The sequence below is a fragment of the Scardinius erythrophthalmus genome (genome assembly GCF_964197995.2).
Source record: "Scardinius erythrophthalmus genome assembly, chromosome: 25".
NCBI classification, from domain to species: domain Eukaryota; kingdom Metazoa; phylum Chordata; class Actinopteri; order Cypriniformes; family Leuciscidae; genus Scardinius; species Scardinius erythrophthalmus.
The window spans coordinates 19,490,436-19,711,955 of record NC_138245.1 but is presented as its reverse complement, the minus strand read 5'-3'; the positions used below and the strand labels follow the sequence as shown (position 1 = coordinate 19,711,955).

The following is a 221,520-nucleotide window of genomic DNA, read 5'->3' as shown; positions in this document are numbered from 1 at the left end:
TGTATTGTGAAAAGCACTATACAAATAAAGTTGACTGACTTGACTATACACTGATGAACCAAAACATTATGACCAGTCACAGGTGAAGTGAAAATCGTACCCACTTGTTAAGGTTTGAGTAGATTAGATGGTAAGCAAATAATCAGTTCTTGTAATCAACATGTTGGTTGCAGGAGAAATTGACAGGAATAAAGATCTGAGTGACTTTGACAAGTGTCATATTGTTATGTCAGGGCAAATGGGTCAAAGTATCTCTGTGCATTGCTCCCGGTCAGTAGTGGTGAGAAGAATTTACTAATAGTGGTCAGAGGAGGTACAAACCACAAACTAATGAACTGGACCTTGAAGCAGTGGAAGAAAGTTGCCTGGTCCAATGAGTCCCATTTTCTTTTACATCACGTGTACGGCCGAGTACGTGTGCACTGTTTACCTGGGGAAATGATGGTACCAGGATGCAATGTGGGATGACGACAAGCCGGTGGAGGGAATGTGATGCTCTGGGCAATGTTCTGCTGGGAAACCCTGGATCTGGCCATTCATCTGGACATAAATTTGACAAGTGCCACCTACCTAAACATTGTTGCACACCAGGTATACCCCTTTGTGACAAAGATGTTCTCTGGTGGAAGTGGCATCTTTCAACAGGATAATGCACCCTACCAGACTGCACACATTGTTCAGGAATGGTTTGAGGAACATGATGAAGAGTCCAAGCTGTTGCCCTGGCCTCCAAATTCCCCAGATCTCAATCCAACTGAACATCTGTGGGATGTGCTGGACCAACAAGTTCTATCCACGGCAGCTCCCCTCACAACCTACACGGGACACCTTCAGGGGTCTTGTAGAGTTCATGTCTCTTCGGGTCTTGGCAGCACTCGGAGGACCAACAGCATAGGTGGTCATTATGTTTTGGCTCATCTGTTTATATATGTCAGCATAAATACTTGCTTAGTGATTACAGAAAAAAAAAAGAAATCTTAAAAATATACTAGACCCTTTGATAAACCTCTCTAACCTGTGTAATTGGTCAGTTGTGAACCTACGTTTTATTGGCAATCAATCTGTTCTCTAAAGCTATAAAGATGTGCTGATCCAATAATATTAAAAAAGATTAAGATTTAATCCAATAATCAGGCACCACAACTGCCAAAGGAGCATATCTGATTGTGTTTATTTGTCCATCAGTATGTAATAATAATATATATAAAAAATATATTATTTATGGTTCTTATTTAGTACTTGCTAGTTACTTAAATGCATTTACACCAAAAAGAGGATTTATGCTAACATTGTCGAAAACCTGAATGGGTGGATGAATAGATATAGTCTTAAAGCAGTGGTCAAACATCTAAACCAGGTCATCTGCTGTACGCCCTTGGTCCAACTGTAGATCTGAGGACGTATGAACCACCTGGCTCCTGCTCAGGCATATACTATGAACTCTTTCCTTTTGAATGTCTGTTGTTCCTGAGGCAACAAGGGCCAGTATACTGACTTCTGTTGCACATTCTGTGTCTCTAATGACTTTCTCCTTCATTAGCCTGATTCATTCAGGATGGCAGTGCCCCCGCCCCCACCAACACCGATCCTGGAGGCTAGAAAGCACTGAGGCCGAGAACTAGCATGTCGGCGAGGATCTGAGAGGACATGTCGCCATGGCAACACTAGGGGAGCATTCCTTTTTCAAATGAGAGAATGAGTTATCTCCATTTCCCCTTCGTTTCCCTTCGGCTGTGCCTCTTCTTTCTCTCCCCCCCGTCTCTCACTCTCTGCAGACGTTAAGCACTTTGTGTTCTAGACACTGCTAATTGCATTTTGTCCCTTCACTGGAAGTTCTTGAAATAGATTTCTGCTCTTCATAATTGCAGATTTCTTTATTGTGGCTGTAAAGAATGTTTAAGTCATCAATTCGAGTCATAAATCAACAAGTGTCCGGTTCCTACTCCCAAAGATTTAATGGCCCTTTTAATAATGCTGTAAGATTCACTCTCTCATATCATTGTCTTTGATCAGTCCAGTTTCATAGTACGTTTGCATCTAATATTCAACATCTCTGGGCCATGTACTCTGGCAAGTTGTCATGGTTTTGCTCTATGGGTTTAAGTGAATACCTGATCATATTTCAAAGAAAACACCTTCCAGGGTATTTCAGAGAAAATTGGATCTTTATCTTTGTTTTTGTGAGGTGAGAGGAATTCATTTATAAGGCCTGCAGTAGCCTCATTGAGTTGACAGGGTCAAAATACTTGTCGTGACCTGAGCCGAGAAAAGGAGTGGGGATTGAGGACCCAGGCTTCACAGTCCTAGTGTCATTGTACTAAAACTTGTCATTTGGTCTCCCTGCAGTTGACTTACCTGGGGGTTTTCACTGACCGAAAGTGCTTTCTTGGGCCTCTCTCACAAAAAGTCACTTTGCCTCTACAATTTGACACATAATGGATAATTTACTTCTAAACTGACAGTCTGTCCAGTGAGAATCTACACCGGAGCATATCTTACAGCTATAGTGTCACTTTCGGCAGAGCATCCCATCACCTTTCCAGCCTCACAGGTTCTCTCGTATACAAAGGCGAACTCTCGAGCTTTGAGGAATTAGGACTAGTCATCATTCAATAGCTGTCAAAGAAGTTAGATTTGAGGGGAAAGTGATGAGACACCTTTGAAGAAAGCTACCTATCTAACTTTTTGACTGAAATAGCGAGGAGAGAGTAGAAAAGAAGGCAGGCGACAGGAGATGCTGGCAGACTGCACCGCGGGAAGCCTGAATGGGGAAAGATCTAAGGCTCTCTCTTTTCAGGTAATATGATACCACTATACTTCATTCCCATTATCCCATAGGCTCAGAGCACTTTCACTCCAAAGGAAGTGGGGAGGGGGTGAAGGGATCTAAACATCCTCGGTGGACCATTACTGGAAGCTTTTACTCAACAACAGTATGTAAAAACGGTAACAATATGACTGAAATACGTTTCATCTTTGCGTCGTGTCACGTGGGAATGCCTGCTGCTGCTGCTATAGACTCCCAAATGCATTTATTGGAGATGAAGGAGCTTTGTTCATCCTAAACCAGTCGTGATGTTTTCTAGTTTACAAGCTGGCCTACCTTGTATAGAGCAAGCGAGCAGTTCTCTAAGACGTGACTTTGGTTCCATTTACCAGTTCTGCTGGTATTGTTGTCCGCAGTCAGGTAAACAGAGCGACAGCTTAATCCGTTTCTGATATGATTTCAGGCAGATGAAGGCTAACACTCTCAGTCAGCCAAATATGAGACTATGTTTTTGGAAAAGCAGCTAGATGTTTCTGCCAACCTTGTTTTACAACAGGGAAGAGATTCCTCATGAATTATTTGTTTTCTTGACAGAGATGACAAGCAGACAACACATGTAGCTGCATTTATAAGCTAGAAAGTATCCTTTTAGAAACAAACTTCAAAGCTAATTGCGCCTTTTATTATTTTTGTATTTTTTTTTAAATTATTACTCATTGATGATAACTTTTTTTTTTTTTTTTACTAAAAAAAAATATTGTTTTTAACTAAAAACTATAACTCTTCACAAATTGCTTGTGATGTTCCTCCTTTGTAAGTCGCTTTGGATAAAAGCATCTACTAAATAAATGTATATGTACTTTATAATTATTATTATTAGTGGTGTTTGCTAAGGCAGAATACATTAGGGGTTTGAACAAACATCTTACCCTGATTTATCACATTTGAGTGTGTAATTGCAATGTGCTATAATGGATATGAATGATACCTCAAAACATGCAGGCTGACTGAGGTGCGCTATTTCTCTTTTAAGCAATCAAAACATATACCCAGCAGACAAAAAAACATCGGAAAATTGCTTTGACTAGAAGGAGGGACCCAAGTCACATTTAGGTATTTTGATTTTGGCCAGTAAACAACACATTTGAGAACACCCCTAGCAATCACTCACTATACCCAATCATTATGGCGACAGATTTTGCGTGGACAAATGCCACTTATGTTTTCTTTTACAATTTTGTTATTTTCATGTTTTCTTGCCTTTACCATAAAAACTGACGTTCAGAACTCGAGCTGGAAAGGAAATACAAGAAAAGTAGCAAGGAAATTTTTTCCGTAAAAAGGACGAAAAAGATACAATGTCTCTGTAATGCCTAGTTTAAGCTCGGAAAGTCTCCAAACACAACCAACAATATTGCAATCAAACACTGTGGGCTACAAAAGCATCTGAGAGAGGGTCCAGTGCTGTGTAATTCCTTGCTGGAAGAAAATAAAAAGAAATAGCCAACAAAACTGCTCATCAGGGAATGTTAGCAGACTGATAGATGAGTGTACCATTGCTTAATTGTGTTCCTGTTAGGAGAAGCCCAGATGTGCATTTGAGATGTAGTCAAAGGTTTGATGAGAGTGGCTAGGTGCCAGAGGAGTTGATTTCCAACACAGCACAGAGAACCAATCCAATTAGGGTGAAATTAGAGAGAAGATATGTTGAGTTTCCATTCTCCCCTGTGTCTTTCTCTGCAGTGAAAGTGCAAGAAAGAGCAGCCTCCTCAGTTGCTACACCCAGGATTTAACTTCTAACTAATCTTTTCTCATTTAAAATCTAGATACAGCAGCTACTTTTGCCTTTGTTTGGAAGAAGTTTACACAGAGGACAAAAAATAACCAAGACTTTTAACCTATCTGTGAACCCTGTCAACCATGTGGAAGTGCACTGAACCCTCACCTGGGGCAGCAACAGAGTGCTGTGTTTCTGACCTTGACGCTGTAAGTGGCAGTCAAATCTGTCAGCAGCTGTCACTGCAGGGGGCTTCATTCCCAAACTGTGAGGTAATAGGGAGGACAGAGATGCATCTGGTTGGCCAGCATAGGTTGGGGACAGAAGAGGACTTTTGGCTGAGAAGTTGGTGTTAAACCTTCAGGGTTCCATTCGAAAATCGTTAAAGCTTGAATTTGGATTAAGCTGACTCTATATCTGTCCTACAGGGGGATGCCAGAGAAGAAAAACAACAGACCTCTATACCATTTGCCCATCTGTGCTTTAGTGACCTCCATGTGGTCAAGCTGGCGCTGCCAGCTAATGGGAAAAGGGCCAGGATGTAGGATCCACACACCTGTTTGGTGTGCACTGCTGATTGTGCCAAATACAGGGAATTCAGCTCAGCGCCTACAAATTTAAAGGGACAGTGAAATCAAAAAAGGCATCATTTACTCATTGAGATGTTAAAAATCAGTTTGTTTTTTTCTTTCGTAGGGCACAAAAGATATTTAGCAGAATATCCAGGCTGCTTGTTTCCATAAAACAAATGTGGCTGTCACAATTTTAAAAAAAAATTATACATGATACATGATGAGAAAATGTTCATATTTGGCTGAACTTTCACTTTAACTGTAATTAAAAAGTGTACAATGTTTAGCAGAGTGCTATACATTATATCCCTTTTTCCACAGCCTAAAAGAAGCAACTACAAATGACTGTAGTTGACAGATTACTGTTTTTTTTTTTTTCTCATTCAGGTTTCTTAAACGAAACTGTTGTTCTTCATTTCATGCCAAATATAAGCAAATGTGTTATTTACAATTCAGAAGAAATGACCCCGGGTTATTGTTCTGTATTTATAAACATCAAAATCAGCTCTCCTTTCCCTAATAGCATTGTTTTTTGTGTGTGTATTCATTTTTAAGCACATAACGGGCATAAAATTGTGCTTTTCTTTATTAATAATGACAAGGTCAATATTACGTTATTAATGAGATCTGATTAGAAATTGTAATTGTGCCACTGTGACTCATTGCATTTAAATTTTTTTGTGGTACATATAAAATTGTCTGATTGTTCACTGCAGCTTATTCACACTTTTAAAGGAAAAGTTCACACCAAAATGAGAATTCTATCATCATTTACTTCAGTGGAACACAAAAGAAATAATTTGAAGAATTGCACTGGTCGCTCTTTTAATCAACCCAGGCTCTTTGGAAAAACATTAGGACATTTATGCAAAATGATATTATGTTGCTTCTTGCATGTTTCACAACAATTTCAAAGTGAAATGTCCAGAGTGTGGCATCTAAAACAGATTAATGTGAATCTGACAACATTTTATTAATTTTTTTGTTGTATCGTGGCAGTTTGGAAATGAAATGTCCAGTCAGGACAGGTTAAAGAATTAGTTCGACCAAAAATGTCAATTATCCCATAATTTACTCACCATCAAGCCCTCCTAGGTGTATATTACTTTCTTCTTTCAGCCAAACACAATCAGAGTTATATTAAAAATTATCCTGGCTCTTCCAAGCTTTCTAATGGGAGTGAATAGTAACTTTGAGATTTTGATGCCCAGAAAAGCCCATAATTATAACTATAAACTGTAATGACTGGCTTCCTGTTTTACTGCCATTTCAGCTGAAAACTTGCAGAGACTTACACTCACCTAAAGGATTATTAGGAACACCTGTTCAATTTCTCATTAATGCAATTATCAAATCAACCAATCACATGGCAGTTGCTCCAATGCATTTAGGGGTGTGGTCCTGGTCAAGACAATCTCCTGAGGGTGGACGGAGGAGCTGAACACGCAGCGCCGAATGAAACTCTATGAAGACTCTGGGAGGGTGGAAGAGAGAGAAGAGAAAGGGAAGGTTGAAGGTGTTTTAAGTTGAGTTGTGAGGAGTTTGTAGGTAGAGTGTAAATGGTCCATTTCAAAGATAGGTGGCGGTAATGCACTTATAAGTCTGCGATCCGCCGTAAAGCAACAAGAAGAAGAAGAAGAAGAAGAAGAAGAAGAAGACAATCTCCTGAACTCCAAACTGAATGTCAGAATGTGAAAGAAAGGTGATTTAAGCAATTTTGAGAGTGGCATGGTTGTTGGTGCCAGGCGGGCCGATCTGAGTATTTCACAATCTGCTCAGTTACTGGGATTTTCACGCACAGCCATTTCTAGGGTTTACAAAGAATGGTGTGAAAAGGGAAAAACATCCAGTATGCGGCAGTCCTGTGGGCGAAAATGCCTTGTTGATGCTAGAGGTCAGAGGAGAATGGGCCGACTGATTCAAGCTGATAGAAGAGCAACTTTGACTGAAATAACCACTCGTTACAACCGAGGTATGCAGCAAAGCATTTGTGAAGCCACAACACGCACAACCTTGATTATTTAACAAATTAGAATAATTTCTGTCTCAAAGGACATGCCTTCCAGGATTTTAGCTGCCATGAACAGTAAGTGTATATTTTCACTGCCATGAACAGTAAGTGTATTCACTTATGTTTTCTCACAGCTTCTAGTGTTTCTTGTGTATGATCACTTATAGGCTGTTATGCTTGTTGTAAGTGTAATTTTGGAAAGGAACAGACTAATGGATCAGGATTATACAGGTTCCATACTCACACTGCAGTATTGCTATAGTTTGTGTGGGTGTGTGGAGCTTCATTATACACATGCTGAATGTCAGTATTTTTACACAGAATGCCCACATCATTTCACAGAATATCCCCATTTCACACACACGCACTGTTCGTTTTTCATGTCATAGAAGAGAGAGCAAGGGTTTACAGTGCAAAGGGAAAGAAAATGAGTGAGAATCCGCTGCCATGGTGACTGGCCCAGCAGTATCTAATAGCAACGAGTTGCTAGGGAGCCGCTGCAGTTTCGTGAGGCTGAGTAGAATAGAGCATAATGCATGTGCTCATGTAAAATGACACAGGCGAGTAAGTAGAGGTATTGACATTTGACCACAGAGTCACTCACTCACAAACTGATGCATCATTTCCTTTCATTTGACTGGCATGTTCGATTGCAATGCATTTGAACATTGTGTTCATGTGGGGAAGGTTGGACAAACTTAGAAATTGGGAGGTTTGTTAAGGACAGAAGCCTTGGTCAGTGCTGATGGTGAAGTGCAGCCCACACACACACACACACACACACAAAATAGCCTATTGTTTGTGCACCAAATGGTAACACCTTTATGCCAGCGATCGCATGTGTTATAAAGCTTGAATTTTCAATTCTCAAACGAGAGAAAGGGCAAAGAATCTGTTGCATTAGCTCATGTTATCATTACACATTTAATCTCATTTGGATCATTTGCAAGGTAAAATTAAACTACTGTTTGTAAGTGTAACAAGCAATGAGCTGTAATTAGATCCAAAGAGCAGAGAAACTAAAGAACCGTTTTGTACCTGGTGTCTGTCAACCAAGCTCACTTTGCTTTCTGTGACACCATAGTTGATTCATTTGACAGCTCATGAATGTGGGGAATGGGAATGCCTAATTAATGCGGACAAATTGATTAGTAACAGGTGAGAGAGAGGGTGTACGAGGCAATTCTTCTTACCTGAATGGAACAGACATGTTGTCTGCCTGTCTGCACTGTATGGCATGCTTCCTTTGACATGCCAAGTTGAAGGGAAGGTCATCTGCACACTGTGTAATGTACTGTATATTTAATTTTGTTTATTGCGTGTCTCTCTAATACCAAGCTGCCAAGATGGTGACGGCCGGCTCCGCCCACTTTGTGCTTCAAAAATGCTCTTCAGAAACCTACAGGTGACGTTGTTTTATACAGTCTATGGTTTTAACTGCAAAAACACGTTCTGTGTGAATGGTCACTTACACTGTCTTCACCGGACATGAGTGGCACAGCGCAGTGATTCGGTCTAAACTAAATGTGGAAATGCGACAACTGTTTCACCTAGTGTATCACACCAAGGACGCACTCTTGGCGACATCTAGCATCAGTTTCATCTCGGCGATTGCTGTGAAATTCTCTCACACTCTAGCCCAAGACTGGTTGCCCACTGAAGCTAAACAGGATTGAGCCTGGTCAGGATCTGGATGGGAGACCTCCTGGGAAAACCAGGTTGCTGCTGGGAGATGTGTTAGTGGGTGCTCCGCACCCTGTGGTCTGTGTGAGTCCTAACGCCCCAGTATAGTAATGGGGACACTATACTGAAACCAAGATCCTGACTCTCTGTGGTCATTAAAAATCCCAGGATGTCCTTCGTAAAAAGAGTAGGGGTTTAACCCTGGCATCCTGGCCAAATTAGCCCATTGGCCTCTATCATTGCCTCTTAATCATCCCCATATATACTCATTGACTTCATCACTGTCTCCTCTCCACCAGTAAGCTGGTGTGTGGTGGGTGTTCAGGCGCAATATGGCTGCCGTCGAATCATCCAGGTGGATGATGCACATTGGTGGTGGTTGAGGAGATTCCCCCTTCCATATGTGAAGCGCTTTGAGAACCCAGAAATGCTCTATATAAATGTAACGAATTATTATTATATAATTATTGATCGCTCTGGTCTGCAGTGTCGTTTATTTTGGGTGTATTTTGCGATAGTGACCGTAACTGTTCTGTACATAATCCCTTGTGCTACGTTAATTATTTAGTGGAAACTGTATTGTAGGTCACAATTTGTGGTCATATCATAACACTTTTGTCATACTTTGTCATACTGGTTGGTATACGGACTTGTTCGGTGAACGTGCATTTCACCAAGAACAACATTTCTGTTTCTGTATCAACATCTTGGAACAACATTCCAAACAACCAGTCAGATTTGAGGGAAAAGTTTGTTAAAGGTGCCGTAGAATGGATTATTTTATTATTTTATAATGTTTCCTGGGGTGCCCTTATAATGTTAGTATGTTTATTAGATCAAAATTTGTTATAATTTAGAAATAAAAGGCATATTTCCTAGCCTGATTTCATACCCTGATCTGGACACTCTGTTTGAAGGGGCGTGTCTGCTGTGAGACTTCAGTGTAAACGCCCACTGCTGTGATTGGCTGACATGCTTGCATATGAAATATCTGGCATTACATGTAGAGCTATCTGGAAAACATTTACTATTACAGCTTTTATACGTTTTTACTATTACAGCTATCGGGATTAACGAATCATGAGAAGTTTTTTAAGTATTTAGATCTATTCCAGCATTGAGCAGATGACAGCCTGTCGATCGCGTGAATGAAGATCTTATCACTGCAACGCGATTTACTGATGCATAAACAGTGTTGAACGACTTTGAGAGAAAGATTATCTGTCTGGACTTGAACAATTACACATCAGAAATTCACATAACCCACTGGTTCTCCAGAGGCTCGGATGAAGGAGCTAAAAAAATATTTTTGTGTTCATTTGTAGTTACATCCAAACACTGAGCAACTGCCATGCTTCGTTCGCTCGTCTGCAAGCCACGATGTCTCTCGAGGAAAAAACAATATTGCGCTGGATCTAGATAACACAGTGTAAATTATCGTTAATAAAATCACTACTTACCGCTTGCGGGAATATAACGTTCGTTGAAATTGCCCCCTTCGTCCGTTTGAGACGCCGAGAGAAGCCTGGCTGCTTGATATTGTTCCAGGTTAGAAAAACAGTCCGCGGTGAAATGGGCAGAGAAACTAACAACTTCGAATTAAACTGTAGCGGTATCCGATTATAGATAGATTATAGATAGATCTGCCATTTTCTCTATGATCCTCGCTTGTTTCTTCACCTGCAGAACTTCCGATGATTCGGCTGTGCAGTTTCGCCTGGCACTGAGCATGGGCTGGCTTATGCAAATTTTTAGAGGCGTACATATTAATGATCCCAACTGTTGCGTCACAGTTGGTGTTATGTGGAGATTCGCCTGTTTTACAGGGGTCTTTTTCAAAAACGAGATTTAAATAAGAAAGAGAAAACTATGGTGTTTGAGACTCACTGTATGTCATGTCCATGTACTGAACTCTTGTTATTTAACTATGCCAAGATAAATTCAATTTCACATTCTAGGGCACCTTTAAGTTTAGGCTTACAACCAGGGTTAGGTGCTTCTACATCAGTGTTATTCACATATCATTCCCCCCTGATTTTAGGGATAAGTTATGTGGGTAGGTTTAGGTTCAGGGGTAGGAATAGGGTTGGGACAAAACTTTCAGACAGGGATGTTTTTCCAGGATCAACAAAATATGTTGATGACGGAACATGTCTTAATTGACAAAATCATGGTGTCAAAATCATGACTGTACATGTTCACTGAAAAATGAGTGTGGAGAAATGTTTTATTTACCATCATGGTTTGTATAGAGCTGTGTTATTTTCATGCCTTTAAAGTCTGCGTGAACCGCAAGTTGCAAACGACTTTTCTCCAGTGTTGTGACGTATTTCCTAGTGAAAAGGAATATTGAACAGAGGGCAGGGTTTAAGGCTGCGTGTCATTTCTCTGTCTTACCCCTTACTCTTACCCCTTCCCCTCGGTTTTGCGCGTTCATGTGAGGGGAAGTGGTGTCCCAATTCTCATTTTGATTAAGGGCTAGGGCCAAGGCGTAGGGCTACATAGCCCTTGAAACAAAGTCTGCGGAGGACCACACTTGAAAGAGAGGGGTAGGAATTTCTCAGAAGTGAGTCGCACAAATGTATGTATTTTCAGCAGTTTAATGACACTCGTGTTTTATGATACCTTTAATAAAACGTTCAAGCGGTTTTAATTGTAATGTTTTTGTTTTGAATCACTAGTTAACCGCTAGCTAGCAGCTATGCGCTATTTGCCGTTTGCTAATGTTTTGCTTATGGTGTCGCCGGCGCCGCCGTTAAATACAATGAAACAATGTCTTTGACTGATGGCACACAAGCGTGCAAAGATAAAGGGAGACCAGGCAATCGATATCACAACCCGAGACGACGGCATCTTCGTTTGTTTATGTCAACGCGTATCGCCTCTGTTGACGTAGCAGCCAGCTAGCGGAAAGGGAAGATGACGCAAACGGTAATCGAGTGGTGTCTCATTTCTTAGAGAAACGTTCTTCCCCCTACCCCCCTTCACTCGGTATCGAAGGGCAAGGGGAAGACGCAGACAAAGGGGTAGGGGAAGGGGTAAGACAGAGAAATGAGATTGGCCCTTACTCTAGCGCTCCTCCTCTCCATCTCTCACTCATAGCAGACTAACGGTTTGAGGGGAGTGTCCTAACCCAAGCCGTCAAACCTACATCATCAGAGAAGGAACGCCATTCCAGACCGGAAGTAACTTTTCAGACTTTGATTAAAGATTACGATGGCAAACAATTTTTTTCTGTGTATTAACTTACACAGGTTAATTTTTCACCACAAAACTAGTAATACGCGCTAACAAAGTAAATAGGGTCAATTTTGATTTCAGTTGGACTTTAAACTTGCCATGAATTCTGGTTAGCGACATTGTAAATGGAAAGCTTACGTAGCTATATCTTGTTGTTAGGACAGAAATATTTTATGACAAGCCAAAGAAATATAAAGATAATTCATTTTTTAGGAAACTGTTTTAATAATTTGTGGGGCTATTTTTACATCATACTAGGACGGGATGTGCCTACGGGTGAGCTGACTTAGCTAAATTTTAACTTTAAATAACTAGCTCTTCTGTAACAGAAATGTACTTTTTCTATGAATCACGCCCAATTTCTTCTTCAGTTGGCTGTTGTAAATTAGATTTTGCATATAATTTAATGGAGTTTCCTCTGGTTGATGAGTGAAAGTTGGCATAGCCAGACACAATACATCAAGAAAAGAGGTGAAACATATATATTCATGCATGGATGTCTCTGATGTTACATTATTCATCAGCACTCCGTGTCTGGCAGGCATGTTTCCGCATGTATATTGCAGAAGACATGCCTGCGATTGACGTGTTTGAGCAAATTGTACATATTAAAAATGTCTGTGTGCCAGAAAGATACCTCCCATTGTCTGTCGAGCCTTCATTCAGTATCCATCATGCTTCTTCTCTGTAATTGTTGACATGCTCTTCGGGTGATTAACACCCAGGAATAAGTGCGGGTAAACTGCCATATAATTAAGAGCAGGCATTATGGGTATATTGTGCTAATGACTGGACCAATGTTCTGGACTACTTGCAACCAACTTTACCAATTTTTGTCCTTGTGGTTTGTTATCATTACAATATTCCCACCACCTGTGTGGTATAACTGTTTATTGTTTATTTCAGTCCATACCTTAACAAGAGGATCTGTTGCTTGCTGAATTTATTAGTGCCTGATTGTGATTTAAGCATCATATTAGTGATGTCTGTACAATTTGTGTTTGTTCTAAAACCCTGCCCTTGAGAACCTAATTTTCATTTGTAAGCATGAGTAGATGTTTAAGGTGTGGTCAGATTAGTGTGCAGAGTTCCAGTTTTCAAAATCCTGCTTTATTACCATTGTGCCCCTGAACAAGCCACATTAGATGTTTACATGGTTGCTCCCACAGGTCTGTCCCAGCACTTCTGTTCTGGTTTTGTTTTGAAAATACACTACCAGTCACCAGTAGACTACCAAGTTTGAATAAAACAGAATTATGAACTTACAAACTAAAGGCTAATGCTTAAATTCATTGTAGGTTTGTAGACAAATATATATTATGCTTATAAATAATCAGATTATTTTATTACAGGATGCACTTTGTGAAACTTTGAAGAAGCAAAAATATATGCTGTATTTTTTTCAGTACATTATTCTCTATATAGTGTTATTTCTTTTATTTTTTATGATATTTACTATTCTAAAACATTGCATATAATAGTGCTGTCAAACTGATTAATCGCATCTAACATAAAAGTTTTTGTTTACATAATATGTGTGTATTTGTACTATACATACATACATACATACATTGGTGGGGAGAGTAATGCTGCTAAAGTAAAAAAAAAGATAGAGTAAAACATTTATTTGCCTAAATAATTAACTGTATCCATACCTAATCCTATCAAAGAACTTTTTTGAAATACTGAAGCCTGAAGAAATAAGAAGACTGGCAGTGTTTTATAAAAGTAACAGAGAAACTCTTCTACAGAAGAGAATAGAAACTTTTGTGCTGAATTTTGCTTTGACTTGAACTGAAACAAATTCTTATTTACCTTAGAAGATGAGCTTATATCTAACCTCCTTTACCTTTTAGACAAGGACAGTTGGGTTCTTTTAAAGACATATATGCCCACAGGCTCCATGATCTGGGTTCAATTACAATTTCTATTTGGGTTATGATGGGAAGCCAACAGGGATTTAGTAGACAGACACAAAGCAGCTTTATTGGTGACGGCTTATGTAACATCAATTAATGAAATATAGCTGCACTAAAAGAGAAATTCACCTCAGAATACCTACAAAAAAAAAAAAAAAGACACCCTACTGTGGTAAAATATCTGAGCTGAGAGGTGACTGAACCAGCTAAGGTCCATTCTATGATTTACTAAACTTAATAGCATAATGTTTACTACAAGTGCAGTTATATGGCACTGAAATACTATACAGTAGTTCTATCCTTCTACATACGGTAGATTAATAAAGACAGATGGTAACTCTTCTGACTTATAGTTGTCAAGTTTTGACCGTAAAACTCGTTCCTATGACTCTTGCGTTTTCTATACTGAGTGATGAAACACCCTAGATCTTGTTTCCATGCGTGTTTAATGTGTGTGAATCTGAAAAGTGCAAATTTGGTTGATGTGAGTGGATCAGACATGGGATCACTGACCTTACAGGCTTGATTGATTGTTTCTCTTTGCATTGAGCTGGATAGATGGTTATACTGTGGAGTGGTGGACGACTGGTCAATAATGCCTTTAATTTTTGTCTTCTTAAAGTGAACTGACAGAGAATCAGAAGAGAAATTAAACTTTTTGAGGGAACAGTGGCTACAAGTAGTAGAACCACTTCATATTGTTGAGTTTAAGAGGGGCATGAGGTTACTGCCTGAAGATAGGAAAGATTTCAAGGTACTGATGCACACAGGAGACATTGTCAGGGACAATGGCTATGATTGACGGATTGCTGAAAGAATACCAAGACACTGAGATTACATTTTGAAAGTAGAAGTTGCTCTGACATTCCTGAACTTGGTGAGATGAGGTATCTGACATGTTCTGGTCTCTCCGACAGAGGTGGCTGTTTGAGAGATGTCACAGATCTTTTGTTTTTGTAGATTCTTCTGGGAATGCGTGTGGCACAACTTGCTTTGGACAACAAATATTGTACTTAACCTGTATAAAATTATAAAACACGAAACATGACATAAAAAAAATATGACAAACTGACCTGACATTTATGGAATACCTTTGTCCTGAGAACACAATTTATATTTTCTGTCAAAATCTGCCTTAAAGGGTAAAAAATAAAGTTAAATAAAGGTGTCTTAGTTCACCCAAAAATGAAAATTCTGTCAGTAATTACTCACCTTCATGTTGTTCCAACCCCGTAAGACTTTCGTTCATCTTCGGAACACAAATTAAGATATTTTTGATGAAATCTGAGAGCTGTCTCACTCCTCCTGCAGGCTAATGGACAACTTGCTGGCCCAGAAAATGTATTAAAGACATTGTTAATATAGTCCAAGTGACTCCAGTGGCTCAAGTTTATAAAGCGACGAGAATACTTTTTGTGCGCAAAAACAGACAAAAATAACAACTTTATTCCACTTTTCATTTCCGTCTCTCTGGACCTCGAGTCTTTTCACGTAGTGTATTAGCGTAGCGCGTCTGTGTTGCACGTCACCACGTAGGCTTACTATTGGGCGACTCTGGTCATGTGTGATACGTGGTGATGTGAATCACAGAAGCGCTACGCTATTACACTACGTAAAAATAACTTTTTCTGGGCCAGCAAGGTAAGGTGTCCATAAGCCTGTGGAGAAGTGATCCAGCTCTCAGATTTCATCAAAAATATCTTAATTTGTGTTCCGAAGATGAACGAAGGTCTTACGGGGTTGGAACAACATGAGGGTGAGTAATTACTGACAGAATTTTCATTTTTGGGTGAACTAACCCTTTATAGTTCACCCTTCACAACAACAACAAAAAATTCATTGAAGTTTAGTTTAGTTAAAAAAAAATCAAGTTCACCTTGTTCTGTGCTCTGTTCGATTATAAATTCACTTTTTTTGTGAAAGCCAGGCCACCACTGAAGACAATTTGCTAACAAAAAGAATATCTGCCAATGTCTATTACTTAGGTCTATGTCTTGGTGTTTTGTTGTGTTGTTTTACGTGTTTTTGAGCAAAATTAGTTGTTCGTGTATTTTTACAGTGTCTGTTTTGTTGGAGTTTTTGGGTTATGATTGTGGCAAAGAGTGGAACGTGTGCTTAGGTTGAGGGTGGGTTGCTAAACATGCAGATTATGCTATATTTTGGTTTAATTTTAGTGTACTGAGAGAATGTCAGTTCTTTTTGTTCCACCTTATGTACATCACTTTCAGCTCATGCAACCAGTGCAACATGTTCAGTCTTGAGTGGTCTGTTATGGATAATAGCCGCTGTCTCCTGACCGTGATGCTGCACATTACCCGAGGGACACAGACTGTAAAGCTCTTGTGAAACCCCTACAATTAGGCTTTAACTGGGTTTCATTGGTTAATGCTTTTTTTGATTGCAGAAGAATGAGGGCAAAGGGAGAGAGCCTCCCTATAGGTTTCTTTAATGAGGGCACGTACAGTGATTTGTTATTTTAAGGATTATATAGAAATTAAAATCTTTTATATTTTGCATTGCAATTCATTGCACCTAATAGTAAAACTGATAATTTAATATTAATATATTTAATACTAGTTGTAATGAATACATTTGTGTTTTTTCTTAGACATTGGCCTGAGTAATATTTTAATTATTTAACACAGTTAAATATATAATATAGTATAAATGAATTAGTATAGCAATAATAGTAATAAATATATATTGATAGTTACATTTAACACACAATTTGTAATGTATATTGTGTACAGTTTTATTATACAATAGCGTATATCAGCAATCATTTACACTGATTTCACAATTCTGTTTGTGAAGTTGTGTTTGCTTATTTAGTTAGTGACCTGAAAATAGTGTAGAATCTTAAATATTTTATATTCTTCAAAAAAAGTTCCGCTTGGACCTTCAAATAAAATGTGTTCATGTGCATATGCCTATCTTTTTGTCTGATTTAATGCTGTAAAGCCCACTTCAGCATGTTGAATCTAGATGCAAATTTGTCCTTATTTGCACATCAGCTGTCACCGGTGCCACATTTTCCATTCACGCTGGTACTCCATTATGCCAGAGTCAGTGTGTCACCTTTCTCCAGGCTGTGTGCAAACAGAGCCCTAGCTCTGTTAGGTGGCCTTCCCTCCTTCACGCTTTAGCGTGTTTAACCCAGCGCCTCCTGTGCAGGTAGTGTTCTCCTCGCTGCCTGTGCTGCAGTAGAGACGCCTCTGCCAGCACACTGCTCTCCTGGTGCCAGCGGCCCACAGTTGCCAGGATACGCCATCATAAACAGACTTTCACAGAATACAAATGTGCCTTCCAGAGGAATAACTATACATTGCGGGGGATGTGAAAGCCGAACTGACGAACATAGATGAGTGCAACCCGGAGAAGAAAGTGTTAAACCATCCCACATAGTTTAATACTAATTCATCTAAGCCTTTAGTTTGACCTTCCTTTAGGAAAAAAATCCTCTATTTTATGGGCCTAGCACAAATGAGTTTAAACTCTAAGTTTGAATCGGTTACTAGGTGCTCTCCAGTAATACAGTATGTACTTAGAGACATAGAAGAATGCATCTTAGCAATTTAAAACAGGCATATAAAAAATGATTAAAGTGGAAATGAAAGCTCCAGGCAACCGTACACGTGATGATCCATGGGTGCCTGATGCTAATTTCTTTCTGCCTGCCAAATCTAAAGGGAACCTGCATGTTACCACTGTGCTGGTCTGCGTTTGGACTGCAGGTTGCATCCGTTTGGGCAGCGTGGCTCCAAAGGCCATCCAGAGAAGCTAATGATCTTGTTTCCAGTTTTTGTAGCCATATCTCTGGAATAGTGAATTATCTCACACTGTTTTCTGATTAATTCACTCAATGCTACACCAGAGCGTCCCTCTTTCTCGATTACATAATGACAGTATTTAGTTTCACTAAATCAATGCACTTAGAACATAAATACATTTTTTAAGAGCATGTGAAACATCAAGCTTCAGGCAAGCATTCAAATATAGTGTTTCCCCCCATCATCCCATCAGTATATGCAACAAAATATTTGGGTTAATGCTTTGTTTACTCAACAATGTGCTGTAAGTACACTATTTCAGCCCTGCTAAGTAATAATGGATGCTAACAAACGTGTTAAAGGGACAGTTCACCCAAAAATGAAAATTCTGTCATCATTTACTCTCCCTCAAGTTGTTCCAAACCTGTATGACTTTCTCTCTTCTGCTGAACACAAAAGAAGATATTTTGAAGAAAGTCGGTAACTAAACGACTGATGGACCCCATTGACTTCCATAGTAGGAACAAAATACTATGGATGTCAATGGGGACCAGCAACTGTTTAATTACCAACCTTCTTTAAAATATCTTCTGTGTTTAGCAGAAGAAATGAAATCATACAGGTTTGGAACAACTTGAGGGAGAGTAAATGATGACAGAATTTTCATTTTTGCGTGAACTGTCCCTTTAATGTGTGTTATCACAGAATAAATACAGTGCATACTAACTTGTAGTGCATTCTTGTGTACTGCATGCTAGAATTTTAGTGCATACAAGATTGTTGTAAAAAGTGAAAAGTAGTAGTAGGAAGTAATAGTATTAGTAAATAATTAATATATTGTTCAGCATATTATGCAATATAAGAATAAAGATACAGCATACACTGTAAAAACATGTTTTTACATTGTTTTAACTCATCAAAATAAGTTAAACAATTTGAAACTTTTTTATAAGTTCTGCAAGATTCAACTCCTCTTTTTAAGTCAGTGTAATGTAAATTAAGTTGAAGTGACTTAAACATCCAAGTTGATTGTACTTAAAATTTTAAAGCAGCAATCCTTTTTCTTTTTTTTAGTGTAGCCTACCAGCTCAGCCTGAATATTCAAAAGTAGAATAAGCACTAGAAGTTATGCACTAAAGTTTAAAGTCAGCATAAAATGGGAGTTTCAATAGTATTTTCCTCCCTATTGTGATGTTTATCCGAGTGAAACTGCTTCTCGAACAAGAACAAATGTAGGCGGGATTTTGTCCATCGTGGAATTGATGGGATGGTAGTTTGCGGTGATGCTTAAAATCTTTTATTTTGTTTAAAGATTACGAGGGCACATTAATTAAAAAGATATTATTTGTTTATAATAAAAACCATAACATTCCATAAATAGATTTCATGATTTCACTTTAATAGCAGTGGTTAAAATCCCTAACACTAAATATGAACAATAGCAATGGGTACAATGCTTTTCCACAGTGCAAATCTCTAATTTTGTTATCCAGTGATAAAGTCCTTGCATAACACGTCTAACACATTTATTTTTTATTTAGCTAGCAACAGTGGAGGCACAGATTACCACTTTCTTTGACCGCTAATAGCTTTCAAACCACCACCATCTGTCACATCTCTGAACGTGTTTTATTATTAAACATGTAAAAGACGTATGTGAACATATGGTCACACATGCTACATATTGCATGTGCATATTAAATCAAGCACCAATACAGTAAAGTGGCAAATGAATAGAACCACAGCTTAAGACACTGTTTAATTCATCATGACTTCCTCTGGGAACGAAACAAAATGTTACTGTATCACATAATAATACTGGCATACATGATTATAACTGTAATAATCATTGTAATTTTACTGAACTATTTAAAATTATGATAAATTACTATGGTGTTGTAAGGAAAGTATATTTTATGTTAGTACACCTGCATAGCTGTGTACAGTTCAGCACAGACAGTTTGCATTGCGGATGATTTATTGCTTCATGATCTTGTGCTGTAGTGCTACGTTAATAATTTTCATGCATCTTTTTCTCATGTTGAGATTTATATATATTGTATAAGCAAACACATTCTGGGTCAAGAAAAAGGCTTGTTATTCATGCCTCAGGCAAGAGAATAGATTTTGCATATCTTGTTCTGATTTACCACAGAGCCCACGCAAAGCGTTTAGAGTGTCCTTCTTATATTTCATAGAATTGTGGGTAATTTTCATTGCCATTATGTTAACCACAAACCAACGCTTACATTGTGATTTAATGCATGAGTTGTAATGTGACCATCATGTGAACCACTTCATTTATAATCTGAATATTTTTCTCTCAGAATTCAGGAGTGAGAATTTACGAGTACAATGAGTTGATTAAGGCTATATTCCGGATGCATTGGGCAAAATTTATAAAGATGTATCTGCTGACTTCGGGAACCATGTTATGTATTCATATTATAACCATTATAGATTAGAAGATATCAAAACAGCTGCACAGTGATAGTGTAAACATTGCAATGTGATCTTATTAGTAATCATAGGTGTTTGTATGTGAAATAAGCACACATTAACTGGTATAGACGCTTAAGTACTTAACATTTGTCAGCATCTAAAATGTAGACATTTTATGTATGAACAACAATGAATAAAAACAATTATTATTAATATTTTTAGGTTAATACAGTTAGGATCATTTTATTGTACTTAATTAATCAGATTAAATTCAACATCACATTTCGAAAAATATTTATAATACTTTATAAATGGTTTGATATTTATCATAATATGTATTTTTTTAAATTTCAGTATTCATTATTCATTTATGTCTGCTTAATACAGCACATTTTCATGGTTAAATTGAATTGTTATTGTTACAGGATTTCTTTGTGTAAGTTTAAAATGTATTTGTTTCTTGTCTTTTTTTTTTCAAAAGTATTGTTGTTTGTTTCCTTCAACATGCATTGGAAATCTGTGAGCCTCTAAACCATCTTGTTAATTTACGATTCAATTTCCAATTGTGTCTGCTAAGATTACTGTGGTAGATGTCTCATTCTCAAATAACACATTCCCACTCTCAGGACAATTTACGTTTTTGATGGAATTCGCTATGGCTTTAGTTGGGTGATTTCAGACCTTGTTAAAAGTTCAATCACCAGCTCCTCAGCGCATAATGGATTAATAGATGACTGAACAACATCCAGGGTCACAGATGCTATCAAGATAGGAAATGTTTACACAGATCCATATATGTGGGTTTGTTCAATAAAATAATGTTAGCTTAGTAGAAGGAACATGTTTATTTAGCAATACTGAATCACAGTTTATTTTATAACATCTAGTTAAGCGTGTTGAGTACAGACAAAAGTGTCAAGATTAATATTACAAGTGCATCATTAATATAAAAGTACACCTTGATATTGAGCCTCTTATTGGATGATGATCAAATGTTAGTAGGCCTATACTATATATTAGCAACTATTCAGTAATATTAAAGTAAATTTAATATTATACCGGTACATTTAAAATGTATGCTTATACCGGTAATCCTGTTCTTGTTCACACATACACTGAACTCGAATACTTCCCTACACTGTAAAAAAAAAAAAAACGTAAAAAAACTGCAATTTTCTGGCAGCAGGGGCGCCAGAAAATTTCTGTTAAAAAACGGAAAAATACTGTAAAAAAATGGTAATTTCTTCACTGTATATTTAACATTGGATTTCAGTAATATGATATAATGTTAATTTACCGTCCTATTGAAGTATTAATATCTGTTTTGTACACTGATAACCACCAATCACAGCAGTGATGAGTCACATAATCAATCAAGCTCAACACAAGCAGTTCCTCCACAAGAAAGTTAATACTAATATATAGAAGCTGCACACTGTCATTCACACAAACATTAAACACCATCATGGTAACACATGAAATTTTAAAAATACAATAAACATTAATTTAACAACATTAAATGTAACATAAACCCCTGATGTACATAACTGATTAGAAAAAACGAAGAAAACTATGAAGAAACAAACATAGTTATTTCAACAAAAATACATCAAATGTGAAGTGTCACAGGGAATTGTGGGAATGTCAATTTACGTTTTTTCACTGTAAATTATACAATGAGTTGTTTTTTCACTTTCAAAAACTGTAAATTTAACGGTATGTTACAGTAAAATTACATTAAATGTACCGTTAGATCTATCCCAGTTATTTACCGTATATAGTACGGAAACTTTCTGTTAACCAATTAACAGGTTTTCACTGTAGCATTTTTACAGTCTTTTACCGTTAAAATTACGATCATTTTTTACAGTGTACTAACTTATAAAGTATGTGAAAAACTACACCAACAGGATAGTATGTCCGAATACATGGAATACATACAGTTGGTGAAAAGTATGACCTACATAACTCTGCCGAGATTCTGAAGTGCGCATTTGACACTTACTTTCCCATGAGGCCACGGGAAAAGATTTGTGAATGGTGTTGAAGCGACGCAACTGACGCAGTAGGTCACATGACAGTAACAACATGGCGGATGTAGTACGTCCAAATTTCATTTATACTACAAACATTCATACTATATAGAATTTACTATTTTAATGGTTGTGAAGTAAGTTTCAAACCAAAAGTAGTACCTACTATACGGTCTGCTATTTCGGATGCAGCGAAATCGTCATACCGGTAAGTTACTGGTAATGTTACAACCTCTCATCCCGGAAAATTGCTTTTTGATTTATGGTATTTTTGAAAATGTCCTGTTCACACATGATCTCTTAATGGTAATTTACCAGTAAAGACTGTGTGTGTGAAAGGGTCTATGTTCACAGTGTCAGTCCAAATCCAATTATTTGTGTATCCAATTAGAATCTGATCTAAATGATTAACACTGTGTATCGCAACTGTTCAGATTCGATTTGTTTGCTCTTACGTTTTCTGGAATATCTGAGTTGGTTTCTATGGTTTCTCTGGCAATAATGTTGCATTGGTAGGCCTACGTCCAAAACAACTAGGATGGGTTTGCAATGTTGTCTTGCAATATGAAAAGCGCAGTGCGCTAGGCTACTACGTCTAATGAAGGCTGCTTAATTAGGCGTGGTAGCCCAGTAGCACAGCGCTTGTCAGAGACATAGGAGGCTGGAATGCACGACTTTATTTCGTGCAGCCGTCTCCGCCGCACAGTGAAAGAATTGAAGATACCTCATCACTGGGCAGCGGATATGTCTCCATTATATTATAATTTTCTGCGTGACCTGCACATCGACAACAACACAACCTTGTTTCAGCAACAACAATTTGTCAATCACACTTGCTAAATATAATCAGATTTGAATCGGATATGCACAACATTTTTATTTGGAATGATAGTCTGAACAAGGCTATTGTTCGAAAATAAAGTCACAGCACTGAATCAATTTGACCTTCAGTAAGTATTTAAAAAAGTTTTAGTTTCCAACATCGGCGTGAACTTTGGTCTGTGCGTGTGTGTGTAGTTGTATCTCCCTATATGTTTTGTCCTCACAAGGATAGTTCCCCCTGGAAACCCAGCATTTGTGTGTGTGTGTGTGTGTCTCCTGTCTGAATCTCACTCCACACTACCCAGACATAATTACACAGTACCTACTGACAGTGAAATAAAGCTTTGCATCTCAGATCAAAGGCTCCCCTGGAGAGATGACTCTATATCGACAGATTAAATGGAAATGTATTCTACTTTTTGTTCTGCTATTCCTCTCTTTTTTTTACTCTACTAAATTGCATAGGGGCGGCATTCCTACAAGAGCAACATGTATCAACTTCAAATGGTCCCTTTCTACCTCATCTCTTTAATGCAGACAGACATGAATCTGCTTGGTTTGGAAGGGGTGATGTGAGGGGGAGAGAGAAAAAGATTTAGGGTAGTTGAGACACTGTTTTGGCTCTTGCTGATGGGATCCAACCATCATCTATCTTTATAGTCTTGGTTAGACTCATACACTCGGAGTTTAGGATTTTGGAAAATGTTAAACAATGTAACGTTCTGATGTAATTGTAATGTGTCTGTTTTGGCTTTGTTTTCACTGCTCCTAATCATCGTTAGTTTCCTTGGTTGTTAATTAATTTTCACACCTGTTCTGTTCTCTGTTGATTACTCTCCTTGTGTTAAGCCCTTAGTTCTTTCAGTTCATTGTTCAGTGTCATCTTTTTATTTGATTGCCAGTTATTTCAGAGTTATCTCCTATGTGTTCTCTTGTGGATTCTGCTCATTAAAGAAGGTTTAAGTTACCTCTTGTATCTGTGTGACTCTCTGCAACCAAGTGTGACAGTACTACTAATAAGATACTAATAAGATTCTGCACCATTTTTTGTTCCCTAATCAAATACACAAATTGTGACTGATTTTATAGACCATGTTATTTTAATATTATGTGAAGATATATATGCAGTTTAATTGTATGACATTGATGCAGTTTTTTTTTAAAGTAGGCAAATAGTATATTTTCTGTATTTACAATACACTGTACATTGTTGGATGCATACACTTCTTTTGGGGATGCCCAGTAATTCTGCTGTGTAATTTAGTTGATATGATAAAGTGTCTGAAGCTACAGCTGCTCACAGCATTATGGAGTTTGCTACACTACAAAGCTCTTGATCATGGAGGTCACTGAAACAAGGGCATGAAAGTGAATTGAATCGATCCATATACCTGATCAAGACTCTATTTGATAGATGGTATTCCACACAAACTGGCACAGTAATCTGTTTTTCAGGATAAAATGAAAACAGGGAAAAAAAAAACAAGGCATGAAAAAAAAAAATGGCACCACAAAATCTGGGGGTTGGGTGGGGTGGGTTTTATTTATTTTAAAATATTTTAAAGCTCCAATATGTAGGAATTTTGTAATAAAATTTCCAAAAATAACTTGCACAGTGTGATATATTTCCTCCAGTTGTGTACTTACAATATCTCAAAAGTCTCCAAAGATTTTTTATTTCAGAGAAATTCCGATTTTAAATAACTGGCCGTCCCGGAAAAGAAATGTCGCGCCTCAGTGACGCAATATCCATTTTTTAAAACCGGATTTTTTTTTTTTTTTTTTTTTTTTTTTTTTACAACAACTTTATTGAGGGTTTTTTTTTCTTATCACAATAAACAATAAAGACCAGACGTCTGACAAAGAATAAAAAAAGAATAAAATAAAAAATATGACCCACCACACCGGAATATCGCATGGTCAAATGCGGAAGTGGTGGTTAAAGCGTTATAGCCATAGACTGTATGGTTATAGCTGTTATGGATCACGAACTCTTTGGTGAGTATGGAAGTGCCAACAAAACGAAAGCGTCCATATTCGGATACACTCAGACTGTGTGACAAACGGAGGAATAAAACCCAGATAAATATCGGCCAGGCGTTTTCGAGATGGAGAGAGCTGCGCGTCAATCTTGGACTTGACCGAGACTCTGGTCTCGCGAGTGTATTGATAGACAGGTAAGACATGCAACTGTCAATAATAGCACTCATAGGCGTAATTTGCGGGTGGGACGGGTGGGACATGTCCCCACCACTTTTTGCTAAGGTCGATATTGTCCCCACCACTTTTGAAACATCTCGCGGCACGAATGTACCAATACAAATAAATAAAACACCTCCAGTTAACTAGCAGAGCATTCATTTAGTTCGTTTGTAAGAGGCGATCTAGCACTGAAATGTGTTGTTTTTGAAATCAAGTGATCAAAGTGCTCGTTGCCGCTGCGATCAGATACAGACACAGGCGCGGATACTGTGTCTTCACTCGGACTCGTGCTTCAATCTGTTGTGGAGACTCTTTTCGTTCCGGTGAAATTACAAAACAAAATGCATACAAACGTATGCTTGCCTCATATACAACCACTGATAAACATAATCGGTTTTAATGAGAAGAAAAAAAAAACCTATACGAGTGCGGATTAGAACCCACAACCTCTGACACGCTTGGCAAAATTTCTACCACTGGACCATTTCAATATACACATTTCTACAATGGATTTACCGAATTCAACATATATCAAACCTCATTAAACGACAAATTAAACCCATGCACTATTTTAATCGATTGCTGGACATCGTAATGTTATATTGTACATACATCGATTTATGATTTAGCATTCATAACCCCCCCCCCCCCCCCCCCGTTTTTTTTTTTTTTTTTTAAAAACCCGTCCCACCCACTTTTCAAAACAAAGTTACGCCACACTTATAAACAAAGTTATATTGCTCTTTGTACTTTGGTAAGGCTTTTTATCACGTGTGGTGACCGAGCTTATGGCAGTACAATTAAATACAATCGGATATGATGTTAAAAAAATATATTTAGTCATTACTTGCAAATGTTCGTTCAAATTTACTTTTAGATATTGGTTTGAACACGTTACACAACACAGCATTAACCATAAAAACGTAAAACTGCACAACATTAACCAAACAAATCATTTGACAAATAGCTGTATGTTGTAATGGGATAATATAGCATAACATTTCACGTTCCTTGCAGTTCATTAATTATGATGAAATAAAATAATACGATCAGACATACAGGTAATACAAAAACGAATAAATTACCTCATCCGTGATCATGATTCATTAATTCCATGTAGATATATCGCTAGATGGTGAAAACGCATTAAAAAAAACGACATCTCCCATCGTCACCTCCTTCATAGCGTCATCAAGCTTCGCCTTTGTTATTGTTGAAACTGCGCCCTCTTGTGGTCAAATACCAAAGTCGCATACTGGAGCTTTAATATATAACTGATTAATTATAAATTCCATGATTAATTATCATATATTTATGAATTTACCTGAACTCAGTTTTAAATAAAGATTGGGCTAAATGTCATTACTATATTCTTTTACGTTTCCAGTTATTTTAAAAATCATCTGTCACTTTGTTTTAAGCACAATTCAACATAGATGGGCTGTTAGGAAATTGAGAGAATAGAAAAAGAGTTAAAGTATAGTAACTTTTTTTTTTTGGAACCAGGAAATGACACCAATTGGATATGAACTATGATTACCCCAACAATTATGGTTAAAGTTGTATTACTTTTTTCATATAAAAACTGAGAAAAACGTTTTGATTTGATATATTCAGACACATAATTAAACCCTCATAGTCAAGTGGATCTGTCAAGTTCAGTTTGACAAATAAGACCCCATTTTTCTTTAGAGAAGAAACGCATTAAGAATTGTGCTTCTGCACATACAAGAATGATACTGCTGATAGTTTTTAGGGAAGGTGACTGACCTAAAATATTCAAATAATTGATTGAATCAAGTATTTATTTTTCATTAACATGATAGACACGGAGAGGTCAATTTGTATTCTCATGAAACCATCTGCAGTTTGTTCATTTAATTTAAACAGCTACCTCACATTTGCTGGAAAATGAAAGTGGTGCAGAGAACAGAAAGCTTGGATTACAACAAATAGATGTTGACCCGTATCACATTATGAGATGGTTCCTATGAACAACATCAAACTACTATTTGGAATATCAAAAGAAAAATTATGCCATTTATTTAATAGTGTATATTTACTCTTTTACGCTGTGGGAATTTTGGTCAATTTAGCCTTGATGATTAGACTTAATTTATATAGACATCATCAATCAGACCTTTCATCACTGACCTGCTTGTACCTGTGCCCAAAAACACTTACTCGTAATATCAAGCCAAGCCACAACACTTGCATACATTGAGCTCTGAAATTGGCCGAAAGTACATATTAGCTTTTCAAAAACTCAATGAAGACAATACATGAGATAATGTGGGTTAAAAAAAATCCTGTGAGCACATAAATCCTTTAAGTACTTCTGAGTATTCTGAAAAACAAAAAAAATGTCTGTAAATTGTTTAGCTTTTCACAGATGAGGCCAAAAGTAAAGGACACAAATTCCCTACACTGTCAGAAAAAACAGATTGTCACTAGAGTAGTATAAGTGACAAATTGTTTTATCTTATCTGAGAATAAAACCTGACATATTATATAATAGTCTGAAAAAAAAAGGAAGTTTATCGAACCCAAAATCTAAAATATCTGCATATGTATTTTTTTGTTGTTGTTGTTGTTGTTGAGTATCATATTTGATACACCAGGCTTTTATGGCTTTACAGTAGTATGATATATATGGAGCTTACTTGAGGAAAAAAAAATATATACCTTAGTTTTATTCAGATTCAAAAATATGCAATCTGGGGGCTGTTCCATAAACCAAGATTAGAGTATAAGCCAGGCTTATTTCGGTTAGTCAGGCTTATTTTTGGTAGATTCGGTTTCATAAATCAAACTTAAAAAAGTTCAAACTCAGTTACCCCGGCAACTTATGCTGGGAAACTAGCCTGGTCCAGGGCAGGCTAACTGTCAGGCTAAGCCTCAGTTGTTACACAGATCCTCTAACACTGACCAATAGGAACACAATGATATTACCACTGACACTCTCTCATACCATTATTGGACTTTATTAACCACTATTAGTCCAAAAATAAATACACAGTATACAGAAAATCAACTTAAATAAGGCTACAATGATAAATTAGACAATATAGACCTATATATATATAGATAGATAGATAGGCCTAAATACAATATATATATATATATATATACACTACAGGTTTTCTTTTTTTACTGGCTGAATGTTTTGTGCCCAAGATTTAATTAGATTGTTTTAAAGATTTATGAATACATTTCTCTCTGGTTTTGTTTGGCAGCTGTAGTACGTTTATGATTAGAAGAACATTAGAACACAATCTAAAAAAGCTTTGTAAAGCATAAGTTAAAATCACAAAATTAAAAATAAATAATTACAAAAGCAGAGTATAAATTTTAACTGGTAAGATGAATCTGAGCTTAGTAATTGACAGTATATTAGCCTACATTTGATTTACCCCATTACAATAGTCCCTTTACAGTTATTGCTATCATAAAAATATACACACAGGTTTAAAATTCTAAATAAGGCACATCTAATGTCCAAATAACAAATATTTTAGTGTATATATATATATATGTGTGTACTTTATTATGTCTTTCAATTCAAACACATTTAACACAATTATACAAATTGACAGTTCCTTTAAAGACATCATATTTTCCCCCAATAAATATTCCTTATTTTTCCTTCTACTTTTTTTCTTTTGTGATAATACCCACCAACACATAGCCTAAAAACACACATGATTAGAACAATAACCAAAAAGTTCATAGACACTTTTACATATGATTTAAGGGGGAAAAGACAAAAAACAATAAATAAATAGTAATACAAATTTAACATTAACATATTTATATCAAACTCTTATAATGACACATAATTCCTAATAGTTATTCAAGTAATATTATTTGAATATCAAATATTCAATATTAAATAAGTAAATAAATAAAATAACAAATTACTAGAAATAAAAGGGAGGGAGTGTTATATAAAAATGTAGTTAATAATATATATTCCTTCATTTTATGGAATATTCTTTGATTTTAGAGTTGCACATATCTTTTCAAAATGTATACATTTGCTCTTAATTTAATGTTATCCTCTCCATAATGTACTTTAGAAACTAAATCTACTTATTTAAAACTGGGGATTCTTGCTTTCTCCAAAAAAATATTGCATTAAAAGCTGTAATTCTCAGCATTCTAAATAAGTATACATCATCTTTATTAAGTAGCATAGGTCCTATACCCAAAACTATATTTTGTATCTTTATATATTTAGTTTCTTAAAATAAACTTCCCTGAATTATAGGCTAGCCTACTTCACTGAAGTACTTCTGTTCGCTAGAAGTTCAGTGCAACTTATCCAACATCCTAAAAATAAATTATTATAATTAGAAGATATTTCTAGTGTTATAAAATATCGCATATTAATTTTCCGAATTTTCCGATTTTAAGAATTATTGCGCTCCTATTTGGCGCGCATGCGCGCAGCAGCGCTCGTTCAATATGAAAATTAGCAGCAAAATGGATACATTTGCATGGCTTTCGAACATTTACAGATGGAGAATATAACTGTAAAATGTAAGTTTTGAACTGAGGGGGAAAAAAAACATGTCACAAACGCATAAAACAGCACAAAATATGAACGCTGTTTGATGGTGGATCGATTTGATCCACGATCGACCTCTAGGGCTGCTTAAGAAACGCGTGCACACGCAATTATCTAGACTAGATAAACCTGGATCAAATTAGTGAGATTGCGTGAGCTTCAGCTCATTCAAGTCCGGTTTTGGAGTTTAATCCCCGCTTTTCTAAGCGTCTTTTATGGAACAGCCCCCAGGTGCAGTTGCTGATATTTACATAACCAAAAAGTAAGATGAAATTCTGATTGCTTGTAATGTAAATCAATGATTTTTTTAACCGTATAGCAGACTTGCATAAAATGCATATAAATATCACTTGTCAATCTATATATCCTAATAATAAGTCCTAGTAAGATGATTTTTAAATGCTTAGTGATCAAAGCTCTGTAGTGTTTAATTGTGAGGGGCAAAACATAATGCAATGCAATTCAATGATGACTGAGAGATGTATAAATAAATGCTCCTCAAAATCCATTGTATCATATTTGATACATTTTAACATGACTTGTCTAAAAAATGATGCATTGGTAATCAAGTAAACCTAAGATGTTTCAGTCCAGTAAATGTCCATCACAAAATATTACTAACAATATTAAATGTAATAAAATATAGTACACAAAGACGTGTGTGTATACCACAGTCTTCAAATTATACTTTTTACTTGCCTTTTACTTGCTAAAAAAGTATGAACTATCAATCAGACAACAGAAGCCATGTGGTACATTGTATGCAACAGCTTTTTATTCAGCAGATGGTAGTGACCTTAGAAACTTGCATATAAAATATGATATCATTGGCTTTATAAGGTTAAGGTACTACTACTATCTGAGCTTTTGAGGGTAAATAAGGTATACAAAGAAGTCCCTTTGAGAGAACTGCCCCAGTGACAAGCTGCTGAACATTTTTTGCCATTTTTCTTAGTGTAGATAAGTTATGGATGGGATAACTATCCACATATGAAGAGTTCAGATGCAAAAGCCTCTAAATGCCATCTGAAATTTTCTTCTAGAATGATCATTTTTATCAAGCTTGTATATTTAAATTCAATAATTTCACTTAAATGGCAATGAAGATTACCTATTAATTAATTTAAGTGAAATTACTGAACTTAAATATACAAGCTTGATAAAAATTATCATTCTAGAAGAAAATTTCAGAATTTCAGGCTTTTGCATCTGAACTCTTCATATATCGAGTTGCTTAAAATCAATTGATGTAAATGTCACCTTGACTGGGTACAAAGTACAAAGCCCCTAAAGGGACATGGTGAAGAAAAATAAAAAATGAGATGGGAGGAAAAAATATATTTCAATGCTTTCGTGTTTCCTTTCGTGTGTTCTTCGTGAGTGAACGTTAAGTTTCTCGGGGGAACGCAAATATTTTTCGAACGGAAGCCAAGTTTATCGGGGGAACGCAAATGTTTTGCGAGCAAATGCAAAGTTTCCTTTAGTATGTCCCCCTAAAGGGGAGGAAGATGGGAGGAAAAATAATAAATCAATGCATTTGCGTTCTCTCGCAAATGTTTTTCGTTCCCCCGAGGAACTATGTGTTCCCTCGCAAAACGTTTTAAGTTCCGCCGAGAAACTTTGCGGTCCCTCGCAAAACGCAAAAGTTTTTGCAATTAAGAGAGCACAAAAGTTCTCGGGGAAACACAAAACATTTGCGAGAGAACGTAAAAGCATTGACAATTTTTTTTCCTTCACCATGTCCCTTTACGGGCTCCGTACCATATGATACAGTACGAGACACATGAAAGTAGCGTATGTTTCAGTATATCAGACTGCTGAATGCAGCGATTGACCAATCAGAATCAAGTATTCCAGATTGCCACAGAGTACATAATAACCAGGTAAAGTAATAACAAATTCCACTGAGGAGCATTTACAATATGATAAAATAAAAGCTGATGTTGGAGGAGGATTGGGCTAGTTCTGTCTTAAGGATTAAATGAATGTTTCACATTATTAGGGAGATGAGGCGGTGAAACCCTGAACTATATTTTCTCGGGAAGTAACTTTATGCCACAAGCATAGAAATATGTTCGCGTAATGATAAAAACATTTGGGAATAATTTTGCCTGCTCCCAATTTCAAGCAAGATAACGTAGTACTCTTATTCCCTATTAAGAGCGTTTAGGCTATTGGATTTACCAGCATGATCGGTACCACCAGCATCGGAGCTGACCTGTTGGTTTGCTTATCGTGTTAAAGCAAGGCCCACCCCCTCACATATCCTAATATGTGTAACCTTAGTTTGGCATAGCAGCTGCCTGGAGCTTTTGCCAATGCGAGTTTGTTGTTGTTGTTGTTGTTTCTACCGTTATGTGGATGTAGATGTAGGAGGCAGAGAAAATGGCAACAGGTTTCTGCTGGTTTCTTTTCAGGCAGTTTCCATGGCAATTGCAGAGAATCTTTCTCAGGTGGAGGGGCTTGCGTGCCTGCTGCAATCCAGTAGCACGATGAGTTTTTCTAAATGGCCATAGGGGTGAGTATAAGGAAGGACAATTGCAATAAACAGTGTTTTTCAGTCAATCTGTTTTTGCAGGTCTATTGCATAATGACATTTTCTCAGGGAATTGAGGAAGAAATCATGTTGCTGTGTGCACAAGACACTTGTGCAAACAGGTGACAGTGAGAGAACACTGGAAGGTAAAAGTAATGCTTTAACTGGGTTAGAATTACTGGGTTAGAATTGTTTTGTTCTCACTGGAAGAACATATCAAAGATTCCCAAACCTTGCCATGAACTGCTCATCAACCTTGCAGAACCCCTTAACTCTTAATAACTTAAGACACTTTTCCTGATTTATTACTAAAATACGATTTGTTAGGAATGTTGTTCGAAGATCAACGAGGATGTCTGATGAACATGTCCTACTTTGCAATATCGCAGTCAGGCTTGTTTATCCATAGTGCTTTGCTCTGATGTAACCATGAAATAAGGCATGTCACAAACTCATGTTGCAGCATAGCATTGGCTAGAGTGATTTAATCACTTTGTACTTTGAATGACAGCTCCCCCTGGGCATTTTATTTGGTACTGCAACCTGTGCAAGGTAAGTAAATGTCAATTGTATAACGTTTTTTTCTGTTCTTGACTGACGTCTGAAGCTCTGTTCAGTGTCCATGGAATTTTGTTTGTTACATCTCCAGATATGACTTGGCACTTGGGCTTTGCTGGAAACGGATATCTGAATATCTTTTTTTTAAATGGGTCAATATATTTCATGTGGCCTAACATCTTAGGTATTTTAAAATCTATTTTGTCTGTTCTTGTGTCATACAATACACAGCAAGAAAAAAGAACATTCTGTCATCATTTACTCACCTTCATGTCGTACCAAACCTCAGTGACTTTCTTTTTTCTGTGGAACACACAAGATTACATTCAAACGACTATGCTAGTCTTTAATATCCAAGCAATAAATGGCTGCTTCATACAAGGACAGAACATACCCCATTTGATCGAAATTTGAAGCATATGAGAGCTTTTTGTGTGGAACAGGCCGAAATTCATTGTAACTATGGGGGGTACGGGGGCATTAGAAAGTGGGTACTAATTGTGCTCTGTTACGTGATTATCAATGCTAAAAAAAAAAACAGCTTAATATTTTTGTGGAAACCGTGATCCATTTTTTCAGAATTCTTTAAATAATAGAAAGTTCAAAAGCATTTAATTTAAAAAAAAAAGAAGGGAAAAAAAGTAATGCATCCTTGCTGAATAAATGTATTAATTTCAAAAAAAAAAAAAACCTTAGTGACCCCAAACTTTTGAACGATAATGTAAATATGAGCAATATGTAATTATTTTGATGATTGTGGTATTATTTCTATTGTACTGACTTTTATTTACATGTATTATGTATCACATGCAATGTAAAGTGTGATTATAACGTTACAAAGAAAAGCGCCTTTCACTTCGACTGGCCTTCATAAGAGACATATTTCCAGATTGTCATTTGCTGGATAAATAAGATTTTAGCTCATAAATGAGCCACCATTCCCATGGGTCACATAATCTGAGTCTTGTGTTTTGGTATATGAATGTGGCATCAGTGTAAATCCCTTTCAGTGATGTTGGGTTTTTCCCGTTAGCATAAAATCAGGCAGATACACACAGGCAGATGAATTATTCAGTATGTCAAATGAATTCAATTTCCACCAACTTTGAAGTTAGGGGTATGTCTTTTTGCCCACTAAATAAAGCATTATTTGGGTTTTCTCTTTATTTTATTTTTTACATCAAAACATGTCAAAATGTTTCCTGTTTATTCCTAAGTAGAATGAGGAAATAGTGGATTTAGCTGTAACCAGGGTTATTATAGTTCAAACTAAAACTATTAAAACATTTATGTTAATTGAAATAAATTAAAAAAAGTCACAAAAGCCACACAAAGGACGACGACTCAGAATCTAGAAAACAGAATCATTCTCAGCAACCTGTTTTTCCATAATGCAGTAAAGCAGGCAAACCGCTCATGATCAGCCAGAGTTTAGAGGTCAGCCCGTCCCAACAGAAGCACTGCACCCCTCGCCCTCGACCTCAGGCCTCCGCCAGCACACTAGCCTAGCAACTATCCATGGCTAGAGACACGTGCAACTGTCTCCCACTTGCCAGCATGGGAGTGAAAGCACAGATGCTCTTATGTGTGAGGGACAAACTAAATGAGTGCTGCTGTTTGGGGAAAAAGTCATGCCACTCATGATCCATTTAAAGTACAAAGAGAGTCAGACTCTGAACACAGATGGCTATAACCAGTCCAGCCCCATTGCTTTTACTCAACATCCGGGACCTGTAATCCATCTCCACTTCTGGTAGTGTTTTGTAACTGGTTTCTAGCAGCATTCAACTGGGGTGCATAATTTCCCAAAAGCATTGTTAGCCAACTATGGTCGCAAGTTTCTTTGAACTCTGTTGGCAACGACGGAACTTGCGACCATATTTGGTTTTGGGAAACGCGCCCCTGATACAACCTGGCAGACAAAATGCAACCAACAATCAAACCAGTTTGTGTTTGTTTTAGACTAGCTAGTCACTATTTACATTGGATAATACAATATAATAAAAGTAGGCTATTATATTATGTTAAAATTTTATAGTAAGGTTTCATTCGTTGACGTTAGTTAAATACATTATTCAACATGAACCAGTTGTATTTTGATAAGGGGTTAGTTCAGGGTCAGAGGTCACTCTTCTGCCGCAATTTGACTTGCGTAAGGCCGTTACCGGAAGTCAGTAATTCTAGTTATAAATATGGATATTTTTCTTACAAAAATGCATCGCTTCGCTTCAGAAGTGGAGCCATATGGATCAGTGATGTGCGGGTCAATGTATAAACAACCCGCACCCGACCGACGTTTTCAACTAACCCGCCCGCAACTCGGACCGCAAAAAAAAAAAAAAAAAAAGAAGAAAATATTGTACCCGACCCGCATTTTTTTTTTAAAGTAGCTTCCACTCCCCAGTCTTCACCTTTTCTCTTGCCGCCTCCATCTCTACCTGCAGACTGAGCTTGTGTGTCATCTTCGCGCCAGTTATTCAGCCAATAAAGTGTAGGCCTAGAGCATGTGAGCGGAGTGGAGCGGGAGCGAGCGGATCTTGAACAGAGCGCAGAGCGGCATTTTTAAAAGGACGGAGCGTCGCCCTGTTTCCCGCTCCAATTTCGCTCCGCGCACACCACGATTCTGAAGCATGCTCAGTCAAGCCTGACTCAGTCTACTGTTGATGACTGCAAGATGGATTCTATTTTCAGTGAAAACTCGGCTCAATAATGGAGTTGAAAAAGTAGGCTACTTCAAAAAGGAAAATAAGAAGTCATACAGGTGTAGCCTACTATAATATAAAACTAACTATAATGTGGTAGAAGAAAACGAATGTGGAGACATCGTTTCAGTCAGTAAAGATTCATTTTGGAATCTAAAAAGACACATCTCTCAAAAACATGCAGTGTGCTATGTGAACACGCTGGGAAGAAAGCAAAAGGTTAGCAAATTGAATACGGTAACTTGTAACAAAGTGTAAATTAAATATAGGCTAGCTTAATATTCAAACAATTGATACAAGCCCATTTAAATTTTAATTCTGAGCGCTGCGCAAAAGTTCAGTTAAGAATGTTGGTTAATTTAGCCTACTTTTAAAACGTTTATGTATTTTTTTATATATAGGCTATTTGTTTATATACATTTTATTTATATTATTAGGCCCATTTATTCGTTTTATTTTACAGCAGTTTGTGTGTACAATGGATAGGCTATAAGCCCATTTAAATTTTAATCGTGAATGCGCAAAAGTTCACTTATCAAAATTCTGGCCTAATAAATTTACTTTTAAAAAAATTATGTAGGCTATATTTTTGTTTATATAATTGTTATTTATATTATTAGGCCCATTTATTCGTTTAATTTTACAGGACCTTGTGTAGGCTATATTCCTTCTTACATAATTTGTTATTTGAAATAAAACATTTCTATTTGAAAAATGTTGTTGTTGCTCATTAGTTCTTTAGGAGGTAAGGTGGTCTAAGCTAAAAGTGATATACATGTAGATTTTTTTTTTCTTTTTTGGAGCGAGCAGGGGGCGATTTGAGTGGAGCGCGGAGCAAACTGCGTTGAGCGCTGAGCGATAATGAGCGGAGCGGCCTGATGTCGCTTTGAGCGGGGGAGCGGAGAGGTGAACATTTCCGTGAGCGATGAGCGGAGATTCTCACCGCTCCACTCCGCTCATATGCTCTCTAGTAGGCTACTATATAAATTACAAAGGTTCAATTGGCATCTTTATTTCAAACGACCCGACCGACCGCGACCCGAATATCATAAAAAATATTTTTGGATGACTCGTAACCGTTTAAAAGTATGGATTACTTTTATGAAGGATGAATGCAATTTTCTGCATGGGCTTAAAAAATCTCAGTTACTATTCACTCCCATTATGAAGCTTGGAAGAGCCAGGATATTATTTAATATTTAATATATATTTAATATTTAAATATAATGTGTTTGGCTGAAAGAAGAAAGTCATATACACCTAGGATGGCTTCAGCATGGGATCATTTTCATTTTTTAGTGAAATAAACCTTTATTTCACTGCTCACTGTATTGCTCATTGTTAGTTAATGCATTAAATGTTAAACTAATGGGACATAATTGTAAAGTTTCACCTGTATTATATCAAAAAAAAAATTCAGATTATCTGCATATTCAACATTAGATATACTGTATGCAAAAGTTTGGGCATAAGAGACTAATAAAAATCTTACTGATCTGACACCAAGCTTAATGTTAATGTTGAATGTGAAAGGTATATTTATGACACACACTGTAAAAAGTGAATAGTTGGATCAACTTAAAAAAATTACTTCAATTGGTAACACCTAAATAAATTAAGTTTTCTCAACTTAAATTATCGTGAAAAACGTGATAATTTAAGTTGAGAAAACTTAATTTATTTAGGTGTTACCAATTGAAGTAATTTTTTTAAGTTGATCCAACTATTCACTTTTTACAGTGCACAGACATCTTTTGAATTTTGAATAGTTAAAAAAAAAAAAAAAAAAATCTGGAAGAGCAGATGTTGACAATTACAAGTGCCAGGCTTCCGATCTATTTGTGATAGAAAGTAACAGTGTGTTTGGGTTGCAGCCAACATTCGGCTGGTATCCAACCTGCACTCTCAGTTTTGCAAACATCTCTGCACAGCTGTAGATTTTAAATGTATTTATGTTTTGTTATTTTTATTAACCAAAGATTACAATAAATGGCTTCCAAGTTGTTACTGTCACTTTTGAATAATTTAATGCCTCCTTGCTGAATAAAGGTATTAAAAAAATCGTACTATCCCCAAACATTGGAAAAGTAACATATACAGTGCTTTTCTTCCACAGCTACTGTCACTTTTCATTGTATGTTCACATGACAGTACTAAATGAAGTGGATTTTTCTTTCAGTGTTGATCCAGTGTCAGTCTAGCAACAGCGGTGAAGCACAACATGAGTCCTTTGAGATACGAGCTCACTACTAAGCCTGCAAGGCTTTTGTGTACAGCAGTTCAACTCTTAATTGCAAGAAAAAATAAGCGCAGTCCTCCACTTACCAAAGAGGCGGATGTTGCCATAGAAACGGTAAAGTACTTGAAGGCTTTGGTGAGCGAGAGGCCTTGGGTTTGATTGGCCTGGAGGTCTGACCGCAGGGGAAAGAGACCAGACACAACTCATACAGAAAACCCAAGGATAGATGAGAACCACAAGACCATGTTATAAATACTGCAGAGCTTGATATTGACCACATGCAGCTGTAGAGCTTCCAATACTGCATATTATCATATAGATAATAAATCACATAACTGACTTCAACATAGCCCATGTAATACTTGACGACGGCTATGCATATCTTTTAGCACATCAGTGGTGTTTTAGTAGGTGTTTCTCAAGAGGGGAAAAAACGAACATATAGAATTCAGAAAGCTACTTTATGAGGACTTTAATGTGTTTTTCCCTTCGACTGTGCCTTAGGCGATCCACAGCCCAGAGTCTATCGAAAATACCAATGAGCTATACAGGCCAAGAGTTTACTGCGGTATTTGTGTTCTTTATATTTTCAAAATTATGGCACATAGTTGGAAAGTGTCAAAATGTCAGAACACTTCTAAAAAAAAAAAAAAAATAGGCATTTAGCTATAAATAAATTAATAAAAAACATACCAATGACCTTACACTTGGGCAGAAGTCCAAGACTGAAAATAAAATGACTAGCAAACAAAAGGAACCAATGTGCCTTTCATACAGACACGACAAAACAAATTGTGTTATTATCTGAGCTTGTTATTTCTAAACTAATGAGCTTAGCCGAATATTCTTCCATTCTTCATGAGAAAAACAACAACTAATATGGTCAGACCAGTGTGAAGCTATCTGTATCCCTACAGCAATGTTTGTTGTTTGTTTAATAGAATCATTTAAATACTTTTTTATCAGGCATTAACAAGGGCATCTTTCCTCACATCGTTTTGTATGACCCTCACAATAATGAAACTGTTAGGATGGGTAATTGCACAAGCTTTTGAAATATTTGTATCTGTATAGCCTTTTTGTTTCTTTGTTCTCTCACGAAGGTCAAAATTGACTTGCCAGAAAGAAATACCACAAAGCTGAGTAAATAACACTGTAATGCTTGCAGAGTGATAAGATTTTCATTCAGGGAGTTTAAAAAGTTCAAGAAGCTGCAGGTGAACTGCGCTTCAGTGGTTTACTAATACAGTGTATTCATTACTCTGTAAACACAGTCTGTGTGACTCTTCCGGCATCACTCACAGGCCGGGAGGAATGTGGGTTAGCAAGGGTAATCGTAATGTAGATTTCTATTGACTTGCCTATTGACGTTAGAGCTGCGTGAATGCAAATGTGTGCTGTGTGGATTGTTTGTAGTGTTAGCTCTTACAGTCAAAGCTTTTCATTTTAAAAGGTCTCAGTGTTGTGGTGGTGACAACAATTGACTTCTAATAAATTGAATTAGCAGCTGTATAAACAAGTGGATGGAAAATAGGCTGCCTGTATGGAATGTAAAAAAAGCTTTTTGAGATTGTTCTTTTTTATAATTAACAGAAAGTGGCATTAAAAAGCTTCTTTTGATAATAAAAAGGACAGTGGATCACTTCTGCCACCTAGAGTCTCAGATCTAGAGTCTTAGTCAAAGCAGTTATCAGAAGGGCAGCAACCCAGGCCATTTCACCAGTCTTTTTTATGTTAAAATACTTCCGAGTCAGCTACTGTTTTATGTACAAAAATAGATTGCAAATTGACTAATTATATTCTGAAAAATCACAACCGTTTCATTTTTTCTTTTGGATTACATTGTATATGACAAGTCAACAAAGCTGTAATCCTTCCAATGAAATTAATTTGTGAGATTTATTGAGTGACAAATTCATAATCCTCACGCGTTAATTCAACATTTAGGTACACTGTAACTCTGGCCCTCTAGCGGTTATAAAATGAGATTGCGTGCATTTTGCGGAAGAACATTATTTTGTTTGTGCTTCGACTCTGAATGAGCGGATGAATATTGTTATCCTACTGCTCATAAAACATTCACTAATAGGCTAAAGAGATATAACCAGTTTAGATGGAAAGGATCTAAGGCTGACTAGCTAAAGATACTGTAGCTTTACGTATTAATAGCCTACACGGTAGGCTACTTCCTTGAAAATAAATTCCAGCACAGTGCTACAACCATAACGAAAAGACCCTTCACTAACACAATAGATAATGCTTTACAAAGCACTCTGTTAAAGAGCTACACATGGCAATTTATCTGTTCAATAAAATACCTTACTCACCTGTCGAGTGATAAAAATCTCTCCAAAAAGCCATGCAATGCTGATTCTCGTTTTATGCGAGCTCTGTAGTTTCTGCGTTTTTTTAAATGGTTGATTCCCCGGAGGTTAGAGATTTAGCGTGGTCTCTTGCGACAAGAAAACTAATCTCTGATATGACGAGACAGGCACTGGTGAGTGATGTATAGACCTTATGTAACCCCGCCCCTTTTCAGTGCTGCGCTCGTTGTCTTTTGACTTCCGGTCTGTATTTTCACAGCGATCTTGCATATTTATGAATGAACGGCTCGTTTTAAAATCTTCCCGGTCTACTGACATTTGTTAAGACATCTGCTTTAAACATTACAGTCCTCATGATAACTTTCGTTAAATTTACATTAAGTAAATCCACTTCAAAAGCTTTACTCCTGGACAGCAGCGCCAAAGAAATATACAGAGCGACCGCAAAAACGGAAGTTCAAAGACAATATTCTAAAGATGGCGGCGCCCTCGTTTCTCTTAGGCCAATCCAACCGTCTCCATTGACTTTGCGTTGCGAGAGGCTGCCACCTTGTCATTTCTGACTATTAATAAAAAACAAAACAATGTTAAAAAGCTGCTATGTGACAAGGTGTACAGCAAACAAGCTAAAAAACCCAGAAATAAGTTTTTATAATCTGTCGACCCCAAAAAACGAGCATTTAAAGGGTTAGTTCACCCAAAAATGAAAATTCTTTCAGTAATTACTCACCCTCATGTTGTTCCAACCACGTAAGACCTTCGTTCATCTTCGGAACACAAATTAAGATATTTTTGATGAAATCTGAGTGCTGGATCACTCCTCCCCAGGCTTATGGACACTATAACTTGCTGGCCCAGAAAATGTATTAAAGACATCGTTAATATATAGTCCAAGTGACTCCAGAGGCCCAATCTTAAGTTTATAAAGCGACGAGAATACTTTTTGTGCGCAAAAACAAACAAAAATAACGACTTTATTCCACTTTTCATTTCCTTCTCTCTGGGCCTCGAGTCTTTTCACGTAGTGTAATAGCGAAGCGCGTATCACACACATGACCAGCGTCGCCCAATAGTGAGCCTACGTGGTGACGTGCAACACAAACACGCTACGCTATTACACTATGTGAAAAGACTCGAGGCCCAGAGAGAAGGAAATGAAAAGTGGAATAAAGTCGTTATTTTTGTTTGTTTTTGCGCACAAAAAGTATTCTCGTCGCTTTATAAACTTAAGATTGAGCCACTGGAGTCACTTGGACTATATTAACAATGTCTTTAATACATTTTCTGGGCCAGCAAGTTATAGTGTCCATAAGCCTATGGAGGAGTGATCCAGCACTCAGATTTCATCAAAAATATCTTAATTTGTGTTCCGAAGATGAACGAAAGTCTTACGGGGTTGGAACAACATGAGGGTGAGTAATTACTGACAGAATTTTCATTTTTGGGTGAACTAACCCTTTAAGGACACAAAAGTGGGTACAGGCTGACGGTTGGACTGCCACTTTTGTCTGGTTTATATATTTTTTTTTCAGTTGTAAACATTACCGTTCATGCCAAGAGAAATCCTCCGAAATAAACAAATTAGAATAAAAGACAGCATAATCTTTAATTTATAAGACTTTACAGACAATATTCACCTTAAAAAAAAAAAAAACACAGAAAAAATTATTGACTATAAACTGCAGTAATGTTTATACATTTTATACTAACAGTGAAAAAGGAGACCAAAGAAATGTATTAAAATTAAATAAAATATTGTTTGATTAGAAAACAGTAATAAATAAAGTAGCAAAATTCCTCATAAATATGCTAGCTAATAAACATTTAATATAATGTAGAAGCAACAAACAAGATCAAATCTTGGGGCATGAACAGCTTTTTCGAAAAAAAGAATCATTGCTCATTAAATGAACACTGCATTGGTTAAAATGTGAGCCATACATGTCAGGAAACACTATTAGTCCAGCTGTGGAAAACGTAACATTGCAAGTGCTTTAAAGAGTTCAAGTGGAATTTCTCTGGAAAAAACAGGTAAAATCTTTTTAAAGACAGGAGGAGCTGTTCTCCACACTATGACACATAACTCATTTAATGGTTCATTTTTATAATGACACTGTATTGGACATAATCAATTGATACACAACCATTAAAAAATCCAGCCTTAAAATGATTTACCTTGACATTTCCATTTCAGCAAACCACGGGAAAGACCTTCAACAGGTGCTCCTTATGATTTCATTGTCCCTGCAGAGAGATAAGAACACATTTTTTGAAGTGTCTGTTTCTTGCACTCGAGTCAATAAACGTCTTCCCGCAGTTCTGACAGATGTGAGGTCTCTCTCCAGTGTGGATCCTGACATGTGTGTTCAGGTGGCTGGATTGTCTAAAGTTTTTCCCACAAAAGTTGCAGTGGTAGGGTTTCTCTCCAGAGTGAACTCTCAGATGAATTTTCAGCAGTCCTGGTGAGCTGAATCTTCTGCGACACACGACACACAAATACTCTCCTGTACCGTGTGGATTTCCGTGAATGTCGTGATGCGGCGGGTAAGTTTCAGAGAGTTCCTCTTCATGCTGAACGTCTTCCAAACAAATGTCAGCCAGGTTTGTCTTGGATTCTAAAGAAGAGGTAAAATTACAGTTTTACGTTTATCCTGTGCATCTAAAAGAAAAGAAAAACGGCATATCTGACCAATACTTCTTCAAAATGTCATTATTACATTGATTTTTCATTAGTATAGTTAAAATGTCCTTACGCATTTGTTGTTGTTGTTCTTTATCAAGTGCCACTTCTTCAATGTGCCGGATCTTCTTTATTCTGTGCATTTCCTCATTTTCACTCTTATTCCTCTTGTTTCTTTCCCGCTGTGATTGCAATTTACTTGTGGGAAAAAGAAATACACATTACTTCGATTAAAGCAGCATTTATTAATGAGATTTATCGGGAAAAAGGCTCCTATAGGCCTATTTACATTGGGTTATTCTCACAATAATGTAATGTCCAAATAATATACAGTGCTATGCATAAGTTTAGACACCCATGCTAAAGTTGACTAAAAAGAGGAATAAAAAATCATCTTTTGGAAATTGAACTTAATGCCTTAATTAAAAAAATTAGGAAAAATCCAACCTTTAAGGACACCAATTTTCTTTGTGAATGAACAATGTATCGTAAATAAATAAATTTTCTTCCTTAAAATACAGGGTGCATAAGTGAGTACACCCCTATGTTAAATTCCCATAGAGGCAGGCAGATTTTTATTTTTAAAGGCCAGTTACTTCATGGATCCAGGACACTATGCATCCTGATAAAGTTCCCTTGGCCTTTGGAATTAAAATAGCCCCACATCATCACACACCCTTCACCGTACCTAGAGTTTGGCATGGAGTACTTTCCATAAGATCATCTCTCAATGCAAATCAAACTAGCTTTTAGGCTAACTGAAATAAAACCATGCCAATCTCTAGGTATGGTGAAGGCTATGTGATGATGTGGGGCTATTTTAATTCCAAAGGCCAAGGGAACTTTATCAGGATGCATAGTATCCTGGATCCATGAAGTAACTGGCCTTTAAAAATAAAAATCTGCCAGCCTCTATGGGAATTTAACATGGGGGTGTCCAGACTTATGCACCCTGTATTTTAAGGAAGAACATTTTTTTTATTTACGATACATTGTTCATTCACAAAGAAAATTGGTGTCCTTAAAGGTTGGATTTTTCCTAATTTTTTTAATTAAGGCATTAAGTTCAATTTCCAAAAGATGATTTTTTATTCCTCTTTTTAGTCAACTTTAGCATGGGTGTCTAAACTTATGCATAGCACTGTAAATATTTATACTTTGTACATAGCTAAACCTCTGTACTGAAAATACAATTAATATTTCTAGTTATCAACAAAAAATGTAAGCATTTTTGTATTTTCCTAAAGTTGTTGTATGTTGACATCCACCATATTGTATTTATAATTTCTAGAGTATTTTCCCCTCACTTATCAAAGCAATGGCAAATACATTTTTGCGAATGCATTTAACTTCACTCACACAGGAAAAAGAGCAAGCAAACTGCATGGAACTGCTTAATTCACTTTTTTTATTTCAAAATTCAAAGAGCATAAAAATTCATGATTCAAAATACTTGGTCCATTTTCTGAAATCTAAAGTACATTAAGAAAAATGATTACATGACATGGAATGAATGTGTATTTGATAGCATTTTTGTCAGAAACTGCATGCACAGTTTACTTTTTTATGGAATATTTGCATTTTTGCAGATGCTTTAAAGCACATTAAACACAGATTTTATCATCAAGTGCATTTTCTGGGAATAGTACCAATGACTTTGGCATTGGCTAGTGACATGCTCTACCAGTTGAGTTACAGAAATACAAGTATATTTTGCACATATTTCTAAAAAGCACTAATGTTGAGCAGAGGAGGTGGTCGGCACTGGCTCTGGGGTGATTTGATTAATGTCTTCTTTAATGTTGTCTAAAACCTCCTGAAATGCTTTCTTTTTCCTGTACGCAGCAGAACTGTTCCTCCACTTTTTCTGTTGCCTTCTCAATTCTAATGGGCTCAGATCTTTAGCGAATTTCACTTTCCCCTGAGATTTTCGTCTTTGATATCTACAAAAATGAAAAATATCAACGAGTCAGTGTCTAAAAAGCTCAATCTAAAGCTGATTTTCACATAAAGACCCCATTTCTAAATACACTGCAACATGTGACATGCAACCTGTAAAGCAGTGGTTCTCAAAGTGTGGAGGCAAGATGCTATTATAAGGGAGACAGCTCTATCTGACTATATATATATATATATATACACTCACCTAAAGGATTATTAGGAACACCATACTAATACTGTGTTTTACCACCTTTTGCCTTCAGAACTGCCTTAATTCTACGTGGCATTGATTCAACAAGGTGCTGAAAGCATTCTTTAGAAATGTTGGCCCATATTGATAGGATAGCATCTTGCAGTTGATGGAGATTTGTGGGATGCACATCCAGGGCACGAAGCTCCTGTTCCACCACATACCAAAGATGCTCTATTGGGTTGAGATCTGGTGACTGTGGGGGCCATTTTAGTACAGTGAACTCATTGTCATGTTCAAGAAACCAATTTGAAATGATTCAAGCTTTGTGACATGGTGCATTATCCTGCTGAAAGTAGCCATCAGAGGATGGGTACATGGTGGCCATAAAGGGATGGACATGGTCAGAAACAATGCTCAGGTAGGCCGTGGCATTTAAACGATGCCCAATTGGCACTAAGGGGCCTAAAGTGTGCCAAGAAAACATCCCCCTCACCATTACACCACCACCAGCCTGCACAGTGGTAACAAGGCATGATGGATCCATGTTCTCATTCTGTTTACGCCAAATTCTGACTCTACCATCTGAATGTCTCAACAGAAATCGAGACTCATCAGACCAGGCAACATTTTTCCAGTCTTCAACTGTCCAATTTTGGTGAGCTTGTGCAAATTGTAGCCTCTTTTTCCTATTTGTAGTGGAAATGAGTGGTACCCGGTGGGGTCTTCTGCTGTTGTAGCCCATCCGCCTCAAGGTTGTGCGTGTTGTGGCTTCACAAATGCTTTGCTGCATACCTCGGTTGTAACGAGTGGTTATTTCAGTCAAAGTTGCTCTTCTATCAGCTTGAATCAGTCGGCCCATTCTCCCCTGACCTCTAGCATCAACAAGGCATTTTCGCCCACAGGACTGCCGCATACTGGATGTTTTTCCCTTTTCACACCATTCTTTGTAAACCCTAGAAATGGTTGTGCGTGAAAATCCCAGTAACTGAGCAGATTGTGAAATACTCAGACCGGCCCGTCTGGCACCAACAACCATGCCACGCTCAAAATTGCTTAAATCACCTTTCTTTCCCAGACATTCAGTTTGGAGTTCAGGAGATTGTCTTGACCAGGACCACACCCCTAAATGCATTGAAGCAACTGCCATGTGATTGGTTGATTAGATAATTGCATTAATGAGAAATTGAACAGGTGTTCCTAATAATCCTTTAGGTGAGTGTATATATATATATATATATATATATATATATAGTACTTACGGTAGTGTATTTATTAAGAATACATGTTCAGTTGTTACTTCACCAATGCATTATGTACTTGCATTGGTAATAAAGCATCTAACCTACGGTCACTCCTGAACAGTATAGTTCCTCATGTAAGCTGCAGTATACCTCTCTCTCTCCTTTTTCCTGTATGCATCACGAAGCTCAGGATTCCCGTACACTTTCTGCCTGTGTTTTTGGGTTCTAGCGCTTGCTGCAGCCTTCTTTCGCTCTTCATCTGCCAATCTAAACAACAAGAAAGATTTGACCTTAAAAAAGGAACTATCAGATGTATTTGCTTCTTTAGGGCGGTGTCCCACTAGCCAACTCAGAACAACTCTATTTTGGTAGGGGATGTCACACCTTCAGACTATTTCAGCACAGATCTCACCCTTTTCTGTTGGAGCTTTTCTGTCACATGCACAGGCTAAGAAAAGAAGAGGCTGTAACAGGCTAAATCACTGCCTCTGACTTTGCCCTGAATGAGTGTGATTTTTTTTTATCCATCCAGGTCTTGCCATAGATGGTGTGTAGGAAAACCTCTGAACCATATGAAAAAAGTTGCCAGATCCAAATAGGACTTGTTTCAATGGTCATTTCCTAGGCCACAATTGTCCGACTGAGCAATAAAAACAGACATGTTGGATATTGTCGGAGACCAAGCAGGGCCATTAACACCCACCTGCTACCTGAGAGATAAAAATACAGCTACAAAAACCTACCTGGAAATCTGCTGAACAACTGGCTAGTGGGATGCCAACCCCTGCGTTCACATGCGTATGACTGAAGGGGAATGAAGTTTGTAGTCTAGCGTGACTGTGCAACTTATTGTTTAAACATACACTACAGTTCAAACTTTTGGGGTCAGTACGACTTTTTTTGAGGAAAAAAAATATATATTTAGGAAGGATGCATCAAACGTGTCAGTAAATATATTTATAATGTTAGAAAAAAATATATATTTTAAATAAATGCTGATCTTTCTATTAGTCAAAGAATCCAAAAATATTAAAGGGAAAGTTTACTCAAAAATAAAAATGTTGTCATTACTTACTCACTCACCCTCAAGTTGTTCCAAACCTGTATGAATTTCTTTCTTCTGTTGAACACAAAATAAGATATTCAGTTGAAGTTAGCCATTGACTTCCATAGTATTTGGAAGTCAATGGCTACAGTCAACTGTCTGGTTACCAACATTCCTTAAAATATATTCTTTTTTGTTAAACAGAAGAAAAAACTCATACAAATTTGGAACAACTTTAGGGTGAGTAAATGATGACAGAATTTTCGTTTTTGGGTGAACTATCCCTTTAAGCAGCACAACTTTTTTCAACATTGATCATACGAAATGTTTCTAGATCACCAAATCAGCATATCAGAATGATTTCTGAAAGATGATGCTGAAAATTCAGCTTTGCCATCACAGGAATAAATTACATTTTTAACCATATTAAAATATAACAATTATTTTAAAACTGTAATAATATTTCACAGTTATTACTTTTTTCACTGTTTTCTTTTATTAAATAAATGCAGCCTTGATGATCATAAGAGATTTTTTTAAAACCCCAAACTTTTGAATGGTAATGTATTAATTCAGTAATGTTTTGATAAAAGTATTGACATCAATTATGCTTTAGCATGAAGTTCTCTGACATAATCTAGCGTTCACATTACTAATTAAAACTGTCTAATGGGTTTATGCGGTTTTGAGAAATATGTGCAAAAGTAAAGAAAATCATCCGATTTAAATAAGCAACTAACTGTAGTTACAGTACAGCAATATTTATGTAGCAGTAAATATGATTATGGTGTGGTTGACCAGGATATGTTCTAATGCGTATGTGAGAATCACCCAGGATGAGCACAAATCAAAGCATCTGAAAATAAAATATATTTAATTTTTGGAGACACTGTGTTTAGTATAACACTGACTATAGGCAGCCTGAAACAAGAAAGTCATATTTAATAAATCTGTATAAACTTAGTTTAGAGCTCAGCTGACAAGGGAGTGTCACAGCATTATTAGCAAATTATGTATGACAGGCAAAGGATTTGTGCACACTTCATATAACTAGAATAAATCAAGTCAGCAAAGATGAAACACTAAAGAATCAATTAAAGTACCTCTCTCTTATCTGAGCCAGCTCCATCCTATGCTGCGTCAACATCTCTTGATTTCTGAGGGGCAGCTGTAAAAACAACGACATCCATCAGCTCACATTTATAGCTAAGTGTCTTACAATTCAAAATAATAGTCCTCCACTTTTCTATACAAGCTTGTTTAAGCCACGGATGTGAGTTTTTTCCCTTGCAACTGCTAGTTATATCTCTTTTTTTCTCCAAATTTTGAGATATAAACTTAGAATTGCGAGAAAAAATACAGAATTGTGAGATAAAAAGTTGCAATTTAACTGCGAGTTTATTTCACAATTCTGACTTTGTCGCAATTTCCAGTTTATATCTCACAATTCTTAGAAAAAGCCAGAATTGGGAGTTTAGTTTATATCTTGCAATTCTGACTTTTTTCTCTGAATTTTGAGATAAACTCGCAATTGCGAGTTATAAAGTCTGAATTGCTGGATTTAAACTTGCAATTCTGAAAAAGGTAACACTGAGAGATATAAACTCAGAATTGCAAGAAAAAAATTGTCAGAATTGTGAGATAAAAAGACACAATTACCTCTTTTATATATATTATTATTATTATTTTTAATCAGTGGCGGAAACAATCTTCCATAATTAGTTTTGCATATACACAGACTTACATTAAATGCTTGTGTCTTATGTTTGGGGGAGCTAACTTTGATTTTGCTGACATCACTGGATGCATCACTGGCCCCTGAATCATCCAAGCCGTGTCTTGTGATGTGCTGTTGTGCCTGAAAGGTGGTACCTGTTTCAGTATTAGTCTCAGGTTCATTCTTAATTTGAGGTGCTTGATTAATAAATGGAAAAGTGTTCTCGCTGCTGTCCATCATTTGGGTTTCAGTGTCTTTGCTGGGCATCTGATCATGGTAAATGTCCATACATGGCGATAAAGATGCTGATTCGTGGCACACAGGTATTTGCACATCATTCTCCTCTTGCTGTGTATACACTTCTAGCTTCATATGCATTTCTGTATCCTTCAAGTCATGTTCAGATCTCCATTCCTCTGAAAATGCCTGGGTGTATTTCTGAGCGCGAGTCTCAGAGGAGCAGGGCTGCAATTCTATAATGAATAAACAAAATAAACATACTTTAGCTCTTAAAGATCAAAAACGGGGAGATGTCAAGTGTACAGTATGCCATGGGTACATTAGTAAAAATAATACGTGAAGAACAAAGAACAATTCATTATAAAAATGCCAAATTAGTGACACTATCTAAACATCTCAAAAAGCTAATGTCAGAAATATATACTATTTGGATCATGGTTGACTTAAATGGCTATGGTAAAGGAATTAAAGACTTTAACTATCGAGATTTCGTGTTCATAAAAACCATAATATGAAAGAAATAAACAAGAGAGTCAGATTTAAGGTGAACTGACTAACCAGAGTCCATCTGAACTCCTGCCTGCTGCAGTCTCCTCTTGAGCAGCTCAATCTCCTGTCTGGAGCGACACATCTCCTCATTATACTCTGAAAATATGTCTTCCACAGCCTTGAATATCTCCTGCGCAGCTAAAGTTAATCGCTCTGTCAGAAAAATGCTTAAAACCTGCAGTTTGGACATTGTGCGTTGATAAATATCACTGAAGTCTCTATCAAGCTCTTATTTCCACATTCATAACAGATACTTCTCGTCTATTGTTTTGTTTGCAGTCATCCTGCTGAGCTCGATGATAATCAGCGCCACTTGCCGGTCTGGATGAACGATTGAACGCTGCGTCCGACATTGAACAAACTCGGTCCTGGTCACTGCCTAGGCCACTGTCCTGCAGAGTTTAGCTCCTCCAAACCTTATCAAACACACTTGAACCAGCTAATCAATGTCTTCAGGATCACTAGAAGGCTACAGGCAGGTGGGTTTTATCAGGGTTGGTGCTAAACTCTACAGTACAGTGGCTCTCCAGGACTGAGTTTGCCCATCCCTGGCTTAATAGGCAGCTGACTTAGCAATGACTTTGCAGGCAGTGTTTGCACATGAAGATACCTTGCGAAACTGATTTCGGACAGACTTCTGAGGCAGCAAAACGGTTTCATTACCTACAACAAAATAGAGAGTTTTGGTGATAACTAAGCGAATTGTTACTATAGTAATAATTTCTTCCAAAAAAGTCGGCCAAAAATGTATATTTACATACAAACTGACCACCAACCGCAACTTTTAGACGCCATCTTTCTTTTTTTGAAGCTCAACTATCACAGAATGGAAGCACAGGATTGTGGGCTAAAGGCAGGGAAGGGTACATCTATGCTGCCATGAGGATAATTTTCTGTTTGCCATGGATACATGAATGTAACTCTTTGAAGAAAAGAAATGAACCTTAAAGGGTTCTGTCATACACTTCATAGTACCCTAATGGGTTCCCATATTGAACCAATTTTCCCTGAAAATATGAGTTTAAATAGTTTGCAAGAGAGTGATTCTAAACTTAGATGAGTTTACCTGTTCAGTGTTATGACATTTAACATCCCCAACAATGTCTGTAGTCCCATACAGCAACTTTTAAAAGCTTTTAAAAAAAATCACGAGATTGGTATACTGGTGTATTTTGTGTTACAGAATAAAATCTTGAGTTGTTCACCACATACCTTATTTCAGGATTTTAACCAAAGTGAAAATTCAACAGTCATCACAGGAATAAATTACTTTATAAAATATGTTTAACTAGAAAACAATTATTTTAACACTGTATTTTTAATTTTACAAAATGCAGCCTTGGCTTTCCAAAAACTGTTTTGGTAGAAATATTGATATGAATTATGCTTTAACATGAAGTTCACATTACAAATTAAAACTGTCTAACCATGCGTTTCTGAGAAATATGTGCAACAAAAAGAGTCATCAAGTGAAATTAGCAACTAATGGTTACAGTAGTTACAGTACAGCCTTATTTAAGTAATAGTTAACATGACTTTGGTGTGGTTGACCAGAATATGTTCTGATGTGTATGTGAGAATCCCCCAAGATGAGAACTGATCAAAAAGTTTTATTTGAAAATAAAATATATTTAAATTTTTTGGAGACTGTTTTTAGTATAACACTGACTGTAGACAGCCTAAAAAAGAAAGTCATATTTAATTTGTTTGTATTTACATATAAACTTAGTTTAGAGCTGACAAGGGAGTGTCACATTTGAGCATTACAAGCAATCTTACATGTATGACAGGCAAAGGATTTGTGCACACTTCATTTAACTAGAATAAGTCAAATCAAATCAGCACAGATGAAACAAAGGGTAATAAAATGTAACATTAAACTCAACAAGAATAACTATTGAGACAGTCAGTATACACTCCATATTACAATTATGCTTGATATCAACAAAAATGCATTATTTTTTTATTGTCTGTTTTTAAACTCCTCTTCATCAACAAAGAATGGATGGTGTCCAATCAAGTTTACAGGTCCATGAAATGTGTGGACTCTGGACTGTATCCACTAATTGAACATCAGGAGTCTTGGGTCAGGAAAACAAATTGCTGACTCCACACTGCTCCTCCTTCATCCGGACTCCCCTGTCAGTTGGTGGTTCAAGAATTCTGCCCAAGCACCACTTGGGCGGACAAGTGGATATATTCCCAAAGAAATTCCATCTGCAAATCCTGAAATAACACAATAATAAATAATACTGCTATACTAAGTGCCTTTTTTTTTTTTTTTTTTTACCTGGGCACCATTCCAATAAAATTCTTACGTTCCCAGCCCATTGTCTTCCATACATTAAACAGTGCAATTAATAGTGATCCCGGGCTCTGCATTCATAAAGTATGCGTCATGGTAAAACGTCTAATGCCAGGGACACACTTAACCACTAGCTGAAACATTCTAAGACTGAAATGAACATACTTATTGTTTCCAATGACTGGAGCAGATTTTAAACACCGACTGAACGCAACAGTCTCCGACTTGGCGCGTTTGGGCATGATCAGTCGTAAGTATCAAATTACATTCATAATCGGCCTTACAGTCATTAAGTGTGTCCCCGGCTTAAGATGCTAATGGTAATTTTTCTACTCAACTATAAGTCAGCTTTATGAAACCGAGACTCTGGTACATGGATATAGGACTACTAATTGAATAATAAAGTAAAAAACAATAAAAAAATTTACCCACCTGCACTTCAATAGACCTTTCACTGTTTGTTTAATTACTTGTTTCTTGTCCCTTATCTTCTTGAAACAAATTCATTACCAAGTCATCAGTTGGAAGTTCTGAAAGGAGATTAATAGTGATATTGAGAGTAAAGTGACCCGTTTTTCAAAAGCCTGACTTTAAAGGGATAGTTCACTTTGAAATTAAATTTTGGTATGTTTTAGCTTACCTCAAGGGCATCCAAGATGTAGGTGTCTTTTTTTCCGCAGTAGTTTCAATTTTGATATTTTTAGGTCAAACCGTTCTTGTCTGACAGTCATATCATGCAGGTCTATGGTCACTGTCTCAAAGAGCATGCACAGAGTCCAAATTAAAACAATTCCCCATCGTCCAAATGAAACAATTCCCCATCGTAAGTACACATTGATGGCCTAAGACACGAAACGAGCGGTTTGTGTGAGAAAACAAACAGTATTTATATCGTTTTTACCTCTTGTAACAGCCACGTCCAAGTGATCTGAGGGCGCGGGCGCTTCCTGCTGTGTGACGTGTGCCCAGACTGGTGCATAGAAATATATACACTAGATGTCGCATTAAATACATTCGTTCCAATGAACTGCCGTAGCCAAGGCGACATCTAGTGTATATATCTATGCACCAGTCTGCGCACACGTCACACACCAGGATGTGCTCGCGCCCTCAGATCACTTGGACGTGGCTGTGTTACAAGAGGTAAAAACGATATAAATACTGTTCGTTTTCTCACACAAACCGCTCGTTTCGTGTCTTAGGCCATCAATGTGTACTTACGATGGGGAATTGTTTCATTTGGACGATGGGGAATTGTTTTAATTTGGACTCTGTGCATGCTCTTTGAGACAGTGACCATAGACCTGCATGATATGACTGTCAGACAAGAACGGTTTGACCTAAAAATATCAAAATTGAAACTACTGCGGAAAAAAAGACACCTACATCTTGGATGCCCTTGAGGTAAGCTAAAACATACCAAAATTTAATTTCAAAGTGAACTATCCCTTTAAGTTAAAATTGCTACTGCAGCTATATCTAAGTCTTAAATCAGTATAGCATTTCAAGACTTAGATATAGCAGCAATAGTGACTTCAACCTGGAGTCAGATCTTTTACAACTACAATGAAATAAATAGCTTCTAGCAGCAATTCCTGGGCCAAGCCCCTAATGGCCATTTTTGGCATGTTTGGACAATGGATTTTATTAGGAATCTTTTGAACATTGCACAGATCACATGGTTAAACACTTGCCACACATTGAATTTGATCAAACAATCATCAAAGCTATAGCCTGTTGCTTTAATCAGCATGCCACTCATACAATGGTTTGTTTAATTTTACAGAGACTTGAGTTTTTGAAGGCAAAACCGCAGCTATTGGCTCTAAATGACAGAACATTACACACAATTTTATGTTTAAGTTGGAGCTATAATCAATGGAGCCCGTACCTGTGTTAGTAAGTTTCATCCAGAGATCTTCTATTTGTTCACCATGTTGGTCATATTCACTTGTACTTGTAGCAGAATTAGCAGGTACGGTGTTCTCATCTTCAGTCACAGGCTGGTATAAATCAACTATTTCAGCATCTATGTTCAAGGTACGTCGTTGCCAGGGAAAGACATAATTTGAGTTGGAACACTGGCTTCCATCATCAACATTCATACAGCCATCACAGAAGCATGAATACACACGAGTATCCAGGACCCCAGTAGAAACACAACGTACAGAATGGAGAACACGAGTTCCAGCAAGGGCAGACTTCACTTGTGTTATAGGACGGTCACGCTGAATTTCACCTCGTTTAACCAGGTAAAATGTACGGAGTTGCCTATCACAGCCATCTTTTGTCAAATTTAGATTGCAGAAATTATACATCTCCTCTGCATTTTTGATAGTGATCCTATGTGACTGGACAGCACGTTTAACAGATGATTTTACAAACCCAGAGACACCATCACTGGGCCCCTTGCTGTGGTGGGAACCAAAGTAACATCTTTCAACAGACAAACCATGTGAAGCCTTGGAGTTGCTAATGTCAGCAAATGCCACCATTGACTTGTATTGTGCGCCACAACCATTTGTGAATTCAACTACATGCTCTAACTTCAGTCCTCGCTTTTCTTTTAGGTGCTTTATAGCCAGAGTTTCGAAGTGGTGAACGGCATTGGTATCATGGTTGAGGTCATCAGAGACAAAAACCAAGGCTTCCTGGATGGTGTGTTCATGACCCTCTGTGGGACACTTGTAGTAACAAATAATCGGGTGAACGGTTATCTGCTGTGTGGACCAATGTGCCGGCTGTATTTCGTCTTGGGATATGCACGAGAAATTTTTGGCAAAATCCATGATGAACAAAGACCAAGTGTTGGGCAACTTTTCCCGGATAAGGGAAAACTGTTCGTGCTGCCAGTTGGCTGTAAACAGATGTTTAGCCAAAAAGTCTGTTTCGCGCAATAACTCGTCAAACATTGTCTTGAATGTGCCACACTTAGTTGATTGAAACTTCTTGGTCTTTTGTTTACCATCGTGGTTGAAAGCCTTACTCTCCCAATTTTGCCAGGACACTTCTTGTTTGCCATACGAATCCACTACCATTTTTAACTTTTCCTTGAGTAGCGATACACCACAGTCGGAGCAGGTTCTGTTAATGCACTTTAGATTATGGTACTTGCTGTTGCCACTTTTGGGACATAGAGAAAAACTGATAAGTTCATATTTGTTTTTGATCTTGAGTTTTATACACTCGGCATTGTTAGTAGCAGTGAGAATTCTGTTCAGGCTCTGAAGCTTCAGTAAAACTCCAGTACAATATTCACAGAGACACTGAATTCTGTCTGTCCGACGCTGAAGAAGAACACATGAAGGTCGAAGCCATGAGAAAACCGGAAAGGACACAACATTCTTTTCTGGATTTTCCAGCTTCCAAAGTTCATAGGCTTCCTGCAGAGAGATCTCCATGAGGAATCTTTGTTCTTGTTTCTTTACAGTCCTCATGTAAGGAAGTTCCTGTGCTACCTTGGGATTACGATAGAAAGCAGTTATATTGTTCACAACATCCATGCAAGTGGCATCAGACTTGCGTTTTTTATCTAAGCCTTCATTGGATGAGGAATTTGGTAAATTGGTGAGATATGCTGGACGGAGGTTAAAGCGCCTTGCTAAAATATGTTGCATTCTGTACTTTTTGGCAACCATCAAACTAGTGACAATCAGACGCCTCTTCTCCAAGGATGCTGCATCCTTCTTCTTCTTCTTTAGAGCTTCAATCGTGGATCGAAGTTTTTCTTGAGATGGCTCATCAAAATCTATTCGTCGACAAGCTGTTTTCAGACCTCTGGCTTTTAAAGCTGCTTGTTTACGAGGAGTACAGTGATGGATGAAGTCCATTACAATGTCCGCAAACTTTTCTGCATCAGCCGGAATTTTTTTGCACATCCGTGACACTGCCATTTGTTTTGCCGATTTAGTTCTAAAGCCTGTAGATCCAGCTGTACTACTCGGAGAGCCAACATTTGTTTGTGGAGTGTCAGTTCGCTTTTTTGTCTTGTTTCTTTTTTCTCTCTTTCGGGACGCATCTCTTTCACGAATTAGTCTTTTCTTCAGTTCTCCCATCCTCTCCCTCTCCTCTCTTTTCTTTATCCTATCATACTCTCGTTTCTTCATCCTCTCATTTCTTGTTAAGACTTTTATTTTCTTAGGTGGCAGAGGCTCTTCATCAGCTTTACACTGCTTTTCATCAGTTCTTCTACACTGTAACTTCTTTTTGGCTCTGAATCTTCTCTGTCGCTCACGATTATTTTCCTTATCAATTTCTATGGAAGCAGCAGCCCTCTTTCTTCTGTACTCCTTTGCTCTTGCAGCTTCCAATGCTTTGAACTCAGCAAATTTTACAGGATCTTTTTTCAAACGATCCCTCCAGGCCTGACTGTATCTCGCATTTTTGGCTTTCCACTTGTCATATTTTGACAGTTCATCCTGACAGACAAACGGTTGACTTTTCTTACTTTCACGCCCAGAGTTACGGAGCTGGATTGTCAAAGACATTCTGAAATGAAAATATTTACACCATTTAGTTCATTTATTCAAACATGTACATCGGTGGAGGGAGTTTGAAAAAGGTAACATATAGAGAATATACATAATATAATATAAGAGAATAATATTTTTTACTTTATTCTATTCTCTTCTCTTCTATTCTATTCTATTCTATTCTATTCTATATATATATATATATATATATATATATATATATATATATATATATATATATATATATAACAACATCGATGTCTGTCAAAAAATAACGTGCACAATACACGGTAGTATTTATGAGAAGAAGAGGTCCAGGTAGTGTGTATATATATACATATTATATTTATATATATATATATATATATATATATATATATATATATATATATATATATATATATATATATATATATATACAATGAGGAAAATAAGTATTTGAACACCCTGCTATTTTGCAAGTTCTCCCACTTAGAAATCATGGAGGGGTCTGAAATTGTCATCGTACTGTAGGTGCATGTCCACTGTGAGAGACATAATCAAAAAAAAAAAAAAAAAAAAATCCAGAAATCACAATGTATGATTTTTAAACTATTTATTTGTATGATACAGCTGCAAATAAGTATTTGAACACCTGATAAAATCAATGTTAATATTTGGTACAGTAGCCTTTGTTTGCAATTACAGAGGTCAAACGTTTCCTGTAATTTTTCACCAGGTTTGCACACACTGCAGGAGGGATTTTGGCCCACTCCTCCACACAGATCTTCTCTAGATCAGTCAGGTTTCTGGGCTGTCGCTGAGAAACACGGAGTTTGAGCTCCCTCCAAAGATTCTCTATTGGGTTTAGGTCTGGAGACTGGCTAGGCCACGCCAGAACCTTGATATGCTTCTTACAGAGCCACTCCTTGGTTATCCTGGCTGTGTGCTTCGGGTCATTGTCATGTTGGAAGACCCAGCCTCGACCCATCTTCAATGCTCTAACTGAGGGAAGGAGGTTGTTCCCCAAAATCTCGCAATACATGGCCCCGGTCATCCTCTCCTTAATACAGTGCAGTCGCCCTGTCCCATGTGCAGAAAAACACCCCCAAAGCATGATGCTACCACCCCCATGCTTCACAGTAGGGATGGTGTTCTTGGGATGGTACTCATCATTCTTCTTCCTCCAAACACGTTTAGTGGAATTATGACCAAAAAGTCCTATTTTGGTCTCATCTGACCACATGACTTTCTCCCATGACTCCTCTGGATCATCCAAATGGTCATTGGCAAACTTAAGACGGGCCTTGACATGTGCTGGTTTAAGCAGGGGAACCTTCCGTGCCATGCATGATTTCAAACCATGACGTCTTAGTGTATTACCAACAGTAACCTTGGAAACGGTGGTCCCAGCTCTTTTCAGGTCATTGACCAGCTCCTCCCGTGTAGTTCTGGGCTGATTTCTCACCTTCTTAGGATCATTGAGACCCCACAAGGTGAGATCTTGCATGGAGCCCCAGTCCGAGGGAGATTGACAGTCATGTTTAGCTTCTTCCATTTTCTAATGATTGCTCCAACAGTGGACCTTTTTTCACCAAGCTGCTTGGCAATTTCCCTGTAGCCCTTTCCAGCCTTGTGGAGGTGTACAATTTTGTCTCTAGTGTCTTTGGACAGCTCTTTGGTCTTGGCCATGTTAGTAGTTGGATTCTTACTGATTGTATGGGGTGGACAGGTGTCTTTATGCAGCTAACGACCTCAAACAGGTGCATCTAATTTAGGATTATAAATGGAGTGGAGGTGGACATTTTAAACGGAGACTAACAGGTCTTCGAGGGTCAGAATTCTAGCTGATAGACAGGTGTTCAAATACTTATTTGCAGCTGTATCATACAAATAAATAGTTAAAAAATCATACATTGTGATTTCTGGATTTTTTTTTTTATAGATTATGTCTCTCACAGTGGACATGCACCTACGATGACAATTTCAGACCCCTCCATGATTTCCAAGTGGGAGAACTTGCAAAATAGCAGGGTGTTCAAATACTGATTTTCCTCACTGTATATATATATATCAGCATCTGAGAGTCAAATTGAACGTCTACAGGGACTCATCTCAAGATGACTGAATTATGAAAAAAGGGTCGGTCAGAATCAGAATGAGTAGTTTGTGCATAATAAATGTCCATCAAAATATAACGTTTCAACTTCCTGTTTACATCAGAAACCAACATGTTGAATGATGTTTACTAATCTTTTGAAGTTTTTCAATTGGATTGGCATTTATTATATTTAGCATGCAGTGTGAAGTATTTCACTCAGTTCCCTGATCATTCGGATTCAATTTCAGTGAATAAAAAACAAACTGATACTCATGTATTAAGGGTACATTAGGTACATTATCGTCTCTGACAGACAGCATGTGGAAGCCGCTCAGACTAGCATTTTCTCTCTCTTCTCAGAAAGCAATGACATAGTCAAAACATCTGATAGTGAGTGTAGGGTTTTCCAGAAAATGTGTCTACTACCTGGACCTCTGCTTCTCATAAATACTACTGTGTACGTTGTGCACGTTATTTTTTTATAGACATCAATGTTTTTTAAATTTAAATTTTTGAATTTGAAAACAGAATGATCGTAAGGTAATAATTTATTCCTTAGCCGGTAAATATTCAGTAAATTGACTGATGGCCATGAGTGTGTTATGTCGATGTTTTTAATTCTAATATTCCAACCGACAGCCAGCCTAAGTTTTTGACGGATGTGAAAACGTATGTGAGGGGTGAACTATGTTTGATTTTTGGGTAATTATAAAACATTATAAGATGTTAGAAATGTTTTTTGCATGGCTCATTACACTTATTTTACAGAATGAAGTTTATTTCGTGGCATAAAAAATAACATTACTCAGAGACTGACATGTTTGGCTCATTTTTCAAGTTTAGTGTTTTTGATGCACAAAGATGTTTTTATTGTCTCTCAAAACAACAAAAAACATGAAAATGCAGATCCTGTTGTAAATAATAGTTAAAAGACTAACTGTTGTACTATTTTTTTTTTTAGATTTGGACTCATGTGCAACAGTAGAGTCACCGATTGAAATTAGCAACTAACAGTAGTTACAAGTACAGCAACATTTAAGTAACAGTAAACATGAATGTGGTGTGGTGTGGTTGATCAGGATGTTTAATTTTTGGAGACACTGTTTTACTGTTGTTGTTTTTTTGTGTGTGTTTTTTTTTGTATAACAAAAGTAGAGCTGACAAGGGAGTGTCACATTTGAGCATTTTTAGCAAATTACATGAATGACAGGCAAAGGATTTTTGCACACTTCATATAACTAGAATAAGTCAAATCAAGTCAGCACAGATGAAACACTAAAGAATCAATTCAAGTACCTCTCTCTTATCTGAGCCAGCTCCATCCTATGCTGCGTCAACATCTCTTGATTTCTGAGGGGCAGCTGTAAAAACAACGACATCCATCAGCTCACATTTATAGCTAGGTGTCTTACAATTCAATAAAAATGATAAGGCCTAGTCCTCCACTTTTCTATACAAGCTTGTTTAAGCCACAGAATTAAAAATAAAAAAGGTAATTGGGAGTTTTTGTCTCACAAATCTGACTTTTTCTTCTTGCAATTTCTTTTTTTTTTCCTGAATTGTGAGATTGCAAGTTATCAGAATTGTGAGATATAAACTCAGAATTGCAAGAACTTTGAGATAAATTTGCAATTTACTTGTGAGCTTATATCTTATATCTCACAAAAAAATCTGAATTTCAAGATATAAACTCAGCCACAAGAAAAAAGTCAGAATTCCAATAGTTTATATCTCGCAATTCTGGCTTTTTTCTCTGAAGTTTGAATTGCTAGATTTAAACATGCAAAAAAAAGTCAGAATTGGGAGATAAAAAGTCACAATTACCTCTTTTATACATATTTTAAAACAGTGGCGGAAACAATCTTCCATAGTTTTGTTTGTTTTGCATAAACACAGACTTACGGTAAATGCTTGTGTCTTATGTTTGGGGGAGCTAACTTTGATTTTGCTGACATCACTGGATGCATCACTGGTCCCTGAATCATCCAAGCCGTGTCTTGTGATGTGCTGTTGTGCCTGAAAGGTGGTATCTGTTTCAATATTAGTCTCAGGTTCATTCTTAATTTGAGGTGCTTGATTAATAAATGGAAAAGTGTTCTCGCTGCTGTCCATCATTTGGGTTTCAGTGTCTTTGCTGGGCATCTGATCAAGGTAAATGTCCATACATGGCGATAAAGATGCTGATTCGTGGCACACAGGTATTTGCACATCATTCTCCTCTTGCTGTGTATAAACTTCTAGCTTCATATGCATTTCTGTATCCTTCAAGTCATGTTCAGATCTCCATTCCTCTGAAAATGCCTGGGTGTATTTCTGAGCGTGAGTCTCAGAGGAGCAGGGCTGCAATTCTATAATGAATCAACAAAATAAACATACTTTAGCTCTTAAAGATCATAAACGGGGAGATGTCAAGTGTACAATGTGCCAAGCGTACATTAGTAAAAATAATACATGAATAACAAAGAACAATGCATTATAAAAATGCCAAATTAGTGACACTATCTAAACATCTCAATAAGCTAATGTTAATAATGTTTACTATTTAAAGGATCATGGTTGACTTAAATGGCTATGGTAAAGGAATTAAAGACTAACTATAGAGATTTTGTGTTCATAAAAACCATAACATAATAGAACTAAGTATGAGAGTCAGATTTAAGGTGAACTGACTAACCAGAGTCCATCTGAACTCCTGCCTGCTGCAGTCTCCTCTTGAGCAGCTCAATCTCCTGTCTGGAGCGACACATCTCCTCATTATACTCTGAAAATATGTCTTCCACAGCCTTGAATATCTCCTGCGCAGCTAAAGTTAATCGCTCTGTCAGAACAATTCTTAAAATTTGCAGTTTGGACATTGTGTCTTCATAAAATACCACTGAAGTCTCTATCAAGCACTTATTTCCACATTCAGATATTTCTCGTCTATTGTTTTGTATGCGTTAATCCTGCTGAGCTCGATGATAATCAGCGCCACTTGCCGGTCTGGATGAGCGTATATAAAAACCAGATTTTTCTTATCCTTACAAAAAATTTAATTTTATAATTAAAAATTAATTAATTATTTGACATTTGCTAAAGGCAAATTGCAACTGTTTAATTTTAGCATTTTATTACAGCTTTGTAAAGCAATATGATCAGCCTATAAAAGTTAAAATGTCTGACTGGAATGTTAAATAATCCAGAGATTTTTTAAACAACAGTGCTTTACCTCAAATGACCGTTCATCTGTGTTAAAAATAAATAAATTAATTGTTTATTACAAACTATACATCAAATCCTTAGATAACAGTGGACATTTCCCTAAGTTTGATTCAAGAGTTCAAGATTTGAGGAACTAATATATGCTGCATATCTCGCCCCTCAACAAATTCAATTCAATTCACATCCTTTCACCTTCAAAATAACACTCGCATCCTTCTTTCTCCCTAAAAAAGGATCGCTTTCTGTTACCATGGAAACAGCAATGTAACTCTTAGAAGAAAAGGTTCTAACGTCCCCAACGTCTGTATTTAGCATCACCGCCTTTTTCAATTCAGATTTATAAAATCTCGAGTGGGGTATATGGGTGTATTTTGTGTCGAAGAATAAAATCTTGAGTTAGTGTTCATCACAGACCTTTAGGCTTTTAACCAACATCCCATTAAAAAAAAAAAAAAAAAAAAAAAAAAAAAAAAACATTGACTTCAGGACGATGGGTTTGGCCAACAAAATTATGTCATCCTTTCAGCACTACGGTTCTATACCCCCATTTAACCTTTTTTCTAAGTGTGTTTAATACTGGTATTTGTTATGAAAAAAGGACCCAAAACACATTAAGAAACTATAATGCTGAAATAATAAAAAAAGATTTTATTCCCTCAAATAGCTGTCAAAAGTCTTTAGAAACAGCTTTGCAAAACATCAAATATTAGAAACCAACCCTCAAATACTCTGAAATATTGATACTGAACTTAAAAAAGTATATGATCAATAAGTTATAACATGTTTTTACATTGCTTTAACTCATCAAAATAAGTTAAGCAATTTTCAACTTATTATTATACAAGATTCAACTCATTTTTTATAGTCAGTTTAATGTAATTTAAGTTGAAATGACTTAAACATCTAAGTTGACTGTACTTAAAAATTTAAGCAACTTATTTTTTCAGAGTAATATCAGAGGAGAATAATTACACATATGGTCAAACGCACATGGCCCTTGGAGTGTGTGTGCGGTTAAGAGCAGATTTACAGTGCTGTGAAGAATAAGTCATTGTTTGACAGGGCCAGCTGTCAGCTCCACTCTTCCTCACGACAGGCTTTGCCTGGCCACCTGCCTACTATTCTCCATCTATGGTCACAAACTCTCTCCTCAGACCACCTCAGATTAGTGCCAAAACACATTACTTTATTGCTAATTGCCATTTTGTATTGTTCAGTATAAAAAGGGAACCAGTTGCTCTTCTCAAAGAATCAAATATAATGCCCATTTGGAGCCGTTTAGATAAAACACCTTATATGTAGCAAATCAATCATTTATTTTACATGACTTACAGAATATTCTATCGTTCAAAGTTTGGGGTTAATACGATTTTTTTTAAAGGAGATACTTTTATTCAGCAAGGATGCAGCGCAACAACAAACTATTTTAAAAAAATCCTGTTTTTTTGTAAATCAAATAATGCTGAAGTGTTACGGTTAGGCTATGTATCATAGTTTCCACAAAAATATTAAACCGCACAACCGTTTCAATATTGACAATAATAAGAAATGTTTCTTGAGCAGCAAAGAAGCATATTCGTGATTTCTGAAGGATCATGTGACTGAAGACTGGAGTAATGATGCTGAAAATTCAGCTTTGGCATTACATTTTTAAATATATTTAGATAGAAAACAGTTATTTTTAATTGTAATATTACATTTTTTACTGTATTTTTGATCAAATAAATGCAGCCTTGGTGACCATAAGAGAAAAAAGTCTTACCAACTTTTGAATAGTATACAAATTAAACCTGAAGAAATGGAACACATAACAATATGTATGCACTAGGAAAATGCAAAAGTTAAAAAAAAAATAATATTTAATCTACACATTTCACACATTTCATAATGGATAAATAAATGAACATTTTAAAATCATATCACAATATGCAAATTTACTAAAACTGCTAAGAATGTATCTTAAGTTGTTTTTGATCATGTGTTGCATCAGCATTGCAAATCAGTCAGAACTCGGTTTTTAAAACACAGTGATCCAAACAAGAAAAAAAACAAAAAAACAGTGACACATCAGATGCCAGTGTGCTGGCATGAACATGCCACAGACATGTCAGCACAACTACAACATAACTGTCATTCCGTGTCATCCCAACGCCCCACAAAAACACTCTGCGACATGCCACTCTAACCGGCGACTCCTAAAACACAGTTCTGTCGTAAACAAGCCTTTATGCTTTCAAACACGGACAGTAGGAAGGTCGTGTTGTGTTTATGTAGGAAGCCGCCTTGACTGGAACCTGTCTTTGTTTATCAAATCATTGAAGTCAGGGATATGCCTGGTATCTGTGCCACTTTCCTAGATTTGCATTCCAGTGACTGGGATGTTTACACTATTCCGTTTATGTCTCTTCAAGTAAGAGTAACCGTATCTGCATCATGGGCATTCTCACCCCGTCTTCAATGTTGTCTAACTATTTGGTCGCTCCAGAAACCGAAGCGCTAAATTTGTGCTCCTGATGACACGGGAGAAGGTCACCGGAGCCCAGAGTCAGATATAAACAGTGAGGGACGAGCAGAGAAGCTTGTAGGCCATATTTTTACTCGCAGATAAAGCCTGGGACGAGGCTCAACTTTCCTTAACGTCCCAACTGGAATCCAGACATGGAAGACAAACAAAATTAGGACCATTACCGACATAGTTTCCGCAGAGAACATTTGAATGCGGTCCCATCCCTGCCCCACCTTTTAGAATGGTCGTCATATACGAGTAATGATCACAAATGTTTGAATTGAAAAGCGTTGCGATTTCAATGCATTCATCCATGGAATGATCGCCGTTAACTGCTGAGAATGAAAAATATGCACGTCTTTGAGTTTGAAATCTATATTTCGAATTCCAAAGACTAATATTAGGTCCACAAACTGCAGAGAAAAGGTATTTAAAGGATGCTATTCTGAGAAGCATTCCTGGATGTCCGTGGCATTGAGGCATCAGTGTAGGTCTGTGGGTGACAACCAAATGGAATTCAACAGGAACACACACCCTGTTATGTGAAGAAGAAGAAGAAAAAACAGAATAGATATCCAATCCTGATTTTGACTGACGCAATTCACAGGGAGTTCATGGGCCTACACGACATGAAAATGCAGAGGTGCTTTTTTCCATGATGTCTCTTGAAGGGCAATGCAGCATATTATGAGGTTTAATGGGTTTGTCAGCTGTTCTATGATGCTCTTGTCGAGAGGTGTTTCCACCAGCTTCCCACATGGACACCCGCCATGATGGTGCACTTAGAAAGTGATGTATCGTTAACGGCTTGTCTGGTCTATTTAAATGACCCATGAGAGGCCGCAGTCGCACTGCCACAGTTTAAGAAGATGATTGATAGTTTTCCTTGTGAGGTTGATACTGTTGTGGAATACATGCTAATTGGGCACATATGACTTATGGAAACAATCTATCCCTGAATGAGCTGAAAGCAAGGTTAAAGGGTTAGTTCACCCAAAAATGAAAATTATGTCATTAATGACTCACCCTCATGTCGTTCCAAGCCCGTAAGACCTCCGTTCATCTTCGGAACACAGTTTAAGATATTTTTGATTTAGTCCGAGAGCTTTCTGTTCCTCCATTAAAGTCAATGGACGGCATACTGTCCATGTCCAGAAAGGCAATACAGACATCATCAAAGTAGTCCATGTGACATCAGTGGCTCAATCTTAAGTTTATCAAGCGTCGAGAATACTTTTTGTGCGCAAAAACAAACAAAAATAACGACTTTCTTCCACTATTCATTTCCTTCTCTCTGGGCCTCGTAGTGTTTTTGCGCAGTGTTGCACGTCATCAGGCATCACACATGACCAGCGTCGGCCAATAGTGAGCCTACGTGGTGACGTGCAACACAGACACGCTGCGCAAAAACACTACGAGGCCCAGAGAAAAGGAAATGAATAGTGGAAGTTTAGGGTAAGTTCACCCAAAAATTCAATTTCTCCCTCGTGTCGTTCTAAACCGTTAAGACATTCGTTCATCTTCGGAACACAAATTAATATTTTTCGATGAAATCAGAGAGCTTTCTGAACCATCCATAGACTGCAATGCAACAACCACTTTCAAGGCCCAGAAAGGTAGTAAAGACATCATTAAAATAGTCCATGTGACTACAGTGATTCAACCTTAATGTTATGAAGCGACGATAAAACGTTTTGTGCGGAACCTCACTATTGGACGACGTTGGTCATGTGAGCCTTACGACACAATAGTGTCAATAGTGAGGCGGCGTTCTGACAGAAAGCTCTCGGATTTCATCAAAAATATCTTCATTTGTGTTCCGAAGATAAATGGTCTTACATGTTTGGAACGACACGAGGATGAGAAATTAACGACAGAAATTTCATTTTAAACTAACCCTTTAATACTTCTGATGTTTTAGTGAAAGGAATTAGACCCTAGTTTTAATTATATTGTTTTTCCATAGTACATAGCATGAGATCTTGCTAACCCCAAAGATTTGAATGGTATAGTGTAGATGAAATGTTAAATGACCCCAACAGTATCATAAAAGTGGTATAGTTTTGTAAATGAACCCAAAAATTGGAGAAGGTTTCCTGCTTGGCACTGCACTGTTACTTTTCTAGAGCTTCATTTAGAAATGAGAAAATATGTAGATCGCAAAAAAGAATCACTTCTTCCATTCTGAGGCCTTGAGAATTCAGAGTCAAATTTGAAGGGGAGTTGACTCCATTAAAAGGCCAAAGAAAAAAGAGCCAACAGCTAGTATTGGAAATTTTGATTCATCTCAGCGTATCGTTTGATTCTGTTTACCAAAAACACGTTCAACATTTAGATATGCAAATCAAATAAAACGGCAACAATAAAAAGAACTAGCTGATCAACTTAAAACATATCGGTAACACCGATGGCAAATGCTACCTTACAGAGACTTTTTCAGCTGACATGGACTTCAAACTTCTCTAAAGAGTGGATCTACAGTATATTCCATTTCTATAGAAACTGTCAAAATATCTTTGACAATATCAATCATAATAGTATAGATTATATTGCAGTATTTACTATAAGATCTCAATACCTTCCATTTTTTAAAGAATCAGAATATGAGTCAAAACATATTATAATCAAACAATGTGTTTTTACTTTTACTTTGGGTCAGGTGGACCCAAAGTTGATGCTTTTACAATAATATCTGCATACAGGGGTTTTGTTAGATCAGGGGACACATTTAAAAAAGTTGGGCAAAATTAAAAAAAAAAAAAAGAAGAAAAAAAAGGGCTACTTTCAAAATGTCTTATTTTTACACATACATTCTTCTCAGGGACGCCAAACAGTACAACGGTCAATCACAACAGAATATGAAGGTTAAATTGGTCATCCTCTCAGGAAACCACCAAATCATTTTTATGTGGTATTCTTCTTTCCACTCATACAGTGAGGCAGATTTGTTTGTGGTCTCTTAGAGAGAGGCATTTACTAACAGTGAGTAGCGTGCCACGGAGGGGTGAGGCAGTCATGGTGCTCCGAGAGCCAGGATCATTCCTGTGACTAAACATGACACCACTTGCACTAAGACATCGACAGCTGCACACGCACATGCTTTCCATTCTGTTTGTTGTAGAGGATTATAACCTGATAAAAGAGACCAGTGACTATCGTATTGTAAGGCCCTGTCCACTACTGTTTCTTTCTGACCGAGAGCCCTAAAGACACAGTAAAAACACAGGTACCGGTCAGTGTTATTTTAGTATTATTTATATAGTGTTTATTCATATTTTGAATTAGCTTTTTAAAATATTTTTGTTATGTGCTATATTCATTTGATGTGCTTTTGACACTTTTTTAATTTCTATTTAACTTTACTTTTATTTCCATTTACTGTAAGTTCAAGTAATTTTAGTACTTCAACGTATAATTATTTTATTTCAGTTTTTCACCAAGTCAACATTTAAAAAAAAAAAAAATTGAATGATTTTTAAAGGTTTTTATCTAATATTTATATCTTACTTTTGGCTTTATTTGAATTAAACATAGAATAAGTTTTAGCTAACAATAACAACACTGGTACCATGTTTACTGAAAACTCAATTAAAGACTCAATTAAATCTAGCTGAACTGTAGTAACTGGTTGTTCATCATCAAAAATTAACGTGTAAGCTGTTTGATATTCTTTTTTTATACATAAACTTCATTTTTGTATGACCAAAACATGAAAAATACAAATATAATCTTATACGATTTGTTATGTTTTGCTTTCCCATTTAATTGATCTTGTTTTAAGGATATTTAGATTTATTTTATTTATTTATGTATTTTATTTTATTTATTTATTATTATTTTTTTTGGGGGGGGGGGGGGGGGGGGTATTAACACTTCATTTTTTTGAAGTGTAAACAAACTAATAAAAAGGTTTACAGATTTACAAATGTTTTGACTAAGGGGCAGACAAAGTGCACTCTTAAAAATTCAATTTTTCAGAAAAAAAAACAAACATTTAAAGAACCTTTTGTGAATGGAAAGGTCCCATGGAAGTTGAAGGTTCTTCATAGAACCATAAATGCCAATAAAGAGTGTGACCCCAAAAGTATTTGGACACAATAATTTTTAATAATGTAAAAATGTTATTGCATAACAAAGTATTGCAACATCAATATAGCATCTGCAAACGTGATTCTTTTTTTACGCTTAACTTGTATGTCCTTCTGTATATCTAATGCAATATCTAATGTATATCTAATGCAATGCAATCATACATTTATAAGTGCGTCTTAAACACCTTCTGGGGCCGCATTTGATAAGGCATGCCTAGAAGTCCAACAGAGGTGCTTGAAAAGAGAGAGTCCCTGACAAACAGCCCTGATGAGACTTGAACCTGTTGCTAGGCCAGCTCAGCGCTGCATGCGGTCCAGAGGATCCAAGCATCTGTTCCAGTCGCTACTCCCTCTCCTAACAGCAATAACAGAGCTCATAATATCTTTCTAGGGTTTGAGAGCCAAATATGAGCGAAGAGTGAGCATTCCATGGCTAATGCAGCCACGTTCTGGGCATTTCTTCACAAGAAGCCAATTCCCCCTCTCTCCTCCTCCCTTTCTGCCAGCTGTCCTGCAATGTGCTGCTGCTTGTCAGTGAAGAGAAGTAGCGCACTGTTTTCAGTGACAGGGCAGCACACCATGTCGCCTTACACCTAAGACCCACTCAAACAGACTGATATCATCTGTCTGGTTGAGGATCTACTCAATCCCCCGTGATAAACCTTTGTTTCTAGCGTGCTTACCGGTAGTCAGGGACACTTGAACTTGAAACGGATCACAGTGACTTCAAGTAGTTGAAGTCACATTATGAAAAAGATTGATTGCATGGTGATTGATACCTTGTATAAGAGTTTTAAAACTTAGAAATGGTGAATAAAATGGCAATCAATCAGCCAATTCACAAAGAGACACAAAAGCAGCACAGGTAGCTGCACAGACCCAAATAATAAAAAATTGTTACAAAATACACTGCCTGCCCCCCAAAAAAGTTTCTTTTTGGATTTAAATAGGCAAATGCTTAGGAGTCTATGATTGGATCGTTATTGCAGAGATATGATTGGATTGCGTTATTACTTTTCATTTCTTAAACAACCATGTAGGAAGACACACCATTGCCTTATTCCAGGATGACAAAGCCAAGATTCATCAGGCTTGAAGAATCATTTTCACACATGAATTGGCACCTCTGAGTCCAGACCTTTTGGTCAAGATCTTGTATTGACAATGCAAGAGTCAAGCACTCTGTAAAGTCTCCTCCAGCACATCCCAAAGACTTTCAATGAATTCAAGGTCTTGACTCAGAGGTGCCAATTCATGTGTGAAAATGTAATTCTTCATGCTCACTCCCAACCATTCTTTCACAATTTAAGCCTGATGAATCCTGACATTGTCATCCGGGAATATGGCCATGATGTGTCTTCATACATTGTTGTTTAAGAAATGAAAACCTACACACTCCATCAATTAGGGTTAGAAGAACGGTTACCAAACATTTAACATGCTAGAAACATAATAATCGCTGCAATAATGATCCAATCATAGACTCTTAAGCATTTGCCTATTTAAATCCAAACAGCGACTTTTATGTTTTTGGGTGGGCAGTGTAGTTACAATACTGTTTATAAAGTGTTTAAAACTTTTGGTAAATACAGTTTACTTGCGTAGTTTTAAATATGGATATTTTTCTTACACAAACACATTGTTTCGCTTCAGAAGGCCTTTATTAAGCTGCGTGGAGCACTTTTATCATGGATGGGTGCACTTTGATGGACTTTAAAACATAAACGGCCAATCACTGCCATTTATAAAGCTTGGAAGAGCAGGACATTTTTTTTTTATAACTTCGATTGTATTTGTCTGAAAGAAGAATGTCATGTACACCTAGGATGACTTGAGGGTGAGTAAATCATGGGGTAATTTTCCTTTTTGGGTGAACAATCCCTTTAAGCTAGATTTTGACATTTTCTGCAAAATATGCAAGGTTCTTGCCCATGTTCTTTCACAATGCTGAGATACAGCATGGGGTTGCCAAATATTGTCCACAAGCTGGCAAAGTTTACTTTTAATGACAAAGAAATGTTAGTTTGTGAAATGTCATGTGGTGTGACTAACCAAAAATGTAATGACATTTTATGAAGTGTTAGTTATTGATACAAAAATAAATTCTTAAAAGACATTACTTTTTTTTTTTTAAATAATGATTAAGATCATATTCAAGGTGTATATATATATATAAAAAAACTATATTAATTAAAAGTATATTAATACTGGATGGTGCACACATATTTAAAGTCATTACATTGAAACTTTCTTGTTAATTAATTGATAATTGTGTTGTTTTTCAAAACCATATGATGTCAGTGTGAACACAAATAATAATTGTATAAGAAATATAAATATATATATATTAAGATTTTTGTCATGGACACCCCTCTTTGTGATACACCTTTCGAACAAGACAACTGTGTTATAACATTGGTAACCTGACCTTTACTAAAAATGCTGAGAAAGTGCTTTCCTCTTCAGGAAGAGTTCCTGGGTGGTGTGTGTGTGTGCTCATGGTAAACCCTGAGTTGTGGGGATAAAATTTAAAAAAATTGGCACCCATGACGAAACCAGCTTCTAAATCATACTAAATGTTTTTGGAAAATGTAACAATGCTGAAAGTGTTCTGTGAGGGTTGTGTTTAGGGGTAGGTCTAGGGTTAGGGGACAACATATACAGTTTGTACAGTGTAAAACTCATTATCTCCCCATAAAACATGAAAAGCCAAAGTGTGTGTGTGTGTGTGTGTGTGTGGTTGGTTGCATGGACCTGTCACCCTGCCATCCTCCATTTCTGCTGACAGTAGGCTGAGAGAAGGTCCGGGGTGAATGACTCCCCTGCAGCCAGGACAGCCACAGAGGCCCCATTGTGCTCCTCAACCATCAGTGATCATCCATCACATTTTAACCTGACAGCCAACTGCACAGCCTCCTAATCCTGCCAAGGATGGAGGCTTGGGTTACCATGACGAGAGCACCACGGGGCTTCCAGCTTCGGACCTGTGCTGGACAAGGGCAGAAAGTACCTTTAAGTTCTGCAGGTCTCCACTTCTACATTCACAATTTAAAGATCTGTAAGGACACGGTCAAGTATTTGGGGGATTCTTTCATCAGTGACATTGTAGAAGTGTTCAGCATACTGTCACTCAAGGAAAATATCATAGTGAAAAAACCCCTTCACCATGTAACTACATGAACCTCGAATAGCTGTGGTGTGTCAGTAACCATAAATAAGCCTGTGGATTCATTAGGGAACATAGCGGAAGCTCTTCCGAATTAGCATGTGAGCTATGAGCCCAGACAAGCACATCAGGGATTTCCAGCATCCGGAGAGCCTACCTCACTTTTTGGGGTCAGGGACAAGAAAGGTCTACCTTACCGAACCAATGCCAGACATTACAGGACAGGTAAACGTATAGACACACAGTAGATACCACAAAGATTTTAAGAAAAACATGCAGCAAAAAAAAAAAAAAAATAATTCATTTGTTAATAGGACAAAGATTGCGAACATGATCATTTTAAATATTAAATATATTAATGTATTTATTTATTATATTTTATTCAATATTAAAATAATATTTATTATTATTATTAACAACACCAAATTATAAGTTAATTTAACAAAGATTAAGAAGATAATATACATTTTTTTATATTTATTATTTCTATATTATTTTTAGAATATTAAAATGCAGTATTTATTATTAACAGCAAAATATATATATTTTTAGAAGATTATACATTCATTTATTAATATATGTATTATTATCATTATACATTCTTAACACTATTATTATAATATTAAAATGCATGTATTATTATTATCAAAAATTAGATTTTTTGATTAGATTTTTTTTTTAAATTAGAAAAAAGATTGAGAAAATGGTCAGCATGTAAACTGGAAACTGTAAATTCATCGGTTTTAGTTTTAATATAAACAGAGAATTTAGTTATATATATACGACCAATATAACTATATATATATATGACCAATGACCAATATAAATATATATAACTAATGTAATATTGTTGTGTTTTTTATTTGTATATATTATTATAAATTATTTTACAATATTATTTATTATATCTTGATTATATTTACAGTTATATGAATTGCATTTATAGTCTCTGAAACAATAGAGAGTATAAAAATAAAACCAGAGGATTTTTTTGTTTATTGAGGAAGTTTCCCAATAATCTTTTATCCATTTAGCTTCTTTTTCCAAACAGACACCCTCAGTAATGAACTGCTCCAGCCAAGCCATAGAAACAATGAACTGCTAATAATACATTCTTCTGTTTTAGAAGAGAAGGTGATATTGTCTGACAATAATTTAGATCAGTTAATTAAGGAGCCATAGTGGATCTTTCATATCTGCTGCAGTCTGTTTGATTTCCACAGCACCCAGATCATGTTCCTGCACTTTCAACAGCGGCCTGACGCCGTTCTTGAAGCAAACCGGTCCCAAATCCCCAGAAGATTGGGGAATGAAAAGAGATGTAAAGTTTAGATGTGTGGCAACAGCTAAACGCAGGGTCAGGTTTCTCAGAGCCCTGGCTATATTTAACCTACTGATCTAACACCAGGCAGAGAGTTTAAATGCCACCACTGCAGTTGGTGTGGAGCAGTTGTCGTCCACAGATCTTCTTCAGCACGAGCTCAGCTCCGAGGGTTACACCCACACACGCTCGCAAGGACCGTAAAGGACCTATAACGCTTTCAGAGAAGACACAGCAGAGCCGGTGGACTCTAATTCCAGCGAGACATGGAGCTTTTCGAGACCAACCCCTACTTCTTCGCAGACCAGCGTTTTTACGAAGGCGGCGATAACTTCTTCCAATCCAGGCTGACCGGAGGCTTCGACCAAGCAGGATATCAGGATAGAAGCTCCATGATGGGCTTGTGTGGAGACGGAAGGATGCTGTCCAACGGAGTGGGACTGGAGGACAAACCGTCTCCATCATCTAGCCTCGGTTTGTCCATGTCTCCTCATCAGGAGCAGCAGCACTGTCCGGGTCAGTGTCTGCCTTGGGCCTGCAAGGTGTGCAAGCGCAAGTCGGTGACTATGGATCGACGGAAAGCCGCCACTTTGAGGGAGAAGAGGCGGTTGAAGAAAGTCAACGAGGCCTTTGAGGCTCTTAAAAGAAGCACGCTTATGAATCCCAACCAGAGGCTGCCTAAGGTGGAAATCCTGCGCAGCGCCATCCAGTACATCGAGAGACTGCAAGCGTTGGTCAGCTCCCTCAACCAGCAGGAACACGAGCAGGGAAACCTGCATTATAGAGCCGCAGCTCCTCAAGGGGTGAGTGAAGCTTGGGGGAACAGGGGCAGGTGTACGCTGGGATTTATCAATGACTTAGATGTTGTCAAACAGGACTGTACTTCCAAAACCTGCACTTTCTTTTTTTTCTTCCTCAAAGCAAAAGTTATTGGAAAGCACTTCACATTATTTAAGTGGGCACTCTTTTGACATTGCACAGTTTTGTGGGTATTTGATTACCTATTTCTATAACAATACCTATTTGATTTCTATTCGTTCATTAATTGTAAATATTTGAAGATGATGATAAAGCTGCCTGCAATGCAAAAAAGTTACATTTTTTATTTAAATTGTATTTTAAAATGAAGGCTAAATGCAGCCTTAAATGCAGCAGGCATTGCAAAAAAGAAATATTATTATTTTTTATTTAAATAAAAATAAAAATAAATGAATCCAATTTTAAATTGGAGACTAAATGAAGCCTAGAAAAAGCCAAAAACGAGCAATTAAAATAAAAGTTAAAATTGAAATTTTGTTTAAATTTAATGAAATTTTTTTTTAAATGAATTTTATGTCAATTAAATAGTATAGAAATCAAGTCAGTAGTTTGCATGTTTCAACTTTTAAAAGCACAAAAACGCCTATAAAAAAATGTTTAATCAAATGTGTAAAAGACGATAATTGTTGCCGAGAGCAGTGCTTGTTTCTGACGGTCGTGAGGGTCCAGTGGTCGGGTGGGGTAGCTGGCGATGTGACTGACAGTAGTGTGTGTGTGTGTTTGTGTGTAACAGGTGTCGTCCTCCAGCGAGCAGGGCTCTGGCAGCACCTGCTCTAGCAGTCCAGAGTGGAGCAGCGCATCGGAGCACTGCGTCCCCGTCTACAGCTCCACCCATGAGGGTAAGAGCACCACATCTATGTGTACAATATGAAGGATCAAAATAATGCATCAAGAAAACCTCATTTTTGAATTTTACATTAAAATGTGAGGTTTGAACGACTTGCCTGGCAAACATGTGACAGTGACATTTTCCTCAGATCTCCTGAATGACGACTCCCCAGAGCAGACCAACCTGAGGTCTCTGACCTCTATTGTGGACAGCATTACAGGAACAGAGGTGACTCCCGTGCCCTATTCAGTGGACATAAGCAAATAAATGAGGGGGGTGACCCTACCGTTACGTTCAGACCACCTTTCAACGACCATAACAGCACTATCTATGACACCCAAGGTCAATGAAGAACCTTTTTAAAAGCCTTGGGGGCTTAATTTCCAGACAAATCTTGAGGCACATATGATTATATTTCCAAATGTTTCTTATCTCTGTGGGAATAAGAACGAATTTCAGATCAGCCTAATTCCTGCTGAAACTTAAGACAGTCAGGCTGGGCAAATCATATTTTCATAATTTGTCCTTTTTTTTCCTCTCGATTCCTTTGTGTGTGCTTTATGCTTACCAACAAAAAAGAAACATTTGTGGGTCCAATGTTTTACATCTGGTTTTGACCAATTTCTGCTTAATTTAAACTAGTTCCGAATGCCAGTTATGTAAATATGTTCCTATTTTCTACAGAGTGGTTTTGTTATTTTATTTTGTATTTTTTCCTGTGTGTTTGGAATAACTTATTTGGACTTTTATAATAAAGATTGTTGTGTATTTGTATATATTCATTTCTAATCGTCCTCTAAAAAAAACGATTTCCTTCTTTCTTTTGCTGATTTGGTTATCAAATTTTTAAAACAAAATTAAGTACTTTCCCAGCATTCCCATTCATCGCTAAAATATTAGTTTAGGCTTGTGTGCAAAAAACAAAACCAACCCAAAAATCCAAGAAATGATTTATAATACATAAGGTAAATATTTATTTTATATATTCATATATAATTATTTATTTGTGACATATTTTTACATTTAAGGTGAAAAAAAGAAAAACTCAAACAGTATCTGACACGTACTAAACAAACAAACATCACATTAAAAGAAAAATTCTCACTTGTTCAACCACATGCTTTATGTGGAATCTGCATCTATACTATACAGAATTATATACATAAATCATCTATTTACACACACATTAAACCTTACATGCACACAAAAGAGAAAGAGTTTGTGAGAGGGCGAGAGAGAGCGAGAGAGAGAGAGAGAGAGAGAGAGAGAGAGAGAGAGAGACCTGCACCTGTTTTACAGTTCACATTACTGTCAAGAGCTACAGAAACAAATTAGCGTAAAAATGACCATCACAGGAGAACACGCTGCAAAGCAAGAGGCTTCAGTTACTCCACCACTGTCGCATCAGGGAAACGTCTCGGCATTTTACTAACGCTTGGTCCTCGTCAAGGCATTTTTTTAGCAAGCCACTAAAGGATCAAATCGATATTCAGCGAGCGTGCTGAACATTAAAGAGGCATTATAAACGAAACAGAAACAACTAAAACTGGCTGTGAGAGGCTAGGCACAATTGGCAGACCGAGGCTTAAAAAAAGAGCAGCACACCACAGGATTTCAAGTTCAAGTGTTTGTGTGGTGATATATTCCTTTAGATCTGTGGTAATGACGATCGAGAGTGAGAAAGAGAGGCAATAGATGCTACAGTGATTGTCAAGTTTAGTGGCATGCATGCTCCACCGGACGCCCCGATGCCAACAGTGACCCACACAGCACAAACAAGATCATTCATTCATTTCAAAGGATATTAAGAATGATGATATGATGTTATTGTTTTTTTGCGTATAAAATGAAAAAACAGTCACTTATATTAATACTTTTTTTTAATAGAGAGCACTTCTTAAAGTAAGAACATGATTTGTCAGCATTGTGTAACACTTAAAATACACATACACACGTTTTCACACACAGTACAGTAGCTGCCACAATAGCACGATACATCCTGTGAATTATACAGAAAATATTGTCTTAAAAAAAAGAAGAAAAGCCCAACGCGCTCATAGCTTGTTTGGTAGGTATGTTGCTCAAGAATCATTTGCTCCCATAGTGTTTAAATTTCAAGTGGCCGCATCAAAAGAGATCATACGTTCATTTGCAGGTCCTACGTGCTGGAAATCTTTTTTTTTTTTTTTGATGCTAAGTGAACTGAAGTCAATTGCTTTCCCTGATGCTTGACAATATTTAGCATCATGGCTTCATACGATCTCGGTGTCCTGGAAGTGTGCGGACCGAAACTCTACGTGGATAAGCACTGCTGATGTGAACACAAACGCACGTTTCTTCAGTCAACACCGACTACAAGTGTAACACCCTTTCTAGCAGACGGAGCTGTCTAACCGACAGGAAACAGTCACAACTGAGACTTTAAAACTCATATAATAATGATATATTCATCTCGATATACAAGTCTGATATATATTTCCATAAAAAACATAATCGCATAATTTTCTGTTTTTCATATATACATAGACATTGATTAATAATTTGCATAACCAAAGGGAAGAAAGCCTTATACAGTAAAATGCCAATGGCACACCCAAAGGAGCAGACTAGCACTGACAGACTACAGGGCCAAGTACACCAGTTAAGTACGACCACCACAAAGACTATATAACCGGGATTACTGGGAAACGACTGATATGACGAGATTTCTCCTTTGCGGCTGCAATGCGTTCCACGCGCTGAAGAGTTCAAAATTCGTCTTTCTGTCCCCCTCTATTGCACGGTGTCCAAGAAAGCTCTGGTGTGGTTCAGGACAGGGGAGGGGCGGAGGTTAACCCTTCCCTCATCTTTTCAAGGTGTCCCCAGATTTTGGCATATTTCATTGTCGAAAGGCCGCAAGCATGTGTCCGTACAGGTAGTGGGAATGCACTGGCAGGGAAATGAGAGGATAGAAATCACAAGAAATCATCAAAATCATATTTTAAGAGGTCTTAAAAACAATTAGTTCCGGGTTCGGGCATGTCAGGGCATAAAAAAGCAGTCAGTATACCTACAAATTGATCATATCAATGGCAAGTAAATAGAAGTTATTATATGGAAGATTTCACGCAAAAATAATCAACTTAGCATTTAGCTTTTGTGTGTTCCATTGTAAGGGATTATACACACAGAACGCATGCATTTATAAGTGTGAGATGGAGGGCATTGGAATAAAAAAAAAAGAAGCTTTTTTTTTTAATTTGGCCTTTTAACCTTGAGCGGCACATTTTCAGAATGCAACAAACAATACAAGACCTAAGTGTAACGTGTGACCGTTGCACTTAAGTCTTGTATTGTTTGTTTGCTTCTTCTACTTAGCAACTTAACTTGAGAGCCAAATTTTTATGTGCAATGCGGCAGATGCTACAAAAGATGCAAGTGCAACAGTCAAATTGTCAATGTGTGTATGTTTACATAGAAACACAATGGTTAAGCAGTGCAGTGGAATGCAAAAATGCATTTTTTAGGGTCGGACTAAAAATGCAAGATGCCAGGCAGTGGAATGAAAAAAAAGCAAGGTCTGTGAAGCTCTTTTAACTTGAGTGCTACATTTTAGAACGGCTTGCTATGAGCGAGACAGTGCTAAAGATGTGAGACGCGAGCGCAACAGTCAAACACGTCTGTCTAGAGCAGGTTAACATTGAAAAACAATGGAAATGCAAAAACGTGTTCTGTGTGAACGGCCCCTTACTCTAACTGCAACATCTGCTTTGAAATAGTTTTCCAACATTACGCTACAAGTTATGACAATTGAGCTTAACTTGTATCAAACCCAGAACAACACTTTACCAATATCAGTGCAATAATTATAAAATGTGACTCATTTTAATACATCATAACACAAATTAAATACTTGATTAAATCATGTAAAGACAGAAAATGTAATTAGTTCAGATGTTTATATAATCCATGAGACTGAATTAATATAAATGAAAGGACACTGAAAATTAAAAAAAAAAAAATATATATATATATATATATATATATATATATATAATAATCCATTGCAATCAGTACTTCATATATGGATGTCAGTGTGTTGCTATGTAGTTGCTAATATGTTCTGATTGGTTGCTAGGTGGTTCCTATGAGTGCTGAAAGGATTATATGAACTTTCATTCAATTCCGTTTTATAGCACTTGAAAAGAAACTCAACTGACCATTCATGTACAAAAAGCAGAAGAAAAAAAAGCCAAGCAATAAATCTGAGCATCAATACCTAACCAGATGTGACGCGATGTTGCGGCATGCGATAAAAGGTTTCTTTTCCATGTTAATCAGGGCTTTCATCCTATCCAGCTGCAACGGCGATACTCGCAATTCTATTTTAGAAACGGTTTCTATTTTTCTGAGACGTTGCAGCTAGAACAACAACATACAAAGTATGACAATGATAATCTCAGCTACTGATTATGTGCTTTATTTAATGTTAAAAGAATTTAATGCGAGTTTGTGAATATCATTTTGCATAACCTTTATAGCCATACTGAAAGTGACAAAGGATAATTCAACTCAGATCATGTTTTTTTTGTTTTTTTTACAGGAAACAAGAACGTTCAAACTTTGAACTCAATGCAAACAAACAAGTGTATTCTATGACAAAGATAGTATCAGTCACTCAGTATGTGTTTTTAAACAATGTTAAAATGGTTTAATATTTATGAATTTGATAATGTACTTATACATTTTGTTGTGAGTGCAGTTCACTCTTCTGATTGGCTGTGATTTTTGACCGATTTCTCGTAGTCGTGTCACGTCTGGTGTGGACAGACTGCTTAACGCAGGAATCGTATCGCGTCTGGTTAGGAGATGGTGTTAAACATCTCTTTCTGAGCCATCAGAGCTTATAGACGAGAAGCTGAAGTGAACAGCTTACCTGTTAGTGTAAGTGCAGTGATTAGTAAAAGCAAGTTAGCAGGAGTAAGTCCTGACAGCTGAGGGGTCTAGTCTCTGCGGGGCCGGGGGACCGGCTGCTGAACCACAGAGACAGAGGGGAGAAAACATGCAATGAAATAAACTGTGACCCCGACCTGTGCCATTCATATTAGTTACTTTAACACATGCTTTCACAGTCAATATGCATTAATGTTTTGCAATTAGTGTCGTAAGATATAAAAAGAGTTAGAGAAGGCACTAATTGTTAGTACAGTACGGCAACCATTAAAGAGCAACGTGCTAATGGCAAGGCTGAACTCCTTTCCCCTTTGTAAAACACCCTGCCCCCCTTTCTACCTTCTGGTTGCAGCTGTCTCTTGGGCACAGCAGCCATAGAAGCGGGAATGGTCATGGTGTTGAGGCGGAAGCTAGCGGGAAGTGTCTCTATGGACCCCGGCATCATACCAAGACCCTGGCCGTCCCTCGGCCTGAAGCGCTTGCGCCACGACGGAGACCTTCGGAATGACTTGTCATCACTCTGATGAGAAGGATGACATCACAACAACTGGGTTAAGATCTTGTTCAAAAGTGTGACTGCACACACATCCGTATTATTTCAAGTATGGCAACAGAGAATGAATATGACAACACAACGATATAAAAGCTTCAGCTAATTTTCGCATTCTATGGTGAACAAATGTCAACATCAATGATGAGCAGAGCAATCCTGGGTCTCACTGCAGACATGCACTCCCAGATCACAAATGTAAAAGCAACTATATGACATTTTAAAATCACATTTCATACTATTTCGCATTTTTTTATAATAAAATATGCATTTATTTATAGAAAAAGTTTTTCATTTTGAAAAGCTGTTACACAGAAGAAGAAAAAAATATGTATTTTATATATATTTAGAAATATATTTTATGTTTCTGTTTCACTGTTTCACTTAAAATAAATGTATTTTTATTTCATGTTTGTTTTATTTTGAAAAAGCTATTCCACAGATAAAATTAATACAAAATCAAATTATATATATATATATATATATATATATATATATATACTGTATATAGACAATTATTTAAACATATTAATTGATACCTGACATATAAATAAAACTATATACACCCCATCATTTCTATAAAATGACTAAATGAGATGCCTTATCATGTAATCAAAAATGATTATGATTGCTCCATCCTGACCAGCGCTGACTAAGTAACAGATAAATCATGACAGTGTCGTTCTTAGCTCTACATTTTGCACCTGCAACCATTATTTCCCCATTCAAAAGAATACAGTTAAAACAAAAGAAAAAACATAATGAATTACTATGACAATCTTTTGTTACATGCTTTTGGCTTCATAAGAAAACAAACCCAAGTGGACTACAGTGCATTTCCAGCTCCACTGCAGAAGGGTCACTTCTGATGATCTGGAAAATTCCATGAATTTTGGCTGAAATCCAACCAGAATCCAAATCATCACCTACCTCTTCCAGGCGCCGGTCAGTTCCCAATGCTAAGAGGTTATTGAACTCCCTCTCCAGAATCTGCCTGGCCTGGAAGACACATCAGAGATACAGGATTTTGGAAAGACCCTCAGTATGCTGAACCACCATATCACATAAGTGAGTTTTATATGTTAGAACATTACTAAGTCCTTTAACATCCGTACGGTCCTCACCTGGGTGTTCTGCATGGGGATCTGTAGAATGAGGGCCAAGCTGCAAAAGTCAAATGTCTCATCTAGGGCAATGAGAGCTCCATGCACGCCACATTCCAGCAGGTTATTAGAGTATTCCTTCAGACCGATGTTCTGAATCCACTGCATCACGTGATCATTGGTCCACACCAGGGTATCTGGAACAGACAGTGGTACATGCATTTGCTATTACTTTTTCTAGACACAAAATGCTTCATTGGTTTCACATTAAACTGACTCATATTACTTGCATTATAAAGCCATATTATAAAACATGTAAAATAGTTGAATTTACAACAACAACAACAACAACAACAACAACAAGTATATACAGTTATCGTGATATAAAACGATTTTGGTCAGACCACCTCTAACCCATGCAGCAAATCTTCGAAGGGGGCTGTGTTTACAACTCTACTGGAAATATCTGTGTTTAGGTAATAGTATATGTGGAGTGTGATCATTTTGCACAGCTGGCTTGATTGTTCAATCCTGTGCGTAATTGTGCTTAAGTGTGTGTGTGTGTGTGTGTGTGTGTGTGTGTGTGTGTGTGTGTGTGTCTTAAGCAGTTGGTGCGTGTGTCTTTAGCTATGAAGATGAAAGATTTCAAAAAGCTGTGACAGCTGTGTCAAGTTCATGTGTTATGCTGAAGTTCAGCCGGGCGCCGTCCCTTTAAATGGATTTGACACTAAAAAGCTCAGCTGTTGACCTCACACATTCCTGCCACCGAAATGCAAGTAACAGGTACGGCCACTAGATAGTGCTCTTCCCTTCATAAGTTAGAAGTAATGAATCTAGAGCGTGCAATGATAATTTACTCGTACCTTTGATGTCATGTTGGAAATCCTCTCTTCTTCGCTCCAACTCCTTCCTGTCATAGTTCAGCCTTTTTAAGCACATGATGCCATAGTGCAAACTAGCCCTGTAAGAACAGAATGAATGTACCATTGTATGTAAAGTCTAGTTCATACTGCGGTTGTTAAAAATGAGCAATCACTGCTATAGTTTACCGGTGGAAGCTGTCCACCATCTTGAGATGTGTCCGCAGGTCTTTCTTAGTAAGGTGGTCCAGCATACGAGCGTCCACCAAGCACTCCATGAAGTAGCTGCGGTACTGAGGCAGTCCAAGACTTGGCAGCCACTCGTTCCCAATCCACTCATGGTTCATGTCACCATATGCTAATGTCTGAGAAAGAAAAGATAAATTATTCTACTGTGCCTCTGACAACTGGGTCTTAAATGGGTTTAGTTACTTTAAACAGTCATTTTAATTAGATTTTACATAAAGTAAAAATATATACTAATTAATATAAAATATACATTTATATATAGTAAATAACTATATAATAAACAAAATCAATTATATAAAAAATATGTATTTATAATATATAGTACAGTATTTATAATATATAGCAGTATTTCTATTTTATTTTATAATTAATATTTTAATTTTATAAATATAATATAAAACTATTTAGTTATAGCATATATACATTTACAATTGTCCATAATATAATAAACTTGTATTACATTTGAATGATAATTAAAGATTAATAATCTAAAAAATATGTATTTTGCCCACTAAAAATGTATATAATCTATCATATCATCATAACTACCAAATATGAAAAATGTTACCTTCCACATACAGTATAACTGCATTCATTTCAATGTGACAAACCGTGACAAATTTTCAATAAATTCTTATTTTAATCACATATGAAGATAATGCATTCTTTCTAAGCCATAAACCAAGTCAATAACAGACTTTGAAAATGAATGGTTAATGGAAAGGCAAGTGAAAACCACATATAAGAGTCAGTGGAAGGCTTTTGTTTGGTCAAAGACAGCCAGTTCTCTCACCTGAGCCCAGCTTCCTTCCTCATTCTCCTGTCAGTCAAATGTCAGAGTGACAGCGTGTTAGAGCACAGAGGAGACAGTGTTAGCAATACTCTCTTCTAGCTAAATAGCTCACTTAGCTCAGTTCAGTCGGGAAATGATGTGCACACCAAGCAACAGCATCAGTGCTTGTTACTAGGTAACAATTATTGCAAATGCAGTTAAATATGGATTCAGTTAGCAAAGCAACAGGACATGAATCACACAGAAACATGCGAAAAGGTTTAATAAGCGCACTCTTTGGGTAGATTGCAGGGCAGAGGGGGATGGGGGTAGAGTCAGGGGCAGCAGGCTGGGGGTTGTGAGGGCTGCGGAAGCGTGGCATATGCATGGCACCGCGGGCACAAGGGAGTCACCCAGATGGACTAACCATTTTGGTGGAGGTTGCCATGTTTTCCATCTCCTCGTGAGTCACCCACACATTTCCGGAAGACTGCACGGAGAAAAAGAGGCACGCACACACACAGATAAATGATCACACATTGCATATTCCTCATAAACACCGTCATGAGTGAGTGTTTACAGCAAAGTAACTTTGGCAGCCATGTTACTGCCGCCCCCGGGAAACTATTTTCTATGTATGTAATAGGCGAACAGGTGCCTATTTTAAGCTGTTTAAATGGGGAAAGACCAACATCTCCAAAAGTGTTTGTTAATTTATTAGTTTAAATAAAATAAAACAAATTATTTGTATAAAAATATATTTAATATTGAATTTTTTACACACAAATTGTCGTTAAATTATTTTTATATAGTATATTATATATTTGTATGTAGTTTATATAAATGATTAAAACATTAAGAATTTTTTTTTCTACAACAATTTAATAAAATATATTTAAAATATGTTTCAATCAAAAAAACTGTTACATAAATTGTTACATGTTGATAAAAATAAAGATAAAAAAAATTACATTAAAATAAACATAATTTATCTCTAATTTAAAACTATGGAGGAAAATTTTGAGCAAAGATAAAGTTGAGAAATCATTTGGGAATGGGATTGGGACATGATTAACGCTATATTGCAACCGGCAACTCCCATATGAGCACAGCATCTGTCTAAAGATCACATATTACCAATAAACCAATAATGTAATAAGTATGTTTATGTAATATTGTTACAAAGACAAAGGAAAGGATCTGCACGGACTAATTTTTGATTCATATTTGTTTTCAGTTTGAGACTGTATGTGAAAATGAGCAGTTTAGGAGCAGGCATCTTACTGTGCGTGAGGTGAGAGGAGCTGATGGACTCGTCAGTGACACCATTTCTTGGATGGCCAGTCTCAGCTTCAACCGATGCAGTGGGTTACTGATGCCGATCTCTCGCTGAATCTCCGTGTCCGACAGAGCCGACATGATGGCGCCGCTCTTCACATTGGCGCGACACGCTGCCACGTACCAAGCTGGCATGCCCACCCACAGCTGGAGGATGTCAGAGAGAAGACCGTCAAGATGCATTTTCGTTATCTCCGTCATCATCAGAGCGAGTAAGTAATTATCCTAATTATTGTCATCCGAATCCCACCCCCCCTTGATTTGTGTGATTATAATCATGGAGATCACGAGTGCTGTGCTCATTACTGCACGGTGGGAGGGATGGTGGCTGATGTCTTTGTACCTCGAGCCAGGAGACCACAGTGGGGCCGTCCCACTGAGCAAAAGGAAGCCCTTTCCTCCTGGCATCCTCCAGTAGCTCATGCCTAATAGAAGACAAAGAAAGGTCAGAGCTGAGAGGAAATACAACCCCACATAGAGTGAAGTAGTTAAAACATATAGGCTTTTCACCGTCCAATGTTCTGTACAATCTCTTGAGAGAAGGTTAGCTGATATCAACCAATATATACATATTTTTTAAAGAAGTCTCTTATGCTCACCATGGCTGTCAAACCTGTATGAATTTCTTTCTTCTGCTGAACACAAAAGAAGATATTTTGAAGAATAAGTGTAACCAAACAGATGCTGGGACCCATTGACTTCCACAGTATGGAAAGAAAAATACTATGGAAGTCAATGGGGTCCATCAAGTGTTTGGTTACCGACATTCTTCTAAATATCTTCTTTTGTGTTCAGTAGAAGAAAGAAATGAATAGAGGTTTGGAACAACTAGGGTGAGTAAATGATAACAAAAAGTTCATTTTTGGGTGAACCATACCTTAAATTTCTCATACATGGCCTCTCTGCAAATCAGTTGATGGAAATCCATCGTGGCAATGGATAATTTTTTTCAGGATTCTTCGATGAATAGAACGTTCAAACAAACAGCATTTATTTGAATTATAAATCTTTTGTAAAATTACAAATTACTTTACTGTCACTTTTGATCACTTTAATGCACCCTTACTGACACCTACTGTAGAATTTTTTTAATGGATCTATATTTAATTAATTTAAATAATTGTAATAACAATATATAAAATATATTTTTTATACAAAATTGTTATGAGGATTTTTTTTGGTGAATTATAGTATAATTATTTTTATAAAAATAATAGTTATAAATTATATTATTTATGAACTATTATAAAAAAGTAATAAACATAACAAATAAGGTTTAATGATAGCATATGAGAAGTACATCTGTTTTCAATGGTTTATGAATTCTGAGTAAATTTTGTGTTTAAGTTCAATTTCAACAACTACACAATATATTTTTTATTAGACTTCAAAGGCTATTCAATTTCTTTACCTCATCTTACACCCAAACAAGAAGTACATTTTGTTCTTAGCACAGTGCCAAAGAATGGACACACACACACACACACACACACACACACACACACACACACACACACACACACACACACACACACACACACACACACACACACACACACACACACACACACACACACACCCACATGGCAGGTGTTAATTAGAAAACCTATCTTTTTCTGTCACACTAATGGTCAGGGGACAGAGATAAGATGTGGAGATGAGGACAGACTCGACAGAATGGTAAAGTACACTTAAATGAGGCCCTGGTATTAGCCTACTATTAAGTGTTATTTGTAACTTGTTTATCTGCAGGAAATGGCACTTTGCCACTGAATTGATTGGTCATTTGCTTTAATTGAGCCATGTAATTAGGTATTAAGGATTAGGTCAGATTATTGAATGTCTCAGGGTGATTTGGTGTGCGTCAGTGTGAAGGAGCTGTATGAGTGAGAATCACAGAGAAGGGACGACCTACTTTTTCTTCATCCTGCGGTCTCGCTCTGCCTGTGTGCCCAGTTTGCTCAACGTCATGGTATCTCCAATACCCATCTCAAATTCTGTGACACAACATATTAAAATAGTTAGTTAAGGAGTATATGATCTTCATTTACTTAGTTGTCTAAAATCTATTTCCTGTGTGTAATGTGTGTGTGTTTGTTTGTTTCATGGTACCTGGAATGACAGGTGGTGTCACCTGGCCGTCCCTGCTCAGAGGCTGATCAAAGCGCGCTTTCTCCTTCTTGCCAAAAAGACGGCCGATGGAGGACTTTATGCCCTTCTTTTTGTTGCCCCTAAGCAGAGAGAAAAAGAGAACGTGAGAAAAAAATGACATTGTGTGACTTTTAGCATCGTAATGGGTGTTCACACTGACAGAGATTTGTGGTGACAAAGCAAAGTCATAATTTCTGGTGGAATAAGCAACTATTAGCAATAGCAAATTAACTTAATTTTATGCAAATGAGAAGAAAAGCAATGTGGGAATTGCAAATGGGTTTAGTATGCACATAAACTGTAAAAATTCTCATTAAAAACATATGCGCTCAATTTTTGACGGACATTTTTTTTATCTGATAAACTACGAGGGAAACACATTTACTTAATAAATCTCTCAATGCGCAAAAAAACCCTGTTGAAGCACAACAACAACAACAACAAAAAACTTCGCTTCAACAGATCATGGGAGATGGCATAACTGAACTAACCTTATGCCTAAGCCAAAATCTGTCATCAAAATGTTTTGGTATAATTACCCTTCAGAACTAGCTTCCGGCTCCCAACGCAAGATAACATAACAGCATTTATTGTGTTTTGCCTGCGCGGTCTGGGCCGCAAGTAATTTATTCTGTAGGAAAACAGCGCTACAGTGGTTTCCCCAATTGCAGCAACTTCCATTTTAATTACAGATGTTTTGCACCAATTTCTAAGGAAGTGACCATTTTGTTCTCTTGAACACATTGGATGGAAACTGTTTAATTCGCAAATTTGGATGGAAATTAGTGCGAATGCATCACAGTGTCGTAAAATGAAAAACAACAACAACAACAACAACAACAAAAAAAACAGCAAGATTGGACACAGTGGTTAAAACATTCATCTGAATGTTTATGTGTATAAACAAACATTTAAAAAAAGTGCAGAGAAAATGCTAAAAACCCACCCTGTGTGAACATCACCTTATATTCTATAACATGCATGATCATTTCTGTTTGTAACCTTTTTATCTGCCTGCCCTGCAGAGAAATGCTTTGTTATTCCTGCACTCTCATTTGGATCTATTGAAGCCAATTCAATCATAATGAAATCACTCCTCCCCTGACATCACCATAAATTTGTGTGAAGCATTACGTTCTGATAGAGTCTGGCTGCTCTGAGATGCCGTTTAACTCCCTAACAATGATGTGGAAGTAGAAAGGACAGAGGGAGACTGAAAAAGAGCACATCAGGTTTGGTTTCTTGCTTTGATTCAAATCAATGTGTATTAGTCTGAGAGTGCAGGTCTTATTTAAATTAAATTAGCCAGACTACAGAAGGGTGATTTTTATTTGACAATGCCCATGGTAGTTCATCATTAAAAACATCACACACAGCTAAAACCTCACAGAGCTCAAATAGAAGAAGATTCTCTAGAGAGAACATCTGGAGGAACATCATTAAAAACTCAGCATCACTGAAGGCTAAATATGGTGCTGCCCACCGAGAAATCTTTTTGTTCTTTGTATAAGTGTAAGATTGGAAAGTATGTAGAGACATTGGGGCTGATTTATCAATCTAACGTAGAAACGAGCGCAGAAATCATCTTACGACAAGGTTCACGTGTGATTCATGAAACATGTATACTGCCAATCCCATCGTACGAATAATCGGACGTTGATATATGTTTTAATCTATATATATATATAATCTATATATTGAATGTATATATATATATATATATAAATATATATATATATATATATATATATATATATATATATTATGATGGAAAACAGCATCTTTGACATCGTCTTTCATGGGAAAAACATTATACAAGTTTAGATCGACATTAGTGCGTGTAGATGATAATTACAATGTTCCATTTAAAGCAAATGAACTGCACAAGATATAACTTTATTAAAGAGCTGAAATTTAGACATGTAACTGTGTTTTAGACACAAGTTATGATTAAAGTTTCTTGGCTCAAAAATCTGTGTGTGTGTGCGGGGAGGGGGGGTGCATGACACACCTGGAGGTGTATAACAGGACAAATGTGGCTTGCATGTGACTTGAACAAAGGCAAACTGACAGTAATTAACTACTTTATAGATCCATAGTCTCAAGAGCAGTTGAGTGTGTGTGGGAGAGTCTGTCCTCAAGTATGCCTGCTGGGTAAATTATGTCTCATCTAGTTCAATCAGAGAGGACTCTATTAGCACCTGAGACATGATCGTCTGTGGATTTGTGTGTGCGTTTACCCTCGGCCATCCTCAAGACTTCCTGTTAGCTGAGCGAAGTTCATTTGGTCTAGTCTGAGACTTCGGGGGGAGGGAGGGGGCGACGTCTCACACTTGATGGTGGCTTTGTCCTCTCGGGCCTCCACAGGTGACTGGGACAAGCAAGCAAACACACACACAAACAAAAAGACAACATGGTCACAATATACCCTAACATTGGCAAAAAGCTAATGACACCAAATCTTTCCCACTCCTCTGCACAGAAACTCATTTATATTGTACTTTGTCACCTGCAAATAAACACACAGAGTCATATTCATTTCCTTCACATTCTTTATCCACAGAAGCTACACATGCACTGAATTAGAACAAGCAAGCTGGTGTTCAGTCATTTAGAGATGAAGACACACTTACAGCCACTCTCCTGCGGTGTTTCCTTAAATCACTAGGCTGAAAGTGTTAGCAGGAAGAAAGAGACAGAGGAAAAATACAGGGAGACAGATGATTAAGTGTTGTCAGTGTTAGAAAAGGGAGATTTAACAGGGTTAGCACAAAATAAAAGCGTTGCAATGTGAAGCAAGGATCACCAGGGTCATGATGCCCAACTCGTGGGCCGCTGAACCGGATGTCAGTTTTGGTGTGGATCGGCCGCTGACGGGAGGTGATGAACTGGCCAGAGAAAGGGCTGTGACGGAGGTGGGGATGGAGGAGCGCGGGCGCAGGGTCACATTGAGGCCGTCCATACTGCCGCTGTTCACTCGACTCTCAATCTCATCAGCCCGGAGCTCTGCTGATTCCCTCTCCACCTGGATCATTCTAGAACAGAAGAAGAGAGAGATAGAGAGAGCACTCAGCACATGGACAGCAAGAACTCAAACTTCCTACATAAAACACACACATCCCTAGACGGCACATATTCTCTGCAGAATACAAAATCAAAGCCAAACTTAAGTGTGTCTGAAGAGCAGAAAGCACATCTGCCACAAGCTTTTGTTGCTCATTTTTTTCATCCAGGAGAATTTTTTCATCCTTATTTCTGTGCCACCAGCCCATAACCAAATGGAACTGCAAAAACAATTTAGATTATATTATTAAAAAATAAATAAATATTTATATTTTAAAATAATATATATTTGTTTGTTTAGGGTTAGTTTAATAATTAATTTAGCATAATTTACTGCATTTACTATAGTAAGTACTTGTAAAGTACTTATAAAGTGATACAATATTCAATGTCGACAACCCATTTTTTTATATTTAAAGTTATAAATAAAGTTATACACATAAATTATGTAAATAATGCATTATCATCCAATTTCATGTCTTATGTTACATCTTAAAATGAATTATAAGTGCATGATGTGGAAAAATAAATGGCTGTATATTATAATATATTACAGCGGTGGCTAGAATTCATTGTTAAACCATAAAATGCACTACTAATAGCCTTATGGGACATTATGTATTCAACTTTCAAATGCCATCAGGACTCTGCTTACTATTGATATCTATTAGTATTCATGCGGTGGAAGGGGAACTTGTCTGTTGAACCCTCATGAGTCTCACCCACAGCTCAGGTCATGAGTCATCACTATCTGCACATTTCAGGTGATAGCTCTGCTATTGTCTGGCATTTATATTCATCCACAACTCAGAATCAATTTGTGAGATGCGCAGATTCAGCTTATAGACTGTTCAGCTTATTGCCATATATGACAGATGTTCTACCGCCAGCGCTTTGTGCAGCTGAAAGAAATCCAGACAGCTCGGTATCAGGACAAGCTTCAGAGGACTGTTTGGATTTAGACTGAAGTTTTCGGCCTGCCTGACAGTTTCTGTTACCGTTCTAGTTATATCTGCGGTCTGCCAGAGCACAGAGAAGCAGAGGAGCTCCTTTACTCAAGTCATTCTGAAATCGAAAAAGGTCAGTGAGTTTGAGAAGAAAGTTGACTTTAACTGGCCACCAGTCTGAATGCTGTGTTCAACAGAGCATGCATTTAAAGCACAAGCTTGGATCAATAAGACAAATGAACATGACATTTGAAGGCTCTAAGCTGATATACTCGAGGCAGATAACTAGGTCTCATGCAAGTCATCCAGTTTGTGAGATATGAAGTATTCATATAGTAAAGCAAATATTGTAAAGTGTAATCCTTAACTGTAAAAGAGTTTTTATGAAAAGCTGTTCAAACTGACGAGAAATACATCAGTGAGATGAGGTACAATATGTAAGATTTTTGTAATAAAATATTCAAAAACCACTGTCACAGTGTGATATTTTTCATACAGTTGTGTACTTTCAATTTCCCAAAAGTTCCTAAGGATTTGTAAATCCAGAGAAATTCCAGTTTTAAATAATGTCTCGTCCCTTGTCATTGTCGCCTATCAATGACGCAATATCCGCGCTATCCTCGGTTTCTGTATATATATATATATACATATATATGCCTCATTAGTGTCCGTTTCAATGGGCCGCTATACGTAAGCCACCAATGAGGATCTATATATCTATGATATAATATCTCGCACGGCGTTGTTGTGACGTTCAGTCATCATGGTTCACGATTATAGATTGCGAGTACAGAAACCCCCCATTTATTTCACGTTCCTTGCAGCTAATTCGTTACGATGACATAAAATAGTGTGATCAAATGTACAGGTAATACAAAAACGAATTTATTACTTTATCCGTGAACATGATTCAAAAATGACATCTCTGGATGGTGAAAATGACATCTCCCATCGTTCCACTCTCCTTCATAGCGTCATCAAGCTTCGCCTTTGTTATTGTTTTGAAAATGCGACTTCTGGTGGCGAAAAATAACATATTGTAGCTTTAAGCACCTTTAATTGACACTTTTCTAGCATGTAATTTCCTTTTAATGTTAGTCAAGGTTTCTTGAACTAAAAATAAATTAAATAGCCTGTTTTAGCTACTGTACCTTTAAGACTAATGCAAATGCCTTCTGTTGATTGGATAACGTTTTTACAAGTTAAATGAGTAACAACGCCCCCATCATAACAATGAACACCGAATAGGTTTTGATATATAAATGTGGGTGGTCACATGATAATGTGTTGATCGTTCTGACATCATAACTATGACACACTCCTTTTGATGACCCTTTTTTGCTGCTAACTTAGCTGTTAGTCAGTTCAACAGTTAACAGTAAAACTGCTTTCTGAAATAAAATTGGCTGGTGCTAATTCATGCAAACCTTACTGCCACAATGCAAGGGTGTTGTGACTGGTTGTCAGGCTGTTGGTAAGGTGTAATGAACGATTCCAGGGCGTTGCTAGGTGGTTGATAAGGTGTTGTTCTGAGTAGTTCTAGGTGGCACTGCCCTGCCCACTGCCCATGCCCTGGCACTGCTCAGAACACCAAGGTGGTTGCATACTGAACCCTAGTTTTCCATGTTATGTCTTCCTTTAATAGTCTATATTTCCAACCTGATTTCCTCATTGATGGCATCCAGCTGTTCTTGAAGCATGAGGGCAAGCGTCTGGGCGTCTGAGTGCCCGCTGGGGGACAGCATATCGGCTGAGCTGAATATAGTATCGCGGTCTTCATCGTCCAAGTCAGACAGCTCAGTGTCGCTTCCCATCAGGTGAGTCCGGCTGGCCCGCAAGCTGGAAGGTTGAGAGCGATCCCAATCCTGCTCCACCATTGGCAGGATCTGGGAATAAAGACATGGATCAGTGCACAAACCAATATTTTGAGGATTTTTTCGAATCAGGCTTCCAGATTTGAGTGTTTCAAGTAAGATCTAATGTGCTATAAACATGTTTTGTTGTGGATTTGAGAACCTGGAACTTACAATGAACACATCCAACGGGGCAAAAGAAAAGAACAGAGAGAAAAAGAGAGATATGACTAAAACAATAAACACGTTCATGTCTATTAGATTAGAACAAGGATTGTCAGTGACTTGCACCAGTTATACAATTGCTCATACTTATTACACGCTAGTACAGAGAAGAGAACAGGAAGAGAAGTTTTGGTTAAGACAGTGACAGATGAAGATGTGAGATGTGTGACATTGACACCTTCATTGGTTCATCCCTGAGTGCCACCAGTCGACCTTTCTGAGCCCGTCGTATGACCCCTGTGGAGGAGTAATGATCCCCCTGACCTTCCACCACTGAGAACCGCAGGTCTGTGGCACTGCCAACATGAGACCTAATACAGTACATAGAGAGACAGAAAAAGAGGCTCAAATACTTTACTTGGCATGTTTATAGACATATCACTTTTAATGAGCAAATAAAAACAGGGCTCATATTTTACTATAATTATAAAAAAAAAAAATCTGGATGTCACCTAGGATGTGTTCCGTCTCCATATGCCCCGCTCCTGCGCTTCAGATGATCGAGTTCGGCCCGTAACTTCTCAATCTCCCCAATGAGCCTCTCCTACACAGCCAGAAAACACTTGATTAGTCCAGCAATCTTGAATCAATGTAATTCTTTTAGAATTACAAGGAAAATTGCTTTTATGTACTCGAATTTAGACTAGACTCGAATATTTAAAAAAAAAATTAAATTAGATGTTTTTCAAACTACCTTGTAAAAATACATTACTGTTCAAAAGTTCGGGATCAATACGATTTTTTATTTATTTAAAGAAATGAATCATTTTATTCATCAAGGATGCGTTCAATTTATCAAAAGTGACAGTAAAGATATTTATAATGTTACAAAAAAATCCCATTTTAAATTTCAAATAATCCTGCAAAATATTAACACAAAACATATTAAGCAGAACAGCTGTTTTTAGCATTAATAATATTGATCAATATTTAATGTTGATTGAGCACCAAATCAGCATAATATACTGATTTCTGAAGGATCATGTGACACTGAAGACTCGAGTAATGATGCTGAAAATTCAGCTTTGCCATCACAGGAATAAATTAGGCTACATCTTAAAGTATATTCAAATAGAAAACTCATTACTGTCTTTACTGTACTTTTGATCAAATAAATCCAGCCTTGGTGAGCATAAGTCTTCTTCCAAAAACATTAAAAATCTTACCAACCCCAAACGTCTAAACGGTAGTGTATGTATAAATTTTTACATATTTTTTAAATAAATATTTGTACCTTTAAAAAAATATATCACAACGCATGACAATGAAGGCAAAAAGGTGTTTAAAAAACAAATGAAATAGTAACAGTTCACAGGATACAGACGTATACACTTCTTTATACATTGATATAAATATCTTAATTTAAAGTCTTTATGTTAATAAGACACTTTATGCTACTCAGTTATTTCTTGCAATTGCAACATCTCTGACTGTTGCTGTTGCTTTGCAGATCTGTGTGATATTAATGAGCAGTGGTACCTTATTGTGATGGAACTCCTCCAGCTGTTTTTGGGAATTCTCCAGATCATGGATGAGTGAATTCTTTATGGGAGAAACGACAGAAGAAACAAAGTTGAGAATAAGCTTAAAGCAGCAGGTTGTGCATGCAATAACCTGCACATTCTCTCTCTCTCTCTACATGTGGTGCTTCAGCCTGTCTCTTCACATTTGGCCATTCAGTCTGTTCTGTCCTCTCGGCTTACAGCTCAAAAGAGAAACGAACTGGGTTCTATTAATTCAAGCTAAATAGGGAACCTTTACATCTGTTTTTCACAAGCTATTCCTTGTGCCATTTCAGTATATGCCTAGAATGGACTTATGGACATTCTACTACACTCATTTCTTTTTAAACAATTATTTTAAATCATTTCTTATTTTCAATCATTTCTAATGCATTTGGGTCCGTTTTTGACTAGGAAGAGGTACATATTACACATTTCTAAAAAAAATCCAGTTTTTAGTATGAAAAAGAAACTTTGGATATGTGTTAAGACTGTTAAAATATGCATCATTTATCTATATATTTTTTCAGATTAAAAAATAATAATAATAACCATAGAGATTTTACACATTTTTCGTTCGGGTCCATTTTGACCCGGAACTGGCTTTACACATGAAATTATGCTGTTTAGTACATCTGTTAGATTTGTTAAATTTCTCTCAAATGACTTCTGTAAAAAACATTTAGCCTCTTTCCTACATTCACACACACATTTTTCCTTCCAACTGGTACTGCATTTTGTTTCTAAACATGACTGTACATGCACACACTAAAATTACAATCAAATGACAAATTAAATTAATGTCTGTTTTTAGATCAAAAGTTCATAGTCCAAATAGTCTAAATTTGAAAATGGAAAGAGGGTTCGAAAAAGGAGAAGTCCACATTTCACTCTGTTGCCATCTGTCGATGAACCGTTGCAGCCTAAAAAGGAGAATTTTCTTGCTTCACGCTGTTTTTTTCTGTAGTTCTCATAACATTTTAAATTTCAAATAATTAATTTATAAAAATGGGGTGAATGTAGTAATAACATAAAAAATATGGTAACATTAATGAGAAGTTACTGATCAGATACACTAAGGTTTAATTGTGTATAATATTAAAAACATATTAAGTTATGACTGTTTTATAAGCTTATGTTCCATCTTGTCCAAAAAGACCCAGGACCCAGTTTTTTTTAATGCATTGCCAGGGTTAAATAATAATTAAAATAATCAAGTACATGTACATTAACATGTATATTATTTATTTATTTATTTTAAATTACATTTATTTTTAAGTAAATTTATAAAGAAAAGAAAAAGCAAACTATTTGCCAAAAGAAATTACATTTTATTTCTGAAGATTGCTCTTAATATCTTATGCAATTATATCTTATTATATATATATATTTTTTTTTTGTCCTAAGGATGAACATTGAATGCATGTTTGTGGCTGTGTGCTGCTTGAATGCATTAAGCATCAGATGATAATAGTGTTTAAGGTTATAATAAGTGTGTACAGTATATGTGCAGGCAGGCATGGTTAAATCCATACCTTGTCCTCCAGCGCAGCCATGCGCTCCTTCAGGTGCAGCTGAAGACGTTCATTGGACTCGGTGAGGAGACGGTCCACAGTGTCAGACAGACGTTTGTTATGCTCCTCATTCATCTTCTCCCTCTGTCGAGCCTGAGAAAGAGTGAGGGAGTGAATAGAGAAGAGAAAGAAAAAATGGAAGTATGAAACAGCATTATTTATTTTAACAGTAAAACTAGATGTTTAGAAGAAAATGTGACATGGGATAGCTATAGGATTTTTTTTTTCTGATGATACACCGTATGCACAGTATAACCAATAGAGGGCAGTATTACACCCTAAAGCTCTGTGAACATTTTCTAAGAGTTTTACGTCAGATTTTTAAGTCTGGTTCATGATATTAAAACACAGCTGATTCTGACGGTACACATTTCGATTCAGAAAGTAATACTAACTTCTCACATATTTCTAAAGGTGTGTATTCTGTGACCATCCCTCTTAAAAATGAATAATGACAGTCCTTGTAGTTGAATGCAGGGATGATGACTTTTAAACACAGTTGTGGTGGGATATGATATACTCAGTTGCCTGGCAACAAAATCTTAATTTTCTTTTGGTGGCAAACAGCCTTTAAAATGTAATCAACACAGAGCTTCGTGACTGTCAGGGGAAGATTTCAAACTAAAGCTCAGTCTGAGGTGGATGTATCAAGGTTTAATTAAGGCTGACTCTCTTTGACTGCTTTAAGTCATTACAACCATCAGCTCACATGCAAGAGAAAATTAACCATGCATGAATTATTCAAAATCCAAATATAGCAGCCAATTACAGCTCTGCTCTCACTGGGGGTGGGGAAATTCATCTGCAAGATGAGCTAAAAAATGGCCCATATTCACAGAGCAGCGGCATATGCGTGTGCAAGTGTGTTTGTACAGGAGTGCTAGCTCATCGATCTTTTTATGCCTCAGTTTGTGTGTTAGAAACACAAGAACGGGCAAAGCAGCACAGGCTAATCGGAGTCCCTACTGTGAGGTCAAACACACCGCCTGAAGGCCTGGTCAAGACCGATTGTGCAACAGGTAACATCTTCACATCTTCCTAAACACACACACTTTTACTATCTACTGTAATTAGGACCATATACTTAAAAAATGTATATGTTATTATTATATATTATATTTCTGTAAAGCTGTTTTAAAACGATATGTATTGTGAAAATCGCTATACAAATAAATGTGAATTGAAAATTACTACAGACTAACGTTGACCCAAACTACATGAACGTTTTTTTTTTACATATTTAATGCTAAATGTATTCAAAAATGCAAACTGCTAGGGACTAATTTGTCACCAAACAATGGCTATTTAAACATTTCCACTGATTGCCACTTTATTGACTTCTGACACTGAGCTAATAATGAAATAAATAATAAATAAATAAATATTAATAAATAAATCACATATTTTATTTTAAAGATGCATTATAATATATTTAAAATACATTATTGTAACACTTTGCATAAACATCCCATTAGGTAACAGTTAAATGTATTAACTAACATTAACTAACAATTAGGAATACATTTGTTACAGTATTTATTAATCCTTGTTAATATTAATTAATAAAAAATATACCTGTTCATTATAAGTTCAGGTCCATTAAATAATATGAACAGATACAACTTTTGAAATTAATATTAACTTAGATGAATCCTTTTTTGGAGGTATTTCTTTTATTTTTAGCTGATGATAACGTACAGTATTTAGTTAACAAATGGAATTTGATTGTATTATCTCTCTCTCTCTCTCTCTCTCTCTCTCTCTCTCTCTCTCTCTCTATATATATATATATATATATATATATATATATATTTTTTTTTAGCTGATGATAAAAAAACAGTATTTAGTTAACAAATGGAATTTTATTTTATTATATGAAGAGTTCAGAAGCAAAAGCCTCTAAGTACCATCTGAAATTTTCTTCTAGAATGATCATTTTTTCAAGCTTGTATATTTAAATTAAGTAATTTCACTTAAATGGCAATGAAAATTACCTATTAATGGTCATTTAAGTGAAATTACTGACCTTAAATATATGAGCTTGATAAAAATGATCATTCTAGAAGAAAATTTCAGATGGCACTTGGAGGCTTTTGCATCTGAACTCTTCATATATATATTGTATAAAATACTACAAACAATATGGCTTAACAAACATTTCCAATGACTTGTTTAATACTGAGCTAATATCCCTTATTCCAACCCTTGGTTAAATCCATAATCACAACTCATATAAATCTTTTTGCTATTTTACATTTTCATTTTTATATTTTGTTAATTTAGTAAATCTATTAAGCCTTTTCCTTAATAGGAACCATTTGAAATACAGTAGGTATTTCAAATTTTTGAGGAGACATTGTGGCCACACATTCACACAAAAAAACACTGGTGCCTCTTTATAGTGTTCATTCTTATGTGCACTTAAACAAATCAAAACCACACATAATGAACCTAAGCCACTCACACTTCCCCATTTTCTCCCTCCAATCATCCTTCAAGCAATCTCATCATTTCTCTATCAAACATTCACTCTTTCAATGACACATTCTACATCCCATTCCCTTTTGGTGTCCTGACCCCTAACCCAGTCCTCACCCTGCCCAGCTCTTGGTTCTTCTCCTCCAGCTGAGCCTCTAGTTGGCGCAAACGCTCTTCGATGTTCCCATGACGCTCCTCCGCCTGTAGGAAACACTGACATTAGTATAAAGAGAGCAGGGCAAAGACCTTCAAGAATTAGACACTTCACCTTCAAGAAGAAAGAGGTTTAGAAATTGCTTATATTTTATCAGTTGGAGAAATTTTTTGTCATATATTTGAATAAACCATATTTAAATGAAAATTTGTCATGAATGTACAGTTTTTTTCAGTGCGTATTATTGTACAGTTCAGCTTCCCTGACTAAGGTCTATAGACCAATGATGGCATGTGCTGTGTATAATAAATGGGATCTAAGGAAGGATGTTGGATATGTATCATTAGGAGCATGAGGTGTGTGACAGGATGCCACTGACTGAGAATGACAAAATGTTGCCATTTTTAATTAGCTGCATTAGCGAGACAATAAACAAAACCCCACTGCCTCTCTGCCATACTGACAAGACATTTGGCTGCCTTGGAAAAACACTGTCATCTACAATTCCAGCTGATGTTCGGAAGGAACATGACTGCGACCGAGTGAGGATTATCTAAACTGGCAAGAAAAGGAGACGGAAGCCTGTAAAAGAGAAATATCTGCTCTACCTGTGCATGTTTGATGGAGCGCTTTATCATGAACAGTACAGCTGTATTTTTTGGAACGTATTGCAGAAATGAGGAATTGGAACGTGATAAAGAAATACTGCCAGACTCAAACATGCATGAGCACCAAAACTCATTGCCTGACTGCTAGGCCACAGGTCTGACCAAAACAAATGGTTTGAATCAGTGATCCTCAAATGGTTTTGCTTCAGGATCCAGATTTTACATTGGACATCAAGTGGAGATCCACCACAGTAAAGACAAACCAAAATTGCTTAAACAAAACCTCCATATATCAGAACCGCACAGGCCCAAAAATATTCGAAATTGATAACATAACAGATTAATAGGAAGATATTCAAATAATGAAGTTTTATAAATGCATAAACAATAGTAGATGTGTGATTGACCTGTTGAGTCAGTGTTGTTAACTATTAAACTATCAAAAACATTAACTGAAATAAAACTGAAATGTAATAAAATAAAATAAAATAAAAATAAATTACAAATTTAAACTAAATTCAAATTAAAACTGCTGCTAACTGAAATAAAAATAAGTTTAAAGGTGTGTTGTTTTCAGCAGGTTTGGTTCGATTAAAACTCTGGTGCGATTGCTCTGTTATTTTGGTTCATTTGAATAAGTGTGAACGCTGCCATCTGAACCCCCGGTGTCCAGCTCGAATGAAATATGAACCAAAAACAGGACATGATGTTACAATATGTGGCCCTAAAAAGAACAAAATACTCCAAAATAAATAAAAAATTCTCGTCACAGGAGCTACGTTGCCCATTACAGTTCGGTAAAGGTTTCAGAAATGCTGACTTACAGTACTTGCAGCAGTTTGTGTGCAACAGAGGAATTCCTGCTGCTGTTTTGACTCTTTTACACATTTTAGAAGCTCTTCTTAGCTGAAAAATACTATCATACAATGAGCGCATTTAGCCTAGCACAGAGCATTGTTCTGGATGTTCGAAAAGTTCCATCGCAAAATATATGTCATTAAAGCCAGTTATTTTTTTGTATCCTTAAGTTCTTAAAAAATGACAGTGTGAACCAGGATTAAATGTAAATGTACTAAAATTACTAAAACTAATTCTGAAATAAACAAATTAACCTTGGCTGCTTAATATGTTAGCTGTTTAACTTATATGAATCTGCTTAATATGCAATCAGTTGCATTTGCAACCGTAATTTGTGTATTGACCCATCACAGAACTTGTGTTTCTCTAAATCACGTCTCAGTAGGCTAAAATGTCTTTTGAACAGCCTATGTTGTTTATCTCTTATCTAATCCTGCAGTGTAATCTAATCTTTTCATGTCAGTTTCCGCCCTTCTTTACCTTATCATTTTGTTTCATCACCATCTCAGAGGATGTTTTCCTGACAGAAAAGAATCTTATGAACTGACTTTCTCATTGTTTCCTGTCGCTGTTGTCTGAAGGAGTGATTGAGTACTCGCCTTGGTGAGGGCGGCCACTCTCTGGGCCAGTTCAGCCTCCACCTCGGGCAAAGTCTCTGCCTTCCTCATAGTCTGCTGCAGACGCTGTTCTGCCAACTCCAGCAATTCCTGGAGGTGTCGTACCTTCTCCTCACTCTGATAAAAAAAAGACACGCGCACACAAACCGCACGAAAATAAGACAAACAGAGGGTACACTCATGTAGACACCATAAACACACCCATTTTAGAGATAGTATACACCCAACATATGCATTCCCACACACAAAGATATTAAGTCCACACAAGGTTACAAGGTACTCACAACATACACACATGAACGGAAAAACATACCATACACACATACAATACGAAATAAATAAGTGCACATAAAAACAAACCACCAGTGTACGTATATACACAACACACACAAAATATAAAGACATGATAAAAGTATCCAAATCAAAATTTGGATTATACACCACCATTCAAAAGTAAGGGGTAAGATTTTAAAAGGTTTTTGAAAGAAGTCTTTTATGCTCAGCAAGGCTGCATTTATTTGATCAAAAATACAGTAAAAACAGTAATATCGTTAAATATTGTTACAATTTAAAATAATTATTTTCTATTTTAATATATTTTAAAATGTAATTTATTCATGTGATGGCAAAGCTGAATTTTCAGCATCATTACTCCAGTCTTCAGTGTCACATAATTCTTCAGAAATCATTCTAATATGCTGATTTGCTGCTCAAGAAACATTTCTAATTTTATCAATGTTGAAAACAGTGATGTTGCTTAATATTACCATAATTCTTTGATAAATAGAAAGTTCCAAAGAACAGCATTTATTTAAAATAGAAACCTTCACTCTTACTGTAGCTTTTGATCCATTTAATGCATCTTTGATTAATAAAAGTATTAAAATCTTACTGACTCCAAACTTTAGAATGGTATTGTACATTAATGTAATGTAATGCAGTATTAAACAGGGCTAGTATTCAACATTTTATTGGGTCTGCCCACTCTCCCCTGGGCCCAACATTTAACGTTGCTGGATGTCCCCACTGACGATAGCCCTGCCATGAGCGCAAAATCACAAACTTATGCTGTCTAAACAAGAGCAGATGTCTTGATTTATCTATCTCTTTTGAGATATTTATACCCACTGCATGCAAAACAAACACTGTCCAAACTGGCACCAACATCAATGCAGTTGGGAATCCTCTTTCTTTCTCCAGATGATGGATCTGATCTGGATATTAAAACAGTCGGGTGGTACCTGCTTCCTCCCAGCATGCCTCTTCTCAGCATGCTGTAGGATTCTGAAGGATTCTAACATGAGTCTGCTGCTTTAGGTCTAATTAAACCCCCTCTGACTAAAACACACCCTTCATACGCACACGCACAGATGGAACATGACTCTCATAACATCTCAACTGAATTATGGGACATCAACCAGCATTGACTTGTGGCGTTCATTTGAAATTAACTTCAAATCAGCCAGGTCTGATTCAAGGTTGACGTACCTGTCGGTAAAGCGAGTCCTTGGTGGCCAATTCGTTCTCTAGCTTGTCATTCAGGTCATGGATTGAGGTGGTTTCTCTCTGGGCGGCCAGATAACGCTTTTCTAATGTTGTGATTCGCTCCTCCATGTCCTCCTTCTGTGCCATCGCCTGTCGAACAGGCACATAGTAAGAGAAAACAAAAACCCTTGGGAAGTTTGAAAACCTTTAATAGACTACTACAACATTTGGGAAAGATTTTTTTAAACCATGAAATGGTGCTTAAAGTCAGCATGAAATAGAAATGTATTTAGTCAGCTTGAACCACGCCCCCAAATCTGCTTCCATTCAATCAACTACCAACAGATAGAACCAAGTCCCCACCTTACATTTTTTCTTTTTTTCGACAATCTGTTTCGCTTGGATGTGTCACAATTTCTGTCGACAGTTCTGATACATTGTGACTTTACTAGAAATATTTACAATCATTATAAAAAGGTATAGTTCACCCAAAAATCTGTCATCATTTACTCACCCTTATTTCATTCCAAACCAATATGACTTTCTTTTTTGGTGGTAAACAGAATCTTCAAGCTACTCTTACGCTACCAGAATCTTGAAGCTACTCTTCTATACAATGAAAGTGAACGGTAATAATATCAAGCTCCAAATATGACAAAAACACCATCAAAGAATCATAAAAGTAATCTATGTGCACTATATTCCATGTCATAGTTTTACGTGAAGAACAGAGGAAAATTTAAGCCATTATACACTGAATAACATCACTTCCGCTGTAGCTTTGAAATCTCATTCAGGTTCCTGTCACATTTGGTTACAAGACACAAGAATATATTATTTAGTTTTTTTGTTGCTGATGTCAAACCTGGAGCAACATGATGTGAATATGCTTTAAATGTATGGAAAAGAACAACATGTTCCACCAAAAAAAGTGATACTGGTTTGCAAAGTAAATGTTTGTTTTTGGGGAGAGCTGTTTTTAAATACCCTAACTTTAGACCTTGTCAAGGAATGAGTCACAATTGCATTTTTTGTAACCTTCTGTCTCTCAGCGAAAATAAAGCAGAGCTGAGAAAATGTCCTTGCTGCCTGATGCTGTATCTTCCCTGAGACAAGCTCTCGTCGGTCTGTCCCCATTCTGTCCCTTTCCTCTCCCCCCAATCATTCTAACCTCGCGTATGTCCCTCTGGTGTTTAGTGCTCAGCTCTTCGCTCTTCAGTAAGTCTTTGCGGGCAGTAGCCAGTTCCGTCTCAAGCTCGGACATGTGATTGGTCAGGCTGCTGATCCGGTCTCTGTTTTGGGCCAGCTCCTTATTGGCCTTATCCAGCAATTCCTGCAGCTCCACACACCTGCTGTTGTCGTCGTGCACATCGATGGAGCCATTGGGAAGCCTCTGTCACAAACACAAAGAAATGTTAGAGATACAATGGAGAGCTAGTTGAGAACTTGTTTAGCGGTCCCCTGATTTCCACTCAGGGTCCTAAATAAGCTACTAAATAAGCTTCAGAGAGGCAAAATATGCTGAGTCAGAGTCTGAAGAACACGGTCAGCAAGTTAAGCAGCTTCATTGCAATTATGGCCTCAGGAGTTCAGAGGTTCTCTCGCATGCATCACATTGTGACCATGCATTTCATCCATCTACTTTAAACAGCTGAGCAAATTAAACCCTCCAGATTTGTCATTTTGCAAGCCCTGAAACTCAGGGATCCGCAGCAGCACATTATTGGGAACAAAAATACGACCTGGGTGAGATGCATATCTTTGCCCTCTAAATGACCAGCTTTCTCAAAACAGAAACGTCCAATTCGGGACTGAAAGAAGAATTCCAATGAGGCATATTTAATGAGGACACTTTTACATGGCTGTCAAAAGTGAGTGGAGTTTGCTTCACTGATATGCTTGGCTCTATATCACTACAGGAAAGCTGAGACAGGGACTTTTAAAGAGCTCTGCCTGAAGTGTTTTTTGCACATATGTGTTTGTGGATGTCAGTAATGCTGATTGGCAGATGATTTTATGTGCTTCTTGGCCTTAAACTGAATTACATGCTGTTAATTAAATAATTCTTCAGAGAGAGCTCCAGATTCAGAAGGGCAGCAGGCAGTCCGGCAGCCAAATAATTTACAGTTTCTTGTCTCTTGCATCTCTATGACATTTAACCCTTATATTTACATTTGCAATAGCTCAATATACTAATTTAATACACTGCCACAAAAACCCCTTCTTTTTTCATTTAAATCATTTAATAGGCCAACTTTCGGAACAGAACAGGCACTTGAACTACAGGCACTTTCGTGTCTTGCGTGTTTCAGTGTATTACCTTTAGCTATAAAACAAAAGATTTTATACTCTGGCATCAACATATTTGAGCTCCTTTTTAAACAGCTTTATGTATTGATTTCATATGCATTGTTTTAACCTGGTCACAAACATAAAATATGAAAATGTCATAAAAATCTATTTTTTATAACTATAATGATAAAATGACAAAAAGTGAATAGATATAGTATTTGTACCATGACCAACAATTTTATCTACTGTATAATAAAGTTTTCTCAGAATAATAATAAGAAAAAATTTTTAAATTATTATATTTATTTGGGACATAAATTGCTATGAAATTAGCCCTTTGTGAATACCGGAGTTTTATTTGTAAAAAACAACAACAATGAAAATGTCATTCTCACCACTGATATATCTATTAAAGAATGCTATTGAACACAATACATAATTAGAAATGTGGTGTAAATGACTGATTTATGATGTGGCTCAATGTGACAAAAAAACTATGGCTTTATTTGAAATTTTGTGGAAACCCTCTCCGTCACTCTACTGGGAGTCCGCTGAGAAACCCACGTCGGCCTCTAACAGTATTTGATGAACCATGAACCCCAGGGACTATCAGCCATATTTCTGCCCTCCAGGGAGGCTTCAGCCAGCTCTCCAGAGAGACACAGTCTGGACCACGTCTGCCGTGTCTGGGAATCCACTTCTGTCTGCTTTCATCCTCTCCATCCAGCTCTAAATGATTCATTCTTTCTAATCGCAAATGCAGATTCAAATGTACAATTCACAGAAACGTCCAATTTTCTGCTAAAATTCAAGAAAGGTATGTTTGGAAAAAGTCTGCAGGCCTCTCATTTTCATTATCTTCCCCTGAAGGTGTAATATTATGAAGCGCAACCTATCAGGTGCGAACTACTCCCAGAGGACACCTACCAGAACATGTTTTGCTTTGTTCTATTAAAATAAAATTATATAAATTATAACCATAACATCAGAGTGATTAGAGCACTTGTATTTTGGAAAAAATATAAAAAATGAAGGCTTCCTCAGTCCACATTTGCTTAGTCTCTGACTACTTAAATACCTGACAGTGATGATCTAAAAAAAGCACAGAGGAGCCAGACCGTGACACCTGGAGGAGCTCCACTGATAAATGGCAAAAGTAGAGAACTTAAAGAGCTTCAGAGACTGGTGATGAGACAGTGAATCACACACTGTGAGGTATCAAACAGTCAGTGTGGAAATATTCTTCCTCATTAGGAGTGGTAACATTTCAGTTACCTTTTCAGAGTCGGAAACCTTTCAGAAAAACGCTGACACAGAACATTGGCAATCAACAAAATTGGAGAAAATGATGTTAAACTAGCTGCTTAAAAAAACCTATGGGCCAGATTCACTAACAGCTTGCACCAGTGCAAACCCTCTTTTGGTGTTAAAAAAACTACTGTCAGTATTTACTAAAGACACGCAGTGAAAAATTAGCGCTGAAAAGGTGTGGATGCAGTTATTGCATATGCATTTGTAGGATTTTCCCTGTCAGACAGCAAAACCTATTGGAGGAGAGTATTTTAAATGAATCATGCAAGGTGATTTACTAAGGTTTGTACTAATCAATTTACTGGTATTTGCACCATTGTTTACCGCCAAAAATCAATTCGCGATGGACAAAATAAAGTCCTGTCCTACATTTTTTTTGTTCGAGAAGCTGTTTCACAGCTGTTTCACAGACTATCGCAATTTACAGTATGTTTCATGCCGACTTCAACTATAAAGTTAATCTATATGTTATTGCACTCCTAAAAGCTAACAAAAATAGTTTATATTTTAGTAAATATACACTTTAGAATGTATTAACTTCTTTAAATTTAATATTTTTATATCTTAAAAATGCCCTGCCATAATCTCCTGTTTTAATAGGAAATGCATCAACATGGACAGAAATCTGTGTTTGTGAAGTCTGTCAGTGTAGGTCGCAATGAAACTGAAGTTGCATCAGCTCTTCCGTATTGTGATTTAAATGCGAGTGTAGGTGATTATCGAAAAATACATTTTCCGATGTGGACGTTGCACCTAAAAAGGGAGGCAGATTGAAAGTCCTGCATTTGTCACCAGAGAAAAGTCTGAAAAAATTACGAGGTCAATTATTTTTCTTACGAAACACATACATGGGTGAATAATTCACAATAAGATCTATAACATGCATTTAGCAAATAGGGTGAATTTTCATTTCATGCTGACTTTAAAGACAGACCTTTATAATGAAACCACAAGCTAATATCTGCTCCCAAACTAATTTCGCGTACTAATGGACAAATCGATACTGGTGCATTGAAAAAAATCTCTTACTATAGAAAATCAATCAACAGCATTTCAAATACATAAATAAAAGATAAGGTGATATTTAAACAATGAACCACGGGATCAAAGTTGAAGAGCAATTTACAATTCTCCTATTGACCAGACTCCAGTTGGCTGGCTGCTACAAGTGAGTCACACTCAGAGACAGGAGACACTTAAGCAGCCTTTGCTGAAGGTTGAAGGGCAAAAGCACTTGGCGCATAATCAATGCGGTTTGTTTCTCAGTAGCGAAGAAAATGCCATCTGTGAGAGAGGTATTAGAGCAGGAGGGATCCCTTTTGGACCAATGCCTCAGATATAAACAGTTACAAAGTTTAATTAATGATAAAACCTATGGGGTCATACCCTATCGTTCAAAAGTCTGGGGTTGGAAAGATGTTTTAATATTTTTGAAAGTCTCTAATGCTCACCAAGTCTACATTTATTTGATAAAGAATACTAGCCTAGAAATCTAGACGCAGCCAGGGCAGTCTAGCAACTCTCCAATGACTTTCGAGCTGCAAAAACCTAAATTGGGTCAGGCCAATCAGATCGTGTATAGAGTAGGCAGGGGCGGGCTTAACATAATGACGACAGAGTTGCGACGGTTACCTGCCACTTGAAAACAAAGAATGGCTGCACTGCTGGCGAACATCTTTCGAATCGGCTTTGTCCGCGACTCTGGAGGACTTGGAGTTAAGCTTTTCTTTGAGAAAAGAACAAAGAACGGCACTTAAGTTATTCTTAAAGAAAGGAAGATGTGTTCGTAGTTTTGCCATCTGGCTGGCAAAAGTTGAATCTATCAACTAGCTCCGCTGTTGGGAAAACGCTCTGGTTGGTTGAAGCGCTGTCCTATTGCGTGCAGAGGGAATTTGAAAGACAGCCGTTTATCCCGCCCCTCGGATTGAGCCGTGTCTATGGTGAGTTGCCAGACCCAACATCTTGATGTAGGTCTGGCTTGCCAGGCTAAAAGAATACAGTAAAAACAGTAAATTGTGAAATAGTTTTGCAATTTAAAATAACTGTTTTGATTATAACTATTTTAATATATTATAAAAAGTAATTTATTCCTGTGATGGCAAAGCTGAATTTTCAGCATCATTTCTCTAGTCTTCAGTGTCACATGATCCTTTAGAAATCATTCTAATATACGTATTTGGTGCTCAAGAAACGTTTCTTATTATTATAAATATTGAAACAGTTGTGCTGACCCCAAACTTTTGAAAGTTAGTGTATTTTTGTATGAAACTTGCACTGTTTTCTAAGGGATTCAAGGAGGTCAGAATTTACAGAATGAGGTAAAGCATGTTCACAGCAAGTTTCACTAATGTAGCTTCATTTTTTTTTTTTTTTATGTTTCCCCGTGATTTGAACCCCTTAAATAAAATCTAAATTCTAAATGATTATTAAAAGTTTGTAGAAACGTACTTTAGAATGCTTTAGCACAAGTGACTATTTTAAGCACTGACTAAATAAAAATATTTAAATTTATGCTAATCCAACTTTAAGCAAACACACATACCTTCCAAGTAGGTTTCGAGCTGTCCATCCTGTCCACAGCATCCCCATCTGCTCGTCCGTCCTTTCTCTGTCTCAACATGATCACCTAAACAAAAACGCAGCAAAAAAGTCACTCTTTCAAAGTGTTAAACAAATAACATTCATGTTAAATACATTAAATGTGGCATACCACATAATTACTGTTCACAAAGCACAGCACAGGCAATGATGCACTTTTTCCCAATTGCACATTATGAAGATGTACATTTTCAGTGATAGTGGGATTTAATAGTGTTCCTTTTAATAGCATTTGAGCGCTGTTCCTGTCTTCTTAAGGCAGGCTAGGAGTCTTGCGGGAGATAAGATTATACGAACTACCCATTTTGAGGAATTAACTTATCATTGTGCTTAAAAGCAGCATGTTATTAAGGTATTAATGAAATACTGGTAGGCCATTTGCATTTGAATCCTGCCATATCAGGACCAGTGAATGTGAAAATTGGAGGAAGACAATTAAAATATGTACACATTCATTTGCATGCCAGTATTTGGATGAAGGGATCTGATTTACATATTCGCAAAGCTCTCTTTATTACAGCTCGTTTGTATTAGAGTATTAGAGCAGGCTGGCGAGACAAAGTGAGCGATACCGCTTCGTTATAATACCTCAAAACCAACTACTTTCAACACAGTTACAAAATAGACTGAAGAAAAGGCAGAATTACAGACTCTCTTTCTCCAGCAGTAGGACAATAAAATCAGGTTTGGGAGAGTGAAATGAAAGAAATTTTGTGTTCTTAGATTTTTATGACACAGTGATCATTAATGGTGAGTAACTAAGTAATGGTAGCACTAGCAATATCTCGTGATGTTGTTCAGTGGTTTTCAAAGTAGTGTAGCTTTTTCCAAAGAGTAACATGACCAAATGCTTCATCGCTGTTTTAATCTCTGAGCTGAGGGGAAAAATCAAACATGCAGCAAAAGTGCAATAAAAGGTAAAACTATCTTGCAGAACAAACCAGCGAGTTTATGATTATGATTCAAAATAAAAATAACAGTTTGCAATATCAAGCAGCATAACAAACAGTTTTTGTACAGATAAAATAAACCAAAGCAGAAGCCTTAAATGCTCAAATTAAAAATGCTCTTATGTAAAAATAAGGTGGGTAGCTTGGCTGTAGTTTAACTACTTCAAATTATGATTAGCTTGTAGCTTGGGAATTTCAGAGTAGATACCCCAACACTAGTGATGACCACTTCCCTTGTTCCCTTTGCAGCATTAGGTCCTGTTTGTCAGCATAAAATCTTCCCGTTGGTCTAAATGCAGCATCATGACACCCAGAGGCCACTTCTCATGCCGCCTCTGCAGTGCGGGCTGCAGCCAAAGACTCCTCTTACTCAGCGGATGATGAAAAAATAGCTTTTTTGTCAGTGTTCACACATGCTGACTGACCTGTACTAGACAGTTATGAATGATGTGAAGATGTATTCAATGGGGCAGTGTAAAAACTGGGATATTGAGGCAAAGGACATGTATTAAAACGTAGGCCTATTTAAACAAAGGACATTTATTTGACATTTCTTATGTATTTTTCTAGGGATACCCCCTAATAGTCAACTAAACTTTAGTCGGTAAGTAAAAAAAAAAAAAAACTTGTGGCACACTCCGTGAGGGACAGATCGTTAACGATGGTTCTTTGTGGTAATTACAGTATGTATGTCAGGAGATCCAAATGTTCGCCTATCATCCATTGACCTCAAATATGGCTTATCATTTGAAACATGCAAGTAGCAACTTTACATGGCCGCTCACTCTAACGTTAACCTAGATATATATGAGCTATTATTAGGAACATATCAAAGTGTTTGTGTAGAGTGTGGATGCTAAAGTATTTGCACGCTTACTGCATGACACGGAGGCGCCGGCGCGATCAGAAACAACTTAAAATACTCCATAAAATAACAAGAAAACTTGTAAAATAAAGGCACAAAAAACGCACCATAATGAGCGTTTAATATATACTGTATATAAATCCATCCTACTTAAGCTTTAAAATTAAACAATAATGAGATAGTTCACGCAAAATGTTCCAAACCCACAAGCCTTTAGTTCATTGAACATAAATTAAGATATTACTAATATTCTCTCATCATTTTTGTCCATCTACTGAAAGTCTATGAAATCAAAATTTTTGATGACAGAATTTTAATTTCTGTTGAACTAGATTTTATAAAGGTGACACTAGAAAGTGTTGTTGATGTTTGCATAGTTTGCACAAAGTCTCTAAAGCAGCTGCAGTGAATTGCTGAAGGCAGTTACTGCAAATAGCATCTAAAATATATTCTCAATGTAAATGAAGAGAAACTACTGCTGAAACTAGATGATAGTTTAGTAGAAAAAAAAGTAGTTACTGAAATATTAAAATGTAAGTTACAAATAATGAGTATAATTGGTTTGTAAAAAAGTATATTTTGTTTTATTAGCAAATTCACAAATCATCAATTAATGAACAACATGCATTAACAAAGATAAAAAAAAAAAGTGTGATGTTCCAAAGAAACCAATTAGGCCCCATGAATTATGGTAAGCAAAAACCACATTCAATTATTCGTATATGCTACAAAAACAGAATTCATTGAAAATTAAGTGCAGAGAGTAATTGTGTTGTCAAAGCTTTTTCTTCTCAGTGTAAATTTATGCTATGCCAAGTGCATTCACCATGCTTGAACTCTCAGTGGCATATGAGTTATAGAAACAACAGCGTGCATTTCCTGCATGGGTTGACAGCAGGGGGCAGGTGCTCATTGGACAGAAGTTAATGAGATGAGATCAGCAAATCTATACAAGTGTTCATGCATACCGGTATACCTAAACACACACATGCACAAAACAACCGTACCTCCTGACTGGCGGCTGCCAGCTGTCCTTCTAATGTAGTTACCCTTTCAAGAGCCACCCGTAACCTTTCACGCACCTGTGCAAATGAAAAACAAAAGAGACAAATTTACACTTGCCAACAAAGCCCTGTCAGCACCTACTGTATTCCGCTTGAACTACCACAAATATTACATGCTCATACAGACGTAATTTAAAAGCATTAAGGGGGACCTTTTATGCCCTTTTACAAAGTCTTGATTTTGTTTTCGGGGTCTACTAGAATAGGTTTTTATGCTTGAATGTTAAAAAAAAAAAAAAATCCCCCACATTTTCCTCTTCCCAGACTGTCAGTAACACTCTATTTAGTTCCTGTCTCTAAGGCCTCGTTCAGACTGTCAGTCCAAATCCGATTTTTATGCAAATCCGATTGGAATCTGATCAAGAAAGTTGAAAATTTAATGTTATAAGACAACATGAATTTAAAAAGTCTCACTTTTTCGTCCAGGGCCTTATGATGCTCGAAGAGGGATTTCAAAGCCTTGAGCACCTCCACCTCACTGGACACCCCGGACGGCGGAGGAGCCTGCCTCTTCACCACAGTCATCCTCAGCGAACGCTCGTGACGAGACACCAGACACTCCAGGTGCTCCAAAAGAAGCTATACAACAACATAAAGATCCATCGCTAGCACATCCATCGACAAGTCCTGTATCACATAACTTCGGCTGAGCTTGTTCTTTACATGGTTACACTTACAGGAAGAAAATTTCTCTTCACACACTGCTACTCATTAGCTTTGTATAGTAATATGTAACAGCACAATACATTATTAAAATCACACAAGAGTGAAAACAAAGTAAATTTTGGGTGCTTTGAATTGGAAAAGCATGTCGTAAGTGAATTTAGCTGGCACTGCGACATTAATGGTCTGAGTTCATCTGGGGTGCTTATACCATACAAGTCAAAAACCTTGCAAACTGCCCTGAAGCGAATCAAGTGTTGCCTAGAAGGCTGACAGAGTCTACAAGCAAATGGGCATCTTTTCCATTGTTCATGACAATATAGCAGCACATATCTGGCAATGGAGATATGCACACTTCCATTTGTCACCCGCATCATTTCAGCAGTATGAACATCCTCTCCATTCACACAATCTAGCAGCATTGGTCTTGCTAGAAACATAAAGACCGCTGATTCTGCACGATGTATGGCAAGTATTTTAATTAAGTGAAGCATTTACATAAACATGGAACATTTACAAACCCACTGATTACATTTCAGGACAACTAGTTGACAATTAAAAATGAGTGATTTTACCATTCAACAGTTTAAGCTCAGTATGTTTTTTTTTTAAGTCTCTTATGCTCACCAGGGCTGCATTTATTTGTTCAAAATAGGGTAAAAACAGATATACTCTGAAATAGTATAAGAATTTACAATATATCCATTTTAATATATTTTACAATGTAATTTGTTCCGGTGATGGCAAAGCTGAATTTTCAGCATCATTATTCCAGTCTTTAGTGTCACATGATTCAAAAGAAATCTTTCTAATATGCTGATTTGGTGCTCAAGAAACATTTCTTATTATTATCAGTTTAAAACTGTTATGCTGCATATTTATTGTGGAAATTCATAATACAGTTTTTTCAGGATTATTTGAAGTTTTAAAAGAACAGCATTTATTTGAAATATAAATCTTTTGTAACATTTTTTAATGTCTTTACTGCCACTTTTGATTATTTAATGCATCCTTGTTGAATAAAAGTAAAAAAAAAAAAAAAAAAAAAAACTGGGACAAAACACAGGCCTGTACTGTCCCGAATATATTGGGATGTCTGGTCACCTTAATGCGCACACACACACACACACACACACACACACACACACACACACACACACACACACACACACACACACACACACTCACACACACACACACACACACACACACACACACACACACACACACACACACACACACACACACACACACACACACACACACACACACACACACACTTACCCTGGTATTATTCCTCTCTGCTTTAAGCTCTGATATCTCCTCCTCTTTTTCTAGAAGCTGCTCTCGACACAAATTCAGCTCCTTAGTCAGGGTAGCAAACTCCTGTCAGGAGAGAGAGAAAGGAGGGAAATTAATTATTTCATTCAATATAAATAATTCACACCAATATGCTACTGTTACACCAAACTAATAGACAACGCTGTGGTTTGACATTTCTTATTTTTTTCCATAACTATTCTTCCAGGGCTATACATATCTACCCAGGAAATGATAATAACCAATTGTCACAAATAGTTCAAATAGTCAGATTTCATCCTGTATGTTATTTACTGATCTATCTTTACAGTCTCCTCATGAGGCAATGAGAATGAATGCTCATAGCCCATAGAGCTCAAGAGTTAGTGAAGCTTCAAGTCCCACTTGAATTCCCACAATTACTGGCCTTTTATTGACCAGGGCCACACATTTTGAACACAGGACCACACAGATGAACATCACTTATTTTTTGTGGTGTGAGTTGGACATTCAGCCAGCACAAATGCCAAAACACCAGTCACATTTTAAGGAACAAGAAAAGATCAGTTTGTTACTTTTAGAGATGTTTTCTAAGTTTTTAGATATATATTTTTTATATACTTTATTTTATTTTATAAATTTTTTATAAATTTCTTTGTTTATTTTATCTTTTTATTTTATCCTCTTTAATTCCATTTATTAATATTAATCAAAGTTGGTGATGTACCAAAAATATCCTTGTAAAAACTGTGTTTTTTTAGGTGAACTTGCGGTTATTTTTGCAACAAATAAACAAATGTAATGTTCACTTGCAATATGAACATTATAATTGTAAAGGGTTTAGTTTTTGCAACTATACTTCAATATACAGTATGTAAATGACCGCTGCTCTATTCTTACTGGCATACAGTAACTGGATCTGCTGTCAGTTTATCATGAGGGTTGTGAGTACTAAATAGCTATGTGTAAATGTGGGCTCATGGTTATGACATAACCATTTCTGCATACTGCAGTCATATTTACCGTTGCCCTGCAAAATTCCGTGGACGAAATCCAGTCACTTCAATTGGAATCTGTGTGATTGAATATTTTTGCGTGAGGGCAAAAAATTTCCCCACACAGTTATTGGAATAGGTTCAAGATTTTCACACCAATTTGCTGTGAATGCACTTTCATCGTTGGCCTACGTAGTACATCAAATTATTTTATTTCAAAAGGGCAAGAGAAATATTGTGTTTCATGATTAGTTAATATAACAGAACGTCCATTAAACAAAAACAAAACCTTGTATCTCAAGGATGAGATGGATCTATAACAGGACATCAGACACATTATGCATTACATTTCACTAACATTTACACTGTGCATTTCTCATGAAGGCAGCGACATTCTGATTTGGGCTCTGCCTCTCAGTCCCGCCGGCATCAGGGCTGCAGTCTTGCATGGCTCAATTGCTCTGTTCTGCGAAGTGCCCTGGCCGGGCCTCTGGCACTAGGCCCAGTTAACCCAGCTGTTACTCGTGGTCTTTTGGGAAACGTTCAGGGCACTGTTGAAGCATGTCAATACCCCCTCCTGTTTCGGCATGCATGCATTCATACGCTCTTTAATTCAAGCGCACAAAATACTAGGGGGCTGAAAGAAACGGTCACATGGATTTTCCACAGATGGTGAAATGGACAGGAGAAACTGTCATCCTTGCTGAGCGGCAACAGGGGTATATGAAATTATTTTGCTGTGGCGGAGCAATAACAATCCTAGCGTGTGTGCGGAAGGGTTTTAATTGTATGTCTTAAAATAATATCAAATCAAAATAAATCACAAAATTGCACCACCCAGGATCATGTGATCAAAAATGCTTTCTTAAAGGATAGTTCACCCAAAAATGAAAATTCTGACATTGTTTACATATATACTGCTTTTCTGGGTACTCAAATCGCTTTACATAAAGCCTAAGGGGGGAATCTCCTCATTCATCACCAATGAGCAGCATCCACCTGGATGATGTGACGGCAGCCATATTGCGCCAGAACGCCCACCACACACCAGCTTACTGGTGGAGAGGACCTACTGTATGTCTATGTCTTTCTTTCTTCTGTGGAACATGAAAGAAGATATTTTGAGGATTGTTTTTTGCACATTCACTAAAAGCCAATGGTGGTGTCAATTTGGACATTGACTTTCAATATGTGGGCGAAAACGGTTGAAACATTTATTAAAATACCTTCTATGGTGTTCCACAGAATAAAGAAAGTAATGAACGACATGAGGGTGAGTAAATGAAGACAAGACTTTCATTTTTTGGATGAACTATCACTTTAATTGACCGTCACATGTTCCATATGGAAGTTTCTCTTCTGGGAGCCGTCTTAATGTCTTTCCTGCTAAAGTAGAGTTGACCACACTGACAATCGCTGCATTCAAATATGCATACTTCCATATAATATAGTAGGTGAAACACAGTATGTGAGCTGATCTGTCTGATTTCATAGTATTTATAAAACAGTAGACGAAAAGTACCGAGATGACCTACTTCTTCCGGCGAAATTCTGAAGTGCGCATTAAATATACACTTGACTATCCCATGAGGCCAGAGGAGAGGATTTGTGAATGGACAAACTGCAAGTAAAGCGACGCAACTGCCGCCGTATGTCACGTGACAATGACAACATAGTGAATGTAGTACGTCCGAATTTCATTCATACTACACACATTCATACTATATACAACATACTATTTTAACGGTCGCAAAGTAAGTTTCAAACCAAATGTAGTACCTACAGTATAGTAAGCGATTTCAGAAGCAGCAAATGAGTTTAACACACAGTATTCAGGCTATTGGGTCAGCTATGATTGCCATGCTTAATGAATACTTTCAAGGCCACACATTGTGTTGGTGCGCTGTTTTTCTGCTTTTTGAATAATGCTGCCTGACTGAAATATAGGGGCAGAAAGGACTGGGAGGGGGAAGAGAAAAAGGAAAATGGGTCAGTGCGTTCATTTGATTTTTTTTCACAGGAGTGAAGGAATAGGCAGGAAGCACGTTCAAATCCACAAACAGATGTTGGATCTTCCCGCCTCTTTCAATCACTGCAACAGCCTCTGAAAAAAAATCGAGCATTTCTCTGATATAGCAGGGCATGAGTGAAAAAAGAAGAAACTAAAAAACACATTGTATAAAATAAAGCAATTCTATTCCAATAGGTCACGGATCCTCGATAAATGCTTGAGAGTAAACAAAAAAGGAATTGAAACCAAGCATTTGGGGTTTGTCATCAGAGATCGCTGTTTCAGTGCTCAATTCAAAGGTAAATTGCATCTCCCAAACTATAGAAGTAACACAAGAGGATTTTCTGTGCTGAGGTTTTGCATTTGAAACCCTGGATTATTTTTGTATTGTGACTTGTGAGCGTGAAAAGCTGAAATCCCCCCAGTTAGTAGTCGACTTACTTTCTCATCTAGAGCTTGTGGTTCTGCTTAAAAGTGGTTGCTTTAAAACTTTTCAGCTCTTGAAGTTAACCCAACAACTATTAATGCAATAAATGAGTCTTTACAAAAATAATATTTCAAACTTTTACAGATTTAGCAATTGATATAGGGTACTTTCAAATGTGGTAACAACACGTTAGATATTATGTCTGGTTATAAACACTCGTATCCGATTCTCCAATTAATCCAGAAACTTTCACACTGTGTAAATGAGTGATGCCATAATATAAAAAATGGTCAATATTAAAAATCTGCATTTTCTCTCAAAAAATGTTATCATTTGTTTTACCTGCAATGATTGAATTTAAAAGTATATATATATAGGAAATTATAAGGCTGACATAATTACCATTTTCCTAGAAAGAAAGAAAGAAATGGCACCACAGGAAAGAAACACTGCTGTTACAGGTCATTTTATGGACCTTTATCGTGTAAAAACAGTACATATAGTTGTGTGTTTTCATGAGAAGATAACATATGAGGTGTGAGTGCTTTTTTTTAACCATCTTTTTGTCTCATGTGAACACTTCTAATGCCTATTAGCTCTTAAAGTACTAGATACAAACTTAACAACCTATATGTTTCTGTTATTTTTGATGGCTATAAACCACCATCCTTATATGGCAAAAATCAAGACAATGTTTTGCATGGCATCTAAACTCACTAAGGGGTTTCTAAAATGCCAAATATTACTGTACCAATAAAAGAGAGAAAAATCCACAACATGTCGGCCAGCATTGTGACCTTGTAAGACGGTTGTCGGCAGGTGAGCAGTGTTGAGCTCAGACAGCTCCAGGGATTTCTCTATGTTTGGTTGGTAAAAGCCTTGGGATTAAGGAAAGGAAGGAATGTTGCCAAATACAGCAGCGTTTTTGAGCACAGGATTAAGTCATTCTGCAGCCCGCATTACTACAAGCACCAATAGACAACACTCACACACACATTATAGAGGCTATTCAATATGCAACAAATGGTTTCCATAGTATACAACAGATTTAACAGTATTGTTGATTTAATACTCAGGATATCTTTAATACTTCTTGAGTTACAGGCTTGAAAACTTGAGGGAAAAAACATGCTTTTTGCCATTTGTGAACTGTCACTGTTGGCATATAATGCAGCAAAGCTTGCTAAAGTCAGTCAACAGAAAATTGTCATTTTGACCTGCCTATACAAAATAGTGGATTACTCAGTAAATATACATCTGTGACAATTTTTTTTGGCTTTCATCACTTTTTATGTTTGTATTTGTACAGAAAAAAATATTAACAAAATCAAAGATTTTAACCGGGGACCTCTGGTTGAGATGACACGGAATGACCCTAAAGGCTTGAAACACAAAATATAATAACGACATTAAAAACGAAGTACTTAAGTTTTTCATAAATGCTCCACAGACGCTCATTCAGAAATGCCAAAAACAGCTTTAAACTTTTTCCCCACCTCTACCAGACAAGCTTACAGTAAGCCGATTTCTCTTGGTCTACCCAAATCCATAACAATGTTCAATGTCTTACACATGAAATGGGTTCTGAATAAAGAAACATGTTGAAAATCCAGTATTGAAGAAAGGCCACACGACTAAGAGCAAACATCTGGTCTTTAGCCGCTCTGTTGTGGACTGAGACCGCTCAGTCAAGCCTTTCTGCTCAATGACTGCTTTTACATGGTCAACAAAAAGATAATCACTAGCAAAAATCAGCTCATTATAAATAAAACAAATTTTTTACAGGGAAATGATTTAACCAAAAATGCATGTCAGATATGTGCATATTTAATAACCAGACATAATGCTGATAAATAAACTAAATCAGGGTAATGGGCAACAAACATGTACATCATTAGTGACCTTTCTCCAATTAAAGAATATGATGATGGTTTAACCCTAACCAGTGATTGATGCAAATGTAAATGCGTGTAAATGCACTCAATAGATATAATATATATAAAGTATATATATATATATATATATAAATATATATATAAAGAATATTAAATGTCAAACTGGACTTGTGATTTAAGACCATCACAACCCACATCACATATTTATATTACACTAAATAAATGTTAGTAGGGTTGGGCGATATGGCCCATTAAAGGCCCAAAAAATTATACAATAAAATTGATACCCTTTAATTATCAAGTTAAATGTCAAATCCTTATTTCTTTCAAGTTTAAATGCAGATTTTTGCTCTTGAGTGAAAACCAGACAGTTAATGGTGGTTTTATTGTCAGAACATGACAAACACTTGCCAAACTGGTAAACATTCCACAAATTAATATTACATGTTACGTCTTAGAAATCTTAGAAACTGTATCATTGTGGCTCAATGTTTCTCCTGTTTTCCGTATGAGTGTTGGTGATAATGTCAACGCTGTTTCATCTGACTTTTAACCAGTTTACATCACGAGGCATTTGATTTGTTGTTTGTATAGGACAACTGCAAACTGGAACACTATTTTTCACTGGATCTCACAGCGCTGTTTAGTGGCTGCATGTTCAAGATGTGTTTTTAGCTGAGTTGATAAATGTTCCATGTGACACACGGAAACTTCTAGCAAATAAGATGTGACAACATAGAAATCATATTGATTTCTTTTTATTAAAAAAATAATCTAACATCTAACAGTTTTCTAATTGAATAAGTGAATACGTCTGGAGATAGGATGGAAGAAATCTAGGAAAGAACGCTATTAGCTTTAATTAATCACCTCAAGCTATCTGTGAGATGGCTCTTTGGCACAATGTACAGACAGTCAGCTCATACTAGTTATCTATTCCATCTTCATTTTGCTTAGTGGGCATCTGCTTTCATTAGCTTCTTTACATGTTGGAAAGCATGTGAAATATGATCAATCTTACTGTAATAGCACAGAAACCACATGGTCTATCTTTTCAATGTAGACCTTGTTAGCAAAGTGTACTTGAATAGGACGATACAGCTAAAAAAGGCTTTTTTAGACAAGTGAACCACTGAAAAAGAATCAATTCACTAAACTGATTCATTGAAATTAATTAAATTTATGAATTAAAACACTATTTTGCTAAAACACCAAAGGCACTATTGAAACATCACCATACATGCAAGTTGCAATACAAGAAACAATCATGAATTTACTGAATCATCAATAACATTGAAGTCATTGGAAGATTACATTTTGCTTACTGTTATTAAAATTGTGACTATATTTTGCGAATAAACATTGCTTTATACAGTACATCTATACACCATGACGGTCCATCAGTGGGCATGTCAGAGTACAAAAAGCAGACTGAATCTCTTGGCTTGGTGTTGATGGGTTATTAAGGACTGATATTGGTTTATTTCATACCACAGCTGCTCTTTTTTGGCTCATCTTTCCCTTGGCCCAATGCAAAGAGGGAATTGTTGGAAAGTATGCAGAACCTGGTGCTTAATTAGCTGCTAATGGATTGGTTCCTCTAAAACACGGCATCTCCTGTGGGATCAGGACAGATTAGGGCCATGCGCTCCAGGGCTGGAATCAGTTGGGCAGAGTGCAGAGACAGGCATGTGAGGTTTGGACAGCAGTGGCCTAAACGCTGACAGGATGCCTGTGGGCACTGGAACAGGCGTAGCAGAGGCGAGGGGCTAGACTTTTAAGTTGGCATTTAAAGAGTCCCAAAACATTCTGATTGATCAAGGCACTCAGAAACCAACATCCTGCAGATTCACCACTCCCTTTATCAGTCATTTCACAAAGAGATTGTATTCTCAGACTTTATAAAAATCAAACTAAACTGTAAAAATGAACAGTTTCTATCAATTTGCTCACTCTCTGGCATGATACATGGAAGTAAACTTATGCCGGCTCAGTTATGACAGCGCAAATATGAAATGTGAATAATGAGAACAGAACAGTGAGAGTAAAGGCAAAGCAGTTAACGCTGTTTTATCAATCAACTGCTAGCAGCACAGATGGGTTCACTGACAAACTAATGTGAAAATTATACCAATCACTCATCAATGCAGTAGTTAAATTAAAACATGCAAAATATGTACGGAAAATGTAAATTTCCTCCTTGATTGGTCAAATGTGGGCTAATGATAGCCTCCACAAAGACTTTATTCCAGGTCAGGGTCACAGAAAAGTTATAAATCACTGGCCACAGGGAGTCCCATGGGTGACAATACGGAGTAAAATCAAAACCGATGCTGCAGAAAAACTACAAAATGTCACTGAAGGACAGAATAAATCAATAAGTCACTCAAGGTCATGTGTTACAGTGATTTTACCATGGGCACATTGGCGTGACTTGAAGCAAAGATGTGATAAAATCCCTGCAATGCATTGTCTCGAGTGGCTTATTGCTTTTAAAAAGTGGCAGCAATAGCAATATAATAAAATACATAACTGTATATATTAATAATAAACATTAGATCACAATAAACAGTTCTTCCACAAATTAAATAGTTTATTAGTCAAAATGCAGTCTGTTTCCACTTAAATCACAATTTTATACTAACCGCATATATAATTTTTTATAATAAATATGTGCAAGGCACACCAATACTAATACAGATGCCTCTATTAAAAGGATCCCCCCCCCCATTCAAGATTACAGTATAATTGAAAGTCATAATTTTTAACATGAAAATTTTAAAAATATCAAATTGTTTTTATTTATAATTTATTAACAATTACAGAACAATAAAAAATTACTTTTTATTTAAGTTAATTTATAACAACATTCACATAAACTCATAATAAATGTCACATCTAACTGTGCCTTTCATATAGTGTGTTTGGTGATGTTTCTTTCTCTGTCAAAACTCTATCCCAACTCGATAGTTTATTTTGCGCATTCGTTTTTACAAAAAATAAGTAATGAAATTACTAGTTAAAAGATTTGGTAATTTGTTTTTATGCGAGGATCGATCCTCTCGATACAACGCCAGTATCGCATTCGCAAGTATTCAAACTTATTTCTGCCCTTACACCCACGTGTCTTAATCCCTGAGACAAGCACGTTATTGACAGGATCAAAACAGGTCGTCAGATGGAACGCGCAAGCGCATCTACATGTGGGGTGTAACCACTGATCTATATAGAATGACATTATATAGATCAGTGGGTGTAACACTAGTCAACTGGAATGGTAATAATTACTTTTTTTACCTTTTGCAAATTGCAAAGAATAAAAGAGGGTTAAAGACCCAAGTTGCAAACGACTGCACTAGTACAACGGTTACTAATATCTGAAGCATGTGTATGGACCATTACACCATAATATTTCACTGTGTTTGTAGACCATGTAATCATTTCAAAATGGGCCTCCAGTCTCACATCTGAATACAGATTTATGGATGAAGTATCAGATAACACAGAAAATCTAGAATCAGATTTTTCCATAACACCCCTGATCTTCTTCAAATTCAATACATATTAAAGAGACTCGTTTGATCAGCATACAGGATGCACAAGTAAATACAGATTAGTGTTTCCAGCACCTCCACTTCCCTCTGAGGTGTGATATCAGTACCATGGTAACGATGGATCGAACACATCCGTTGTCATCACCTCTGCCAATGCGGCAGAAAGCGATGCACCCCTGAACTTTGTGTGTGTTAGAAACACAGAGCAGCCTTTGCCATTACTACACTATTCCCTAACATATACAACTGGGCTTGTTTACAGAGACAGTTTAAAAAAATCAATTATAACAGGGCTCTCATGAATACTTGATTCTGATTCTGCAGTAAATCTGGATAAATTACTGTTGTCCCAGGCAACTTTTTCCTATAGCGCTATAGTGTGATGTATCTCATATCACTCTGTACCATGTTAATATGAAGTAATTAGATGTTTAACCTGTATTTTGAATTATGCATTGCATTGTGTTGTTTTAAATGTCCGTAAACTTAACGGAAAAGTACGGGCAAATTTTCTGCCAGGACATCATTAGTTTTTTTCTGCTATGGATTTTTTTTTTCTTACAGTGTAGCTGGTTAATTAGGAACAATTGATGAAACATCACCTAAGCCTCCGTTGCTAATTCCAAAACGTCATTTTAGAGGTAGTAACGGAGGCTTGAGCCACTGATATGCAGACTAATGCAGTTATGATAGAGAGAGAGAGAGAGATAGCGTATGTGAATTCTCTCAACAGTATCCAGCAGCAGCGTCTCTACTAACAGTAAGTATGTACAGAAAACTTTTCTTCTTACATTCTGAAAAATGTCCTGTAGCTTTTAGTTGCGAAACTGTTTTATTGATAAAGTCGCCAATGCTGACTATTCCATATACCAGTAAGCTTAATTTTGTGGAAAATAGTTGGAAGTAGTGTAAATAGTAATAAATAGTGGAAATAGTTTGTCATTTTTATCATATTACTTGTTATATATAACTTTTGCTGTTGTTGACAGTAAGAACCTTTGAAATAACTGAAAACATTTGGCGAAGTGATATGGAACTCTAATACAGACCTGCCTGGAACTACTTTAGCTGTGCATCTCCTGAAAAATAATTGCACACCTTAGAACGTTCTTCAACCAATCAGAATCAAGCATTCAACAGCCCCATACTATAAATAAGGATAGTATACAGTTAGATGTTCATATGTAAATTGCGCAAGCTTATTTTGTCCATTAGATAAAGATCTGAAAAACAACTACATTTACCTACCCATTGACCCTCCCCTCAAAGAAATCAGGACAGAAGTGGTTGAAAGTGGACAAAAGAGACGGATTAAAACACCAGGTGTAAACGGGTATGTTTCTGTCTCATCTACTTATGATCCTATCGACCAAAACATATCTTAATACCGGGTTTAAAAAGGGCCTTAGAGATTATAAAATGTCAGAAGAGGCAGCCACCCGATAACTGAAAAAAGGTTTTGGCACAGGACCAAAAGTATGAATCAGTCATAAACAAATTTAATTAGGTGCAAAGGCAACAAAAGCTGAGTTGACAAAATGCCAGAATACACATTTACTGAAGCGTGTCACAGACAGGGGACACGGCTCAGTGGGACCGGTTCTGATCCTACAGCCCAAAGCAAAGATTACTGACAAACCGAGAAGATAAGAACAGAAAAATCACACAGAAAAAAGACCAAATATACTGTAAAACAACTAAAGTTCTGACAAATTTCATTCATCAATACATGCATAACTAATCTTTTTTTCCCCTATACATTTATTTTAACAGCAGTATTTAAAAATTTCTATTTGGAAATATGCTTTTGTAATCACACCAATTGACAAAAAGTAGTACAATTACTCAACCATTCAAAGGGTTGGGGTCAGTAAGATTTAAAAAAAAAATAATAATAATTAATAGTTTTATTGAGCAAGGATGCATTAAATTGATCAAAGGTGACAGTAAAACTATTTACACTTTTTATTCCAAATAAATGCATTAAAAAGAATCATGAAAAAAAATATATCACGATTAGCACACAAAAAATTAAGCAGCACAACTGTTTTCAACATTGATAATACTAATAAGAAATGTTTCATCAAATCAGCATATTGGAATGATTTCTGAAAGATCATGTGACACTGAAGACTGGAGTAATGATACTGTAAATTTAGCTTTGCATCACAGGAATTAATTAAATTTTTAAATATATTACAACAGAAAACAGTTATTTTAAATTATAATATATAAACAGTTTTTTCGATCAATAAATTCAGTCTTGGTGAGCATAAACAACTTCTTTCAGAAATATATATACACAGTATAACCCCCAATTTATCCCAGTGTGTCCAGAAATTTTGGTTTCAGTCAAGAATTTTTGCGTATCACTTGCGTAAGACTTAACCCTAAATGCCTAAATTTTTCGCAAATCATTATTACATATTCGGGTCTTTAGCGACCCGTATCTATATCTAACACAGATATATCGCTTCCTGTCACAATAATATAAAACTCCCCTGATATTATAGTAACGATTACAGAAGAAGAAAATAAGCTTGGAAGGGTTTAGTTTGAGAAGATGTTTTATACCATCATCACTGTCCTCGTCAGAGCTCATTTCCCGGTACATTCAGCATCATGGCTCATAATCACGATCTAAAAAAAAAATCAATATCTTTAAAATCAATATTTTGATCACTGTCAGCTTCACCAGATCCAGCATCGAGTGACACCAATATTAGATTACATTCAGTACTTGCTCTGCAGTAAATCGCTGAGCCATTGTTTTCTGCCTGCAGTAACTTTGAGTGAAACGTCACTTTGTCATTGTGTCTCAGACATTGCCAACTTGTGGAAAAAAGGTGAGTTGCACTTATTCAGTCATCAAAGATTCAATTATTGTTGAGCAGGAAAATATACTATTCTACTACACACCTCAGGTTGTTATTGACCCTATACAATTTTTACTAAAAGATAATGGGAAAACAAGCATTCTTTAATATTTTTTTTCTTGTTATATTGTTTAGAATTAATTGATTGAGGAATACTAAGAAGGTTGATGAGGAGGAGGGTAGTGAATGACGTCCCGTGTCACTAAAGACCCGAGGTTTTAGGGTTAATCGCGTGTAAACAGGTTGAATGAATTTGGATGTAGCAAGTAAGCTAAACAGTGAGACAGATACAAACAAATAGAGAGAGAAAAGCAGAGAGTTCACAAACAGACAGAGAGACACATCTCTCATCAGACCGAATCTGTCAGTCACACTCTAGTGGAGGCAGATGCTGTGAAGGTGCGGACAGATGTTGTTTTCATCGGTGAACTCCAGTAACGTCCAGCACAGTCATCAGGCTCACCGAGAACGAGAGGAAGCAGACTCGCATTCGGCAGGAACATAAATACGACACATTTCAAAGGACATATACAGCTAGCCAGCCTGACAGGATTTTGGGTAAGGATATAACAAGAGTTGAACTGAGACTCAATACTGAAAGTGAATCTTTCAGGTGATGTGACATAACATGACCAAGGGAACCGTCACATCCACACCATCAGCTCTTCCAGAGTTTTGTTCTTTCATGCATCAGAGACGGTCTGATTTTGACAAGCTCAAAAGTGCCTTTGGTGAGATAGAAAGAATATCCATCATCAGATACACAAGAGAACACAAAAGACAGTGTCGGTCGGCACCTCCTGACAGAACCAAAGTTAGTCATCTACAACAACTTTTACATCAGCTCACCTCCTCTATCGCTCTTTCTCTTGTTCTCTATGGTGCCTCAACCCAAAATAGCTTCACTCATGTATTCCTCATTATCAAACAACAAAATGTCTCAAGAAACCTGGCTTGGAGTCCCACCAAATATCTCTCTCACTCTCTCTGGGGATCCAGGCGACAGAAAAAGCTCAAAAGCTCAAGAAGTTCACTGCAGTCAGTGCTTGAGAATGCATCTTGGAACAGGACACTGTTTTTATGAAGAGAAAAATGTAGCATGGAGATTTACTCAAGCTATTATGAATATAGTTGCACATTATATACAAGCATTATACCACACAGGGCATCGCTAGACATAAATTACATTTGTGGCTTAGCCCATTAGAGCCATAGCATAATGAAAGCAAGTTAAGAGCAAAACATTTACTTTTTTTTATTCTTAATTTGAAGTAAAAGATGCAATTAAGGGTGCAAACTCCAATGTCTCTAACCCCCCTATTATTGGACAATTTCAGTTAATCTAAAATAATGTGTGTTTTTTCTACAAATATACATGTCAGTGTAAGTCCAAGAACAGTGTATCGGCCAACAAGTTTAAGCTACCTTCAAGTTCAAAGTTTTTGCTTCATGTAAATGAAATTTTGCATCCACTGTTGTCATGACACTCATCAATGTGTATCTTGTTTTCATCTGAGTAAGGCAAGTGATGCGATACCAGTGCAGTGTAAGGGAGGCTACAGAAGTTTAAAGATGCAAGAATGAAAAGACCAACTGCAAAATGTCTTGCAAACACTGCAATTAGTCTATGCATACAATCTACAGACACATACAGGCAGTTATCATTCAGCAGCACAGCACCAAAGACAACAGCTTGTCTTTAATTAGCGATAACACACGTGCGGGACACTGAAAGATGCCACTGTACTGGGCATAAATGTGGATCTGCCACTGTGATGGGGACAGCTTTGTGGACCACTGTGTACAGACACCCAAAAGGGCACTTTCCCAAGATAAGCACTGATAATTCCCAATAAATTCCTGAGATAAAGCACTGTGAACAAAAAAACAAATAATCAAAAAATAAATAAATAATATATATATATATATATATATATATATATATATACATATATATACATATATACTCTTAATAAATCTAATCTAATCTAATGTAATATAATAAGATATAATAAAATAGAAATAGTTTTTATAAAAAATTGTTAAAATATATAAAAAGAAAGAATACATAAAATAATAAAATAATAAATATTACTTAACATATGAAAAAAATATACATTTGCAACATTTCCCAACTCCGTATTCATTTCTTTTTTCTAGTAAAACATCGAAGCATCCTTAAAACAAAATTAAATAATTCAAAAGGAAAAGTGCATAAAATAATAAGACAAGAACATAAATCTTGAGTTTGTGTCTCTTACAAGCATACATCTAATCTTAAATAATTTAGTTAGGTTTATGCTTAAAACAACTATTTGCCAAATGGTTATAAAAAAACGAAAACAAATTCAAGATATATTCTTGGAATACAAGTCTTATTAACTTCTCATAAAAATGTATATCAGTTAACGATGATCTTTACTGGGAAACAATACAAACATAACACATACCTCGACACAAAACCCTTGAAATAAGCAACACACGTATATATGCTTCCATACACACACTAAAGTTTAAATACGCCACTGAAAGTGGCCTGCTTCCCTGCTTTGAGTTAATTAATGCACCGTCAAACCTGCAATGTAAGCAAGTCAAACAGCCACTTAGTCTGTGTTCCCTTCTGCGATTTACTTACAGAATGACTCTGCACAAGAATTCCCACGTAGGCAAAGGCTCTAACAAGAAACACCTTGGACAGCTGACGCAGATGCACATGTTTAAACAGCCAGCCAATGGCAGGATGGGTCACAGCCCTTCACCTACCTGATACATGTATGTGCTAAAGTAGATCCCATTGTTTAGTTGGATCTTCGGAGAGGTGAGGTTCATCTCGCAAGAATCATATCAGAACCTGGTTTGGATCTGCGAGCCCCCCCGCAGCGAGGAGTGAAGGGGAGGGTGGAAGAAGAGAGAGAGAGACAGAGAGAGAGAACACAAGTCTCCCTCTGTCTCTAAATCCCTGATGGATGACAGTAAGCTAGAGAATAAATTAAAGTCTTCGATGCCGGCTCTGCTCAGCAGACAGCGGTGCAACACAACTCTCCGGACAGAGACCCACATGAAAACGAAAGAGAGAGACTGAGAGAGAGACATGGGGGGAGGTGGGGGGTGTAGGAGAGAGAGTGTAGCAAGAAAAAAGGATGCTACACAGTGCAAAACAGAAAAGGAAATGGGAGAGGCAACAGAATGAGGATGGGAGGGACACAAACAGATAGTTTGGATAGAGCGTTTACGGGCATCGCATGTGAGGTTACATGAGCCCCTTTCACACAGAGCGTTGATCCCAGAAAATTGCCATAAAATTGCTGGAGTGTCTTCTGTGTGAACGCATACACGTCCCAGGATTGATCCCGGAATTGATTCCGGGATGGGGACCTGGTAACATTAGCGGGATCAGTCCTAGAACGCGGCCTGTGTGAACAAAAAGCAGGACCAATGCCGTAGGGGGTGTGTCATAGTGATGACGCTGAAGCTGACATCATTCGCCAGCTTAGTGGAACGGTACGTGATGCGCTAGTTTTTGATTGAATCAGAAAAAAAAATGCACGAGCGTGGTTTCTCAAGAGAGAAATCGCAGATCATAAGCAAACTTAAGACTCCGCGGAGACATTAAATGTCACATCCTGAAGTCACGTGTCTTTACGGGATCTTTATTGGATGTGTGAGAACGCATGCACAGATTCCAGAAAATCACTGGCAGTGTGAATGAACCAAAATCAAACGATCCCGGGACAGATCCCAGGACACATTATCAGTGTATATTTTCCCAAATCTCTGTGTCTAAGGGGCAATGGAGACAGAAAGGGTTCAAATTATGGTGGACATCAGCCCACCTGTCATGGACATCCAAACCTCGTAATGGCTTCATCAAAACATTCACACGGAAGAGCTACAATACCCTGGCCGATTGTTTGCAGGTTGACAACCATCTTCGTCAGCTTTTTAAATTTGTTAAATAAGAGCAGATGAGCCAAAGAAAAAAGACAAGGCATTGGTGTTTAGCTGAGAGCTGTTCATCTTAACCTGACAGTGTTTAGGGCTTCATTTAATAACCACAATATTCCGCTGGTCTAATCAGGGTTTTTCAAACGAAACATCACTTTTACTAAATGTTTTTTTTAAATATTAACTTCAGATAATCTGATCTTATGATTTTAATCAGCTCTCATAAGATCAGATATCCAGATAATAACCATAATTATCTTATTCTATTGACAGCCACAGTCTGTCTGTCTGTCTATTTATGTTTTCTTTCTTTTTTTCCTGATGCCGATATCAGGGAGCAGGGTAGTCGACAGATATAGTCGATATGTGATATCACAATATTTTATTTAAAGATAGTAAAATTCAACATGACATAAAAATTATAATGGAAAGAAACAAATCTGTAAAATAAAAAAGGTTTATACTTCAGATATAAACTTGATTCTGTAATAATATTATAGTATTTTCACAAATAAAGAAATTATCTGTGTGCACTGGAAATCATATTTTATATGACATCACAGCGTTATTTATTTATTTCAATATTTTTGCAAATATTTTACCTTGCTTTGGATGTAAGACAATGACCAAATAAAAGCCAAAGCAGCAAAAAAGGGCAGTTTTTACAGTATAAATGGAAACTGCACATATAAAATGACCTGTTTGTTTTGTTTTTATGTGATATTTAGGGGCAGGCAAATCTGAAATGGATATCACCACAATAATAGTCTGTGGAACGAAAGAGTGACAACACTCAAAATCTGACCTGGGTCATGTCCTGAAGCCATTCCCCCTCTCGCTCCCTCTGTTTTCCTGGCCAAATCTCCACTGTCCTACATAATAGGACATAAAGGGAAAAGAAAATGTGCACCCTAACATTCAGAAGGTGTTAAGCACATTAAGCGGTCCAAGAATTTACTATATGTATTCAACGGTGTGATATATGGGTCTGAGACAAATCAAGCCCAAAGCCAAGTCAATTAACACTAAATCGCTTTCATAAAAACCTCATAGTGATGATATTAGGGGCAAGTGCTATAGCAAGAATTACACTTGCACTGAAATATAAGCCAATAACAATGCAACTTGACGCAAAACAAAAACAGAGGCTGCTATAAAGGGAAAGGGATTAGCATCATATTCTTCTGTTTCTGAGTTAGACATACAGCCACTGTTCAGCTCACAACACACAGCTCAAAGGCTTTTTTGAGTAAAAGTGACTGGTTCTCCCAAAAGCCTTACCAAGAAAAGTTTTCAAGAAACCAAACCATGTCTCAAGGCACAGAGAAGATGTGAATGTATATTGAAGCAGAGCTCGCTCTGCAAAACACACATCCTTCATCTCTATTTGTGTGTGTGTGTGTTTGTCATTTCTACTTTTTCTTTTTTTTTTTCTTTTTTTCTCATCGTCATCTCTCAAACCACAAGATTTCACCCAACAGACATAGAGCTACTGGGATTTCACAATTTGTGTGGTGTTTTGCATTTTAAAATGAATAGGGACAATCTGGATGTTTAAGGGAAAACAGAAAATCCTTTTGTCGAGACTCGTGCTGAAAAGCTAAACTGATCTGGGAACAGTGTGTTTGGTTAGTGAGAGGAAGAAGAGTGACAGACATCTGCTGGGACCGTGGGAGACATGATTAGGCTAAGAGACGTGCTGTGGAAGACACTAGATGAGGAGGAAGAAGAACAGGAAGTGTAATGGCAAGACAAAACACCCAATGGGACAACACAAGCACTGGGTATTACAGGCGGTTGACACTGACTGGAGAGTCCCACACGTGGGAGGACATAATGGCAGGACTAAAAGTAAGCACAAAGACTCGAATCATGGCGGTACAAGAACAAGCACTTAGAACCAGATCAATGGAAAAAAGCCAACGTAATTCCCGTGAAGACAGGGGTATCCCAGCACAACTGCAACAGGCAGTTAAAGGTGAAGATCCAGATCCAGAAAAGAGCAATTCTTGTACCAGCTAAGATCAATCTCTAAATTATTAAGCTCTCAGACCACAAATAAAGAACCACCTCTGATCAACAGAAGCACATTTGCATATGTGTCTATGGGACCAAATTTATAAATGCCACACTTGAATATCAAAGCCACTGAATATAAACACAGGCTTTCCCACAACTGATTGTGTAAAAACTGTGAACAATTCTCTGAGAAACAGAACCAGAAATATTACATGTCAAAAAGAGCAAGTCAAATAAAGTTATCTGAGCTATGAAAACTACATTACATTAAGGCACCAATCTAAAATTTCGGTTGATACCAATAAGCTAAGAATTATTTTCATAAAATCTTTACTTTTTTTGTCTATAAAAAAAAAAAAAAAATGTTAACTGCTTCAAGTGAATTTAGGCCTGTACAGTATGAAAAATTAACAGCATGATTAAATTATATATATTTGTTGTTAGTTTTTAAAGACTAACTTTAAGTGAGGACTAGATGACGGCAAAGATACATGTAAAAATAAGGAAATTAGCATATCCAATTAAATATGCAATAATCAAAATACACATAGTGTTAAAAACCATTTCATTCATGTTTCCTCAAATATTTTAGGAAAAAACTGAGTGAGACTTACATAGAACATAAATAACATGTCTGCTAATTTATCAACTAGAAAGTAAGGAGTGATGTTTTCTAAAAAAAAATTTTTTTTCAAAAATACATTTTTGTGTATTTGTAAAACTTCACAATTAGCTCTACACTATCATCGCTCAAGTGGTGTTATGAAAGAGCGACCTCTGAGAAATATATTTATATATATTGCTCTTTATGACTTCATGTTTTCACACATGCTGAATGTTCTTGTTCCCTGTCTGGAAGTCTTTAATCTTCAACCGAGAACTAATTACCAATCTCATATCCACTTGTTCAGTCGGTTCAAACACACTGCACTTAAATGCAGTTGTCAAGGAAACAGTAACATATCTATGCCAAGTAAGAATCTGGTTCTGAGGAGCAGAGATTACAGGAGAGCAGCGCTACGGTCACTATTAAACACGACACAATGAACACACCAAGCTAAATGAGCAGCTCTATCCTTCACTTCTTATGGGGAGCTCTAGAAAGTCACTGAAGGAATAATTGAGCTTGAATAAGCCATCTTAACCACAGATTCTCAGCAGAGTTTTTTAAGCAGCAAGTTTTCTAATGAGAAATAACAATAGTGCGTTCGGGCTGGAGGCCAGACTGAAACTGGAGGGGTCTGGCACACACAGTAATGCATCAGTAAAACAGATTGCTGTCATTGGACACTCAAAGGCAATAGGTGAGATGAGAATATCATGATGACCTCACTTTGAAAAACAGTGAAGTGAAAGTTCGGACATGAAAAATTAAAATATCCCCTCAGGTCTCGCCTCCCCCTACAAGCCACTGTTGGAGGCCTGCTCCATCATTTGTAATGAGACTGAGCCCCCTTGTGACTAGGAGGTGTAAGTGCTGACCTGGAGCGGGCCGCTTCTCTGACTGCATTTCCCATGATGCTCTAAAACAGATGTTCCTCAGTAAGAGCTTGATGAAGATCACCTGAATTTCAATTACACACTCTCCCTAAAAACATGAAAATTAGAGTTATGTGACGTTTAGTCCAATGTGTGACTGCAATTTGTGGCCTTTACAATTGTTTCCCATTTGTTTTCCAAATCTGTTTGATGTGAAGGACCCACTAATGATGATCCCCTGTCGAAGAACTTCTTTCATACATAGCCGTCTTTATGTTTTAAGATGCACTTTTACTACGCGAGTTAGCATATTATAAAGACAACATTTAACCCAGGCCGTTTGACAACCCCTGTGCTTGTGCACTTCTAAAAATTGATGGAAAAAATAGCATTTGTAGCAAGTAAGGACATTTAAAATTTCTATAAGTCTTTCTTTTCTAGGAAATTTAATATTTAATAAAGCACTTCAAAAGTGACTTTTTCAGTAGAAACACACAGGCACAGGAAAGCAGAGAGGGCTTGTCAAAATATTATATGGCATCTTTAACACAACTTCTAACCTGAAGAGACAAAGCAGACAAGGACAGAATAGCTGACATTTTACAAATATTTTATGTATTTGCTTCAGTTGCATTAACATTGGTGATAATCCCATCACCCCTTTTCTGTCTCATCACCATAAGGTGAAGAAAGAGACACATTTCTGGAAGGAAGACAGGGTTTCCCCACAGGGCACAATGATGTCAGCAGCTCTACCAAAAAGCTTTCGCTCATCTATTCCCACCCTGTCTCATCTCTTTTACCCCACACCATGCATCTTTCTTTCCTGCGGTTTTCTTAAAGCACCTCTTCAGATAATCTCCTTATGTTGGACTGGGTGACTGCATGACCGAGGAGCCATTTTACAGCTCAGCACGGTTCTCGAGGAACATACTGTACATGCACATGCACGTTAACGCCCAGTTGCCGGTGTCAGTGCAAAAGCAGAGACTCAGCCACATATATAGCTCACAAGCACACAATAACTGCGGCCACACCCTGAGGTGTCCCTGGTGAGGTCAATTCACCTCCAAAAAAATCACCACTGGGATTTCAGGGACGACTCAAGCTCTATATCTTCTCGTAATGTAAGATTTCTGTGCATAACATCTATCAGAAAAGGTGCTGGTTAACCTGATGCTGAGTTACAGCTCCAATCCATCATTGCAAAATGGCATAAGCAAACCATTAATCACTCATATGTAGTGCTGAGAACAGAATGTGAGTGAGGGATTTTATTTTAGCATGAGAAGGTTATTGAGTGTCCATGATGCTATTTAGAGCAAAAGAGAGACAATCCAAATGCTAATATGTTCTGAATTTTTTTTTCCTCATTTACTTTGTATAATTCTTAAAAAAAACTTATCTAAACTAAAACACATAACTCACTATAATATTTTTCACACCATTTTTACTAAGACAAATAATACGTGTAATATTATAAAGACAACATTTGAATATTATATATTTTATATATTTATGCACACACAGTATGTATATATATATGTATGTATGTATATGAATATATATATTTATAACTTTATAAAGAGTATAACTTTATTAAAAGAAACTGTATATATCAGCAATGCACATTTTTTAATGTATATTTGCCAACCACAAAAACATGCATGCTCTCATGAACACATAGGCCTATACATGTTTATTACACACACACAATGAACTACATAAGTCAAAACAGCTCAGACACATCTAAGCAAATGACATATTCCCTCCTTTACAGTTGTCACAAGCAATAATTACAAGAGTTGGTTCACCCATCTCTCTGCTATCATGTCTTTCCATTCTCTCTTTCTTTGACTGTCTTATAGTCTGCCTCGCCTCCTTTTCAAATCATATTGTGTCATCTGTTAACAAAGCCTTTCATGTACATGGCCATGCCATTATAGCTCTCAAGGGTGTGAGAATGTGTGTTTTCCTTTCCTTCTCTGAATCTCTGTATGCATTTTAACTCGCTGCATGTCAGTGTCATGTGCCTGCAAGCTCCTTCCTCATTAGTCAGTCATGCACAAAGCCAAATAGTAAAATTGCCTCATTCAAAGCTTCAATCATGGAAAAGCCTACAACAAAGCTGAAGGAGCTATCAGTAGACAAGATAGCACAACAAGGAAATCCATTCTATTTCAAGTGCTTATTCACATCAATGAAAATCTCTGAGCACAGGAATGTATGCGAAATGCCCATTTTTGCTTTTTGAGGTCTGTTATGCAGATTTTTTTCCCATTGACAGGATCACAAGCAATCTCTGCACCCAGAGAGTTCTGCGGAAAGCTACAAGTTTCCACATAATGTACAGTAGTGGCCAAAAGTGATGTCTGGAGGGGATATTTGCACAATATTTGCTTTTAATGACAATTCAGGTTCTATTCAACAATCCAAATGTGAGGAGTATGTTATACTGTGAAGAAGAATACATTAAACTTGGTCAAGGTATTAAAATAATGCAAAAAGCCCCAGAACAGCAAAGGGGCGTTGTTAGAGACTTTCTTTATCGCAAAACCATTAGCAAAGACTTTTATATTGCAAGGGACTGACACAAGGTTGTAAACATGGACATTATTTTTACTTTCAACAATCAGCGTTGCCATGGGACATCCCCATAACCATTGAAAGGATACTGCAAAAAAGATATAGCTTTCCTATTATGAATATGAGACTGACCTGAAGAATAAATGCTGTATCAGATGCAGGTAATCACACTCGCTCATTTGATCTCTCTTCCATTATGTGTTTTCAAATTAGTAATGGAGACTTGGGCTCAACCATTAAATTGTCAACTTGAGATTTGAAGGGTGTAATTCCACACACAAGTTTGGAGTTTTTTATGACACCCGGTTGTTGGTCCTTATTTATTTACACACTTGTGCCGTCAATCTGTTATAAAATCATAATAGGGCGATATGGCTCTACGTCTGTGATTGCCTACAGCACTTGGCCAGCGACCTCGTCTCATGCCTACGGACGATTCAAAGCCATGCTGATATCCATATCACACTACTACTCGTGTGATTTTGCTCATACACACACACACACACACACACACACACACGTATGTATATATGTATTAAACTTGTTTGTGGATATTGGATATTTAATGTACATTCTCATTTCCACAATTTTTACAATTTAAGATTGCCTTTGCCATCATTTAATACTCACTTAACATTAATCTTTAAAAACAGTAATTTAATAACATTGTTAAATTTAATCTTTAGAAAATCTCATATCTCTTACTACATTCAGTTGTATTTTTTAAAATGTCTGATTTTAGGAATTATGTTCTTAATTTATATTTATTTATACAAAAATTACTATAGAATTTTAATATTGGACATTTACTGGCCATAACATTACAACATTCTTATCTATGTCAGGCAGAATCTCAATACAACATTTTACAATTCTGCATGATTTCTGTACACTGATAATTGTTTTCCAATTGATACAGCTTTTTATGTGTCACTCTAAATAACATTTTATTACCCAGACGTTCAATTTCATTATTAAATCAGATTTTAATATCACTGAACGCCCTCTCAGATGTAATCTGTGAGTGCTATTAGTGAACAGCCTGTGTAATCTAATACGGGACATGATCTGATACCTGCATCACATTTATCAAGAGGAGGAGGGGAAAGAGATGAAACAGGAGGAAGGGTGAGAGAGAGGAAGTGGAAGCTCATTCCAGTGGGAGTGGTTAAGGCACATTTTGCAGAGTTTGTGAGTATGTAGTGAGCATGGGCGGACTGATGGCTTTATAAAGTCGTGTTTATGGAAGTGAATGCTGGGACATAAAGAAGAGGTCAAGGCCACAGCTACTCATATCCTCACATCTTCACCAAAATAACTTGTATGTGTTTGATTGAATATCTCAGCTGTCGAGAGATGAAACCTTACACCTTAAGGTGGACGCTGGGATTTGAATGGGAGAGAAAGGAGAAGGTCATGTGGTAGGAAGCTAGGGTGGCGCCACAGCCTTAATCTTGACCTTTTTCCTGTATGCGCATCACACTCCTCCTCATTAATAAAATATAGATGCTAACACTCTGTCATCTCACTGTAAACATTCTTGTGTATTTAGTCAATTTAATTTAGTCACGTTTACATGATTTACTCTAAATAAAGCTCAGTATTGAATGGGGTGACCAGATGTCCAAGTTTCATGAGGAATGCATGCACCAGTGTTCTGACAATTCTCTATTTTTTATATATATATATATATATATATATATATATATATATATATATATATATATATATATATATATATATATATATAAATTTTGATGCTGACCTTTTTATTTTAAATTAAATATACTCAAATGTAGCTATATATATATAGCTTATGCTTAGGCATAATGTCCCATCAGACAAAGGCAGACAAATACTGTGGGCCAAAAAGTATTTGAGACAATTCTGGACACTAAAATATTGTCTAAATGCCATTGCATCAGATCTGAAATACCAAACCAAATATACAAATTATGCTAGAGCTTTTCTCATTATACAATAACACGTTAAACTGAAAAATGAAATTGCATGTGTTGACGAGTTAATTTTGACAGCACTAAATATAATATAATAAGACTTATTAAATGCTAAAAAGTTGGCATGCTACGAAAGTTTCGATAATCTATTTTCTTGTAGATTTTAGTCCATCTGGAATTGATTGAATTGTTGGACTTTTATTTGATAATAGTGGTCTCATGCGAGTGACAGGTTTTGGAGGGGAGGAATTATTGTATCATATTGCACACAAAGTCATCAGAGAAGAGATATCATTGCAAGGGGACATTAATGTTTTTGATTAAAGATTACGAGGACACATGAATGAAAAAATGATGTGCATGAATAAAACTTAAATTGAGTATTGAGTGAAATTCATCTCAGTGCTCAAAGAGTATTACTGAATCTACATTTTCCTGGTATATTGCCTAGATCAGATCACACGAAGTTAGCTGGAAAGGTTCACTCTACTCTAGTAGATATCTTAGCACTGTTATCCAGCTGTATATATTCTCTTATCACCGTTAAGCCGCCAATACTGTGCATGTCATTTCCTTCCTCTACATTCTCAGAGGCGGACTTGGCATGCCTTCCTGACATATTGACCTGGATGACTACTCATCACCTCCCGATTATCCTTGACAAGACTAAGCTCCTCTATCTCCCAGCCAAGACCTCCCCCTCTCACGCTTTTCCATCTTGGTTAAAAGTAATTCAGTCATCACCTTCATATAACCCCAGGAGACGTCCTAGATGACCGAGTGTCCTTTCTAAGACATTGCAGCACTATAGCACACTCCTGTTCACCCTCAAATCTGCTCTTTGTCCAGGCTCTGGTCCTGTCATGACTAGACATTCCTGTCACATCACTCCAAAACCTCATGTACTTTATATTCTCTGGCAAAAAAAAAAGTAAAAATAATCCATATGACTATAGATAAGTATTCTAAAGCCATAGATTTAAAAAGAGCAAAATTTAAGTCATTACTGGGTGAAAATCACTGTAGTTCTCAAATCACATTCACAATTACTTAATTTAAAGTGAGACAAAAAGACAAAGTAGAAAGAAAAAGTGAGAGAAAGAGCAAAAGTAAGAGACAAAGCGAAAGACACAAAAGAATGAGCAAAAAGAAATAGAAAGAGCAAAAGAAAAAAGAAAAATGAGTGAAAGAAGAGCAAAATAATAAAAGAGCAAATGAAAGAGTAAGAGAGAGAAAGGGAAAAGAGCGAAAGAAAGAAAAAGTGAAAAAGAGCAAACGAGTGAAACAATGAAAAATAGAAAGAAACAGAAAAGGAAAGAGCAAGAGAAAGAGAGATAGAGAGAGAAAAAGAAGTCATGAAAGAATGAAATAAAGAGCTAAAGAAAGAAACAGAGAAAGAAAGAACAAAACAAAGAAACAGAAAGAGCGAGAAAGAATAAAAGAAAGCGAAAGAGGAAAAGACAATCACAGAGAAGGAAAGAGGCAAAAGAAGAAATAGCAAAAGAATTACAGAGAATGATAGTGTGAGAGAAAAAGAAAGAAAGAAAGAAAGAAAGAAAGAAAGAAAGAAAGAAAGAAAGAAAGAAAGAAAGAAAGAAAGAAAGAAAGAAAGAAAGAAAGAAAGAAAGAAAGAAAGAAAGAAAAAGAGCGAAAAAAGGGGAAAATAGTGAGAGAAAGAGCAAAAGAAAAAGCCAAATAAGAGCAAAACAAATAAAGACTGGAAAAAGAGCAAAAGAGAAACAAAGAGGGAAAAGAGTGAGAAAGAGTGAAGGAAATGCAAAAGAAAAAGCAAAAGAGAAAGAACAGAGAGTGAGAGGGAGCAAAAGAAAGAAAAGGAGAGACTAGATAGATAGATAGATAGATAGATAGATAGATAGATAGATAGATAGATAGATAGATAGATAGGTGATTGTGTCGTCTTTCTCAGGCTTAGTCAGGCTTTTTTTTTTTTTTACACAAAACACTGTATCGTTTTTCAAAGAAATAGCTTCATTAAAACCCATATCACTTTTCTTACATCAATAAAAAGCAGTTATGTTGACGCCGCAGAATATTAATGGCCCTCTCTCTACTGTAACTGGGAGTAAAATCACTGACCACAACGGCCTGGCTGTTTCCTGTTTCACAGTGTCCGTCATACCTCTCTAATCTATTTGATTTAACAGCATTTACGGCGGACAGCCTTTAAACAACAGCATTAACCTGCGAGAAGCTTCAGTTCCCCAGCCGGAAGAGAGAGAAAAAAAAAACACACACATTTCATAAATAAATCAGACACGCTCCCTGAAAGAGAGAGAGCTACAGCGGTGCTGCTGAGATCCGCCACGGCCACCCAGAGACATCTGAGACTTATGACTTCAGAGCTGTATTTAAAGCTCTGTGTGTCTGTCCAATGACAGGGAGGAGGATGGGGGAGGCACATGGAGTCTGGGTGAGAGAGAAGCCATGACGGAGAGAGAGAGAATATGAGCATGTTCGTGTGCATGTATTTCTGCATTCACAACCGCATATGTGAACGTGAACTTGTGCAAAGTGATCCTATAAGCCCTTACACTGTTACAGGACGGACAAGTGGAGGAGCTGGGTCTCAAAGAAGCGATCCACTCGGGACAGGTGATGAGTTTTTTAGTGACCTTGAGAGCAGACCAGTCAAAACAAATCTAATTAAAGAAGGAGAAGTAAAAAAATAATAATAATAAAAATACATTCATTTGTGTAGCGTCTCCCATACGTGGGGTACAGTTTAGTGTTATATATTATAGAACATGTCCATAAAACAAATTAATGAAATAATTAAAAACAGTTTGTAATGCATTTTACTTTTGGATTTGAGAGTGAAACTTGGATTTATAAAGATTATATAAATTATATTAAGATTAAATAAATATTATGAACAGGGATGTACTGAAATTAAAATAATGGCTGAAAAAAATAAGTCTGATAACTGATAAATGGTCCATTAAAATTCTATACTGTTTAATCTAGATTTAAAAAATAATAATTTTTCTACAGATTCTACAAATGCTACAGATGAATCTAGGTCTGTGTATATATATATATGTGACCCTGGATCTTATGTGTAATTTTTTTTTAAATTGAGATTTATACATCGTCTGAAAGCTGAATACATAACATTTCCATTGATGTATGGTTTGTTAGGATAGGACAATATTTGGCGAGATACAACTATTTGAAAATCTGGAATCTGAGGGTACAGAAAAATCTAAATATTGAGAAAATCGCCTTTAAAGTTGTCCATTTCTATTGGCGATAGTGCTGCATCCATTCACAAAAATAAATGTTTTATATATTTAAGGTAGGAAATTTACAAAATATCTTCATGGAACGTGATCTTTACTTAATATCCTAATGATTTTGGCATAAAAGAAAAATCTATAATTTTCCAGGGTCACATATAAGAAAAGCTTTTTGTTATTTAAAAAAAGCTAAAATAAAAAATACAATATAAATATTAGACCTTATAGAAACTTTAGAAAAATAGAATAGAAATTATAGAATAATTAACAAAAATTAGAATTGTTGCCTTGGCAGCTAACTGACAAAATAAGTTGAAGTACTAAAATAAAAAATAAATAAAAATAATAATAATTTAAAGAAAATATAGAAAATATAAAAATAAAATAGTATTCAAAATATTATTAATAATAGTATATAAATAATACAAATTTAGAAACCACAACATTATAAAGAGCAGTATACAAATAGATATTAATTTTGTGATTTGATAAAGATTACAATTAGTTTTATTTATTTATTAGTGTTTTTAAAGATTAACTGTAAGTGAGTGTTAGATGACATAATCTAGATGTAAAAATAGGGAAAATGAGCATGTGTTAAATAAATATCTGATATAAACCAATAAGACCAAGAATTTGCATTTAGAAATGAAATAGGGCCAGTTAGGTTTTAATTTCATGTTCACATTAACCCACCAAAGCAAATCGACAGAGAGCAATCAATTTAAATAATGTAATATGCAAATGCTATCCTTGTGCAACTTAAAAATGATGACAATGAACTGTTGAAATGTCTCTATCACAGAACAGATATGGACATTCCTTTGAATTTCATCTTTAAGACTGTATCATAAATGTGTGCTTCTTTCTATCCTCAAGGTCTTAACCGAGGCATCTGGATGGTATTTTTGGCCCAGGATTGGTTTAGCTCGCGATACTGACAGCACAGCCCATGAACAGCTCTAGCGCCTCTGCACTCACTCCATGAATAATGAAGAGACACGCTACTCAGCCAGACTGTGGATTAGCATTAGTATGATGTAATGCTTCTGGAGCGGTTTAGTATTTTTTTCTTTTTTTTTTACTATGTAACACATTGTCTTCATCTCACAAGTCTGGAAGAACAATTTCCCTCTGTCGGCTCCAATCCTGAGCATTTTTACTTTGTAAATTCCCAACATAACACAAATGGAGCTACAAAATCTGTTTTTGGAATATCAACGAGTAGCAACTTCAAACACCACCTCATGAGGTGCAAACAGATTTAATATCCACTGGCACAATGTCAAAACAACAACTTTCTCCTCTGTGTGCGAGCAAGACCACACCGAGCTAGAGGTGTAGTTGGAGCACGTGCCAACCTCGAGTCACCCCCTACTGGGCTGGCATGGCACTGTAGATGGCAGACAGTGTCGTCTCTTTGTGTCTGAAACTAGAGACACCACACCCCACCCATGCACGACTGACTATCAGTCACGACAGGACAGCTACAAAAACAGAATTGATCCAGTACCCATATAGGATGATGAAAAAACTAATCCCACTTAAAGAACAGGTGTGATATAACATATAGAAACGGCATACTAAAAATTGTATTATGTCTAATTGACTGACAGACCCAAATATGGTTGTCCTTTACTTGCTCTTTCCACTGTGTTTGTATGTTAATGTATGATTGCGCCCGTCGGCTAACATGGTTAAGATGACACATTTATAAACAGCGTATGCAATGCACTCTTGGCATTAGCTGTAAAAACGCTTTAAGGAAAATGTCTTACAGTATAAATAATCACTGTTTGAATAATTCATGAGTCCCTCTGAGTTTAAGTGTTCAATTTAGGAAGTGTGAATAGAACATTTCACGGATCTTTAACTATATTCTTCCATAGCATTCACGGTTTACGAGCAATTCACTGCGACCATGTCCCAAAAATGCACTCATAATTTGGCTGAGGATCAAGAGGCAGACAATGACACAAAGAGAATGATGTAATTCACTCTGCTCATTTAATGCAAAACTGCCTTAAAACTCGACGTTTACAAATAAAGGACTGCATCTTCTATTAAAAATTGTATTTACTCACCTTCATGTAGTTTCAAACTTAAATATGCAAATGGCATGACGATTTACAGTAAAATACAGCTAAATGTACCATTTTTGGAAGTAAACCAAAAAAAAAGGAATGTTTTAAGGTAGGATTTACCGATTGTTGGATTTGCCATATTTTTGAATTGCCATATTTTGTCTTATTTCTTTCTTCTTTTTTTTACAGTTCACAATTTCAGAAAGAAAAAAAATGTATATGGGTACAGTGGCTTGGTACAATTATTTTATTGGTACAATAATTTTTTTGACAGTGTATTTTTCAACTATCTTTCTGCCATGGAATACACAAAAGAGAAATTACGCAACAGCATAAAAGTAGTTCATATGACTCCAACACTATATTCACATTCTATAATACAAGCCATGTGTAAGTGTAAGAAAATAACAAAACAAAAAATATTCGCTGATGATCTTCACTTCAGCCAAAGTTTGTACCCATGTCCAAATTCAAAAATTGTCAATACTGTTAATGAATAATGACTTAAATGTGGGTCTATTCCTAACACAAAGTCATCATAAGGCTTCAGAAGACTTGAAATATAGTGCATTATTCATATGGACTACATTTATTTTACATTTGTAGCATTTTTAATGATTTTAAGAAGCTTGTTTACAGGTCACTATGAATGTTCATTTCATGACAATAGCACCATGGAAAACATCACACATTTGGACTACACGAGTAAATAACAACAGAATTTTCATTTTTGGTTGAGCTATACCTATAACTCACTGTACTTTTCTGACAAACAAGTTGTTGGCAGTATTGCACCTGCCTGGAGAATGAGACCAAGAAAAAAAACATTGATCCTAAAATCTGGTGAGGTTGTTTCCTTGTGTGTGCATTTGTGAAAGGAAGTCGCTGACTGTTTACACCTCTTGGGGTAGATGGGAGATGTAAAGTTGACTTCAGCTGCCACAACGTCTCGCTGTTTCCAAGGAGACAGGATTTTCAGGGCCCCTGGACATGAGCCATTTTTAAAAAAAAAAAAACAAGGAAAGAGAGCAAAGAGGCAGGGCACGAGTTACCGAATGTGACTTCTGAATGGAAAACGGTCAGCATACCAATATACACAGTGTAAACACGAGCGAGCTATAGCGGTCGTGTTTACATGCTGCATACACTTAAATAGACGAGCCCCTCTTTGTCACAAGCTTTAAAAAGCACATAAGGGTAGCGCTCAACTGTTCCATCAACACAATACAATGCTTTCCTCAAGAGAAAACATTAGACCATATATGCACCTTGCTATTTCAAAACCCAACAACTGCTTCCAATTTTACTGACTCTTTACTTGGCCTACATTTAAATCCCCAGCCAAAACCTCCTCCAAAAACACCCCTGGCAAGCTATGACGTCATCATAACCTCCTGCACTATTTTCCAGAAGCGGCACAAATGACACGACCCTGTCATCGAGTCCCAGTGAGCGCTGGCTCAGACAGCCACGGCCATTCCAGAATGGCCTGTGGAGCCACACATGACCCTTATTTTTAATTACAGCCCGTCCCAGTCTGGCACACCGATGCACACCCACTATCACTTAAACACAACAAGAGACCATTACATCGACAATAGAGATTACTGTTGTGTGGTAAAGAACATTAGTCACAGAGATCTGGGGAAGGAAGGAACGGAAGAGAAAGAGAACTGACTGTATTTAACCGTTTAATTGAGCAACACGGAGGATTTCGAGCAGCGTTTTTCAGGGGGCGAACCACTTTGACATTAAAACAAATAGGAGGGAAAATGAAAAACTACTTCAACTACATAAATTGTGAATCATTTATCCTAATGTGCTATGATTGGTTTGCTGGCCCAATGTGTTGTGATTGGCATGGCTTGGCGTGTGTTCGGGAAATGTCCTGCCCCTCCAAAACTATGGTAAAGCAAACAGTAACTGATCACAAAAACATGGTTAATTTTCCTAAGGGTCGGTGAACAGCCTTACAAAAGCGAGAGCTTACAAAAGCTACAGAAACACTATATCAACACTAATGTTGGCTAGCAGACAAACGTAGCACCAAGATAAAACTTATAATTGGAACTGTTAATAGAAAATGCAACTACAAATAATAAGACATACTTAAAAGTTGTGATCCACAAACAATAGATTATCCAGACAAAGTGGAAACTGCTTCATTTCAGGAGAAGCTTTAGTGCGTAGTGGTTCTGGAAGCTGTTCTCCCTAAAATGTGCAGCACACAGATAAACGTTGGGATCATAATGTTCAGGAACAGTGTTTAAAATAAATTTTATGTTTGTCAGACTTAGGAAGGTCAAACAAATGAGTTTGACATAGCAGTACCTCAACCGGGCCTCGTCTGCTTTTTTGCGTATTCCCGTGGACGGGGATTATTTAAATGAGTAATACTATGAATTCACAAAGTCCAGAAAAAAATGCGTTGTAGTAGTCTAAACGAGATGTTTGTTGTAGTTCTTGAATTCTGTTAAATAAAATATCTCCCTTTGGATTGAACTTTGAGTTTTGTTACCTTGCAGATCATTTTTATGCTCAAATAGCAACATTACACCAACTAAAGTTGAAAAGGTGAAAAAGCATAATAGGACCCTTTTAAGACAAAAATATGCTTCCGTTCGTCAAGCTCACGGACAGTCGGCGTGACAATTTTTGTGTGCAGTCTGCTTTTTGTGTCAGACAGCAGCATGTGGGAATGATTTGAGTGCTTGAAAAGAAAGGAAGACTGAATAGTGCGCTCACTCAGAGCACATTCACCCGTCATCATGGCCATTTTGGTGCATGTGCGGAGCGTAGCATAACGTTTTCAATTCAATCCTATAGAAAGTTGAGCTATATGCTCACGTGATGAATTGTGGGATTGACAGCGAACCGGAGAAAGTATTGAGAGCGGCAAAAGTTTATATGTTAAATATTGCAGTCTGGATGCATTCATTGTGATTATGGTCAGTTGTGGCCTAATGGTTAGAGTCGGACTTCTTACACGGAGGTCATGGGTTTGATTCTCAATATCGGCAGGAAACGACTGAGGTGCCCTTGAGTAAGACACCTAACCCCCAATCGCTCCCCTGGCGCTGCAGTGAATGGCTGACCACTGCTCCGGGTGTGTCCACGGTTTGCAGTGTGTGTGTGTGTGTGTGTGTGTTCATTACTCACTACTCCTCATGTGTGTGCACTAACTTGGATGGGTTAAATGTAGAGGACAAATTCTAAGTTTGGGTTACTATATACTTGGCCTTCACATTATACTGGCTGGGTTTACAAACATTTATAAAATTGCCAGCATCTCTTTACTTCGGGCATTCAGAAGCAACGCTTGCCTCTTTCCAACTGTAATCGTTTGTATTTGTGATGAACACATTTGCTACAGACACACCCTAAAGCTGAGGCATTTTAGCATTGTCAGCGGCACTAAGCTGAATTCACTAAGCAGTCATTTTACAAAAGGAATCCACATGATTGATCTGGAATCCAAGAAAGAATTCTCCATACAGATGGGGTTCACATTGTGTTCAGTTGGTAATGTGAGTTTGCCATATTGACCAACTTGGTCAATCAGTGGTCAATTGGTCAAGCTGCTTGGTTTGAAAGTGACTTCTGTGTGAGCTGTGCTTCATACATCGCTACAGTATCTCAATAGACAATGAACCTTTTTGCAAGCGAAACTTCACTAATGGACCACACCGGACAGAACCCACACTTAAATGCTCATTAAAATAAACTAGAAGGATTTATTAACTTAAACAAAAATTTGTTTTTTTAAGATTTGTTTAACAAAAATATTGATAAAACATTACTAATCACTGCAGCTGTCAACCACTGCGATTTCAGGAGTGACTCCTAACAAATACAGCATGATAATTTAGAGCATTTTCTCCTGCATTCAAATGCTGCTGTCACTCTCCCAAAACTCATGTGGGTTTAAGAATAAATAACACAACATCCTTTTTCTAACCTAAAAATCAGCGATTTCCACAACTCAAGATTTAGCATCTCTCCTAGGAATCCTTATTTATGCCTAATGCATAATCATTAGCATTGACTTCCAAATAAGCATCAGTTAAAGTGATCTCAAACATGCCATGGTATGCAGAAACCTATCCCGCCACACTTTCTCGCAGTTCTCTTTCTCAAAAGACGCTGTGGAGAACGCCTGGAGCCATATTAATCTTAAGATGGCTACCATGGAAACAGTTTGGAATTGCGAGGATCAGACGTGATCTATTTTTAACAAAAGAGCAAAGGTGCTCATGCCAGGCAGTCAACGTGCCACGTTTATACATATTACATTTTAATATGGGCAAGAAGACATATGCTTACATTGGAACAGATCTATTTCAGTCTCAAGTGTAACGGTTATAGGACCACACACACGAGCCACGTGAGTCTTATGAACGCCAATTAAGATTGGCAAACTGAGTGGAAAGGAATGGCACTGATCAGAAGAACGCTTCAATTCCTCTCAGCGCCTTGCCAGTGTCTTTAGTTTACATGCCAGTGACCGCATCCAATCTTGAACAATTAAAGAGCATTGCCCTGTGTGTATGTGTGTGAGAAAGAGTGTGTGGAGCCTGTGTGTCCGCCCTAAAGATAAAGGACACCCTGATGCAAGTGCACACAAAAAGGAAAACATTGATTAACCCTGAGAGACCTGGAGAAAGCCAGAGGAAAACAATGTGGATGCAAAAGAGCCAAAGAACAAGAAAAAGAAAAGAAGTGCACCCGACCATCACTCTTCAGTAGAGGTCAGGCATTTTGTTGATTTTGCTGAATAATCTGCACTGATAAGAGCTTTCAGAACTTTTCGGACATTGAAAACAAACACTGGAGGTTTCTAGAGCAGTGGTTCTGAACCAGGGGGCCTCATCCAAAGGCAGGTCATTGACAAATAAAGCTTTAAATGGTATCCAATTTCATTTGTTAGATTACCCTAGAAATCCAGAGTTCTCGCGAGAGCACAAGTTGAATTTGCTCAGCAAGTTTACTCTGGCGTCGAGGAATGATGCTCATTAAATATGCCCTTGTATCCGAGCTGCATCAATCACATCGGGTTATCTGATATAGGCGGGCCAGAGGCGAGCTAAACAGATGACGACAGCGCTGTGACGTCGAAGCCATTAGTAAACATTGCAAGATGGCTATGGATGAACACCAGTTGTTTGAAAAGGCTTTGGCCGCTACAATGAACGAGTTAGACTTGGCTTTTTATCTAAAAGAGGAACAGAAGAACCCAGAAGAAGTTTTTTTTGCTGTTTTGCCGACCGGATAAGGCAAGAGTCTAATCTACCAGTTAGCTCCGCTGGTGGCTAACAAGCGTATGGTGCTTGTTTTGATTGGTCGTAGTGTTATCCAATTGCATGCAGTGAGATTTTCAAATGCATGCTTGGTGCCTCCCCTCGAGCTGGACGATTTTCATTAGTCGATACCAGACCATTAATCTTTCAGATTTAGGTCTGGATTTCCAGGCTATTGTTAAATAACATTTACACAAAAAGTGTTGAAAATCTTTTTTTTTTTTTACTTTTTACCATCAAAAAATGTCAGGCGGTACAACCAAATATTTGTATATATTCCTAATTTTATTTCTAAGTGAAATCTTAGCAAAGTAACCCTTAGGATGACTACAGTGCCTAACACATTATTATTTTGTGGTTGTGTATTTTATTCATATTCATTCATATTCATATTCATTAATTTTCATATCGAATTCTAGTAGCCAGATCAGTTTCAGTATCTTTACTTTTAAAGACAGAAAACTAATCATAACATTTTTCAAATAAATGCATTCAATAAAATAACTATTCACAATTTAGTTTTCAGACATTTGTTCACTTTGACCTATTATTTGTTGGTTGAAATGAAGAAATTACATGGTTGCACGACCTAATGAATATTGATTGTGTCGCCCGACAACATTAATAATGACAGGGAATAATTTATTTTGTACATTTCAATATAAAAATAAAACACGAATACAAGTGTACGACAATGACTGTGTAACATTTTAATTGTTTAACTGTTTTTTATATAATAATAATAATAATAATAATAATAATAATAATAATAATACAGTTTAATAATATATATTAATTTAAATAATCAAGTCATGCATGGCCCCCTTAGAAATTTGCTGAGGCCCCCTAGTGTGCATTTAAATTGGAATATATTGCCATTTAATATTTTCCTTATATATTGATTTTAATAACAATCATATTATTTATTTAAAATCATCTTTTTATCCCACCTTAGATAATGCCCTGATGACACACGGGCCCAAAAGAAAAGGTCTTTATATCTCATATTATAGATGTGTGCTATGTATGCTAACTATCAATTAAGTAGCATACTAGTAGTGATTAAAGAAATTATAGGGAATGTTTGAAGTGATCTTTCCCACAGAGATCACAGTGTAACCACAAGCAGGAGCGGTCATGTTTGTGCCTCTATTAAAAGCAAAACATCTGAAGAGGTAGTTAAAAAGAGTGTAGGGAGCTTGAGATATACAGAACAGAGGCCCGCCGTTTCGGGTGACTGGGACACGGTGGAAAACAACATTGACATTCATGGCCGTGGGACAGGGAATCTGTCACACATGGGGATTACTAAATATTCAAGGAATAATATTTGTTATTTACAAAATGTATGCCTTTTCCACCCTAATCTCCTTTCCGGCTGTATTGTCCTCCCTCTCTTGCATCAAGGCGTGTGGCCAAGTGTTAAGGTCTACATTGACCCATCTAAGCTGGACATTGAATGAATGGGTTTGTATTGATCTTCTGGGCATGCCTGGAGGTCCAAAATAGCATACTGAAGGAGAAGACCCAAAATAAACATCTCATAAAAGTTACATGTAAATATGGCTGAGTGTTTGGCTCATGTTACCTAGGGTTGTACTGTACTAAAATCAAGTGATGGAGGGAGAAAGAAAGATTATATTGTGTTAATGTTATATTCTATTTAATATTAGCCTATGTAACTATGACTTTTGTAATTATTCTAAATTAATTATTACATGTTAAAAATCAGAACTAAATTAAAGGTGCAGTATGTGAGATTGACAGCTAGCGGTTGAAATGGGTACTGCAGTCCAAATTCAAAATATTGGAGAGAGTTGTTTCCTTTGCCTCTTCCTCCTCAGACTCGACCCGCATGGTTGCCAGATTGAGGACATGCAACAGGAACGAGCACAATTGACAATGGAATGCGAGGAGACTTACACACTTTAAGTTGATGAGTGGATTTATTGATTTATGCGGAGTTGATATCGCATTTTAATATGCTCCTTCCTGTTCATTGAGATTTTTAGATGGGCGCAGAGGCTTTTTAGGTCGGGTAGTATCTGTGATCTCTGACCCAGTTTGTTCACTGGCTTCCATGGCTGCAATATGCTGTGTTTTCCGCCAACTGGCAACCTGTGGTGGCGAAATACTATTGGGTAAATTGGCAACGTGCGGTATCGCACAGACCAAAACAAAGACAGACATTCCGATACGGAACGCACATTTCAAAGTAAAATAACTGGCTTTGCCATTGTTTTTCAGAGAAACGAGTATGTGAATTCAGCATGTTTCCTAAATATCTGCAAACATATGGTATTTGTATGCTTTAGTACAAATCAAAAACTTACTTACAGCACATTTAATGTATTAAACTGACAGCCCTAAAAAAATTAGATGCATTCACTTGTATGTGCTGGATCAAATCTCTTAGTGGCTCTTTATGTCTTCATGTCAAATTTTGACCAGAATGCAGATTACCGTCCCCTCATAAAAATCGTGTACTTTTGCAGCAAATTGAATTCCCAGGACACATGATTTGGCCTGACTCACTGTTTACTGAGACTGTCTCTCTTAGCAAAGCCCTGTGCTGGGGACATTCAGGGAGTCCTGCTAGCACAGCAAAGGGCGCTACACATCCCAATTAGCCCTAATCAAATGAATCACATGGCTTATTTCACAGTTTAGTGGAACAGGTTAACAGTCTCATTAGCTAAGTTGATTTCTTTCTTTTTTTCTTTTCTTGTTGGCATGCTCGGTTTCTTGAGGCTTGTGACGCCACATGAGTTTAATCCCAGCTGCCAGGACTTTTACGTGCTTTTCCCTAATCACTGAAGTGATCTCGACGTGCGGGTTAGCGGTAGCATGAGAGCCGTCAGGCAAGTGTTATTTAAATAAACTCCTGATGTACTTACAAACTTTCCAATGCCTCGTTTTATGATTACAGAACCTATTTATACTACTGTAGAAGTTTGGTACAATTCTGGGCATTATTAGTGGGGTAATTTACGATATACAGCCTAGGATCCATTAGCGCAGTGGTTCTCAAAGTGTGGGGCGCGCCCCCCAGGGGGGGCGCAAGGTTACTGCAGGGGGGGTGCGGGAGATCAGCAAAAAATAAAAAAATAAAATACAGCCGTTACGTTACTACGGCGTTCAAGTGCGTGAAAGCGGTAGTGATAGCGCTCTTCTTTTATAAAGCGGCAACGAACGGCAATGAATCGTTCTTCTTCAGACCGTTGGAACAAGCCCAACATAGAAGTTGCTCGCCAAAGAAAAAAACCTCTTCAGCGGACCGAATCACGAGCTGCTATTGTGAACGCGGCACTCCGCTGCTGTGCGCGCTCTGGTGAGAAGACCAACCAGAAGCTGAGCTCGTGAGGCACTCTCCAAAGTTGCTATATATTAACTTTTAATTATAAATTAAAAGTTAAAGTTCTGGTTTATTATTCTCTCTTACTGTTGATTCAATGACATGACAAATTAAAACTATTCCTGTTTTTCATTGCACGTTTTAATTTTATTTTGTAATTTTTTATTTTTCATTTTTCAAGGAGAAATACAGAAAGCAGGCCTTCAATAATTTCCTAGATCAAAGACACTTGTAAGTTTATCATTGCACGTTTTTCATTGTAAAAAAAACGTTCCGCATATATACATACACATATATATATATATATATATATATATTATTACATTTTTTGGGGGGGGGGGGGGGCGTCAGATTTTTTTTAAAGGTTTAAAGGGGGGCGCGACCAAAAAAGTTTGAGAACCACTGCATTAGCGCCTGCACTAATCTCTAAATAAGCTCTAACTTTAATAATGTTCAACCAAGGGAAAAAAGGCTTCTGGGAGGGGTGTTTGGCTCAAGGTCATGGTGCAAAGGACCGTAGGTTGATTTTCCTCCGAACCATCCCTTTAACCCTCTGGGGTCGACAAAACGAAAATTTTGCTGGATTTTCGTCACATTGTAGCACAATAAACTTAAATTACTCCGTCATTTATGGTCATACAGAAAAAAGAAATATAAAAAAAGAACCTGTGATATTTCTACTTTTGTATGTGTCCACTTACAATCAAATCAAAACATTGTGCTTTTGTCAAATAAAGAAAATAAACAGGGTGTGCTTTCTGCCTCCCCGTCGCGGTGAACTTTTTTTTCTTGAGCACGTCTATAAACTGAAACCAAACTCAGCGAATACTTGTCACACATTTATGAGCCATATAGCTTTATAAACATTTAAGTGTGTACTTTTAAATGATCGGATTCAAACTGAAAAAAAATATTCTCTGTTTAAGTAATTTGTATAAAACCAACAAGATGTCCAGTATCTCAAACGCTTGCTCATTAGTTTTAATTTGACCACGCCCACGCGCGCAAAAGAGATTCACATGCAAATCTCCACATGGAACGCGAACGTGCTCGTTACCTCAAAAACAAAGCACGAAAAAACTTCACAAGTTTCTGCTTTTCGTCGAGTTTGAAAGACGCGCCGTGAGCTTACATTGGATTTACCTCAGAAGAAGAAGAACGCGATTTGAAGACAAGAAAGATGTAAGGTAAGAAATTCTTACATATTGGTTTGTTATTGTTGCATAAATTTCACATTGCAGTTGAACTGTTGCTAGATATATGGTGAATATTATAATATTTAGACCCGTGTTTACTGTTACTGTTTGTGGATATCTGCTCAAAAGTAGATATGTATATGGTAACCATGTTTCATATTTTGCAACGCGATCGCGTTTGAAAAGCAAAACGCACCAAACGGCTTCATGTTTTTACTATTATCTCATTACATATCATCATAACGAATGGTAACATTGAAGTAACATGATAATCGATATATTTTTCTCTAGCTTAGTTGTTACTGAAATCTTTTGGAAGATTTACAGGCTGATATAGGTTACTGTTATTATTACTTTATGCAGCACTGCACATAGCCTATGCCTACAAGGCACAACAAACCTAGTGTTCGTTATATTATATATTGTTGGAAACATTTGTGTGTGTGTGTGTGTGTATTCTGTGAATTTTAAAAATCAATTTTAACCAGAAAAATCTAAAATTTATTCCCAAAATCATGCAGGCCTTTCTCTTGATATCAGTATGTTTTTTTTCAGGGCCCAGATGCCACTGAGTCCTGCTGACTTCAACATTCACATGAATCTCTGTACATGAACATGGTAAAGTGAAAATCAAACACCTTGGAAATTAAAGGTATGTACAATGTTTTTAGGAATGGCACAAAGGTCATTGTTTTCAATAAGTGCTTTTTTGTCATTTGTTTTGTATCTTTGGATTATGTTGTGTTGTAAATAAATCCAAACAATCAAAAAGCCATTATTTTTTAAATATCCTCATTCTTTGTGCAAGGTTGCTCAGAATGATAGGGCCTGATGACTCCTAATAGGGCCGTTAGGGGAGGGTCTTTGTCTTTCTCAGGTGTGAAAACATATTAATATTACATATAAATGACGTGATCACACCTCCCGCATAAAGCTTTCTCACACAAAACATGTCGTACAAATTTTAAATTAATATATTGTCTTATCTGAATGAGCAGTCAGGGTGATTTTCACATAGTTTTGGAGCAAATATTCTAGGCTACGTCATACAATTTTCAAAAGTCTTGTGAAGAAATAATCAGTATGGGTTTCATGGCCTTATTTCAGTGAGATTTTTTTTTTTTTTTTTTTTTTACAAACCACGCATAAATGTCATTATCTTAAAACTACAAACTTTTACATACATGCTGCTGATATATTATTGTAGCAGAGTTTGTGCTGAATACAGTGTAATCAGACTTTAGCCATGAAAATGTCACAAGTAACAGAAATAAGCACAAATGTCAGAGCATGTCAGAACACCTCCAGGGTCCAGAAAACAGCTCAGACCCCAGAGGGTTAAAGGAATAGTTCACAAAAATGAAAAATATCTGTCATCATTTACTCAAAGGACACACATCCTTTTCCAGGTAGAATGTTAAAATCTCCAGTTGGTTTCAACTTCTTAATTAGCCTATTACTTAATTCTCCAGATAGTGAAAATTAGTATTCCAACAATTAACCTATTATCTTATAGCCATTTCAAGATTTGTGCAGCTCAACAACCTTTTGTCACACATCAATTATGTGTTCTCAGATCTTTCCGATAGTGATGGATAACTATAGGAAGTTGGCCTGTGTGTGTCACTCCATATTTAGAGCCCAGTGAAACAGGAAGTCATGACTTATCACTTAATTATTACTGATCACTAAGGTGAACTTAAAAACATACAATATGAATGGTAATATACTACAGTTAGACTTGTACTTATTAGAATATGTAGGGGTACCAATAATTTTGGCACACATATTTTGGAGACAAAGTTTACATTTTATTGGTGTTTTGTCATCTGACAAATCATATTATCGAAACTCAAGCTCAGAAAACAGTTTAAACAGAAAGCGATTTCAGCCTATTCAAATTGCCTGTATAGGGGCTGTACTGTTTCTATGAATGGAAATGGCTGCCCAAGACTACCAAGGCCACTGGCTGGACTGACTTGCTTTAAAAAGGACTTTGTCTTTAACCACTTAGTGAGTGATACCAGAGAAAGGAGGAGGAAATGACGGAGCATTCAAAGAAAAATTAATAGGAAAGTCACAACGCTCAATATGGATGTCGAAATGGAGCCAAATGCTTTCTGATAGTGGCATCAATGTTTTTTTCTCTCTCTTTTTCTTTTAACTCTAGAACAAACCTGCACATTAGCTGGACAAGTCTGGAGGATTCAAGCAGCTGCACTTGTATGTCTACTGCCCACATGAAAAATAGCTGCCAAGAGGTGGCGACTTGGCTTACAGGGACTGTGTTGGACTTTGGCAGTTCTTTTTGCAGTGAATTGCTTTGGCATGAACAGAAGCATCCATCATTGTGCATGTGAAACAGAGAAAGTAACTGTTACAGTGAAAAACTAAGTATTAAATTTTGCCAAGTGTTTTTTTTTTCCTGAGGACAGTTGGAGGTTGAAGCTTTGGTGGGTCAGCAGCGTGTTACTGGCTCTGGCTGCAAGTGAAACACTTTCTTGCCAGTAAGTGCAAAAGCAGCACTGGGCGCTCCAGGAAAACGTTCCATGATGCGGTAGTATAAACTTATTTTGAGGCTAAAGTTCCTTTGATTCAGATACAATAAAAAAGAAAGTTATGTAAAGCTGCTTTCGAAGTTTTTCAGAAGTGGTAACATCTCCTCTACGTCTTCTCTCCCAATGGGAATCATTAACCTAGTTAGGACTTTATTAAAAGTCTTGACTGCCTAATTTAATTTCTTTAGCCTGACTTTACAGAATTAAATTATTCAACAATTATCATCGAGCATCTTAGGCCCCAATCTATGCTTTCCATGTTCCCATATAATGGTCCACACAAGTGCTACGCTACATAAACCGACCAGTTCCTCTAACAGACTGCTCATATTTTCTTCATGTCATACCGTACCTTTTGGGCATGCTAAAATTGAGCTGTCTGGCTCAGTGGATGACCTATTTAGCATGACAGAGGCAAATTTACTTGAACCTCCTTGAGATATTTTCCTCTCCATTGATTTTTGGGTCCAGCATGGCACCTTCTTGGCAACGTGCATGTCTTGACATCTCGGGGGTGTTCTCAAGGATATGCCAGAGCTACGCGTATTAGTAGAGGATTTGGAAATGCTTTAAAATACTAGAATATCATTAAGTGAATGTGTTTACTACTGAATGCATGAGCAAAACAATGTCCATGACAACCGAAAAAATGAGCTCATCCTAAATGTAATTAAATTGGATTATTTTCCCCGTGAAAGTCATGAAGGAAATAAGACAGCGTCTAATTGATTATTCAGCTGTGGCTGCCAATTGTTGTGTCTTCCACGACATGCCACAGTAAACCAGCTCTGTAAATGGACAGGCTGGTGGGAGATAATACCAACTCACAAACGCACACAAACACAAGCCTGTCCTGGAGAGGGATTGTTAACGTGTAAGAAAATAACACAGAAGCTATCTAGAGAGGAAAGCATTACTGTTACATTATATACTGTGCCACTCAAGTTGTATTCAAGTTGTCTTCTAAACAAGGAGAAATGAGAGTTTAACGTAATAGTTATATTTCTGGATGGATGGATGGATAAACGGACGGATTTTGTTACATTTAATTTTTCCATTTTTAGGTTTAACATTCTGTATACATTTTTTTTGATATAAAACTGGTCTAACCTTTCATGTAAGAAATGACATGAAAAAAAAAGTGTCTCTCGTTTAGCTGTATATGATGGGCCTTTTCCAAACATAAGGTCATGTATGTGCACAGTTTGCTAAATTTAGGGGCGCTTACCCACTTACACATCTTTCCCCACTATCCCCTACTGTCCTTGACCCATTCTCCACTTATCCAGTTTTAAAATAGACGCCACTATGAGTCACGCTCGACCCCCTAAAAGGATCTTAAGCGACTTCAAACGGTCCATCTTGTGCATGAAATCTTCCTTGTCACCTTCCCTCAGTCCTGTGACAAACGGCAACGCTTTCATTGGCTCCTCAATGTAATGAGGCTATCACATCCATGTTTGGCTTAGCCGCGAGGGCGGGTGTGAGGGCTGATGATGTTACAGTAACTGGACTCTAAATTGACTGCCTCAATGACTACATTGAGTGATTATTCACAGTCCTGTCAAACACTGGAAGGGAAGGGAAGGGAAGGGAAGGGAAGGGAAGGGAAGGGAAGGGAAGGGAAGGGAAGGGAAGGGAAGGGAAGGGAAGGGAAGGGAAGGGAAGGGAAGGGAAGGGAAGGGAAGGGAAGGGAAGGGAAGGGAAGGGAAGGGAACCAGAGAAAAATCATCTCCATGAAATGCTCATAAGCAAAATATCCTCCTCTCATTTCCACATCCATCTCTCAGAATCTTTCATGCTAAATCAAATATCCATTAATTATACATCTTATCCTTAAATACACCAAATGCAGCCTCCTCACCATACGCTAATGCTACCGCTATGACTTTTTAAAGAGCGCTGGGCCTCAGAAGGGTTCGGCACTCCAGTGATGTTGTGGGAGCATTGCAAAGGGTTCAGAAATGGGCTGTTTTCTGAAAAACTGACAGTAAAGCCCTCGAGGGGAAATGCTTTCTTGTTCCTGGCTTGAGTGACAGACAGCTGAAGTTAATGTCCTGCACACAGATCAACATGCCTGACATATTATGTGTTTCTGTAATACAGAGTTGGACATTTATACCGACAGATCATACACTGCAAGCTTACCAGGCAGAGCGGCCAACAATGATGCAGCATATTTTCTTTTTTAGAAGAAAAACTGTTTTACTATAGCGATCTAGGTACCACTTCTAACACTTTATATCAACAGTGAGTGCTGAAAGATGAAAGCTTTATCAATGGATCCTCGTGTCAGGACTGGTAGTATTCAGAGCTGGAGTTTTATTGAAGCTTTAGTCACCATAGTTCTGCATTCATTCATGCTTGGAAGAATCTGTATGAAGAAATACATGCAAAAATTACATGTTTTGCTAAATCTAAACTGGCATATTAGGGTTCTTAAAAAGGTATGCAAAGTGTTCATTTTTTAAAAACCCACAAATGATTACTCTTCATTCAAGGGAGACAGTTTCCATGTTGCAGCTAATATTCACCCCATGTGATGGCAAGAAGGGACAAATTGGCATCTCGGTGAGCTAATCGTGCTGAGAGCCTTTGGTGGCAGATGGTTTGGCAAACCTACAGAGGCTAAGACACGGCATCATGCTGCGTGAAAGCACTCACAGCAATATTTCATTAGTGTTCAAGAGTCTTATCTTTACGTGAACGCACAAAGGAGTGAACTCTGGCCAGGGTTGTGTACAGCACAGCCGGGACATCACAAGACACTAGCCGTGGTTGTGGCAGTAAACTACAGAGGTGGCAGAACAGCAAAGAAAAAAAGAACCACCTTAACCTTAACAATTAAACCTTGGCAACTAACTCGCCCAGTACTGTTTGTGCTATGGAGATGAATGATCCCTAAAATTCAGGAGTTCTGTGGAGTATTAGTACTTTGATACTTAGTTGACAATAAAAAAATTCTTAATTACTTATTTTTAATGGCATTTTAGTTTTTGTAGTAGTATCAAAATTGCTATGAAGAAACATGAAACTTTGTGGTTTGTTGAGGAGAGGTGTGCTGTCATGATAAGACTAACAATACACATTTATTTTCAAAGGTTTGGGGTTGGTAAGGTTTTTTAAATGCTTTTGAAAGATGTCTCTTACGCTTACCATGTGCTTGTTTAATAAAAAATAGAAACCATAATAATATGAAGTATTATTACAATTTTAAATAAAAACATTTTCTATTTTAATATATTTTAAAACATAATGTATTCCTATGACGGCAATGCTGAATTTTCAGCATCATTACTCCAGTCTTCAGCGTCACATGATCTTTCAGAAATCATTCTAAAATGCTGATTTGATAGTGATAAGAAATGCAATGTTAAAAACAGTTGTGCTGCTTAATATATAAGTGGAAAATCGTGATATATATGTATTGTTTTTTAGAATAGACAGTTTATTTCAAACAGAAATTGCATTTATTTCACTAAGAAATTCTTTAACATTCTAAAATACTTAAGATAATAAATGTCAATGACTCTTTTGGTCAATGTAGTGCATTCTTGCTGAATAAAAGTATTCATTTACTTGAAAAAATATCTTACAGACCCCAAACTGTATATGCGTTTTTTATTATAAATTAAAATGGTAATGATACAGACTCATTTTTAACAATCTTTCTGTCTTTTTTCAGCCAAGAACACCACACATTCGACTATGTTTAAAAATTGCCATCTCACTGAGAAAACACCTCCTGCTTCCACAAAAGAGTGTTCAGACTGTTTCAAACAGGGCCAATTCTTCACAAATGAAAAGGCTTATTTTCCTAATGTGTATTCCAGGAACTGTCATTCAAATTTTGCATTTCTTGAATCAATAAGACCTCAAAGATTTGACAACTCATTCAGGCATTAATGAAAATAAATATAAAAACATGTCTCTTCATGCGTTTCATGGGTTATCCGCACCCTTGCTTGAAAAAGGAGAAACAAGGATCCACAACGATCTTTGATTTTGCCAAGTATTTGATCACTTTCAAAATGTCAAAATAGGCAGATAGACACTGTGTCCGTTTATTTTCTCACTATACAAAAGCTAGCACAAAATGAGTCACACACACACACAAAAAAAAGTCACAGCATCTCGAAAAATAAAAATAGACCAGAAGTTCTCTGCAGTCTCCTTTAAATATACATAAACACTTTCATGTTTAGCCCGTGACACAAGTCTACATTTTAGCATGACCTAAAAAAAGCTGTCAACCCCCATGCACTTTTTCCCAAAATCTGTAATTCTCACCTTGTCTCCAACATTTCACAAATTTTTTTTTCCCTTCTGTACACAGTAACTGCCCTCAGACTAATCCCTTAAGATACTCAAAAACTCTCTCGCTTGCTCTGTGACTCTCTTCCTCTCACTTTGCAATACTCTTTCACTGTTTGTCAAGTCACCAAAGCTCTCTTCTTAATCCCCTGCCACAGCATCTGAGTGGCATTACGCTTATATCACGCCTGGAGGAAAACACACCAAAGATAACGGACCAATTCCAATTCCACACATATTTCTTGAGGTTTCGTACATGACAAACTTTGGCATGACAATCATAAACCCAGACCACCATGACAGACTTTTCCTGATTTTTTTTTTTTTTTTTTATATATGGTTGGTTCTTCACTCTACAACCCAAGATCTCATAATCCCCTACAAGAGACCCTCAGATTTTGCCTTCAGCTTCAGTCTTGAAGGAAAAGGTCCTTGAGAAATTGCAAATCAATTTCCCCTCTATTATATCAAGTGTTCTTGTCTTCTTTCAGCTGTTAACATAAAGCTACTGTATAGATAATAAAAAATGACTTTTATACACTAACATGAGAAAGAAAAGACATCTTGGATTACAGCCCCTTCCTTCCAATCTTTCCTTTGGGAACCCTGCATGAAACAATCATTACTGTATTTGGTCCACGTTTAATATCTTTACACGGAGTTAGACTTGATAAAAGCAGCCTGACACGAGTTATTTTGTTAAGGAACAAGCATGATTCCTCTAATTTAACTGCATTTGTAAAGCCGTCTGGGTAAAAGACCTTGATGGGAAAGTGTTGTCAGAGATCATGTGAGAATATAGTCCTTTTCTCCGGCACTTCTGTACAGTCAGTTGTGCGCTACAAGCTCGAGTGCGCAAATGACTTCAGACATAAGCCGGCCACACGCTTCGGGGTGCTTCATTTTAATTTAATTACATGCACACACACACACACACACAAAAAATAAAAAATGCAGCAGAACAAAAATGATGTGAAGGGGCGGATCCAAATTTATTTTCCTTTCAATCAGCTGCAATAGAGACCATGAACCAGCAGATGACCAAAAAAAAATCCGGTGCTAAATGCCTGAGATACTCTAAAGTCAGGGTGGTCCCCTTTAAAAAGAAAATCACAACCAAACCATCTGAAATAAACAAGAATATGTTAAACAAATTATTTATACATGTCTGACAGTTGACTGAAATATCAGTAAATGTACATAATAATAAAAAATCAAGAATGTTGCTTTGTCCAAAACTAAGAAACAACGTGAAATGTGTGCATGTGTGAGGTTAACTCAACAAATGGCCCGCAGCTGCTGAGGGAGGGTCCGGCAGCTCAGAGGTGTCATGCTGGAGATTACAGCAGCTGCCAAAAGCCATGTGATGCTGTTTTTACACCTGTGCTGGCACGGTACCAGTCTGCAATGGTGTGAGTTTAAGAAAACAAAGCCAGTACTGTTTCTTTTCGCATATAATAAACAAATGCAAACTGTATTTGTTGATTTGATGAAACATAATTATCAGTGTATGGATTATACCAGCATTAAGAAACAGCAATGGCATTTTCTGCATTTACATTTTAATCATTTAGCAGACGCTTTTATCCAAAGCGACTTACAAATGAGGAAATGCATCATGCTATTTCTATAATATTGGCCTAGCTGCCTAAAATTAAACTGTCTGCAGGGTCGCACTGTTCTCTGAAAGTAGAGTGTAAATTTTCAGAGACTCTGCAAAACTGACACATCCTCCAGTGAGGCAGTATCGAGAAAATAGCATTTATTGATCAGGCTCATCTATCACTGAGAGCTGGGGAATGCTGAGTCGCTCAATGACGGGAGACGAAGAGCAGTTGTGTTGTCAGTGAAGCACAGCAAACTTCATTTCAGGGGTAAATAGGACGGGAGCTGTTCTGGGGTCTGTTAATTTAGAAAAATAGCATTAATGATTGTAAGGATTAAGATACTGCATGACACATTCATACAAATCTGAATGAAAACTAAGGCTAAGCAATATCGAAAATCTATGATATATTTGCTGAGATTCTGCTGACAATATTTTTTTTTATTTGGTCATTAATTTTCCCAAAGACTATGTCATTACTTTTTATAAAGTATCTTTTTTAACAACTTACTGACCCCCAACTTTTAAACAGTAGTGTGTATTACAATTTCTTTTTCAGCTTCAAGAATTGTTGTTTACAAATATTTCCCCTTGTATTTTCATTTGGGGAAAAAAGGAGAAAAAATGCATTATTTTTAATTACTGTATTTTTCTTCTTGATTAAACATTTTGAATCTGCTTGGCTATACTGGATATTTGGTTGAAATGTTGGATCCTCTGATTGAAAGCAGTCATCCTTTGAAGCCATTAAACATCAAATTTAATCAAAAACCCTGACTGGCAACCATTTAAAAAGAAATAGATATTAATCTAGCTTAAAACGGGAAAAGACATCAAAAGGCAGTTTTCATCAGATACACAAGCACAAAGAAGCAGAAACGTCTCAACTCCCCCAGACAGGACTTCTCAGTATTCTCATGTCTCACAGAATCCACCCCGCCACAGATCACACACAGTGCTAGGGTGATCAAATGGATCCCTTTTGCTATTTAGTAGAGCTTATTATTCAAGGTCTTCTTGGAACAACTGCTTGGTGGACAAATTAAACAATCCCACACTTGACCTCCATTCTACACAAGTGAGCAGATGACTAAGGATTTAACTGCTCAACTCAAGAACCATCTCCACATGCCAGTTCCTCTAAACATCACTCAGATAAACAGGGTACAGAGCTCCTCCCCACAGCAGACAGAGACAGCCTGGCATTTCTCCCCACTCAGTGCATGGCGTTCGGCCAGTTCCCCAGCCCTCATACCCACTCCAGTTCTCCCTGATCTGAATGGACAAACAAGTTTGATTGACGGCACTGTTGACAAGCCAACATCCCTGATAGACTATAATTTCAAGAGTGAGGAGGAGGATGCTAACTCTGCACTGAGGTAAACCCCATGAGTGCAGGACACATATATCTGTCAGCTGTCTTTGCCAGTTGTCTTAAAGATGACTCTGCAGAATCAAGTCTGTATACTGTTCATGTATCATCACCATCCTCAATACTGTCTTCATGCTCTGCATTAACAATACACTCATAATCAATAACACAGTGCCAATGAATTTCCAGGACCTAACTAAAGGATGTAAAGCACATCTTTGTGTTTGAAAACCTACTCGTACTAGCTGCTCAACAGCAATTACAGACCACCAACCAAAACAGAAGTGATCAACCATGGCAAGGTATAATTAGCTTTATACACTATGGACAGAGAGAAAGGTGGTGTGCACTAAACGACTATCAATGAAACAGTTTACTGCACCAACAGCGGCCTATGAAATTACAATACAATGCAAATGTGAGTTATTCACTGAATCATAAAGATATTAAATTGACAGAACTGATATTTTATCATTATTATTAAAAATGAAACACCAGCAATTATTTTACACTAAGATAGGTTACAGTAAGATTGTTTAATATGTTTGAAAGTAATTTATTATGCTAACCAAGGCTGCCTTGGTGCAAAACGTACTGGTTACTTTCGTAACCTCGGTTCCCTTAGAGATAAGGGTACTGCGTTGCAAACGCTATGGGAAAACTCCTTTTCTCGAGAATATTGAAGCCTTTATTTTAAAACGCATTTGCTACAGCACAGGCTAGAGCATCAGACCCACGTGAGTGAGCTGATAGGCTGTGCTGTGGGCAACTGCACGAACCAATGGCGGATAGACAGAAGCGCGCGAGCCAATCAGGGCGCTTGGCGCTCTGTCACTGTCAAGCGCGCGAAACTACACGTGACCATAACATATAAATACAGATAGAATCCGCCATTTGACAGGTATAATCGACTGAAGCGACAAACCTGCCATAAGAAAAATAGCACGGCAAGGCAACGCAGTACTCGTTCCCTTATCTCTAAGGGAACCGAGGTTACGAAAGTAACCAGTACGTTCCCTTACGAGAACGTTCTCTCGTACTGCGTTGCAAACGCTATGGGAACGTTTCCATTTAAAACGCCGTGCTATTAATCTTTTGGCCGCTCTGACTCACCAGAGTTCCGGGAAGTACAGAATAGCCAGGATAAAAAGAGACCGAACATCGGGCCCATCAATTATCCGTAATAAAGACTGGCCAGAGCCAGTCATTTAACCCACAAGGTGATAGCCGTGTGTTTAATATCAAACTAGCCTGGGTCAGCAGAGCCAGAGTCTAGACTGAAAAGACTGTAACTGCAAAGCAGGGACATTAAAGTTATAATTCATCGGATCTGGCCAGAGCCAGTCACTTAGCCCACAAAGTGAAAACCGTGTGTTCAATATCAACTAGACTGGGTCACAGAGCCAGTGTCTAGACAGAAGAACTGTAGCTACAAGCAAGGGCATTAAAGCTATAATTCAACAATGTGGACGGAGCGGATATCCGGCCGCCGCACATATGCTATAGATGGGAATACCCAAGTGACCATGGTTCAAAACTAGTCTGGATCCACAGAGCCAGAGTCTAGACAGAAAGAACGCATGTCTGCAGAGCAGGGACATCCAGCTTATAGAATCTCACAAATGTGGACGGAGCGGACCAGCCGGCCGCCGCACAAATGTCTTCAATGGGAATACCACTTGACCAAGCCCACGAAGAGGCAACACCTCTCGTGGAATGAGCTCTAACACCTATGGGACAAGAGAGGCCCAGTGAGGTGTAAGCCAGGGCAATGGCGTCAACTATCCATCTGGACAGTGTGGTTTTAGTGACCGGGAGGCCCTTGGATCGGCCCCCGAAACACACAAAGAGCTGTTCAGACTGTCTGAAAGAGGCCGAACGCTCCAGATAAATTCTCAAAGCTCTGACTGGGCAAAGCATGAGAGAATCGCTATCCTCCTCGGAGGAGGGGAGAGCTGACAGAGAAATAACCTGGGCTCTGAACGGAGTTGAGAGCACCTTAGGAACATATCCATGTCTTGGCCTAAGAATGACCTTGGAGTCATTAGGACCAAACTCCAGACAGGAAGCGCTGGTAGACAGCGCCTGTAAATCCCCTATTCTCTTTACTGACGCCAGTGCTAGAAGCAGGGCGGTTTTCAGAGAGAGAGACTTAGGATCAGCTGACTGAAGTGGTTCAAAGGGAGGTCCCTTAAGAGCCCGCAGGACCAAGGAGAGGTCCCAGGCCGGAACAGACGGTGGCCGAGGCGGGTTAAGCCTCCTGGCGCCCCTGAGGAAGCGAACTATAAGGTCGCTTTTTCCTAAGGAGGCCCCGGCTTCCAATACGTGAAAAGCAGCAATGGCTGCCACGTACACTTTGAGAGTGGAGGGGGAGCGACCCGCGTCCAACATCTCCTGTAGAAAAGACAGTACTCTTGGTACTTCACAAGTGTATGGGTCGAGGTCTCGAGCTAAACACCAGCTGGAAAACACTGACCATTTACTGAGATAGAGGCGTCTGGTAGACGGAGCTCTAGCTTCCTTTATAGTATTCAGGACGCCCTCTGGGAGGTTCTGGGGTACCCGTTGAGTGGCCATACATGTAGGGCCCATAAGTCGGGACGGGGATGCCAGATTGTCCTGTTGGCCTGAGTCAGGAGGTCGCGCCTCACTGGGATTGGCCACGGGTCTGCTACAGACAGCTGCATCAACTCTGGGAACCAAACCTGGGTCCGCCAGAGAGGAGCTACTAATAGCACTGCGCTTTTCGTGTTCCTGATCCGTTCGATGACCTGAGGGAGCATCGAGACCGGGGGGAACGCATAGAGAGGAAGGTTGGGCCAGTCGTGGGCCAACGCATCCCTGCTCTTTGAGAAAAAGATTGGGCATTGACAGTTGTCTTTTGAGGCGAAAAGATCTACTTCTGCCTTCCCGAAGACCTCCCAGAGTAGGAGAACTGTCTGAGGGTGGAGAGACCATTCCTCTGGGGGAACTCTGCCCCGAGAGAGCATGTCTGCTCCTGTATTCAACGTGCCTGGCACGTGAGCTGCCCTGAGCGAGCGCAGATTGGTGTGAGCCCATAGCAAGAGCTGTGAGGCTATGGCAAACAGGTTGCGGGACCTGAGGCCGCCCTGGCGATTTATGTAAGAGACCACCGACATGTTGTCCGTCCGTACCAACACGTGGTGTCCCGCCAGGTATGGGAGGAATGTTTTTAGGGCTAGAAAAACTGCTCTCATTTCGAGGCAGTTTATGTGTAGGCGTTTCTCCGAGCTCGACCAGAGGCCGGAGGCAGGCCTGCCCTCGTACAGAGCTCCCCAACCGGAGTTGGAGGCGTCTGTTGAAATCATCCTCCTCTCTGAAACTACCCCCATGCTTACGCCCTGCTGGTACCAGCTGGCGTTTTTCCAAGGGGCCAGGGCTTGAACACAGCGCTGGTCCACCTTGATAATCAAGTGGCCTGAATGCCAGGCGTGGGGTGGCACCAGAGGAGCCAGCCACAGCTGAAGAGGACGCACACGCAGTAGGCCTAGTTGGAGTACTGATGATGCAGAGGCCATCAGGCCAAGGATCCTCTGAAACGTTCTGAGGGGTACAAGAGAGCCCTCTATGAACGATGCCGTGAGCTGCTGAATCGTTAGAGCACGGGCCGGTGTGGGCCATGCTCTCATAAGTACGGAGTCGAGAACTGTTCCCAGGAACGTGATACGTTGGCTGGGCAACAGAACACTCTTTGCAACATTGACCCTGAGCCCTAGACATTCTAGAAGGCTGAGGAGCCAGGCTTTGTGAGTATGTGACTCCGCCTCTGACTGGGTCAGTATGAGCCAGTCGTCGAGGTAGTTTAGGATGCGCATTCCCCGCTGTCTCAGGGGGGAGAGAGCTGCATCCATGCACTTCGTGAATGTACGAGGCGCTAGTGCCAGTCCAAATGGAAGAACTGTGTACTGGTATGTCTGCCCCTCGAAGGCGAATCTCAAGAATGGCCTGTGGTGGGGGTTCACTTGAATGTGAAAGTAAGCGTCTTTCAGATCTACTGAGAAAAACCAGTCGCCTGGGCGAATCTGCGCCAGGATATGTCTGGTCGTGAGCATTCTGAACGGCCGTGACATGAGAGCCTTGTTCAGATGTCTGAGATCTAAAATGGGTCTCAGGCCGCCGTCTTTCTTTGGAACAAGAAAGTATCGGCTGTAAAAACCTGACTCGCTCAGAGAAGGGGGGATCTTCTCGATGGCCCCTTTCGCCAGCAGACTTAACACTTCGGTGCGGAGGACATGACTCAATGTGCCCCTTACCGTGGTTTGTATAACCGTGCGAAAACGCGGTGGTCTGCGGGCGAACTGAAGCGAGTAACCATGCTTTATGATGTTCATCACCCATACTGAAACTCCGGGGATAGCTTGCCAAGCTAGAGCCCGCAGAGCTGGAGGCATTATCATATCTGGAACACCCAGAGTGGGGGGCTCGGACTGACATGTATGCATGTGAGAAATTATGCTCGATTTGTGCTTTGTGTGGGTCGCTGTTAAAACAGCGTTTGTTTGCAGGGGTGCGTGACATGTGACGGGCCCATGAACTGCATTTAGAACTGCTGCAGCCGCCTGAACTGAAGAGGGAGCCGTGAGCAGTAGTCGAGCGATTTTTGGGGCTGGTCCGGCCGCAGCGGGACAGTGACCCCTCTTTGTGCCGGTTAGGACGGCTTCTTGGGCTCGTGATCGAGCGTCAGCTTCGGCCGCGGGCCCTGGCGCTTAGGGAACGGGAACCGTTTCGCTGGCTTCATGTGCTTACTGGTCTCAGCCGCTGGGCGGGGCTGGAGGACCTGGGACACCACTTTCTCAGGTCGCGGCGTGCTCTTGGGGCGCCGTTGGACTGAGCTGGAGCGCTTTGGTAGAAAGTGTCTCATGGCGCTGGAAGCCTTCTGAGCTTCAGTGAAGCGATCGGCGAAGCCGCTGACAGATGGGCCGAAGAGACCTGAGGCTGTGACGGGCGAGTCGAGGAAGGCAGATTTATCCGCGTCCCTGATCTCGGTTAAGTTTAGCCAGAGGTGGCGCTCCATTACCACTAGGCTGGCCATATTGCGGCCCAGGGCTTGAGCGGTGGTCTTCGTGGCCCTCAGTGCCAGATCCGTGGCACTCCTGAGGTCTTTAAATGTGTCTGGGTCCGGGCCTGACTCATCCATGGAACGGAGAAGTTTGGCCTGGAAGGCTTGAAGCGTCGCCATGGCGTGAAGTGCAGAGGCGGCTTGACCGGCGGCAGCGTATGCGCGGCTGGCAATGGCCGAAGTAGTTCTGCACGGCTTAGAAGGGTGCACCGTCTTAGACCTCCAACTACCTGCAGTGGGGGGGCATAAGTGTGCAGCGACCGCTTCCTCCAGTGGGGGGAGAGACACATATCCTTTCTCTTCAGCGCCGTCAACAGTGGAGAGCGTAGAAGAGGCGGATGAGCGCGTTCGCGCTGAAAAGGGCGCGCGCCAGCATTTTGTGAGCTCTTCGTGAACCTCAGGCATAAATGGAGCGGCGCGCTGACGAGGGGCCTGCTGGCGCCCCGGCAGGTACCATTCATCGAGGCGGCTTCTGGCGGGCTCAGCTGGAGAAAGCCAATCGAGTCCCAACTCGTCAACAGCGCGAGACATGACACGGAGAAGTTCGGCGTCAATGCTCGCTCGAGTATCAGAAAACTCTAGCTGAGAGGGGGGGGCGGGGTCCGCGGAGCCCGACCAATCCTCGCTCTCAGATGCCGCCATAGAAAGTGCGTCATCGACGTCATCCGGAGATGCGCCGAAAGAGACGAGTCCAGCCGCTTCAGACGAGGGGCGCTGCTCGCTCCGAGAGAACAGGACAGGCGAAGAAGGCGTGGGCGAGGCACGAGGAGAAAGGCCCGGCGTGCACTCGCTAAACTCACCGCGCTCAGGACGCCTCTGATCGCGCCGCTTCTTCCTACGGGGCTCGTGGGGCGCCGAAGACGGAAGGTGGGCGGAATCGGTCACCGTCGAAGACAGCCTTGAACGGAGAACGGAGACAGGCATCCCGTCGCAGAATTGGCAGCCGCCTTTCATGAGCGCTGCCTCGGCGTGCTCAGGGCCGAGGCAGGCCGCACACTGGGTGTGTCCGTCGGATGCATGCAGGGAGACCCCGCAGCTCTCACAGATGGAGAGAGGCATTATGCCGCGCTGTGAAAACAGCGGTTTGCTCTTTTAGATAAATATGCAATGAAAAGGATATAATTTTTCGTCGGATGCCACAGGGAAACGCTCAGCTGGCGAGATGCCGGGATGCGAAGCTGTTCCGCTGGACGGCTTTTCCACGACGAGGGCTTCTTACGACCGGAGAAAATCAGCGACGAGGTGAGTCGAGCTGAAGGAGATTAAATCTGTCAAATGGCGGATTCTATCTGTATTTATATGTTATGGTCACGTGTAGTTTCGCGCGCTTGACAGTGACAGAGCGCCAAGCGCCCTGATTGGCTCGCGCGCTTCTGTCTATCCGCCATTGGTTCGTGCAGTTGCCCACAGCACAGCCTATCAGCTCACTCACGTGGGTCTGATGCTCTAGCCTGTGCTGTAGCAAATGCGTTTTAAAATAAAGGCTTCAATATTCTCGAGAAAAGGAGTTTTCCCATAGCGTTTGCAACGCAGTACGAGAGAACGTTCTCGTAAGGGAAATACAGTTAAAACAGTAAAAAAAAATCTGTTCAATTTACGGTAAAATACCGGCAGCTGTGGTTGCCAGAAGTTTACCGTAAAAAATATGGTAGCAACATTTTGCATTTTACAGACTTTACTTATATTTATAGTAATAAACCATATTTAATTATCAGATATAATGTTAATTTACTGACCTATTGAAGTATTTATATCTGTTTTGTACTACAGTAATACACTGACAACCACCAATCACAGTGGAGATAAGAGTCACATGATGAATTACAGACCATCATCTTTCACAAGAGAGTTAATACCTAATATATAGAAGCTGCACAGTGTCATTCATACAAACACTAAACACCATCATGGTAACACACGTAAAATTATAGAAATGCAATAAGCATTAATTTAACAACATTAAATCTAACATAAAACCCTAATGTACATAATTGATTAGAAAAAACTAAGAAAACTATGAAGAAACGGTTATTTTAACAAAAATACATCAAATGTGAAGTGTCACACAGGGAATTGTGGGAATGTCAATTTACGTTTTTTCACTGTAAATTATACAATGACTTGTTCTTTTTCACTTGCAAAAACTGTAAATTTAACAGTATTTTACAGTAAAATTACATTAAATGTACCGTTACATCTATCACAGTTGTTTACCGTATATAGTAAGGAAACTTTCTGTTAACCAATTAACAGTTTTTCACTGTAGCATTTTTACAGTCTTTGACCGTTAAAATCACGATAATTTTTTAAAGCAGCATTCTGTAACTTTTTGGGGTTAAAAATGAAGCAAGTAAATAACCAGCCAGTGTTAAAACTATCTGGTTGCCTTGGCTCGATTCAAAACGGTAAGCTTGTAATAATGTTTTTTATTCCAGTGGTACTGGTAGATTTCCACAGGAAATTCAAGCATTTGTGTCATTACGTCACATCTGTACACATAAAGAAGGAGTTTTCGGCTAGTAGGCTATATTGCGTGTGAGGATGTTGGAGGTGGTGATTTATAGCCTTTTCTCACAGCACTTGATATAATTAAACTTTTCAATTTGATGGTGGATCCAGAAAGGTTCAAACGACAATCATCAGTGACAACTGGAGATTCACCCGTTGTAAAATGCAAAAGACTTCGTTTGGACTTCGGAGTGGCTACAGAAAAAAAAGAGACTGCAACCGTGCTCATGCGAAAACAAGGATAAATATCGGAAGGGAATTAAATGTAGTCACGCAATGCTGGTGTTGTAAACATTAACAATTTGAGAACAAAGTATAATTTGCATGGTTTGAAGTAGGGCTGTCACTTTACCTTCGAAAATTGATTGCACAATCGATTGGACCAACCAACGCAAGTTTCGAAAAAGAAAATATGGAATCGATTTTAACGGTCTTTTCTCTGAGCGCGTCCAGCTCGTCACGATATGCCCGCAGCGAACGCGCGTCATACAGCAGCTACAGGCTCTGACAAACACTCATAACAGCAAATTATCTTTCTGCATAATGCGTCTCTTTTTACTACAAAACTGTGAAGTCTGCCGGTATGCAGACAGTCTCATGCATTCAGATACAAATTCGGGCTACGGTCTACAATCGCCTACGTAGGCGAAATTTGTTTGACATTTCTAATCGTAAACACAGCCATGTTGAAGACTGAGGTAATGTTTTTCATTTATGCTATGGCAGTCCACTCTGCTTATTGTTTTTCGAGAATGTTGCACTCCTGTTTGTCACTGTGTACGAAACTTCACGCCAATAAATCATCAGGAATATTTGCTGACTTGTGCGCATCTCAAGCACCCTCTTTACGTTCGTCCTAATGCCTGTTCGTTGTCCGTGGATTTGCCCATATTTTGCGTTTAAAATGGAAACGTCTTTAGAAATGGAAAATCGATTTTACAATCGATTCAATGAACATTTATGTCTCAAAAATCGAACAGGATTTTTTCACAAAAGTGACAGCCCTAGTTTGAAGTGATATAAGCGATCATTGGATTTAATCAGTGGCAGCGCAATTTACTGCAATGCTTTTTTCCCCTTAGCTGGTCAGAACAAAAATGGATGTTACTAACTTGTTCAGATGACACCGTCGCGTGTGACTGACAGCCGCACATTCTCCTCAAAACATTGGATTCATCCGCGCTGTGCTGTGCCGAGGCAGAACCCACGTAAAGTTAATAATTCTGCGAATAACTGCAATAGCAGATTTCAAACAGAGATGGCGACAAAGAGGAAAAATTACAGACTGCAGCTTTAAAAGAACTATATCTCTTAAAATGTAATTTATTTCTGTGATGTCAAAGCTGAATTTTCAGCAGTCGTTACTGTCTTAAGTGTCACATGATCATTCATTCATAGTATGCTGATTTGATACTTGAAAACTTGTGCTGCTTAATATTTTTGTGGAAACCATGATACTTTTTTTTTCATTTATTAAATAAAAAAACACATTGTAATATTATAAATGTCTTTACTGTCACTTTTGATCATAGTAATGCATCCTTGCTGAATAAAAGTCATTTATTTCAAAAGAAAAGAAAAGAAAACTTATTGACCCCAACTTCTGTAGAGCAAGTCTGGATATCTGAGGGCTTGCTACTGAGTGCCTCAATAATGCAACTAACCTCTCACACTTTTCATCCACAAAAGCATTCATCGCATGCTTCATCTTAGTACCTTATAAATAAGACCTTTACTCCCAGAGACAGCCAATAAAATTAGAGCTGGCCAGGTCAAGAAAGTGCTAACAGTCTGAGGTTACAAGCCATTTGAGGATAATACTACAGTATACAGCCAATAAGTTAAATCAGAGTGTTTAAATGTAAACGTTGGCTGTTAACTAGATTAATTGGCCTCGTAGCAACCGTCTCACATACCCCAGAGCATCACATGAAAGGAGGCATTTTCCTTTGAACAGTCCTAGACATGCAAGCCGCAAGACAGGAAGTCCAATTTTCCTCTAGAGACAGAATGGTGAAGCATCTCTCAACTACATACGCTGGTCCTGGTCTCTGTTTCCAGGGTTCAGTCACCTCCTTTTCAAACAAGTTTGCAAGTAACAGTCTTAAAATCTTCCCACACGAAGAGATTTCTTGATCCACCTATCTGGATGAGCAGGGTGACGTAAACTGAGAAGTAAGCTGCTTTTGCATCACTTGTGTGAAAGACAAAATTAGAGGGAGGGAGACGGGGGAAGGAAGGGGACAGGATACTCAGATGAATCGATAAATATCACTTGTGTCCTTGGCGAATGACCAAAAAGAGCAATGTGATATAGAGGAAGATACACTAGAAGATGCCCTCTTCATCTCTGCTCCTCTGAAGCCTAACCTACCCCCACCCTCATACACCTCACTAGGGAAAAAAGTAAATGCTTTTGATATGCATAATTGTAGGTAGGATTTGTCTTTAAACTTATAACCTTGTTGCCATTATTTGACTGGGATGCATGCACAATCACAACCGCTGACATTTCTGGGACACAGATATTCAAGTAATTGATGCACCTTTGTGGAAACAAGTGTTTATGCCAGCAGCAGTTCCACAATACATCCCCTATAATTGTGTGGGTCTGAGAAACTACTTAACAGAACACACACAAAATGAATAATAGATCAGTTTTAGCTATTTTGCCAAAACAATTCATCTGGGAACATTTCTTCTGAGGACAATTATTGGTTCATATAACTACACATTTGCAAATAAATTCCACCATAATACCATATTAATGGTCACTTAAGTCATAAACAATGAGGAAACTTTTAAAGCTTCAGTTCTCATTGCCATATCCATTTAACTACATTGAAAGATCTTACAAAATCAAATCATCATTGTCTATTAGATTTGAAGTTACTATGTTAGTGTACACCTAAAAGTTAAAGGTAGGGTAGGCAATTTTGGAAAGGCTAGCAATAGCAAACTCGCTTTGAAGGCATGAGTTCCCACCCTCCCTTCAGAGCGTCTCCAAAGCCACATCTCCCTCAAAACACATGAACGAAAAAAGCCGAGTCTGCAAAGTGGCAAGAGACGAGAGAAGGCGTTAAATTACCTCATGTCTCAAAGCACATAACAATACAAAGATAATGAACATAAACAACTTACAGATTCATTTTGGCGTTGATAGTGTTGACATAGAATCGCATAAATACCAGTCTGGGTTGCCATCTCGTAATTATGGTTTGACAAGCCATGAACACAGCACAAGCTTGTTGTTTTGGTTCAGGAGGAACTGTAAAAGGTGGCTGCAGTTTTTTTGTGGCGCTTGGTGACTGTCTGTCCACAACTCTGCATATTATGGAAAGCACTGATGACATGTGATGTCTGCGCAAGCAGGGTGCGTGGAGGTATGGAAAAACATATGTTGACAGGCAGGTAGGACATCCTATCATTGCATTCGGACCGAATGCAATGATTGGACAAACATATTTTGGTCCTGAGACTTCCTCAGAAGATACATTTAATATTTATTATTGATTGCTATCAGGATGTGAAGAGAGTTCCAACCATAACAAAAAGTGTAAAAAAAATTGCCTATACCTTACCATTAACAATTATTGTAATGTTGTGATTCACCTCATAGTTGGTCCATAGCTCACAAGTCTTTAACAGTGACATCCCTCTGGGAAAAAAATAATGTCTTAAAAATCACTATGGGAAAAATACTTCCAGAACCAAGACCGTTGAAAAAAGTAGGTGGGCCAGGCTAAACAAAATGGGAGGAGCCCTTTGGCATGTCCTGCCCCTACTTCCTGTTTCCACAGGAAATATGTCAACACTAGTCAAGCAATATCAAGGGGTCTTTAAACATATCAATGGGCTGGAAAAAAAAACTATTTTGAATTCACTAGGCTAGTAACCATAGTTTCTTTCATAATAGCTGCTACAGTTATTGTCAATTTGGGAACATAAAAATAGACGTTCAAATTAGCTTCTTCGCTGTTCAAAGATCTCACATTTAATTTATTGCGGGTTTTACAGTAAAAAAAAAAGACAGAGAAAAAAAAAGCCATTTTAGCCATCACGCAACTTCCTGTGTACCTGTGCCAGGTGTGTGTGTTTACCTGCGGTAAGGCGGAGTTGAGCTGTCTCTGAAGCACGTCTCTCTCGTGAAGAACATCCTGGAGTTTGGTCTGCGACTGGATGAGGGTCTCCTGTGTCTCCCGTAAAGACTCCAGCAGCTTATCTCTCTCATCTAACATATTCACCATCAGCTGTTCAAAATTAGCCTCGGCATCCGTGCCGTTCTGAGAGCCTCTCTGGGAACTCACCGAGTCTCCTTCATTTATGGTCGGCATCACTTCGCACATCATATTGCTCGGTGTACTATGAAGTCTAAGTCAAATTAGAAATTGCTTTGAATTTTTTTCTTCTTTTTTTTTTTTTAAATTCAGGATTGAGGTGCACTATTAATATTTAGTGCCATTTAAATGCACATTAATATCCATGTATTTTAAAATGCATCCTCTAATTTTACTAATTGCATCCCTGTCTGGATTCTTCACACACCTTGACCTCTCTGGTCCATGACTGTCGGCCTTTTCCGCTCTGACATTATCCACCTAGTTTGACTTGGAACTCAATGCATTTCGATGCACGCTCATCACACAGCGCTCGCCACATGCATATTCCGATTTCAGCTGCGTGAACCTCGGCGCCCTTCGCTTTAACATCCACCAGTTGCCATTAACCTTTCAGAAAACGTTGAAATTCGCGACTGCCGCATCCTTCAGATCCCTCTGCCACCATCATCATCATCATCATCTCCCTTCACGGCGAGCCGAGCGAAGCGCTCCTCCCTCTACGAGCTCATTCCCGCTTGCAACAAAGCTATTCCGCTATCTCCACAAACATTCGCGCATGTTTTAAAATATGAATGCACCGACGCTTTGGTGGATGTAAAGGTTAAACGTCTCCCACGTCGTCGGCGAAAATCATATCCACTCGGCGTGGCTCTGTAAAGCTCGTGCAAACAGCGTAAAATCGGAGTTCCTCACATCAGCACCACGCGACTACATGACTGTCAAGCACGAGACGCCAGTGTGAGAAATGTTGTTACGCGCAGCGCCCTCTGGCGGTAGGCAGGTGCATAGAAATGACAGACCTATCACGAAGTGTTAAAATATATATAAAAACTAAAAGGGTTTTTTTTTTCATGCATCTTTTGTAGCAAATCACATATTTATAAAATTGTTCTTAAATGTTATACAGTATTTTATTCAATTTTGTTGCATTTTTGTGCATTGTTTAATTAACATTACTGGCATCAAGTTTAACTAAAAGTAAAAAAATAATAATAATAATAAATAACATTAAAACATGGTTTAGATTAAATAAACTACACATAAAAGAAGAGAAAATTTGTTCAAAAAAAGAAAGTGTTTTTTTTTTAACTGGTTGTCCTTTTTATCTAAAAGGATTCCGTTTAAACTTCCTCCTAAAATGACTTTTCTCGAGGTTCAGTAGTCTTTTTAATGTTTAGTGACTCTCCAATATATTTATTTGTATAAATATTAGTACTTCAAGAACTTTCAACAAGAAAAAAAAACCCGCTGAGATGACGTCATGGTTTTAAACGTACATATTTTTCTCTGAAGCCTGGGGTTATGAATATACACCGTCTGATTGGACGATTCATCTCACATATGATTTCTGCGTCCAATTAGCGTCCAGTCTTCTGAGTAGTTTGCCCTCTGAGATCTCGCGAGAATGCACGCGACCTTGAGTGTCAGTTCCATAATGGCTGAAGATCCTGGAGGAGCTTTCTTTAATTTCACCCTCATTTTTATCGGGTTTTCGTTACCTCTGCTGGAAAGATGGCAGGGCACACAGCCTCGATAAACGGCCACAGACCCCCGCTCTCGTCATGCCCAAGAAAGGGAACCGAAAACGGCTGAAATTTAAAGCCGAGGATGTTTGCTCGGAGTCAGGTAATAATAGAGCGAGACGGGCTGATGTTATGTGTGTTGCGGTCCACTTTAATGTTAACTTAATTTTTTGTGTGCCTTCATCTTTTTCTTACAGTAACTGTGGCTGACTATGCCAACGCTGATCCAGCCATTGTGAAGTCAGGAAGAGTTAAAAAGGCTGTTGTTAATGCAATTGAAAAAGAAGGTAAATTCAGAAATACTAAAGTCACTAACATAATTGCAATCATGGCGGGACAGCCTGTCACTCATTTGAGATCATATCAATAAGAGTGCATTAGTGTCCACCCACATTTTCAGTGGCGTTGGTTCCGGAAGTATCCAGTACCCCCCCCCCCCCCCCTTCTTTTTTTTTCTCATAGGACTTTAAAAAAATGTCTTTGTTTAAGAGTTTTAAACCAAGAATCACAACTTTACAATTTTATTTAGGCTTTAGTGAGGGAAAGAACTACAATCCCATGAACCATTGCAAAAAGCATAATTGAATTAAAAACTTCTCATTGAAACATGTTGATTAAATATGAAACAATGTATTTTAAGTTTATTGCAAAATATGCATATATGTCCTCAAATATTCAAGTATTTTGAAAGTGCAGAGAGGCCGACTCGATTACATCGATCTAATTGGTGGAATTTTCTGTACAGAATCATGGGTAATGTAGTTTTTCACCACAAATTCAGATATTAAACACAAAAGTTGAAATAATGCAGGCTGAAAAAAAAAAAGCATATACCAGGACTGGCCTACGTCCACAAAAAAATGTGGACTAAACGCTTAATTCATATGGATTAGTTTTATGATCTTATGAACTTTATGAAGCGTCAAAGTGGTAGTTGCGTAGCTGTCAACAGAGGGACAGAAAGCTCTCATGTTTCATCAAAAAGATCTTCATTTGTGTTCCGAAGACGAACAAGGGTCTTACTGGTTTGGAACAACATGAGGGTAAGTAAATTATGACAGAATTTTTTGGGTTAACTATCCCTTTTATACACCTGACCTGCTTGTAATTTACAATTACAGCCTAATTATCTGATTCAGGTGCGTTTGGTTAAAACAAAACTAAACTCTACTTCAGGATGTTAAATCTTCAAAAGACTGAACGCCTCTAGGTCAGATTATTAAGAAGATGCTGTTATCCAGTATGTTGAGATTATCAGTATGAATTGCTATGATGACATTTGACTCTTTAAGATAAAAATAAAAAAAGACAGTGATCTTTATTCTTTTTCAGTGAAATTACTCCGTGGACTCGAGGCATCACAGGGTCCTGTGCAGGAAGTGCTCTCGTCTGCAGTCGGTGTGAGTAACGCAGTTCATGAGAGCAGTGACGAACTGGACTCAGAGGAAGGGGATGAAATCAAAGGGTCCAGCAAAAAGAAAAACAAAAGACGCAAAGGTAACCACTAGTGAGTTTTCTAATGCAGAGTTTCCCAAACTGGAGTTTATGAGGGAACTGAAGTGGGTTTGTGAGTTAATAAACACTCACAAATCTTTTTTTTATATACATTATTATTATGGTTAGTTCACCCAACAATTAAAATTCTTTCATTACTCTCTCATGTTCCAGACTTCGAATCAAACAAGCATGCTTTAACTTTTGTTTACCATATTTGAGTGCTCTATGTATGTTAACTGATCAATTGTTAATACAGTATATGAATAAAAGCCTAAATTAAATCTGTTCATGATATGAAGCGATTGATTACACCGCTTGATTCATTTGATGCTTCAAGAGAAGACTGTAAAAGAAATCCAGAGTTTTGACTGAAAAGACCTTCAAAAGAGGGATAGAAATATTTGAGGTTTCATTAACCTCTGTCAATCATCATGGCCTCCTAATCATCCCCATATATACTGATTGTCTCCTCTCCACCAATTAGCTGGTGTGTGCTGGGCGTTCTGGTGCAGTGTGGCTGCCGTCGCATCATCCAGGTGGATGCTGCATATTGGTGGTGGTTGAGGAGATTCCCCCCTTATATTTAAAGGGATAGTTCACTTTGAAATAAAATTTTGGTATGTTTTAGCTTACCTCAAGGGCATCCAAGATGTAGGTGTCTTTTTTTCCGCGGTAGTTTCAATTTTGATATTTTTAGGCCAAACAGTTCTTGTCTGTCAGTTGTATAATGCAGGTTTACGCTCGCTGGCGGGTATAGATATATACACTAGATGTCGCTTGGCTACGGTTTCGTTCCAATGAACTGCAGTAGCCAAGGCGACGTCTAGTGTATATATCTATACCCGCTCGCGCCCTCAGATCATTTCGACTCGGCTGTGTTCAAGAGGTAACAACGATATAAATACTGTTCGTTTTCTCACACAAACCACTCGTTTCGTGTCTTAGACCATCAATGTGTACTTACGATGGGGAATTGTTTAATTTGGACGATGGGGAATTGTTTAATTTGGACGATGTGGAATTGTTTTAATTTGGACTCTGTGCATGCTCTTTGAGACAGTGACCATAGACCTGCATGATATGACTGTCAGACAAGAACGGTTTGACCTAAAAATATCAAAATTGAAACTACTGCGGAAAAAAAGACACCTACATCTTGGATGCCCTTGAGGTAAGCTAAAACATACCAAAATTTTAATTTCAAAGTGAACTAACCCTTTAAAGCGATTTGAATGCCAAGAAAAGCGTTATATAAATGTTACGACTTATTATTGAAAATATCTTAATTTGTGTTCTGAAGATGAATGAAAGTCTAATGGTTTTGGAACAACACAAGGTTGAGTAGTTGACAGAATTAAAAATGTTTTGTTGAACTTATCCTTTAATTTGAAATATTAAATTAAAAGTTTAAATATTAACTTAAGGGGTACTTCTTTCATTTGTAAAATGGGTAAAAGGTGTTTGGCTGACCAAAAAAGTTTGGGAATCCCTGTTCTAATGTATTGTAATATTATTAATTTTCTTGTTTGTTGAGATGAGTAAACCCTGTCATTATGAATGTCAGAACACAGTGAAAACATAGATGGAGAGGAGTATCCCATTGATATTTGGCTTGTGCTTGCTGCATACATCCGTCCAGAAGACGTCTGCAGATTCTCTTTGATCTGCAAGAATGCGTGGACTGCCACATGCACTGCTGCATTTTGGAAACGACTCTACAAAAGGTGGGCTTCCAAAAAAGATTATTTAACATATTTAGTAAAATTGCAACAGTCGGGTTAATCTTTAAATTAATAATTTTATATTTCTCCTTAGTTTTTAATTGTATTGTTATTCACACAATGCTTCATGGGATTGTCCTTTTGTCCCTCATTTTTGTCCCATTTATCAAGTTTGTAATGTTGATTCACCTCGTAGCTGTTTTTTTTTTTTTTTTTAAGACTCTTTTAAACAAAGTCTCAAAGACTTTTTTATAATCCCTATGAGAAAAAGGAATGGGAAAGATACTTTCGGAACCAAGCTTGCTGAAAATGTATACAGGCACTGTTGTCCACTATTAGACATTTCTGTTTTCCCCATCCAGGGCATTTATGCGTGACTAAATTCCCTCTTGATGTTTTTTACCTTTCCCCAGGCACTATAATCTTGATGCAGACCTCCCCGATCGCCTTCAGCCTGATTTTATCGCAAGGATGCATTGTCTTCGTGCCCGTGTGATTCGCTCGCTTTTTCACTTATATGAGCCCTTTAGCTCGCGGGTGTCCAAAAGCCCTCCTCTTCCTGAATCTACACCTACTACACTCCTCAATTCCAAGGTGTGTAGAGTAGATGTACTTCTCTTTTAAACGCTTCATTTTAATTTCATTTAATTCCCCCATTTAATGTTTCTTGTTCCTATAGTGTTTATTGTTTTGGATCCACAAAGTTTCTGGAAGTAGGTCAGAGCCGATGTGGGAATTCAACTTCAAGTTTGTGAAACTGGTATGCCCACAACAACATTGTTGTAAAAGCAGAATATGAGATGCATCGTTTTAATTTCATTGTATTTTAACTTTCAGCCAACCAAGGGCAAAAATGGATGTAGTATGGGACTTCAGCTGCCCAAGCAGTATAAAGATGTTCACACTAATCCAGACTCAGACTGTTATCTACTGCGGGTCACTACCCTCAATTTCATTTTTACTTCTGTTGTGATGGGCATGACATTAACTTTGGTGAGTTATGAGATAATCTTTTTAACATGTTATGATTATGTATATATAACATTGTTTAATTACAGGAGTAGGCTATACTATATATCTGTAATCATTTTGCTTAATCTAATCATCAGATCATTAAAGGGTTAGTTCACCCAAAAATGAAAATTGTCATTTACTCACCCTCAAGTTGTTCCAAACCTGTATGAATTTCTTTCTTCTGCTAAATGCAAGCAAGAAGATATTTGGAAGAATATGTGTAACCAAACAGTTTATGGGCCCCATTGACTTCCGTAGTATCAAAAAAGAAAACAGAAATACAATGGAAGTTAATGGGGCCCATTAACTGTGAACTATCCCTTTAATGTTCTGTATATTGTGAATGTTTGTAGTGAGTGAAATTCGGCATCTTCTGGCATCAGTTGTCGCTTTAAATCCATTCACAACTCCTCTCCCATAGTAAAGTGTCCCTCAAATGCGCACTTCAGAATAGGGCTGCACGATTAATCAAAATTAAACCGCACGTGATTTGGCAAAGGCTGCGATTTATTTTATGCGCAGTTTGTCAGTGCAGCACTGCTCTGTGATCGGTAGTAAATGCTGCCTCATCTGAAAGCCAGAGGGCGCTCTCGCGCAGAAACTCCAAATATGCCTGCAGAAGTAGATAAGGCATGTTATTCCAGGAAATCCCTATGGGCATCATAGTATCGCTGTAGCTGAATAAACCGAATATTGAAATGCTTTAATTTGTTGGACAAGAGGTTCATAAATGCTTCTCATGTTTGGAAAGATGTTTGGCGTGTGTTGCTTTTTCAAATTCACGTTATAAGTGACTCAAACTCGCAGTGCTTTCAAATGGAGCAGCATTTACTACTGATTACAGAGCCGTACGTCACTCACAAGCTGCGCATAACAAATAATTGTAGCATTTGCGATTTCATAATCAAAAAGCCAAATCGGTTTAAGCGCGATTTCAAGTTAATTGCGATTAATCGTTCAGCCCTACTTCAGAATATTACCAGAAGTAGTAGGTCATCCGGGTTCTTTGCATCTACTGTTTGAGTACTGTGAATTTGGATATAGTTATTTTCACACACTTAATAGGAGGGCAGTAGGTATATTCAGACTCTGGGATTATTTTTTTTACTTGTGCATCTCCGAGAACTCCATTTCTGCACGAGTTTGTTGTGTTCGGGTTCGGAACAACTGATAATCTGTTTGTTTGATCCTCAGTCTATTATTGAATGATGCCCAGTTTTTCTGTAGCCAAAGTCTGCAAATGTACGATTCCCTAAAAGTTGTGTGTAGTAAATTCCAGCCTTAAGTAATCTGCTCCTTTATTTAAGTTGGATGCCACTTGATATTTGTAGTGTTGAATCTATAGCCTCAGAGGAACTTCAGCATTATGCCTAGTGGTGAAGTTGCCACATTCATCTTTGCTGAAGTTTTTACTTGCATTTTCACAAGTCGTCATGCTGATGTCATAAATGACAATGAATCTTTCGCTCCTTGTCTTTCAGTTCAACATTAATGTGAGCACAGACATGAGGCACCACCGAGTGCGCCTGGAGTTCCAGGATTCACCAGTCATTCGAGGAAGGAAACTCAGGGGTGAACAGGGAGTGCAGGTAGTGCTGGACCCTGTCCACAGCGTGCGTCTCCTGGACTGGTGGCACCCTCAGTACCCCACATCTTCATATAATTAGACTGATGAACTCCACCAACCTTCTGGATTATAGAAATATTGCAGAAGACAATTCGGGCCTGTTTCAACCAATCATAAAGTCCTGAGTCAGCTTGGCAGTCACTATTTGTTTTTCTGTTGATTTTTAGGCTTTGCGCTTAGGGTGCTGCTTTTATGGACACTTCCGTTTGATCAGAAGTCCTAACTCAAGGTCTCAGGACATTGTAGGAGGAAATTGCCTTAAAGGAGAACTCCGGTCAATTTTAACATTGAGCTCATTTTTTTTGTACATTTGGAGTGCTGTCAATACAGAGAACAACAACAAAAATCGGTGTTGCCTACACCGAGTTATTCTATTTTTAAAATTTGCACCCTGTTGACTCCAATAGGGCAAGTACTAAACCTGCTTTTAGGCTCTTAACATCCTTGATGTGTCATTACAATTGCACAGAAAATGTGAGTGATTCCTTCTGAGTGAACACGAGTGGATCTGACTGCAGTAGATGTAAAAGATATGTATAAAAATGATGTTATTTAAGCCAGCGCAAATACCTGTTTACATCCTGTTTTTCGGTTGAAGTCCAAAGTAGTCGATTGCCGAGTTCACGCGCATAGGTTTAGTTACCTATGATCACGCGCGTGAACTCGGCAATCGATTACTTTGGACTTCAACCGAAAAACAGGATGTAAACAGGTATTTGCGCTGGCTTAAATAACATCATTTTTATACATATCTTTTACATCTACTGCAGTCAGATCCACTCGTGTTCACTCAGAAGGAATCACTCACATTTTCTGTGCACTTGTAATGACACATCAAGGATGTTAAGAGCCTAAAAGCAGGTTTAGTACTTGCCCCATTGAAGTCAACAGGGTGCAAATTTTAAAAATAGAATAACTCGGTGTAGGCAACACCGATTTTTGTAGTTGTTCTCTGTATTGACAGCACTCCAAATGTACAATAAAATGAGCTCAATGTTAAAATTGACCGGAGTTCTCCTTTAATAGTTCGGGTAGCTGCCATATTTAATTTGACAAATGAAAACAAAGTGGGATGTCATACTGTTAATTTTCAACCTGTTTCTTTTTTTTTTAGTCCACTAAAAAAATTCTTGAATGATCGAGTTCCAAGTGCACAAATGTACTTTCTGAACAGACTACTTGCCTCCCTCAGTTTTCGTGTATGGCACAAAAAAAAAATATCTAATTAAATATGACATCTACATCAGAAGTACATGGTGTGCTGTGCTTTCCTTTGAAAGTGATTTAGTAATTCAGCATCAAGTCATCGTAACAGTTGCATAGTCGGATTTGCATGACTCTAATCTTTAATTTTTTTTTATTTTTTTTATATAGTTGGTGGTTTTTGTCTGTCTTCTGTAGCATTCCCAAGATTCACCAGAACTGTAGAGTTTATTTTATTTTTTTTAATTTTTTTTCACTCTCTCTCTGCAAATTTGTGATTCGGTAAACTGGATGAACATTCAAATCTATCAAAAAAAAAAAAATCGTAGTGTTAAGAATAATCTCTTAAGGCTGCGCTGGAGAGGTGTAGCTTAACCCATTTTCAATAACTTTTAGATTGGTGTTAGATTTAGGGAAGAAAAGCTGGCAATTCATGTATTCAGTGCTTTCTTTGGGGCCATTATGAGTTCAACTTTGCTACGGTGCATGATTGCCTAGTTAAAGGGGTTCTAATTGACTGCATTGGCGAGGGAGTTCCTAAGTGTTGTAGATATTAAAATGTCTTGGTTAAAAGAATGATATTGTTTGTGATAAAGAAGTTATTAAATTTATAGATTAAATCAGTTAATTTATTTCCTTATTATAATCAAATCATAGAAGTTTGTGAAGTAAGTTCAGTTTCTTGTAAGCCTTGCTTGGAGCATTTTGTTTTAGACTGGAAAGTTGCATCAGAGGACACTGATGTTTTGCGCTATTAAATAAAATGAGCTGTAATCTGTTTTGTGGTTCTGTCCTGCATGGGAAAATATACTGACACCCGGTGGGCCAAGCTGAAACAACAGTGGCGTTTGTCTGATTATGCTGCTCGTTTTTGATTGTAATACCACTGAATTACACACTGTATGATTATATACTTGCTGGAGTTAAGAACAGCTGTGCATAAAACAAATGCTTGACAACTGAATGCTGCAAATGACCGATCATAATGAAGATTATATCTTTGTAATGAGTGAGAGATAACATACAGTCAGCTGCTCTGCCTCTGCTTTTATTTTTCATTCTGGCTAAATTTATTTGCACTAGTAACCGGCTGACTGTGCATTATCCCTTAATTTATAGACAATATAAGATTCTAAATAATAGTAAAACAACATTTGATCTTAATCTAGTTCCATTTAGAATAATTATTTTTTAAAGTCCTCCTGTAGTCAATTTTATCCCTTAAAACTCAACTTTGATCACCAAAATTACATATTTAAACATCTTGTTTAACACATCTTGTCTTTATGTAAACAACTTTTTCTTGTGAAAAATATTACTTCATGCCTATATCCTGACTGTAACTACACCCTTGCTTCGTTTAGTATACATGGAACAATGAATATGCAAATGAGCTCTGCCTCCACTCACTCACAACAGTTTAGACATCCACTCAGTCAACTTTACTGTAGTAAACGCTGCATAATGGCAAGTGGAAATACTATTTTAATTCAGCCATATATGTTTGAACCAGAAACAGATTGGGAAGAGTGAGTTATACAGGCTCGTCTAAAACGTAAATGTATCAGAATGGTAATGCTTTTATGTATCACTCTTTAGGACAGGTGATTAATATTATATTTTTCCTTTTGCTATTAAACAGCTAATAATGTGTTGCTTATGTTACACAAACCTGTTCTCGTTTGCCATCTCCGAGTCAGACAGCTTCCTTCTAAAAATCAGTATCCTTAGAAACGCTTTGAACCACTTAGAATGTCAATGGAGAAGGGCATATAGTTCATCATAACATCATAGTTTTTTATATATATATATATGTATGTATGTATATATGTATGTGTGTGTAAACAGAAAAAAATATTTATCAGGATAACCTGTCTTCTCTTGAGACGCCCCTGCTTCAGAGCATAGTTAAAGATGCTAAAGCCTGAATAAAACGTTGATGTGATTGGTTAGTAGTTTGTGATGTAAGAAACACCGGTGATTTCAAACCGCAATTTTTGAGACTATTTTTGTCACTGCAGTTTTAAGGAGAAAATACTCTGCAATGGTGTTGATTTATGAATTTGCACATGGTTTGTCTTAAAGCATATTAAAAACACTGCATAGACATAAACAACATTAAAAACTTGATTTTCACCACAGAGGTATTTAAATGTAATGTTTAATGCCATGAAATTGAAAAAAAAAAATTTAACTGGTCATAAAAGTGCATAGAAAGTGAATATAATTGTGTGTAAAATTTAGTTTGGCACTGCGGAACAGTATTTTCAAAGGTTTACATAATAACTACACACACGCGCACAGTTATGTTTACAGTCATCCTTTAACGTTGTTCGAACTGAACGACATTTCCCACAATGCACTGTGCGCGCTGTGATTGGTGGATGCGGCTGTCACAAGTGCCTACAGGTGACTGGTGTACAGCGCTGTCACATCACAGCGCAGTGAGAAAACAAATCGCACATCACACAGGGGAGTGAGTGAGTTCTGCAGAAATTATCGAGAAGTTGTAAACGGTGCTCTTTCGCAGTTTCGCTTCCATACGAATGTAGAGGGAACTGATACCAGGTTGACTTGAAGTCTGCACAACTGCCGCTCCTTTCCAAAAAACTACGTCCCAACTTTGTACTTTCTGACCTTCAGCGGGTAAGTGATACAGCCCATTGCGCTCCACTCTTGTGTCTAAATAAGTCTGCCTCTGCTTGAGTTGCATTCATTTCCAGCTTATTCCACAGCGACAGTGTTTACATACATATTTTACATGTTAGCAATAGGCAGAAACGCAGTTGGTGCGTATGCTTTTCGTTTTTTTGAAAGTCATTGACTCTTGCTGGAGCGAAAAGTGACTCAAAACTATATATTCATAAACTTAGTAATGCTTGAAATGACTAGCTGTGCCTTAAATTGAAGTTGTCTACGCTCCGTGACGTCTTTATTTTTGTTATTGAATATATATTTATTTTCGATGCTGTTCACTAGGTCAAGTGTTTATATATTGACATAACGCATGGTTATTGCAAGTTGTATGTGCTTATATTATTGGTAAAGAGCCATACAGGCTACTGCTGATATCTGCATAAACTCTAAATATGTATAAACAGCGTCTTATGTAATGCGAACAGCGCAGCGTGCGCAAACACCCACATATGCGTCCCCTATAAAAGTTTAAGCTATTTATTTACACATTATGTACAAATATAGCGCGCAAGTTATTTATAGAGAGCTTAAGCAAGGCATCTGAATATACTTCCTAGTCTAACTGAGACCATGACAACTTCAGTATGGCTACAGATCTATATTAGAGAACACATTAACCATATGCGCATGATAGTTTTCTGATTGAGCTCCATCTAGTGTCATTAAGAGTTTCTTACGAAAACGAGCATATTCTGAATAAACGTACACACAATAAAATATTTTGCAATGTTTTATATATGAATATTAATATTGTAGTAATTTATATATTCCAATATTAATCTGAATATTGTTGTGCATGTGAATGCAGTCATTGATAGACTTACTTTCAGTATGGTGACATAATCACTGTGTAGTGAACCGTCATTCTGTCACTAATCCCAACCACAATGTCATTATAATCTGTTTGAGAGTTGTAGTAGCTAGGTGTTTTTATGATAGCGTTGGTTTGGTTCAAGTATCAGATAACCCACACTATAAAAAGACAGTACAGAACTACAGTATAATCCAGTATTCAGATTTAGTCAAGCGGAAAAGTGAACAATGTATGAAGGTGTTTGCCTCAGGAAAACTGATAGTATCAAATGAATCCCTTGTTTGTTTATCATTCTGTCTTTCCCTTCTGCCATCCTACACAAACCTTCACTAAGGAAAATTAAAAGCATTTAAATAATGTTGACTGCATATTTAATTTTTTTCTCAAATAAAAAGTGAGGGTGTGAGACATATATAGTTTTTCTTTTAGTCATTCAGCTGATGCAATATTGAAAATGTATCTTTTTAAAAAAAACTTTTGTCACAAAAAATAATTGTGTTGTGAGAATTAAACATGACAGGATGGTTGTGTAACTTTAGTCAGGTTCGGTAAGTTAGTTTTCTCTGTGATTTTGTTGACTTTCACACAAGTGAAAAAATTCAGCCTCTGGCTCTTGCGTTTCGCATTATTTGAATGGGCCTGTCCGTTCCCTCCGCTGCTTCTTGTAGTTCAGCTGAATCATCCATGGGAGAAATTTTCTGACATGCCAGAAAATCAAGTTCACCCGCAGGTCATATCAGAGAGCAGCAGAAATCTGGAGGCTTTATCTATCCTCTCTGATGGTAAGAGATAAACAAACAGTCGTGTCGCAGGTGTGGCACCACAGCCTTGTACATCACACGCGCCGACACGTTTGACCGGTGCATGTCATCCAAACAAAGTCAGGGCATTAGGCGGCAGTTATGTGTTTATTTTGATGTAACTGAGTGACTTGAATCAGATATACACTGAGAGGAAGACAGTATGGCTAAATAAAGGTAACTTCAGAACACTCACCTCTCCCACACACCTGTGGACACACAAACACCCAGCAGTGAGGACAACGGTAAACACATGTGTTAGTGTGCATTTGAGTATTTGGGTTGGCTTGATGTTTCTATGTTTCCATTACGCTGCCTTTGAGTCAAGCATTTTAGTTGAACATAAACTACACTTGTGTTAATTCTAGACATGACCCCGTCGTCTTGACTTAAAATGAGCGGCTGGAACTTTAGTGGAACAATACGTTGGTGTACACAAATGAACAGTGTATTAAATTCCTTCCCTTTTTCATGTATAGGCTGTGACGTAAGTCAAAAGGAAAATTAAATTAAATGACTGTTGTAGTGTCATCATTTGTTTTAACTGTAATTCAGTATTGTTTGGTTCAACAACTAGCGCCCTATGTTCAGGCCAGCACTTCAAAAACGAAAAGGTCAAGATGTGCCTTTTTTTAGCCAACTCTTGCACCAAATCATGCGCCAAAAGCCTGCTTTGTAGATGTAACCCTTTCCTGTAAATGTGAAACCAAATTTTGTTCCTCTCTGCTTGTTTTCACAATGCTACTCTGAGGCGATACTTGAAGCTGATGGAGCGTGGAGAGAGAAAGAGCAGTGGGCCATTTAATGCAACAGCTGTTCTCAACAATGACGGAGGCATTACTGACTGAGAAAGTAGAATGTACGATGGACAATACAGCTCTCTGTTCTGTTTCTAAAGTCCGGTGCACAGATTTTGGCCATGGTTTTGCTGTCTGAGAACATTTTCAGGAATTTTAAAATCAATCTTTGGTTATGTAAAATCTGCAATCGTGACATGGCACGTCTTTTGCGATGAATCTTAGCCTAAAATTCTGCATGGAATCAAAATGGACCCTATTTGCTAGCTCACATTACTAAGTGCAAGTTAATCCACAGACTAAATTGTTTGTCTTTGTAATCTTTAGTCAAAATGTGAACATTTGCTCCCCCTCTGGAATGGACCCTTTTCACAGTGTGATAATGCGTTTAAACATTCATCAACATCGTAATCCTACATTGTTTTTTATATTTTCATTTTTAGAAATATGTATGTTCATTGTCATTTATAACACTATCCTTTGTATTATATTACCTTTGCATCAAATTACAAGAAACTAGTTAACGCTGCTGTGAGGGTGTTTCTAACACACTGGCTATGGGAGTGATGGTAAAATTGGCGTCTTTCTCTCTTCTGACTGCCGTTATCAATCTCTCTCTATTTTGCCCTCTTTTTGAAAGTGGTGAAAACACTATTGTGGAGTTTCTTTTGATATTTTAGCAAATGTGAACACTAAAAATATATTTTATGTAGTCTCTTATTCACCGCTATAGAAGTTTACCCAGCTATGACGACTTCCGCTTCCACCCGGAAATGTGAAAAGGGTCCATGGCGCTCCTTCTCTGATGACATCAGCCTGAGGGTGTTCCAGTGGCAAAGAAATTTCCTTATGTGAATTTCATTGGATTCAAGGTTTTGAGAACTTTAACACATGAATTTGCAGCACCGACCAATAGCAAGCCTCTCGGTTCGTCATGGGCAGAGATTTGTAACTTAGCAAAACTGAAGATTCAAAATGGATGAGACACTCATTCTGGTGGTGTCTACTTGATCAGTTTTTAATAACATGACACTGCAAAATTATAAAATGATCCATAAAAAAGAGGCTGTTTGCAAAGCAGTTATTTAGTAGTGGTCTTAAATGGCTAGGTCACCCAAAAATGAGCATTGTCATCTATTACTCACCCTCATGACATTCCAAACCTGGGGTGCGTTTCACCAGTGATGTTCGTAAATTGTTTATTATAACCATAGTACGATGCATCATTTTACAAACCAACTAGTCACGACTGTTTCCTGAAACTGAAGTAATGTTTCTGAAACTGTTTCTTCATCTGTGGTTTGAACCACATTGGTTCAACAATATAGGACTGTCCTTATGACGTCACACTAAGGTGGAGGAGTAATAACTTCTGCTAAATAATATATTCGAGATCTCCGAGATGCTGCTGTTACATACATGGAACGTAAACAGTGAAGTACTCATTATGTGCCGTGTCATTTTGCTTTATTTGATGTTTGGTTCATCACTGTTTCCCTCATTCGTTATACTCCGGAGTTCCCTTGCGCATTTTACACACTAAAATATAGTTATAGCTTAAAATGTATATATATTTAAATCGAATGAAGTATATAGAATATACTGAGTGCTAGCTTGCTTATTGTGCTAGTGCCATGTCATTTATCAAGAAACTATGCTTCTAACCACAGGTTGAGTGCTGTAGTTCCAACCACATAAGTTTGCGTTGCTGTTTGGGAATGTTCGTTGGAACTATGGTTTTGGGAAAATGCTGAACTATGTTAGTAACATTGGAACTTGCAGCTAACAATGCTTTCGGGAAACGCACCCCTGGATGACTTTTTTTTCTTCTTCTGTCAAACACACACACACAAAAAAAATATATAGAAAAATGTCTTAATGTTACTTTTGTCCATAAAATAAGGTCCACTGTTGTTTTGGACCCCACTGACTTTCATTGTATGGACAAAAACAGTTTGTTTCTGGACAAAGACAGGAAAAAAAAAGTCATACAGGTTTGGAATTTTTAAGCAAACTATCCATTTTAAACATCTACTGTATCCTAACTTTAACGTTATAATTGAAATGCTAAACCAACTATTGGACACAATCCTCAAAAGCACCTGATTTGATCTATTATGTAATTTGCAACAATGTGCACATTTCATAATAGTTCTATTCTAGTGGTGTAGCAGCCTAATTCATGACTTCAGGAAGCTGTTGCCATGCAATCCAACCTGAAACCTGACCAGGCAGTCCTGTTCTTATGTATACAGAAGCGCAATATCCTGTTTAAAGGGATAGTTCACCCAAAAATGAAAATTCTGTCAGTAATTACTCACCGTTGTGTTGTTCCAACCCCGTAAGACTTTCGTTCATCTTCGGAACACAAATTAAGTTATTTTTGATTAAATCTGAGAGCTGTCTCACTGCTCCATAGGCTTCTCTGTAATTGAAACTTGCCTGCCCAGAAAGTTAGTAAAGACAATGTTTAAAATAGTCCAAGTGACTACAGTGGCTCAACCATACGTTTATCAAGCGACGAAAATACTTTTTGCGTGTAAAAATCCCCCCAAAACAACGACTTTATTCAAATATTCATTTTCTTCTGTGTGGGCCTCTGAGTGAGTTCACGTAGTGTAACAGCGCAGCACTTCTGGGTTGTACGTCAGAACGTAGGCTCACTATTGGCCGACGCTGGTCATGTGTGTGATGCTTTAATAATCAATATTTAATTTAACTTATTTAGTTAACTTAACTTATTTTAATATATTGAGACAGTTTCTGTAATTTTGTATTTTTATTTATTTATTTAGAAAATTAGCAGCTTTTTCATTACAGTAGTTCCAGAAATATCTTGGGGGGCTTTGAAAATGGGGGAACCACTGTTCTAGACTCATGTGGCAGGGCCTGTTTACTTACCATCTGATGCATATTGTGTACAAACATGGGAAGTGTTGGGTAATCTCTAGTTCCAATCTGATTATGTAATTAAAACTAACTGTGTTTGAGCCTTTGACCAAAATAAGCTATAATAATGGCCAGACATTGTGCCGTTTAGTCTAATTGGCATCATCTGTGTACAGTTGTCCTGCAGTTACCATATTGTGTAATAATAACAAATGAAATGACGTTCGTTTGTTCTCATTCCCATATTGTCTCACAGCGTGCACAATGTTTATTTCAGCATCACCCTGGCCTGTAAATCTCACACAGCTAAACATGGACATGGTTGCTTTCTTTACCCTGTGACTAAGGTCCCAAAGCATCCCATCTCTCTTTCTCAACCTTTCTCTCTCCACACACATGCCAGATAGGCCAAAGCCGGGCATAGTTGCCATACTGTCACGTAAATGCTGCTAGTTTTGAGTGGGGGAGGTGGATCCTGCGATGTAATGCAGAATAAGCAACACTGACAATCGCAAACAGTGTTCTACCGCTACCAACGCTCCTAATCTCTCAACATATCTCCCAAAGAGCCCGATGGCTGATCTCCAAGCATTCTTGTTTAAGCCCTCACCAACAATTTAACCCTCTGGTATTCCTCACTTAGAGGTCACACTTGACGCCTGAAACAGACCGAAGACAATAATTTATAATCTATATTTATATACATATAATATATACATTTGTAATTTATATATATATATAGTATTAGTATTATATAATATTGGAAAAATTCAAAATGTCACTTTTTTTTATCTAAACTTTTTATTCAGTCTGGCTGAAAAAACACCTATGTTACAAAAACACTCCACAAGCAGACCGTGAATATGTAACTTTGGGATCCCCCTCATACATTTTAATGTCATTGCAAAATGCACAAGTTTTAAGTTTCCTCCTGATCAGAAAAACTGAGGGAAAATAATAGAAATGCCAGACCAGCTGGTTTAGACATAGTCAGGGTCTAGAAATATCCTCCTTTCCATAGGCTATTGTCAGGAACACAACAGTTCCTTGGTCATAAACATGGCCTCCTACACAGGAGCTGGATCATTGCAACAGGCCCGCAGCTGTTCAGACCAATGAAATGCAGATTTGTTTCTAACACTCCTTCCATGGCCCAAATACTACTGTAAATAAATACATTGTTGTCTGTATTTAGTTTATTAAACTGCCTCAGTGTGTGCGCACAAGGCTGGTCTTGTCTCGCATGCTGAATGTCAACAAGCCATTTAAACCGCTTTTGCTACAGTTTGCATCTGCGTAACTCTTTCTGTCTGTTTATCATTTAAAAAGCCCCCTAGCGAGGTCTTTTTAGAGGAAAGGTCACCGGTGGTTTTAGTACTCTGTAGAGGTTACAGCCCCTGAATGGAAATGCATGGTGTCCAGCCTTTTATTACCCATCATGCACCTTCCAAACAAAGCCATAGAAAAATAAAACAGAGCTTTGAATTGATCACAGAAGCCCATAGAGAAAGGAAGATACAGTGAAGCTTAAAGGTGGTGGGGTATATTTTTTAATGTTAAGAATCAAATTTAGAATAATTAAATGCATTTGAAAATAAACTGCTTGTTTCAGTTAATCATAATCAAAGGTTTGTGACATTGCTGAGCAGGACAGGACTTAAGGCCCGATATACTCACGGCAAAGTTCTCTTGTGTTCATTTCTTAGGGGTAAAACCAAGTATGCGAACGAAACGAACATCCAACACTGCGCCCACTCTGCTGAGAGCGAAGTTTAGATGAATATGTAAATATGTGCTGCGCACTTTCCTCTCAATAACAAAATAAACACACAAAAATTTTTTAGAAAACAGCAAGCATTTTAATAGAGCATAAGAAAAGCATCTGATCACAGCAACGTGGATATGTTTGCACCAGCTCTGCAATTCGGCACTCTTGTGATGTCATATAACACTTATTTATATAACACTTTATACAATAGATTGCTTAAAAAATCAAGCCTGTTTACTGTATTAAACTTGAAAAACAGTGTGTCTCGTTTCATAAGAAGTACAACAATAAAGCAGCTCTGCAGTGTGTTCATGTTTTCACTCGCAGACGTCTGACCTCGACTTACTGAACAGGAGAAATAAATCGTAAAAGATTTCCATTTGAAAGAAGGCGGAGCCTCCACGCACACCTACTATTATGTATAATCGCCAAGGACCAATCATAGTACGAAGGTGTTTGTAGCAAACTTTTCCAGAAAGTTTGCTTTGTCAAGCTGTTTCAAACTCCCAAAACTCCACACGAACTTCCTTTCGACCTGATTTTGTTCGAAATTACATCACATCAGTTCGTTCTTCGATTTTTGAAGTATATCGGGGGTTGTGGGCCCTTGGGCTTTAGTCACGGTTCAGGCCCTCTACAAATGACCTCAAATAGAACAACATCATTATAGAGTACCACAAGTAAACTAGGCCTATGCTTTGTAGTTCCTAGAACAATTAATATGCAATATGCCTAGCCCAGTCAAAGAGGTAATATTAAATAGCCATTACAATACAATATAATACAGGAGGTGCCCTCTTAGTAGTGAGAAGATATCAAAACTACTACTAGAAGTATTTTTATTGTTTTTTTTTGTCATATCTTTGGTCAAATTATTAAATGTAATCAATAAATTCAGTTATAAAAAAAGAATAAAAAACAAATAGGGCTATTACCAATCAAATGAGATCAGTAAACAAAAGCCAGAGGTGGCTCATAAGCTGCATCTGAAGTCGCATTTAGATTTAGATGTATTCACAGACTTTTAAATGCAGCTCAGAAGGCATGAATACATTTACACTGCAATTACAATGATATTAATGATATTATGAGATTGAAGTTTGCGGAAATGATTGAAATAAAAAAACTAAAAAAAAATCAAAACCTCCGGTAGGTGGCAGCAAATCACTGAGTGAGTTAAATCATTTATTCCACCGATTCATTCAAAACGCTGATTCATTCAGGAATGGAGCAAATGACTGACTGAATTCGGATTCTGAACAGCAGACTAGCATACTACTTTTAACAAATAGTAAGAATAGTGTGTGATTCCGAATTCAGTATGTGTTTATGAATGGGTCATTGAATCATTTACTCTACTGATTCGTTCAAAAATGCTGATTCATTCAGGAACGAAATAGCTTGTTGTTCAGAGACGCTGTGCTTTGTGCACTGCTGTGACTTTGTTTACAACTATTTTCTTTGAGTGAGCAATGCGAGTATAATGTGACGGGTAACAATATAGTGAGATGGGAGAGAGTGTGCAAAGCTTCTCAGATTGCATAATTTATCATAAAATTACTACTAATTATCATTCTCTTTAAAGAAATGTGATGTGAACATGAAAAATGTGCACTCTTTTGGACTAAAAGCCATGTAGTAGTCATGTGATAACAAATAAACAGGAGCAGACGCAATTGAAAATGCATGTATTTTTGTGTGAAAATGGTTTAAAATTGACTTATGTTGGGTTAGCCCAGTCTGGCCCTGTTGCTGAGCTGTGATAGGCACTTTAACATTAGTTTGCCATCAAAACAGAATCTGTAAACTTCCATAAATGGCCACAGACGCTCTGCTGTCTCATTGTTATTTTGGTAACTTTGGTTTATTGCTAGTCTTCTTTGCATGTAATTCATTGTGCACCCTAAGATGCTTGTTTAACCTTTATAGAAAGTAATGCACACATAAAGTTACAAAACATTTCTGGCAGACTGGAATAATGTGTCATTATATGGTATACTGTAACTGTGGTTCTCTACTGTTGGATGAGTGCTATGGGTCATGGGAAGCAGCGAAAATACAAATAAAAACACTTGCCATTTTATTTTCAGTTTTTTCCCCAAATGTTGGGCAGATAAATAAACAATGCAGTATTTTAGCAGTTTTGAAATGTATTCCTGTGATGGCAAAGCTGCCATTACTCCAGTCTTCAGTGTCACATGATCCTTCAGAAATCATTATAATACTGCTTTGATGCACAATACATATTTCAGCTGTGCTGCTTAATGGTTTTGTGGAAACATGATACATTTTTTCAAGATTATTTGATGGATAGAAAGTTCAAAAGCTCAGCAATTATTTGGAACAGAAATATTTTGAAATGTTATAAATGATTTAGCTGTCTCTTTTGATAAATGGTATGTATCCTCGCTGAATAAAAGTGTAAAAAATGTTTGCAGCTTTGAGTAAATTTAGCACATTTAAATCTTTCATTATAACAATTTTGTTCTATGGAGAACCAATGGTATACTGGCAATTAAGCTATCTATAACAAAATATGAGACCTTATATGTCGATAAGTTTGGTCCTCCAATGTCATTCTAAATGTCACAGAACACCATAATGCAGAAATCTATTTTTTATATGTGCACATGATCTAAAGCAGAGGTGGGAATTATTCAGGCATAATGCAATAGTCATTTCTTGTAACTGACATCTCGCTTCCTCTAAACTCACCCTTCCATCATTCTTTGTTTTGTCTGATTGTGATTCATAAATTTGGTGGTAATGGTTGATAACATAGGTTGATGTTAACTACACATGCTGAGTTAGTAAACCGATGGCCCAAAATCGTGGTGTCATTCCTTAAATTGCACATCTGGCCTTTACCAAAGGTACTTACTGGAACTTTTCACTTAATATAAACCGCTTAGATAATATTTTTGGCTATTTTTATGACCACTAGGGGGAGACACAGTTTCACAGCTGTTATTTTACTCAGAAAGCACCATGGAACATTTCTTAATGTCTTTGGCTTGGTCTTACATGTTAGGAAAGCTCTCGCTGTATCATGTTTTCTGCTTTCTAGTAATTCACCTTTCATTACATTTGGTTTTTCACACCCTAAAAGACAAGAAACGAAGCATTTGCAATTTAGCATTTAGCAGAATCATTTATCCAAAGCTTCATTCAAGGTTCACATTTTTGCCAGAATATTTACTCACCCCCTTGTCATTGCAAACGTGTATGACACTTTCTTCTGCTCAGTACAAAATGGAGCATGTTGGGGTCGAAACAACACTGAACCTCATTCATTTTCATTGTATTGAGAAAAACACTTTTTTCTAAATATCTTCTTTTGTGTTCCAAAAAATAAAATAAGTAATACAGGTTTGGAACAACATGAGGGTGAGAAAATGATGACAGAATTTAATATTAACTCCTTGTGTGTCCCACAAGAAAATGGGTTCTGACTGACATGAGGAAGCAAATGATCTTTATGAAGTGTGACTCAATTTGACTGACTGAATTTAGACATGTGAATGGGGATTTCTGCATTTTAGGTAACTTTGATCATTAAATCGAACGGTAATTGTATGATGCTTCTATCTTAAAAATCAACATCTTGTACATTACCATTCATTTGGGGCAGTATTTAAAAAAAAAATAAAAAAAAAATAACACTTTTATTCAACAAAAGATGCATTAAATTGGTCAAAAGTGGCAGTAGTCTGTTTCAAATAAATGCTGTTCTATTTAATAAGAATCCTGAACAAAAGTGAATCATGGTTTCTACAAAAATATTAATGTATTTCATCAAATGAATGCAGCCTTAGTGAGCAAAAGAGACTTTCAAAAACATTAAAAGAATGATGACTTGTGAACAGTATAGTGTATGTGAAGCCTTAACCATCATCATCATCATGTAAGACTTGGAAGACCATATATCAGAGTATCATCATGCACTAATGGTAGAGCATAATGCTAGCAACACCCTGGTTATGGTTTAAATTCCCAGGAATGCAAGTCGCTTTGGACTAAAACCTCTGCCGAATTAATTAGTAGACATTCATGTGACGTGCAAGTGTATCTGCATGCTTCAACTTGCGGTGAAGATAAGATCTTGAGGGACAACATCGTGCAGCACTTATCACATTTTAAGTCACTTCCCTAATAGCTCACAGTAGTCCAGATATAGTCATGTGAAGTGTGTTGACACGCATGTCCACATGAGTGTTTTGCTGACCCAGCCTAACCAGTGATTCACCACACTCCCCCAGACTCATTACATTCAGAGGAGACTGAAGAGGACTCGAGGAAAGCGATGAGGGACAATAAAGTGCCCTTGTTCCTCTCTCACAGAAGCTCACAGCGTCTGGGTCATTTATGGGAACTGGAGGAGGTAATAGACAGAAGAAGAGAAGTTGTGGACACTGTACTGTAAGGCTTCATGACTAAGGATTTCCCTGTGACTGTTGATCGCTCTCCCTCTCTCTTTCTCTGTGGCAATTGGTCACGAGTGGCGGCGCTGTCAGCCAGCACAGTCTAGTCTCTAGTATAAGAGCCACGCTTCAACATGAAGGCTAAGCATTCTGTTAGGACGCCACTTGGGTTTGGACTTACATGAGGATTGTGTATTTGTGGTGAATAGGACGAGATAATCATTGACCGGCCTTCTTCATTTGCACTGCCCGTCTACAACTGCATATAAGGTATAAAGAGTGAATCATTACCGAGATTTGTGTAATTTGACATCAACGACCCATAGCGGGCTTGAATATTAATTGGCACACATATTTAATGAAAGTCATCTCAATGGTTGGGAAATGTGTTTTATTGGAAGTCTCACACTTAACAGAGATATACTTGTGAAGCAATTTTAAACAGTTTATAGGTCGTTTTGACTCGTACTTTTATTATAATGGCCGTAGTATTGTGGGATAAATCAGTGGCAGAGACCCATAAGCAGGTCTTGATGGAGTCACTGGACTTTTTGGACTTTTCTGTGCTGATTTTGAGGTATAAATCTGCAGATTAGGTTTAAATATAGTAAAGTGTGTTTAACAGAGCTCAGAGTTTACCTCCATTGTAGCACTTTGGAGAACGAAAGTTGTTTGTGCAGTTTCAATGCTGTTTCACGGCACTCACACAATAGGGCTATAACATTAAAACCCACTGCGTAAAATTATAAAGCATAATATATTTAGCCAAAACATTAGATAGACAAACAAAGTATTTTTTTTTTTTTTTCAAATGATCTGGTGCCACTTTCAATTTTGATCTCGCCTCACTCATTTTAAAACAGGATTTTTTTTTTTTCTACATGGACAATTCAGAATAAAGTTAAGCATTTTAAATTTAGCATTATACACTAAGAGCTACATTTTACCTCTAGTTCCTATTTTATTTTTATTTTATTTTCACAAGGACAATTCACAATAAATATTAGCATTTGAATATTAGCAGTATTATTTAAGAGCTACTTTTCATCTGCAGTCCCTATTTTATTTTATTTTTACAGGGACAATTCACAATAAATATTTGTATTATTATTTAAGTACTAATTTTTAACTGCAGTCCCTATTTTAATTTATTTTTTATATGAACAGTTTGCAATAAATATTAGCATCTGAATTTTAGCAGTATTATTTAAGAGCTACTTTTCAACTGTAGTCCCTATTTTATTCATTATTTTTACAGGGATAGTTCAAAATAAATATTCAAATATTAGCAGTATAAAAGCATTTCAAGAGCTTTATGGCCAACAAAAAAAACATGTCCTGTACTCGAGGCATCTGCTCTAAGATCATTGGATTACACTGAATAGAATAAATTTACAGAGTTGTTGGGTCTATAAGAATGAATGCACTGTACAAGTTTAATTCTCACAGTTTGGAAAGAAGTTTAATTAGATGTTTCATGGTTTGACCCAGATATCAACCATGTATATATATATATATATATCTGCGATACACCTGTTGCCTTGTTACTTTGACCGCTAGTAACAGCACAGCCGCAGCTATCTGCAGTATTCTTCTCACCACTCCGATTCATCCACAACCGGACACCTCTTCATGTTACTCACTGGACAAAGCATGGCCACTAATACACATCTCTGTGTTTCTCTTCCAGTTTTTCAGCCCACTCATAGGCAGGCACCCAGTCATGTAGAGAGCAGCGCGTGGAGGACACCCAGATCACTTTCAGCACTTTCTACACAAAGAGGTAATTGTGAGATATTTCTCACAGAGATAAATGAATAAAGGCACAGAAAGCCGTGGAGAATACAGCGTTCAGCGTGTGTCCAAGTGCAACTGGGCTTGTCTGTTAGGAAAATCCATTGGGTCATTTGTTGTATTTTCCCGTAAGTGCCGACAAAGTTAGAAGTTGCATTAGGTCGTATTGGGTTATGATTTCCGTTGAACGAGTGAGTAATCATTGACATGGGTTGAGTAAATATAGTGCCCCCTCAGACCCAAATGAAAGGGCTTTATATAAAAATCATTGTTTTTGAATCTTACTTGGTCTAACAGAAACTTTGTATGATCCTTCCCAAGTCCATGAATATCTTTGCACGTGGCTCTGACTGCACACCACAGCGTTTGCAATATTAGATGATTTATTTTTAAAAACAGACTTCTCAATAGCAGCATTGTCTGATAATAATAAACAATTATATTTTCCACTGCTTCAGAGTCAAGAGGTCACATAGTAATTGATATGGCAAAGACGGTAGAAACGAGGTTTAAAAACATGTTGTTTGTGTATGTTTTGAACATTTTGAAAGAAGTCACTCACAGGTCATTGCAGTTGTTAGATAAGTTAGAATCTAATCAAGTTAGTCTACACACTAGCACATATTTGAGCTTGACAATGCTCTTGATTTTATCAAGAATCTTGACACTTGAACAACAGTGACATTTCAGGAATGTAGGAGTGCCATCCTCAGTTTTGTATTTCCACTATTATTTTTTCTAGATTGTTGATATAACTACTGGTGGTATTGAGAGGAAGTATACAGTATATAGGCCTACATTTTTTAGGTAAATTAATACTTTTATTCAGTAAGGATGCATTAAGTTGATAAAAAGTCACAAAAAAGGCTATTTCAAATTAATTATTTTAAACGTTCTAGTCATCAAGGAATCCTAAAAAAAAAAATCACAGATTCCACAAAAATATTAAGCAGCACAACTGTTTTCAACATTGATATTAAGACATTTTTCTTGAGCAGCAAATCAGCATATTAGAATGATTTCTGAAGGATCATGTGACACTGAAGACTGGAGTAATGATGCTGAAAATTCTGCTTTGCCATCACAGAAATAAATTACATTTTAAAATATGTATAAATAGAAAACAGTAGTAATAATATTTCTGTATTTATTTTCAATAGTAATAATATTTCTTTTTGATCAAAAAATTCCAGCAAAACAAAATATAGTTATATTTTATTTATATATATACAGTATAGATATTTATTTATTTATTATTGTTGTTGTTGTTGTTGTTGTTGTTGTTGTTGTTGTTGTTGTTATTTATTTATTTTTAGACCATAATATACATTATATTTTAAAACTGTCTGGAAAAAACAGCTGTGTTGTAGAAAGTTAACATGCTGTGTGTAATGTATTGTGACAGCTGTGTCAGGATTAAGCTGTCTTGCCTCTTGGACTAAATCCAGCAATCCATTTAATCCAGCATATGACCACTTAACTCTTTCCCCACCAGAATTTTTTTGAAAGCGACAGCATTTTTGATTATTTTCACAAAATTTCATGGAACCCAGAATATTTTGTTGAATGCATATCTGATCATACTATATATACTATACTATATCATACTAATATATATATATATATATATATATATATATATATATATATAGTATTAAATATATATTAGTATTAGTAAAGAGAACAGTGCCTCTGCTTTAAAACATTTTTTATCCTATTTCATTTGATTCTAGCTTCATGCCTTTTTGTTTTATGAACACTTCAATGTGATCATTTTCATATATATATATATATATATATATATATATATATATATATATATATATATATATATATATATATATATATATATATATATATAAGCAACATTTTGAACAAAAAGCTGAGAAAAAGTTTTTGTCAAACACTGCTTCTGTTCGGATCAGTTACAAAACAATGATCAAAATATAGACTGAGTAGATTGAGTCCATCAACACTCCCAAAGCTTCTATACCTGTTCCTGGGTTTGACTCTCATTCAGTAACATTTCTATGCTGTTTAATGTTTGATTTTCATGTTAGCTTACATGTGCATAAGCAATGCTTCTATCGCTTCTTCTTTGCTTGTTTTTGGATCCGGAGATTCTGTACATTTTCAGAAGATGTGTCATAGCACCCCTACCGTATAACAGTGAAAACATGGATTGCCGGAAAAAAACCTGTCAGTGGCGGGAAAGCTTTAATAATAAATGACAGAAAAACTCCATCAATGGCAGGGAAAGAGTTAAAAGTATGGGAGGTCATGGAAGTGTCTTGTTCACGTGAAAGCAGGGAAACCTGAAAGTGTTTGTTCTCTTTTGATATTTAGTAAATTGGCATTTTCTCCATTCTCATTGTCAATCGACAGTGAAATGAAACAGTGTCAGTTTTGGAATGAGGACAGCAGAATCAGTGACTTTAAAAGCAGAAGTCTTAGTGATGTTTATTTACTTGATTGCATGAGTTTGCGAGTGAGGTAATCGCTGTGTTGTTGGGAGCCCAAAAGGCATGACCACACTGCACATGACACAAGCATCATTTGGGGATTTTTCTGTTTTTCATTTTCTTGAAATCATGAGACCCTAGATGATATTCAGTTTATCAATCGAAGTGCTCCATATTGTTTTAAAAAGCTCTGCCATCTTTGTGATTATTGTACGGAATTTATAAAAAATGATGCACAATATATAAGTTGTTGTTTGTGTTTTTTACATTTACATTTATGCATTTAGGAGACACTTTTATCCAAAGCGACTTACAGAGGGAAAACAAAGCATTCATCAGAGAGCCAACTATCATTGTAGTACACAATGCCAGGTTTATTAGACAACTAGATTAGGAAACCAACAAGAGAGGAAATGCAGAATTGTTTTAAATGATCATATATTTTTTGGCATATCGGTAACTTAAAAGTTCAACATTAAAAACATTTCTTTAATAGCACTGTTATATGCAATCTTTAGCAAATCTCAAAATGAATGTCCATTTTGTTTATACTTTACACTATAATGTTGTGATGCCTACATTTGCTTGTAGATTATTTATTTTGACAATAGCATAGAATTTTTGCCATTGTCGTTATCTGCTCCAGTTGAATTCCTTGTAATGTTTGTGACCTGGTTTGTACCAAATCAAAACTCAAAGTAAGTGAGCTCTTGATTATCTTGAGGAAAAAGAGGAAGGAAAAGGGTGCTGTGAAGACACTGTCAAAAGGTTCAACTTCCTACTTGAGTGATGTCCTTCCCTTACCCATCCCACCTAGCATTATCCCGGCGAGTGTTAATCCCATGTGCGAGTGTGAATCCTTAGAACATGCCGGATAACTTGGCCAGAGCATGGAAGGTTCACTGTGTGCTGCAGAGTCATTTTACACTACAGCAGTCTATTACCCTGAGGGAACAGGGTGTCTCAGCAAACAGGAACAGAAAGTGTGGGTGTTATTTTTGGTTCCGCTTGCCTCGCTGCTTTGCTAGAGAGGGCGGATGGTAAATCAAGTGTAGGCTGAAACTGAAGAGCCAACATAATCTGGTCCTTTACCAGACCCCTGCCCACCATTCCTGTGCAGGTTACTGCAGCGTCCAAAACCCCACGACTACGGGGTATATTCACATTTGCATATAAGCAGCAGTTTCTCACCAAATCTCAGATTTATGAATGAGTTCATGTCTGATATTGCTAGCTCTGAACACAAACTGATCACTTTTAGCTACTCTGGCTAATGCTCATTGCATTCTAGGAAATAATGATGACCTTAGCAAGCTATTCCATTCCCATTCCCTGGAAATGTCTGTCATGCTATGATGAAATAGTAGCCATATGTTTCAAATAAACTTTTAAATGGCCGTTAATACATAAGGATGTTTTTGTATCCATTTTGTGTAGTTACATTATCCGGTAGCAGGGGCTAGTTGGCAGTGTATTAGTATTCTTTGCATTAGTATTCACACACAGGTGTTCTGAGGGCATTTTCAGATTTGCATGTTTCTTAGAATTGTTATGTTTAGGACATTTGTTTGAGTATTGGCCTGGTGGTTAGTGCATGTGCTCTGACATATGATGTTTGTGTAGGCAATGCGAGTTTGAGTCTGACTCATGTCATTTCCTGATTTTATTCTTTATCACTGTCTTTGCCAATTAAAGGGATAGTTCACTTTGAAATTAAATTTTGGTATGTTTTAGCTTACCTCAAGGGCATCCAAGATGTAGGTGTCTTTTTATCACAGTAGTTTCAATTTTGATATTTTTAGGTCAAACCGTTCTTGTCTGTCAGTCGTATAATGCAGGTCTATGGTCACTGTCTCAAAGAGCATGCACAGAGTCCAAATTAAAACAATTCCCCATCGTCCAAATTAAACAATTCCCCATCGTAAGTACACATTGATGGCCTAAGACACGAAACGTGCACCAGGATGCATGAGCGCCCTCAGATCACTTGGACGTGGCTGTGTATAAGAGGTAAAAATTATATAAATACTGTTCGTTTTCTCACACAAACCGCTCGTTTCGTGTCTTAGGCCACCAATGTGTACTTACGATGGGGAATTGTTTAATTTGGACGATGGGGAATTGTTTTAATTTGGACGATGGGGAATTGTTTTAATTTGGACTCTATGCATGCTCTTTGAGACAGTGACCATAGACCTGCATTATACGACTGACAGACAAGAACGGTTTGACCTAAAAATATCAAAATTGAAACTATTGCGGAAACAAAGACACCTACATCTTGGATGTCCTTGAGGTAAGCTAAAACATACCAAAATGTAATTTCAAAGTGAACTATCCCTTTAAGGAAGACATGCATTATCTTTTCCATCATGCAAATAAATGTTTGTTTGCAACCAATTATGGAATATATAATAGATATATAATATTTAGCAGTATTGAGCTTTGCTGTGTTAAAGGCGGCACAGAGGCATAGTGACATATTGAATGCTATGAGACTTTGTAAGCATGCAGGTTTGTTTGTGTGTATGTGCATAAGCTTTGTGGCTTTTTCTATTTTTTCTTCATCGTTTGATGTAGAGATGCCATGAATTCACTGGCTACTGTGACAATGGAGCACTTTGATAGCTGGCTCTGTTTGGATGCATCTCCATCGGGGCAGTGCATGCCTGGCATTCGCTGATGGGCGGTGTGGGAGAGCGACGTCACAAAAGGAGGTGGTTTACGCATAGAGCAGCGTCAGTATATGCCGGATATATACGTCACTACAGTATGTTCAGGGCTGAGCCTGAAATGTTTTGTTGATACAAGATATGAGAACGCCCAACTCTGACTCTTCAGAGGACTTCTGAGAAACAATCAAGCCATCAGGTTGTTTCTTCATTGGAAGAGCTGGGAAATGTTTACCAGTTATTTGACCAGTTATAAATTGCCACCTAGTCATGTGCCAAAGCTATTGCTCATACTTACAACTTAAGCATTTTTCAATGTTAAAATACTCCTATTCCCATTTAAGAGGTAGATACGTCTAGATGGAAGCTATTGATAGTTTGATTCCCTTGAAAGTAGTTATTGGCTGCTGATATTAGAGATTTTCTAAATATTGGTATTTTCCTATCTTTTCAGTTATGGTAAATTAATAAACACTGTTAAATGTAATATTTAGCAAAGTATAAAATTAATATCCATTGTTCATACTGTGCATTAGTGTTGTGTTCACTTGTAGAATTTAAAACAATTGTTTCTATTTTTTTTATTTAGTCAAAATAATATATAATTTTAATATAGATCATAACATGAAAATCGGGTTACCAGTACTGGACAGAATTTTAATATAAGTGCATCCTTTTTGAAAAGTATAAATACTGTGGCTGTGTGGCACTATCAAAACATTGCTCTGTTTGCTTGAATCCCGATCAGCCCGACACAACAACACTGACTCAACCTATGGTGTAACTTGGGGTGGGACCAGCTGTAAGGCCAATGGCAGATTGCTTAGATTTTTTTAAAATAGTGTTGCAATGTATGAAGTACATCTCTGACAGAAGTCACGTTCAAACCAAGCAGCTTTCTTTTGGTTAACAAAGAGAATTCACATTATCAACTGAACCCAAAGCAAATTGTGGAAATCACTCTAAATGGAATCGACGCAACTGATGTCATATGGCACGTGACAATGACAGCATGGCAGAAAGTGCGTCCAACTTTCATACTATGTAGAACATACTTTTTTTAATCTGTCCTGAAGTAAGTTTCAAACCAAGTGTAGTACCTACTATAGTACGCGATTTCAAACGCAGCGCTAGAAACTTCCAGACAGGTGTATTGAGGCAACAGGCAAGTTGGAGCTAAACTCTTCGGACACTGGCCCTCTTGGAGCAGGTTTGGAAACTCCTGCTCTAGAAACTTCCCAACCATTAAAGCAACATAATAACACCTGCCCATGAGTATCATAACAGTAATTTTTTCAAATGGTCTGGTGCCACCTTCAAATTTGATCTCGCCTCACTCATTTTAAAATCAAATACCAGCAGGTAATGAACCACCCCGGTGGTCCGGTTCTCCTGTATCAGTCCAGCTGTTTGCGAGACAGCCTGTCCCAAAACTCTGCTCTCCTGGAACTGAGTCAACCTCTGGCAACTGCCCTGGTGACAGAGCCTGAAAGTGTCCACTGACCAGCATGAACCACAAAGCTTGTAGTGTGTTTGCCCCCCTCCACCGCTGAAATGTACACTGTGGGCTAAATACTGCTTCAGTACTATCTCAATAGGAGCTGCTTTGCTTATTGTACCTCTAGTACAATAAGCTTTTCTCCATAGGCGGCCCAGTCCCTCTGGGTTGTCCTTTCCACCCCGTGGCTATGTACAGTATAGTTTGTGAAGTGAAGCAACTGAGGACGCGCCTGGCAGACTTCAGATGGCTTTATCTAGCATAGTGTGCATACTTGGTACCCCATCTTTCTCAATCAGTACACTTAAATTCCACTTCCTGTTTGCAAAGTCATGCTTGTTTGCATATTGGTCTTCTGTGGCACCCCAGAAAGAGGAACTCGTTCAAATAGGGACTCCCCAGGACCACAGAAGAAACAGGGTGTGGGCCTTTTTTTTTATAGTGGGGTAATGAACATGTCTGTTTTGGAGACATTTCCAAATTAAAAAGGCAACTCACATGAACTTTAAAAGAAAAGAAAAACACCACCTGACCCTCACATGACTTCCCCATCACACTCATCGTTACTTCTGAATTGTATTTATTTAGAGCCTTCGGTCTCCTTGTGGTACCATAGTAATGCCTGAGGCTTTTTATATTCTTACGGGCAATTTGAAGACACCTAAATGACATTATGGATGTATCATATGGTGGTTAAATGGGAAATGTGGGTATAATAACTACCTTAAATTCTTAAAATATTTTTTTGTACACAATGGGAAATGTCAAGTTACACGATTTATCTTTTAAGTTCGTCTTTAGGTTCTACACTTTATTCTGTTATTAATTTAAACTTGAGGCTTTAGATTGTGATTGTACCTTATAAATATGTCAAGCTACAGTCTATACATTTTATATATATATATATATATATATGTGCATGCGTGCGTGCGTGTGTGTGTTTGTGTGTGTGCTGGAGAATCCATTTTAACCATGTAGCTGTGTTTGAAGATGGTAGCTTGTTTCAAAAAAGATAAATATTTATAATATTATTTATAAATTAATTTATTAATAATAATATCCCTGATCACCCTGTCAGGGTTTATTTCGTGATAACAAAAGTTCGGGGTCAGCATAAATATATATATATATATATTTTTTGGCAGTGTTTAATTGATCACAAATGCAGATACAGAGTGCAAGACGTATTTTAAAATATGTGATTCAAAGTTGAATCTTCACACTGCTCCAGTCTTCAGTGTCATAATCCTTCAGAATTCATTCTAATATGATGATTTACTGCTTAATTTTTTTTTATTATTATAAATGTTGAAAACATTTGTGCTGCATAATTTTTTTGTGGAAACCATGAATTTGTTTTCAGGATTCTTTGACAAATAGAAAGTTCAAAAGAACAGCATTTATTCTAAATATATATATATATATATTTTTTTATTTTTTTACATTACTAAATGTTGTCACTGAGACTGTTTTTAAAACAGTATAAATATAAAGTATAATTCTCTGGATCCATTTACTTCATATTCACTTCCTGTAACTATTTCCTTTGCAGACTCCCCACCACTCTTCGGGCTGGACTGCGCGGCGACAGCAGCCCGCCCCCCGCGTCCCCCAGCCATGTCGTCACGCATCGGACTGCGCCTGCAGCTCATGCGGGACCAAATGCAGCAGGAGGAGCAGCGGGAGCGGCAGCAACAACAGGCAGCGCCCATGCATTACATGCAGCCTCGCATTCCTGGCCAAACTGCACCCTCATCAGCCATCAGCGCACCAACTCACTTCCAGGCGCCCATGCAGGTGCCTGTTGAAGTGCTAAAAGTAGGTACATCCACCATCCTGTGTGTGCTCATCCGAATTTGGGTGTGATGAAGCGAATTAACAAAAAGGAAAAAAGCACTTTTTCAAAGAGCCAACAATAATCTTAAAGGTTTCGCATACTGTGATAATGTATTTCCACAGTTATTAATACACAATTGATGTATTTCCACAGTTATTAATACACAATTAATATAAACTCTAGCAAAGTTTTTTTTATATTTTCTTTTTTTTAATGTACATTAAAGACCACTTTGGGAAAGATTTACTAAACAGCAAATTAACACGGACCCGCAATCTAATAAAAACGCAGATGGGAGAGGAAATTTCTGCGAGTGATCTACTGAGAATGAGCAAATTCAATTGCTGCAAAAATTATTCCGGAAATACCACTAAATTGACTACTGCAAAGTGCAAACCAAAATAAATAATCTCCGCCCATAAGTTTTGCTGTCTGACAGGTGCAATAATACAATAATCTCATATGCAATAAGGTCAGCCGCAAAAAAAAATGTCTAGTTCTCACTGCGTGTCTTTAGTCTTTAGTAAACCCTAATAGCAGTTTTAAATGCCAAAAGAGGGTTTGCACGGGCACAAACTATTAGTAAATCTGCCCTTTTGTGTTTTAGTGCCTTGGCATTCATTTTCAGATGTTATTTATTGATATTGGATCAATTGGGAAAAAAAAAATATATTTTTTTTTTTGTAGTTTCTGTTCACCAATATAGAAGTTTACCCAACTATGAACACTTCTGCTTCTGAGAACCCCAGAAATGTGAAAAATGTCTGTTAGTTGAAAACCTTTTTTGGTTTTCATGAAAAGCCTGATAGGTGTTTGTGGGAAATAAGATAAGCTAAGATAAGAAATGCCCTCTCCCTTAAATCTTGCCAAATTCCATCTAATCATTGTGCAGCTATGTGTTCTGTAGTATGAAAGAGCTCCCCCATGAGACCCTAATCTTGCCTTCAATTGGGTAGTCTAGCCGTGCTCCGGCCACCCTAGTGGTCCCAACTGGATGAATGAGTTCTAAGGAGTGCACGAAGACCAAATTAGGCAAGATTAAGTACTCTGGTAATCTCCTCTTGTATTGCGGTGAAAGAGTAGTGGGCAAAGTCCAGAAGTCAGTGGGTCGTGCAGGACTGACCACGGCTTTGGTGTGCCGGATTACATTTCAACCAAGATCAAAAACAAAGTGAGGAATATTTGTAGAAGAATGCGGTGGAACAGCAGCCAGGTAAGAGGAAAGAGACAGAAAAGAAGGGTGACTCTGACATGACTTATACAGAGATAACACACAGGAAGACATTCTTTCAGGTGACAAGTTTCTGTCTGATTCCATCTGTTATCCTGGATTGTTATCAGTTAGTTTAAAGAAAGCGACTCTGTGCTCAGTTGTACATACATGGAATTTTGTGTGCGATGTTATGAAACTTTGTACTTCACCTACAATAAGTTTTTATCCGGATGTTTTTTTGTTTGTTTTTTTGTTTTAAATTCTTTTAGAGCCTGACAAAACATCCCCACAGTTTTTTGGGGAGGATCTGTAAAGCTTTAGAAAGTTGAGGCTGTGGAATTTATTGTAGAGTTATTTAATCATTTATTGTAGTTACTTCTTGTGGTTCTTTGAATAGACAGTAACAGGTTTTGTTACTGTACTTGCTCGACAACTTTGTGTGTGGTAGGCGACTAAAAACATTAAGGTTTTAAGAAAGTAATATCTGATAAATTACTTAGGAACCATTAACAATAGAGATAGAGACTCAAAATAATTGAGTTTATATATGTTAATGTTTAATTGTGTTTAAAAGCATTCTAAAGTTTTGGGGTCAGTAAGATGTTTTTAAAAGAAGTCTCTTATGCTCACCAAGTCTGCATTTATTTGATCAAAAGTACAGTAAATACTGTAATATTTGGGAAAGATTATTTTCTATTCTAATATATTTAAACTTGTAATTTATTCCTGTGATGGAAAAGCTGAATTTTCAGCATCATTACTCCAGTGTTCAGTGTCACATGATCCTTCAGGAATCTTTCTAATATGCTGATTTGCTGCTCAAGAAACATTGAAAACATTTAAGTTGTGCTGCCTAATATATTTTGTGGAAACCATGATATATTTTATACAGGAATTGACAGTGAAAATAAACAGCATTTATTTGAAATAGAAATCTTGTGTGATGTTATGAATGTCTTTGCTGTCACTTTTGATCAATGCATCCTTGCTGAAAAAACTTACTGACCCCAAACATTTCAACTGTAGTGCATCATTTAAATTCAATGACATCTGACAATTGGCATGTTGGTTATCATAAATCAAACATAAAAATAATCTGTATCTAGATCATAAAGTAATATCAGTCGACTCGTTCTTTAGTTATAATTTTTAACTGAGCCAAACGGAACCTGTTTGCATAGTCAAACCTCTGTTTTGCTCAGACCAAAGTAGCATTACTTTCTTGAGTGTAAGTGGCAATAACTTGTGGCACTAGCATGTTGTTGCTAATTTCCCATGCGGCCAACCATGTGTTACCTCGGGATTAAGCAACAGTAGCTCATGTTTCACACAGAGCGTATTATTTAGCTGGACATTTACCACCACCGTTCCTAGACTGAATAAAAATATGTAATGAAGAGCTCCATGCTTGATGCACTTCTAACCACAACTAACTAACCTTCTGTAATTTCACCTCTGAGAGCTCAGAGCAACTGGCTCTACCCAAAATTCCCTTACATAGCCTTCACGGAGAGGTTTAACACCAGGGAACTGCCCTCCCAGACACTGTCCCCGGTTTACAGCTTGTGTGTGTAAATTGGAGTCCTGTATCCTTCACTTACACTGCCTATAAAAGTTTTACTTGCTCCATCATGTTCTTTAATCTTTCAGTTAAATAATGCAAGTGATTGGACTGAAATTGAATAATTTGCAAGCTGAAGAGTAAAGGCTTTCATCCACTAATCCTGAGGCTTGTTTTCATTCAGGAATGTGGTTGATGTATTGTGGCTAATATTTTCCATCAGTATACAGGCATTGGAACTCAATTTTGTTGGTATGAATGCTCGCTCAAATATGAGCACAGTCATGCAAAAGTTCACAGGCAATATGTTGCTTTGCTTACACTTAAATCCTTTTGCTTTTCATCACTGCACATCTATCACACATTTTATCAAATGTCAGTTTTGTGTACTAAATCACTCAGTTAAAGACAGTCTGGCTTTGAAGTGAAAGAATGAGGCCAGTCCAGTCAGACGTCACCCCCGCTCTGAACCTCCACCAGCAGGTGCCTGCGTGATTCATTGAACCTCTCTAGAGGCTCTTTCTGGCCCCTGTGTGCTGCGTACATGCCTAGATTTAAACCCCACAGTTACATAACCATCTATGACTGTGGCTCTAAAACATAGCTGGCTGAGACTGAAGGCTTTGGCTTGTTTTTTTTTTCTAATGTGTAATGGTGACAGTAAAAACACTGTACTTTCCACTGGAATAGTAAGTCATGAGACATGATATTGCCAGATGATGCACACATTTTTTAAATACTTTTGTGTTTTGTGTACTTTTGCAAGGTATTGCATTCTTACAGTTCTTACATTTCTGTCAAAATATATTTCCACTACCGTACATTTGGAGAATGTTTTTGAAAGAAGTCTCTCTAGTGACTTCTAGGTTTTTTTAATCAATATTACTGTTTTCTATTCAAATATATTTCAAAATTTCAGCAGCCATTATCACAGTGTATCATGATCCTTCAAAAATCATGATCTGATTTGAAGAAAGTTCAAAAGACCAGCATTTATTTGAAATAGAAATTTTGTTACATATATAAATGCCTTTACTGTCACTTTTGGTCAATTTAATACATCCTTGATGAATAAAATAATTAATTTCTTTCAAAAAAAGGTTTTTACTTATCCCAGACTTTTGAACATAAGTGTACTATTATGTACTATTACTATTAGTACTGTTCTATTATATTATAAAAGCAATACAGGTTTGGAATGACAAGAGAGTGAAAACATGACAGAATTTTATTATGTCATATATCATATCATATTATATTTTACAGGTGCAGACCCATCTTGAGAACCCCACAGACTACCACATTCGACAGTCTCAACGGCAGCAAGTCAAGGAGTACCTGTCCACCACATATGCCACCAAGCAGGTAGTACACGCTGTCACAAGCTTGGTACAGCCCTCTCCACCCACCATGCCCCAGGGTCAGACAGGAAACGTCCCACCAACCATGCCCTCTTCTTGCATGCGCACTGAGCAGCTCATGAACTCCGCTGGGAACAGCGCACCCAACAGTCCCATGGCCATGCTCAACATCGGCTCCAGCCATGAGAATGAGGTAGTTTCTTAGTTTTCATACAGTTGTGGGTTGGAAACATGTCCAGGCATGTTTGAAATAAATACTTTTCCCATAACATATCTTCACATTCATCAATTATTAATTTTGATGTCTCAACGCATTTTATTTACAGTTTGTATATCTGTCACAGTTTTATATTTAGCACCATAGTTCCTCTTTCAGTTCACAGAAACCTAAAGTTCAGTAAATGACAATATCTTGCTCGTCTTTCATACGCTTTATGATTTTCTCCATTTCTCACCCTTGGTTGGTGTTTTTTTGCCCAGGTGCACATAAAGGTCAGAGTGTTAACTAACTTAACTCCATTGTCATTGGAGTTTAAGTGGCCAATTATGGCTGTTGAGGTATAATTACAGATTAAAGAGTGACAGGGAACCCAGGGCAGGATGGCCCTTTGGAACGAAGCAGACTTTGGTCTCCCAATGCCACCAAATCCTATGGGATACTAAGTGAATGTTTGCTTGTGGCACACTAACAACCTTTATGAGTTAAGCTACAGAGGGATTATGTCTGTACGGCTCTTTAGAGGAATACATCTTTCACCAGTAATTTTCAGTGATATTATATTTAGATATTTACTCCGCACAGTTATTTTGGAGAATTTATAGCAAAACAATTCAGTAATCAAGTGTACATAATTTGTAGAATGCAAATGCACAAGGTGTCTAAAGTGTCTTCTCCTTATGTGTTTTTGACAAGATGGATGAGGTTATTGATGACATCATCAGCCTGCAGTCCAGTTATGATGACATCCAGGCTTATATTGACCCCGTGGTCCAGATGCCAAACACAGTAAGTAAAGACTTCACTCAGTTCAGGCCTTTTAGTCGTTGATATTGCCGCCTGTGACTAATACAGATCACTGAATCCCAGAAGGTAAGTGGAAAATTGAGTGAATAATTCCTGTTTGTGATGCACAGTCTGCGTCGTCTTGTCTATGAATAGGTCTATTTTTGAAACCCCCGCAACCTCGTACTTTGACAATGGAGGAATTATGCTGGATCCATTTGTTGTGCTGCTTTTTATCAGGGTTATAGGGATGAAAAGCATCTTTGTCTGATTTCCAAAAGTCACGTCTAATTATAGCAAAGCACCATCTCAGTAAAATGAAGCAACTGTTTTTCTCTCATGCAACCTCAGAATGCCTTATTTTCTGTTTAGACTTATCAAGAACTTTGCCTGCTGAATTTTTTGTGCTGGATTTATTGGATAACTAATATTGGGACCTTGCCAGCTTACTTCGACATGTCTCGGGGGAAATGTTTTAAGTATTTAAAATGTTTAATTGACTTAAAATCGTGGCCTGATTTACTCAAGGGAAGACATTGCGTTAGAAATCAGGAAAGTGGGAGCACTGTGCTTTGTATTTAAAGTAACTGCCCAACATTAACAATTAAGCCGCTCTCAGTTAGAGTTCAACTTGTTTACAAGGCATTTCGTGAAGGTGGGGGAGCAGGGGGGAGGTTTGGGAGAGAGAGGGCTGGGGAGGGGAGGCTGAAAGTCCAGATAGGGGAAAGTTCAGTGTTTAGTGGTTAGGAGAAAGTAGAAGAGAGAAGGTCCCTGGGCGGCTCAAGTTAGTCTCTTCGGAGAGGTCTAGGGTGAACGACAAGTGTGTGCAGCAATGAAAGATTCAGAGGCCAATATGAAAGACACAAATAAAACTTATGCTATTGTGGAGGTTATCGATGGAGAGAAGATTCAGCTGGTAAGGCCGACTTTTTCCCATCACTCTCCTTTCTGCAGGCCGAAGAGGGGGGTGGGGTTGTTTAGTCTTGCTGCTATTTGTTTCTGTGCGTCTGATTCCTAGAAACTAGAGAGACTAGAGAGAAAAAAGCAAATGCCATGGACACTTTAAGGACACCGTAACCTTGTCACACACATTTAGCTGGACACTTATAGCAAGTTGTGCTCATATATCTGTAAATGGCTCGTTGTTTATGGCTGTTGTTTAGGTGGACCTGCAGGGGAGCAACTGAGTACAACTGTTTCAGCTGTTAAAAAGATAGTTCACCCATTAATTAAATTTTTTGTCATTTCCTCATGGTGTTCCAAACATGGACACACAGTGGAAGCCAGTGGGGTTCATTGTTGTTTTGGACCCCACTGATTTTCATTATATAGACAAAAACTTCGAAAAAAAGCAATACAGGTTTGGAATACAACAGAATTATATTATATTATATTCTTTTTAACAGAATTTAATTTTTACAATATTGAGTGAATGCGTCTGATTGAATCTCCTATTGATCAGTGTTCTTAAGGATCTATTTTCCATTGTAATGATTGATCTTTGGTTCCAGACTCTCTGACTTGGTCTCCTGCATACAGGAATCATCACGCATAAGGAAGTGCTACTGTTGGTTTTCTTCTGTTTACCAGCAACATATTTACCTGAATGAGTCATACGCCTTGCCATTTTTCCCAACCATTCTTTCCATATGCAAAGTTTTTCCTTGATAAATGATGTTATTATGCATATCCACAGAACAATTAAATCCCTAATCCTGGTGGATTTGTAATATGGCCATTGAAAAAGCAAAATGGTGTAAATAGTCTCAGATTTGATGAGGTACATCGACCACTTTGCTCAATATTTAGTGTGCAAACTATATTTTTCTGTGGGGCATTAGGGTTTTTAAAGGTCGGAAAATACTTGGGGGTGAAGAGGTGGGGTTTCAACTCCTAATGAGGCCGCAAAGGCCGCCTCTGACCCTGTTGACCATGTCCCTCTTTGATCACGGTTTCTTTGATCAGTGATTAAAAATCTCTAAGGATGGAATTCCCTAAACCGATCAAACATCAAACACTTTGCATTGTGCATACACATACTTTGAATCATCACCATTGTTTGTCAGGAAGCAGCATTTATAAGTTCACACCCTCTTTTATACACTTTCCTCTTGGTTTCTCTTATCGCATCCGAAATGCTAAATGAGCCGTTTCTGTTTTCTCAGTATGTCACTGAGGCGTGCTTCGTTGAGAAATTGATCGTAAGAAAATCGTAAGGATTTATGGAACGGTGGTTGCACGTTTATCCAGAAGTAATGGCTTCGTATAACGGGCAGCACTCTCTTTGCTGATTTTTTTTTTACTGTTGATTTGTGTTTGTTTGCCTTCGTGCTTCACAGTAGCTTCTGTGATAAGGTATCTGAGCTGATTTATCTGTCACGGCTCATTAGGAGCTCATAGCCGGCTCGCTTACAATTATACTCTGACACTAAGATGGAATAAAAGATACAACTGGTATAAAACTATAAAGACCCAGATAAGAAAGAACATAGTCAATCATTTCTCTCACCTAGAAGCAATTGCCGAGTGTGATATTTTTTTGTTTTATCTCCATTATCTCAAGTGTTTATGGCTTTGCTCTAGAGATAAGCTGAGTGTTTATTGGGTTTCTAGTGATTGTGATGATTTACCAGGGTTACGCTGAATATAGCTTCATAAAAATGCCATTTGCAAGACAAACTAGTTGTATCTTCTCCAGTAAGTAAAGCATAGATTGCAGTAAGGATATGCAGTAGTCTTCAAATAAAGGGGAATATGTTTGTCAACTGTACCCATTGTTTAGTTTAACTGATACTCAATGGTTTGAAAGATTTTTGTCTTAGTAGCTTTAAATACAGCTGTTGTCGTCTTACTCACCAAGACTCACATATAACTCTTTTTGCACTGTAGCTCCCGCTGTCCAGCAGCCATTTGGATGTGTACACGGGGCCAGGTATGTCCGGATCAGCTATTGCCATGACCAGCAACTCCTGTCCTGCAAATCTGGCCATAAAGAGAGAGCTGTCAGGTACATTCTCTAGAAATGTACAAAACAAAGCACTGTTGCACACACAGACATTACTGTTAGGAAACACATACAATTCCAGCTATGGCATCAAAAGTTCCAGCAAAAATCTAAAGTTTAGACACATTATTAGCACTACTTCCCAGATTTTAGACTAGTGGTAAAAAAAAATAATCCATGTGAAATAAAACAAACGAAAGAATAGGAATTATGTATCAAAATGTATCAAATTAAATAAGATAAAATAAAAAAGTTTGTCAACTAACTTTCTCAACCAATTTCCTGTCACCTTATTGTTTTTCCCAATAAAAAAAAACATAAATATATATATATATAAATATTGAAAACATTTGTTTTGCTAAGAAATCCAAATGTAGGATTGATTTATTTCATCTACAGAATTTATATGACATGAAAAACATACATTCAAGAGTGTCTAAACATTTAACTGGTAGTATATAGTAGGTTATACCCTTAAAAAGAGTGTATGTAAGTGATTTGAATTATGGGAAGCAAACATGACATAAATTTGATATCAAATTGATGAGAATGTTAGATCATACTAAAAAAAATGTGTTGTTTTTATTTTTTATATCATGAGTGTTGTGTCTTGAGTAATGTGTTGCCGTACTAACCTAAAAAAAAACTGGAAATTGAGCAGAGCCTAAAAGACACTGCTTAACATCTGTAAGACACGAGAGAAACTTTGCTGGTTAAAATGTAAGCACATTTCACTATTCCAAGGCAATGTCACTTATCACCACTATTGCAAAGCCTCATAAATCCAGTTCTGACAGCATTTGCGTGTGTAGCAAAACATGTTAGTTGACAGCATTGCCTTTTGTTTTTGGCAAGATGCTGAAGTTCGGGCAATGGCTAAAGAGAGGCAGAAGAAAGACAACCACAACCTGAGTGAGTATGCGCTTTTCCCCCCTCATTTCTTTCAGTTTACAACCCCTCACAGTTTAAAGTACACTATCTCCGCTAGTGCCCTGCCATTGACACCCCCTGTCACCACCACCTCTGGGCAAATTTAGCTGACAGCGCACTATACTTTGGTCTATCGTTAACTCAGACAGATCCTGCTGCCGTGGCATTAAAATGTAATTGCCTGTGGCATTTCACAAGTATTGGAGTTGTACAATAAGAAGCTTGGCCTGTTCCCAAGTACTTTGGCATAAGAGGATATATATTGCTAGTGCATTATAAACAATTTACACACCAGAACCGATCTCATTTCCCCTCATTAGATTGAGTCAGAAAACAAATAAAAAAACAATGGCCACATGATGGTCAAGGTCAGACATCATGCTATAGAAATGAAAGTCTGTATGAGAAAGAGTGGGGTGGATTCCTCTTTTTCTCCTAATACTACTAATTTTTAGTATTACCATACTAACAAACATGTTTTTTTTTCTTTTAGTTGAAAGGAGGAGAAGGTTTAACATCAATGATCGAATTAAGGAGCTGGGCACCATGATTCCCAAAACCAATGACCTGTAAGTTTGTGTTGTTTATTTGAGTATTTAATTTCATACTGACTAGATGTGAATTTTGTTGGCTTGGAGATGAACTTTAGTATTCTTTCATTGAGAAGCACTTGACCTCCTGGAACCTCTTGTGTTCAGGGATGTGCGCTGGAATAAAGGCACTATTCTGAGGGCCTCTGTGGAGTATATTAAACGCATGCAGAAAGACATCCATAGAACCAGAGAGGTGGAGAACAACTTCAGGAGGATGGAGATGGCAAACAAACAGCTGTGGATTCGTATTCAGGTGAACATTCATTCAGGACTTACGTGACAGATAATATAGTCATTACAAAAATAAAACCTAAAGCATCCGCTAAGAATAATAGTCTGTGACAATATTGAAAACAATTGGCCTAGCAACAAGATGAACACTGAAAACCATATTAAACCATATCAGTTCCTTGTTCGTCCATCTTTTTTTAACTAAAATAAAATAACGTAAACTTATTTTTCTCATTTTTTTATTTAGTTTAACTTGATGTACTAAAATAACTAAAACTGAAATAAAAAATTATTTTGACATTAAAAAAATATAAAATTTACTGAAAACGTTAACAAAAATTGAATGGAAAATATACAAATAAATTGAAACTATTAATAAAAACTTTAATAGTATCTCAATGATCCTAAAATAACACGGATATAGAACAATACAAATAAATTAAAAACCAACACATAACTAATATGGTATGAATATATTGTGTTTCCCTACTCATCATACAAAAATACATTAAAAATGAGAACTGGTATTTTGAGAGACTGACCATCTTATTGTGATCTTCTTGTGCTTATTCTCCAGGAGCTTGAAAGGCAGGCCCGAATGCACGGCCTCCCCAGCACCTCTCCATCGGGCCTGAACAACACTGAGGTTCTAAACCCCTTCGTCAAGCAGGAGAGCAGCCCTGAAGAGAACCACCTCTCGCATCAGCCCCATCTCCCTCCTCACTACCCCCAGCATCAGCAGCAGCAGCCCCTGTCCCACCCTCAACTCCACCAGCACCAACACCTCCATCCCCAGCCCCCACTGCAGTACCCAGCAGTGGGCAGCTCCCAGCACTTTGACTATGCCCAGTCGCTGGACTTGTGCAACGGCGGCATCCCGGGATATCAGGATGGCATGGGGGATCTCGGCTCGTTGGGCGGAGGTGTCGCGCCGATGGGAAAGAAGAGCGAGCTAAGCTTCTTGCTGATGGAAGAGGCCCTGTCGCCGCTGGGAGGAGACCCGCTGCTGTCCGCCATGTCCCCCGATGCTTCTGTTGACAGCAGCCGCCGTAGCAGCTTCAGCATTGAGGACTCGGACATACTGTGACCTGGACAGCCTTGGGTGCCACTGCACCACATTCAAATGATGCCACCACACACACATACAGATATTGCATTTAGTCTGGCACACTGTTAACGGGGAAAGGTGCGTTTTTGATGCGTCCTGCCTCCATGAAATTCAAGTTTAGCTCATTTTTAATTTTTAGTCTGACATTTATTGCTCCACAAATGTCACGCACGTTGATCCATTCAACTAAACAAAGAGAACTGATATGCTTGAATTCTGTCACCCAGAATTGTCCTATATTGAAACTTTTTTGTGACATGTGAAGGCCAAGTATGGTAACCCATACTCGGAAATTGTCCTCTGCATTTAACCCATTCAAGTTAGTGCGCAGCACACACATTAGGAGTAGTGAGTAGTGAACACACACACACTGAAAACCGTGAACACACACTCCCGGAGCAGTGGGCAGCCATTTTGCTGTGGCGCCCGGGGAGCGATTGGGGGTTAGGCGCCTCACTCACCTCAGTCATTTCCTGTCGGTATTGAGAATCGAACCGGTAACCTTCAGGTTACCAGTCTGACTGTACAAAAATATGTACTCCGATACATACAGATTGTCTTGAAGGCTATGAAATAGTGCTGTTTTGAGTCTGAACTTTTACACTCCCTGCAATATATCAGTATATATTTTGAATAGTCCAAACAAATTTAAATCTGCCTTTTAGATACACTTATTCACCCTAGAATTGTCACAGTCCAAACCACACACTCACATTCTCTATCTGTAGAATTATACATTTTTCGCTTTGACATGTCAGCCTTTCCCACAAGTGAGACTGTCACACTTAATGTCCTCTAAATCCAGACAGAAATGATTATTGGAGCATTTTATTTTTTATACCGCCACATCTGAGCTCTTAAACACAGTGCCTGCTCTATCAGAGCAATATGCAAAGGCAGCTTATCCTCAGACAGTTTATCAAAACGCAGGAAGGACAGGGTTCCCACAGCCATGGAAAACCTGGAAATATCAAGGAATTGTGTTTTCTTCATTTAGATTAATACATTAATACAATCTTAGTTGTATTAATCTTAGTCCTAAGACTTTGGTCTTTTTGGTTCTTTTTAATGAGTTATACAGATTCACAAAACAGTCTGAATTTAAATTAATTTGTAAAAGTGACACTGAAACTTTAAAGGCCCTGGAAAATTCATTGGTTAAAGTGTATGGGAACTCTAGGAGGGCCCTGTAATGTCCATGCAGAGAAATGCAAGAAGAAAAAGGACAGGTCATACTCAGGTGTGACTCTCCACCAATATGGAGAGACTTGGAAATAAAGGTATCAAAGAAACCTGCTCTATTACCTTTTAGCATTAATTTTAAACAAAAGCCTTTTTATATATATATATATAGACAACAATATATAGATATGGATATATACAGCTGCTTTAAGCAATGTTGAGGCTTCTGTTTGCAGGCCAGACCAGGTGCTAGTGTGACAGTACGTTCAGTGGACAGTGCAGCAGAATGCAACATAAATGAACTAGTTAGTCCTGTTGCCACACACTCCTAGTAAGGTGCCTTAAAGCCAAGGCCGGATTCTTCAAGCACACACTGAAATGCCCTCTTGTATTGGCACGCTGTAAAATAAAGCCGACAGCTGTGAGCGCCCGTTTGTCCAACCGAAGTTCATACAGCCCAAGGTGCCTTTCAGGGAACCTGGATCAACATGAAATTTGATCCAGCTTTTGAGCTGTACACTGAAGGATGTTTAATATATAGAAAATGTACATGTATTATTATAGGTTTTCTCTTTTTTTTTTCTTCTTCTTCTTCCCAAAGCACTGGAAAAAATACTATTTTAATTTTATTGATATTATAAAGATTTTATGAAGTGAGTTTTATTTCGAATGTGTTATGCCACTAAGCCATTTAAATGTACTTTATCTGACCTTTTTTATTTTATTTTTTCTATCACTGCCGAGCCATTAAAATATAAAAAAATTATATATTTCTGCCATTCTATTATACAAGTGGCAAGTGCAGAGCCATATTATATTTTTCTTTTCTCTTTTTTTGTGTGTACAGAATCGTTAAAACACATTAGACTTTTAAGAGATTTAAAGAACAATGTGTAATGTTGTTTTTATATTGATTTTATTCCTTTTTTAAGAAAAAGACAGTTGAGGAAATGTGATACTGTTGAGTAGTGATTCATTGTTTTCATTCAATTTTAATTAAAACATTGAGAATGTGAATTTTATGTATTGTACAGTTAAACTAAGGTGGCTGTGTTGAACATGAGCTTTAATAGAACCTATGCGCTGTCCTCAGAAACAGCACGATGCTCCTCCAGTGTCTTATTGCCTAACCACCTCTCCCTGTTTTACTGCTTTATTGTTTTAAAGGTACAGTTGTGCTGAAACAGCACCATTCAAACCTCATGAATTAGTATTGAAAATACTAGAGACACTTTTTGTGATAGTGTATTTTATCCATTATTATTGCAGGTGAATGACTAACTGGGTCATACACCGAATTCAGCTGAGTTAAAACCAGCCGACAGCTCGTATTAAGAGTTCGTTACTCTATGCAAATCTTTGACTTGGTTAGTTAGAATAGGAGTAGCGTTGCAAAATAAGCAAGGGCATTTTGGATGGCATAGCAGGAAGGGGGCTTCTAATTTTGCTTGTGTGACATTTTGTTTTGTTTTAGCCATGCGCCAAGAATGAGAAGGTTTGAGAAGATAAATCACTTGAAGTAAAGAGTGTGCTTTGGTAAAATATCTTGATGATTAAAAAAAAAAAAAAAACACTTTGGCATTTCATTATACAGCATGCTGAAAGACAATACAAACAGAATGTGTCTCAAGTTTTTACCAAAACCCTCTGAAGGCATTTAGAATGTTGCAGTACTGTGGACGTGTCATGTTTATGGGATTTGCTCTTTCATAAATCTCTGGAAGTAAATGACACCTCACATTAAATGTATTTAAGTTGATGGTATATATTGACTGGCTTGTGTGTTTTGTGCACTTAATAATGGGTTGCATATTAATTGAAATCTCATCTTCTCTAGAGTACGTACTTCTCTAGTAATTTATTACTTAAATTACTACGAATGTGTGTAGTATCCAGGACGTGACATCCGCCATATTGTCATTATCATGTGACCTACCAGCCTTTATTTATTAACAGAACAGAATATACAACCGTATACAGAAATGTACAGAAAAATGTCAGTGATGTGCAGAACACCCATTCATTAATTCAAACCACTGTAGTAATGAAAAAAGCTTGCTTTCTTCCCTAATTATTATTATTTTTTTTATTTTTTTTTTGTTGTTGTTGAAAATATTCTCATAACAAGTGCTGTAGTCTTTGATCTCCTGGAGAAAGTGGATGAAATTTGGCTTGGACTCTGACAATTTCCTCTTGTGTATATGGAACTTCCCCAAAATAAAAAGTTGTACAAGAAAAATACAATTATTATTATTATTTTCATTGGGATAATATGCCCAAATTATTTAACTTGAATATAATATCCGTTTTCCTTCTAATAACATTATGAATATGTGACCTACCAGCGTAAGTTGTCGCATCACGAATCCTCTCCCGTGGCCTCATGGGATAGTAAAGTGTCCATCATAAGCTTACTGTCTATGATCATAAGCACACTTCAGAATCTCGCCGGAAGTAGTTGATCATCCGGGTACTTTTTGCCTACTCTTTTATTAGGGTGAATTCGTACACACTTCTTTTGTTTTTCGCCTACTATAGGCCTATATGAAGTATGAGATTTCGGATGTAGCCATGGGTTTTAATCATAGACTGTAAAAATGTTTTAATGGTTTTAATGGTCTTCAGGATATGACCGTTTCTCGAAAGTGCCATGAGAGGGCGCTC

The 221,520-nt window shown here is 37.5% G+C and overlaps 6 protein-coding genes across 12 annotated transcripts; 3 read left to right on the top strand and 3 right to left on the bottom strand.

Moving 5' to 3' along the window:
• Positions 1-41,750: 41,750 nt before the first annotated feature.
• Positions 41,751-50,596, bottom strand: LOC308686101 (uncharacterized protein). Of its 5 annotated transcripts, none has more exons than XM_081358465.1 (7): positions 50,535-50,596; positions 50,384-50,436; positions 49,783-49,911; positions 49,012-49,457; positions 48,371-48,435; positions 42,921-43,045; positions 41,751-42,782 (listed from the first exon to the last, which is right to left on the bottom strand). In XM_081358465.1, the coding sequence occupies exons 3-7, from the start codon at positions 49,853-49,855 to the stop codon at positions 42,403-42,405; spliced, it is 1,089 nt and encodes a 362-aa protein (XP_081214591.1). In that variant the 5' UTR covers positions 49,856-49,911; positions 50,384-50,436; positions 50,535-50,596; the 3' UTR covers positions 41,751-42,402. The 5 variants fall into 5 exon arrangements, with proteins under 5 accessions (XP_081214591.1, XP_081214588.1, XP_081214589.1 ...); XM_081358462.1 differs by lacking the exons at positions 50,384-50,436; positions 50,535-50,596 and adding exons at positions 46,373-46,489; positions 47,298-47,342 and having other exon boundaries at positions 49,783-50,211; XM_081358463.1 differs by lacking the exons at positions 50,384-50,436; positions 50,535-50,596 and adding an exon at positions 46,373-46,489 and having other exon boundaries at positions 49,783-50,233.
• Positions 50,597-51,079: 483 nt separating this feature from the next.
• LOC308686097 (uncharacterized protein) lies at positions 51,080-61,602 on the bottom strand. Its single transcript, XM_081358455.1, has 6 exons — positions 61,305-61,602; positions 60,533-60,978; positions 59,927-59,991; positions 53,970-56,566; positions 52,511-52,608; positions 51,080-51,999 (listed from the first exon to the last, which is right to left on the bottom strand). The coding sequence occupies exons 1-5, from the start codon at positions 61,483-61,485 to the stop codon at positions 52,541-52,543; spliced, it is 3,357 nt and encodes a 1,118-aa protein (XP_081214581.1). The 5' UTR covers positions 61,486-61,602; the 3' UTR covers positions 51,080-51,999; positions 52,511-52,540.
• An 11,443-nt stretch (positions 61,603-73,045) lies between these two features.
• On the top strand, positions 73,046-74,980 carry myog (myogenin). The gene is made up of 3 exons (XM_081358468.1): positions 73,046-73,718; positions 74,468-74,573; positions 74,712-74,980. The coding sequence occupies exons 1-3, from the start codon at positions 73,182-73,184 to the stop codon at positions 74,828-74,830; spliced, it is 762 nt and encodes a 253-aa protein (XP_081214594.1). The 5' UTR covers positions 73,046-73,181; the 3' UTR covers positions 74,831-74,980.
• A 1,772-nt stretch (positions 74,981-76,752) lies between these two features.
• ppfia4 (PTPRF interacting protein alpha 4) lies at positions 76,753-173,645 on the bottom strand (the record flags this gene model as incomplete). The annotated part of the gene is made up of 29 exons (XM_081358448.1): positions 76,753-77,491; positions 79,479-79,572; positions 79,835-80,015; positions 80,976-81,044; positions 81,170-81,345; positions 82,012-82,109; positions 82,198-82,373; positions 83,457-83,519; positions 84,314-84,514; positions 84,711-84,792; positions 86,283-86,364; positions 86,480-86,598; positions 88,759-88,889; positions 89,152-89,187; positions 89,325-89,553; positions 92,188-92,414; positions 92,785-92,917; positions 93,059-93,150; positions 94,086-94,148; positions 95,644-95,775; positions 98,278-98,361; positions 100,380-100,514; positions 101,886-102,032; positions 103,054-103,275; positions 108,028-108,111; positions 110,906-110,980; positions 111,377-111,541; positions 112,910-113,011; positions 173,397-173,645. 28 exons carry the CDS (start codon positions 173,643-173,645, stop codon positions 79,514-79,516), a joined length of 3,612 nt encoding a protein of 1,203 aa, XP_081214574.1. The 3' UTR covers positions 76,753-77,491; positions 79,479-79,513.
• Positions 173,646-175,043: 1,398 nt separating this feature from the next.
• Positions 175,044-181,273, top strand: tmem183a (transmembrane protein 183A). Its single transcript, XM_081357248.1, has 8 exons — positions 175,044-175,262; positions 175,357-175,446; positions 176,492-176,656; positions 178,221-178,380; positions 178,791-178,971; positions 179,057-179,137; positions 179,215-179,370; positions 180,873-181,273. The coding sequence occupies exons 1-8, from the start codon at positions 175,199-175,201 to the stop codon at positions 181,056-181,058; spliced, it is 1,083 nt and encodes a 360-aa protein (XP_081213374.1). The 5' UTR covers positions 175,044-175,198; the 3' UTR covers positions 181,059-181,273.
• A 3,379-nt stretch (positions 181,274-184,652) lies between these two features.
• On the top strand, positions 184,653-220,620 carry tfeb (transcription factor EB). Of its 3 annotated transcripts, none has more exons than XM_081358005.1 (10): positions 184,653-184,867; positions 198,098-198,190; positions 206,386-206,651; positions 210,711-210,998; positions 211,719-211,811; positions 214,698-214,815; positions 215,677-215,724; positions 216,236-216,311; positions 216,441-216,588; positions 217,144-220,620. In XM_081358005.1, exons 3-10 carry the CDS (start codon positions 206,451-206,453, stop codon positions 217,651-217,653), a joined length of 1,482 nt encoding a protein of 493 aa, XP_081214131.1. In that variant the 5' UTR covers positions 184,653-184,867; positions 198,098-198,190; positions 206,386-206,450; the 3' UTR covers positions 217,654-220,620. The 3 variants fall into 3 exon arrangements, with proteins under 3 accessions (XP_081214131.1, XP_081214129.1, XP_081214130.1); XM_081358003.1 differs by having other exon boundaries at positions 184,660-184,867; positions 215,668-215,724; XM_081358004.1 differs by lacking the exon at positions 184,653-184,867 and adding an exon at positions 196,324-196,677 and having other exon boundaries at positions 215,668-215,724.
• The last annotated feature ends 900 nt before the right edge of the window (positions 220,621-221,520 follow it).

Coding starts and splice junctions, on each gene's coding strand:
- LOC308686101 (XM_081358462.1), bottom strand. CDS start 49,963: ATGTCCAAACTGCAGGTTTTAAGCATTTTTCTGACAGAGCGATTAACT. Junction 46,490..47,297: donor AACAACTTGAGGGTGAGTGA/GTAAGTAATGAC, acceptor CTTGTTGTTTAG/ATTGGCAGATGAAGAGCGAA. Junction 42,783..42,920: donor AGAACAACAACAACAAATGC/GTAAGGACATTT, acceptor CCTCTTCTTTAG/AATCCAAGACAAACCTGGCT.
- LOC308686097 (XM_081358455.1), bottom strand. CDS start 61,485: ATGTCCAAACTGCAAATTTTAAGAATTGTTCTGACAGAGCGATTAACT. Junction 60,979..61,304: donor AGGAGTTCAGATGGACTCTG/GTTAGTCAGTTC, acceptor GATTCATTATAG/AATTGCAGCCCTGCTCCTCT. Junction 59,992..60,532: donor ATAAGACACAAGCATTTACC/GTAAGTCTGTGT, acceptor TTGTTTTTACAG/CTGCCCCTCAGAAATCAAGA.
- myog (XM_081358468.1), top strand. CDS start 73,182: ATGGAGCTTTTCGAGACCAACCCCTACTTCTTCGCAGACCAGCGTTTT. Junction 73,719..74,467: donor GAGCCGCAGCTCCTCAAGGG/GTGAGTGAAGCT, acceptor TGTGTGTAACAG/GTGTCGTCCTCCAGCGAGCA. Junction 74,574..74,711: donor CTACAGCTCCACCCATGAGG/GTAAGAGCACCA, acceptor CATTTTCCTCAG/ATCTCCTGAATGACGACTCC.
- tmem183a (XM_081357248.1), top strand. CDS start 175,199: ATGCCCAAGAAAGGGAACCGAAAACGGCTGAAATTTAAAGCCGAGGAT. Junction 178,381..178,790: donor TGGAAACGACTCTACAAAAG/GTGGGCTTCCAA, acceptor ACCTTTCCCCAG/GCACTATAATCTTGATGCAG. Junction 179,138..179,214: donor ACTTCAAGTTTGTGAAACTG/GTATGCCCACAA, acceptor TTTAACTTTCAG/CCAACCAAGGGCAAAAATGG.
- tfeb (XM_081358003.1), top strand. CDS start 206,451: ATGTCGTCACGCATCGGACTGCGCCTGCAGCTCATGCGGGACCAAATG. Junction 206,652..210,710: donor TGCCTGTTGAAGTGCTAAAA/GTAGGTACATCC, acceptor TATATTTTACAG/GTGCAGACCCATCTTGAGAA. Junction 215,725..216,235: donor GAAAGACAACCACAACCTGA/GTGAGTATGCGC, acceptor TTTTTCTTTTAG/TTGAAAGGAGGAGAAGGTTT.